This window comes from Lepisma saccharinum, chromosome 14 (genome assembly GCF_977018435.1).
Source record: "Lepisma saccharinum chromosome 14, izLepSacc3.1, whole genome shotgun sequence".
NCBI lineage: Eukaryota > Metazoa > Arthropoda > Insecta > Zygentoma > Lepismatidae > Lepisma > Lepisma saccharinum.
The window spans coordinates 57994750-58263578 of record NC_139242.1 but is presented as its reverse complement, the minus strand read 5'-3'; the positions used below and the strand labels follow the sequence as shown (position 1 = coordinate 58263578).

Below are 268829 nucleotides of genomic sequence, written 5' to 3'. Positions count from 1 at the left end.
AGGAAAGTAATGAAAAGATGGAAGAAAGGCTCGAGGAAAACAGTAGGAAATTGGAAGCCTCGAGATCCGAAACCCATGAGATGTTCTTGAGATTGAATGAAACGTGTGAAGGAAATAGAAAGTCGTTGGAAAGAAAGATAGAAGAAACAACGTTGTTAATCGAGAGTACAAGTTTAGATACAAATAGAAGAATAGAAGAGGAGGTTTCGAATCTCAGAGAGGAAAATAAACAAAGAAACGAATATTTGGAGAGAAAGCTGGTCGAAAGTAAATCTCAAATAGAATTAGCCGTTTCAAGAATAAAAGAAAACGAAAGCAAGATAGAGGAAGCTAAGCTCCTGATAGAAGATAGAAGTTTGGAAGTGAATAATAGAATCGAAAGGGAAGTTCTAAAACTCAGATAAGAAAACTCGCATGGATTTCAAGAAGCTCAAGAAAAAACTCTGAGCAAAGAAAAGGAGATTGTGGAAAATCGAACCAAAATGAATGCAGCAGATAAGAGAGGAAAGGAAATGGATAGAAAAATAAACGGAACAGTATCCAGGATGGATAAAACAGAGAAGAGAATGGAAGAAGTGGAAAGACGATTAGGGAATATATCAGTAAAAGAAAGGAAAGATAGATCAAGTTTTCGATGCAGCGAGGAAGATACTTATATCAAAAAAGAGATAAAAGAAGAAAGCTCTAGCGATGAGTCTACAACAGAAGAAGAAAGAAAAAAAGATTATGGGAAAAGATCTCACCAAAGGAGAAAGAGAAAGTTGAAGAGTAGTGAAGAAGGCAGCAACAATGAGAAATTTGTAGATACGCTAGAAGAAGAATACAAAGGTTGTGAAAGATATAAATCAAGGATACCTAGACCACAGGAATTACAGCATATGCCTAAATTTAATGGAAATATATCAGAGAAATGCCCAAGGAAATTCCTGAAGGAGCTTACCACGAACATACGTTTAATGAGAATCCCAGATCACATGACTCTTAGTTTCATTGACACGTGTTTCGAACAGTCAGCAGCCGGGTGGTACCAATTAAACCAACACAAATTCAAAGACTTTAGAGAATTCAGTAGAAAGTTTTTAGATTACTATTGTAGCAAAGACATCAAGGAAAGGCAATTGGAAGCCCTAAAACGAAAACTGGTCGAAAATTGAAAGTCTGGAGGAACGTACATGGGAAACCTTGAGAAGCTTTAAGAATTTGAAAGAAGGATGCAGCGAAGAGGAATTAGTGAAACAAGTAATCCAAACGCTACCAGTAAGAATCCAAGGAGCCATAGCAGCGGTGAAAATAAAGTGGATGACTTAATAGAATACCTAAGGACAGAAGATATGTTGAAGAAAACTCAAAACTCTTGGGATAGAGAGAGGAATGACAGGGATGGTCGACCTTATTCAAAGAGACGTTATGATGACGAAGATAATAGCAACAGGCAAAAGTTCCGAAGACAAGAGCTCGAGGTTGGAAATCTGGATTTGAGAGGTCAGGACCAGGATAGAGGAAGAGGAACCAACTTGAGAAATAGGAACGATTACGTCAGGAATCAAGAGTTAGTTGGAGATGGAAGGTACCAGGGATATGATAGGACATATAGAGGCCGAAATAGGTTTCAGAGATATGGCAGAAGGGGAAGTCCTAGATGGAGAGAGGAAAGAGAAGAAAGACAGCAGAATAGACGAGAATCCAATAATGAAATTGAGATAAGAAATATATCCCAGGACGAAGAGAGAAACGAGGCAATGGAGCTAACAAGAAGCTATTGTAATGATGGAAGAAGGTTCCAAGAAAGATCACACGGAGGAGAACATTTGGAGAACGCCCAGAATAATCGAGCGTCAAACATGTAATGCTCTTGCAGCAATCCCCAGGTGTGAGAGCTAGTGAAAAGGAACATGAAATGAGGGGAGAAACAATAGAGAAACCCAGCGACAGTCTAGAATTATGTTTAGTAGGAGAACCAGACTTTGGAAGACTAAACCTGGGAGAACGTTTTATGTTAAAGCTAAAATAATACAACCTTAGTGACAATAAAGTTCGACCAGTCACAAATATAGGAGTGCGTTGTGAAAGAAGGAGAACACATGCATATGCTGAACATATTTTATTCAGCAGGCTACATGGAACAAAGGAAAACATAAATTTCCGCTGCAACGCAGCAATGTATGGTGTCCACACAAAATAAAACATTTTCGTCCATCTACACGTGACATTGAAGTTCGACCACTGTTAGAGGGGATCCTGTTTACCATGGTGTGACACCGCCCCATCGGCGAATAACTGTGGCAATGCGTCGGGGCATGCTGCGGACTAGTCGTTCAAGGTATTCCACATCGATGCGGTGCCATTCCTCCTGCAGGCAGGCGATAAGAGCAGCCACTGTCGTGGGTCCCCTCTTTTGCACACGTCGCTTAAGAACACGCCACACATTCTCAATGGGCGAGAGGTCGGGAGTCGATGGTGGCCATGGCAGAGTTCGCATGTGATGGCGAGTCAACCATTCTCTTGTCAGCCGCGCTGTATGAGGTCTGGCATTGTCGTGTTGAAAGATGAGACGCCGCCTGTGAAACAGGTGCCTTCGCACTGTGGGAACATGCCGCTCCAGTATGCGTGTATAGGCGTGTGCATTCACAATGCCCTCACAGACGTGTAGTGGGCCAACCCCAGCTGCCGTCATGCATCCCTATACCATCATTGACGCAGGTTTCTGTACCCGACGTCCATAACATTTTGCTTCATTCTGTTCCTCCTTCCGACAAATGACTGTTTTCCGTATTTTCCCGTACACAACATTGAAAATGGATTCGTCCGTCCACAAAACCCTGTTTCACTGCCGAAATGTCCATCCCCGGTACATTCGTGCCCACCGTAGTCGATTGCCTTTGTTCAACATGGAAGGGAAGGGTTTACGTTTCTCCTTGTACACTCGGTAACCGCATCGCTGTAGGTAACGGCGAATGGTTCTGGTTGACACTTCAATGTGAAAGCGTTCTCGAGTCCACAATCGTAATTCGGCCACAGAAACATGATTGTTGGTCTGTATATAGCGCCTAAATATCCGTAGGTCACGCACGCTCAGCAGGCGTTTTCGACCGGGGGCCTTACCTGGCTCTGTAGTACCCGTATTTTGGTGGTGTTTGATGATGCAGTGGACGGTTGACTTGGGTAAGTTCAGTTGGCGCCCTATTTCCCGTTCACTGAGTCCATCCCCTTGCAACTCCACCACTCTTCTCCTCACGATGTTGTCAATAGGTTTGCCCCTGGACATGGTGATGATGCACTGCGGTTCCTCGGTGCACAGCACGCGCTTATATACGGCGGAGTCCCTTATCGTGTCCGTGACGTCATGCTTCCGTCGAATGCGCCACTATCTGGAATTTACCGTATGGGTCTGGTGCCTGGTCGAAGTTCAATGTCACGCGTATAGTTCCCCGTTTTCGTGCTTTACGTGACCTTGGGTGCAACATGCTGGGATCACGATTCTTGCCTGCTCACACGCCTCCTCTTACACACATGCGTCGCTTCTGCGGGTCACCCATTCCACCGCCTATGCCTCTGTGCATTTAATCACGTATTCCTTTCTGGTCGAACTTCATTGTCACCAAGGTTGTAGAACTGGAAGTTAAATGTTTGGTAGACTGTGGAAGCGTAGTGGAAGTCATGAGTTACGAATGCTGGAAGAAAATAACAGAGAAGTAGATTAGATACATGCGAGAAAGACAGGATTAGATTGGTCATGGCAGCCGACAAGGACGAATACAAGATACAGGGATCAATAAAAATCATGATGAATATTCAAGGTGAAAATTTCTCAGTAAATTTCTTAGTGGTGAAAGGATTACGGTGTGAGATTATTTTAGGAGTGTCTTTCCTAGAAAAGTATGATGGGCACATTCATGTCAAAGAGAGAAGGCTAAATGTGGAATTGGAAGAGTCGTGTAGACTTGATATTCCTATGGAGACAATATGTGACGAGTCGACAAAAGAAATGTGTGTTCGAAAACAAGGTCTTGTGGTTAACAAAAGGGACGTTATGTACAAAGAAGGTGAATACGACGAAGATAAACATAGAGAAATAAAGAAAAAAGAAAATGAATATGTGGCGTCCGTTAAAGAAATACAAGATAAAGTGAGCAAATGCATAGAAATCTCTGAAAAGGAGAGAAGAGAATTGAGAGATGTACTTGTCAAGCATAGGAATTTATTTAGCCAGCGACCTGGACTTACGAATGTGTATTCATATGAAATAGAGGTCGACACAAATCAGCCCCTAGTATCTAGGCAATATTCTATACCGTTTACCAAGAGGAAAGCTGTTGAAGAAGAACTACAGAAATGGCTGGACTGGGATATCATAGAAGATTCGAATAGTATTCACATAAGCCCCATGCACGTAGTGGATAAGCCAAACGGAGGTGTGAGACCTGTTTTGGACCTGAGAGAGCTAAATAAGCATGTATTACTACCACGAAATCAAGTAGAAAAAATTAATGAGTTGTTGCATTCATTTGCGGGAAGTAAGTACTTCACATCTTTTGATTTAACGCTAGGATACTTCCAGGTGGAGATTGAAGAAAGGTCTAGAAAATACACAGCATTTAGGTATGGGTCCAGGTTATTCCAATTTAGGAGACTACCTTACGGACTAAATTCATCCGTGTCGGCGTTTACAACGGCGCTAAACAGAATATTTGGTCTGTAAACAAAGTCATGGTTAGCAATATACGTAGATGATATGTGTATACATTCAAAGGACTGGATGGATCATATAAGCAAAATAGACTGGGTTTTATGTAAATTGAAAGAAGCAGGACTTACCGTTAAGTTAGAGAAATGTTCGTTTGCAAAGAAAGAAATCAAGTTCCTAGGGCATATAGTATCTGGAGGAAACGTAAGACTTTGCAGCGATAAAAATGAGGCTATAAAATGTTTTCCAAAGCCTACAACCAGGAAGCAATTGCAAAGATTCCTAGAGATATGTAATTGGAGGAGCAAATTTATTAGGAATTTCGCTTCAAAAGCCAAGCCTTTATACGATCTTTTGAGAAAGGATATGAAATGGAAATGGGCACAAGAGGAGGAAAAGGCTTTTAATGTACTAAAAGAAGACCTGACATCTAGTCCAGCTATAGGCCAGCCAGATTTTAAAAGATTTTTCATCATAGGAACAGACGCATCGAATATAGGTCTAGGGGCCTATCTCTTCCTGAAAACCGAGGATTGAGAAGATGTTGTAATTCAATATGCGAGCCGTGCATTGAAGGCGTTGGAAAGGGCGTATACCATTAGCGAACTGGAATGTTTGGCCATTATATTCGGTATTGAAAAGTTTGCGGTTTACTTGAAAGGAAGAAAATTTAAAATTCTTTGCGACCATAAGAGTCTTATATGGTTAAACTCTGCAAGGCAATGGAATCCTCGCTTGACAAGATGGGCATTACTTCTCCAGGAATACAGTTTCGAAGTAGTGGATATTAAAGGAAAGGACAATAAAATTGCAGATGCCCTAAGTAGATCTCCTTTACATATGACACAGGAACCGGAGGAAGTGGTGAAGTTATCCATAAATGCCATCATGGATGAAGAACTCGGGAACATATCTAGACAAGAATGGATAGAAAGCATGAAGAAAGACGAAGAATTAAGCGGCATCCTAAATGTCTTGAATGGAGATAGAAATGAAAACGAAAAGAAAATGAGAAGAGCGAAGATAGAAGGAAAATATGTAATTAAGGAAGGAATGATTTTTAGAGTAAGCATAGAGAAATCCAATGAAGTGCAACTCTGCGTACCTGGAGCACTAATTAAAAAAAGTACTCGCAGAAGTGCATGAGAAGTCTGGACATTTCGGGATTGATAAAACATTGAGACTTGCCCGGAGGTTTTTCTTCTGGAAATGTATGAAGAGAGACGTGGTGGATCATGTAAGAAATTGTATGTTATGTATAAAAACTAAACCTTCAAAATTAAAAATGGAAAGAGAAGAGTTACACGTAACTGCAAAAAATCACCTAGATATGATATCTATTGATCTGATTGGACCTCTCCCAAGATCGCGAGGATTTACATATATTCTCACATGCGTCGACGTGTGCAGTAAGTTTGTAATATGTTATAACCTCAAGAAGGCTACAGCAAAGGAGATAGTAAAATATTTAGAAGAAGGATTTGTCAAAAACTATGGAGTTCCATTAAAAATTCTAACGGATAATGGTACACAATTTGTATCGGAATACTTTAAAGATTACTTGAAGTTTAAAGGAATTAACATGATAAACGTTACTAGGTATCATCCAAGTTCGAACCCGATAGAGAGATATAACGGGGAAATAGTAAGAATTCTAAGAATGTTATGTCATGACAATCATACGAAGTGGTCTACAGCAGTTAACAGAGCCATAAGATGGATAAATAACTCTATATCTGAGGAAACAAAGAAGAGTGCGGCTGAATTGTTTCTGGGATATATGGAAGAACCCGGAATCTTCAAGGAATTTGATTGGCCGAGGGAAGTAATATCCAAAGAAGAGACTAAGGAAGTATTACTAGACATATACATTAAGAGAATGAAGAAAATGAACAGCAAAGCAGAGAATGGTATAAAAATAAAATTAAAAAAGGGAGACTTAGCATTTTGCAAAACACACCCAATGAGCAAAGCATCAGAAAAAGCAATCAAGAAATTGTTTTTCATATATGAAGGGCCATACGAGGTCATGAATTTATTTCGGAACACAGCGGTAGTAAAGCATACAGAAACAAATATAGAGAGAAGGGAGAACCTGGAGAATATCAGGAGGTACAACTGCACGGAGGAAGTAAAAAAGAGCTTAGTTAATGAATAATAGAAACAGTAAGAGAAGTCACATAGAACGAGGCAAAAATTTATAAATTTACAAATGAACTTTCCATTATATAAATTTTTCATCCTCAAGGAGGGGGATATTGTGTCACGTGCCAGTTTAGATGACACAATGAAAGTTGCAAGGAGGAATGGTTTCTCGGAATCGACGAGAGATGGCAACACGCTATATAAAGAGGAGAAAAGGAAATTATAAAAAACTTAGAGCTGAGAAGAGGGGTTATATATATTATAGTAAATTGAGAAATATATAAAAGAAGAGTTCAAATACTATAAAAGAAATAAATAGAATGTTGAATATAGTAAATTTAAATAATTAAGAATATGGGCGCATATGAAACGTTTAGGAAAGTTATTAAGTAAGCGAACGAATTTGGAAATCTATCTCTTTTGATTTCTCTGACGAGGAGAACATCGTCAGTGTTTTGCTTGTTTGTCCCCGGTGGCGCTGTGCCAAATTAGACGCCCCGAAGCACTTTTCGGTTGCGCTCTTTATTAGTCGCACTGGGCCATTGGTAGCGCTTGTTATTAGCGATCCTGGTTATTTCCCTTTGGTCGTTAAATAGGAGGTGGCGCAATTGTCAGTTTAGTCGACCCTACTCTTTCTACAAGTATAGCTTGTATTGTTTACCAAAGAAGCGGGGAAAGCGAGCGCATAAATAAGATTACGCTTTAAAAAAGAAAGATAATAAATTAAAAGAAGAAGAAGCCTTTTCCATATTAAAAGAAGAAGAAGTCTTCTCGATTATCAAAGAAGAAGAAGCCTTTTTGATAATAAAAGAAGAAGAAGCCTTTTCCATATCAAAAGAAGAAAAAGCCTTTTTGATAGTCAAAGAAGAAGAAGCCTTTTCCATATTAAAAGAAGAAGAAGCCTTTTTGATAATAAAAGAAGAAGAAGCCTTACGATAATCAAAGAAGAAGGAGCCTTGTTGATAGTCAAAGAAGAAACCTTTTTGATAACCAAAGGAGAAGAAGCCTTTTCGATCATACATTTGGTTTGAGTTGCTGTTTTAAGTCCACTTTATGCACAGTAAGGCTAATCGGGACTGGACCTACAGTTTAAAGTGGGATCCGAACCACTTGTGCCTCCACCGGGTATCGAACCCGGGACCCCTCGATTACAAGGCAAGGACGCTACCACTGCGCCATGGGGGAGGCCTTTTCGATCATACATATATATATATATATATATATATATATATATATATATATATATATATATATATATACATATATATATATATATATATTCTCTGTATTTTGTATAGTTCTCAGAATATACAACCGAATTTAACTATATTCTCTTGGCTATAAAACGCTTTTTCATTTGGAATTCTCGAATAATGAACCTATCCTCCTGAGATTAAGATATCTGTATCCGTGGTATAAATAACATTCAAGTACGTACCCACAAGGGGCGTAGCAATACCTAGGTAACTTGGTAAGGCATGGGAATCTTTCCAAAGGATTTGTCATCTACGTTGGATGATGAGAATGGCAGTGTTTTAGCAAATGTTTTTAGCTTTTTGAGAAGTGCGGCCTTTTACACTGTTTCCTGAGGACGTTTTTAGAGTATCCCTACCTTTTCTAATATTTTGTTTTGTCCTGTGCAGTCCCTCTACAACTTGAAATTTTAATCTCTTTACACCCCTTTTGTAACTTTAAGGTAAGGGTTTTAGTGAGGGGATTTTTCTCTTATATATAAAACCTCGTTAATCCTGACCCCGATAAGCCGGACTTCGCTTAATCCGAACAGGCAAAAGGACAAAAAAAGGCAGAATGCAAACAAGATAACTTCTCAAAGAAAAGGCACTCAACCACTGATGGAATTCTGTTTCCGGCAGACTTTGTACTGTACTGTGCTACTGTACTGTAGGCCTATGCCCTTTAAATACACCATAATGTTTTGTTGCAATAAACGGAGTTTTAATGCACTTTCTACTGTTCCTTTAGGTTAGTCAGTTAATCCAGTCAACTTATCCCCTCCCCATTAGTCCGGATTAACGAGGTTTTACTGTACTTCGAAGGTGCAAAATGGTCTCACGAACCGAAGAACCCAAGAATTTTAACTCAATCACTAAAAACCATGGTTGAGAATGAGAGGAAAGTGGAAAATTAATGAGACAGAGATAAAGAAAAAGGGGGAGGAAATGAAAGAGATGGAAAACACAAGTAAGGGACAGATAAAGAAATAAATTTGAAAAGCGATACAGACGTAAATACAACGCACAAAAAGAGGGAGGGGAGAGAAAAAATGAAATACGGTAACGAGGTAAAACAAACAGAGGGGGAAGAGAAAGAAAGACACCGCAAGAGTCAGAGAAAGAAGTAGGAAAGCGAGAAAAAGAGAAAGATAGGAAAAGACGGAGAGTAAAATCCAGAGAGGAAGAGAGAAATACAAAAAAGAGAGAGAGAAGGAAGTGGAATACAAGAAACGCGATACAGAGAAAGCATAAAGAAGAAACAGAAATGGGTGGAGAAACAAAGAAATGATCCAGAAGAGAGAAAATAAACACGAATGTACGAAGAGGTACTAAAACTGAGAAAAAGAGACAGAAATATAGAAAGAAGAAGCAAGGAAAGACAAGTTTAGCCCCTATCACACGGAACTGGATTTCTAGTTGAAATGCCCTACTTGGTGCTGAACTAACTTTCTAGGTAGCAATCATGGCCGCCTGGCTGACTGCTTGACTGGTTTGGAGGAATAGGACATGTTCTAATTGCTAATTGCTTTCCTCGACTGGATTCTGTGGAACAGCCAATCAGAGCAAAGTTTCGCCATGTGAAGATAATCTGTGAGTGTGCAAAGGAGCGCTTTTGTCTGTGGTTTCCGAGTGTTACTCCAGCAATGTATAACGTATACAGCATGAAAGGCGCGTTGAGTTACACCATCTATGCTGAGTGCACGGTGTTTACATTTGAAACAACTAAAATATTCTTCCATACGTGTACAGTAAACGTTGTAAAGTATGTATTTAAGCAGCGCCATTGTTTTGTACCTAATAACGTTTTATACGAAACGTTATTCCTCTCAGTTGAATAGTTATCGACTTTTAAAAATGTGAAGTGATACATTGTTTACATCTCACGCGGCCGCCATTACAACTTCCCTCGTATGGGAACAAAAGTATATCGACAAGTACGCTGATAAGTATCGTGTGAGTCGAAAACTAGCAAATTGGTAGCCAGTCCAGCGCCAACTAGGGCATGTGATGCGGGCTTTACTTACAAATAAAAGAGAGAGAGATTGAAGTGTGCCATTTTTCCTTACTCCAAAGGGAGTCAAGTCACATCCCATTGGTCCTCCTTGCGGCCACCCATGCTTGTAATTGTCTTGAAGATATATACACAGGGTGTCGCCAGATGCCACCAACAACCTTCATAGTGCGTGGAAGACATCAAAGAGAACAGATCGTTACATGTAAACCAGTGGAACGTAACTGCAAAATATGCTGTTTTCGGCTTTTTTTAACGTATCTTCTCGGAAGAACTCTATTTGGAGTCAGAAAGGTGGAGTTACGTATCTCCAGTTAACTGACTCTTTTGAATAGTCAGCCGTATTCCTGTGAATTCATTATTACATCTCACCCGTAAATTTGATCAAATTGGAGGTACGCCCCTCTGGTTCTCATACGACGAAATTTTGGTTGTAACGGCTTACTTTGGCCAGCCGCACACCGGATCCGACACGACGCGAGGAGTCATTCTTGTCGCAAACCGTCTCAGTCAAGGTTTGACATTTGTCTCTTATGGGCGGCCGCACAACCTTCAAACATTGCTGAAATTCACGTCGTACGTCACGGAATTAAAAACGTCCTATGAATGGCCTGACGTCATCATTTAGAGAGGCGTGCAGGAAGGGTTTCTGCTCGCCGCGTAAACTTAGCATGGGCAGTGAAAGCGACAGCAAAAGCCATTTGTTATTGTGTAAAACACAGTTATCTTATAACTTGCAGTGCAAGAACGTGTGCTCCCTTTCTTGCAGATGAATTATGTCCTAAGAAACATTTACTATAATTTAGCAACTCGGTAGAATGTTTTTCCATTATACTGACAAAGCAATACTGGTAACAGTCAAATTACCAATACATAGATTCTGACTGGCAAGAAATTATTGTTTCAAGAATGTCTTTTCTCGAATTAAAATTATTTTCGTCATAATATTTTGTTAACAAATTTTAAAATAAAAATACGTTTAAAATACTCGGGTTTACACGTCAATTTTTTCAATATAAATGGCGATATGGGGGAAAAAAAAGTACACGGAATTTTTAAATTTCCTGCAGTAAACGACAGTTCACATATATTTGCAAATTTATGTATTTATCCTACGTTGCTGTTCTGCCACTTTGTTTAATCGCAACGATGATAACGCATGGTTAATTTATTATTTTTCTTCTCTAACGTCACTTGTATTGCCACTTTTGGCTAACCGCGACAATGAAGATGAATGTTAACCATAGAAGCGTTGCCTCAGCTGTTACCAAAGGTGAGAAATGGAAAGAGGGGAAGGTTGTTGGAAATAGGTTAGTTAAATCTAAAGTGCTTGAATTTCAGGCTGTATACTTATGAGCGTCATTGGTAACCCAAAATGTCACATTCCTGTCCCAGAATACTGTGTGCCATCGCAATTCCTCACAGTACTGGGTAAATTGAGAATTGATGACGATAATTACAGGAAAAGTAAACAAGCAAAAAACGTGAACATGTGACGTGCATACCCTTCCCTTCCCCCAGATCACTAGAAAAGACTATTTTGACAGAATAAACCAATTCGTAATCCGTGTCGCCGTCTGTGGCGAGTAAAAAAGCTCTGAAACAGTTTGCGAAGGTTTATTTTTTACGAGAAATTAGTGGAATATTTTCAATAGTTCTTGGTTGTACGTAGAGCGTAAATTCTCTATTTCCAACTTTATTCTCCTACACCAAATCTATCAAGTCACATCTCCTCCACTAGGACCCAGTGGCGGCGATTATGGGGGGTGGGAGGGCAATTGTCCCCCCACTTTTTGCCAATTTTGCTCCCGTACTATGGAAAAGTAAACTGTTCTTGACCTCCAGTTTTGGAACCCGATTGCCTCCACTGCTATGGCCTATAATCAACACTGCATAAATTCCACAGACACTCATATTCACAGATCAGTTCCACAAATTAGGTGTCGGACTCGGACTCATGGTTGATTTTAAAATATATAAGTAAATAATTAATAAGCGAACTCACAACAAGGTTGAATCTATACTACCACACCACAAACTGTCCTCAGAAAGCGGTTACATTGATCGAGTGGTCTGACGAGTCCACGCGCAAGTAAAAAAATCGATGGGGGAGGAGGCAAATCGATCGAATAGCTGTCCTTCTACTGTCCTGACTACTGGAGCGAGTACTGGCTCCAGTACTCTCCCCAGTTGTTTACACGAGGAGAGTAGCTCGCTTTACCCTACTCGCTCCAGCTACTCTCCAATTTACTCGACCAATTTAAACCAGGCTTTACTTTCCTCTGGCCAGTATCGTTCAGTTAATTTCATAAGTGCTGATTTTCATTGGCATGTTCCATTTCGGACACCGAAAAATTCCAATTAATCAGAATATTCCCATCTCAATATCTATGGTGTCCGGAAGAAAGCGCTTTGATTCCAAAAAGCAACTTTTACAGCAGATGGTTATTTATATTTATCCATTTAGCAAACATTACAGACATTATGTACATGTTGGATATCACTGTTTAGCAGCTGCGTAGTGCCCACGTAAGGCTTGTAAGTCCACCTTACAAGTTGAAATTATTGAAGAAAACGTATTTCATTCCCGTATTTATCGCTTGAACACACACAGAAATATCAGACTGCAAGTAGAACTTTTAACGAAACAATTAAGGACTTGTTTTGATTAGAGTTGTTTCTCTGTAAGGCTTCTTCAGAGGACTTAAGTGTAGGTGAATGGAAGAAATGATTTGGACTCGCCCATGGCGGGTGTGTTTCCTTACGTAGTATCTTCTCAACCAATGACAGGGCACCCCGATTCTGAACCAGATGTAAAGCGCATTATCAGTCGGTGCTAACTGGCGAGAATTTCTGTCCCCAGGCAGGCGAAGCTTACGCTGGCATGGTTGCCGCTGCGTATGACTCATATGCTTGCCACGGTCGGAAGAGACCAAAGACTACTACCAATGAATCATGAGGATTGGGTATCTGTTGGCATCGAGCCAACCGCTGGCTGTTGCTCATGTGCTCGTTACAGTGGTTAGAGACATTTGCTCATTTTGCTACGAAATGTTGAAGAACAGCATTTTCTAACCTATATGTGACAAATATTTGCAGTTGACCCTGACATTTGTTTCTGTCAGAGAGCGAAAATAAAAATTGTATGATACAGGTAGACTACATGTATGCATAATATAAAGAATTCAAATAACCTACGAAAATCAACATATGTGTGTGGGGTTGTTAGATGAGGGTTCACACCCATCTTGCAAAGTCCCTGACTTTTTCAGGTATTTTACATAACTGTGTAATGATTTAATATGCTAAAAAATAAGAGTTACACTTCACTTTGTAAGTTAATCAAATTAATCACGTTTGTTGAACATTTTTGAAAATTAATGAAAGAACCTTTTTATAAGCAATATAACCCAAAAAGGAAGATTGTTGGGAAGATAAACAGAAACGTGTTTCCGGTTACAAATTCTGCCAAGCAAAAATAATTTAATTCTCCTGACTTTAACAGGTTTTGAAAGCTTATTTTGAAAAAAATATTTGTTTCCAATAATCTCAGTTCTAGCCTTGTTTTCCTGACTTCTCCAGTTGTCCAGGACTTTGGAGTCAGTGCAAAACCTGCAAATAAATTATCTGAAGGATACGGCTAAGTGACTTCACCCTGGCAGTGTAATATTGTTTCTATGGTGTATTCTCGCTTTTAGAATCTTTTTCGACAGTAAAAATAAATGTCAGTGGCAACCAAGAAGCTATTAAATGGGGATGCATACATATGGGATAGAAAATGCCATTTTCAACAGCTCGTAGAATCAATTTTTTTGGCTTTGGTGTCCTCTGCACACTGTGAAAGTTGTCTTTTGTACGGTCACCACTGTGTATTTATGTTCAAGACAATTACAAGTAGAAAAGAAGAAAAGTTGCAGTAAAACAAATTCCGATTGACAGAATTTCGTAAAAAATAATGTACTTAATTTCTTGAGTGTTTTGGACAAATAACAATATATGTTAAAAGTACTTCAGGCATTTTTTTGCCCCCAAAATCTAGCAAAGATTTTTCTGTGAAGTGGATTTTCCTATTTACATAATATTAATTAACTCTAAGCCATTGAGTGGCAGGACGGACATCAGTTGCTGTTGCAGAAAACCCCTGATGTTGGAGAAAGAAAACATTATTTTTATCCTTCTGCTCAGTGGTGGCGAAAAGGGATCACAGACCTTGCGGTGAGGGTGGAGAGCTAAATGCCCCTTATATATTTCGTTTTGTATTGCACCCATTGAGGAACCTTTTTTCCATAATGTAAAGAATATAGAAGATTCTCCTCTATTCTAATTATGTGAAACATTAGTGACACTGTAGTAGAAGAAACCATTCAACAATCAAGGGGTTCGTATTTGTCGAGTGTCAAACAAATGTTTCTGACTCATAAAAAGTTCAGATAATTTTAATAATGCACACAATATTCTACAGAAAGTCCTACATAACCAATACAATGTCTGTAGTGGCGCAAGTCTCTTTCTTCCCTTATAGCAAGTAGTATCCGAGCCGAGGCGAAAAAGTCGGGACATGGATTAAAAGGAATGGACTGTCCCAACTAAATCGGAACGTCTGATAACCTTGCATCAATGTTTGTAGAACTAAAATAGCCCAATATTACAGACTGCAAACTTCTAGAGCCTGCCTCTGTCCAGAATCAACCTATTCATTTGCGCAAGGACAAAATCGAAATTCATGCAAAATTTGAAAAACCGTCAACGTAATATTTGGAGGTTTTTATACGTTCAAATTAAAAATTTTCATAACTCGAGGATGGGCATTGCCCTCCTGCCCCCCCCCCTTGGGTACGGGCCTGCTGCCCGGTATAACTGACGCCAGCGCCCGGTAGAAACACTTATTTAGTCGTATTTCTATTTTATGTTCCTCGAAATGTATTTGTCTATTGGAATATATCGATAACATCGTTTTTCATAATACGTATGGCCGGTTCGCTCAACGCCTTAAATTTTACAGAAGCGTTAAATCAAGTTAACGCTACATTAGCACATTGAGGCATTTCTCCAACCTTCGTTAAGGCTAACAGACCTCTAATGTCGTCGTTAAATCTAAAGGCACTCTTTTGCTTCATTAAAGTGCTTAACAGCGCGTTGTGTTGTGTCAGAAATAAGATGGTGATATTGCGTATGCCAGCTGTTGTGTTGAAAGGTTATCCCAAACCGATTTGAACACATTATTTGCATACCATCGCAAAACATACACTAGTTCGATTTCTTTCTACAGCAAAAATAATTTTCCCATTTCGTATTTCATATTATAAATTCGTACTGCAAATCAGAAATCACGTGTAAGTTAAATGAGAAATATTGTATCAATGTACTTTTAAAAATTTTGTCAATAATGGCATCGTGATCATCACACATTATTCAAATTTTATTAATTTTGTCTGTCGAGCCAAAAATATATTCTTATAGTTAATTATACGAACTTGATGTTTTTAAAATGCATATTGGGCTTCCACCTTCAATGCACTGTAACCATAAACATAAAATATCGCATGACTTTTTAAAATAATGTAACCTCCTTTTTACATATTTCGATTTGTATAAGGTGAAGTATTCACCAAAATATTCGGTGTCGTCGTCCACGCCGTTTTCCAGTGGATCACATAGAAACTGGAGAAAGTCGTGGTTTCTTGTGTTTATGCTTATGTCTGCTTATAACTACCATTCCAATTTTATGTTGTTTTTTAAACTGAAAAATGTCAGAAAACGTAAGAGATAAAATTAAAATGAAGCAACTGTCCTAGAAATAGGCAATACACGTCCTGTACTCTCATTTAATGTAAAATAAATTTGTGACATTACACAATGTAGCCTGCAATCTTTCAAAGTAGTAGGGAATTGTTCTTTCGAACTTTTCAAATTATTATCCACCTACTCCAATTAACATAATGGAAAAAAAATGATTTTGCAGTGACGAGAATGCTCGACACAAATGTTCATCATTCTATATTCTGAATCACAAGCGGCTAGGGACAGCTGTAGCAAACTGGAGATGCTAAAAGCACCAAACCTGACCTGCCTAACCTAACCAAGTACAGAAATAAAGAAAACCTGCCTAACCTATTTATTTATTTAGCTCGTAGCTGTACATATGTACTGTACAATAAAACATGTTTTTTTTTAATATAACGTGAGTCTTAATATAATCACAAAATCAAAACAATTATTAAGCAGTATATTGAAAATGGGCTGACATATAACGGTGCAAATGAAAATTAAATCGTATTCATAAGAAACTGAAAGAGCACTTAAAAATTGAAAAAAATAATCAACCGTTCCATGTACAAGGTACATTTTCTGAATGACTACAATTCCATCACATAATGAATAACCAAACATATTGTAAAGAACCGTACTACACATGTATGTTTCATTAAGGGAAAAAGCTTCAGGTCCTAAGCAGTTTAAAGGTGTTGTCGTTTCGTGCATGGAAATTGCAAGAGTATACATATTTGTTTGAAAAAAACACTACCATCCATTCGTAAATTTTTCTTTGTACATACATACACGTGGTAATGGTACTGTCTAACAGTGCACTTGTTTTTTTTTTCCAAGTTTTGATAAATCAAATGTAAAATATCATATTAATCAATCGTTCCATGTACAAGGTACATTTTCTGAATGACTACAATTTCATCACATAATGAATAACCAAACATATGTAAAGTACCGTACTACACATGTATGTTTCATTAAGAAAAAAACTTAATCCTAAGCTGTTTCTGATAATGTAGTTTCGTGCATGGGCATTGTAAAAGTATGCATATTTGTTTGTAAAACACACTACCACGCATTCGGAAATTATTCTTTGCACGGTACGTTTGTACAAGTGGTGAGGATACTGTCTAACAGTGTACTTGTCCTTTTTACCATTTATGATAAATCAAATACAAAATATCGTATTGTATTATATATATTTTTTTTCTTTGAAAAATATTTGTACGAAACAAAAACACAACCATTCAGAAACGTCCCTTGTACATATGCATGAACGGTAAGCATACTGGTAAACATTTTACGTGCCTTCTTTTTTGTCAGTGATTATTTGGAAACAGTAGATTTCTTGTTTGCAATGCCACATTCACATCTATGCCAATAGAAGTGACTTGCAATATTTACATATTATTTAATTGCCATAGCACAGTAAGTTAAGTTATGCATGGTGTACATTTCGTGAAATGTTCTCTTTTGTTGAGGAAAATTATTATAGCAAACACACGTTCATTTCCACCTTTAGGCCACTTTTGCAATGCCATTTTAATATAATTAAATTTATCAAACTTCAAACAGATTACCCTAAGCTAGAACAGTAGTTTTTATTTATATATTTATGATCTTGTATTGGCAGTCGGTAGGCACTCATTTAAATCTAACTTACGAAATTACAATACAATACAATACAATACAATATATTTATTCATCGTTAGACATTGTACAATGCAATAGAATCCTAATACATAACATTTTCGGTGTGCGGACGTAAATATAACATTCATTTCTTAAACATATATTTATGTGTTACACATTACTTTATTTATTTTTGTTCCTGGGATTTCATACAAAAAAGCCCAAATCCGCTTATGCACAGTCTACTGTCCACGGTGCAACCAATGAAAACGTTGCATTTCTCGTATCAAAGTATGAGAATAGCAAGGCATCAAAGTAAAACGTCTCTAACATGTCGTTAGTTAACGGGCCTATAAAATCGCTTGAGCGAACATTAAAAGTTTAACAGGCTGTTAAGATTTTAGTGGTGCGTTAACTATCAACTCGTTAAGAACGTTTTAAAGATGGTTGAGCGAACCGGGCAGTAGTCTTCGGTTTTAGGGGGCACGGTGCCTCTATGGCTCTGCTAAATGTATGCTAAATAATCCCATCCTGTTACTTGCCGGCGTATATTTCACAGGGAACATTGGGTGCGTTCCGAAAGTCATAACGAAACGAACGAATCGAACGAAAGTAACTGGGCTCGTGAAACTGGTGAAACCAGTTATTTTACAGACTTATGGGACGCTCTAGACGAAAGCGCAGGCGCAGCGTTTTGTTTATAAAAATTTTCCGCATGGCGTCCAGCGGAAAGTATTTCCTTCTGACAGAAATAAACTCTACTGCTGATACTGTTACTCATTTTAATCACATTGTAAGAACAGTTGTGGCACACTCATCTTGTGCATGTTGCTTCATAACGCTCTCTGTTAAAATTATAATACAATTCCCGAACTAGTGCAGTTTGAAGCCATCATGCACCCGCGTTGTCTGCAGGTAGCAGACGATTCTCACTGAACAAACCAACCTCCTGGCTCGTGCGTTTGGTGAATCTCGTTCTTGCACGAGACGCAGGGGGTGCTATTCCCGCTTCCCGCGCTGCGGCGGCACGTGAAGATCTGCTAGAGTGACGTCAAAAAGGGGAACCCTCAGCTGCGGGCCGCTTAATAACATGTAAAATCATACAAGTTTATCGCCTCATGGAGGCGATTATAACTCTTGGGAAGCAATGTTTATAACATGTAGTTCTTCTTCACTGCTTTCCCGTACCTTCTCAAGTTAACTGAGGATGGCAAACGAACAAATTCTTGCTGAATTCAGCAAAAAGGGAATCCAGGTCTTTGGTTCTTTAACACTATTTATCTACACTTCTACACGCAGCAATAAAGTTGGTTGGTTGGTTGATTGGTTGATTTGGTGTTTTAAGTCCACTTTATACACAGTAAGGCTAATCGGGACTGGACCTACAGGTTAAAGTGGAATCCGAACCACCATGTACCTTCACCGGGTATCGACCCCGGGACCCCTTGATTACGAGACACAGCAATGAAGTTAAATGATTATTAGATGAGAGTCTCATCTTGAGACGAGCACAATAGATAGAACACCCGATAAATCGTAAAGTGAAACAATTTTAAATGCCTGTGTGTGCTGGCAGGGGGTGGGAGTAGAGCCTCGTGCGCATATTTTCATGCAAATAGTTTACTAACTTAATTAATTATAACATGGACATAACTGCAACAGGATCGAGAGAGTAAGATTGAACGGAAAGGATTAAGCAAGTCCCTCTATATGTATATATCCGGTCTCCATGACAGCATAACGCTTTAGGAAGCCTGAGGCCCCAGTTTGAACCATAGTAGGCACATATAGCAATGTTTGTCTCATTCTCCACTCATTAGTTCATCATTCATCCTCAAAGTAGCGATCAACCCAGTAGAAATTCGTTTTTAAATGAACGACACATACACACATATTGATTTGTTGTTATTTCGTTTTTCTGCTACTTCTGGCTAATCGCGAAGATGAAGATGAATGGTGATTAGATGAGGCGGATGAAGGGACAGTCATAAAGATGTAAGGACAACACAATACGAGCCCCACCAAGGATTATAATGGCCACGAGTCCAGACGCCAGAGCCTCGCTAGTCACTAGTATGTAAAATGCAGTCCAGGGTGTACTACGTGGAAATTAATACAATTGGGCACTCAGGATATATATATATATATATATATATATATATATATATATATATATATATATATATTGTGTGTGTGTAACGACCCTATGTTTAGGCTTTTTTGTAGTCTTTGGGTCCTGTCGAGTTGCATCCACGGGAAGCTCCAAAATGTCGGTGTTGTGTGTGTGTGAGTAAAACTATTATTATTATGAAGTTACAGTTACGCAATAATAAACTTCTAAGCCGTATGAATGCAAATATTGCCATCAGTTCAATAATACGAATTTCTATAACAGTATCCTTCTTATTTAATTTTTATTTAACACGTAGTGTTTTTTTTTTGATACGGAAGAAACATGCATCAAATTATGTCAATATATTGTACATATATTCAGGTAGTGTTGTATTTTAAAAAATTCCAGCAGTAGAATTTCAGCAACTTCTTTGCAGGGGCGACTTATTGTTGACAAGAATTAATTGAAGTTACAGCTGCATAACATAATAAGTACGAGTATATTGCAAAATCATATAGAAAATGTAGTGGGCGGAGGATGTCTATGCAATTTATCCTAGTGGGGGAATTTTCTTTAAGAGGATTTTCTTAACTAGAGAGATAGCATTCCAAAACCTTTCCCTCTTTGAGCACTGCTGCCTCTCCTGTGAAAATATCTTGCGGGCGTCCTTGTCAAATTGCGTCATTACAAGGCAAATATTTTTTTCTTATTTTTGGGTTGCTTTCCTGTAACTTTTACCTAATTGGAAGCCCATGATGAGTAATGAATAGATGAAATAGATGAACACCCGCAAAGGGACACAATGTCCAGGCGGGACTCGAGCCTTAAACCTTCGCTGGGTAGCGAGATCGTTACTGAACCAATTAACGTTCTCATCTATTTCTATTTTGAGGGCCTCCCGGATGGCGTAGTGGTGGCGTCATCGCCTTATAATCGAGGGATCCCGGGTTCGGTACCCGGTGGAGGCACGTAGTGGTTCGGATCCCACTTTAAACTGTAGGTACAATTAGCCTCAATGTACATAAACTGGACTTAAAACGCCAATTCAATCAATCTGTTTTATTTTTTCACGTCGCTTTTTGACATATAGAGCAAACTAGGACAATGAAATGAAAATGAAAGATGAAATAGATAAGACACACAATGATACACACACATGCCTCAACCAAGGTTCGCTTCTGAGTTCATAGAGCGTTACGCTAGCGATTTCTCCAGGTAAGGGATATACGATAGACGATTTGACGTACACCGAGGGGGTTCATACCTGCAGTTGGGAACATTCAAATGGAAAGTAATTGCTTCCAGTTTCCGAAAGCGACATGGCTTTCATTGTTCGGTATAAGCCAACTTTGAGGCACAGATTTCTCCCAGATGTCAGAAAAATCTGCAGGTCTAGTAGTAGCGATCAGGTATTCGTTTACAGAAGTGCTTGTGCTGTTTGTCTTGAATACGAGTATTAAAGCGAATAATTTTAGGTCGTATTACGTGTATTCGGTGCCTGTACCATGAATAAGCGTGCCAAAGGTAAACATTCTTGTGCTCCCCGATGGCGTAGTGGTGGCGTCATCGCCTTATAATCGAGGGATTCCGGGTTCGGTACCCGGTGGAGGCACGTAGTGGTTCGGATATGGAAAAAGTTATTCAATTTGAGATTGTGTTTGCATCCTTCCATGGGTCAACTGTGTCCAAGCAACATAAAGTTATGGACACTCTAAAGACAGTACTTCAGTCAAAATTTCCTGAAGTTAACGAAAAGATTATTTCCCTGTATGTCAGAACAAGAACTTTTATTAGAATTCGACATTTGAATAAACTAATGAAACTCAAGTCCATGGAAGCAAGTGCAGCGAGAAAAATACGACAGTGGGTAGCATCGTCTTCAATATCATAAGTCTCAGGAAGGGTAAGTTGTAATGAATTTTTATTCTTACTGATATTTATTTCCGCCTCGGCCTCCACCGTATAGTGATTAACAAATCACATTGCTAAACCAAGACAGAGGCCAGGCCTGTTGTTCATGTATTTGTTATTTGACGTAGCTTTTTTACCACTTTTGGTTAATCGCGGCGATGAGTGTTGATCACATAAAATTGATGAAAGGGCAGGCACAAAGAACATCAATGCCCACGACGTGACTCCAAGTCGGGAACTTCAGTGATGGGATTCAAAGTCGAACACGCGGTTGACCAGATTCGCCATCGAGCTGACACGAGTTTCTTTGAATTTATTAAGGGATTACGCTTTCCAACGACATTGCATTTTTATCCATTTATTATTTATTTATTAATTTCTAAAAAACATATTTTGATGTTACGGTATTTTAAACACAAATCATTTTAGGTAGAATATTTCTGCAATTTTACCATAGTGTAAATTTTAATGTAAGCGAAAGCATGTGTGCATCACTAGTTAAAGATTTTCACATCTACAAAAAAAAGATATCCAAAACCCATTTCCACCTCACTAAAGGATTATGTTAATTCAATTCAAATTGTACGCGGGTTCAGTGCCATGAATCTAACCTTTACTCAACAGAATGAGATTGGTTCATAGAATGTATCGCCGAAAATCAATTTCGCTGATATCCCGTTGTCGCTGTTCTATTTTCATTAGATACGAGCTCCAATTACCATTTTAATCCTTCGTTTTAAAAGTTATTCAAACACAAAAAAATTATCGGGGGTCATTTTAAAGTGCTTTTTTTTTTTTACTTCATTACTGTCTTCATTTGATTTTTTTATTTTCTAAGAATTTTGGCGGGCTGCAGCCCCTTAAGCCCCCCCCCTGCGTACACCAGTGCTTGCCACACTCATCTAGCCCATCAAATTTATCATTTCATCATTCATTTTTATTGTTGCGGTTACCCTAAATACGTAGAAAAGCGACGTCATATAACGACAGCGACATCCTATGTATACTAGATATATAAATTATAATGAACAAATTATTAATAACAAACATCTGTGAAAATTTGAAGGTATGAAGGATAATAAGTATTGGTGTGGTAGCGAAATATTTAATACGTAAAATTGTATTTATTTACCCATACGCAACTTCAGATTTCAATGTAGCGGTGATATAAGAGGATAGTCGTGATTACTTTTTGCTTGATTTGTATAAGGCCATTTATTGTAATTGCGTGCTGTAAACTTCTTCATATTATTGCCTAGGTCTTATTCCTTGCGTTTTGCTTATTATTCTGCTGCAAATGGTTAATAGAACCAAGATATGGACAATTAAAAATGAAAATATTTCCCGTAAGCTTCCATTGCTACGCAAGCCTCGCCACTTGACAGATCCCCTTGGTCACGTCAGAGCTCGTTGCGGCTTCTGGCCAATGGTAGAGCTCCGTGTCTCGGAATGCTCTTCCTAAAATACTTCTATATTCCTTGCACGAGACGCACGGAATGCGACTTTTGGGTCAGCATAATGAACCTCACGAAACGCACGGAAGCACTTATGGAACGGCCAGTTGCCATAACTCGTTTAACGCGTTAAACTCGTGCGACTTTCGGAACGGGCCCAATGTTTCATTCACATGACCCTGTCGAGTGTCGACTTTGGACATCGTTACTGTTATTGTATTTGTTTAATGTGTTTCTTCTGAAATGGATAGATAGTCACTCAAATTCACCAGTATCACATTCATAAAACGGTTATGTGAATACTTTTATCCTTTTGCTCTTTTTTTCCTTCTTTTATAAAAGTCTGTAGAACACAGTACAAAAGGTAAAATTAGGAGAATCAATTTTTGCCTTGATTTCACTAATTGTCCCGCGTAGTTGAACAGCCTTGTTGGTAAAAATGTCATAATATTTATTTTGTGTGGAGGTAGAATATAACTCCCTATAAGATCATGATCGAATATGATCTAATTTATGCAGGATAAGATGCAACGTGTATATTTTTTAAAATTATGTAAGACTTCAAATTTCGCTCTTTGTAGTGCAGGACTAATTGTTACATTGGAAGTGTTTTTTTCTGTGTCTATATATAATAGCAATGCAGAATTTAATCGCCATCATAAGAGCGTGGTTTTTCAAAGAAGGATTATCCATCAGCGAAACAAAATCAAAAATTATTTGTTTTAATAATAAACGATTGGATACTTATCCTAACAATATACCACACATTTCTAATATCCCAATAATAGAAACACATAAATATTTAGGTATACATTTTGACAGGCGATTCACATGGAATACACACATCACGCATTTAATCAATAAAGGCCGTAAAATAATAAATATACTCCGTAGTATCACAACAATTAAATGGGGTGGCCACCCCAAAATCTTACTGCTATTTTATAGGAATTGTTTTCGATCAAACTTTGAGTATGCAGCCTTTAGTTATGGGGGTGCAAAATTAAGTCTTTTAGACAAAATAGACATACTACAGAGAAAAGCTTTGAGGACCTGCTTAGGTCTCATGCAGTCCTGTCCTAATGTTAGTGTATATATGGAAAGCAGAGAAACTAGTTTGACACATAGACGGATCCAATTAACAATAAAATTTCTGCTCAAAACCTGGGAAAATCATACGCACCCATTCAATAAATTATTTGAAATACAAAAACAATGGACAGAAAATAAAGCCATAGATCCTAAACACACATTCTTTTATTTTGTATATTGCCAATACATAGACCTGGAATCACGTGCAAAGTCTTTTACCTTCCAACATCCTTTAATTTATCAATTAGACATACCCTTATATACCCAATGCAATATCCATTTCAGGGATTTAGGAAGACATATCATGTATAAAGAGAAATGGCCAACACACCTAATCATATATACTGATGGATCCAAAGACCGCCTAGGTGTGGGTTGTGCTTATTTCATTCCAGATCAAAATATAAACAAACAATTCCGTTTACCACCTGACACTTCTATTTTCACTGCAGAAAGTTATGCAATATATAAAGCTCTCACATACGCTATCCATAATAATTACACAAAAATTCTCATCATAACAGATGCTTTAAGCGTATTAATGGCGCTGAGTTCCTCATATCCTCAGATTTGTAAACATCCTTTATTCATCATACTTATAATCCAACAAACTCAGTATGCTAATGGAAGGAATATCAACGTCCAGTTTAGTTACGTAAAGGCTCACCAAGTAAACACGGGAAATGAACGTGTGGACACATATGCCAAAGCCGCTCGATCATCGGAAACTACCTCACTTGCGAGACTTCCATACACAGACCTTCTTCCAAGAGTTAAATATAAACTTCAAGATAAATGGAAACAGTGGTGTATAGAACAATTTCAATCCACGGGCAACACATATAAATGGTTTGCAGAACATTCACAAAACAAACCTTGGTACTACCCATATAATTTTCCAAGATCAGTTATTACTTTTATAATACGTCTACGTACAGGTCATGTTCGCACTAATGATCATTTATCACGACTACATATTACAACAAAACAAGCCTGCTCATGTGGAGAAGATAATCAAGATGCTACACATCTCTTTTTACAATGTCCCAATTTCGACAGAGAACGAGATAAATTATATAGTGGTTTACGTCGAAATAGAATTCCATTCCCTACATCTCTTACTGCCCTGCTCACGGACCCTACTCCTCCCACCATATGGCTTCTTTATGGATATGCAAGAAGATGTAATTTGACGATCTAACAAACAGTATAAATAAATATCAATAGATGTTTTTTTCATTCTTGTGAAATATAAGTGAATAGCGAACTAAATATTATAAAAAAAAAAATAATAAAAAAAAAAACTCAGAAAGATGACTAAAATCGACTACCAGTTGATAGGGTCAGAAAAAGAAGAAGAAGAAATTCTGTGTCTATGTCTAAAATTTTGTCTGCTCGCTGTTCATAAATTTGACTAATTCATTTATTTTAAGTACTGCTTGTACACGAAGCATGAGTATTTTCTTTATTCATTCATGTCTTGTAGAAGTGTATAATTTTAAGTGGAAGATTTTTTTTCAAGTATGGTGGAGTGTAACGATTTAAATATTGTTCGAAGAAAGCTGACAGAAACACTTGGGGAGAACACAAAACCGTAAGTAATAAATTAAGAATTAATTGCGTTTAGAAATTTTTTGATCATATACCTTGCAGATAATATACATTCATACTCTATTCAAGTAAATACAAGGGTTGCGGGTAATTATTTGTTTACTCATCTTAGTGACCAGATTTTTAAAACAACAAAGCGGGACATTTGTAATAGTTTCGTGAAGGAAAAACAGGACGGCAATATGTACACATTTTAATACAAAAACTGGGTACCAGTTTCATAGATCGCAGGCACATTAAAATCGGATATGGTAAGACTGCAGAATATGGGCTGCTTAGGAGGAACGTGGTTCATAATTTTTTGGTAATGTTGTAGTTAGTAATCGGGAAAAGTAAGTTTGAAGGTGCGGATTTTTTTTTTTTTTAAAAAAAAACTAGAAATACGTATCCAGGTTGGGCGCTCTTGGAAAAAGTGACATAGTGGCGCACATTCCTGCACAAATATAGTGAAAGCAAAAAATGCATACGTTGTTAGGTAACACTTTACTATACCGGAACATTATGCACGGGTAGCTGACGGATAGCCCCACAAACATTCCGATAAGGTTAGGTTAGTTTTGGTTAGGTCAGGCAAGCATAGTTAAAAAAAAAGGGGCGGTTGGAAACACTGCCAGGGGCTTACATCATCCAACATATGGAGCATCCGGTTCACGTAGGAAAGCAATGTCAATTGTGCGTCGGTGAGATATTTCTATTGAAAAATATATGATTTTCCTGTCAAATAGATTCCACGATGAAAGAAAATACATCGACTATCGTTGGAAACCTTAGAGAAACTCATTTCCGTAAGTAGTTTGAAAATGAAGAAATGTGTGTCCGATGTATGAAACTGTGACCCAAAAATTGGTACGTCATAAATCACGTTCAAAAAATATTAACCCCATAAAGGGATACAACTATTTTTTGCAATGATTAGCGTTTCAAAATAAGTTTACGATCACCCTTAATTTTAACTATGCTTTCCTAACCTAACCATACCGTGAATGGTTCGAGGGGCAAACATGTTTTCCACCTTTACGCGAGACGCCATATTCTCACATGCAAATGAACGATCCATGCAACGGGTCTCACTTATTGCACAACACTTTAGCAACGTTGTGTTATGACTATGTATGGAGAATCATAACAGTAATTGACAAGCTTATTTTGCAATTTCTAGACATGACCGCTAATTTTTAACTGCAGATAAGTGATTACGAGGCCAAACTTAGTGAGTATACCGAATTTGAAAGCAATTGGAGATACTTCCGGTATTGTACACTTATACCTAAATTTTCAAACGAGTGTAACTACTACTGTCGCCAGGTAGTGAGCGGTGGCGAAGCGTGGTATCACTGGAAGGGTAGGCACAGGGGTGTGACTTTGTGTTGTTATGGGTGCGACTTTTTTAAAATATGAAAAATATAACCTTTAAAGTTATTTTTGAAAATGTAACAACATATTCTTGCATCTATCAACGTACCTGAATAGTAACTCTTGATGTGTGGTAACTCGTAAATCGCATTTCTTCATTTTATTGTAAATTGATGCTGTAGATGTCATTCGAGTGGCAGTCCTCAATGCTCCGATGCCCCTTCTTTCTTCCTATGCCCGGTAATAGGCTTTTATGCTTCTTTTTGTAGCATTCCAGAGTAATACAAGTCATTATTCCCCTTGCTCACTTCACACTCACAACAATGAAAGCCGACCTCTGTGGAGGAGTGGTTAGCACATCGGGCTACGACGCCAGGGGTCCATTCATCAATTTCACATCACTCATCCCCATCTTCGCAAATTAACCAACAGTAGCACAAAAACAAAGTGAAATAAACCAAATCAATCAAACCAATTAAAAAATGAATGAAAAGAAAAAACAAGATAAAATATAACAGTAAAACAACAACTCAACAGGAGTAAATCGAGAAACTAACGAAAACGCAGAACACTGTGATACAAACATTTTTTCGCCCTCTGAACAAGTTGTCTTTGCCTTTCTAACCTCAATTCCCTTTTCCCCTCGTTGGATACTCCACGCTGGGCAAGAAACAGATGTGAAGCCTAGTTTGTACCGAGTGTCCAGCGTTGCCAACCTCCCAATCAGGGTAAGCATGCTGATTAAACTCTTAAATTTTGCTAAATGCAACTAAATTGTGCTCGGATGACTTAGTCTTATGTTCATTTTATGCATCTATTTTGGGGGGAGTTGTGATGTGAACATGAGTTGTTGATTAGTTAGATAATATTGGTAATTTCCTCCATTAAATTAATTACAATGGTTTAACTAATATAATTGTTTCAATATAACGCTTGAAAACGTTTGAGAAAATTCGACGATTATGAAAGGTGGCAGCTTGTTTTATCTGTGACCCCAACTTTCTACCAATTTCCTTCAATAAAATGCTCCTTGTGAACTAAGTAAGGAAAGATAAAGAAAAGAAGATGTGGACCAGGTGTGGCTGGATCGGCATGCTACATTTTGTTTGGAAAAAATAAGAACTGATTTTTTTTTCTTTCAAAATATGTTCCTCTGAATTCAATTTATCTGTCTCCCTGGAACACATGTTTGTAGATGATGCTATATTTCACCAATATGCCAAACTCAGGGTGCTAGGTACCAACAAAAGTTCTTGTACTACGTTTAGCACAATTATGCTAGGGTTGGCATCACTGCATGAGGCCAGACTCACTGTGTCCATTTCGGGCAAACGTGCCCCTGAAATTATGCTTTCCCGCATGAATGACATAGAATGTTATGGGACCAGCTGAGGCCCGCGGAGAAGTGGCTCGACATGCGACGATAGAGCCCCTGGCAGGGATGGAAATTTGTGGAAATTATCGGAAGGCCTAGAATTTCAGTTTTCTTGTATTAGGGCGTCGTTTAATAAAATTGTAAGTAATAAAATTATCCGTAATAGCCAAATATATTAGGGTAGGCCTGGCCTCCTGGCCTCTTATGAGGCTTCGCCACTCGTAGTGAGAATAGCAGAAAGTGCTGAAGACCAGAAATTACATGGTCAGGTGTTGGGAAGTATTTACCGAAGCATTTTTAATGCTAAACCTGACCTCTAACCTAACATCGAACACTTACGTGACATATTAACAGCACCAGTCCATATCAGACACTGTGCTGTATTTTTCCAACTCCATGACATACAGACAAAAAGTACTTGTCTCCTGCACAAAAAAAATGCACACCGATGTCATACACATCCATAACTAAAGAATACATACATCCATGTAACAGGCCAGGCCAGGTTGTAGATCATGCACATACAGTTTAGAATCTGGTGAAAATAGCTCAAAAGCAAGCTTCACCACCAGGTATTAAATAAATAAATACTGTATAAATAATAGTTTTTCTTGTATGTACGCATTGCTTGCATTGTAGAATTATTTATTTATTTTCATTTTGACTAAAGATACAGTTATATGTCTGATGAAGGGAGCATGTGTTCTCCTGAAACTGTTTTCTTATGCTTGTAATGATCCTAAACTACAGGAAAATAACTGTGTAAATAACTTACATAATATAGTAACATGCACTCTACTCCAACCAAGCTGACCTTTAGAAAGAGAAATCGTTTATGATATTTTGTTGACAAATGGATCTTTTCAGTACATCCTTCTTTTAAAAGAAAATTTTGTAAAAGTTTAAACACGTGTGATTAAAGTTCACCTTATTAACCTGAGCTTACTCGAGAAGGGGGGGGGGGGGGGCTGTCAGACCAACCACATTATTTTATGAAAAAAATAAAGGTAACACTTTACTATACCTGAGACAGATTCCTTCAAATTTACAGGAGAAAGTACTTACGGAATTCATTTTCTGGAGTGTTGTTGATGTTCCGGAATGTAGTTTTGGTCCATTTTAATGCGAATCCATGTGGTTTTATACAAAAATCTCTCTCCAACGTGCTATTTCTGCTCCCGCCATTTGCAAGGAGTGCTAATGGAACCTAACCTAACAGGCCTAACCTAACCTAGTAGGCATACCTCGTCCCCGTAAGTAAGTAAAAAAGTCAATTTAAAATTCCTAAAGTGTTTTTAATTTTTTTAAAATTATTTCCGACGCGCTATTGCTGCTGCCGCAAGCTATCGCCATGTTGTGTGTGGAATAAACAAGAACAGTAAGTACTCGTAAATGTAAGAAATATACATTATTTTCGTTACAAATTCCATTATTTCACCTAAATAAGTGTTCCGGAATGCAGAATAGTACGTTAGCAATGTAAAAAAGTGCGAAAGAAATCATTCCCAGGTGTCTCAGGTATAGTAAAGTAGTACCAAAATAAAATAAACTAAGGTATTCACAGTATTTCTGTTTTAGTTTTGTTCATAGGGGTCTCGGGTTCAAATCCTGGCCTGGGCATGGATGTTTGTGAGTGTCTATTCATCATATCATCATAGCTTTCAAAATATGTATCAGGACCACACGTGCACTGGATTCCTTTCAACCGAAGTATATGCGTTTGCAATTTTGAATTGTTTGCGGAAATTGACTAGAGGTCCCGTATTGATATTTACTTCTTTTATTTCATTTTTTTTTCATTTGTCCTATACAGTGAAGCCACATAGTGGTTCGGATCCCATTTTAAACTGTAGGTCTAGTCCCAATTAGGGGCTATCTCTGCATAAAATGGATGTAAAACAAAAACTCAAACAAATTTGGCCTTTAAGGCATTTTATCATGAAATTTCTTGTTTGAGTTCTTTGAAAGTAGCCTACCGGGTATTAGAATTATATTACACTCCTACTCTGCATTCTACCAGCTGATCTCCATGGCAGAGTGGTTAGCACATTGTGCTGCAATGCCAGGGATCCTGGATTCGAATCCCAGCTTGGACATGAGTGTTCTTTTGTCCCTTCATCATTTTCATGTCCTCATCTTCACGATTAGCCAAAAGTGGCAGAAAAGTTAAGTAAAATAAACCAAATCAGTCAATCAACCATAACATTATTTGTCTGATGGTATGTCTTTAATGTTTAAACCATTAGCAACTATGAATGAAACATGTGCAGAAAAATCTTTAAAAATTATCATTACTGAAATAACACATAATTTTTGTTCACCAGCTTGCATGCTACATAAAGTACCTAAATGAGAATCATACAAGACAATCTGCATTATTAGGAAAAATTTACTAGAGTGAGCATTGTAAGATAAGTGGGCCACCTCAAATATTACATTTAAATTATTTTTTTCAAATATTGAAATCAGAGGCATCTCGTGAACGCTTGTGGTACATGCTGCGCATGCGTCAATTGTGGGGAAAAAGGACAGCTTTCTCTGCGACGACATTTATGAGCATTTCTACATTCTAATTTCTTCATATAGGAGAAGTATGCATTTTACACGAGAGCTCTCAACTAAGCTTGGATCTGAAGTGAAAGAAAGTAATAATTCTTTTCCCACAATTGATGCATGCGTTACTTCAGATCCAAGAAATGTTATATAAGCTTAGTTCAGTGCTCTCGTGTAAAATAGATACTTCTCCTATAAGAAGAAATTAGAATGTAGAAATGCTCATTAATGTCCTCTCAGAGCAAGCTGTCCTTTTTCCCACAATTGATGCATGTGCAGCATGCACCACATTCGTTCACGAGTAGCCTCTGATTGAAATTTATAATTGGTTTAAAATTTCATCAGGGTCAGAAAAACAAAGGTTGGGAGGATGTATGAATAAAAATTCTGGTTGACAAACCTGTATTTAATTTCCTTCTGTTCTGCTAGTGTATTCATTCTGCTTTCTTTTCTTTTTTTAGATATTTCTCCCACATGAAATTATGGTTTCAATCAAAGGTAAGTAAACATAGTTGAGAGGAAAAGTAGCTTGTAAGCATGTGCTGTAAGTAGATAAGTCATAACACTGCAAATGCTATGTGTAGATTTTCCTCATATTCAATTCAGTCCCTTTCTCTCGGTGTGTCATTATATACACACTGGATGAAACAGAAATAAGAGGTGTGTGCGTGTGCATGCATGCTTTTTTTCTACACAAAATATCATGCATACAAATGAAAGGGTTTATTTCAGGTTGAGTTTGTGCTTATGTAAATCAAGACTAGACCAGTTTAAAGTTGAATCGGAACCACTGGGCAGTGGAATTGAACCCATAACCCCATGATTACAAGGCAACTACATTAGCAACTTTTTGTGAAGTAGAAGAAGTTGTACAATTATTTCTAGCAAGAATAATTACAGAAAGAAAGAAATACATTAAGAATTCACTTTCTCAGTTCAAACTGTCACGGATTTGCAAAGATTTGACCTAGAATACTCCTACATTGTGTCCATCACTGTAAATGTACATATATAATCTATTTTTAAGGTCTCCCAGATGGCCTTTGTCTTGTAGTCAAGCAGTTCTGGATTCAACATCTGGTGTCTGATAGATTCAGTCCCCACTAATCTATTAGTGCAGTAAAGTTTTGTTCTTTGACTGTCTGGAAAAGGATATTACTGCAAGTAGCTAGCTATTGAAGGGTCTGTTTTATGTTGCTCACATATATACCAACAACACAAAAAATATAAGTTTTTTTTTTTTTTTTAATAATTCTTAGTCATCCCTTTTGCAAGGAGTATGTGGCCCCAAGTCCCTCCTAAATTCACCAATGCATGTAAGTCATGAAAAATAGAGAGTAAAGAGATTATTTTTACATTATATACCAGGGATTTGAAGTTCAAATGCTACTGGATCAATAAGTGAGGTCTAGTTTTGTTTGGAAAAATCTTGGAAATTTGTGATGAACATATCATTATCAAGACAGTTTGGTTCCTTTTTTACGTTGATGATATGATATTAAGTTCATAAATAATCTGTCTTTTATGTAAAATTTTGTTCCACACAGTAAACTGCAGTCATATTGTAACTTGGTGCTTATTACTCACTATTAAATAAAATAAACAACGTTAAAGTGTATTAAGTTAAGTTTAACACTACTTACGTGAGTGAGTATGAAACTTTTTGGAACGACGTTTCAGGGTCCAACTGCCCCCCCCCCCCCATCCCTTCTTCAGGTTCGTAATATTTTCCTAAGCACTGAACATAGTGCTGCTTTGAAAAGTGTTGAAAGAGGGTTAGGTGGAGTGTAGGGTTGAAAACACTTAAAAATATCCCTGACACATTCCTAATTAAAAAAAACTCCACATATTAAAAATCCCATAAAGACAAACCACCCATTTCAATTTAAACCACTTAAAAACGGGGGAACTCGTAAAATCGATAAGAACCACGTCAGTTGCACAGCCAGCACTGGTGAACAACTCCAATCTGATATGAGGTAAAAGCTGCTTGCCCTCCTATTCAGTCCCACCCTCCCCTCCTATTTCATCACCATTCCAGTATGAATTCTCGTTCCACACTGGCTGCTCGGATGACCTCCGGAGTAACATGAAAGCCAATCTTAGGTTCTGTTTTCATTGCTTTATCCCATTTTTTGAAAAGTCTTACCCACCCTTCTTCCATATTGCCATCATTCCTGTTAAGTTTTCTACTCCTCCCTATGCAGCTTTCACCTCATATCAGATTGGAGTTGTTCACCAGTGCTGGTTTTTATCGATTTTACGAGTTCCCGTTTTTAACTGTAATCTTCTAACATGGTCCATTTGACTGGTGAGCTGCTACACCCCAACATTTCTAAATGTTGTTTGTGACCATACGGATCAATTTTGTTTCACTCACATGTCTTCCACAGTATGTCTCTTTCCATATTGAGCAATGCAACATTGCCAAATGCCACAAAAAAAGTTAAATTTTGTTATTGTCTATGTTTCCACCATATCATTCAACACTGGGTGGGCACCGGGCCCACTTCCAACGTTAGAAAAGTTCCCGGATTTGAACCAGCCGGAGATCGAACCCGGGACCTTTAGCATGGTAGTCAGACATGTTACCGACTGAGCAACCGCTGCCACACATTGTGAGAGTTTTTATTATATACAACTGAAAGATACAACTCTAAGCTATTTTTATACATAAGCACCGTTTCTGTTGAGACACTTATCATATCGGCAAACAAGGTTTACAATACCCATGTCAAAGAAATCTGCCGCCTGTGCATTCAGCCATGCAGTAACACTGTCCTTGACCTCTTGGTCATTGTTTGCGATACCAAGGGTCTCTGGTTTGAATCCCGCTCGGGCTTGGTTGTTTGTGAATGTCCGTTCATAATTTCATTACTCATCCCCATCTTCGCAAATTAGCCAAAAGGTACAAAACGTGAAGTAAAATAAACTAAATCAATCAATCAATCTTGGTCATTGTTGAAGCGCTGTGCCCCTAGCCACTTCTTTAATTTGTAGACAGGCATAGATTAATGTTCACTAGAAGTATTTGGAATTGTTGGCATGAGGCACCATAAAATCAATCTGGGCTGGATGGAGTAATGATTGTGTTCTTAGCAATGCTCAAACCAAGGACCTTCTCCAACATTTTCAGTGGGAATTGTTTAACCACCCTCCTTACAGCCCAGATTTGGCCCCTATCAATTATCACCTCATTCCACAAATGAAGAAGTGGCTAGGGGCACAGTGCTTCAACAATGACCAGGAGCTCAAGGACAGTGTTACTGCATGGCTGAATGCACAGGCGGCAGATTTCTTTGACATGGGTATTGTAAACCTTGTTCACCGATATGATAAGTGTCTCAACAGAAACTGTGCTTATGTAGAAAAATAGCTTAGAATTGTCTCTTTCAGTTGTATATAATAAAAACTCTCACAATGTCCTGGTGTTTCTTTTATAACCAAATGGAAGTTACTTTCCGAATGACCCTCGTATGTACTCATATATAAACACAAATTCACACAGAAATATATTTACAATCTTATTTATGTACACAGAAACATATATAATTCTTTTAAGGCTTTAATTTTTTTGTAATGTTCTTTCAAGATAACACAGCACCATGCTCTAATAACCTTAACCATGCAGGGTTGACCCAGGTACTCATTTTTAGAAGCTGGGTGAACTGGAGAAACACCAGGGTGTGTACCAGTCTGGAAATCCTGGAAAAGTCAGGGAATTTAATTTTTCTGGAAATGTCAGGGAAATTTACTGTTTTTCTGGAAAAATCAACATTTTTGTGGAAGTACACTAAAAGTAGGCCTTTTTGGGAAAATAAAAAAGGACAAGGAAGAAATTTTAAATTTCTTGTGGAAAGCTATGCTGGATGTTACTGTAGTTACACTAGAAACTGTATATTAAATACTCCAGGAAAAGGTCACATTGTGAACTATTTTCATGTAGAAATCTACTATCAAAAGGGGCTATTGGAATTTACCACTTTTTTGTTGCAATTTTTGAGTTGTATTTGGTAGATAGAATTAATACAGATTTGTATTACTACATTTTATTACAGTTGTGTATTATTTATGCTGTAATTGTTGTGAATTTTTTTTCAAGAAAACAATTCTTTGTTAGTCAGAAGTCAATTCTGCCATTGTCACTTTTATATGTGAAGTGAATATTCTAATAAGTTGGTTTAATGGGATTCTAAGTGTAGTGTTATCTTCTTACATATGTTGAAATGCATGAATTGCCCTGATGGCGTTAGTCTGGAAAATTTTGGTTCTACAAAACTAAAAGTTAGGGAATTTTTGTTTTTACGAAATTGAAGACACCCTGATGATTCAATGGATATGCAGAGACCAGAGGCGTGGCATACAGGTAACAGCAAGATGTGAAGAATTAAAAGTTGTTTTGAATAAAATAACAACATTGTTAAATACATTAACTAATAGCGTTGCCGTCGAGTAAATATTGCAGAGTACATTTTTTCTGCAACTGACAGAAACGAAGAGGGAGGCAGTTTCCACCCCTGAAGAGATAACAAGGGGAGAAGACACCAATGCAAGGAAAAACGGGAATGACTTTGAGACAGTGAGCTACGGGGCTATTCATATACCTGTTCATGGGCCCAATTACCGGTCATGTCTGCCGGTATATGCCAGTGTTGTCACATCGGATTGGCAGAAAAGATCTAAATCCCGCCTAACATGGAGATACTATTTGTCTGAAACAACTAGAGCTAGACTGCAAAGCCAAGACAGGCTTGAACTACAACTGAGACCGGTTTGGTAATAGATGAAAAGATAGTTCCTCCGTGCGATTCGTGATTTGGACAAACCTTGCTCCAAAATATTAAGTTGGCAACAGTAGTTCGTACAGCTGGTGTTCTCTTCCACAATTTGACTGGCTGGAGGAGCGGAATTCTGTCATCTGCTCACCGCACAAATGTTAAACTGACCCGAGAAATGTGTTGTTCATCTTCTTCCCCTTTCCACCTCATTTGCAAAGAAACAAGTGAAGAATTGACAAGGCTCGACCACTATTCACTGGGTTTTCGTAGTAATTGTCTCATGAGTGGTAGTTCTTGCTAGGAGTGTTTGTGGCTAAATCACTGAGCGGATTGCAAAAAAGAATGAAATGAACAAAAATCTACGTCGAAGGCATGTTTTTTTTAAGGGGGGAGAGTAGATGATAACTTCTAGTAGAATAATTGTTGTACTGATGACTGATAACACCTTTGAAAAACTCCGCCACTCCACTAGCAGACACATTGATTAAAAAATTCCTATGTGAAATCGGCCATCCTTGAAATCAAACTTTGGTCTCCCATGTGGTGGTGGTCTGATTCTCAACCGACTGGACGATCCTGGTTTAATCTGAAGACAAATGAAAGAGTAAAATCATGTAAGGTATGATACATAACGAGGTCACCTTGGTGGCTTGGTGCAGTGGTCCACTAGTGGGGTTCAAAACTTGGCCTGCAGGTGAATATTTCTTTAACAAGAACTATTACTACTACTTTCATTATATAAAAAAGACGTTAAAAAATTAATGTTAAAAACTGTACTTACATATGCGAGTATGTTGTTCCTATTTTCCTTTCTTTAAAACTAAGTTTCGGGGACTAACTATCCCCTTCTTCAGGTTTGTATAAAAAACTAAGTACTTAACATGGTACCACGTTGAAATGTAATAACAGGATTGTGGACAAGGGTTGGTGTGGATACATTTAAGATATTATATCCCCCTCTAGACGTATTTAAAAAACTCGTCGTTCTCTAAAAACTTTAACAATTACCCTATTCCCATGTTAAGAACATTAAAAGACTAAAAACCTGTATGTATGTAACATGGATAGGAATAGGGTAATTATGTATGCATATGTAAGTACAGTTTTTAATGTTAATTTTTTAACTTCTTTTTTATATTCTGGAATTGTGAGTAATACACCACAAAACCTACAAAATACTTCCATTATTACTGCTGCTCATCCTTCTTGCCAAGCAGTGGATAATTTGAGGAATTTTCTTGTGCTTACTACATATTTTAACAATGTGCATGTATATAATGGTAGTAGTCATGTCATTTTCTCCCTAACAGTGTACAAAAGAAGAGTTTGACATCGAAGCAAGGAAGCTTCTGCGAGACAGCCAGATCCACCTTCACAATGAGTTCCTGTTAGAGGTGTTGAAGAAATGTTCATCTATTACTTTAGGACACACTTCCGAAAAGGAGCATATGTCGAGGAAGACAGAGTCCTCAAAGGATAAGAATAAGAAGGGAAAATCAAAGAAGAAGTCGAGGTCAGATAGAGGGCCGTTCGAGGTAAGCATTGCTTTTGGATAATAAGAAAAATGTGCATGTGTGCTCGGAATGGCATAGTGATACGTAGTTTAATTTATATTGAATCTGTTGATGTAGGGAAATCATTGCATTGGTACACTTGTCAAATGCTGATCCATTGATCAGGACCTGTACACTGATTCTGTATGAACTTTATCCAGCAAGCGTGTAAAATCAGTTATAGCAAGATTTTATCCCACACACTTTCAATGGAATATTCATAAACATGATATTTGTACATATAGTCACAAGAAATGCTCGTTTTACTATTGTCGAGAATGCCAGAGATGCAACAGACAAGTTGGAGGTTCCCTGGTGCTGTAGTAGTAACATCATCATCTTGTAATCAAGTTATACAGGTTTGATACCTGGTGGAGGCTCATAGTTCTTCGGATTCCACTTTAATCTGTGGGTCCAGTCCCGATTTGCCTTTCTGTGCATAACATGGACTTGAAAGCACACTCAAGCAAGCAACAGACAAAATGATGTCACACATAGCAGATATGAACTTTCGTATCAAACGTATGAACCAGTAATGATCATTATAGTATAATTATATTGTAAATTCAGCTTTGTCCATTGTGGTTGTAACAATTGTCAAACAGCCAAAGTATTTGTACAAGAAATACTGAAAAATTTATTGTGGAAATTGTGTACAGTATAACTTGCCTAACCTTCAAAGATGGTATTCCTGGAATTCTATGTGCATTTTGTTTTGCCTGTGATCTGATATTTCTATGAGTAGTCTGTACTTTAGTTTAAAATACTGTCATTGTTTTAAAATATAAAGACATGCTTCATATACCCTTGTTTTCTAAACTAAATGTCAAGCAAAAATTTGTAAAACACTATTGCTGTCAGTGGCACGCATTCATTTAGGAGGTGAATTTAGGTTTTCCATGGTTTTAAAGAACCACTCCTTATAAATTTATATGCCCCTTGCCATTTGATTTTCCTTCCACATAAATCACTTGTATAAATTTTAATACAACAATGAGTATGAAGTATTTAGCAAGTGTTCAATCTGAAGAGGTTACTATAATAGTTTACAGTTGCCGTCATAGTTCCTATGTGTTGTATTAATAAGAATGGGTAGATGTTCATGAGGATGTCCAGTGGTAGTGGAGAAGCTTTTCGAATCACATATGAGCTTTTGTACTGCCTCAGTTGTCCAGTGCATTAAGTGGTTGACTTACAATCTCACCACCAAAAATTCTGGGTTCAAATCCTGCCCTGGCCATCCACGTTTGTGAGTGTCCCTTTGTTAATTTCATATAATCATCATTTATCCTCATTGCCGTGGTTTGTCAAAAGTAGCAAAAAGCCATAAATTAAGAAAATACAAATACATGTCTAGGTACTGCCATCCTTACATGTATTTTTTTTTTAGCTCAGAGTGATTATTGTGCATAATAATATCAGGTTTTTTCAAAATTTCTCAAATTTGCTGGCGCAACTACCTCCACAATTCTATTTACAGTTAAATGTTTTTTTTTTATGAGTATCAAACAAAATCCATGTGCACTATTTTTTTTTAACTGCATTAGAAGGCAATAATTAAGCAGGAATCAGCAAATGCTTTTATTGATATTTTCTTAGTGGTAGTAAAAAATAATCTATTAATGTGCATTTCTAATGTATATCCAGTACTATTTTTTAATGATATTCATGCAGAGGAATGAGTCAATATGCTCAAAAATCTTTGTTTCCAGCCTATCGAGGTGCTGGCTGACTTCAGCTACAGGGTTCCAGAGGTTCCCTGTGAAGATGGCAACAACCCTTACAGATTCTGCAGCAGGGAAGGTTTTCTTCCGGATAGGTCAATGATGTACGGTCATCTGTTGATAGCTGCTTGGGAGATTGGCCTTGATGGTGCTGAAACATCTGTTGCTGAACTTCTAGCTACTGCTGTACAGGTAAGATTTTCCTTACAGTTTCTTGTAGGGTAGGCATATGTCAGAAATAAAAATATGTAGTTTCCTTGTAAGTTACAATTCCCCCGAAGGAATAGTTTATTTGCAAATTTAGTAATGCCTTTATGAAAATAGTGAATATTGTTTTCTCCAAAATCCTTTCGGTATTTGGATATCACTTTTTCACATGTTAGATATTTCTCTCGTCTTGTTATTGTTACAAATTCAACATTACAGTGTTTTTAATTATTTATTTGTTTTATAATACATGGTTAAGACTATTTTATTCTGTTGTAGAAATGAAGTAATTTTATGAAAGGTTTGTTGTTGCTACATCTCAGTTGTTGAGCTGCTTGTTTAGCACGTCTTCTTCACTTAATTGTTTTTTATGTATGAATACAAATTAGGCTGAGCCGATGCTGATGTATCAGTACCAGCTGATACCAGTGGTATTGATATCGGAAAGTATTGGCTGGATTTTACGTAGCAATACTTGCCGATACTTATTTTAGTCTTTTGCAGGGAACGCAAAGATGCCATGCAACACTTTCACGGGCTCTTATTATCCTGGAAGATATGCAAAATTGAAGTTTAATTTATTTTGCACATATTGTGTGAAAAACTGTATTTTGTGATTGCATAACAGGTATTTTGATATTCTCGTGTAATTCTTGAATATTTTGAAGCAAGACTGCTAAAGTTAATGCTTGTAATTGCAGTGCAATAGTCACCCACTAATATGAATCAATATTTTGAACAACTTTTAATTGTCACTAGTGATGTGACAAAGCTGAAAATTTACCAATGCCGATATACTCACCGATAATTTTTTGGAACAAATACCGATGCTGATATTTAACAAATTCCAATACATAAGATTATTCAACAGAAATGTAATGTTATTTTCAGCATGACAAAAATAAATTTGCTATGTACATTTCTATTGTATATTAAACACAGGAATAGGGTGAGAAAAGTGCCAGAAAGGCGGATAAACAAAAGTGATGAAGGAGACAGTAAACACTTACCACACAAAATAGAAGATGTCAATATTTTGTTGGGATATACCTCACAGTGTATGTGACACTGTGCTACCTCTTTTCCTCTCGTGAAAATGCCGTATATCCCACGAAATATCAACGTCTTCTATTTTGTGTGGTAAGTGTTGACTGTCTCCTTCATCATCTCTATTGTATATTATATATGCATACATACAAATATATTCTCAGGGGTTTAACATTACTTCTTTGAAATGCAAAATGAATTCTTGTTCTTAATTTTGTAAATTTAATGCTGGCAGAAACACGAGTTTTTGAAGCACTTCTGGAAGTAACCTACTTCTCTTATCAGAAATCTGTCCAGCTACACTGAACACTCATTCAGTGAATACTGATATGCTGAAGAATTTTCTCACCACATGCTTCAAGCTTGAATACTCATTTTTAAATTTCCAATACAACAGCAGATCCTGGTCATGTGGAATACTTGGTTCAGCAATGTACTGTTCTATTTCTTATTTTGAAGTAGGTTGATCCTCTGAACGAGAGTTTGCAATAATTTTATCACAAAAACTCCACAGTGGTGAAGATTCATAAACTAATTTTCAATAAATGTTACAAAATTAAAATATAAAACTCTAGTATTATCGGTACTGATTTAAATATCGAATTTTTGGCAAAATGTCAATTTCTACCAATTTTCATACATCTGTAATCAGCTTTTACACATCTGGCGCAGTGGTAAAGTTGTCGTCTTGTAATCAAGGGGTCCCATGTTCGATACCGAGTGGAGGCACATAGTGGTTCGGATCCCACTTTAAACTGTAGGTCCAGTCTCAATTAGCCTTACTGTGCATAAAGTGGACTTAAAACACCAATTCAATCAATCAATCAAGCTTCGGCACATCCCTAATTGTTACAATTTTCAAGTATGGGTATTGTTTCAAAGTGGTATCAGCTCAGCCCTAATGCAAATGAAAGATTTGTTCATTGAAGCAACATAAAGACATGTTCAGTTCTTACATGTTTAGATATTTCCACCTAAAACTGTTTGTGTTATGTATTTTACTATCTTGCCAAGAAGAACATTAATTCATAATTGGGAGAAGAGAGACGCGGTAGTAGATAAATACGGACAAAGTAGTACTCACTTTATCTGCGAAACTGTTTTTTTTCCCTTGTTCTCTTAATTTCAGTGGCCACTGCCACCATCTTCATTAGAACAAAGGGGAAAAAAAACAGTTTCACAGATAAAGTGAGTACTACTTTCTCCGTATTTATTAAGAACATTAAGTTTTCATGGACATCTTATAGCATTAGTATGGCCAGATCTGGGCGTACTTGGCCCAAACTCCTCCTCAAATCTTGTGATATTACACTGCTCTAGATTGTAATTTTTCTAGAAACAAAAGTAAGCAATTTTAAATAGATTTTGGGGTGCTGAATTCGAAAGCAATTAACTGTTGTTGTTTGGCTCTTGCTTATTTTTATATTATGCAAGGGACTGCAAATAAAAGACACACACATGTTGTATTGTATGCCTGATAGGCAGGAATCTTATTTTTCACAATCGCGATTACTCCAAAGAATACTAATTGTTGTCAAAATTCTCTTACAAGGGGTAAAATGGCATGCTAAACTCATTTTTCATTAATACTAAATCGGAAATAATGTAAATTTAGCATAATTTTTCTCTTGATTTTTACCACATTTGCACAAATTATGTAAATAATACCATAAAAATTGTACATTTACCACAGTCCGGATTAGTCTTTCTGTGCATAAATTGGACTTTAAGAAAGTAAAAGAGAAACATTTTGATAAACAGTACAATTTTATGAATACAGTTCTCACAGTTGATCTACAGAGTGACAGATGCATTGGAACTTGCTATTTCTGTGCTATTTTCCCTTAACAAATTTCCATTGGCCCCCACTCAGAAAAAGGACTTAGCTACGTTCCTGTCATATAATCTAAGAATACTTTGCGTTTATTTGCACGTTCTGTGAATCCAGAAAATAAATTAGTTCTTTACCAAATTTTCATAGGTTATAGGGAAAACTCCGAGCTGGGCTGAGAGGAGGAATGTAAAAGAGACAGTTCTTCCTTGTTTCTTTCAGACTTTAATGAGGAATGTACTGATAGCACTCTTTGGAAGGAGGAAAGGTTACAAATTACGTGAAGGTCGCTTCCAGTATGCCATGGGGGCTCCAGTTTCTAATCCTTGGCTCCGAAACACAGCATGCATTGTGGATGAAACTAGTAAGAGGTAAATATTGTACTTTTTTTTCACCTTAATATGTATAATATATTGCTTCACTTACTACATGTTATCTCTAAATATTACAGAACTCGTTTCTCTGAATTTGATGGAACGTCACCCATTTCAACACGTTGTATTAATCACATACTGTACATGAAAAATATTACAGTAAATATGACACAATAACAAGGCACCACACTGTAAATCATAAGACTTGTATTACTGTAGTTTGTATGTAGTTACTGTTGCAAAAATCGTTACTGTTACTAAAGACACCTGTTTTTAAACTGAACTAAACCAGCAGCATCTTTCTCAAGACCATGGTCTGCTAAGCAGCTTATTTATTCAGCGATGCAAGGTCACTGCAGCAACTTCCGTCACTGTTGTTTTCTGGCTTTCGAGATGGAAGTCTACTACTTAATGTTTTCAAGTATCTCCCCAATAGTCCTCACGATGCAGAGTCAAAATCAAAATTTTTAGGACTCCTACTGGGAATTGAACCTGGAACCACTTGCACTAAAGGTGAAAGTACTAACCTTTGGGCTATGTGGGAACTTACAATTTTTTAATCATTTTCAATAATGACACACATGATTTATTACATCATTAAATGGAGCCACTCTGATCTAGTCAGCATGGTATCTTGTTGTCGCAAGAGAGTGCTGGGTTCGATTCCAAGCATATCTAATCTAAAGGTTGGGAATTTCTGACCTTGTCTCTGCATAAAGCAGCTATGGAGTTAACCCAACCTCTAATAAATGGATATATTGGTGTCACGTGCCAGTTCCGGCGACACAATGAAAAGTGCAAGGAATAAATGTTTCCCGAAAGCGACGATAGATGGCAGCATGCCATATAAAGAAGAGCAGAGTTCATTGTAGAAACTAGGAGCGGAGAAGAGTGATTATATATATATGATAGTAAATGAAAAATATATAAAGGAAGAGTATAAAAATTATAGAAGGAGTGAATAAAATGTTGTATATAGCCAATTAAGATAAATAAGAATATGCTCGTATATGAAACAATTATGAAAGTTAATAAGTGAGCAAATGAAATCAGAAATGTGTCTCCTTTTTGATCCTAGTGATCAAAATTTGATTTAATACCTCTGACGAGGAGAACGTCGTCAGCTTTTGTATTTGTCCGTCCCTCAGTGGCACTGTGTTCAATTAGACGCCCCGAAGCACTTACGGTTGCACTTCTTATTAGACGCACTGGGCCATAAGCAGCGCTTGCTGTTAGCGATCCTGGGCTATTCCCCTTTTGGTCGTTACATAGAAGGTGGCGCTATTGTCAGTTTAGACGCCCCTAATCTTTCTATAAATATAGCTTGTGAAGCGGGGAAAGCGAGCGCATATATGGAATGAATGAGATTACACTTTAAAAGGAAAGAAAATAAATTAGAAGAAAGAAAACAAGAAGAAGACTTTTCCAAAATAGAAGGAGGAAAAGAAGAAGACTTTTCCAAAATAGAAAGAAGAAAAGAAGAAGCCTTTTCCTAAATAGAAAGAGGAAAAGAAAAAGAAGTCTTTTCCAAAAAAATAGAAAGAAGAAAAGAAGAAGAAGCCTTTTCCTAAATATAAAGAAGAAGAAGTCTTTTCCAAAAATAGAAGAAAGAAAAGAAGAATAAGCCTTCTCCAAAATTAGAAAGAAGAAAAGAAGAAGAAGTCTTTTTCCAAAAATAGAAAGAAGAAAAGAAGAAGAAACCTTTTCCCAGATCAGAGATAAGAAAAGAAGAAGAAGCCTTTTTCCCAAAATTACGAGAAGAAAGAAGAAGATGATGATTTCCTTTCAATTATTCATATATATAAGAAGAATATAACCGACGTAAATTTGAAATCAGCATATATATATATAATGGCCGCGGTGGCTCTGTCGGTAACGCGTCTGACTACCATGCTAAAGGTCCCGGGTTCGATCCCCGGCCGGTTCAAATCTGGGAACTTTTCTAACGATGGAAGCGGCCCCGGCACCCACCCAGCGTCGAATAACCTGGGTACCTGGGGGAAACCCTGGGGGGTAAAGGCAGTCAGGGGCGTGATGCTGATCACATCACCCCCGCTCACGACCGGATCAAGAAAGTGTGTGGCGTTACCCCCACACCCCCTATACGCCTTCATGGCATGGTGCTATGCACAGGGGAGCACTTTACCTTTTATATATATATATATTTCAATGTATATACAAGCTTCGCTATATATTTTCTCTGTATTGTGTACAGTTTTCAGAATATAGATCCACATTTAACTATATCCTCTTGGCTATAAAATGCTTTCTTATTTGGAATTCTCGAATAAAGAACCTATCCCCTGAGATTAAGATATCTGTAGCCATTGTAAATAACATTTTTGTAAGTACCTCCAGGGTCGTAGCATTGGGGGCAGGGGAGAAAGTTAAGGGTAGCAAGAGCATGGTGCTGATCACATCAACCCCAAAAATTGTACAGATCGTGAACATCCCCTCTCCCTGGAAAAAAAAGGTACAGTGCAGTGAGTCCAGGGCGATTATCTTTATAAATCATTTATTCTCCCAAAATAAATTTGATATACGAGGTTTGGCTAGAAAAAAAACCGGACTGATGCTATGAAATCTTTTATTCGGCATTTTGTACAACAGGAACTTTATCTCCTTCAAAGTACTCCCCTGCATGATCTGTACACCGCTCCATACGAATTTTCCATTGCTGGAAGCAGTGTTGCCAGTCATTTTCGGAGATCATGTTCATTACATCCGTCGCTTTTCTTTGCACAGCTTCTACTGTCTCAAATCTGGTTCCTTTTAGGGCGGACTTCACTCTGGGGAATAAAAAGAAGTCACAGGGAGCAAGGTCCAGCAAATACGGCGGATGTTCTAACACTGGGATGCCATATTTAGCCAAAAATGTCTTCACTGACAGGGCCATATGGACAGGAGCATTGTCTTGGTGCAGAATCCATGACTTCAGTTGCCACAAATCAGGTCGTCGTCTTCTTACTCGCTCACGAAGGGTTTTCAGCACATTAATGTAATGATGTTGGTTTACAGTTTGACCCTCGGGTACCCAATGAACGTACACAATGCCTCGAATGTCGAAAAAGACAATCATCATGGCTTTGAATTTGGACTTGCTCATGCAAGCTTTCTTGTGACGTGGCGAACTCGGGGTCTTCCAAAGCATTGATTGGCGCTTTGTGGCAGGGTCGTACGTGAAAAACCACGATTCATCACAGGTTATCACTCTCTCTAAGAATGTAGGGTCTGTTTCAATGTTCTTCAAAGTGTCCGTACAAATGTTCACTCGAGCTTCCTTCTGTTCCAATGTCAGGTTCCTTGGCACGAGTTTTGAACACACTTTACTCATGTTCAAATTCTCGTGTAAAATTTGTCGAACACTTTCTCTGTGATTTCAGCAACAATCGACGATCTTTTCGAATCACATCACTCACTTTTTGAATGTTTGTTTCCGTTTTCGACGTGCATGGTCGTCCTGAACGTGGGTTGTCTTGGATCGTTTCCTGTCCTTCTTTAAACCATTTAAACCACTCAAACACTTGTGTGCGTGATAAACACTCATCCCCGTACACAGATTTTAACATGTCGTACGCTTCTGTTGCGGATTTCCCCAGTTTGTATAGGAACTTCATATTGACACGCTGTTCCATTTTAATACTCAGCATTTTTCCGACGGAGCACAGACGCACGTTCCGCTTTATCCAAGGGCCACAGCGAAACTGAGAGGCCTTCACCCAGGGCAATTAGTCATTCTGTAGGCAGGGTATGGTAGTATAGAATCATGCATTGCTCAACCTTCGCGCATTCGTTGTTTGCCAATAGCAACATCAATCCGGTTTTTTTCTAGCCCAACCTCGTAGCTTTCCCTTGCTACAAGAATTTATTCAAACTTTGACGTTTTGCAAAAACTCTGGAGCAGTGTCAGCCACTACCAATAATTGTGGATATCACTCACAATTTTTTCATCAATATCGTCTCAGTGTTACCATCTTACAATGTGTTTTTATTGTGTCAAAATGAAATTGCTTTCTTCCTTCCCTCTCCAGCTGTGCCACTGAGGTAATGGATGTTGGTGAAAATTTCCACCTGCCTTCTGTTAAACCCACGTTGGATGAAGCAGAGCAGAGGGCAGCATTTGAAGTGGCCTGTGGCTATGCGGAAGATGTCCCTCAGATGCCTGTCTCAGCCTACGATCTCCTTGAAACATTTCAGGTTTTACATCACATCATTTTACATTATTTTTTCACAAAAATATTATCTTATTTGCAAAAGCTTGTGCAGTTACTTTTGAATATTACTAAATAATACACTGAATTTTATTTTGAAAAAGTAAAGTGTGTGTGGAGATGGGCATCATGCTCTCATCTTGTTTTGAAAGAAACTTTCCAGATAAAAATTGAGTGTATTATTTTGTACTGTACAAAATTACAAATGAAACGAACTATGCTTTGAAATAGGATACTTTCTTGATCCTCATAGCAGAAAATACATATTTACTATTTATAATCATAATGACATTCCTTTTATTACAAAGAGTGACATTTTAAATCAAACTTCTTGTTTGTATCATGAGACAAAATGCAAGTAAAAGACCTGTATACTGAACTGAACAGATTCAGATCCAAGTTGCCTGATTGTTTATTTGTGACAAAACTGTTGATCCCATAGTTGCCAGTTCTTTTAATCATATTTTTTATATTTATCACTAGAGGTTTCTGGCTTTTACACAGTGTTCGAAATGCAACTCTCTCCAGTTAGGAAAGATTATGCAGAACCATGTGTCATTGTCCCCATGTTAAAACATAGGAGCATCACTTCAGGTAGCCCTAAGGTTTAAGCCCACTTCGAGCACTCCGTGCACATACATTTTCTTTTGCTTTTGGTATCCATCTGAAACAATATTTTAACATTTTTATTTTTATTTAGGTTATTTCTTGTTTTTATATTTTTCATTCCTTTCATTGCAAGATAACAATCAGCCAATCTTAGAACTAAGACTCTTGGCCCATTCTTACAACAAAATCTAGTCAATGCGAGAGAAGAAAAGAATGCATAAGGACAATAATACAAACCATGAATAAAAGTTACATAAAAAAATAAACTAATAGTAACAATGTTGTTTTATAATTGAAGGAAGTGTAGAGTGAATTAATAAATCAAGATGCATAATATTGATAGCTAATATTATACAGGGTGTGTCAAAAATCCCTGACCACCCTTTATAAAATGAAAGGGAGTGTAGATTGCAGCAATTGGTCATGGTAGTAATATGTTAAGCCTTTGGGAGAAACATTTTGGTGCATGTCATGACAATGTCTGCCATCTTGGTGACCGCCATTTCGGATTCAACTTAATTTCTTTAGGGAAAGGGGTCATGTGGAGTATGGTTTTGGGCTAGAATTTCAGCAGGAATTCAGTGGTGAAGTCAGATTTATCAAAACTTTAATGATAAGGATGTTATGGGCATATGAAAGTTACACGATGTGTTCAATATGCTGTTCTTGTGCCATGCACATGTTGAGACATTGAGACGTTTCTCCCATGCTCTGTGGACACTGAGCAATATCTCAAGTGTGCTTTGTGCACAGGCATCCAGTATCCGTTGCTCCAAGTGACCCACATCCCGAATCTTTTCGGCATACACGATTGACTTCACATGACCCCCACAGGTAAAAATCGAGGGGGACAAATCTGGTGATCGGGGAGGCCATTCCACTGGCCCACGTCGACTGATCCATCGACCAGGGAACTGGAGGTCCAGATAGTGAGGAACCTGTCACCCATAATGAGGTGGTGCCCCATCCTGCTGAAAATATATGGGGAAGCTTCCATCCTCCGTCAGAACTGATTGGAAAAATGTGTTCTTGTAACAACTTCAAGTAGCCCTCTGCATTTAAATTGTCATGAATGAAGAATGGGCCAATGATTCGTGTCCCCCAGATCCCGGCCCACACTATAACCTTCCCAGCACCAACCATATTGCTCGGATCTCTCCACAACGGGTTCTCGGAGGACCAATACCGCATGTTCTGTTTATTCACTTCCCCATTCACATAAAAATTTGCTTCATCAGAATGCAGAATATGCAATGCAAAGGGTCCTGGCGAATTTGCTCCATAGCCCATTCACAAAACTGCATTCTCCTATCCAGGTCATCCTCAGAGAGATGGTGCTGCAGCTGCAGTTGTACGGGTGCCACTTAACACATTCGGGTTTGTACCTCTGGTCTGCGGTTTTTGTTTGTTTTTCAAAAAATCGTAGAAAAAATATTTTTAATTTGTTTTTATTTACCACACATTTCTTAAATCTACAAAACTTCCTCTTTTCAATGAACAAAAATTTGTTAAATTTTCTTTTCATTTTCAGAAATTTTTGAATATTTTTTCAGCAATGTTTTGTGAAAAAAGAAAAAGTACAACATTATAACAAATGTTAATATAGAGATATTTTGAGTTCGTAATCTGGAAATTTCAATAATTAACTACATAAACTATCAATACATCTTTTGAATCTTACATAAGAATACTTCTTATGTGCACATAACAAGAAATAATTACAAATTACAGGTAATTAGCTTTTGTATGAAAAAGTGGCTGCAGGACAGGACCAGACGATGTATCAGTTGGTTCTGCGTCATCTGTAAAAATAAATAAATAAACTAAATAAATAAAATAAATTTTCATTTGACATACACTATACAAAATAATAAATGTAGGAGAATCAAGCAAGAGGCAAGATGAATAAACCCAAAAATTTACCTCTTCTCACTTCATTCATAAAATACTATAGTTTGCAACACTGTTTATATTGTCAACAATTAATTATTATGAATAAAACCTACCTTCCAAATCTTCAAATTCATCTGCATCATCAAAATCGTCGCTAACTTCAAACTTTGAGGCGGAATCCTCATGCAGAATTTCCGCTATGCAGCCTGGATCTAACGACGCCATTCTAAACAATGCAACGTACATCAACCCGAACAGTCGCAGGTGCGAGATAAAAATAGCACATGAGTCACCTAGTGGTGGGAATTTCAACAGAGGGGCTTGAATGAACACACACATGAGACGAAGTACGACATAGCCGTAGTTCAATAGGCAAAGCTATTGCATATCGCAGGATGGGCTAAGCCCGTCGTTCATCCACATTGACTTTAAGTGCACTGTGGGCTATGCCCATCGTGAGACCCCAATGTGTTAACCTTCTTTAACACCCTGCAAATGGAACTCTGACTGACACCACATTACACAGACATTCGACGTGTGCTGTGCTGCGGAAACTTGGCAAACGATGCTAGCACTGCCGTAGCTGTTCCTTCGTCTGTTGCAGTTCTGGACCTACCAGATTGTGGCCTGTCCTGGACTGTACCGCTCTCTTCTAACCTGGTCAGCAATTGGAGCACTGTAAAGTGCAACACTGGCAAGTGCAACACTGGCTTCCATTGAGAGTTCCATTCGTTGAAATCACGAGCTACAGCACGGGCACTTCTGCCCCCCCCCCCCCCATCCACAGCTTGATGATCTGGATTTGCTCGGTCTTGGTCAATGGCATGGTTCAGCACCTGCAAATAATACGTAATTATCACTTTCATATGCCCATAACTTCCTTATCATTAAAGTTTTCATAAATCTGACTTCACCACTGAATTCCTGGTGAAATTCTAGCCCAAAACCATACTCCACATGCCCCCTTCCCATTTAAAGAAATGAAGTTGGATCCAAGATGACGGTCACCAAGATGGCGGCCGTTGTCATGACATGCACCAAAAAGTTTCCCCCTAGGCTTAATAACATATTACTACCATGACCAATTGCTGCAACTACACTCTCTTTCATTTTATAAGGGGTGGTCAGGGACTTTTGACTCACCCTATACAAAGTTACTAAGAGGTTCCTGAAGTAGTTTTTATCCTACTGCCCTGCCAGAGTACATCTTTGAGATTTCTTTTGAAGCTGTTACAATCTGATAACATTAGAACTCTTCTGCTAGACTATTTAGGAGAATCTCTGTGTGCCTATTCTGCATTTTCATGTAGGTGTTTAAAATAGTTTTGTGACATGGTAAGAATGTTGTCTAGTGTAGATAGTTGGACAGTAGCGAATGCAGCCCTCATGTGAATTTTAAAATGCAATTTTGGAAAGTATAGAATCTGTTTACTTACTTTACGTACAGAAAATGCATGAGTTTTACTACATAAGCTGCACATTTATTTCAGTTCTGTCGTAATGCTCTTGAATAATGGGGGAAAAAAGCCATCTACGTATTCTCCTTATTTGGGTGATGCAAGCAGTTCTTGATATCTATTGGCCTCCCTGATGGCACAGTGGTCCCGGGTTCGATACCCGGTACAGGCACAAGTGGTTCGGATCCCAATTAGCCTTACTGTGCATAAAGTGGACTTAAAAACACCAAATTAACCAAATCAAATCTTGATATCTATTCCTCAGCTGGAAAATGTATATTAAAAGTGTTTATATTTCCACGTATTTCTCTTGAAGAATGAAAACGCTCCCTCTTTTAACTTAATATTTTCAGTATTCAAAGCCATATTGCCGACTGAATGCTGTTTTCTCGTATCTCAATTTTTCGTAGGTTAATGTGTCACGTTCCAAAGCAATGTATGGGTCTGTTAAGTGGTGAATTATCAACTTTAATACAATATTTACACAAATCTTGTAGTGTATTTAAAATCCACATACATCAAACTTCAATCAGCTCTCCTACCAAATCAGTGCAGATGGACAGCAGCCGACGATATTAAGGCATTTCCGGTCTAACATTACTTTTTCGATCTTGGTATCTCAGTCATTAGTGCATCTGACTACCATGCGAGAGACCGGATGTAGTGCATCTGACTACCATGCGAAAGACCCGGGTTCGATCCCCGGCAGAAGGGAACCAGGATTTCTTCCACCTGTTCAAGCAGCTCCTGCACCCACCCAGTGTTGAATAAAGTGGGTACCTGGAGGGAACTCTTGGGGGTAAAGGAGCATGGTGCTGATCACAACACCCCCAGCTTTGGCCGTGTTCAAGAAAGTGTGGGTCCTAACTCCACACCCCCTATATGCCTTCATGGCATGGTGAAGAGCACAGGGGAGCACTTTACTTTACCTTTTTTTCTCCTTTCATTTGAGTGCTTTTAGCAGTTCTATTAAGTGACGCATGCCTAGAGTGAATAAAAAGTAAAACTTCAAAAAGCACCCACATAAGATTGTAGATTCTGCCCGACACTAGGCTACATAGATCTCTTTCAGCTCTTCACAATCTATGAAGAAAACTGTACCTCTCATACTTAACAATGACAACGGAAGATGTAAAATCTTCCCCATGATGCAAATCAGGACAAGTGGGTATGCCTTTAAAAATACATGTTAACAATTTTAATATCTTGTTATTTTTATTACTACTCAACCATTAAGGTTTAGTGGCAAATGGGATCAAGTAATGGCTTTAGTGTATTAATAATAATAATAATAGTGTTCTTATTATTACTTTTCAAAACATTGATAGAGCTACAGCCTTTGAATGCATGCGTTAATAATGACAACAAGGATGAATGAAGAACTGATGAAATGGCTGAGAGGACAAATACAAGGAAACCATCCAGGATTTGAACCTGGGACCTCACAACACATTATACTGACCACTCTGCTACAGTGTTCAACATGTGTTGCATATTATATTATTAAGAAAACAGCTGCAAATTTAAAAATAGGAAAGTACCTTGTAATGTAACAAGAAATAAATATTTAACCGTAACAAATTAGATTAATCCTTTTATAAACATTAGCCAAAACGTGCCAAATGTCTTATAATTTCGGTCACTTCTTTAGCATTTTTCCCCTTTCAGGTTCACAAATCAGTGTTGCCATGCCATTCTGTTTATGCAATAAATATTGAAAGGATTATTGGAAAGCTGTGGCATCCTTCACGGGAAGAACTGGAGACGAGTGAAGAAGCCAGCAATCAAGTATCGTGTTAGAAAACTGTGATATTATAAACACTGCTATTGTTGAAACTATCATTTTGAGTTTTCCATAAATGAAAATTTTGAAACACACTTAATAGCATGCCCACCTCCGTGGGAGTGTTTTGGGAGAGTTGTTAGCACAGCATGCTATAATACCAAGGACCCTGGGTTGGAATCCCAACCTAGGCATGGATGTTCTTCGTGAGTGTAACCTTCATCAATTTCATCATATCATCACTCACCTTCATCTTTCTCAATTAGTCAAAAGCGAAGAATAAACCAAACTTAAGAGTGCATAATAATAGTTCAACTATTGACCTGGAAATATGCTGATTTATGACTTTATACCAAAGGATTTTACTTTATGTGACTACTCTTTGGTTTTCTTTTTTAATGGTGCTGTGATTCGGGGCTCTAGCTTCTGTTCCCAAGAATATGTACACAGATATGAGAATTAAACATGACTTAAGCAGTGTGCCAACATAATTAAGAATAAATAATATAAGTGGCACATTTTTTTTCAACACAATTCAAAATCATTTCATTAGCAGATTCATTATTCTTGTTACGTTACCTAAAGAAGAGTGTTTGATACAGTGCAAATATTGTGTTTAAAAAAACGGTAAATATGCAGTATCACCCGAACGGATTTCTTCATTTTTACAGAAGAAACTACTTACTTTAATCAATTTCTCTGATGTTGTGGAAGTTCATGAAGGTGTTTTCTTTGATCGTTTAAGCTATTTGACCCGGAATTCCTTTTTCTGTTGTGAGAAATGTTTCCAACACGCAGAGGCGATTGCTGCCATTTCCTTGCTATTTGCCTGTGTTCGATGATATAATCCCGGGTCAGTGTTTCCAAACACGCTTTTTGTTTCGTGAAATCTAAAATCATCTGTTCGACACATAGTGGCTGTTTAAAAAAAACCTTTTTAATTTCTTTTTAACTGTGTTTGCCTAACCTAACCTAACCTTATCGTGCATGGTTCGTGGAGGTAATCATGCAAGAATCATGGAAACATGAAAAAAATCGTAATAGTACGTAATTTTTGGTCATTAAGGTTTGAGACACTGCTTGCGCACTGCAAATCGACAAAACACAAGCACGATGCGTGATGATCCATGATGAGTGCACGCCATATTGTCTGTGACACAAGCGGAACAAGGAAAACAAATAATGACTCGTAATATGAAAAGTTGACACCATTTTATGGAAAAAGGCATAACTTCACCTTACGGAATCTTCCGTAGTGCAGAATAGGTAAGTATCAATGCTAAAATTAACGAAATAAATGAGTGAGAGGTGTTCGGGCGATACTGCATAATTACCAAAAAAACATATAAGTGCCTCAACCAATAATAAAAGTAAGTTGGAACTAATGACTTACATTAAATATGAGAATGATGTATTTTGTTCAATTTTACTTACAAACACACACAAGCACAGGATATCACAATAGTTATATTTTCAGATTCCGTCATGTCCAAATGTTAAGATTCTGTTTCTCCTCCTTCAACATAATCAGTAATATGCTAGTGCACAATGTTACAACTTCTAAGTATGGCTATGGGCTGTTGTCTTTGGCCACCAGTGTGCGCATGTATAAATATATGTGTGTGTGTTTGCATATCCATGTGTGTGTGTGTGTGTGTGTGTGGATGCTTGTATCGACATGGAACCACCATCATCTCTAATTATTTATTGAATCAAGTGTGAAAACAAAAAGTGATATTTGTTTTTCTATGTATATATGTTGGTATGTTTATGTACTATGTAAATATGTTTTTTTACATGGCGTTGGTTTGACAAAAATATGTATAAGTAGTATGCTAAATATATGAGTTTGCTAAAGTTGTTGAGGCATGATTTAACATCATTCACCTCTGCTATTAATTTTCATTATTTTTGTCTGTTGCTTGAATTGTATTTCTTTTAGTAAATTCCCTTCCATGCATTTAGCTATGCCATGTCATCAGAGATATCTTGTCACCACAATAATGGTAACTTGATATGTGAAAGGAAAGTCCATTCATACATGTTTTACAATATTTTTACCATATATTTATAGTCAAACAATGAATTTTATATTTTCAAAACTACACTGTGAATAATACAGATGTCACACACACTATTTTACATTGTTCTTGTGAATTACTATGATCTGCGTCAGGGATTGCCAAACCCGTAACTCGCAGGGTCATTTCCAGTAGCTCGCGAGGGATTTGACTAAAATACACTGTAGATAAGTCCAGTGTGGCAATATTTGTGCGAAATTTTCACAGAAATAATTTTTTTCTGTGCTGATTGCACTCTCACCCAGATTCCACCGAGTCCCGACAAGTTTTCTCTTTGTAGTCTTGCTACGGTTTCGTAATACAAAGGAAGCATGTGTCTCGTGTATACTTTCCAGGGATTGTTTGTTAAAACTGATAATGGTAAGTCTTGTGTTTGGTGTAAGGGTGAAGCAATAATGTCAAGCGCAAGTAAAAAGAAAAACATCTTTTTTTTGCATTTGGAGCGAGAGGAAGAGGAATATTTCTTAACTGCTTGCCTTATTATCCCGAGTAAACTCAGGCATGTACTAGGTGCACTTATTATATTATCCTGAGTATAATCGGGCCAAACTACTTTTTCCCTTTCATTTTTTTTATCCCGTACAGACTCGTGAGAGAGACTCTGCTGTGAAGTACAGTAAATGTCCACTTGGCAGCAGCACTTTACTTGGCTTGATACTTGGAATGTGCAGCAGAGTGAGAGATACCAAAAGCAAGAAGATTGACAGTGAATCACGTTAGTACTGCCCAGATTGCCAAGTCCCCTTGTGTGTAGCTCCATGCTTCAGAATTCACCATACTGTGCCTCTCTAATATCTAATAATTTCAGAATCAGAACTGCTGTTTGATACATAACGTACACACTTGAAGGCAAGATGTTATGTTTATTATGGTGATAAAAATGTATGTCCTTCATTAGCCTGACCAGTGGCGGCGATTGAGGTGAACTGCCCCCCCCCCCCTTTCCACTTGTGCCCCGAAATATGCTAAACTGTATCTACGAAGTAAACTGTCTTTGCCCTCCCCCAGAGGCGTGGCGTGCATGTAGCCGCTGTTACCGCAGGTAACACCAAAATATAAAGAATTGAAGAACCTGTCTTAAAATATTATTACGTACATAAACGGGTAATATTGTCGTAAAGTAAACATTGCAGACTGACATTTTTTCTGACACCGGCAAAAGCGAAGAGGAGGACTGATCCGGTACCCTCCACAGGCAACATGAGGAAAGGGCCCTGAGCCCACGCAAGGAAGACTTCGCGTTGCAGCAAAGACTGACCGCAGGAGGAGGAGGCGGGTTTTTGGCATGCCTGTTTAGCCGGCGCAGTTGCCAGTGATCCTTACCGGATACAGACCAGTGTTGCCATATTCAATTGACAGAAAAGAGCTAAGTCGCCTAATCGGGTCTATCTTACTCTGAAGGTGTCCAGTTACACTGGGGAACGATGGCGCAGTGGTACCGTCGCTGCCTTATAATCAATAGATCCCGGGTTCGATACCCGGTGGAGGCACAAGTGGTTCGGATCCAACTTTAAACTGTCCCGATTAGCATTACTGTGCATGAAGTGGACTTAAATCGCCAAATCAAAATTTTAAAAAATCAAATCACACTGGGGGAAAAGCAATCTACCAAGTGATATTTTGTATTTACACTAAATATCAGCGATTACGAAAGTCCTCTTTGTCCTTCTTCGACATCATGGACGAGAAGGAGAGGAGAGGGATGGGTATGATCAAGAGGTCCGTTGTCCTTCTAAAAATGTCAACCTAAAATTCTATATTTCACACATATAATATTATTTCCGTTACAGGAATTTGTGATAATTGTTGAAAGGGCCGATTGAGATTGACATACTTTGTCGCAGGAATGCGATAATTTCGGATTGAAGCAATGTTTTTGAGGTGGTAGAACTGTTTTTGGGTGAAAACATTACTTACAAGCATAATTTCCCGATTGTTATCTTAGCATGCTCTGAAGTGTCAGGTGTCGCAGGTTCGAATCCTCAGCAAGAAATGGTTATTTCAATGTTCGTTGTTATTATTTTACTTACATAATTATAAAAATTAATAATTACATACACAAAGAAATAATAATTTTATTTAAATAATTCACCACGCATCCTCATAGTCACGATTACGATTATCCTATAAAGCGAAAGCCTTAAAGGTAGCAAGGAACATAAAATATACGAAATAGTAGTGGTGTCAGAAATGAGATTTCAGTGGATTTAGCGAAACATGGGAGTGGGAGTAGTTAGGAAACAGATGAAGACTACATCTACTCTACATACGTCTTATTTGAAACGAAAAGTTTCGCGATTTGGGCAAATCTGGTTTCAAAATAACTAAGATGGCAACAGTAGTAGAACTGGACTTCTTGCAGGTTCCGAAGGAAATATTGGGGAAGTGCCGATGCTGAGAGTGGAGGGGGTAAGGAGGGTGCTTCACGTGTTACAAAAGTAAACAACGGTTTGTGGTAGGGACTGTGCAGTGCGAGTTTTGTGAGTGGTGTCTTTCGTCTTTATGTTGTTTTCGGGCATTGTCAATTAATTAATGGAGCTTGCTCCGAGTTCCGAGGTGGCGGGTTCATCCTATCTGAACAGTGTGTGTAATCGTGCGATAGAAGATATTTTGAAGCAATCTTTCGGTTCGTTCTTTTGCAGAAAAAATCGAAATTGTGGCGAAAGGGAGGCCAAAGCCTATTTTGAACACTTTAAAAACCAAGTCGTCTGCTGGATATGACCGACATTTCAATGTTTCGTGGTATAACGACTATCCGTGGTTATGTGGATGTGCGCAGTTGTCAAAACTCTTTTGTTGGCCATGTACTCTATTTTCGGGTGAAAAAAAAAACGTGTGGAATTCAGATGTGGATAACATGTACCATGACCATGACGCACCCAAACATTCAAATTCAAATGAAAAACTTCACTTTATGACAGCATCATAGAACTTTTTTGATTTGATTTTATTGATTTTGCTTCGCTTGTGCCACTTTTGGCTAATTTGCGAAGATGGGGATGAGTGACGATATGATGAAATTGATGAATAGACATCACAAACGTCCATGCCCAAACCAGGATTCGAACCTGGGTCCCCAGCATCATACAACTATTTTCAAAGAAGAGTCGTCGGATTGATCTGCTCTATAAGTAGCCTTCGATGTTTCTGTAAGTATCAAATTACGTACGTATTATTGTGTCAACAACCAATGTTTGCGATTTCACTTCAGTCCTTATGTCAACATTTTTTCCTGATTAATAACTTTACCAAAATCTAGTATTGAATTGCAGACATACCAGATTAATATTATATGAACTACTTGGAAGACATTGGGGGTTGGGGGGGGCATGAGGTGGGGAGGTGCCCAAGTCTCCCTTAAATGTCCTACTGATAACCGGTAACACTTTTAAAAATCCCACGCCACGCCACTGCCTCCCCCCCTTCATTTTGGAACACTGAGCCAGAGTATACTCGGGATAATAAAATTTGTTCATTACATACACATATATTCATATAATGTTTATAAGTGAGTGAACTGAATTGTTTAAACTTTCATTTTATATATACAATATTTAGAGGCAGTACAAGATAAACGTTTTGTAAAATAAGTTTTTTACATTATGTATTCTCAGTAGAGAGCAAACAATATAGAACAAAGAAACAGGATTTATAAAATTCTGACCAAATTTTAGAAATGAATTTGTAAGGCAAGCGGTTAAAAGTGTTTGTTGTTGTTGTGCAAAGCAAGTGTAGCTGTGCCAAAGAAAGTAAATACTGAAAGCCTCTACAAAACAGTTCACTCAAAAATTGAAACATGGATCATAGCTCAAGAAAAACCATGCGATGAAAGGGACATGATATAATAAACCCTTATAAATGCTGCTGCTGCTGCTTCTGCTGCATGTTTTTGTTTGCTAATTTTAAAAATAAGAGCGAAATAATTTTTGCCATAAAATCTATTCAGCTTTCTGCCAACACAGCAATGAGACTCGTTGAGGTTATGAGTGATGATGTTGCCTCGCAAATGAAAAGTGAATTGGATGGTTGCCGATAGATGGACATCAGGACAACTCGTTCCAATGGCTGTGACAACCAACCTAATTCATTGTGGATAAAAATGAATCCCATCCTTCTCATTAACGTGGTACAAAGCAACATGATAATGATTAGGTGGAATGTTTCCTAATTTTACTGTTTTTTGTAAGAAAAGTATTTACATGTTTAAAACTCCCTTCAAGAAATTACGTCCTCTGTATGTTGCCCAGAAATTAAAAATAATAATCTGATTATACATATTGGACTTTTTATAAAGCAAGAAATTATCATAAAAAATTCAATACGCACTTGGTAGCTCACCATGCATCTTCAAAGTAATTTGAAAGAGAGGACTCCATGTAAGTGTTTATATACACAGGCAGAATTTATATTCTGCTGTGAAACTTCTGAAAAATACTGATGTTTCAAACAAGTTTCCGTCCCCTTCTCTTTGTATCTTTTCATCATCCACCTTTGTTGGAAAATCAGATACATGAAAATTTTGAATGTATTCTCAAATTTAGGTAATGGGACAAAGTATCCATATATTGCCAAACACCAAAAGACCTCATCAGATTGAAAACAGCATTCCTCCTTTATAACCGTTTGGAACACCCACTTGTGACAAGCCTCAATCACGTAGAAGCCAAAGTTCCATTAACAGTTTGATTGAATAGTTGAATTTAAAGCCATGTGCAGATATGTATCCATACCAGATCATATGATGCTATGATACCTGTAAGTTTGTTCCTCCAGACACACCAGCATCATTTAGGTTCACATTCTCTCCCATGAAGACTGTCTCTCTCTGTGCAGTTTTATGCTGCCAGCTACACTTTTTTTTCAATTATGCTTTGAAAGGAAGCTTTGTTCTTCAAATGTATTATGGCCTATCTTAAAAGTTCAGTCCATGATGGTACAGTACAAGAACTTTACAAGGATGTCGTCCGCTCAACTTGAAATCTCAGATTTAATTTGGGGCCAGATCTTCAATTAAGAAATTTGGTTAATTAACTAATTTGTGGTCAGATTTGTAAAAATGACGATATGAACCTCTGTGCATGAAGAGAGTTGGAGGAAGGAGATATATGAGAGGATCACTGCTTGTATTTGTAATTTTTGAGACCATGATGAATGGCTCAATCATACCTGTCTCTGTAGCATGTATGTATCAAGTTTTGATACAATATGAAGTCCTACTCATACTTGGCGGATCATGATGTAACCTAACCTATGATTTGAATAAATGTCTGGACATTGCTTAAAAAGTTGTTCAGAGAGAGAGCTTAGAAATATTTTCTTGTGAACAGTAGTAATATTTAAAGCTAAATTGCATATTTTACACTAAATTGATTAAACCACTGTGTTTATAAATATAAAGCCTCTTGAAATATTGGGTGTGTTAAGTAGAAGGAATGAGAAAGAAATGTCAATAACAGCCAGGAAAATAAATTAAAGAAAGCTATTGAAGTGTTAGTAACACAGCAAGAAAGCAGAGCAGAGGAACAGTGAACATGTGGTGGACCTCATAAATGGACTTAAATTGAATTAGATGAAGACGACGATGTTTCGCTTAGATGTGAAAAGTATGTTCCCAAGCATCAAGAGGGGACACGTGTTGGACATTGTTAAAAAGAGAATGGGACAAGAAATTATAGGAGAATGGGATAGTGAAAGAGTAGTGAAGGTGCTGGATACCATTTGGAATAACGGTTACAGTAAAAGTGAAAAGTATGTTCCCAAGCATCAAGAGGGGACACGTGTTGGACATTGTTAAAAAGAGAATGGGACAAGAAATTATAGGAGAATGGGATAGTGAAAGAGTAGTGAAGGTACTGGAATCCATTTGGAATAACGGTTACAGTAAAATGGGGGATAAAATAATGTTAATGAGTGCAGGACTGAATATAGGCTCTAGCCTAAGCCTAGCATCGGCTGAATTGGTTATGAATGAATGGGATAAGAAAGTGGTCGAAAAAGGAGGTGACAAAATAATTCTCTTTTGCAGATATGTAGACTATTGTTTTGGCATATGAAAGGGAACAAAGAGGCAACTCGACATATTAGCCAAAGAAATACAAAATGAAGAAAGAGGGATATTGTTGGAACTCGAAATAGAAGAAGACAAGATAAGTTACCTAGATATATTGATGAAAAGGAAGAGAAGACAAGAAATTGAAACAGCTTGGCATCAGAAGAAGTGTGCAGCAGGGGTATTCTGCAACAAAAGAAGTGATGTAAGTGAGGTGACAAAAATAAATTTTATATGGAGGACAGAATCAACAAAATATGCACGAAAGAATGTGAAAAAGTAGGTAAAATAAATAGCCTATGGAAACGGCTGGAAAAGAATGGCTATGAGAAGGAGGATAGACTGGACATAAACAGAAGAAGGGAGAAAAATGGCAGGGGAGAAGAGGAAAAGAAATAAAAAGAGAAAGAAATAGAGAGGAGGTTTGGAATAAGGAGTATGGGGAACACCACAGAAAAGCTATGCAAAGTGCTTAGGAAAGTGGGCATTAAAACTTACAGGAAGGGGGGGAGGGGAGCGAAGCATCTTAAGAATATCGAAGAATGCAAACAAGAAAAAAGAGGAAGAGGAAGGGATTATCTACGAAGTGAATTGTAAAGAATGTCAGAGTGTGTACATAGGAGAAACAAAAAAAAAAAGGCTGAAAGACAAGTTGAAACGACATAGGGATGATGTACGACTTAAGAGAGAGAGAAATGCGATATTTAAACACACGAGAGAAACAGGACATGACATAGAGTGGGATGAGGCTAAGCAGATAGGAAGGGAGAAGAGAATACTAGTGAGAAAATGGAAGGAGGCCAAGGAAATAGAGAAGAAAGGCGAAGAAGACACAATGAACTGGAAAAGGGGACTGAAGTTAAACAAAGAATGGAAGAAGGTGTTAGAAAGAGTGGAAAGGACAAGAGCAAAAAAGGAGAGAAGATGGAAGAGGAATGAAGAAAGAAAGGAAAAAAGCGTGAGATAAAGAGTCCAACCACTTTCCAGATGATAGGAAATGTTTAGCTAAATTGCCTGTCAGGTGAAAGTACAGTTGACAAGGGAAGGCCACCTGCTGGAATGTTCCAGAAAAAACAACTTTTTAAAAATCTTGTGTCTGGAGGGGAGTGATTTTTGTGTATATATATCTTCCTGTTTTGTACATTGTTTAATTTGTACTTGGTACAGACTCTGAAGAAGACCTTGCTAGAAGGTTGAAATGTTACGTTTAGTTTATGTTTTAAAATAAAATAAATTTCTGCATTGGTCAGCATATTGAGTTTTTCTTAAAAGCCAGAGTGTCTCACTTGGGACTGGTGAGTGGAGCACAGAGAGTTTAAGACACACGAGTGATAAATTCAGCACAAAAATGGTAAGGGCCATAACAAATAATAAAGGGGTTTATCCAGAATTTTCCATCTAGGAGGGGTGGAGTAAGGGTAAATTTGTAGCTGAAATGAGCATACATTGGGCCTTTGTGGAAAATGTTAGTGAGTGTTGAGTATGTGTAAATAAATCATTGAAATGACAAGCCAGTTGTCTGTGTATGTTTATTCTTATTAATTTAGTTACTGAATAATTTACAGTGAAAATTTTAGGGGGGTGAAAATATTTTGGTGCGTGTCAACATTGGCATAACTTGAGAGCGGTGTGCGGGAAAAAAAATCGTTAATTCTCGACGTTTTCTGAATTGTAAATGTCTGTAACTTATCGGAAATCGTTAGTTTTTGTACCAGAAATGCAAAAACAATCACTTAAAGTGAAAATGACGTGTAAAATTCTAGATTTCCAGAGCTAAATTGCGAATTTTCCCCGTCCCGACCCAAAAAATTCTGTCCCGCACACTTGGGACCTAATTGACATTTCCACTCAATTTTTTTACAACAATTTTAAAAACTACACCCTGGAAAAATAACCCCTGCAAGTTCTCGCTTTTCTCTGCGTACAGTTTAAGGCAGAAACGAGACTTCCAAAGTTGTGTGGCTAGCGTTGCGCTGAAAACACGTCACGACTTAGAGAGAGTGCTCGTTTGTCGTCTGCTTCGAGCATCCAGTTTACTGCGGGTAGCCCACGGTGAGCGAACATGTGCAGTAGTTTTACAAATCTGTACAGATTTAAATAATGGAAGAAGGTGCGATAGTGGAAAGGAAAGCTATGCTTTGTAATGATCATTCTTCCAGCTGCGTGCGTGTTCTCAGGTCATGTGAAAATATTGCTTGTAAAATTGGTTACTGAGCTGACCAAACTTTCAAAAATATATACGAGGAGGGGCTGAAAAGTTTTGCCTGTTGGTTAATATCCCTCTTATTTTATATGCACAGATCTTCTAACTTTTGCTGAGCGTTCCTCCATTCCTTACCTACAACGCCACGTAGCAGGAGTTGTTGTCATCTGCCCACGTGATCAGCAGTTGCGACCAAGATGGCAACTGGTATGGACGTACGGTTAAAGCAGAGAGCCGTAATCAATTCTTGACGGCGGAAGGAGTTGCAAAATCGTCACAGGAGACAAATCGTGGGTCCACCACTATGACCCAACGATGAAGAGGCAGTCCATGTCACATTAGTTCTCCCACTCAAAAAGAAATCAAGGTCTGTCCATCTGCGGGAAAAGTCATGCTGACTCTGTTTTTCTATGTGAATGGTGTTGTCCACTCGGAGTTTCTTCCCAAGGGTACCACCGTGAACTCAGAGCGGTACATCGAAAGCCTAAAGAAGCTAAAGGCTCGACTGAGACGCGTCAGCCCTGACAATGGAGCCTCTCTTCTTCTCCATGACAACGCTAGACCCCACACCAGCAAGTTGACCACCGACGCAATATTGAAGCTTGGATACACTGTCCTCCCACACACCCCATACAGCCCTGATCTTGCACCCTGTGACTTCTACATCTTTCCTAAACTGAAAGAACACCTTAAGGGAAACCACTACTCATCAGATGAGGACGTCCAGCATGCTGTGCGATCGTGGTGCCACTCCAAAGGCAAGGATTTCTACCGTTCCACCATGGAAGGACTGGTGCGCCGTTGGAGGAAGTGCGTGGAAGTGGATGGTGACTATGTGGGGAAGTGATGTTCCAGAACTGAAGCCAAGATGTCAATGTACACATTGTCTTTTATTTGATTAAATTCTGTTCACTATAACCAGAGATATTAATCAACAGGCAAAACTTTTCAGCCCACTCTCGTATATCTTTTAAACTTATATTTATCCAAATTTACCGTAACCTATGTAGTGCAAAATAAGAATTTTCACACTCTTCACTTTATTTATAAAGCCTATTTTACTTTATTTTCCATAAAGCAATTCCAGTTTGTGTTTCATTTCTGTTGCGCAAGTTATGATCAAATATTTTTGGGCAATTAAGAAAAAATACACAGAAGGTTACATCAGTTGCACAGTACATATTAATACTTAGTTTACGTATAATTATTACAAGGATATAATGTGTATAACCAAGGGCGTATTTAAGGGGGGTTCAACGGGTTTACCCCCCTTTGGTTCAGTAAAATTACCAGAGTTACCTATTCATCCGCTTGTTCATAAAAATTTCTTCGGACTTATTTTATTCTCTTAAATTAGAGACGTAGGACGGGATACGGATGAGAGAGAAATTACGTAATGGACATTTCCACTTTGACATGAAAAACGTTTTAAATCCTTTCACTTTACAGATAATGACACAAACATGAGATGTGCAAAATATCTCTGCGATATTTGTTTTGGTTCTCGAGAAACACGCCTTCAAACACCGCTGAAATTCACCTACTACGTCACGGATTTGAAAACGTCCTCTCCACAGACAGGAGGTCCTCTGACGTCATCTCTTACAAATGCGTGCAGGCGGGGCTTCTGCTCGTCCCGTCAACTTAGCATGAGCCGCGGAAGCGACAGAAAATTCACTTGTTACTGTGTAAAACAAGTATCTTACAACTTCCAGTGCAAAAATCTGTGCTCCATTTCTTGGAGATGAATTATGCCCTAGCAGTATAATGTAGTAGTATTTACTATAATTCAGCCACTCTGTAGAGGGTTTTCCCATTAGGGTGACAAAGCAAACCTTGTAACAGTCAATGGCTGAACACGTGAACAGCCTTGTTCATTGCAAATACATAGGTTAGTTCTGACTGGCAAGAACTTAATGTTATAGGAATGCCTTTTCTGGAATTACAATTATTTTCGTCATAATATTTTCTTCACAAATTTTAAGATAATACTTTTAGAACACACTGGTTTACACGCCAATTTCTGCAATATAAGAGGTGATACGGTATAAAAAGATACGGTGAGATTTTAAATGTCCTGCAGTAAATGACAGTTTTCTTCAGTTAATATATATATTGAAAACTTTTGTATTTAGCATACTTTTACGTCGCTTTTCCGTTCACTTTGTTTAACCGCAACGATGAGAACGCATAGTTAATTTATTATGTATCATCTCTAACATCACATATCTTCCCACTTTTGGCTAATCGCTACAATGAAGATAAATAACTACAAGCAGTATTCGAAGTCGGTGTGCAGAAGTACACCCCCCCCCCCCCACACACACACACACACACTACCACCAACTGCACAATCTAAGTATCACCCAACCTGCCATGATAAGAGACGAACTTTTCCTTCTGTCCCATCTCATTTCGAAAACATTCACTTGTCCCACCTCCTTTTATGAGACGGTGAGCAACACTAACATTAACAATAGAAGCATCCCCCTAGCTGTCCCCAAAGTCTCGAGCAAACATCCTCCCATGTAACAATTTCCAGTTCAATGAAATGTCACTCACAAGGACAAAGTCATGACCAGGTCGAGAGTCAAACCTGGAACATGCGACTTCCTCAGATAAATCATGTATTTTGTGTATAATAATTACAACACCAGTTCATTCCTGGTAATTCTGAATCTGCAGTTTGGTTTGCATATATAAGCAGCATAATATTTAGTTTTCGAGGGCTGTACCGTCGAAACGAGAAGTAAAAAAAAAATATATATATATTAAGAAAGTTTTTTTTTTTGTATTTATAATGATAAGCCTTTGCATACGTTGTTAATTCTATATTTTTCTAGACTTGAGACGAGAACGAGAATTGCCCTCCCAAACCGAGACGGATTTTTATAAATGGAGACGAGACTGTCAATGAGACATTTACAAATAAACACGAGACAGACATTTACAACTCTCAACGAGAACGAGACCAAGGCTGCCATTTCTCGTCTCGATAGGATCAACTTTGGATGGATCAACTTTTGGTATGATTAGGGTTGCTTTATTTCGTAAGTGAAAATCCAGAACACTGCTGGCCGGAAGCTTGTTGGGAAGCATGGGGGGAGGGGATGTTGGACCCGACAAAGTTGTGTGTATGTAGTCACGAAGTCACGCTAGTATTGATACTTTTCTGTTCATCTTGTGTCACTACGTTTTTAAGATCCAAATATCTTTAAGATGATTCATGGGGGATAAATTACTGATTTGACAGTATCAATGCAGTTTCTTATCGCAGAAATTCCGAAACTATCAGGAAATTGCAGACATTGGTCTGCAGTCCCATCTGGTGTGTGGAATTACGAAATTTCCTTCCCAACCGTATCCTGTCCTATACGTCTCTAATTTAAGAGAATGAAATAAGTCTGAAGGAATTATTTATGAACAAGCGGATAGAACAAGGAAACTGGTAATTTTAGTGAACCAAAAAAAGAGGGGGGTTGGACCCGTTGAATCCCCCTTAAATACGCCCATGGTTATACACATTATTTCCTTGCAATAATTATACATGAACTAAGTATAGATATGTACTGTGCAACTAATGTAATCTTCTCCGTGTATTTTCTCTTATCTGCACAAAAATATTTGATCATAATTTGCGCAACAGAAATGGAACACAAACTGAAATTGCTTAATGGAAAAGAAAATTAAATAGGCTTTATAAATAAAGTGAAAATTCCTATTTTGCACTACATAGGTTACGGTAAATATCGATAAATATAAGTTTAAAAAATATTTTTGAGTGTCTGGTCAGCAACCAATTTTATAAGCAATACTTTTCGCATGGCCTGAGAACACACACGCAGCTGAACCCTTTCATTTATCTTGCACGTGAGCAGCACTGATATTTCATAGAAGAATGATCATTACAAAGCATAGCTTTCCTTTTTCCTATCGCTCCTTCTTCCATTATTTAAATCGGTACAGATTTGTAAAACTGCTGCGCACGTGTTCGCTCACCGTGGGCTACCCATCCGGAACTGGACGCTCGAAGGAGACGACAAACGAGCTCTCCCTAAGGAGTGACGTAGTAACATGGCGGCGGCGTGTTTTCAGCGCAACGCTAGCCACGCAACTTTGGAAGTCTCATTTCTGCCTTAAACTGGACGCAAAGAAACGCGAGAACTTACAGGGGTCATTTTTCCAGGGTGTAGTTTTTAAAATTGTTGTAAAAAAAATTGAGTGGAAATGTCCATTCCACACACCAGATGGGACTGCAGACCAAATGTCTGCAATTTCCTGATAGTTTCGGAATTTCTGCGATAAGAAACTGCATTGAAACTGTCAAATCAGTTATTTTTCCCCCTCGAGTCATCTTAAAGATATTTTGTTTTTAAAAACGCAGTGACACAAGATGAACAGAAAAGTATCAATACTAGCGTGACTTCGTGACTACATACACATAACTTTGTCGGGTCCAGCACCCCCTGCTCCCCAACAAGCTTCCGGCCAGCAGTGTCCTGGATTTTCACTTACGAAATAAAGCAACCCTAATCATACCAAAAGTTGATCCACCCCACCCCCCCCCCCCTTGAACTATATATATACGCCCATGTGTATAACAATATCCCATACTGAAATGGTACGATATATTTTGAATTTTGTACTGCGAAAAAAGCTGCCTCATCTCGTTATCCCGAACGCATTAATTGGTTGGTTCACAACTTCACCACTAAGGATCCTATCGAGACGAGACATGACAGCCTTGGTCTCGTTCTCGTTGAGAGTTGTAAATGTCTGTCTCGAGTTTATTTGTAAATGTCTCATTGACAGTCTCGTCTCGATTTATAAACATCCGTCTCGGTTTGGGAGGGCAATTATCGTTCTCGTCTCAAGTCTCGAAAAATATAGAATTTACAACGTATGCAAAGGCTTATCATTATAAATACAAAAAAAAAACTTTCTTAATATATATATATATATATATATATATATATATATAAATAAATCCCGGTATCATTACGGCAACCACTATACTCTGCAGGAGTGTGGCAACCACTGGAAATCTTTGAGTATACTCGTTTTTTAACGTGTATATTTATATATCATATCGTACTGAGAAGCCTGTTTAACTTTATTTGTAAAATTTGGATAAATCTCTAGTAAATTCACTCCGATATCATTGTGAAGGCCATTCGCACCACTATCATTGTAACACCCAATGTATATATTTGTTATTTTGCTATCATTGTGGAACCATTGCAGCAACACTGCTACCAACTGTTGAATATCATACTTTTTGTCCCCGGCTTTGGTTATCAGTTGACATCACGTCTGTTCGTAATGAAAGACAAAGCAGCTTGACAAATATATTGTAATGATGGTCACGAAGAAGGAGAAAAAGAAGAAGAAGAAGTTAGCTGAAAGATGCTCGTATGATTTAATGTGGTGTAGTACTGTGGTGTCAATGAAACCTTTTGAGCATAGCTGGAGTGAGTTGAAGGATGATTTGCGAAATTATTTCCCTCGCACTCGAGCATTGGAATTTTACATAGCATTAAATCGGAACAGTTCCGCATTGTGTATTTCAGGCTTGTATAAATACTGAACTTGTGTTGCAATTTGCAGGAATAAGTACCAATCGTCATGAAATGGCATATCTTATGGTGTATGGTACCTCAACGAAATCAATATCAAACATATTCAATACTTAAAAGGTAATTGTGTGGTATGTAGAGACTGTAATGTTCCTACAAATTACTTATGTTTGCAACCCACGAAACTGAAAAAGTGCCATATATTTGCAGAAAATAAATATTCCGAGTGAAAAATACGGTGAAGTGCACCACGAAAGTGAAAAAGTGCAATATAATTGGAAAAATAAATATTCCGAGTGAAAAATAAAGTGAAGTGCACCATTTACATTTATTATAGAATTGAGAAGGTATGTAGTAATTTGCACAAGATAAGCATGTTAATTGCAAACAATTATGCGCAGCAATTATAATTCTACTGTACAGTTTTCGTTATCATGGTTGATTCATTCTTGTGGTTTTCATGAACGGTATTTGTACTCTGTGTTATTGAAGATCTCTTGTTCATGAAGTTTTATTAAATTATGTGCTAGTTATTTCAGAAGAAAAGGAAAATTTGTAAACATCCAAACTAACTTTTTTTAAAAAATACATATGGAGGATACTCACTGCTAAAAATCTGTAGTTTCCAATCTGTAATTATATTTATCTTGAGACTTTATCTTCCTTAAAATCCTAAATAAACTTAGTGAATTTTTTCATCCACAGTTGCATTATTTTCTCTTGTAATTAGTTCTTCTTCATGCAAAAAGTATGACAATTATACACTAAAAAAGTGGGAATCAAGTGGGAAAATGTAACATTATATTTCATGTCATGTATGTAGCTGAACGTTTAAGGGAAACGTGCCCTTTCAAGGATGTTTTAATTTTGAAATCATGGTAAAATTCTGGGAACGAGTTTACAATACCGGACCACTCTCCAATTTCTATGAAATTTCGCCTACTCACTAATTGTGAACTCCTAATCACGAATCTGCATGTAATAATTGGCGGTCAAGTATGGAAATCGAGAAAAAAATGAAATAAACTATGTTTTCTTAACGTAACGTAACCCTACGATAAGAACAATAGCTCCACGGAAGACGCCATTTTCCCAACATGAAGAAATCAACAGGCAAGATAAGGTATAGTTCTCTTAGCTAAAATATTAATTTTTCTTTGTATTTATGCTAATGGAACCTAACCTAACAGGCCTAACCTAACCTCGTAGGCATTCCTCGTCTGTCGTCAACAAGATTGTTGTGCGTAAAGGAAGACCATTAGCTAATTAATTGCGAAAGAAAGATGGTTCCGAATTGCTGTGTATGGACAATCACCGTGGTAAATCGCAAGGTTATTTTACAAGTTGTACACGTAAATGTACAATTTTAACAAGTGACCGCCAAATATGAACTACAGATACGTCATCAGGACACCGAAATTAGTAAGTAGGCGAAATTTTATAGAAATTGGAGAGTGGTCCGGTATTGTAAACTCATGCCCCTGCCAAATTCTGTCCCATAGGAGACGCCTGGAAATCATCGAATTTCGCGTATGTTACATTTGTACTTACTTATTATGCATTGCTAAACGTCGTCTGCATGTTTTTTTTTGCTGTTTTCACTTCAAAAACTTCGATTTCTGACAGTATTCTTCGATGCGTTTTCACTTACGTTACGCAGAACATAGCGACCAAATTTTGACGACCGTTGTCTGTGATGGACCACAAACCATTGGCGCTAGCTCCACACACCATTGGCACTAGCCCCACACAGCATTGGCATTAGCCCACAAATCATCTACAGGTAGCCCCACGCACCATTCGCAGGAATGAGGTATGCCTATGAGGTTAGGTTAGGCCTGTTAGGTTAGGTTCTATTAGCATAAATACAAAACAAAAAAATTCCCGTAACCCCCCCCCCCCCAAAAAAAAATGGCACTAGCCCCACAAACCATTGGCGTTAGCCCCACACACTATTGACATTAGCCCCACAGACGATCCACGGGTAGCCCCACGCACCATTCACGGGATCGAGGTATGCCTACGAGGTTAGGTTAGGCCTGTTAGGTTAGGTTCCATTAGCATAAATACAAAACAAATTTACAGATTTTCGTGTTAATCAGAAAAAAAACACACAGACTATGTTCAGCAATGCATAATAAGTAAGTACAAATGTAACATACATGAAATTGGATGATTTCCAGGCATCTCCTATGGAGCAGAATTTTACTGAAATCATTTGTGAAAAACTGGAAGATTTTTTTTTTAAATGGAATTAGATGGAATGAAGGTGTTTTGATATTTTATACCGTTGACCTGTTTTGTTGTGTCTTTATTTTAGAAGGGCACATGTCACAACACCCTTTTATTTTAAAATATTCCTTTGGTAAACAATTTCAAAGTTTTACATTCTGTAAATACTAGAAGAATGCTCAACACTACTCAGCTGGCTTATGTAAATAGTATGTGTGAACACAAATGCCCAAAAAGATGAGATACGTCCTTTTTACCAGTAACTGCACACTGGACCAGCATTGGAATTAACTTTTATCTGTATTAGCACTTTCAAGCAAGGCTTTGAACTCAATTTAGCCAACACTGGACTTATACCACTTTCCCTTCTCTTCTCTCCCCCAACATGATAAATTTTTTACCAATTCTCTTAGCAGGAAGACTAATTTTTGTAGAATTTTGGCAATCATTGTTACACAAAATTTGAACCTTCATCAAAGTAGTGAGCACTGTTTGGATTTCGAAAAATGGGTAAAATTATCGCAAAGTTAAAACACTTTTCAAAGTCATTTCTGTACAGTTTTTAATGGTCATTGATATTTCTTTTTGTGAAAGAAACACATTCCCAGTTAATTACGATGTGTTTCTAACGCCAGAAACCATCTACGGATAGCCCCACACACCATTCACAGAGACGAGGTATGCCTACGAGGTTAGGTTAGGCCTGTTGGGTTAGGTTCCATCAGCATAAAAATACATTACGATGTGTTTCTAACGCCACAAACCATCCACGAATAGCCCCACGCACCATTCACGGAGACGAGGCATGCCTACGAGGTTAGGTTAGGTTCCATTAGCATTAAAATACATGATTTTCCTCTTAAATTAAGTTATTTTGCTTCTGAAAGTTTGCGTTCGAAAAGAATACACTTCCATAAACATAGGAGAGTCCACAGAAATGTGTTAAGGTAAGTAGTTTCTTGTGTAAAACGTAAGAAAACTGTTTTAACTCTGCGATAATTTTACCGAAAAATGTTATTGGTAAAATTCTTGATGACGGCGAACACTATTTCTACAGAAGAAATTACTTAGCAAGTTTCTGTACCATTTGTGATGTTTCTTGATGTTATTCCTGTAGAGTGTATTGTGTTTAACATGAAAATCGGTATATTTGCTTTCTATTTATGCTAATGAAACCTAACAGGCCTAACCTAACCTCATAAGCATACCTCGTCTCCGTGAATGCTGCATGGGGCTACCCGTGGGTGGTTTGTGGGGCTACAAAATCGATTCTTGTTTCGCGATTAAACGTGATTCCCATGTTAAAGAATGTTTCGCAATGCATAATAGGCGAATTCCGATGGAAAAAAATAGAAAACTAATGTGGGAAACGTGCTCGCCGTCATCAACAGTTTTAATATGTTATTTATGTTTTAAAAACTTATAAATTACCGTATGCAAGTATGCACGCTTTCCATGGAAAATTTATTTTCCGTTGACAAGTGACTAAGTAATTTTTACACATAAAATGTTTCTGAAATTGAAACGTGTGTTTATTTTTAACTTCAGGCAAGCAACCTAACCACACTAAATGAGCATTGTAAGTGTTAGATAGGGATGCATTCTGACTTTAGCGCTACGTAAAAATCTTCAAACACTAAGGGTGCCGTGAAACCATGCTCTACAGCTTGTTAGTCTATGCCTAACGATTTATTATGTGTATATTTTTTTATCAATATAATGTTCCACACTTTTGCGAGTATTGGTAAATGCATAATTATTAGATTTATCATCATATGCAAACAATTTTAGGCAAAAATGTTGCCCCACCTGTAAAGTTAAAGTGTTATTTGATGCTACGTGCATGTTGTGCTGTACTTTACAAATGCTTTCTTTTGTTTCATAAATAGGCACACATTTCCACTGCTGAACTATATAAAATGTGCGACATTATGTGAACAGGAGTGTACCAAACACATATGCTTTGAATTTGAGATTTAAGTCCACTTTTATGTTCAGTTAAACTAATTGGGACTTGACCAACAGTTTAAATTAGGAGTGGGATCTGAACCATTTAAGACTCAAACGGATATCAAGCCCTTGGTTACCAAGTGACGGTGTTACCAGTATGCCACTGACGAAACCCTTACATATGCTTTGATCAATGAAAATGTTCAGTGAATGAAACAAAAGAAACCTAACCTTTTCATTTGTACATCCATTACTGTTTTGCATTTAAAATATAATTTTCTATAGTTTGACGAGTGTTGACTTTTTCCCCTCTGCGACCTTTCAATTACTAATTTAGTCAGCAATACAGGGTTATTAGAACAATGGTTGCAAATTTGACTTCATGCTGCGACACCTTTAAGGGTCAGAGTATGCCTGCCAAGCAGATTCTTGTTGGTGACACATGCATCAATTTCTATACAGGTTGGCATGTTTAAAACTACTTGTTCTAAACATTTAAAACACAAAACTTTGTTTTCTTTTAAAATACTTTAAACATTTCAAGCACACTGCTGTAAGCATGTTTTTTCAACTTTGTCTTGTTTAAAACATATTTTGAAACTTGATATTTGAAATTTTGTTGTTTTACTTATCCTTAATCTCTGTTATTTAATTTACTGTGCACAGACATTGGCCAAATATGTATCCATTTCACAAAGAAACATGCCATTATGACTACCTGTAGGTTACATTTAAACACGTGAATAGTGTTGTTCCGCACTCATTGTTTATTGTTGTTAATGCGATTTGTTTGCATCCACAATAAAATGTGATATTTGGGAAAACAGTAAAACAACTACAGAGATTGATTTGCTTTATTTTAATTGCTTTCATGCCACTTCTGGCTAATTTGAGAAGATGAGGGTGAGTGACGATATGATGAAGGGACACTCACAAACATCCATGCCTAAGCTGGGATTCTAACCCGGGACCCCTGGTGTCGTAGCACGTTTTGCTAATCACTTCAACACACGTGTCGGCCACTAGAGTTAGAGTGGGGACTGACAACCGTGGATTAACTAAACCTTGAGCCTACATGTAAGATTTAAAAGTAATGTAAATAGATATTTTAAGAAGTTCTTCAAATGTTTTCCGTGTAACTAGAAATGCAGTCCTTCCTTGCATGATAAACATATTACTTATCAGAAATGTATTCTTGGCACTCTGTTTAAAACACATAGCTATTTTTTCTTTTACCAAAGTTTAAAACACATTTGTGGGACTGATACATGGATGAACAGTTTTGTTCTGCACTCAATGTACATTCCCCTTCCTGTAAAATGACACAAACTTTGTAGGGTTGTACAGTTAATGAATGTGTCACTTTATCTGAACTGGAATGTACATTATTGTTAATTTTTTTTTTTTTTTTTTTTTTTTTTTTTTTTTTTTTTTTTTTTTTTGCATTCACAATAAAATGTGTGGTATTTCCGGCAACAGAGTGGCTAGTACAGGGATAGAGTGGATCCTGGTAACTGTGGATTAGTTGAACATTCTCAACAGCCAACATGGAAGACTTAAAAGTATAACGTAAGTATTTTAAGAAGGTACTCGGGTGTTTACATTATAACTAGAAACACAGTCTTTCCTTGGATGATTAACCCTAAACAGCTAAAGTGGAAAATCAGTAACAGTAACGCTAAAGCTAAGGCATTCTCATCTTGACGACCTTATTCTTTGGCTTTATTGGCTACCAACATAATTTATTTCCGATAGTAACAAACAAAAAAGTTTTGACATGATTTAACGTTCATAGTTGCATTAAAAACAGCAATTTGTTTGGTATTTTCCACATATTGCTTTGGAACAAAGACTGCAATACATTTTTGTTGTACCCTCTTTTCCTTTGATGGTTATCACAGGTTATTTGGAAGATTGATACATTGATGCTGTGGTGTGAGTTGTCTAAAGCAACAAAACACATATTTTTAGTTTTGTTCTGAAAAACAATTTTTTTTTTTACCTTGTTGAAACAAAAAATAGATATGGCAAATTTGGTTACATTAAAGCCAATGCTTCGTCACAATGACTACCCACATAAAATAATATCAAATAATTTGTCAACTAGACAGAAATTGAACCCAGACAGTATCACTCCCTCTTTCAGAGTTTAAGGTCAGTTGAAAGTATCGAGGGTGCCAAGTATATCATGTGGTAAGAAAAGGTGGAAGGGGGGATACCTTTTTGTATTTACTAGTCTTCATTTTGATAAAGCTTTATCTTTTTGGGTTAACAGATAATTATCTGAATATGTTTTCTTGGCATTATGTTTTAAACATTATTTTCTTCATGGTCAAACGGCCTCCCCGATGGCGCAGTGGTAGCGTCATTGCCTTGTAATCAAGGGGTACCGGGTTCGATACCCATTGGAAGCACATAGTGGTTCAGATCCCACTTTAAACTGTAGGTCCAGTCCCGATTAGCCTTACTGTGCATAAAGTGGACTTAGAGCACCAAATCAACCAACCAACCAATCTTCGTGGTTTAAAATAATTTAAGAAAACAAGGAAAGTTGTTTCTTCATTAAAAAATGCGAACCCTGCTTTTATAGCTGCAATTATCTGGTATTCTTGACTTAAAAATGACAATTTTTGTTAACTTTTCCACTTGGAGTTTTTAAGTCTAGTCTATGTATAGTACAGCTAATTGGGACTGGACCTACAGTTCAAAGTGGGATCCAAACCACTTGTGCCTCCGCCAGGTATCAAACAACTTTAGCACTTATTGAAAACATTGAGTTACATAAAAATATGTCACTCTGTCCTACCTGTAATTATTAAATTGCTGATGGGCAATTGTTACTTCTTGTGTATTTCACAAATAGTGATTATATCGCTAATATTTGAAAAAATCTTAAAAGCTGTGCCTTGATTTAAAAACTACTTTCTCCTGCTAAGACAAATTTCATAAGAATGATGTAAATTATAAATGTACATTGTTTCAGAAAATTTCAGCCACAGCACATGCTGAAAACATAATATTTTGTTAATGAAAGTAGAAGCTATTCATAACTTGCAGTCACTCAACACTTCTTTGTCAGCCACCATGGATGAGAGATATTTCAGCATTGGGGATTCCTTATGGTTGTCTGTTAACCTGTATCAGAACAAGAACATTTTTGCAAGTATTCTTGTGAAAGTGATTCATTAACTATATACATAATAAACAACTATATGTACAGACTAAATTCCCTGCAATGTGTAAAACTTAGTAAACTCTACAAAGTGTGTTGTTCTACCACCTTGAGCTACCTTGAAAACAACGATACCATATGAGTGAAAAAGTGTTGTGAACATTTTCATTTTACACAAATAATTTGTATTGAAGTTTATATTTTGACTCACAATAAAGTTTATGTATCACAACACAAACCTATCTATACTTAAGTTTACACTACGACACCACAACGTGAAAAAAACAAAACAAAAAAAATGTTGGCCAAACCTTGGAAACAGCCAAAATTACCAGTGCTTTATGTTCGTATATTTGGTAAACCATTTTTAGTATTTTTGGTCGAATGTCGAGCCAACTACTTTTCGCTAGTTGGGATACCACAATATTTTGTGAATTTCTTATGATGAACACAAGAAGAAAACAACTTCAAAAGTTCCAGAACCTTTATTCCCAGAAACAAGTCGGATTAGAAGCAACCCCCTTTTTTAGCACAGCTAGCACAATTTCAGTGTAACATAAAATTGCATTTTATTCTTAAACAAACACTGCATCCGAAGCATAAAATTTGCAATGTTTAACGTTTTTTTGTAAGTATAATATTTTCTCTTAGATATATTAACGATTTTCAATAGGCCGTAATAATTTTCAGTTACATTATTGTTGTTGAAACATTGCTTACAGAGAAAATAAGGAACTGTTGTGTGTACATAAATTATCAATTCTTGACTTGAGAAATGTTGCGAGAATGCATATCCAGTGTTTGTTTCAGAACATTCTTAATTTTGTTACAAGTGGAAAACATCAATCATTATGCAAAATTAACAGAAAATATTTAAATTGGAACAGGTGACATTACAAGTGTCGACAACATACATAATGGCTTACACAGTAGAAATTTTAATCATAGTTTCTGCAAGAAAATCACATTCTTCAATACAATATGTACTATGAAAATGATATAATGCATATTTGCACAGATATTTTCTATAATTTGTCCCTTACTTGCTACAGTTCTAATTAGAACTGATCAACAAAATTTTTATTTCAATGATATTCCAGGATATCATGTTTACAACATTCCGTACAAAGAATTATATAAAGGATAAGTTACACCACATAACTGAATTCCAGTTTTGCCATGTACTTTTTTTACACAAGTTTTTACCATACCACATGCCTTTTTCAGGGGTAAGACAAGAATGGTCAAATAATAAAACTTGGGAAGGTAAGTACATTTAAAAGATTAAAGTTGATGGTGAAGAACAGCAGTGACAGGGCACTCTGCTAAGGCAATCTGCAATCTAATAACTTCAATGTTGACCTTTTAAACCAACGTGCCTTCCCATATTTTAAACTTTGGCTAATATCAATGAAGTCTTACATCTTTAGATAAGTGATAATTGAGTAATTTGTTAATCAAAGTGAGAGAGGCTGTGTGCACTGTACATGATTATTTTGCTGGTATTGTAGTTTACTTTATAAGTGTTTGAAGTTTCTTGGATAACTTTTTAGTGTAACAGTTCCAAATTCAAAGATTCAAAATCATCATCAGTTTGAGTTTTCAAACAACCTAAACTCTGTGGTTGAAAATTTGTGAAATGATCCCCTGCGACATTATTTATGCATGAATCTGCTGTGTTACACCCATCACCCAAATCATATTGCTGCACTGTCATCATGTTATCACTCAAATTAAGTCCTTTCACGTAGTCTGGATCTTTTACACTATCATGAACAGTTGAACAAGATGAAGATTCAAAATTATCATTAGTTTGAGTTTTCAAACAACCTAAACTCTGTGGTTGAAAATTTGTGAAATGATCCCCTGCGACATTATTTATGCATGAATCTGCTGTGTTACACACATCGCCCAAATCATATTGCTGCACTGTCATCATGTTGTCACTCAAATTAAGTCCTTTCACACACATGAGGAAATTGCTTTGCATGGAATGGGAATCTGTGAATGGATCATGAAGCAAATATTGCTTGCATTCCTCACCACAGTACACTGTCGAGGAAGGTGAAGGTGGAACAACTTCTTCAATTTTCACTTTTGGATCACTGTGTAATAATAGTCCATAACCTCCAGCATCTTCTAAAACTTGGCATATTGTCTCTGAACATGTTACGTTACTATTTACACTCCATGACATGGGTTCGGAAACCGTATGAGGTTTATTTTCACAGGACCTTGTTTCACTGTTGCTCACATCCAGCATTTGGTAAACTAAAAATAAATACATGAGAAAAAAATAGTAAATACTATCTTAAATATCTTTAAGTGAACTACAGTGAATGACCATTACAGTTATCATAAAACTGTATTCATGAAATTTAAGCAGATTTATTAATAGGCACTATTTTGGGTGCATTCCGAAAGTCTTAACGAAACAAACGCATCCAATGAAAATAACTGGGCTTGTGAATCTGTTGAAACCTGTTATTTTACAGACTTATGGGACACTAGGCAAAAGCGCAGGTGCAGCGTTTTGTTTAGAAAAAGTTTCCACATGGCGTCTAGCGGAAGGAATATCCTTATTGCAAAAATAAACTCTACTGTGGGCACTGTTACTCACTTTACTCACATTCTAAGAACTGTTATAGTCATACTCATTTTGTGCATGTTGCTTCATATCGCTATCTGTTAAAATTATAATACATTTTCCGAACTAGTGCAATTTGAATCCAACAGCACGTACGTTGTCTGGAAGCAGCAACTATTCTCACCGAACAAACGAGCCTCCTGATCCATGCGTTTGGTGAATCTCATTCTTGCATGAAACACACGGAATGTGACTTTTGGAACAGCATAATGAAACTCACGGAAACACTTATGTGACAGCCAGTTACCATAACTCATTTAATGTGTTAAACTCGTGTGACTTTCGGAACAGACCCTTTGTTATTTTGTTTATGAATAAAAACATATAATTCATATCTCATGTTTTGTACATGTTTATATTCACTGTTTGTTTTTCAAAGGCAATCAGATTGCAATCACTTTGTCATATACATTAATTAACGATGTGAATGAACTATTCACATCTTGCTATGAATTGAGTAAAGAAATCTAAATTTCAGTTTGTGATGTACAAATTGCCATAAATAATAATAATTTTAAGTCCAGTGCATTTCAGGCAGGGCTGAAGCACAATAGCTTCCCTTAAATGAATAATTGGTCTGACATACATAATAGCTGATTTGGGGGGAGTTCATCTGTGCTTAAAATATCTGATGGTAAAATCTTGTAATTTTTTTAACTCCAGAGAAATTGTACACATGCTTGAATACTTCTATTGCCATTATTATATGTATGTTTGAGAGCAAATGCATATAACCTACATCTCACAATGTTTGCAAGATGATGGTCGGGTGGAGCATTAACAACCAAGCAAAATGCATTACAAAAAGTATTGCTAATGCAAGAGAGAAACATTGCTCAGTGGTTCTCACAATTTAGAATATTAATATTGTCGAACATTAGAAATTCCTCAGAATTAATGAAATGGTACAAATAATTTAACTGATATTGTGTCAATTTATAATATAAAGTTTTGGAGTCAGAAATAGTTTTGTTGCAATATCCAGAACTGTGGATGTACAGTATTTCAAAACCACATAATTCATTTTATTTTTTATTCAAATGTGTATCTTAATAAATATATTTTGACACTACTACGTAAGTACAGTGTTGGCAATAACTATTGAATTTGCATTATATTACGTACTGAGACATTGTACCATTATGAAGACCTAAAGACTCAATCCCATCCCTCCCTCCCTCCCAGTTGGCTTGTACAAGTGTAGTTAAAGTAGCAATCGAATAATACATAACAATTTGTTTGAGGTAGTACATATCATCTTATCTGGATTTTTTTTAAAGAGGACATTAGTAGGTGGAACGCTACGTTCTGGAAGGGTACTTTGACCTACTTTCTCACCTTAATGGATTTCTCTCGTAAGGCATGAGCAGTGTTGCCAACTCCTCACTCGAAAAATCACCAAGTTTTTTGTTTTACGCACTAAACTAACCTACAATGAGAGAAAAAATGGACAGAAAAAGCTCTGGCATTATTTTTTAAGCTATTTTTTATGCTAAACTCGTTTTTTGACCTACATTTGAAATAACTTACGATATTTTCCTATAAGGCTGCCTCCCTCTTACTGTAAGCCCCCCCCCCCTCAGTGTAATCTACCACGACCTACTAATAGGCTTCTGCTCTCAGCGTAAACTGTTTTACGGACTAAACTAACCTACAATGAGAGAAAATTAGACAGAAGAAAAGCTCTGGCATCAGTTTTTAAGCTATTTTTTTACCTTCTGCTTTTATGCTAACCTCGCTTTTTTTGACCTACATTTGAAATGACTTACGATATTTTGCTATAAGGCTGCCTCCCTCTTACTGTAAACTCCCCCTCAGTGTAATCTACTACAACCTGCTAATAGGCTTTTGCTCTCAGCGTAATTTGTTTTACGAACTAAACTAACCTACAATAAGAGAAAATTAGACAGAAGAAAAGCTTCGGCATTAGTTTTTAAGCTATTTTTTTACCTCCTACTCTTATGCTAACCTCGCTTTTTGACCTACATTTGAAATTACTTACGATATTTTCCTATAAGGCTGCCTCCTCTTACTGTAAGGTCCCTCAGTGTAATCTACCACAACTTTGCACTCTCAGCGTAATCTGCCACGATGTTTTGTTTTTAAAACTCTCAGGTGTGATTTTCTACAATGTGTGTGTGTGATAATCAAAATTTATTTTTGTTAAGGAAATCCCTGGCCCCCAAAAAAAAGAAAATATCCCGCCAGGGGTGCGTGGTGCCCAACACAGTTCTAATGGCCACGGCTAACAAAGCCATGCCTCTGTAGAGTTTCATGGTTTTTTTTTTTTAAACTCCCCCATGACTCCCTACAGAGGACCTCCGTGTGTAATGTGTGTGTTTTATGATTGAAGAGAAGAAAAAAATTTGGTTAAGAATAGAATGTGTAAGAACTAAAAAAGTTTCCGTAGGGGGTGCAGCATCTGAAAGAAATAAAAAAATATCCTCAAAATAGTGTACATAATATGATAGAAAAAATATATAAAAAAAAAGTGAGAATGCGAAAATTAGTGTGAATGATTGTTTTTTTTAAAAAAAAATGATAGAAAAATATAAAAAAAGTGTGAATGCAAAAATTAGTGTGAATGATTGTTTTTTTTAAAAAAAAAGTGGTGCAAGAAATAATACGTACTTTTTTGATGCAGAAGTCTAATGGTGCGAGCAGGTTTCTTCCTCATCATGGTATCCCCATTCTCGGGTGTGGATGTTGCAGTCTAGCAGCCTCAATTTGGTGTCGTGGGGATCAAGCGCCACTTTGTTGATCGTGGATGTATGCAACTGGTCGATGGTGCTTGTGATCCGATGTTCGGTCACGCGTTTGATTTTTTTGTCAAACAAGCACGACTTGTAATCTTCTACGGTTAGTTTGTTTGTGCTCGAACGCCCCACCCCTTTTGCTTTTTTTATTTCGGTCTCATCCTGAATTTTGATGGCGTACATTTTTGCTCGAAGGCCAGCAAACTCTGTGATGATGCGGCCGTTGACTTCATCCTTCATCTTCCCGATCGTCATTTTCTGGCTGTCGTCGAATAGAGCGTGATCTTTCGGATAATTGGAGAAATCAAAATGCTGGCTCATGCTTTTGAGATCTTCGTATAGATCATCGGTGCGGATGTTGTACACGAAGCTGTCCGTGTCGGTATACGCCACCTCGATCGCCTCTCCATACCGTGGTTTCATGATGTCGTAGTGAAACTTGTACATGGCTAGCTTCGACAACTCGAGGATCGCGACTCCCACGGCGATTGGTTTGTTGAATGTTATGTGGCGAAGAGCACGTTCGATCAATACCAACGTGTCGCTCAGTATCGTGAAGTTCTTGTACGTGGGCTGAGCGACGAGCTTGTTTATTTTCTTCGGGTTGGAGACCAAGTTGATATTTCTTCTTTTCCTGACATCTTCCATGCTCTTGCCATAGATGCTGTTGTTCATCAATTTGTATAGGTCTTTGTCTGCGGAAGAAGAAGCTGATGCTCGACGTTGAGTGTTGCCGTCGATATAGGGTGCTAGCCACCTGGTCTGTCTAAACTTCAATCCCGAGTGCACGCATTTCAAAACCAATCCATGCTGGAGGTAGAATTGTAGGAGACGATAATGCACCACGTAATTCTCTTTGCTCTTGAAGGTGAGCATCAGCTTCTTCTCCGGAGCCGATTCCATCACAGGTGCCATCGCAAATCCATGGTGTTCTCGATGAAGCGATGCAGGATATTCCAAATCTACTTTTAGGAAACATCCATTTTCATGATCTTCGCTCCATTTCAAACAATCTCGAAGTTCCTGCTCCTTCATCCATTCGTATTCTCCGATGGGCAGAGACTCGGACATGGCATAACCATACAGGTTGTTCATGTCCCAGTATGCCAAGAAGTTTGTCGGTTTCCCTGCATCGAAATCGGCAACATATGGATTGTTGGCCTTGACGTATCGAAGGGGGCACTGGACGATTCCACCACGTTTTGCCTCTTCGACAAACAAAAGTTGATTGACGTCCTTGATGAGTTCTATCTTCACCTTCGTGGATTTTAACATTGCCTGCCAAGAATAACCCGGTGTGGTGTAGCTGAAAACGGGGTCCAAACCATATGCTGCCATTCCTCTCGAGCGATGGAGATGAAAACGGTCGCTCAATAGCGTAACATCCAGTTTCAGATACAGATCGTGATAGTCGGCCATAGTTTGACAAGAGAATGTAGACCAGACAAGCTGAGCATGATGGTAGTCCTCTTCAGTGCAACAGGTGTCGCTAAGACGACTGTAGAATGCTTCTCTCGGTGGTAACGATGTTTCTGAGAATTTGGAAGCATCCGTCATGTATTCGTAGGGGTAAACACCCTTGCGTCTCAACAGTGCTAAATGTTGGTCGCCAAAACATTTCCTGGTGGCAACCAAATCATTGTCGGTGAGTTGAGACGCAAGTGTTGCCAAACTCGAAGACAGAAAGTTGTAGGAGTCCAAGAAGCGAATTTCTATGTGATTGCCATTTCCAACGTCCACCATCTTGCTGAATGAAATGAATTTCTCGTTGGTGCGAGCTATGACGCTAATGGGTTGAGCGTCGCATCCCATCTCCTTTATGAAGATTTTGGCGTCGTAGCCCTCCAAATTGTGAATGAATACAGGAATAAAATTCGGTTTCTTGATTTGTATATTACAGTTGTTACACAGGGGGGCCACATATTTCCCCGTGTGATGATTGTGGTGGCGAACTTTGACATTTTCGAGGGTGAAGTTACATTCGCACACGCCACACTGAGAGGCAAGGTTGTATGCTTCCATCTCTTCCTGGGTAAGAGGCTCCATTGGTTTGTCTTCTCTTAGTAGAGGAGCGAATTGTATGGCCATCCGTTTCAAGGTTTGAACGAATTTTTGTGGAGCATCATTGCCACGATATAAAATAACATTACCTGTGTTGTTGACCATCAATCCAAAAGCGCAGGCTTCGTGATGTAGAATTTCGGTGGTGCTCGATATGCTGGGATTCGGTTCGCAGATGGCGAGTGGAAGTTGGAAACTTTCAAAGTCGGCGCATATCACCACGGGATGCCAGAGTAATGCCTTGTAGTTGGAAAATGTCATGTCTCGAGAAGGCATTTTGATAGCCGTAGCCGGATGTTTACTACACATTTCATGATGATCTCGGAGTTCTTCATCAGCATTCTTTTTTCCTCGACCGTAGAATATACTCAGGCATCTGTCGCATACTTGAATTTTATGGTGATCTCTGGTAATTTGACTTCTTATTAATTTTGGAAGATTCTGAATTAGACAATAATGATAATTATCATCATCTTCGATCAGAAGTAATCTGATGACACGATCACTTTTAATGTTGCTATGTCTGAGAACGTAGATATTGTTTTTGTCTAATCCGAAGATGTGTACTGCTATACTTTTGTTTTTATCTGTCTTGTACTGTGCCTCAAATTTACTAATATCTCGCAGATTTACAGGGTAATTAATGCCGGCCATAGGTTTTTCAAATTCTGAGAGATGTTCTGGCTTGTTGTAGTGGTATAAACATTGTTTGTTATTATTGGCTGGGTGATGATCGGCAATGATGCACCACAAAAAGCATCTGTTATCCTCATTTTGAATGTTGATGATTGCTTTCTTACTGGCTATTTTCTCGGGCAAATCGATGAAGCTGGATCCCCCCATCGGGTTGTATCGTGCCACCTTCAAAGTTAAAGTGTGAGGCGAACCGCAAAGTGTCCAACCCGATCCACGTTGTTCGAAAGTCTCGTGCTTGTTCAACAAAGCGTCAAACATCTGGTTGCAAATGGCATCCACCTCATCGACGTTGGCGACGTGGAGACTCTTTACACCAGTGTAATGATGGAAAGTTTCTCGCTCTTTTTTCACGTTTTCGTAAATGACGGAAACGATGAGGTGGATTTTCAACGAGCATTGCAACAAAGCTTCGGTGATAGACGAAATTAACTTGCTTTTGACCGAGCGAAAAAAGATGTTTAGATCAGATGTTTCTTCAGATTCGAAAGTCTTCTTGGTTAAAATATTTCGAATACTTTCGCCGGCACTCTTCTGCTTCTTTCGTGGCGCTTGATCGCCATCATCGAGCTCTCTCTTACTTGATCCTTCCCCATGCATATTTTTCCGATGTTTACTCAAGTTTGAAATGGATATATATTTCCCACAGACGTCACATGCACGTTTCGCTTCCTTCTTCTCCATTTTTTCGCTAAGAAAAAAAAAATGAAGTTACTAAAAATTGCACGTTTTTTTTTGTGGTGTTATTTATATTAAACCCCCCAAAAAAAAAACCGTAAATGATCTACCATAGATGAAGTTACTATTTGTGGTGTAATTTATATTAGACCTCCAACCATAAATAATCTACCATAGATGAAGTTACTATTTGTGGTGTTATTTATATTAGAGCCCAAGCATAAACGATCTACCATAAATGAAGTTACTAATTTGCGGTGTTATTTATATTAGATACGATCTCAATTTTTTCTTAAATAACCAGCATGAATCTCTTTGGTTTCCGAAAACAAACCAACATGGAGACTGTACACCGCGCGACGACAGATCATGAATTTCTACCTTCCATGTTAACTAAACTCAACGGTCTACTGATTGTTCACCTTAACAGCATTTGGACGAAATTGGATGACGATGTGGGCAAGATGTTTTACGTCTTCAACAACAATTTACATTTTTACAAAATTCCGATCGATGGAAAACTTCAAATCACCGTGAATCCGGAAAACGTAGGCGAAATCAAAATATCTACCGGCAAGAACATTTTTCGAATCAAGCACGACAAGATGCTTTCTAACATTACGTACGATGTTTCTGCAGGAGATTGTTTATACGTGGAACTCCTAGGAGATTACGACAAACTCATTCCTCTCTTCGTAGAATTACGAATCGTCTATCCTATTATAAATAACCGTTAACCAAAATGCCTAACGACATTTTCGGCAACACTAAGCGTGTAGACCACGCAGAAGAGATTCTCATGTTGGACGTCAGAATTAAAAAGTTGAGGAGCGATTTGATCGCTTTGCAGGAGACCTTAAACAAAAGTTTAGAGTCGGAGATCGCTACGCTCCAAACGCAATGTCTCGACCCCATTCTGAAAATCGATTCCGAACTGAAAACGCTCATAAAAAATTATGTCGACGTACCTTCTTACGACAACGTTCAAAATATACAGTTGAGCGTGGATAAGCTTCAAAATGATTTGGCCAAATTGCAGCAATTTCAATCGAAAAATGAAGATTTGGAAAAATTGAAACTCGAAATCGAAGAACGAACTTCGGCAATCGAAAAGAATTTCTCCGAACTTCAAACCGTCGTGAAAGATATTGATGTAGAACGCTTGCATGTTGTTGTTTCCAAATTACAAGAAGAATTCGCCGGCACGTTAGAAGAAATTAAATCCAAGTTACAGACTTTGGAAGATACAATGACGAACCTACCATCGTCAGACGAACTGCAGGTCATCGGCAAAAGCGTCGCGAACATAAAAATTCAATTGGAGGCTTATCAAGATTTCGAACACATTCAAACCACCATCGCTACGCTTCAGGCGTCTCTGGAGTTGATCAACGAAGAAATTAAAAATATTCACGCTGAAGCGAGCGCGTTGACGAGTATTCAAGACACGTTAAGCACGGTTCAGCAGAAGATCGAATATTTAGAAAATTTAAACGTCGAATCGAACCTTGCTCATTTTCATCACGTACTGGACAACATACAGGGTGACTTGGAATCGTTACGGACGAGCGTACCTTCGAGCGAAGATTTGGAAAAATTGAAAACGGCGGTGACGGCACTATCCGATTCGAGCGACATCAAAAGTTCGTTGAGCGATCTCGAGAGTAGGGTGGCCAATCTCCCCACCTCCAAAGAATTACACGCTTTGAAAAGGAACATATCACGTATGCTGAAACGACTGGAAACGGAAACGGCGAACGTGGAACAGATTCGAGACGAACTTGCTTCGCTGGTGTCGACGCTGCCCACTTCGCAGAGCGTCGCAGACCTTCACACGCAGTTTACAGAGATGCGAAGCATCGTGAACGATCTTACCGAGAAAAGTTCGAAATTAAATCAAGTCGAGAACCTTCAGAGTATTGTCGTCAACATCAGAGATCAAGTTGGAGTGCTGGAATCCACGCAGGAATCGACGCTGGCCTCTTTCGGTGCCAAGTTGCAAGAACTCAACGAAAACTTCAAGCAGTTGAACGTGGAAGTGAAAATCAAGCCGTCATTTTCTACAGTAACGGATACCATCGTCGAACATTTGTTACCCGTACAAAATACACTGGGGCAGCTTCACAGCAACCTCGTTAGCGTCGATACTAAATTCGCTAAACTGCATTCTCTGCAAGCCATCGAAATCAACAGCGTACCCAATCAACAGAGAATCTCCACGTTTGTCGAAGGTAACAAACTGTACATGTTGCATCCTTATCATCCGTACTACAAGTTTCTCCTCGATGGCACGATTCAGATAAATGAATTTTCGTACTGGTCTCACGGTAGAAAAGCTAGCGTTCCCACCATGACCTTGATATCGAATCGTGGTGTTCAGAAAGCAGGAAACATTCCTCTGGCACGTTGGAACGAAACGCGCAACATATATGAAATACACGAAGACGAAGATCTCACCGTTTTTGACGTGAGTGCCGGCGATAAGCTGATCATTCAAAACACTGGTGAGGTGCCACCCTCTTTGAATCCCATCACGCTGGTGCTTCTCTTCAAACGTAATCTCTAAAAAAAATGTCTAGGCAAGCCATCGTCGAAGAATTGCATAAACCTGCACGCCGCAACTACGAACGTTTGGCGGTGGTGACCAAGGGCATCGACGACCTCTGGCAAAGTGACCTCGTGGAGATGAGCAGCGGCAATCTAAAAAACGTGCATAAATTGAACAAGGGTAACAAGTACCTCCTCACCGTCATAGACACGTTTTCGAAATTCGCATGGGCTCTACCTTTGAAGGTGAAAACGGGGATGTGCGTCACGGAAGCATTCAAATTAATTTTTCGCGAAAGCGGCAGACGACCACGGTTTTTGCAAACAGACAACGGGAAGGAATTTTACAACGTCGTATTCCAAAAGTTTATTCAAAAACATGACATTCGACATTATTCGACTTTCAGTCACATCAAAGCCAGCATCGTGGAAAGATTTAATCGAACCTTGAAAACACACATGTGGAAACGATTCACGCTTCGGGGAAATTACAAATGGGTCGACATTCTGCCGGAACTCGTCGATACCTATAATCACACAGTACACAGAACGATAGGCATGAAGCCAGCTGACGTTACCAAGTCCGACGAGCAGCGATTAATTTCCAGCGTTTACTGTCCAAAGTACACGCCCACGACAAAAAAACCTAAATACAAAATTGGAGACGAGGTGAGGGTCAGTAAATTGAAGCGAACGTTCGACAGGGGTTTCACACGAAACTGGAGCACGGAACTTTTTACCGTGGTTCGAGTTCTACCCGGAAACCGTCACACGTATATAATAAAGGACAGTGGCGGTGAAATTTTATTGGGGCGCTTCTACGAGGAGGAACTCTCTAAAACTAAATACCCCGACACGTACCTTATCGAAAAAGTTTTGCGTAAGAGAGGCGACAAACTTTTGGTGAAATGGCTGGGACTTCCGGACACGAGTTGGATCGACGCGAACGAAGTGATTCTATGAGTGCGTGGAATGTCGTGAAACGTCTACCTGATTCGGAAAGTCAAACGAAAAAAAAGAACGGCGAGTTGCTTCCCGACAGCATCCGCTGTCTGATCGTAGGTCCTTCAGGGTGTGGGAAAACGACACTGCTCGTGGACAATTTTCTCCTCGCACCGAATTGGTTAGATTGGAAGAACAGGCACCTGTACGTGTTCTCGAAAAGTTTGGAGCAATCCAAATACCAGCAACTGATGAAACTGTACGATGGTCTGGACATTGCAACGTTCTCTTCGGAAATAAAACCACTCGACGATTGTCGTGAAAATTCAGTCGTTGTGTTCGACGATGTCATCCTGGAAAATCAAAATGAAATTCGCAACTTTTTCACGCAAGGTCGTCACAAAGGAATGGATTGCTTCTTCCTAGCTCAAACGTTTTCCAAAATTCCAAAACAGTTAGTACGCGACAACGCTAATTTCATATGTTTGTTTCGTCAAGATCACACCAACCTCAAGCACGCGTACGATGACTACGTAGGCGGAGACATGAACTACAATCAATTTTCGGAACGCTGCTGCTCCCACTGTTGGAACAGTGACGATTTCGGATTCGCAACGATCGACATGACAAGGAAACCCAACGACGGAAAATACAGAAACAAAATCAACGACTTTCTAAACGTTGCAACGTTGTGAGAAACGACGTGTATAAATAACGTTATGACGAAACGAAAAATCGAAGACGAAAATCTCAAGTTGCGAAACTACCTCGCGAAACGCTTCAAAGGTTGGAAATCCGAGAATCGCGGATTCTACGAAGAGAAGAAACGTCAAGATCAACCTGTGATCGACGCCATCAGCGATCTAGGTAAAGAAATTAAAGGCGTCACGGAACAAAATAAAAATTTGATCAACGAACTCGTACCACTTGCAGCTAAAAGTTACGCCGTACCCACGCCTATTTCGAGCATTCCTTCGACGCCGTTCGAACTGAAGGACGTACCGACACGACGTCAAGCCATAGGTAGCACGTCGTCGTCTTTGGATAAGATCGAGTTGGGACCTTTGGCACGAGACTACCTGAGCACGGGGAAATTCGACAAGGATGAAGTGTTCGGATTGTATCCGAGCATGGAGAGCAACGAGGGCGGCGGTGTGGTTTGGAAGATTGGAAAATCGAAGGTGACCTTCGAAGGCAACGACATTAAAGTTAATTTAGGCGAGAAGGATAGTTGGAACAGGTATCCGGGTACGGTAGGACTGTGGGAACTCGTTGCCAAAAAGCAGCCGAAAGATTACACCGACGAAGATTACCAGAGTTACAAGGAAATTTTGATCATGACGGATGCCTTGTACCAGAACAATGACGCCTCGCAGAATAGGGTGAAATCGAGCAGCGGCGAGAAGTACAGAAATCTCATCAAGCCGATATGGAACCAGGTCAAAACAGGCAGCGGCGTCAAACTCTACAACACCCTACCCAAAGAGTTTGTGTGGGTGGACGACGTGCGCAAGCTCATAGACCGATTGTTGGTTATTGCAGGAGAGGAGAATGCAGGCAATCGTAATTTCTACAACGAGAAGGTAGGAATTGTGGACATGATCAGCGCCAAACTTTCCAACTTCATCGTGAACGACGACAAGGGCATAGGTTACCTCATTAAAATTATCAACACGCTGCCTCCGAGATTCTGGAACATGGTCGAAGGAAAGGGACTCGTGAACGACATCATCAACAAGTTACCTTTCGAGATGCATTTACCCGGCTACCAGTACTGCGGACCGGGTACCAAACTCGAGAAAAGATTGGAGAGAGGAGACAAGGGTGTAAATCCGTTGGACGCCGCATGCAAAGATCACGACATCGCCTACAACACCACTCGCACCGATCTAGATGCACGTCACGAAGCAGACAGAAAATTAGAGCACGCAGCTTTCGAAAGATTCGTCAGCAGAGACGCATCGCTGGGAGAAAGAGTTGCGGCACTGGGCACCACCATAGCCATGAACACAAAACAAAAACTTGGGTGGGGTATATAAATAACATACAGTAAAAAAAAAAAAACATCATGTCTGGTATAACCGACTTGCCACACGAACTACTGTGTAAAATATTCAAACATGCAGTAAACGGAGATTGTGAGGATATAAGAAAATTTTTGATCATAGCGAGATCAACGCCGGAATTTCGCATCCCTTGTGAAATGCTTATCAAGGGGCATCTTCGGGAAATTAGCGACATGAGGTGCGACGATCTCGACACTCTTTTTTCGGCCGCAGGGGAAAAATTAAACAATAGGTTAGATGAACTGCATGAGGCGAGGCAGGGGAGAAGACGATTCACAGATGATTGGCATAAGTCGAAACAAGAGACGGAAGATATCATCACGCACATCATCGCATTTTCCGAAGCACAAACTTTCTTCCTCTAACACAGACAAAAAAAAAATCTTCGATACAAAAATCTCGTGAAAAAAAAAATATATATAAAATAACACACATCGTGAAAAAAAATAATCTTCAGTGTATATATAAATAACACACATTGTGAAAAAAATTAAATTTCTCTAACACACACACTGAAAATTTCTCTTCAATATGACAACTGAAAAAATGAGTGACCTCCAAGCATTAAAACAAATGCTAAATTTGTCAGTAGAGTATGTAAAAATTCAGGAATTAGAAGTGGACAAACCTTACACGATAACTTCCGGTTCAATTGTTTCTACCCAGTATGGTCCCAAGGCGCGTCTGTTGCTCAACGCACAATACAGTCTATTTTTACCAGATCGATACGCTAACATGTTATCCGACGAGAAGCTAGCTATTTTAATCGAGAACAAAACTCAAATCGTGTACAAGGGTACAAAGGAACTTCTTGGTAAGAAAACAAAGCACGTAATAGAATTTGTGTAAGGGCTCTGCGCGGAGTATATCCTTGAAAAAAAAATTACACGGAACAAAAAAAATCTCAGAACATTTATATATAAATAACATACCGAAAAAAATTACACAAAACAAAAAAATCTCAGAACATATATATAAATAACATACCGTAAAGATAACATATAGAGCATCAACATGAAGCCCAAGGGTGTCGTGTACCAGATACCTTACTCCAATCTGAAAAATCTAGGTGCCCTCGATGGGTTACTCACCAAGAAACAACGCGAGAAGAAACGTTCTTGCTTGACGAAAGGACACGGAATGAAATTACTTCTCAGCACACCTCAATTGAGACGCTTGCAGCGTTCGCGAAAACAGCAAAAGATCGGAGGTTTCATATTCAGCATCCCGGCCATCCTTGCGGCATTGGGGGCCGTTGGAAGTTTGGCCGGCGGAAGTGCCGCCATCGCGAAAACCGTCATCGACTCGAAGAAGAACAAGGCGGAACTGGAAGAACAAAAACGTCACAATCTGGCTATGGAGAAGAAGGGGAAAGGTATAACCAAAAAGCAAAAAAGCAACCTCGATGCTTTGAAAAAATATAAAAAAAAGAAGAAGCCCTGTCCAACTTCGATATTGAATCTCTAATCGAACTGTTGGGAATAAGAAACTTCAGGGGTGTTTTCATGTCCGATTCTCTACCCTCTGCTGTGAAGAAAAAGGAGTATGGCGTGGTCAACCTCGACAGTTACAAAAATCCTGGTACACATTGGATATGCTACCTCAAAATTAACGATAACAATGCATTTGTTTTCGATTCGTTCGGTGGCACACCACCTGCCAGGTTGGTGAAGTATCTCAGTGTTGCCAACCTCTACTACAATGACAAACGCATCCAGGGTTTCACCGATGTTAACTGCGGCCACCTTTGCCTTTCTGTTCTCGCATACATGTCTAAAATAAATAACCCGTCGGTGGAACATTTTCAGAAAGCATTGTGGAATCTTAAACACGATGGGCGTGTTCCATCTCACGAGCGAATCTTCAATCTTGAAACTCACGCTGCACGACGACATCGTCTATCCTAAATCCGTAGCTTTGCGTGCATTCTACAGCATGTACCTCATACCTAACGTCACGCATCACAACAACAAAATTAGCGTCGGAAGCGAACACATCGTCGTCACGCCAGGTCAATACAATCTTTCCACTTTGCAAGCTCAATTACCCAAAGGCACGTACCTTTCTCAAAATTCGGTCACGCACAGAGTGGAAATCGTGTCGGCGACGGAGACCGTGGACCTGGGCACCATGGGAGAACTTTTAGGTTTCGAGAACAACACAAAACTCGAAGCTGGCATCAAGCACACGGCAGCAAACATTCCTAAATTTCTGGCCATAGAGACTCTGAACGTTCACTGTAACGTAGCGGAAGGCATGATCACTAAATCTTCAGACGGGGGGTTGCTGGGAAGTCACAAGCAGACGGGAATCATCGCCACATTCAAACCCAATTCCGAATTCATGGAACCGATCATCTACACGCCCTCTTCGCCGATCTATTTTCCAGTATGTCGCAACCGCATAGACGACATAGAGTTGGTAGTGACGAACGAGAAAGACGAGGTGGTGGATTTCGCAGGTGCCACTACGACGGCCATCGTGGAGATCAACGTATAATAAATAACCATACATAGTAAAAATGGAACAAATCGAAAGTTACGAATTGCAATCTTTCCCTCCGAACCGTCGCACGTTCGCTAATCTCAACGAAGCGAACAGGGAGATCGAATACGACGTGGACGTAGGGGACGGGTTCGTTCATCCTCACAGAGCGGACCTCTACCTTCAATTCGACGTAGTGAAAAAGGAAAGCGGAGAAGCGTTTCCACCTAATGCAAATTTGAAACTCGTGGACAACTTCGTGCCTCACCTGTTCTCGCAGGTGGAGGTGAGGAAACACAACACCGTCATCGACAGAATCGATTATCCAGGCATCACGTCGACGGCAGTGGGAACATTGAAATTATCCAAAACAGACGCGGCATACTATCAAGCGGGAGGATTCGAAGCGAGAACAAAAATATCGACGAGAAGTCACACGGTGCTTTTCCCCATGCGTCTGCTGCCGGGATTCTTCTCCGACTACAAAGAGATCATGTGGAAGGGAGGATTGCGCGTCACGTTTCGAAGAGCGGCCAACGACAACGGCGCACTGATGCGATACACCAACTTGAACGCCGACGGCACGCCGATAGCCAACACATTACCCGAAGCAGCCAAGTGCGTCATCCGAAGCATGGAATTGAGAATGCCGATCGTGGAATACGAGACGAACTACGCCCTCAAGTACAAAGCGGAGATCTTGAAGAGTCCGCAGGTGCCGATTCACTTTCACGGTTACCAGTGCGTACAGAAGTTGGCGTCGGGAAGTCACATGGAATTCGACGTGACGACTCAGTTCAACAACATACAGTTCGACATGCCAGATTTCGTCGTGGTGCTCTTTCAGACCGGGCGCGATAACAATCAGGAAAAAGATTCCAGTAAATTCGACGACTGCAAGATCAAGAACGTTTATCTGAAGAATGGACGCAACGAAGTCTTCCCGCGCGAGAATTACAACCTCGACATGACCAAAGATGATTACCTCAAACTTTACGAAGCTTACACGGCTTACAAACGCGTAACCGAGGGAAGCGTGGACATGTACTACACCCCCAGCGAATTCAAAATCCGCAGGCCGATGTTCGTCATCAACACCACAAAAAGAAAACAGGTGGTGGTCAACGATCGAACCAACATCAAGGTCGTCTGCGAGTTCAACAGTCCATTGCCCGAGGACACCGTATGTAGCGTCATCCTGATTGCAGAGAAGTCCTTCGCGTACGACGTGAAAAACGAGAGGGTCACAGAGCAGTTTTAAAATATATTGCCTTCATCGAGCAAGAATAGCTTTTCTACATTCCCAATTACAAAATTTTTAATCTAAAACACATCCAAAGCACTCCAATAGGATGCAGAGTGTTTTTTTAGGATCAAATCGAATTTCTTTAAACAAATTGAGGGGGGGGCGCTTGCTTGTAGTTGAGTAGTTATCATCAAAACCTATCCAACAAAACCACAATCATCATCCTAGCTCAATTAGGAGCCGAGAAAATCAATGTCTTAGAAAACGTCTTAAGATAATTGTCTTAAGAAAATTTTCTTGACAGACCGGAAGTAACATCTTGACAGACCGGAAGTCGACTTTCTTAAAGATTAAGATATTTGTCTTAAGACGTTTTCCAAGACGTTGATTTTCTCGGCTCCTATGGGGCCTAGAACCATGTAACTTTGATCTATGTATATACCAGTACTTGCCCAACCCTGTGGCCGAGTGGTTAGCACATCGCGCTGCAACACCAAGGGTCCCGGGTTCGAATCCCGGTCGAGCATGGTTGTTTGTGAATATCTATTCATCCATTTCATCACTCATCCCCAATCTTCGCAAATTAGCCAAAAGGTACAAAACGCGAAGTAAAATAAACTAAATCAATAAATCAATTAATATACCAGCACTTTTCCTACATGTTCACTTACCTTACAACCCACTCGATCAAAAAAAAAAAAAATTTACCCCCTGCGCGTATGTGTACATGTTAAAATTTAAAATATAGGCTCGATATTAAAACAAAATATTATTTTTTTTTCTCCTCTCCTCTCTCTAGCCAAAATTGCAAATAATTGCAGAAATAATAATACCATGATATTTTTTTAGACTGTAGGTCTAAATAAATAAGATTCGAATAACTATGTACTTCCACTAGTCTGGATGGATGGAACAGCAATAGCCTTGTAATCAAGAGTTCGATACCCGCACAAGTGGTTCTTGAAACTATAGGTTCAGTCCCAATTAGCCTTACTGTGCATAAAGTGGACTTAAAACATCAAATCAATCAGTACTTCCACCAGCCTCTGCGATGGCACAGCAATAGCCTTATAATCAAGGGTTCGATACTCGCACAAGTGGTTCTTGAAACTGTAGGTTCAGCCCCGATTAGCCTTACTGTGCATAAAGTAGACTTAAAACATCAAATCAATCAGTACTTCCACCAGCCTCTACGATAGCGCAGCGATAACGTTGTTGTCTTGTAATCAAAAGTTCGATACCCGGTGGAGGCATAAGTGGTTTTTGAAACTGTAGGTCCAGTCCCGATTAACCTTACGTGCATAAAGTGGACTTAAAAAAACACTAACTCAATCAATCAATCAGTACTTCCACTAGATATCAAAAACACGCAACTCTCCTCCATTTTTTTTTTGCGTTCCTCTAACAATTTAACACATTTATTTTTTGAAATATGCCCGCACACATATTTCCTACCTATCAACAACGGTACACGGAGGAAAAAAAATATTCTAGCTACCAAGATACATGCTTCAAATATGTAAAAGCATAGAAAAAAACATAAAACATCTTCTATATTCTCTCTCTTTTTGCATGTTTTGTGAGTATATTTTCTTCCACAATACATAAGAGCTGTCTGGTTTTTTCAAGAAGTTACCCCCCTTCCACAATCTCTTATATCTGTTTTTGCTAGTTTCAAGAATCAACTCAACAAAAACAATACTATATTTATAAATCAAAACCAACTCATGCGAGCTAAGAAACAAAGTTACTTACTTTTGGAAAATACTGCAGAAGTACTCTTCACTACATTCAAAATAAGACAAGAACTTTCTACACCAGCGCTTTAAGTTTTATACGGTTTTCTAATGAGGTTAGCCAACGCAACGTGGACCAATAGAAATCCGAGACAATCTTCTCTAAAACATTCTCCCCCCCCCCCAGAGCTAATGTTAACAACCTGTTGTAACCTAAGCATCACGTGTATTGCATCCAGCAAAGCCGCGCTAACGCCCAAGCGACCCGCTATTATGTACCTGCACGCTCCGGTTATCTCGCTCGCTCTGAAACAAAATATAAACAAAACAAATTGTATACGCCCAAGCGACCCGCTATTATGTACTTGCACGCTCCAGATGTTGCGGGGTAGGTGTACTGACGAGGCTCACCGTTGTGTAACTTTCGTCGTCCCAAGGCCTACGTATTGTTGATAGCACACGCAGAGAGGAGAGGGAGCAAAATTGAAGTTTTTTTCTAGATGTGTTTGCGTCATAATACGGAAAATAATAAGAAGCACGCGCGCGCGTATGCATGTACAGCACTTCGTTCCCGCAGGAGAGGTTTACAAAGGTCGCGATATACATTGGCACCCAGAACTTGGAAATAATGCGTATTCGCTCACCACTGTTGCCAGCTTAGTCTCTCTCTTCATCTTACAGCAATGTTGGCATCTCTATCTTTTTTAGTTGCAGGTGGGTTGCCAACACACTCTAGTTAATAATGCTACATTATACACACACGCACGCACATCCATCCATCTCTCTTTTTACGGCAGTGTATATTTGTTGCCAGCTCTATTGCCCAGTGTGTGTATGTTACGCCAGTATATAAATTGACTAAACCCTTGCCAAGTAAGAAAAAGCTGTAGGTGGGTGTTGGCAGCATTGTCGGTTGTTTAACTTTTCCCTCTCTCTTTTTTTGTAAAAAGCTATGGCAAACCAGTAGGTTGGCAAATTGCTTTATGTACTGTAAGGCCTCAAGCAGTATTGCCAGCTTCTTGCTTTAGGTTAGGTTAGACCAAAATAAAAAACCTTGGTGACTTTTCGAGTAAAATATTGGCAATACTGCAGAACAAGCCTCAAGCAGTATTGCCAGCTCCTTACTTTAGGTTAGGTTAGACCAAATAAAAACCTTGGTGACTTTTCGAGTAAGATGTTGGCCACGCTGCAAGGCAAGCCTCAAGCAGTATTGCCAGCTCTTTGCTTTAGGTTAGGTTAGACCCAAAAACAAAAACCTTAGTGATTTTTTCAAGTGAGGAGTTGGCCATACTGCAAGAAAATAAGGCTCATGCCTTACAAGAGCAAACCATTAAAACAAGCCTCAAGTGTTGCCAGCTTCTTGCTTTAGGTTAGGTTATACCCAAAAACAAAAACCTTGGTGATTTTTTCGAGTGAGGAGTTGGCAACACTGTCGGTTAACTCGTCCTCCTCTCTCACTCTTCCTCCCTCTCTCCTTTTTTGTAATAGGGTAAAAAATAGCTTAAAAAGTGATGTCAGAGCTTTTTCTGGCCATTTTTTTTTCATTGTAGGTTAGTTTAGTGCGTAAAACATCGTAAAATAAAAAGTAGGTCAAAGGACCCTTCCAGAATGCAGCATTCCACCTACTGACATTATAATATTTTTTCATAGCAACATTCGAATATTATCCACAAAATGTTGTTTTCGGCTCCTCACTCTCCTTTCCTCAAGGTTCTCATTTGAAAATAATAGTAATGGCAGCAGTAATGAAACTTCTGAGAGTGCCATGAAGATTTGTACTGGTGTTCTTTTTTTCAAAACACACAAATTACACATGAACTCACAATGAATTACAATTTCTAGGAACAACCATCTGATTTGTCTGCATTGATTACTTCATGAAATACCAAATGCAAGTATACAGAAAGAGCTGTTTTTTTTTTAAAAAAAATAAAATAAATGTTCATGTTTTGAACTACATCATAACGTTTTTTGTATGTACACACATTCAAGCGCCTGTTCACTAGGCAAGAATGCAATTCAACATCAACAGCATATTTTCGTGAGTAGTTTGGGTTTCATATATACAAGAAAATGAATTAGTCTGATCACTTAAATTTTAGTCTGCCATACAGAAGTAATTTTGGACTGAACCTACAGTTTAACACAGAATCCAAATCTCAGGACCATTTCGCACATAGGAGCAGCTTAGTTTAAGTTTCAGCCTGACAGGCAATGTGCTAACAATTATAGCAATGTGATCCTCAAAAGTGCATATCATATAGTAGCATGTAATCAAAATATTATGCAAATCCAAAATTTTCAGACTTGGTAAAAATTAACTTCTTTAGCCTTCTTGGACCTGGATAGCAAAGTAATACAGAGTCCTTATTGTGATTTCACAAATGTCAGTTATTTAGCAAATAATCGTGAACTCTATATTTATGGGATGGCATTTTTTTTTCGATTCTGGCCCCCAAAGTTAAGCTTAAAGTAAGATTCTGCCCCTTTAAAATTAGGCCCCAAGTTACGTCCATGTAAACAATCGTATAAACAAAGCCTACAGAAACAAAGAAACTTACAATTTTGCAAAACGCAGCTACTTTCCTCTTCTGACAGTCCTTTTGTGCTTTCATATTTTGGTTTCCATCCAGTTAGGGTGTCTTTTCCACCACCTCTACTCTTCCGAACCATTTGTAAGATCTTTTTCGCTCTCGACGCCTGGAAATAATAATAAAGTTTTTAATGGTATGTTGTTAAAGGTGTGCATGCTTCTACTGTAACACGCTATTCAATAATTTATTAGGGATCCCTGGTTCGAATTCTGGCCTGGGCATGAGTGTTCTCTGTGAATGTCCCTTCATAAATGTCATCACTCCGTCACTCATTCTCATCGTCGCGATTAGACAAAAGTTTTGAAATGGTACAAAAACTCATTTACATTGATTGGAAATATATTGTAACGGCATGGGAGAGATTCATATCGCAAATATAACATGTTACAAGATAATAAAAAATTGAATTAAAAACATTTATGACAAATTTAATGTAAATCATTGCCACATCTATTTTTACAGTGCTTCGCCATCCTAATACTATGTATCTCAAACTCTGGTCTTAGAGATTACTTCGTACACAGATCATGAAATAAATTAATTTCATGAGCATTCAGACTACTAATGGACGGCTCTTCTATTTCTTATTTTTTATGCAGAAATAAAGCTTTCCAGCCGCTGACAAAATAGGACAAGAAAAAGCAGCCCTAAAACAATCTGCGCATGAAATCATTGATTTGATTTAATTTTAAACGTGGAACATACAAAAGTCCGATCTCACTGCAGTAGATTTAAATTAAAATCTCCACAATCTTACGCTAATAATTTCGGCCTCCCCCTCCTCCCCACACACATACACACAAAGTAACCGATTTTAGCTTGATAACCTCATATTTTGTCTGAATTGAGAATATTCTAGTTACTTACGTACGTGCAATAGTATGCTATTTAAATAAAGTTACTGAAACTTCAACTTACCATAGTTTTATTTGAGTTTGTACTTCTTCGTTTTCCTTTTGCAGCTAGCGCATGTCGGAACGCTGCAAGCAAGACAAAGCATTCACAATATCACTCCTGCTTCTTCGCGTTGGTGGACCGTGTGCTCGGTAGTCTGAAAGAAATGTATACGAACGCTCACGTGGTTTATCCAATGCTACCAACTTCGTTTTCGGTTGCCACTTTAATGAAACTATGAACAAAGTGTATAAAATCAACATATACAGCGACCGACTGTCGCGCTCCAAGCGGAGGAACCGTGAACTAAAAAAATATACAATCCAGACATTCTGCTACCAATGTGGCAACATGGTCGAATTTTCGATGACAGTTTATTGTACTATTACTTCAAAATTTCACAATTTTGACATTCTACTATCATTGTGGCATCAATGACGTATTTCCAACGACAGTTCATTACACTCTCTCGAGTATCAGGAAAACGATAAGCAGGGTTGCCTTCATGGCAACCGTATACGGTCGTCCTAAACACCCGGTCGTCACTTTAAATGGAATTTTCAAATTGATGGTAGTCACATTGGTTGTCGGATAAATATATATATATATATATATATATATATGACTCCTCGTTTTGACGGTACGAGCCCTCGAAAACTGAATAGTAGGCTATCCTGCTTATACATACAAACCAAACCGCAGATTCAGAATTACCAGGAATGAACTGGCGTTGTAATTATTATACACAAAATTCATGATTTATTTGAGGAAGTCGCATGTTCCAGGTTTGACTCTCGACCTGCGCATGACTGTTTCCTTGTGAGAGACATTTCATTGAACTGGGAATTGTTACATGGGAGGATGTTTGCTCGAGACTTTGGGGACAGCTAAGGGGATGCTTCTATTGTTAATGTTAGTGTTGCTCACGAGACGAGACATTTTCCGTCTCGTCTCATAAAAGGAGATGGGACAAGTGAATGTTTTCGAAATGAGATGGGACAGAAGAAAAAGTTCGTCTCTTATCGTGGCAGGTTGGGTGATACTTAGATTGTGCTTGTTGGTGGTGGTGGTAGTGTGTGTGTGGGGGGGATCCTGCTGCACCCCGACTTTGAATACTGCTTGTATATTCCTTTCCCGGATTCTCTAACGCGAACGCGTTCTGTGCGCATATTGAAGGGTGTGCGCCTCGTCCAATGAACGCGCGGAGGGGTGGGGACGACTCGACTGCTCATTCGCGGTCCAGTAGTTCTGTACTAAACATGTCAGCTCGCAAGTCTAGGGGAACTCTGCATTTAGGAGAGCGCCTCATAGTGTTGAATGTGTTCGAGAACAACTTGTTTGAAAAGTTTAAAACCCATGGCTTTGTTTTTTTACAAATGTTTAAAAAACATGTTTTTCAGACTTGTTTAAAACACATTTTGATACATGATGTTTCATAGTTTGTGGTTATTTGCATGTTTTTTGAAAATGTATGTTTAAATTTGTTTTAACTATTTTCTGTTCTTCGTAGCATCAAAAGACAAATAAACGTGCAATATTATTTGTTATTTGTGTAAAACAATACACTGGCCATTGTTAAGAATAAAAGAAGAAATTGGCAGCAGAAAGCGTTTTGCTTTACGGCCATTACACCGCGCAGCACTTCGTTGCTTTCATCCCGCACCCTTCCCCACCTAGTCTGGCCCATGGTCTGGCCCCGCCCACAAGCTTTCCCCTCTGCGCGTCGCTACTCCAGAGAATCCGGAAAAGCAGTATAGTCATTCATCTTCATTGTAGCGATTAGCCAAAAGGGGGAAGAAATGTGATGTTAGAGAAGATACATACTAAATTAACCATGCGTTCTCATCGTTGCGGTTAAACAAAGTGACGTAAAAGTAGGCTAAATACAAAAATTTGCAAAATATATATATTAACTGAAGAAAACTGTCATTTACTGCAGGAAATTTAAAAAAAAAATCGTACCTTTTTATACCGTATCACCTCTTATATTGTAGGAATTGGCGTGTAAACCAGTGTGTTCTAAACGTATTATCTTAAAATTTGCGAAGAAAATATTATGACGAAAATAATTGTAATTCCAGAAAAGGCATTCCTATAACATTAAGTTCTTGCCAGTCAGAACCAACCTATGTATTCGCAACAGGGTTGGCATGTTTAAAACAAAAGTGTTTAAAACACTTTGTTTTAAACGTTTAAAACAGACGGCTTTGTTTTTTTTACAAATGTTTTAAACGTTTAAAACAATGTGTTTCAAACATGTTTTTTTAGAAGTGTTTAAAACACATTTTGGTACTTGATATTTTATAGTCTGTGATATTTTTTTTTGTTTGGCAACCCTGTCTTTTCATTGAATCAGTGTCAATTAGGGCCGGTTGCACCATCTCCGCTTAACGTCTTATCCCCCACTTAACACCATTTTGCGGTTGTTCAATGTCCGCCTAACGTTACCTAGCACTTAAAGTCCCGTGTAACGTAAGTGGCGGTCGGGGCTCCGCCTAACGCGTTAAGTGCCAGGTAAACATGGAAAAGCAGTACACTGTGCAGCCAACAGATACGTGCAGCACCTAGTATAATCTGCGTTTACACTTTTATAGTTGTTAAAATGGCAAAGTCTCCATCAGCTGTTGCAAATTGCGAAAGTTTGATGCATATTTTGCATTACCAAATAACAGCAAAAAAAGGCGGATTTGTTAATTATCCCACGAACGGCAATAAATAAAGCAACGTTTGTAAATATATGTGTAGAAATGAATATTAGATGGTCATTTTCGTGTGTGTTCCGAAAATGTTGTATATTGATATTAGCATTAGCAGTTTCACTGTAAATTCGTATGTAGGATTTGAGTGCATGCGGGTACAGAAAATAAAACCAGGTTAAAGTAATGCGTTTGATGCTTGCAAAATTGTATTAAAATGCCGTTCCAAATAAATGAATGTGTGTTTGCTGTAACAATTTCTTTCAACCAAACGCAATACACGAAATGTACACCATGCATCAGTCGCTTTTTCGCAATCCTGGTATAGCTCGACCACAAGGAAAAAAACCTTCCGTCCTAAGCGTTCGCGCAACTTCCCTGCCGTTATCGGTGTTCGGGGCAGTGTTGCCAGGTCAGATTTGAAAAATTCGGGAGATTGTTCCTTGGAAACCAGAAGTTCTGCTACAAAATCCGATGATCTAATAGAAGAGGATGAACGACGTTCTTGGGGGGGAAGGGCGGCATAGTTGTGCGCACTGGGGGGGGTGCAAGGGGGAGTGGCGCGCATTGTTTACGGTGTAAACGTCACGGATACTTTTGTAACAATGGTGCTTAACCCAGCACCCTGTGTTTGGCGAAAATATACCGAAGATCTCCATTTCAGGAGTGGACATGTTTCAAACAAAAGAAAGTAAACCGCCCGAAGGAACCGACCAACATCTTTCATCTCTTCCGCATTTTCCGGTTAGAGGGTGCGTGGAAAACACCCTCAAATTTGCCCTTTCTCAGCATCGACACAAGGGGTTGGGATGCCTCTATTATCGCGAGGAATTTTTATGACAGGAAATGGTAGAAAGTTGTGTTCACAGATGAAGCTAACGTGCCGCCTTTCGTTGTCGGCGATTTTCCACAATCTTTCAAGTCGAATGCTAACAATAACAAATCAATTTGCCTTCTGATGGTGTTCGTGTGCAGCTATCGATAGGGGTGGGCACGCGCAGTGGCGCAGGAACGGGGGGGTACAGGGGTACATTGTACCCCCGCAAATTTTTGAAAGGGGGGTACTGTACCCCCCTAAATCCGTAAATCGAGTTGTACCCCTGTACACCACTTTGGTAATTTGACAGCAGACGGAAGGTGCTACTGTTAAAATTACCTATTATCAATTCGCCCAATAAAGAAATGTATTATTGTTTATAAATTTTAAGCATTATAGTCCTTACCACAGAAATTCAAAACATTTAATTGTAAACTTATTATACTACATTGTGCTTGCTACTAGTTAGTTCATTGACCTAAGTTCTTGGAAACCTCTTTAAGGAGATGAAAATTGTTTCAGACAAATTACGCTGCAGACGATTGCTGCTTTGCGTAAGGGGGGGGGGGGGGTACACATTTCTAAAGCAGTGGTCGCGTCGATTCGAAGATAAGAAAAAAAACTTCATCAGAAGAGTATATGACTGACCCCATTTTCTTTGAATATTTATAATGGAATTTTCCGAAACGGAACACTTATACGAACGAGACGAGACACGACAGACCACCTTGGGGGAGGGGGGGGGTACAATACACTCCTGTACCTCACCCATATCTTTCATAAATTTGTAAGAGGGTGTTGGGAAAACTATACTTAAACCTATATATTAAGATATATATTTTTTAAAAAATGGAGTGCCGATTAGCCTATCTGAGAATGAGGTGAATTTGGAATAAGTTTTCATGACTTCAGAGTGGAAACCGAAAGAAAAATAAGCACAAACAAGAACGAGAAGGACCTCACCACACAGGAGACGAGATGGGGCTCACAATTCTCGACTCATCGCATCGCGATATCATTCCTAGGTGAAATGAAATCTTTCCTAGACATTTAAACAGGGTACAATTTGCGATTTTATCAGAGGGGGGACTATTTTTTACCTATGTATTAGGTATACTTATAATTGGACATTAATTGCTTAAAATCTAATTGTGATATCGAATGCAACACAAACACAACGTCATTTTATGTTAAACTCTAAAGTCAAATTGTAAGAAAATTACATTAATCAGATGAATGCACGAGATAAATGAGGCTCACTGCAGGTTCTATTGGTAGATTTTGGATTGGATTTACAAGGTTTCTGGGAGTAAGATGGGAATATTTGATTGATTGATTTGGTTTATTTTACTTCGCATTTCTGCCACTTTTGGCTAATCGCGAAGATGAGGATGAGTGATGACAATATGATGAAATTGATGGACACTCAAAAATAACACCCATGGGCAGGCCAGGATTTGAACCTGGGACCTCAGGCGTCATAGCGCGCTATGCTGACCCCTCCGCCACGGAGTCCGGCGAGGTGGGAATGTGTTTTGGATTTTCTTTGTAGATGCGAAAATCTTTAACTGTGACGCGCACATGCTTCTGCTTACATTAAAGTTTTCCTTTTCACATAAACGATAAATTGACATGTCATCCTAAAACACACGCATGGATCTGCATTTAATACCACTACATACGAAAATAAACCTTGGCCGGCTCTTCACATTGCCCACCAAAAATTGAAAAGAAAGAATAAACTTTTGAGCGTACGGCTTTCCTTGCTACTTCTGAGAGCTGAAGGATTTCGGTTTTGTAAATGTACCGAATGATATTACTTTCAGTACGTGAAGAGCGTCATTAGGTGCAGCTAATTATATTACAAATAAATGATTTGTCAAATTTTTCACAAATATTTCAAAGTTAGACTTCTTACGAATTGATTGGGATCCATCTGAACTTATTTTTTTCTTTTTTAATACAACACCCTATAGATGTCTGAGAAAATACCAAATACATGGCTTCTAAAAGGCATTGGATGTGGTACACATCTGCCATAAATTGTTTAAAGATATTTTTATGCGTAGCTATGGGACTTTTAAAATTAGAATGAACGGAACTGAAGTGGAACTCTATATAATGTAGTTTCTATATCCAGTGGGTGGGAGATGATTATTCCTGGTTGGGGTGGCTCAAGATCCCCGTCACTCCTGATTTTCGGTTCCGTGAAATCCAAATCAGGCCAGAATGAGGTCCAGAGCTTAGCCTTATATGTTTCAGAATTGTTATCTGATTTTTTTTTAAACTTAAATTCTAACCAAAACAATGAAAAATATTTATGCATATTTTTGCATTAAATAACAGGACATTCGTGTGTGCTGTTCTAAAAGAGAATATTTCTCATGGCTTCACATTATACTTAGGTATCAAGGACGTTTTGTGGGGGTCCAGGAGGTCCGGACCCCTTCCCCCCGAAAGACTTACCAAGTAGTGAAAGTAATTTATCAAAATATAATTGTTTAGCATTTGTCATACTCAATTTCCATCAATGCCAATACCATGCTTGAACAGCGTAACAATTAAAAGTTAGGGTGCGGCAGAAATATCTCCCGGATTTCATTTGTGAATAACAAAGCAACGATAGATGTTATGCAAAACTTTATTGCACAGTTGGAAAGAACAAGGTTTACCATTTTATTGCACATTTCCAAAGAACAAAATGTTCCAATTATTTTTTGTCAAAATTGCCACGAGTCACCATTTTGTGTGACATAGTTGACTTTGTTTTAAAATGATATCGTCCAAATGCCGATCTGCACAGTGTACGCATTTCTGAAGTCTCGCCCTGAAGTTCTGCATTATCCCTCCTAGTCATGTCTGGTCGGTTTTGCCGCTCTATCCTGTCTGGTACTATCTTTCAGATCATTGACTGTCCTCGGCCTTCCTTGGTAAACTTTACCTTTCAGGTACTCCCACAGAAAGAAGTCGCAGGGTGCGAGCTCGGGGGAACGAGTTGGCCATGGAAGGTGACTTCGAAATGAGATCAGACGCCCTTAAAACATTTCACGTAGCACGTTCATCGATACGCGTGCTGTGGCACCATCCTGTTGGAACCACACAGCCAATTTGCCACGTTCGTTCAATTGCGGCTGCAGGAAGTTGCGTAACATCCATACATAACGGCCAGACGTTACATTAACTGCGTGCCGTCTTCCTCAAAAAAGTAGGGGCGTTCATGGAGTTGTCTCGGTACATATGGGAAACAAAATGGTAATCCTTGTTCTTTCCAACTGTGAAATAATATTTTGCATAACATCGATCGTTGCTTTGTTATTCACGAATGAAATCCGGGAGTTATTTCTGCTGCACCCTGTATACTCGATGGTTTTCTCCGCTGAACTTATTGGAAGGCAAGGAATTTGGCTCATACGGCTTTGAAGGATTCCAAAGATTTATGCACACTACTAATGATAATATCCATAAAATATTAATCAGGAACTTTACTTTTTGTTAATTGGATCTAACTCCTTTTTTTGTTATTCAATAAATATTCAATTCTTTTTCTATCTGACATTAAATTCCTTGCCAGGGCAGTTGATTTTGTGCAAATCTTGGCGATCTTAACTACACGTACGCTAGATAATGAATAATGTTATATTTCTATTCTTTTACTATCTTTTACCTATTCATGTAATAATAACAATACAATATTAATTAATGTACATATTTAATTAATTAATACATTAATTTAATTAAATATAATTATCCTAATTATTATTATTTCTACACTTGATTGGACATTATATATATATATATATATATATATATATATATATATATATATATATATATATATATATATATATATATATGAGAGGCTAAATTTTGTACCCCCCCAAATGAAAAACGTTCCTGCGCCACTGGGCACGCGTCCTGCACCATAATGAAAAAATGCATTACGTATGTGAAATATATTTGGTGAATTAGACAGCATGTCTTCCTCAATAATTCAAGATAGCAACGCTTATGCTAGGGTGCCACCCATCCTCCCCATCTGCTAGAAATACACACACACACCCACAAACACATGCATGTATAACATAATTTGCCCACGCTACGAAGTCAGTGTTTCTACCTCGTAAGGCAAGGACGTTTCACTGTGTTTGTGTCACTTCATCCATTTCATCAGTTTTTCATTCATCCATATTGTCGTACTTACCCGTAGAGGCACAAAAGCGACGTAAAATAACTAAAATAAAAATAGAGTTTAGGGTGGGATAAAATACAGCCATCTAAAAATAGTAATATAGTAAAAGTAATAATAATTATGTCCTAGCACAATTGAGTAGCGTTTGACATAATTTCACAGTTCAAACAGCACTTTTCAGGGCTGAGTGGAGTTCCACTCCACATCTCCCCTCCATGTTCAAGTAAAGATGAGCAGGAAACGTGTTTTTGAGCTGGCCGTCGGAGGTGCCATAGTAATAGTTTATTATGGAATCCTACCGAGAAATCAATAGGTCTGGCAACACTGACGTTGGCGACTCTGAAGGCTTCTTCCTCCTGTATTTTTCCCCCACCCGCCAGCGCGATGGGGTCTGCGCAGGTTTCTTTCCTTGTGGTTCCACTATAATTTGTAATCTTTAAGATTAAAACACGTGTAATATTATTAGAGTCACTTCCGTCGCCGTTGGTGTGAATGTAACATTGCAAATAAACAAGTAATGTGTTGTTTCCGAATAACAACTGGCAAAGAATGCACGTTTAATATTTAGCAGTAGCTACTCTTACCGTCCAGTTCATACATATGTACGTACAAGGAACAATTTCCGAATGGTGGTGTGTTTTTTACAAACACACACATTTACAATAATAACCTTGCAAGAAACTACATATCTAGTAGTACATAAGACGTAATACCAATCTTTTAAGAAACGTATACATTGTATATGTGTGATTTTGTATGTTAACTTCCAAAATTGGCAAAAAAAAGTTTACTGTTAACAAGCATCCTTACGATGTTGACATGCATGTACAAGGAACAATTTCCTACTGGTTTTGTACCTAACCTAACCAACCCTACCCTAATATTCATGGGAGAGCATAAAACGTAAATGCCAAAGTTTTTTTTCGGTATTTACTACTTAGAGGAAACGTTTTATGCGAAGTAACATATTTTTAATTACATTGTGCGAGATTTTGTACTTTAACTTTAAAACTGGCAAAGAATAATAATAATAGACAGGTACAGCAGTATCTTTACGGCGTTGATACGTATATACAAGGAACAATTTCCGAATGGTGTTACGTTTCGTAGATACAAAGAAAATGCACCATTGTAATAAACCTTGTACGCATCTACATGCCTGAAGATGCATAAAACGTGCACTCAAGTTTTTTCTGTTGTTTTTTTTAACATTCATATGCAATACACATGATCTTGCATTTGATTTTTCAAAATAACTGTCCTAAAAAGACGAGCGGCTAGGGGCAGCATTAGTACCTTGGGAAATACATGCTAACAACACCAAACCTGGCCTGCCTAACCTACCCACGTAGGCATATAATAGCATAAATAAGCATGTAAATAGGTTTGGCAAATTATAATTTGTTTATTTAAGCTATTATATACATACGTGGATAGGTTAGGCAGGCCATGTTTGGTGTTGTTAGCATGTATTACCCAAGGTGCTAATACTGTCCCCTCCCTATCCGCTCGTCTAAAAAGGACCACAGCTTGTACGTATGTACAATGTATATTTTCCTGGTGAATATTACCGTTTTTTTGTAAAGAAATATATACGTTCTTGCATTGCACTAGCATATAACGTTGCACGAAATTACCTATCTGAAAGTATATACAGCCTGGAGTTTCTTCTTTTTTCTTAATAAGAATAAAACATGCGTACATACAGTACTACGGTACTTTACATTACTATTTGATTCTTCCTTTTGTGCTAAGATGATAGTAATTTCCAAAATGTACCTTGTACATGGAACCGTTCATTAACGATTTTTTTTTGTGCTATTCGAATTTGTTTTGAATACAAAAATTTAACTTTCATCTGCATCGTTAACAAACTTTCACAAAAGCTGCATTATAAATAAAGAGGAAACCTATAAGATGGTCAACGTTGATAATACTAATACTCGCTATTCGCTAAAGAAGGGGTTACGGATTGATAAACTATTAACAGAAACGAATGATAAATTAGTAAGAGCAGAATAGAAGATTGCTCTTCTCATTCCGTATATTTACACTAACTCAGATATGTCAGCCTTGCACTAAAAATTGAATAAATGTAACTTGCATTTGTTACGACTTCGTAAAATTTTGGTCACTGTTTAGTATTTTTAAAAAGTGACCGTATGTCTTACTGAAAGATAAGACGAGGAATATTCTTTTTTGCATTGTTAATTGGAGTACGTGAAAAATAAATTGAAAATTTTGTAAGGTTGCCACTACTTCGAAAGATTACGGGTTATATTGTATCATATAACATACATTTGATATTATATGAGAGTACGACACATGCATTACCTACTTCTATCAGCTGTTTCATTTTATTGCAATAAATATTTAGTTTCTTTAAATATATTTCAGTTGAAAAAGCATGCATTTGGAATTGACAAGCAGATATTAGCACGTAATAAACAAACAAAACAGAATCGAAAACACAACTTTCTCCAGTTTCTGTTGCCAGGTCGTACGGCAGCAGGAGAAAGTTCCATCTTACAAGGCCGAGGATAAAAATGCTTGGTGCAACCCACCGCCACGTTGGTTAGGCAGGCTTGCTATGTATGCACCAGTAGCGGCTCGTGCCTAAAATAACAGGTGAAGAAGTATATTTATAGGCAATGAAAACAAATAGTAAGTGCCAGTGCCCCCCCCCCCCAATTTAAAACGCCTTTTTTGTCTTCATCCGTCCATCTGGAAAATGGTGTCTGCAACAAATTACACACTAAGTCATTTACTGGGTTCATTGTAGAAACCACAGCTCAACACATGAACACAACACACGATAGGAAACGCGAAACACACACGCGGAACAAGATCTCGCGAGAACGCGAAGATTTTGCCACAAGCACTGGATGCGATGTTTTCTCCGACGAGAGAACTGATTCACGTAGAGGGCGACACCATGTTCAAGGCCAACGCTAGGTGACGTCACCGTTGCCATGACAACCGGCTAAGTCTTCCGCAACCTAGCGGTGTTTGCTCTTGGGTTGGGACGAACTCAATACGTGCGTAGCGCCGAGCGGCGTGTTATTTGAGTATTATCGTGTGCGTTCTGCTGGGAAATAGTTTAATTTAATAAGCAAATGAAAAATGTCAATATTAATTTGAAAATTAGGTGAAAACATCTGCACTTGTTGCACTTGGCCAGCCGCCACTGGTATGCACAAGGTAGAAAAACTGTTTTGCGACAAGAAGGGCCCGTACTTTACTGTAGAAATGGAAACTTCTCAGTTCTTTGTTTCGTACCGTCCTGTAAGTTTGACACTGGTGGAAGTATCTGAATACACAATGCGTGATTTTGATGATGATGTGAATTTTTTTTTCTCTTGCGACAGGATTCATTCGTTTGTATAACTGAATAAAGCGCAGACGCTTACTTTTGGTAACACAATTTTGTACTTTGGATAGATAAATTGATCTGGAGAATCTATTATGACACTGCAGGTTGTTTTCTCCTATATAAACTGTTCAGGCAGCAGGAAATATTTCACCCTGATTTTTCCAGGACGAGGATAGTAATTTATAATATTTAGTTTCTTGAAATTTAGATGAATATGAATCCTAATCTACTTCAGCAGTGGCGGAAAATGGGGGCTATTACCCCCTACTTTTGTCCCTCAGTAGAGGTGGCCTCCCCCATGGCGCAGTGGTAGCGTCCTTGCCTTGTAATCAAGGGGTCCCGGGTTAGATACCCGGTGGAGGCACAAGTGGTTCGGATCCCACTTTAAACTGTAGGTCCAGTCCCGATTAGCCATACTGTGCATAAAGTGGACTTAAAGCACCAACTCAACAACAACTCAGTAGAGGTGTGCGGGATCCCGAAGAGTCGGCACCGGGATCGGGAAAAGAAATTCCCGTCCCAATCCCCACTTTTCGGGGTCCCAAGCAGTAGGGAAATACAGAATGGTAATTTTAAAAAGTCGCCAATTCTGGACATTTTCTTCAATGTAAATGTATGTCTGGAACGTATCGGAAATTGTTAGTTTTTGTACCAGAAGTGCAAAAACAAACACTTAAGATGAAAATTACGTGTAGAATTCGAGATTATAGGGAAATTTCGAACATATCTCGTCCCGACTGTCGGGATTTAAAGAATTTCCCGTCCCGACCCAAAAAATTCTGTCCCGCACACCTTTTCCCTGCAGTATGGTAAACCTTATCTCCAAATGGATATAAACTGTCCTTGTAGCCACTGTACTTCAGTAATATAGTTTCATAAAAATAAGTATTTTTTCTATAGGTGTGCGAGACAGAATGTTTTTGGTCGGGACGGGATCGGGACAGGAAATTTTTTTAAATCCCGACATTCGGGACGGGAAATGTTCGCCATTTCCCGACAAAGTCAGGAAATTTTCGGGACGGGAAATGATCGAAATTTCCCGAAGCTCTAAAAATCTCGAATTCTACACGTAATTTTCATCTTAAGTACTTGTTTTACACTTCTGGTACAAAAACTAACTGCTCGAAAAGTCGGGAATTTTTTTTCCAGATCCCGGTCCCGACACTTCGGGATTCCGCACACCCCTATTTTTTTCTTTAACGACTTTAACTATAATTTACTGGGAAAAGTTGACTTTCTTTTGTTTAAAACATGTTTTTTAAAACTCATGTTTAAAACTATGTTTAAAACAAAAAAAACATGTTTTAAACAAAAAAAACAGTTTGTTTTGTTCTTTTTATGAAAAACACAAATTTTGCCAACCCTGATTCGCAATGAACAAAGCTGTTCACGTGTTCAGCTATTGACTGTTACAAGTTTTGCTTTGTCACCCCAATGGGAAAACCCTCTACCGAGTGGCTGAATTATAGTAAATACTGCTATACTGCTAGGGCATAATTCATCTCCAAGAAACGGAGCACAGATTTTTGCACTGGAAGTTACAATATACTTGTTTTACACAGTAAGAAGTGACTTTGCTGTCGCTTTCGCGGCTCATGCTAAGTTGGCGGGACGAGCAGAAGCCCTGCCTGCACGCATTTCTAAGTGAAGACGTCAGAGGACCTCTTGTCTGTGGAGAGGACGTTTTCAAATCCGTGACGTAGGCAAGGGCGCCGACTTTCCAAAATTTCTGTGGGTTCATATCAATGGCAGTTAGATCTGTAATTATCAAGTATTGTATACTTTAAACAACTTACATGCACAATGATTGCAAAAGGCAATGACATTATCAACACGTCACTAAAAGAAAATACCACGTTCATAAAAATTAAAATGAGAAAATCTTCATAAATGCAAATAATTTTAATTGTATTGCAGAAAGAACTATCCAAGGATTTTGTTGTGAACAGAAACTACAAAATGACTAACTTTATGTACCAAATAATAATAATAATAATAATCATGACATGTTAACTTTCAATATAAAACACATTCCTTCTTACGTCATTTGCACTTATGAATTTGTTTGCAATTTTGGTAATGTCAATATTTTTAGTCATTTCTTTATGAACATGCAAAATTGCCAAATCATTCAATCTTTTTTGGGTCATTGTTGACCGCAAGAACGTTTTCAATCGTCTAAGTGCTGAAAATGACCGCTCAGAGGTACAAGAATTAACAGGTATAGTTAAAATCACCCGTACAAATTTCACAAATTCTGTGAGCATTTCACGCATGGGACCACTGTTTTCTCTACTTAAAATATTTGTAATGTCTGACAAGTTGGCCACTTTTTCTTTGTTCGTTCTGCACACATCTAGAAACATGTCCCTGTGTAATGTTAGCTTGTCTTTATCAAAGTCTGTCAAGTTGTGAAATAAGTTCCAAAATCTTTGTTTGATTTAGCGAATCCACAGCCACATCAATTATTTCAAAAAAATATGTGTCTGTACATTTCCTCCGGCGTTTGATACGTATGAGGATCACTACCTTCGTCGTAGCGTTTTGGCATATTCCTTTTTCTAGGCAAAACTGGTTCATCAATGTTCAATTCTTCCGTTTTCCTCATGGTTTCATTCCACAACTCAAAAAATATATCACTTTGTAAAGCTAAACTTGCAGACAAAGTTTCCACCAAAGTTTTGATTTCTCGGTATGACAATGATTTCTTCTGAAAAGAAGAATAAAGTTGTTCAATCCTGCCGAAAACTGAAATTAACATTTTCAGGAAAATAAGAAATCTGAATTGATGTAGGTTTGAAAAATATCCACTAGCCTTCCCACCGACTTCACTTTTTTCTTCTGACAGATCTTCCAAAAATTTCAAGAGAACGTCATAATTACTTTCCAACGATTGTAGTGATTTTACCCTCACACACCACCTTGTGGGACAGAATGGTGGCAAAGTCAGTCTGGGAATGTTTTTTACAACACCATCTTCGTTGTCTTCTTGTAGCGATTGAGAGAAACACTGCTAGCCTCTTTGGCGAATGTCTTACAAATGAAATTAATTCACGAAGAATCACCAGAAAGTCTCGCACATAACTGATACCTTGCATCGCATCTGCACTACCAAATTCAAATTATGCGCCAAACAATGAACAAATATAGCTCTCGGCTCCAACTGAGTAATCCTACTTTGTAATCCTGTTAAATGCCCACTGACATTACTCGCGCCATCATAACATTGACCACGACAGTTTTTTTTATGTCGAGAGATAAACGTCTTTTGACATCCTGGACGACTTCAAACAATGTCCTAGAACTTGTTGAAGCTACTTCATAGAAGCCCATAAACACTTCTTCAACTTGCAGATTTTCATCGACAAATCTGAAGCATATGGATATTTGTTCCTTCACTGATATGTCGGAAGTCTCATCTAAAGGGTGTTTTTTTAAGAGTGAAAGAACTTTCGATAGGGATAGCTGTCATTTGCTTTGTTTTGATGACATGTTGTTTTGTCATTTCTGATCAGTAAGCATTGTCAAATGATCATGGAAAGAATGACGCCGCAACAACGTTTACAAATTGTGGAAATATATTTCCAAAATCAATGTTCTGTTTGCCAAACGTATAGAGTACTTCGGAAATATCGGTGCTGTCAGTGAATTGGCCAGCAAGATCATGTGACCTAACGCCACTGGAATATTTTCTTTGGGGATATGTAAAGTCTCTGGTTTATGCTGATAAACCATCAACAATTGACGCTTTGGAAGCCAACATAACTCGTGTTATTAACGACACACGTCCCCAATTACTTGAAAAAGTGGTTCAAAATTGGACTGATCGAATCCGGTTCATCACAGCTAGTCATGGTGGACATATGCCGGAAATTATTTTCAAAAAGTAAATGTCAGAAAGTTATCTTTCAAATAAAAACACAATTGGCTTCAAACTTAATTTTTTATGTGTTTTATTTCAATTCAAAGTTCTATCACTCCAAAAAAAACACCCTATACAATGAGAGAAAAATATTGTGCCGCCTTAATAGATTTCACAATATTTTGCTGTACATCGCTGGATAATAAAGAGACAATTTCATTCAATATATATTGAGAAACCCACTTATATGTAGTTCGCTGCAGCCAAGATTTCAAGTCAGGAGCATCTTCTGCTCTCATGTTTGTGTCATTATCTGTAAAATGAATCGATTTAAAACGTTTTTCATGTCAAAGTGGAAGTGTCCATTTTGAGGGGGCAGAATCGAACTTGGGGCTTAATTTTGTGGGGGGAGTAGACTCGAAAAGGTTTGCACATCATAAAAATAGCGTTAAGGATTATTTTTCTAAATAAGTGTTACATTTGCGAAACCACAATTACTATGCTCTTCAGGAACCAGGAGTTTAACAACAACAACAAAAAAAACTTGTCCCTATTTTTTCATAAATAAACCGAAAATCTTTGTTCGAAACATTTCATTTTGTCAGCCCGAGACGTGCTTGGCCTCCCACCCCCTACACTACGTAGGTTTGGTCGTAATTTTCCACAAATATACATCGTGTTTTACAAAGCTATTAGAATTATGCCCCCAATTGCTTGCATCTGAGAAAATAACTGCCAATTCCTCACTATTTTCGCGTCTGAAAATAATGGAAATGAAACGGAAATTTTGTTCTTTTAAATTGAAATGGTGATATCGGTAATGAAGTTGTTTGATCGGGCAACATTACCGGAAGCGGAAGAATACGCTGTTTGTTGTCAATCGTGGAGTAGGAGTTCATAAACATAAATTCGACTTAGGAAAAATAATATATTTTCCTAGTTTCTTTCACTTCCAAATTTTACGTGGCCTGGATAATAACTCAGCTAATACTATATAGCGCTTGGTGAGTGTTCTTTGCATTACTGCCTTATATTTCAGGAAGTATGAATTACAATAGTAGAAAAATTCAGTAACATAAATTAATTATGTCAACGTATGTATCAGTGCGTGTTAAGAAAAGTAGAAATCATATGATGTGGAATGCATACCACAGTTTTGAGAGGAGCAATGAGTCCTAAATATGAGCTTCGGATATAAATATATTACGATCGTGTCCATTGTTCGCTGTCAGCGTTTTGAGTTTCTTATTTTCAATTTTTAAGTTCACTTTACGAATAGACTAACCGGAACTGGATTTACATATTAAAGAGGGAGAGCGAATTTACAAAACCGGAAGTTTTTTCAATTGCTTTGAAAATTTGCATACTTACTAATTTTGGCCTCGTAATCACGAATCTGCAGTTAAAATTTGGCGCTCACGTATAGAAATTGCGTAATAAGCCGAAATATGTGGGTCCCTGAACGGACTAAACACCTTTAATTTTGAAAAAAAAACAACATTTTTTTGGGCTTAATTGAAGATGACGGGAGTGTTCCCCGATTTGTTTGAAATTTTGTATACTTTCTACATGAGGCCTCCTGAACACGAACCTGACATTACAATTTCCCGGTCACGTCTCTAACTTGAAAATTTCACGTAACGTTAGGTTAGGTTTGCAATATATTACACCTTACACACGTACTGCTCAGCAAAGATGAGAAAGTCTCTCTGGCGATGCTGTCCTGTAAGCAACTTGTTTGTTCGAGGGTTGGGTCAGGTGGGGGTAGCAAGGACTGCTCGACTTCTGACACCCTTTCATTGTTGCCAAACTTACATGAACGAAAGGTCATTGAGTTCGAGTGTGTCTGTTGTGTATGTTGTTTGTACCGAAATGAAGGGCAAAACCGTACATACTGAGAGCTGATTTCGAATATTGTTAAATTTTTTGACAACGAAGCGAGAGAAGGATGTGACACGTTTCCGGTCAATCAAGTTTCAAAGTGTGCAGCCACAGCAGTTTGGACACTTTCATAAAGAAAATTAGAAAGGAAGAGAATTCCAGGGGGAAATTTACGACACCAGGTAAGCACAGGTCTGCCAAAAAGCGTAGAATTGTTGTAGACGACTTTGACAACTGTTTGATTCGAAGAACTATTGGTAATTTTTATACGATTGAACATGAAGTGCCAACGGTAAAAAAAAAGTGCTTTCGAAATTAATTTTCGGGGTAGTCGTGAAACTCTTCGCAACATTATTTGCAATGACTTAGGATTTTGTTTCCGAAAGTGCAAAAACGTGAGAAGTGCTTTGGTGGAAAGGAGTGACATTGTGTCCAATCGAACAAGTTTTCTGAGGGCATTGAGGCGAAATGAGAAGAGTGACATGAAAACGCCAGTTATAGCCTATACTTAGATGAAACATGGATCCATGAGAACTACACAGTGAAAAAGTGTTGGCAGTGTGAAGGCAGTGTACATGGTGCTTTATCAAATAACAGTGCTGGAAGAAGGGTGATCATCCTTCACGCCGGGAGTGAAAATGGTTTCATACCAAACTGCCTACTTATGTTCAAGAAAACAGAAAACCGGAGATTATCATGGGGAAATGAATGCTGAAAATTTTGAACGATGGTTTGGAAGTCAATTGTTACCGAATATTCCCTCCAACAGCATTATTGTCAAGGACAATGCACCTTACCATTCTGTGCAAGTCAACAAAGCTCCCACAATAGGCAGCACTAAAGCTGCAATGCAGGACTGGTTCAAAGACAATTCAATTGAATTTTCAGATACCTTCGAAAGGCTGAATTATATCAGCTAATCAAAACCAACAAAAAGCCCCTGCAATATCGGGTCGACACTCTTGCAGCAGAAAACAGCCACACTGTACTTCGTCTTCCACCTTATCATTGCGATCTAAACCCTATTGAGTATGTTTGGGGTATCATAAAGGGTCGTATTGCATCACAAAATGTGGATCGTAATTTGGGCATAGTGCTGGAAGTTGCAAGAGAAAAATTTCAGAACTTTCCCAAAGAAGAATGGAAATGGTTCAGATTCAGACAAGAGTTTAAGTGCCATTGAGGTTGACAGACTGTGCGATAATGACAGTCAGGTGAATGTTAGTGACGAGTCGGATTTGGGTTGCACTCCACTGTAAATGGTAAGTTTACAAAACAAATCATTCTTTAATAATTCTTGAAGCTTTCCTGGCGGCGAATATTGAAGAGGTTTTCTCGGGCAATCAGCCAGGTGATTTCTGGATAGGCTCCGAGCTTTTGAGAGCTAATGTCACTCACATCTTGAGGGATTCACTTCAATCCCTGAAGATGAGAGTGACGTTAGCTCTCAAAAGCCTATCCGGAAATCACCTAGCTGATTGCCCGAGAAAACCTCTTCAAATCATTCTTTCTTTTTAAAATGTAAGCTGTGTGTATATTTGATGGGTTATTTATTTACATAAATATTGTTTATGCGAACCTTGCCCCCCAAACTTATCTTAAGTTAGCGCCTCTGGCCTGGTCCCCCCAATCGCCGCCACTGTCTCTAAGGATATAATTAATAATTAAATTGAAGATAAAATCTGATTCTTAGATGGTAATATTTACTATCGCATAGTAAGAATCACAACCATGACAATATATTGTATTGTTATTAATTATTTATATCGGGAATCGTCACGAACGCTATCCATACTTCTTCAACCACTGACCGCGCCACCCTGAATGTCGCGTTTTGCGGCAGGTCCACCAGAATTCCATCTGTCAGAGAACAGCTGTGAGGCATCGTGGCAACAGCATGCTATTTGAGAGCAGAGGAAAAGAAGAATTTCCCCCATATTCTCGTCTGCTGCCGTTCACCGCGACAGAAACAAGTGGGGGTGGATTTTAGTTCGCATATTTTCCAGGGGTTTTCTCTTCTTTGTTGAGCAGTAATATCCAAATTTCAAACAGTGACTGGGACATCAAAACCTCTCATACTTCATCTGGAAAACTTAGGTAAATTTCCCATATCCAGAAAACGGCTGAAATTTTCTAGTTCATTTAATTTCAATATTCGTACTTACGTATTCTGCATTGAGAAACATTGTTGAAGGTGGCATTTCGCTTATTTCACGGAAATAAGCTCTATTTGCGACATATTGAGTAAGTTTTCTTCGTTGTTTCTTCCCTTCCGTAACACGTGAAATGGCAGTCACAGTTTCACTACCGTAGTTGGCATGCAGTGTTTCCATCCCACTCCACCCTAAAATACCTATGTAGACCCACAAACCATTCATACATAGCCCCATGAACCATTTCCGGTAAGGTTAGGTTAGGTTACAATACTTAAAAATTGGTTTAAAAAAAATGCATAACCCTACACACCATTCTCGCATAGCCCCACGAACCATTGACACATAGCCCCACAAACCATTTGTGGAAACATACCTTCTTCAGTTACAAAAACACTGACCGGGATTGACCAGGATTACGTCATCACACACAGGCAACATCCGGCTGGAAGGAAATGGATGCAACTGCTTTCGTGCATCGGTCACACATTTAAATCGAAAAATACATTATTTACCGGCAGAATTCAATGAACGATGCGAGAAAACACTTCCCCGAACTTCCACAACTATAAAGAAACTGCATTCGGTAAGTAATTTCTCCTGTAAATTTGAAGAAATCCATTTTCCAGATATGGGAAATTTACCCCTCATTTGGTTAGTACATTCTCTAGTATAAATAAATCTGAGAACACTCCCGTCACCTTCAATTGCTCCTTTTTTGCGATGATTAGAGTTTCAAAATTAATTTTAACTATGTTTGCATAACCTAACCTAAACTTACCATGAATGGTTCGTTGGACAAACATTTTTTTCAACCTTACCTAAGATGCTGTTTTCTTAGTGAACTTCACTTGGTCACATCATCAAACATGGCTACCATAATAGTGTATCGACAATCATAGCATTAATATGTGCACGTAATTTTGCAATTTCTGTACGTGAGCAAAATTAGTGAGTATGCGTAATTTGAAAGCAATTGGAGATACTTCCGGTATTGTAAATTTATACCAAATAGGGAAGCGAACTACTATGTACTTCCACCGGGTATGGAACGAGAAACCCCTTGATTACAAGGTGACAACATTAATGCTATGCCATAGAGGAGGTCCCATGTTCAGCAATTTTTATGTTACAAATTTAATTTTTGTGAACATTATTCATCGAAAAGTTGTCTGAATGTCAGTTAGCGCACTGCATTAGTTGTAAAATAACAGGCCTGTCTAAATGAAATTTGTTCATCTGAAAATGTGAGAAGTGCTCTTGCCTATTGTAGTTTTAGAAAAACTATAGTTAAAAGCACTAGGTAATGGATAATGTCCAGTGAATATTGTTGCATGCTAAATCAAAATCATTTATTCGTCATTAGTCAACTACACGTTGCAATAGACTTCGTCACAGTGAATTTACATTCCAATATATTGTTATAAGCAGGGTTTAAATTGAATACAGTGTTTTAAATACATTACACTATTGTACGTGTTCAAGCATATATTACAATAAAAAGTCATTTTACATACAAGTCCTTATTCTTTACAGTTTACGCATGTTATGATTACACATCCTGGCTATTATACAGTACCCATATGCCTTTCACTGTGACAGAATTTTATTTAGTGTTAAGCTAATGATAATGCTGATTAGCTTCTTTAAACTCAGTTACTTTATAAATACATTTTTCTGTTAGAAAATTTTGAATAGTTTTCCGGAATCTATTCATGTTCAACTGCCTAATGCTTCTCGAACAGTGGTTGCGAGAAGGTGAGGTTTCTTCCACACAAATTCCAAATTTTAATTTAGCCAGCGCATATTGCCGTAAACACCACAAACAAGGTGGTGCTCCCATACTAGTTAGAAGCAATATACCATTCAAAAACATATCGAAAACTGATTATTTAAATGAAGAATTCAATTTGAACATTACAACACAATGAAGTAACAGTAGTTTGGGCAAGAATTTGCTTATACCGAACACCAGATGGACATTTAGGCACATTTTTTGAAAAATTAGAAACAATGTTTTATCCACTTTATTACATAAAAAATTACCCATTATAGTGACGGGCGATATAAACATAGATTTTTTAAAACACAGTCCATAAAAAAATGAACTAAATAATAATTAATCAAGATTTTTTTGAATACACCACAAATATTTTACCTTTAGCCTTGTCCGATCATGAAGCAGTTTTCATAAGTTTCCATATACCAGCGAATATAAAACAAAAAATGCAAAACATATCACTTATGTAGATAAAAGAAAATTCACCAAGGAAAATCTAGGAAACTTTGTATATTCCTTAAAGAAAGAAAACTGGACTGATGTGCTCATGGAGGAAAATTTAAATTCAAAATAAGCTTATTCACAAAGACAGTAAAATATCATTTTGAAGTAGCATTTCCATACAAAACATACAGACAACCCCTTAATGAAACCAACTCAATTTCCTGGATAACTAAAGGCATAAAAAAAATCCTGTGAAACAAAAAGAAAATTATATAAAGAAATCCAGAAAAACAAGAATTCCATATTTGAAGACCACAACAAAAAATATGTAAATATACTCAGGAAGGTAATAAATAATGCAAAGAAATTAGCCATTGCAGATAAAATATGCAAATCTGCAAATAAATTGAAACTGTGGGAAATTGTTAATGATGAAACTGGTAACAAAAAAAAGGTGAATGAAAAAATAGAAATAATGTCTGATGGAGAGAAAATAAGCAATCCCCTTGATGTAGCACAAATTTTCAGTACATACTTTGTGAACATTCCCAATACCGTAAATAAAAATGCAGCAATCTCTACACCTACATTAAGAACATATTTCAACAGTCCCCGAAACACATACACCATGTTTCTCACCCCAGTAACTGAGGGAGAAGTCGAGAAAGTAATTATAAATTTAAAAAATAAGTATTCATCAGGGCCAGACGAATTTTCAAGTTCTCTACTCAAAAAAAGTGCTAATAGTATTTTACAACCACTAGCAAGTATTTGCAACACATCTTTAGAAACCGGTATTTTTCCTAGTGAGTACAAAATAACAAAGGTGAGACCATTATTCAAGAAAGGCAGCAAAGAGAATGCTCACTCAAACTATAGGCCAATTTCTCTTTTTGTCGGTCTTCTCTAAAGTAACAGAGAAAATTATGCTAAATAGGTTAGTAACTTTCTTAGAAAAATACAAAATTTTATCCAAACCAATTTGGATACCAAAAAAGTAAATCAATATCAGAAGCTTTTTTCGAATTTACAAATAACATACTAAAATCGACAGACAAAAAAATGCGTGTGTATGGATTATTTTTAGATTTTACCAAAGCATTTGATTTGGTACAGCATGACATTTTACTAGATAAATGGACCATTATTGAATCAGAGGTTTAGCAAAAAAAAATATGGTTCACTTCTTATTTAAAAGACAGATGTCAGTATGTAGATATTAACAAAATCAAATCAGACAAATTGTTCCTCAAAACAGGTGTAATTACCGCAAGGTTCAATTCTAGGACCAATTTTATTTTTACTTTACATAAATCATCTTCCAGAAACCTTATCAGTCTCTCAAACAATACTTTTCGCAGATGATAGAAATATCATAGTAATAAACCTGGAATATGAGCAACTTCAAAAGAATTCCGTTTCAACATCAACACAACTAAACACCTGGCTAAACAATAACAAGCTTTCCCTGAATGTTAATAAAACAGTTCTAATACATTTTAATCCAGTAAAACAGATAACAAACTGAAATGTAATAATTAACAATGAAGTCGTCAAAGAATACAGTGCAAAACAATTCTTAGGAGTATGGATAGACACAAACCTGTCTTGGGACATGCAAATTACTAATTTAACTCAAAAGTTAAGCAAACTCTGCTACATGATGAGAATTTTGAGAAATGGTTTAACTTTGAATGATTTAAGGACAGTATATTTTGGAAAGATTCAACCTGTACTTACATATGGTATCTCTTTCTGGGGCAGTTCACCCAAAATGCAAAAAAAATTTATTTGGCAAACACGGATATTATAAATTATGAAGAATGTACTATCCCTCTCAAACCCAAGAAAACAAATTTTCAATGAATTTCAAATATTACCTCTTCCATGTTTGTACATATTAGAAACATTGTACTTTATTCATACAAATTCTGAAATCTTCTCAAAAAATCTGGACATACACAAGTATAGCACTGGTACATAACTCCCTCCACATTTCCACTGTCCGCACATCCAAAACACATAGTGGTTTAGGATTTCAAGGTGTAAAACTTTATAACAAACTGAGAGAGGAATTCAAGAATCATAATTAGGGCTGAGCTGATACCGATGTATCGGTATTGGCCGATACTGGTGGTATCGGCATCGGTGAGTATCGGTTGATTTTCTTTTACCGATACCAAAGATTTTCAGTGGCTAGAAAAACGGGCAAAGCCAACAGCTCGTCTCGACATTTGTCCTTTTTAAAAGTTTATTCACCTATCCTTGTGACAGATTGGGAGACCAGCACACGAAGTTCCATAGATTTTACTAGAAACACTGGATAAAACCCCACCCTCCTGGGAAGCAGATGGCAAGATCAAAGGCACGGGTAAGTGAAAACTGAACCCAAACATGAATATGAAGGCATGTAACTGCTTAGTTAAAGCTGTGGGAAATAAACCATTCATTGCCATTTCTTGCCTGAAGCTCATGGTGGTAAGATAGGTGGATGTTTTTAACCCCCCACTGCACTAATGACAGGTCAGGTAGTTGCGGAGTTCTTGGAAAAGAGGGATGAAGGTCACTGTGAAATTAGCTTTGTTTTATCTATGTTCAAGCACGAAGGGCAATCAGCAATTTATACTTATCCTCTTCACTTCTGTCTTTGACGTGATTGCCGGTATCGGCCATTGATGGCTATTTATTTCCACCGAAAGCCGGCCCTTATGGCGGAGTGGTTAGCACATCGTGCTACGACACCAGTGTTCGAATCCCGGCCTGGGCATGGATGTTTGGGAGTGTCCATTCATCAATTTCATCACATCATCACTCATCCCCTACTTCGCAAATTAGCCAAAAGTGGCATAAAAAGTGAAGTAAAATAAAGCAAATCAATCAATCAATAATTTCTGCCGAGATTAGATTGAGAACATGGGGCTTTGAATGAGAGTACTAATCAGAACTGGACCTACATTTTAAAGTGGGACCCGAACCACCACGTGTCTCCACTCAGTATCGAACCCGCAATCTATTGATTACAAGGCGACAGCGACGCCATCGGAGAGGCCCCTCTAAAGATTTATGTACACCACTACTTACAATAATGTACGTAAAATATTTATTCATCAAATGGACGTACGTTCATTCTTTTTGTTATTCAATAAATATTCATTTTGTTTACTTCCTTGACATAAATTTCCTTGCCATGACTGTTGTTTTACATAAATTTTAGCGGTCTTAACTACACAGAAGCTAGATGACACAGATCGTGTCGCCTAGATCTGTTGTTCACACAATTAGCAGCAATCGCTTGCTAATAAACTGAAGGCACCATGTTGCTTCTCACTTACTTGGGAACCCTCCCCTGTGGTGCGTCACTTTGGTCTGAGCACCCTTCCTTTAAGGAGCTTTCGGACCGAAGTAACAAGTGGCATGCCATATGAACGTGTCGTTTGCTGTTTAGACCCTCATGCGCAATGAATGCTATTTTACAGTCTGGAAGTGTCTGTGTCACTAGTCACATCATGTGAACATCCCGTGTCACTTGTCCCATTGGACTGAAAGTTTCCTTACACTCATGTCGATGGCACTAAGGAAGTTTTGTGGGTTTCCCCTTGCCGTTTCATGCAATCATCATTATCATCATCACCGCAATTAGTTTAAGGCTGAAGAAAAGAGACAGTAAATGTCAAACCTACAAATGCTTCAGTGTGTATATCTTTAAAAGAAATTATGATGATGATAATAATAATGAACCTAATTCATACACAAAAATTTTGTTACCAAGAGGATTCCACGCATATTTTTTCTCCCGTATTATTAATGAGAGTATAATGATAACAGGACGTGGTCGACTGTATAGAATTTTTGTTAATATCTTTGCGACCACTGTACCAAATATCATAACAATTATCACATTCATAGAAATGCTTCATGTAAAAGAATCGGACATTGCAGCGAAAACTCCATTTACTTCCATTATAAGCAGACTAATGCCAATCAGCTGTACCGACACCAGCACCTCTAGCGGTATCATATTCGAGTGGAACCAGCTAGAGCGCCCAGAACAGTGCTGTTTTCCACACTATGTTATTCAAGGTGCTGTACCCCAGAGTAATGTGCCATACAACAAGTGAGAATAGGCCTCCCCGATGGTGCAGTGGTACCGTCGTCACCTTGTAATCAAGAGGTCCCGGTGGAGGCACTTAATGGTTCGGATCCCACTTTAAGCTGTAAGTCTAGTCCCAATTAACCTTAATGTGTATAAAGTGGACTTAAAACACCAACTCAATCAATCAACAAGTGAGAATGGAAAAAGGCATGGTAAGCTGTTATCACCATGTCTTTACTGACGGATTTTTTCAGTTATATAAAAGAGATATGACCCTTGATAATTTCTTTATAAGATTGTCAGTATGACAAGTCCATGTAAGTTTGGGATCTAAATATATACCCAGCAACTTTACAGACTCATTTTTGTTAATGTTTGTTGTGACATTCAATAATGAGAAGTATAACATTTCAGTTTTTGTGTTATTTAAGATTAGTTTATTAGACTGTGCCCAGGGCCGAGTAATATCTACCATGGCTTGATTTGTTAAAAGCAGATTATTTGGTAACAGTTCTGTATATCGGAAACACATTTCTTCATTTTTACAGAAGAAACTAATTACGGAAATGAGTTTCTGCAAGCTTTCCAACATTCGTGAGGTATTTTCTTTCATCCTGGAATCTATTTGACCGGGAAATCATGTCTCACCGACGCACAATTGCCATTGCTTTCGCTACGTGCATGTTGCGTACGTTTGATGATGTAATCCCCTGTCAGTGTTTCCAACCCCTTTTTTTTCCCACTATGCTTGACTAACCTAACCTTATCGGAAATGGTTCGTGAGGCTATCCATCAGCTACCGTGCATAATGGTTTGTGGGGCTATCTGGGAATGGTTCGTGGGGCTATCTGGGAATGGTTCGTGGGGCTATCTGTGAATGGTTCGTGGGACTATCCATGAATGGTTCTTGTGGCTATCCGGGAATGGTTCGTGGGGCTATCCGTGAATGGTTCGTGGGACTATCCATGAATGGTTCGTGGGGCTATCAGTCAGCTACCCAGGCTATCCGTCAGCTACCTGTGCATAATGTACAATTTCCTCCGGTGATGAACGCGATAGTAGGTATTTTTTTGGTGACGAGGGTTGGAAACACTGCATACCCACAACTTGAGACAAGATGTTGCCGCCATATTGTGTGTTAAGGAAGCGAAGAAAGGAATCAAAAAAATCACTCTGTATGTGAGAAATTGTGTTTGTTTTCGTGTAAAAAACATAATGGCACCTTGAACTATTTTCCGCAATACACAATTGGTAAGTACGAACCATGCGAAATACAAAATATCCGATTTTAACGTGTTTCCGATATACGGAACTGTTACCGATTATTTAAGTCATTATCACAAGTAATCAGTGTTGTGTCATCTGCATATATAATGTTTTTACATGGTAGATGGCTAGGCAAATCATTAAGATATATACCAATAATAGAAAAGGGCCAATAACAGAACCTTGTTGTACACCAGTAATTAATGGTTAACCTGCAACCACTCACGCTCTTAGATAAAATTTAATGAACCTATGCACTGGATCTCAGTATAAGCACTGTGTCAGTACTACAAGACTTGCCTATTATCAAAAGTTGTGAACATGTCATAGGACCTAAATTCTGAATTATCATGGTGTACATGCATTTTTTACGTGGTTCGACTTTTAATTATGCCTGTTAACACATACTTCAGTCGTAGTGATTACTTACTGCACATTTTCTGGAGAATAATTTTTCCTTCCCAATGTGATTCTTTGTTTGCGAGCAGCAATTTATTTACTATCGATCGTCTTGGATAGGGACCTCATGTGTGTCTTGTGCAAAAGAGCTTTTATCCCTAAATGCTTTGTTGTTAGTTTAGTTGGGTCAGGTTTAGGGCACTTAGCATTAAAGTAACTTCCCTAAATACTTTAAAATATCTGGTCTCAAGCACGAAACCCCCACAAATCTGCAAAAACTCATGCCCGAGTCAACTGGAAACCAAGAACAGAGAGCGAGAGCTACATTTGAAATTATAATTTCCCCAGTGAGTAGTATTTTGTGAAGCTTTTAACTGTGCTAAGTAGTTTCTCCAAGCTTTAAACTTACTTCCACAATCGTTCCCATTATTAAAAAATGAAACTTCTGATGCTCCTATGAATCTTGCAAAAATTATTAAACATTCGGTACCTATCATAGACCAACTTTTGGGGGACCAAGGCACTGGCCAAAATTCCGATTGTTTAATGCTGAACTAATAATGGTACATATGCATTTTTTACATGGTTCAATTTCTATTTATATCTATTAATGCATACTTTAGAGGCTCGGTGATTACTTACTGTGTGTTTTTTAGCGAATGGTTTTCTCCCTTCATTTTCTGTTGTCTTTGATGCAGACTACTAGTACTGCTACTACTACATCATTTTATGTGACTTGTGAAGGTGTATTATGTCTCTTTATGTTTTTTTATTTTTTATTTGTTAGGTGAGCTGTTCTGGTTTAGGGCTCTTAGTATTAAGCCAACGTTCCTAAATGCTTCCAACACAAGATACCAATACAGTAGGCTATGTTTGTATGTTTTCTGTATCACGTGTATCATTAAAATCAGAATAATATACATGCCATTATAAATTCTTGCACTGTTGCTAGAGAAATTTTAAAATCTGTAGCAATATGGTAGAGTGAGAGGGGTAATTGAGCTGTAAAGACATGTAAAGTTGGAAGGGGTTTATAGTCTGCGATATTTAAACACCTTGACTGATTTCATTCAAATCCAATACCAGGTACTTAACTGCTATGAAAATTACAGATCAAAATATCAGATTTGGCAGTTAGTAAAAAAATTGGCGACTTTGAACCATGCAGTATATTTCAGTCTTCATTGTCAATCTGTAGCCTAGCAGATGCCTAAAAAATTGATAATCTTAATCTCTGAATAGAGGTCTAGAGATTTGAAAATATTAGAAAAAAGTGGAATTCTCACTCTCAAGATAGAAAATCGTTTTTTTTTTGTTTTTTTTTCGACCTCCATCTTGAAACGATTTTACTGATTTAGCTCAAATAATATCGGAGTCAACCGATGTATATAGTGACTTTATGTCTTTCAGGTAACAGCTCTAAAGTTGCTGCATTTACCGTTGTCACAAAATTCATCTCTCAATCAGTGACGTGCAGTGGTGCAGGAATGTTTTTCATTGGGGGTAGAAAATTCAACCTCCACACATATACATAAAAAAAAAACACACGCACACACACTATATATACAGTATGTAACATTCTTTTTCGTACACATGGATTTTCAAAGAAAATGCTTTAATATCTGAAAGGAAATACACTCTTTTGCAATTGTTTCTTCACAATTCAATAACTAATATCATTAGGAACAAAATCTTCCCCAAATTATGTATAACCATTGACAATAATAAATTAAATGAAACTGAAAGAGAAACATGCCATTTTTGGTACAACTTTTCTATTCGTACACTTAATAATATAAAATAAAAAAGTATATTCAGAGCAAATTGACTGACAGTTCTAATATTTGATGCGTATCCTTTGGCTTTAATTACTGCTTGGTCTGTTCTTCATAGAATTAACCAGTTTCCGACATGTTTCAGAGCTTATTTTATTCCACTCGGCTTGAATAACAGTTTTCAACTCTTGTTTGAACTTGACACCTGCTTTATGGACTCGGCTCTTCAAAAATGCCCATAAATGCTCAATGGGATATAAGTCTGGACTTTGAGCTGGTGTTTGTAGTAGTTTCGGCACATTCCATATTAGCCAATTCATGTTAACTTGCGCCTTATGCTTACTCATTAATGACCCACCACCGTGTTTAACTGTTGGAACTGTGTTAATGTGATCATTATCTTTATTTGATTTTCTCCAGACCCTATTTATCCCATCTGACCTGTATATATTAATCTTGGACTCGTCTGACCATATGACACTATCCCAAAATTTCTGGTCTTTGTGGATGTGCTCTTTCGCGAATGAAAGTCTATTCCTGCGATTCACCTTATTTACATACGGCCTCTTTCGTGGTATTCTGCCATGATATCCATGCTTCCACAAGGCACGTCGGACAGTTTGATCGGACATCATCTTGCCAGCAACATTTTCTACTAACGGTCGTAACTGAGGAACACTTAGTTCGGGGTTTTCTCGCACTCTTTTTAAAATAAAGCTTTCATCACGTTTATTCAACCGTCTCTCTTTTGGTTTTCTCGGCACATTCTGTATTGAACCTTCCTCTCTAAATTTGTTTACTGTGTATTGAACTGTGGAGTGTGATTTATTGACTGTTTGTCCAATTTTTCTTAACGAATAACCTCTAAGGGCCAAATTTATAATAACATCCTTCAGATCGGAACTAAGTTCCTTCACCTTGCCCATTTCGAACATGCTGATAGATAGACGATAGGCCTACAACAATACCTACACCAGCATGCCTGCATGTTCAAACTTGTTACGAATTTGCAAACTGCATGAAATTGCCCGAATAGCGGTGGCGCTGTATGCGAGGAAGATTGAAACTCTTGCCTGTAGTAATAACAATGTTGCATGAAACAGCATGTTTTTATCTTTTCACACAAATTATATGCTCTGTTTATACACTTTGAACATACATTTTTATTGACATTTGGTGGTGAAACCTTCATTAACATTAATTTCCAGGTACATATGAAAACGATTATATTTACTAGTAGATTTGACATTTTTTCCTCAGAAATTCTATGTGTATGAATAACAATGTTACATACTGTATATATAATATATATGGGTCATTCCATGGTCAAATCAGGCAGGAGTTGACCCCCATTGGCACCGATTTTGATGATATTTGGTACACAGCTTTGCTTTGCTCCAAAACTGATACATGTGAAAGGATCTTGCTGAAATATGATTATTACGTATTATATGAGGGTTGTTCAAAATGTCATTTTTGACCAACATGCCTTTTTCAATTATGTATATCTCGGGAACGAATGAAGATACAGAAGCGTTCTTGAGTTTGTTGTAAAGTGGAAAGACGGTAGCATATTATAAGATGTTCAGATTTCAAGTTTGAACAGCTCAAAACACCCCCAATCGATTTTTCTCATTGTTTGATATTTTTAACTACCATCCTTCCTCTTTATACTGAGAAAGTCTTATTGTGGTGTTTTTTGATATAAGGGAGAAAATTGAAGTTGAAATTTGTCCTGCATCAGCAATGAACTGAGCTGCAGTGTCCCTATGATGAGACTTTTCATTTGTGTCGTGCTAACGGATATATATACTTACTATTCAGGGACAGATGATATTCCACTTAATTGGCTTCCTTATGTGCTGTTATTACTAATTTATACGTTACTGTTTCCATATTTTACTCATAGTGATGGAAATATGGAAACTTGATGTAATTATATAATTTCATACATCATAAAAATTCCCACACTTTTGGAAGTATTTATTTTAGGAAAAAACTATTTGAAAAATCGAAGGAAAAGAAGGTCATCATATACTCTTCTGAAACAGATTTATATCTTATCAATAATTGACTACCTTTTTAGAAGAGCATACCCCTTTCCCTACACATACTTGGAGTTAGCCTGCAGCATGATTTCCTGAAACTAAATTTTATCTTAATTTATCACTTCACACTCATTTTAGACAATTTCCATCTTAAAAGGGTTTCAAAGAGCATAAATGAAGCGAACTAGTACCACAATGCAGTAGAATACGTTTACAGTTGTTTGAATTGGTAACAGTTCATTATATCGGAGACACATTTCTTCATTTTTACAGAAGAAGCTGCTTATGGAAATGAGTTTCTCTAAGGTTTCCAACGTTCCTCGAGGTATTTTCTTTCATCGTGGAATCTATTTGACAGGAAAATCATGTATTTTTCAAGAGAAATATCTCACCAACGCACAAGTGCCATTGCTTTCGCTACGTGAACCGGATGCTGAATACGTTTGATAACGTAACCCCCTGTCAGTGTTTCCAACCCCTTTTTTTAAACTATGCTTGCCTAACCTAACCAAACCTAACCTAACCTTATCGGAAATGGTTCGTGGGGCTATCCGTCAGCTACCCGTGCATAATGTACAATTTGCACACGTGATGAACACAATAGTAGGTATTTTTCAGTGAAGAAGGTTGGAAACACTGCATACCTACAACGCTAGTCAACCTCTGCCCGCCATATTGTGTGTTACGGAAGCGAAAAAAGGAATAACAAAAACTACTCCCTATGTGAAAAATTGTGTTTGTTTTCTTGTAAAAAGCATAATGGCACCTTGAACTATGTTCCGCAATACACAATTGGTAAGTACGAACCATGCAAAACACAAAATATCCGATTTTAATGTGTCTCCGATATAACGAACTGTTTCCGTTATTTTGATAGCAGCACCTTGCGCCTGTCAAATTATTTTATGGGGGTACAAAGGGTACTGTTCCCCTTCAAAAAATTTAGGGGGTACCATGTACCCCAATACCCCCCCCCCCCCTTTCTGCACAACTGGTGACGTGCACTGAGGAGTAGTGAGTGTAGCAGTGATAGATCAATCAATCTCACATCTCTAATTATTTTCAAATCACAATATTTATTGTCTTGTTGAAGCCACAGTTGATATGCAACCCTTTTTTTTCATGCACTTCTCGACCCCATCAGTGGGCAATGCTGGAAGGAGCTACTCTAGCTGGCTTTTCTACCACCTCACCAGTTTCAGGTAGAGACAGCCATGTAGGAACAAATAGAGGATTGGTTTCCCCTCGATTCCTTGTAAGTCCTGTGCAGAACTTGAGGGAGAAATTTCTGCAGGTACTTTTGTTCTCTGTATTTACACACAATTCTTTACACGTTGTATAATATGGGAGTAGTTTTTTTTCTTTATGAAATGGGAACTTATTATGTGCAGACAAAAATACTTGGAAATCTTATGTTTTTTTTTCAAATATTGAAGATATAATGTTTAAATATAACAAATATTTGCTCACACCTCTCTCACTCTCATTTTAGTAGTGTTTTTTTAAATATACTAATCTCGTGGCCTCCAATGAAAAGAACTGGGTAAGCTAAACAGTCATAAATACAGATGCATTTATTTGGCAAGAGAATGCAAGTTCTTCTTATTGTTGTTGGTTTGGTTTATTTTGCTTCGCTTTTCTACCACATTTGGTTATCGCGAAGATGAGGATGAGTGATGATATGATGAAGGGACACTTACAAAGAACACTCATGCCCAGTCACAAACATGTTGTTGTCGTTCTGCCTGATGAGTACACATTTTTAAATTTGTAAATATTAAAAAAGAAATCTTAATGTCCTCCCTCCTTAGGCCAGTCAATAAGGGGGTCCAATAAGGAAAAAAAAGGTAAAGTGCTTCCCTGTGCTTAGCACCACGCCATGAAGGCGTATAGGGGGTAATGCCCCACACTTTCTTGATCCGGTCATTAGTGGGGGTGATATGATCAGCACCATGCCCCTGACCGCTTTTACCCCCCAGGGATTCCCCCATGTACCCATGTCATTCGACGCTGGGTGGGCGCCGGGGCCGCTTCCAACGTTAGAAAAGTTCCCTTATTTGTACCGGCCGGGGATCGAACCCGGGACCTTGAGCATGGTAGTCAGTCACAAACATCCATGCCCCGGCCAGGATTATTCGAACCTGGGACCCCTAGCACCATAGCGCGATGTACTAACCACTCTGCCAAGGGGGAAAACTAAGGAAAGCTGGAACAAATTTTATTATCTTCATAAAAGGGTTCGTAAAAACATACTAATTTTGCACCCCCTACCACCCCGGATTTGGCCGCTATCTTGGAGAAATGGCGTCCAAAATCCGTTTTTTGCAAATATCTCGCTTTGAAAGCATTGTATAGCAAAAGAGGTTATGACAAAAAAATAATTTACATGAAATTATCTGCAAAAAAATTTCTGTGCATTTTTCTTCTAGGATGCGCTGTTTGGGTGCTAGCTGGACTAAAAATTTTATGTTTTTTTTTCCCGCCCAGTTTTGCAAGTGCGGAACCCACGAAACGTCTTTTCCATGATGTTTTGTAGTATTTATCTTCTAAAAAGCTGTACTTATTACATTTGTTCTTTCTTACAGAATGTCATTTATGAGTTCAATTGCTTTTATCATTGCATGCAGTTATTTATGTCAGCTGTGTTCAGGAGATAATATGTTTGGTCAGAAAGAGAATATAACTCCAAAGGAGCATGTTGGCTTCGTCCAAAAAGGTTGTTTCACAATAAAACGCCATTGTATTCAACGGGTCCGGGTTTCGATACCCGTTGGAGACACATTGCACAGTGGTTCGGATCCCACTTTAAACTATAGGTCCAGTCCCGATTAACCATACTGTGTGTAAAGTGAACTTAAAACAACAATTCAAACCATAATAAAATGATCAGAAAAGTTCTGGTCAGATATAACAACTGAGACGTGATGCGCGCCATTAAGAGTTGTTGTTGTTGAGTTGATGTTTTGAGTCCACTTTATGCACAGTAAGGTAATCGGGACTGGACCTACAGTTTAAAGTGGGATCAGAACCACTATGTGCCTCCACCGGGTATCGAACCCGGCGCTCCATTAAGAGTTGTGGGGGATGGCAGAGGAGTGACCAGAGTCAATGCTAAGTGGATTTTTTGGCATGCTCATTAGTTTCCAGATTAAATAGATTAGCAGCATGTGTATGCACGAAAGTCTCTTATATGAAGGGATAAGCAAGACTTTCAGTTCTTTTGTCAGTGAGGCCTCCCCGATAGTGCAGTTATAACGTCGTCTCCTTGTAATCAAGGAGTTCCATGTTCGATACCCGGTGGAGGTACATATTGGTTCGGATCCCAGTTTAAACTGTAGGTTCAGTCCTGATTAGCCTTACTGTGTGTAAAGTGGACTTAAAACTCAAACTGAATCAATGTTTTGTCAGTGATTCTCATCTCACCCACCATTCCCTGATTTTGATGGCATAAAGTCAATGATTACGGAAGTAACAGGGATTAAGAAAACCAATCCTTCTGATTCTTATGTTGGAATGTCTTCAATGTTGACTATCGTTGGTAAAAATTTGGCAAATGTCAAGTTTGAACAAAATAAGAGAGTTAATCACTGGAGCGGTCACTTCTGAAGTGAAAATCAGAGGTGTTGTATCCAGTTGATCCAGAGTTTTTATTTAATAAATTATTTTTCTGAAAAATCGAGACCAATTCAGAGAAAACTTTAAGTATAAACTTGCCCCATACCAGTTATAGCTGATGAGGTAGGGATGTGGACAACCAAGAAGCCTTCTCTTAATGGTCCTCTTTGTACCATTCACTGAGAGGCAAAGATGCTGCACCGCCAGATTATTCGCATTATACCCTGTAAACGCCTTAAAGATTGTGCAAGGGGACACGTAGCTGTAGAAAAATTGGGTTAAAGTGTTCAAAATCTGACACTGTTGCATTTACTTCTTAAGATTGGTTTAGAAGAGACAGGTGTCGCTTCCGTCTGAAAGCTCCTTTCCTCTACTATACCCTGTCCCGGGAATCTCTGCAACAAGGCCGCGTGTTACATAGAGAAGGGGAGAAAGCTTGTGGGCGGGCGAAGCAGTACACGCTCCTGTAAGCGGGTAGTAGCTGCAGTCGTTTTCCCTCCACCATGCAATTATGTTCACTCTCACGTATTCATTGATCGAGTTACTGTCTTCTCGAGTTACTACTTGCCTTCGTTCGCTCGCTCCAGAGATTCAAGGGAAAAGAGTATAGAAGACGAACGGAGCTTTCAGATGGAAGCAGCACATGTCCCTTGGAAACCAATCTTAAGAAATAAATGCAGCTTTTCGAACTGACGCGACACGGCAAGCTGCACGTCACTCCAACTGGGCCTAGTTCTCGATACCGTGCTTGTAGCACCTCTCAGTTGTGCGTGCATACACGGTGAATGTTTTAGACTAAAGGGGGACGTGTCATCGCTTAGCTTTGAAATCCCTGTGAAGTTTGTGGCCTGTCGCTTTTGCTTCGATCTGTAAGCTCACGTCAATTCTGATGATCTAATCCACATTCACTTACAAGAATTCTTGCTGGTGGAAGACAAGCGATGTTTTTGTTTCTAAAATTATGTTTTAATTAATATACATATATTACCACTTGAGAATACATTTTCAAGAAGAGCCCTTAGAACATTTATAATAGGCATTTTAATAAGAAATAAGGCTTCAAGCTGCCATGCAAAAGCGTTTTCTTGAGTTTCGCTCTTTCACAATGGAGCGGGGAAAAAGGTGAAAATACTCGATTCTCTAGCGCCATAATGGTGCTTCCTAGAATAAAAATGCACAGAACATTTTTTTTTGTCATAACCTCTTTTGCTATAAAATGCTTTCCAAGCTAGATATTTGCAAAAAACTTATTTTGGGCGCCATTTTTCCAAGATGGCAGCAAAATACGGGGTGGTAGAGGGGTGCAAAATTAGTATGTTGTTAAGAAACCTTTTATGAAGATAATAAAATTTGTTCCAGCTTTCCCTAATTTTTTTCCTTATTGGACCCCAAAATCATCCCTTGTTGATTGGGTATATCCATGAACATACGAACATACTACAAAGTATAGATCGATCGAGTCACACCATATAAATTGACTAACCAATACTTGGACTACAGTGTGAGATTTTCAGACAACCTAAACATAAATGTTTTGTTGAGTTGGTGTTTTAAGTCCACTTTATGCACAGTAAGGCTAATCGGGACTGGACCTACAGTTTAAAGTGGGATCCGAACCACTTGTGCCTCCACCGGGTATCGAACCCGGGACCCCTTGATTACAAGGCAATGACGCTACCACTGCGCCATGGGGGAGGCCCTCATAAATGTTTTCTCTTATCTCGTTTTATCCACAATTCCGTGACGAGGTTAATTGTGACGATTATGACCAATCTTGAAGACTGTCTATTGCTGCAAGTCACGTGCATTTTTTATTATTTACGAACAAAGGATAGTGATAAATAGAATTCAAGTTTTGCCAAATTATCACTTTTATTGCAATCGCTCAATCCCTTTTTAGTGTAGTAAACAACTGTAATCTTTGTGTGTGCGTTGAGGGGAAGGGGGAGGCAATGCTATAAAGTATGAATTATGATGGTGATAATTGTAATGGTCTCAAGTTAGGAGAGTTGTATTGCACTGTGCGATACATAAATTGAAGTTATCCATCACTATTTTTGTTAATTTTGCAACATACGCTAAAAGTTCTTGAACATTGTGTTGCATAAAGCTAAGTGAATGAACACAGGGATAGACAATTTACCTGGTAATGTTTATACATCCCATTCTACATATGAGCGAGTATTGAGGCATTTTGAATAATTATGCACTCAAAATGAACATCGAAAGCTACCAGGATTTTCCAAGGAAGTGACTCTCTAGCCTTCTTAAACCCGAAGGTTCATGGCTGCAGCAACACCGGCCTTCCATCTGTCCCTAGGGGTGTCTTTTTTGAAATAGCCATTCCTCATTTTGCCATTTTTTCCAGTCTTCGACGTTGTTTTTCTTTTAGCAATACTCGACCTAACGGGGTGAGGGTTATAACCCCCACCAACCCTCCTTAGGCACTCCAAGTGTCGACGTCACCGCACGTCACTGCTATCAATCCTTCTAAAGGAAAATGTTACCTGGGGAGATGTTTGGTCCAATTGTGGTGTTAGAGGGGGGGATGCTCCTATGACTTAACAATGAGACAATTGGGGGAGTGCTTACTGTTGTGTTCAATTGCAATACCTGACCAATATTCGTGTAGGTGGCTATAAGCTGCAACGTCAGCTCAAAAGCTTTAAATTTGCGACGGTCATTGTGGTCCAAGACATTTGCGACTTGCCCCCAGTAACCTCCTAAATTACATATTAAGCATTTTATTGCACATTTGTGGTCCAATAAATGGCCTAACCTTACTAAGTTTAGAGCACCTATATAACCTGTTTTTCGCTCGGCAATTAGATACGTGTTATCAATTTTCACTCAAAGTATTTTATTGCAGAAGCAGTTTTATCTAAACGACAAAATATATGGTTGCGGTCGTCATTTCGTTTCGAGCTTTATAACACATTTTTATAGTGCGTTTATTTGGTAGGCCTGTCAGTACCCGGTTTCTAACTTGTAGGTTCTGGGATCGATAGGTACATGGACGGACACTACCGACGCATAAAGATAGAGTGCAGTGCGGTTGTATTTGTAACATCTCGCTTTTCCGCATTTACATCGTCAGAGCGAGTTACAGCGCTGGAAGCCTCCAATTACGTAGCGAGCCGCTGACGTCATCTCAATTCGGCATCTATCTCACTTCTAACTCATGCACTACATTGTTGGCAGGTTCGGTAACTAAACTCCCGCGGTCAGCTAAAAGTAATCCAACTCTACTTTCTTCAGCGTTTGCTGTTTCGGTACCTGCTTGCCTGTAATTCAAACCTTTTTTCAAGTCAACTCACTTTAAGTTCATATAGGCTAATCGATACTGGGCCTAAGTTTAAAAGTAGATCCAAACCTCTGTGCAATGTGCCTCCGCCAAGGACCGAACCCAGGAACCTTTGATTACAAGACGACAATATGAGACATTTCTTCGAGATTTTTTTTTTGTGGTAGGTCACATAACGTAAACTTCTTGACTAAAATGTCTTCTCAACTTTCATAACATTTTTTTGAACGAATTAATAACAAAGTAGAATAACAATGCAATTATTTTATTAAAGGTGTGGAATTTGAAAATATAGAAAATAGTTCACCCAGATATACTCTCATTCGGTTCATCGAGTAGAAGTATCCCTAAGAACATAATAATAATGTATTTCTACAATTCAATTTTATACAAGCGGCTTGACCCATCTAAATATTTGTGGTGACGCCCTTGTTGTGTTCAAACAAGACAACCCGCGTAAAGAATGTATCGGCTATCGTAGCATAGTGGATAACACAATAGTTTTAGGTTTAAATCCTCGATAAGCACGGATATATTTTCCCCCATCAATTCATGCCCGTCAGTCAGCAACGGAAAATAACCAAAATGCATTACAACTCGCTACAATTATGCAACCGTATCAGAGTTTGTGTTTCCGGTTATCTGTCTATTTTTTTTTAAATGGGCGATCGTTGATCGATTCTCATTGTCTTATTTACATATGTCAATTGAGAAATTGTAATTGAAAATTGATTCCTGGGGTTGGTTATTCAGAGGGAGACGTAATCCGACCCCCGCTCTAGTTATCCCTGTAATTTGATTTTCTTGAATACATGATTCGAGACGAAATCGCAATAAGGCGCAATATAGCTTGTCTGGTCGCCAAAGAAGAAGAGTTACCAAGATCAATTTGCAGGGGGCAGGGGCGCCGACTTGTCAAAATTATTGAAGGGGAGGCTCTGATAACTGAAATAAATTAATGAATGACTCACTCTCTCCCTTTTTTGAGTTTTGGCCTCGGTGTTCGGAATCTCATAAACGCCCATGAATTCCTTAAAAATATCAAAATTTTTATTCACAGTTCGATGCAGAATATTAATTGTCCACGGATGTATATGTCAGAAGTTTCGTCAACCATAATAGCAAAATATTACAGACTTTTAATATCTGCTACCACGGAGCGCAAAACAGATCTCCCTAATATATGAATGAATTCGTTCTGAATGTCTTGTGAGAACCATTTGTAGCCCGAACGTCCCATCCACTCTTCTAGTTCATGCACATCGTCTTTTGAAACTCTTTTTAGTAAAAATTTTAACAATACTCATAATTACAGTAATAAGTCATGTGTTTTGCTGTCTCTGGTCATAACCCCCCCCCCCCAAAGTTGATGGTTTAGCGGTCTCAGCCCCCTCAAAGTTGATGGTCTAGATTCTACAACATTTCAAATGTGTATTTAAAGTTAAGTTCATGTGGCACAATTCACAGTAAACTTCACATGAGAATCAAAATAATACATTAGATCTTCTTAAGCAAACTTATTTGGGGGGCTCTGCCCCTACATCGTTAACATTGGTGGGGGGCTCGAGCCCTCCCAAGCCCCATGAAGTCGGCGCCTATGGCAGGGGGCAAAAATAGCATTAATTATTTTTAAAAATCTGATTGGTCCACGAGAGCAAAGCAAAACACAAGGATCACAATATTTACTTCTTTCTGCACCAAAGGTGTCGATATCCGACGGAGGCACATAGTGGTTCCGATCCCACTTGAAACTGCAGGCCCGATTAGTCTTTCTGTGCGTAAAATGGACTGAGAAACAAACTCAATCAACAAACCAAAGATGTATAATAATGTTGGATTTTTTCTAACGCGCCTTTAGGCATGCAACTTTCGCAATAGGCAATTACAAAATATACTATTTTATGTTGTTGACCAATAATGAATGTTGATATTTTTATTCAATTCTGTAGAACAACTCAAAACTAAACCGCGGTATTGATTCTAGTTTTTGTGCGCTTAGCGACGAATTTCCATACCGAAAAACCATCTGCTTCAGTACGAACACTCTTTTTACGACAGCTCAAAAAATGTATTCGGCAAACATTAAAACACAGAGTTGTATTTTATTGTATGTCGAACCGATTCGGTGGAATGTAAATCCCACCGTGCGGTGCTTTGAAACTTCGCCGTCTCGTACAAAATGTGGCAACGGTTTCCTCGTAGAACGTTTTCGGCTTAGCTCGTCTCTTGAGAGATGGCGCCAGGTGCTTGAATGGTAGTTTCCCGCCTGACCAGACATGGTGGAGGGGGGCGCCTCAAATTGACTGCGGGCGCCGGACCGTCCTTTCTCAGACTCGAGAGAGGGGAAGAGCTGTCAGACGACAGAGGGGGAGGGTGGGGAATGGGAAAAAGCCTGTTCTCCCTCGACAGACGAAACCTGACAACGTTGCATACTGTTGTCTGGACGGTAATTTTCTCTCTGCTTTGAATCGAGGCGTTCTCGACGTGCTGAAGGGGACCCGACTGACGGAAGCCGCGGTGTGAGACGAGGAGAGGAGAGCTTAGCTGGCGGCGAGCGTGGTGTTTCACGCGTGGGATGAAACGAGTTTTCGAGCATTCGAACCAGACATCCAGCCGAGACTGCGTGGGATCTGAGAGAGTCAAAACATGAGTGTGGTTGGTGGGCGGCGGACATTTCCTATTCACTTCAAACTCCAGGTGTTGGACTCGTACAGGCAAGATCCGGATTGCCGCGGTAATCAAAGAGCTACAGCAAGGAAATACGGAATTCATCGACGACAAATACAAAAGTGGTTGCAAGTCGAAAATATTTTACGATCGTCCATGGTTACAGAGATAGACAAGGATGGGGCCTTGAACTTGAGTTGTAAAAGAAATAAGGAGGAATGTGATAGTGATAGTGAGGAAAGCAGTTATACGTATCTGCACTGCCACAGAAGAGAATACGTAAATATTGACTGTGAACCTAAGCAAGAATGCGACGAAGAAGTAGCAACACTTAAAAACGAACAGGAAGTAAGTGAAGAAAAGTCCGCTTACAACTTGACAGACTGCCAAGAATTAAAAGCCCTGGATGATTATCCAAACATGAACAATACCTGTAAAATTGTCGACTTTGGACTTGGCAAGCGACGTTCGTTTTCATTGCAGTTTAAACTAGAGGTTCTTAATGCATTCTATAACGATGGTATATGCAGAGGTAACCAACGAGCAACTGCAAGAAAATTCGGTATTAATCGACGTCAAGTCCAAAAGTGGCTGCATCAGGAGAATGAACTCAGACGAGAAGCTGAGTTCAGTGGCGGTCTGGACAGGCAGCGATTGGGTCGTTGGTTGGAACCAGAAGAGGGGTATCCCAAAAGCGAAGAAGAAATTGAATCAAATTCAGAAACCGAAGCAGCAAATTTGCGAGTGATGACTATTGTGAACAAAGTGGGTAGTGGTGAAATGATAAAAACTACTGTAAATTCCAAGCAGCCGAACTGCGAAGAAGTACTCCGTAGGAAGAGAAAGAGCGAGGTGTTAATTAATTATGTTGAAAAAAGAAGACCAGGGGGTATCCGGTTTTCGGGAAACGAAAGTGAAAGTGAAGTGGAAAATTCAGAACACATTGTTTGTGATGTTGAACCAGTTCAGGAAACCGCCTTGTGTTTGGTTACAAGAAATCGTGAAGAAACTGAAAACAGGGATAGTGTGAATTTTGCAGGTAGTCAGCATGAAAACAACATTAATTTTCATACAACAGATGTAGGTACTTCAGGGAAATACAAATGCCTCACAGAGACTCGTTTGGGAATGGATGGTGTTTACTATGTATGTAGTCCCATAGTAAGTGCGAAGAGACATATATACCCTTTGGAGTTCAAGCTGAAAGCTCTGGACGCTTATTACAACGATAAAGAATGTAAAGGAAATCAGAGAGCTGTTGCAGAAAAATTCAAAGTTCATCGCCGACAAATTCAGAAATGGTTAAGACAAGAGTCTCAATTACGAAGCAATACAAAGCAATTAGTTGCTACTGCCATTTGTAATATTTTCAGATAGGACAACCTATTTTTATCCAAAAGCAGGGTTTTAAGCTATATAGATAAACATATATTTTAACTTAGTGTAATATACCATGTTAGTTATATGGAAAAGAACATTGAATCTTTGATAGGGTGGACAGTGTTGATTTGGACAAGATGATTATATATTTTGAATAGGGATATTTTTGTCATGAATTTCAAGACTAAAGCTCAATAAGATGGTGCCATTGTTATTATGCGAACTGTATAACTTATGTTTTTGTAGGATGAATGTACACTTCTTGCAGGATATTTTCTCAAATTTGTATAATTTCCAACAATATTGCAGTGAGTGACATGAGGTTGTGATTGTGAAATATACAGTTCTACATTACTCTATAACTTAAAAAACTGACAGTGTTGAATTTGCATGTTATTATAGTTGTCTTGTGTCCCTTTTATACCCTTAGAATTTCAAGTTTCTGTGATTAAGTAGGCTTTATTCTAAATTATTATTATCAAAATATTTTCACCAAGTAAATAGTGATAACTAAAGGAAGTTGCATCAAGTGCCTAAGAGCATATTTGCTAAGAAAACCATATTCAGACAAATAATTAACTTAGATACTCTTTCTTAATTGTTTTGAAATGCTCCTAAGAGGTTGTTCTCTAAATGTTATTAATTGGGTTCAAAAACATGCATGCCTCAAGCATGTTCAACCAGTGTACTTCATTTTCATTGTGGACTGGCTATTTTTGTCCACTTCTTTTACTGACAGACTACTACCAGCATTTCGGCCGCATTTTCTGGTTACTTTACTTCTAAAATTATCTGAAGGTGGCTTACAGTGCAAAAAGTAATGTTGCAGATTTATTTTCCAACATTGTGCTTCATTCTTATTAAATTGGAAAATTTAGCTTGATTACCAGGTTACTTTCAGAAGCAAATTTTGTTGTTGTATTGTGGATGGTAGTTATTACACAACCAGATAAAAAAAGTATACTCTAAATAATTAAGTGACAAGTAACCTTCCTGATACAGTTGAAATAAATGTAATTTTATTTTTTCCAAGGCTAAATGTAAAACTTATTCAGCTATTTCACACTTTGCATAGTCCGAGCACAAGTTTGCAACTGCTGACACTTACAAGTGTGCAATTCAGTTCAATATTAGTGCATGTGCCAAATGATTATATATATTTGTTTATTTTATACTGCTCCATTTCTAGAATAAATTTGTTCAGGGTGGCTGGTAGCACACATGTTGATATCAAAACAGCAAAATCTAATTTTTTTATGTAAAGTTTGCATATTAGTGTGAATCGTTTTTAGTATAAATTTAAAGTGCATACTTATGTCAATTATAATCAGTAATTATCAGCACAGTTTTGCATTGATGTGAGTATCTTGCTTGAAAAGAGCTGTAATTCTTTGTGGTGTGGTAATGCACCAATACCTCAAACAGTAAATCACATATTATAGTACTTACTTCATGCATAGGTAAGTGCTATACAAGTAAGTAAATAATACTATCATTACATAAATAAGAACTATTTGTCTTAAATTACTAATATTTCAATACTCCCATGGGCCCAAGTTTCAATTTTGTAATGTGATATCATCATTATACGTATGAGTTTTATACATGAATCGAATTCTGTTAATGTCTATAAGCACAAACTGAACATGTTTACTGATTACTTACTGGCTTTATCATGCATTTTTTTTTCATATTCCTGTATGCTTACGTGAGTAGGTTAGGGGATTGTTTTTTGCTCTTAGCAATTATGCTCCTGCTTGCTTAGGGTGCTACTATTTATGTGGCATCCTTTGTTGTGTTATTTTGGATTGTCATGTTGGGTGCTATATTCACTTGCACGAAGCCTTTGGTCTGGGCTGCTTCAGCCTAAGGTAACAGAGGTACAGTCATGTTCAAAAAATCTGTCGCATGGATTTTTTCTAAGTCCAACGTCTTACGAAATTATGTTGGTAGCTCTGAAACAAGGAAGTGTTGTGAAATATACGATCCTCCAATCAGAGTGAAGTTCGATTCGGAGGAGCAGGAGGCGTGACTCACGGTCTTGTCCACAGGAAGTTCAACCAATGCAGCATTTCCAAATATGAGATAACGTCCCCATTGGTTAAATATTGTTTCAATAATGCGAATCGGCAGAAAGATTGCGCAAAAGTTTACTTTGTCGTTTTAATGCCTTTAATCGTTTCAAATTAGTATTAAATTGGCCCAATTATAGTTCACGAGCTTAATATAATGTATTCATGCGTGTGTTTGACAATCAAATATCACTCATTAGAACAATTTTCACATTGTTTTCACTACGTGAGATGACATTTCATTTACATTTACGATAAAATAGTGGTTTGGGTGTAATAACAGTTTTCATTAATTAATTTAGAGATGCATTTTTATTTGTTGAGTTAATGATTAGGTTAATTCGTTATTTCTCGCGAAAAGAGGGAACCACAGATGAAAGAAAATACACAACTTGTATTATTGAGGTCAAGAGTTCGTTTTAACATCACTTTTTGCACACATAGGCTAATCACGACTCGGGATACATTTAAATTGGAATCTGACACATTATGCGACCTGACTGGAACTCGGAAAAGGACACACTGATTACAAGACGTCGATACATTACCACTTGGTCTGGCGAACGCCAATAATAATGAGGGGTTGTGGGAGTGGGAGGGGGGTGACGGAAAGTAGAAAATAAATAGTATATTTTGGGGTATTTAATGTTATATTTATACACATACAAACCTAAGAAAATATTTATTTTGATACATGTGCATGGGGATGGGGGGGGGGGGTGGCGAAGGGGGAAAAGAGAGGGACAGAAAGATATTGGGAGAGATGGGACGAAGAGGTGATTGTGGAAAATGTTTTATTTGACGTTCAGTAATAAAAACAATCAAATCAATGATGATTATCTTATAAATACCATATTTAATGTAAATTTGTTTTAAAAATGGGGGCGGGGAGCTGTTTGTTTTACGTTCAGTGCAGGATAACAAGTGGAGACACATAGTGGTTCGTATGTCACTTTAAACTGTAGGTCCAGGCCCCATTAGCCTATCTGTGTATAACGTGGATTTAGAATTCAGTAGAAAATAACGTCGATCTAGTATTTTGGATTTTAGATGCGTTGAGACCACTAAAATTTCCAATTCTTATAATAAGAAACCTGTCCTCATATTACCATTTTGAAAGAGAGAGAGAGTTAATTGTATAATCTTGGTTGTTAGTTTCAAAGAAGACTAATTCAAATAGTAACAATGGGAACGAATAAAGCTTACGAAAAGTTTTGCCACCGTGCGGATTTGAACCTACGACCATTAGAGTGACAACCCAGTGCGATAACCACTACCCCACGAGTTCGTTCCTTCTTACGGCATGATTATGAGTTAAGACCAATTCGTTCAATATGCATTAGAAATATAATCCCCACCCGCCTCTTTATAAACAACACACCCAAACGCTCCTTTGTAGCAAATGAAATAAAGGTGGTATGAATGTCACTAAACATTTAAGCAAAATCTACTATATTTACGACGCAATCGTTTTACATGGAGAGGCTAGAGCTTCGAGAATTGAGGTTGTGACGTGGCTTCTTGTAGTGGTAGGGTAGATATTCGTATGGCAAGGTTCCAGCGTGCACTAGCCAGTAATTTCCTTGAAAAAAACTTCAATTTTTTTATGATGGTAAAGTGGTTCGGTGATAGGCTATCAGTATTACACGCCGAAGATTATAAGTTTGACTTCTGTTCGATTACCCCTATTATTATTATATATAGCAACTAAGTATTGTATTTAATTAATAATTGAAAGAAATAAAAATATTATATATTTTTTAAAAAAAATAACACTCCTTTCTAATGATTTTTCAATGTTATTTTTGAAAATAATTTTTCAAAATATGTTTTTGAATTTCTCATCATTTTACTAGGATTTTCATAAAAATTATCCATGTGTCATATTCGACGAAATGTCATGTACAGCTAAAGTTATACATTTTTATTTTAGGGAAAATTATCAAGAAACAAAACAAATAAATACTTTTGACATCCTTTTGTGAATAGTATTTATTTTACATTATTTTTTGTTCACCATGCTTAGTTGTATTCTTGTAAAAAGCATGAAAAACAATATATTCTCTACATTTCGCAAATCAAATAATATACGAATTTTCGTAATAAGTAAAATGTAATAAATAATTTTTCGGTTTAATAAGAAATAAAAATCGCAGAGTTAATCGAACGGTGAATCGAACACAGAATTTTACAACCCATAAAATGCCTTGTAGCCTTTGCAATGAAGTGATGTAGATTCAAGTAATAAAATTTCATGCAAAATCGCACGTTATAAGATTGTTCAAATATATTAAATCAATGTGTCCATAAGTTATTATACTGTCAGCCATTTGGCACATCTCGTTACAAAATCTCAGCACATCACCATTCACTAGTTAATCGAATTGAATATTGATTCACTTCACAGTTCCATGTGCAACAATAGTTTCGACTCATATCACGTGAGATGTAAACTGAATTCAATTTTCTCATTGTATGTAACTTGAGGAGCTCATGTAGAAATATCAATTATGAGCTCTAAGCTAAATTTGACGATACAATCGCTTGATCAACTCTTGCTGCCAGACATTCTACGTTCCTGTTTGCTCCAGGTCGCTTCTGCATTTCATTATCATTGTTTTTACCTCTAATTCATTCTCATTGTCGTTATAAACCTACGTAATTTCTACTGTTTACAGTAGACAGAATCTACTGTTATCAATTGTAGTACTCTACTGTGTCTCTCGGAAATCTACTCAAAATCAATGATTTCCTACTGAACACTTTCAGTAGGCCTAATGTGTAATTACAGTTGAGGAACTACAAGTGAAATATTCTCTTCAGTACTACATGTAATATTGCATGTAGTGTGTTTGAATTTGAATTCAAAATTTTGGGCGCGCCAGCACTTAGGCTATTTTGCACCTGTCACTTTATACGGGGTCCAGCCCCTTACCAGAACTAAAATAACATAACTGTAACGTTGTGTTGTAACTAAAATATTAAAATATTCTGAATTCGGTTAAAAGCTGAGGCTGTAAAGAGGCACTCAGCACCCACAAGGACCAAGCACAGGACAACACAGAAAAATATACTGGCCATGGGGCCAGTCGCCAGAACCTCGTTAGTCTGCAAACTGAAGTCCAGGGTGTACTACGTGTGAAGCAACAATTGGGTGTACATACTTCGTGGAAGGTCATCCCTTACACCCTTGTAGTGTGTTTAGCTCAGTATGTTAGCTGTAAATATATCTTTTTATTCCTCCTCACTAACAATTTGTTTTTATATCTATTTAAAATTTAAACCAACCTCACTTCCATGTAGTACACCCTGAACTGCATTTTGCAGACTAACGAGGCTCTGGTGACTAGACCTACTGTTAGTATAATCTTTGTAGGACTGCGTGTGTGTTGTCCTTGTTTGTGCTGACTGTCAGTCGCTTTACAGGCTCAGCTTTTAACCCAGGTAAGGATATTTTAGTTTTCAGACACGCTTTTATTTTTGTCATGATAAGGGACTGGACCCCGTATAGCGTGATGGGTGTAAAATACCCTAAGTTTTCAGGCACACAAATTGTAATTCAAATTTAAAAAATCTTAACATAGATGTTTCAAAACACCTATTGATCTACTGAAACCAGTACAGTAGAGAAACTGCAAGTGAAATTAATTTATTCAGTATAGTATATAATATGTTAAGTTTAATATTTTGGCTGTAAATATTAATTTCATACCCCCTTATTATTTTTTTTGTATTTATATCTTTTTGAAAATCTGAACACAGTAGATGTTTCAAAACACCTATTGATCTACTGAAAACAGTAGACAAAAGTTTCATTGGAGTAAGTAGAAAAGAGTCATGACATAATACCCAAAGAAATCAACCATTATGAATTAATGTTACATACTTTTTTTTATTTCACTTTCCAAAACCTAGGAGCTCAAAATAATACATGGCATGCGATTTACTAGACAGTCTGCTTTTCTGTGATTGATTCGTCGTGCCCAGTCGGGGATAACTTCCCTTCAAGGTAAAAGGGGAAGGGGAAGAAATCCACCACAGTACCATGACGTATGAAGGAACATGTTCACAGGCATCCAATACAACTGATAAGGGTTCACCTGACCTTGGAAGTGTGGGAAACACGTTTCACGCTGGTTTCCAGAATGCTGTGGCTAAATCTGGAACTAACGGTGGAATAAGAAATAGTTTGTAACATTTAACAATGACATTTCGCATTTACAAAATATGAGATATGTAGACTTTGATTTATTTCTTATAGTAGACGGTAGAGAATTACTTACCACGAAAGTCAAGTTCTAAATTGCAGGCATCAAAATCTACGCCAGGTTGTGAAATACATTTGTGATAGACAGCAGATAGGTTAAAAAGGTTTACAAGATTGCTAACGACTCTTAAGACAAACGTTCAACAAAGGTTATTGAGTGAGAAAATGGGAAATTGTTAAAAATAGCGGCTTAGTTGAGTGAAGATCGAAGGTTCGAATCTCTTATAGAACCGGCTATTTTTTTACACTAATTTTTGGTGCGTAATATATTTAATGTATTGTCGACATTTATAAGAAAAAATATGACAACTCTCCTCCTCCGTAACGGTGCGGTCTAAGACTCTTTGCTTTGGATTCCGACTGCAGCGGGACGGCATGGATTCGAGTCGTCCTGGGTTCTCGGCCTGTTATCTGTATAGGACCAGTGGCAACCCACCATCGTGAGGAAATTGGGGAGCTACGATTGACTGGTGTAACCTGTTTTCAGATATCTTCTATAACGGCTGAGGGTTTGACGTGCTGACCAACGTCACCTCGTTGCCAGTTGAAGATAACTCTAGGTAGGATTGTGGAAGGGAGACTGACAGTCGGGAGATAGCCCATGGCCCTTCGAGGTTTTAAAATATGAAAACTATTCCTTCCGTAAATCTAATTTCTCGTCATTGTCACGTGAGATTTCTTTTCAGTATGACTCCTGCAATGCTAATTAGTTCCTAAGTAGGATAATGAGATGGACAGAGAGATATAAAATTATGAGTTCACTGTTTAAAAAATAAGCATTAACACATTTTTATATTCACATACCTCTTTACAAATTCCTGAGCACGTCACTACAAATGAACCAATCTAGTGCACACTAGAGCCTTGGCTTATCGATACCTATGGGGTATCCTACAATTACAGTCAAACCACAACCTCAATTCTCGAAGCTGTAGCCTCTCCATGTAAAACGATTGCGTCGTAAATATAGTAGATTTTGCTTAAATGTTTAGTGACATTCATACCACCTTTATTTCATTTGCTACAAAGGAGCGTTTGGGTGTGTTGTTTATAAAGAGGCGGGTGGGGATTATATTTCTAATGCATATTGAACGAATTGGTCTTAACTCATAATCATGCCGTAAGAAGGAACGAACTCGTGGGGTAGTGGTTATCGCACTGGGTTGTCACTCTAATGGTCGTAGGTTCAAATCCGCACGGTGGCAAAACTTTTCGTAAGCTTTATTCGTTCCCATTGTTACTATTTGAATTAGTCTTCTTTGAAACTAACAACCAAGATTATACAATTAACTCTCTCTCTCTTTCAAAATGGTAATATGAGGACAGGTTTCTTATTATAAGAATTGGAAATTTTAGTGGTCTCAACGCATCTAAAATCCAAAATACTAGATCGACGTTATTTTCTACTGAATTCTAAATCCACGTTATACACAGATAGGCTAATGGGGCCTGGACCTACAGTTTAAAGTGACATACGAACCACTATGTGTCTCCACTTGTTATCCTGCACTGAACGTAAAACAAACAGCTCCCCGCCCCCATTTTTAAAACAAATTTACATTAAATATGGTATTTATAAGATAATCATCATTGATTTGATTGTTTTTATTACTGAACGTCAAATAAAACATTTTCCACAATCACCTCTTCGTCCCATCTCTCCCAATATCTTTCTGTCCCTCTCTTTTCCCCCTTCGCCACCCCCCCCCCCCATCCCCACGCACATGTATCAAAATAAATATTTTCTTAGGTTTGTATGTGTATAAATATAACATTAAATACCCCAAAATATACTATTTATTTTCTACTTTCCGTCACCCCCCTCCCACTCCCACAACCCCTCATTATTATTGGCGTTCGCCAGACCAAGTGGTAATGTATCGACGTCTTGTAATCAGTGTGTCCTTTTCCGAGTTCCAGTCAGGTCGCATAATGTGTCAGATTCCAATTTAAATGTATCCCGAGTCATGATTAGCCTATGTGTGCAAAAAGTGATGTTAAAACGAACTCTTGACCTCAATAATACAAGTTGTGTATTTTCTTTCATCTGTGGTTCCCTCTTTTCGCGAGAAATAACGAATTAACCTAATCATTAACTCAACAAATAAAAATGCATCTCTAAATTAATGAAAACTGTTATTACACCCAAACCACTATTTTATCGTAAATGTAAATGAAATGTCATCTCACGTAGTGAAAACAATGTGAAAATTGTTCTAATGAGTGATATTTGATTGTCAAACACATGCATGAATACATTATATTAAGCTCGTGAACTATAATTGGGCCAATTTAATACTAATTTGAAACGATTAAAGGCATTAAAACGACAAAGTAAACTTTTGCGCAATCTTTCTGCCGATTCGCATTATTGAAACAATATTTAACCAATGGGGACGTTATCTCATATTTGGAATGCTGCATTGGTTGAACTTCCTGTGGACAAGACCGTGAGTCACGCCTCCTGCTCCTCCGAATCGAACTTCACTCTGATTGGAGGATCGTATATTTCACAACACTTCCTTGTTTCAGAGCTACCAACATAATTTCGTAAGACGTTGGACTTAGAAAAAATCCATGCGACAGATTTTTTGAACATGACTGTACTTACTTCACCATAATGAGCTAAAAACAATGGAAGTCCTTCATAAACCGTGCAAAATGTTTCACTTTTTAGCAGAGGTAAAAGGCTCAAGGATACCATTTAAGTAGATTAGGGTCATTATGTTTGATTGCCAAAATACTTACATACTTTCCTTTATCTCCTACATGTGTATATAACCTTTTCATACAAACAAGAATGCTTGTAACAGCATAACTTAAGAGCACAGTCATTTGGCGTACAAGATAGACACCCTTCTTGTACACATTTTTTAGGAAAGGTCTTTATCACTGAATTTATAAATAATTTACAGTATTTCAGATATAAAGTAATATGCAAGGTCATCAAGTAACTTACATAATCTAACTAGTAGGAAAAACATGTTATATTCTTCATCACACATCACAAGGAAGAAATCATGTAACCCAGAACAGAGAATCAAAAACTGAGTATCGGCATCAGCATTTGAAGTGGAAAATGTTAGCTGGGAGGATGGATGTTTGATCGAGCCTTGGGGTTAGCTGGGGGGATCCTCCTATGGTTTAATATGGCGACAATGAGAACTGGGGGATGCTTTGCAAAAATTTTGCTAGCTGGGGGGGGATGCCATCTCCCCCACATCCCCCATCACTTCAAGCACTGATCGGCATATAAGACACACCCTGTTTTTCAGACCAATTTTTAAAGAAAATAAAGAGCATCTTATACGCCAGCAAGTATGGTAAATACTATCTGCAATATTAAAACACACACATTAGTTTCTCTGGACTTCAAACTTACCTCATTTCTCATGTCTAGTATTCTCAATGCTTTGTTTATCCTCCTGTGCAACTTGTGAACATCATTACATGATCTGATTGTCACCCCCCCCCCTCCCCAATGATTATGTCCTCTGGTAATGTGAACTCGCTACATCTCATATTGTCAATTAGTTTTTGAAAGTAAAGTTCATTATTGATGATACACGTCCAGGAACCCTTGACCAACAATACCCCGTTGAGAATTATGTTGATTTTTAATCCATAGATTTTGATCTTTTATTTAATATAAAATGTGTTTTGTGGCATGTAGAGCACAAATAACAGAGATATTTGATCCCAAAATATGGCCTGCGTTAGTAAAAAAAACCTCCTTTGCCAAAGTACTTTCACAGTCTTTTTATTCATGAAATTTGGTTGTATGTCCACTCAGAGATAGACACATGTTAATAATAATGCAACCAAACTTAGCACTTCTAACCTAAAATGCAAAATTGTTCATTATTAACCACATTAAATCTAACACTCGTAACAATAGTTTTTCTATTTGTGTTTTGTAAGTTTTCAGTCTTTTGTGTTTGATTTACTTTATTTTATTGTAAAGTTATTGACTTTTGTCATAATATTTTCTGTGTATGAACTGGCAGGCAACGTCTCTTGTGTTGTTTTGAATTTTTCTATTGGGTGCTATATTCATTTTTGTGAAGCCTTCAGGCCAGTGTAACAGAGGTACATTACTTCACTATGACACATCTCTGCAAGATAAACAACAGAAAACATTCATAAACAACATAATCTTCATAAACCATCCAAATTTTGAGGTCGTTGACCCACTGTACCCACTCGAGAATTACATTGAATTTTGTTTCAGTTGACAGATTTCAATGTTTTCTGTAATATAAAGTTGATTCCATCACGCGGAAAACACAATAACAGAAATGTTTGATCCCAAAGTATATCCAACATAAGTAAGAACTTGCCATCTCAGAGTACTTTTGCCACTTTTTAATATGTAGTAAAAACCGATTGTATGCAAACTAAAATAGCGAAAGAACACGTCGGGAATTGCTGTCAGCTCATAACCTAAAAACATAAAATTATAGCTGCTGTTGTGGAATGCCATGTGCGAAGCCTTTGGGCTGTTCTGCTTCACTGTAAGATAACAGACGTAATTTACTTCACAATAACACATTTCCGAGAGCTAAAAACAACTGAAAACATTCATAAACCATTAAAATACAGGGGATGGCCAAAAATATGGAAACAGCTGCAAAGAAAAGACTGAATGCTGTAGCTAATAAGGTGCAGGACCGCCTTTAGCTACCAAAACGGTCTGCAGTCTCCGAGGAGTGGACAAATACAAGTCCTGGATGGTGGATAATGGGATCTTGCACCATTCTTCGTGCAAAACATGTTCACAATCCTCCTCAGTGTTCTTCTGTCTATGTCACTCAGTGTACATTTTCGTCCATGCGGGTGCTTATCTGATGATGTCTTTCCGGACACGCTATTATGTCATCTTGATCTTGGATAGGGTCCCTCTCGATACGCCAGATAATATGGCTACTTTGGTGCCACAAGGCAGGCACCAATGATTGGCCCTCTTTGAAACACTGTCAGCTTGGACATGATTCCGTATCAACTGCACTGCATGCTATCTACAGTGCATCTGTCGACTCCTACCAGTCCAAGAGGGTCCTATCTCACGATGCAAAACAAAAGAATGTCACACCGTGCCCGATTTCAAGTGCAAAAATTGCATCGATATCACCTGTTCCAATGTCGTGGTGTTTCCATATTTTTGTCCATTCCCTGTATTTCAAGTTCTGGAGTGGGACCAGAGGATCAAGGGTACCCAATGTTTTTCATTTTCTAATGGGGCACTGAGAATTAGTTGTATCAACATCTATTCTGTTCCTACTTAATCTTCATTAGTGTTCATTCTATTTCCAAATTAATCATGGTACGCATGCATTTTTTACATGTTTTGATTTCCAGTGATCAGAACGCTACATTTTAAAAGTAGCTTAGCTACATTTTAAAAGTAGCTTAGCTACAGCTACATTTACCAAAATGTAGCTCGCTACGCTACTCCTGTTCACTACTTTTTGCGCTACTTCTGCATAAAAAAAACTTTAAAATAACCATGTGGATATTAAAAAAATCCCCTACTACTGGTAAATAGATTCTGTTATTTATTTTCATGATTCCCGTCATTCGATAATTTTGATAGTTCACATCAACATCTTTTTCTTGAGAATAAATATTTCATTTTTAATAGACTGATATGAAGGCAGCATTTTGAATGAAAAGTACCTGGGGCCCTTTGTTTACAAAGGGGCTCCAGGTTTGATACCCAGCGGAGGCACATAGTAATCCAGTCTCGATCAGCTTATCTATGCATATAATGGACTCAAAACAAAAACTAGGAAAGACGCCAAATTGGGAGGATGGGATCCTCCTACTGCTCCATTCCTCACACTGTTCATCATTCATCCTCATGCTCACAATGAGCCGAAAGTGACAGAAAGCGACTATAGATTAGAGAATAATTAAGTAAACCATTCATCCTCATTGTCATGATTGAGAAGAGTTGAAGAATAGATGAGGTAAACAGAAGGGGACAAATGGGTGATGGACTATATCAAAGCGTTCGAAGATTAATATGGAACAGGGATGTACCTATGAAATGCAAGAGGATAATATATAACACATACTACACTGATGAACAAATTTAAACTTTTTTTTGCTCCTTTGAACGAAAATAGGTGATTATTTATAATTCGACCCTGCTGAATCCAAATCTGAAAGTAGAAATGCTGTATCACCTATCGTTTTCCATGGATTTTCATATTTTGTTTTTAATAAAATTTTAATTCCCTTTGTAATAATACATCGAAATTTGAAATTATTTTTGTTTGTTTGCTCATGAAATAAGATTTAGATATTGAAGTGAATAACTATGAAATATAAAAAAATTAAAAAATATATATAGGACCGATTTTGACTGTTGAATTAAGAAATTTCATGCAAAAAAAAAGGAAAAAAACACATTTTTACTCACATTTTCAAAATTTCTTTCTTGAACTCTGCCGTTTGTAAATGCCACCAGAAACCTCTTCCTTGAGGTTCTAACAGTAGTCTGCTAACATGTTCTGTACCGAGTTTCCTGCATATTGTTTCTCCATGACAGAAATATCCTGGTGAAATCTCTCGCAGCATTCATCACTAACCGCACCCAAGTTAGGGTTGGAAAAGTCCAAATGCGAATGTAAAAAGTGAATTTTCAAGTACCCAAAACCCTCACCATGTTTATCCAAAGCCTTAACAAAATTTTTCATCAGCCCTAACTTTATATGCAATGGTGGTAACAAAATCTTATCTTTCTCAAGTAGAGGGTGATGCCTAACACTCTTCTCTCCAGGAATTATGTTTTTCCGTATGGGCCAATCCACAATGTTGTAATGTTTATATTTTGCCCGGCTGTCCCATTCGCAAAGAAAGCAACAAAATTTTGTAAACCCAGATTGCATGCCTAACAGTATACCAATCATTTTGAGGTCTCCGCATATCTGCTAACCATATTGTTCATAATTTATAACTTTCAATATTGTATCCATATTGCCATATGTTTCCTTCATGGTGGAAGAATAGGCAAGGGGTACTGATGGGTATATATTCCCATTATGCAACAATACTACTTTTAAAGTATTCTTAGATGAATCTTAAGACCATCTTGTAATAAATTCCACCCTCGGAGACGAGAACCTAATAATTCCGCTTGAACTTTAGAAAGGTTGAATTCTCTGACTAGATCATTTAGTTCGGATTGGGAAATAAAGTGAATTATATTTGGATCAGGAAAATTTGGATCGATGTTTGAATATGAGGGACCAGGTTCGTCATCTGGAGAAGCACTGCTTGGTTCTGTTTCATCCACTGTCCATTCTTTAGGAGGCTTAGGAATTGGTATAAAATAATGACTCATAGGTTTTTTGGCTGAAGGAACATCAGGATAAAATATAGAATGTTTTAATTTTGAACTATATCCCACTATGTTTGTTAAACAGAAGTAACAATCCACAGTATGATCTTTCTGTTCTGTCCATATTATAGGGTTTCCGAAGGGCATTGATTTGAGAGTGCCATTAAGCCAACCACGTAAAGTTCGCGAACGATCACAACAAATTTTACCTGGTGCCCAGCTTTTTTCCTCCTCTACTTTACTTCCAAAATACAACTTGTATGCTTTTTTCACTATAGGAGTGATAGTATTTCTCTGTGACTTCGGAGTAAATCCCCCCGCAAACATAACAAAACAAATTCGGGTTATTCACACATTTGCGTGACATGGCGAACTCATTAATTGAGTTATAATGTATTTCTTTAAGAAAAAAAAATATGAATGCTCTGATCGTTTTGTTAAAATACAACTTACACTTGACTTCACTATACACAATATTACATTCACAATTTCACGAACATACACAAACATAAAATACGGCTACTCGCGAAGTTATCGGAAAGGAAGTTAAGACTCGACTAATCCACAAAAGAACAAATTTTAACAGAGAAACAGAAAATTACTCTACTGCCAGATGTTTTCTCCATGAAATTTTAAGTGCCAGTCATAAACACACAAGGTCGCTAAAAGGTTCTTATCCATTTGCTAGGAACCAAACGTTAAGCCGTATGCTGAGCAGGGTGCGGAGACCTGAAACCATAAAACTATAAAATGTGGGTGTTCTGCAAAAACTTTAGGTGATGCAGGAAAACGGATGCGATATTCTTTATCATCACATCTGAATACATAAAGATCACTTAGTTTTATTTAAAGGAGTATTTCATTGTTTATCAGTGCTATGTGCCAATAATTACGTGACATAGAGAGACAAGAAAAAGATGCAGGCAGTGGAGATGAAATTTTTAAGCAGTATATGGGAGGGGACTAGAAGGGATAGAATAAGGAATGAGGAGATCCAACAGACAGTGGGTGTGGTGAAGCTTCAGCACAGGATAGATCAGGCACAGATGAGATGGTTCGGGCACATGAAGAGGATGGATGCAGACAGACTACCAGTAAGAGATTATAATGCACAAGGAGTGGGAATAAGGCCAAGGGAGAGACCAAGATGTGAGTGGAAAGAGCAGATAGTGGAGAATGTTAGGAGAAGAGGACAAGATTGTAACACCGTGAAAAGAGAGGGATGGTGGAAGGCATGACTTCTATGCCGACCTAGTCAGAGGCAGGTAAGGGCGAAGGATAGTGATGTCATGATTAGCAAGAGTTACAGAAAAGTGATGCAAAAGTAGGAAAAATACATAAATTTGAAAACTATGTATATTAACTAAAGAAAATTGTCGTTTCTGCAGGAAAGTCAATAACTCGTACATACTTTTTACAATATGATACAATATATTGAGGAAGCTGTCGTGTAAACCCTAGTGTTCTAAACGTATTGTAATTTTAAAATTTGTGAACAAATATTATCGTGAAAATAATTGTAATTCCATAAAAACTATCATTCTTGTAACAATAATTTCTTGCTGGTGAGATTCTATATACTGACAATGATCAATGCTGTTAATGTACTGAACCATTTTTTGCTGGCACTATTCCTTTGTCAGTGCAGTGGAAAATCCATCGCTCGTTTTTGCACTGCAAGTTGTGTTTTACACAGCAATTAAGGACATTTTGGTGTCTCTTACACCATGGATATCCACAGGATTTGTTCCGGGGGTGATGCAAACGAGGCACTTTTTTCCAGCGGTGCAGCAAACTAGGCATGTTTCTCCCCAAAATAGCGATGCAACTAAAAAAGCTGTTAGCTGTAATATATTCATATATGTCAGTTAGTTATCTGGATATCTGAATTATTCAGATACTAATTAAATAACATGCAGATATCTACAATCTAGATAATATGTATTTCCATGTAATAGACTTAGTCTTTATGAACCTCCTGCAAAATTATTAAATTATTATTAAAAGGTTATTGTCGATTTTTTTGTGATGCTGTTGCCACATTCAATATTCACCTCAAAATGCTGAGAGAAAATGTAGCTGTAGCGAAATTTTTGCTACAACTACAGGAATTTTTAAAATGTAGCATCGCTACAGCTACCACTGTTGATTTCTATTTATGTCTGTTAACACGTTACTTCATTAATAACCCATGGTGCTACAACCGTGAGGGCCAGGGACTACCTACAGACTGCCAGCCTCACTCCCACGTGCCTCAGCAGAGATGGGCGATCATTCAACCAGTTACGGGATGACGTGTGGTCAGAACAACGAACCCCCAGTCATACTTATAGGTTCCCATGACCGGGTTACACTACCGAATCTTTAAAATAACACCTCGAAATGCTTTCGTTGTTGGGTTAATTAGGTCAGGTTTAAGACTCTTAGAATTAAAATAACCTCCCTAAATGCTCTCAACTGATCACATTGTAACTAGCATAATACCTCTTCGAGCCTTGCTTTAAATATGGCAGTAGTTCTTGTCGAAGACGACCTGTTTCCCTAAGCTAATTGCTACATCAAATTGTCTGCAATAGATAGTATGTCGCATAGTGATAAACTGTGCAAATTACTTTCTTGAAGCTTCAGATTTACTTCCACAATAATTTTTATTTCAAGACTTCCAAATCTTCCTGTAAAACTTGTGAAAATCATTAAATGTTCAAACTATTATCCGTTCTCTTGGTTCTGTTTTCTAAAATGTAGCAGTGTTTTAATTAGATAGAAATTTCAGCAGTGACTAAGTTAATTCTAAACAGGTAAAACGGTGGCAGCATAAAATCAGGCAAACCAGTACTGATTGGGCAGCTCAGTTGGTAGAACAATTACATGGTATGCCGGACATCTGAGTGGGTTGAGTCATGGTTGAGCCTGCATTTTTCACTGAAATTTCTGTGTGTGTATCTCCTTTTTGTGCCAAATCAAAAAGTTTTTCAATTGTCATCACAGAGGAGATGTGCTATCAGTGGAGAACAGGCAAGTGATATTTGAATACAATACATGCAGTCCAAAGCTTTATGGGAGGAGGGGGATAAATCTATTTCCCAACTGGCTACATTTCCTAAGAGATAAAGGATAACAATGAAAATATAAAAAAGGAAGATATCGCCCTTTCAAAGTTATTGATCATATTATTAATAGAGATACTTGCTGTGACAAAAAATATTCCTGTTTATTTTGTTAAAATTCAAAACACACTCTTTATGCAACTGCAAATCATTTAAAATAAAATAAAAATTGCATGTTTACGTATACACTAATAGAAATTGAAAATCATTTTGAGAAGCTTCCATCCTCCGTGGCGGAGGGTTATCAAAATGTGCTACAATGCTAGAAGCCCGAGGTTTGAATCCCGGTCTAGGCCTAGATGTTATTTGTGAGCATCCCTTCATCAATTTTATCATATCATCACTCAACCTTGTAATTGGCCAAAAGTGGCAGAAAAGTGAAGTAAAATAAACCAAATCAATCATTCCGAAAAGCTGAAACTAAGAGAAAAGTGCTACCAGCCTTACTATTAATTATTCCTCACAAGAGAGTTCAGGAATTAGGAATTTTAGTTTTCCTGTTCATGTTCGAATGAGTGTTCTCGGGTTACCAGCCAGGTTAAAATGGCAAAGTGAAGTAATGATTCTGCCCTAATAATTGAGCATTTATGTTACAGAATCTTTATTTTGCTTGTTTATATGGTTGAATTATGTGTTTAGAATAACACATATGACAAATGTCATGCAACAAAAAACGAAGAAACTTATGTTAGTAAGACTCGAGAATTTAAATTGTTCAAATGTTGTTAATAACCCATTAGCATAATGCAATACAGCATGACAGTGTATTGTACTGCATACTTACATGCCAATATTGTTATAATTGGAAATTCCTTTTTAAGAACAACAAAAAAAAGCTTTAGCTTTTTTGCAAAGAGAAACTCTGACCACTATACTGTGTAGAAATGAGTCGAGCCTGAATATTTGGATTACCATGCCACTGCTCTTCTCAACCAAGTTACAAAGCCAGCCATTTATGTGATTTTCTATTTCCACTGTTGAATCTGTGCGAGAATTGTCTCGGTCAGTCACACTACAATGCAATCTGTGACCTTTGGAACTCTGATGCTGTCTTCAGTGCCAAATATCTCCCAGTGATTTTATTGTTTTTAAGCGATAAAAAAGCCAAATTCCTTGTTAATACATGGAAATATGAAGGGGAATTTAACAATATTTATCCTATGCCACAAATAAAATTGGATTAACCTATATCATGAACTATGCCACTTTGTTATTGCATTGATTTCCATTTATTTTCTAATGAAAGCTTTATAATTGAAGAGTGTACAAATAGCATAATGGTTGTTAAACAATAAAATTTGGAGTAGGTCAGTAATCATGTTTTTTTCCCCCGTATATCTATTCAAACTGTTACTATTTCTGTGTATACAGAAAAAATTGTTATTTCAATACACAGATGTTTTAATTAAATGTAAGAATTTTTGTTACTTATTCTGCTCAGTCATGCCATTATTTAATTGAAGAGTTCTTGCACGTTTAGTAAATATCTCCAATATTATCTATTTACATTTCTTTTTATAATTTGTTCATAAATAATTGTATCAGTAATTCAGGTTGTGCATTTTACTTTCAGGAAGTGTAATTTTTCCTTTTATCACTTTTTTTTTCTTTTCACACTGAGTGATTGTTTACAATACTTTATATATAAAAAGGAAAATAAAAGTGCATTTTATCATTTCTCTAGTCTCTTTTGTATATCCCCTTCATGCATTTATATACATCCAAATAGTGTTCAATAAAAGGTCCTGAGAAATTTGAACCTGCCTCAAGTTGGCAGTAACAAATTGTTTGTAGTGGAAATCGTTAAAAATATGAATACTTCTTCATGAAGGGTCTTTGTTTTTTATCAAGCTTCAATAACTTTTCTAATAAGGAGCATCAGTTGTTTGATGAGCAGTATCTGTTTTTGGCATGGAACTGATTTTGTTAAAACTTTCCCCTAATCATGATAAATATAAGATTTTAAATTTCATGGATTGTCATGGTTTCCTTATTTCATGTCAAATGACTGCCAAAAGTATAGGAAAGTGTTTTGGGCAAGGGTAAGGTATGAATCGTGTTGTTTTGAACAAAATTCTAAATTTGCAGTCGTGTTGATAGTCACATATGTTCATGAAAAAGGAATCAGTGTAATGTTGGCCATTTTATAATGCGATTTTGCAGGGTTTCATCCATAATTTTCCACCTGGGAGGTGGGCAGTGGCATTTTCTCCATGTTACTGCATTTATGTTGGTAAACCAATTTTTTTCTTTATACATTTAGCTTTAGTATATGAGAAATCACTCATTATACAGGGTGTCTCATGGGAAATGGACAGTTTTCAAATGGATAATTCAAAGCAGTGAGAGGGGGTAGGCTGGCGTTGAACTCGCTAGGCCATGCCATTTTTGGCTCAGTTCGGATTTTCTCGGCTCGACATGGCAGCAGTACATGCAATGTCAGTTGCAGGCATGGCACAGTGTATATTTGAGCATTCGTTTGTTCACATATGACAGGTTTTCGTGAAAAGCAGCGAGTTATTGAATTACAATGGCTCTCTCTGTGCTGTTTCAATATTGGCCATCATGGATCCATTCGCCCCTTTTCACGAAACTGTTCTATGCGAACAAATGATGCTGAAATGTCCACGGTGCCATGACTGCAACTAACATTGCATGTTCTGCTGACATGCCAAGCCGACCCCAGGTGAACCAAGCCAAATGGTATGGCCGAGCAAGTTCAGTGCCACCCTATTTCCATCTCTACCACCTCTCACTGCTTCGAATTCTCCATTTGAAAACTGTCCGTTTACCGTGACGCACCCTTTATATTATACATACTATTAAATCAAGCTTTTAAACCTGACTTTAAGGGGATGAGGGACAATTTCGCACCAGTTGTGCATTTATTTCAATATTGTCCAAATGGGCAGTCCTACTGAGGAAAAAAGCTGGTGTTCAATAGAGCATGAATTTCTCCACATGTTGCAAGTGAAAGTGTTTTTTAAAGTTGATTATTAAGCTAGATATGATGTTTGAAAAATATGATGAATAAGAATTTTCAGAAACCCATGTATTCCTTTTGGGGAATCAACTTCAACTTAAAGTTACGGCTAATCAAATGGAAGTTTCGACATTTCCGTCTGTCAATTACTACTTCAGTCTGTCCTTTTTCTGTTGATATATATTTCTATGCCATCGGAAGTTTGATATTCCCAAGAGAACAAATGAAATAATATTTCCATAAGAGCAATGTATTTCTCCTTGCCTCCTACGACCATCCTGGCAGTGTTGCCAAACCTGATGCACATAAAAGAGCTACATTTCACCGTAAACTGAGCGGGACATTTGTGCTGCTATAAGGGCACGGATGACAGAGGGTTAATGGCTGGTTTATAGTATACACCAATGATCATTCATCACACCTTTCTGACAACTGGGTTTACTCCCTGATTGTACATGGAAAGGGCAAGGAAGCTGAAGATAGTACGTGGTCTGGGTGGTCAGTTCCACTACTGGAAGGAAATTTCTTCTTCCTTTCTGTTTCTGTGCTGTGCTTGGCATTGGCAGTGTTGCTACATATAGAGAAATTTCCCTAGGTCAAAGGAAATCCAGATCCTATTTTTGGTGAATAGGGAAATTTTATGAAAAAATATCAAAATTGCTGGAAGTTGTCAAACTCCCGTTTTTCTTTTACTTGCATACATTATTATTTTATTTCTACTATATCTATATATGGGACTATAACAAATATATACAATAAATAAAAAATGTTGCAGTAAACCAGATTAAAATTTCAGGATATGCTACTGAAGGTGGGGAAGGTGTGAAGGCATATTTAACACCAAAAGAACAATAACAGTCTTGCGAAAAATTAGCAGGGTGTTAGAGGGTTGTGTAGATAAGTCAGTGAATTTATGGACTGCCAGTTATTGGTACTTGTAAATCACTCATAATCTACCTTCTGCGTCCTTGATTTTTCCATTGTAGTAGGTCACATCAAATTCAAATAAGCATCTGGCCTGTTTTTGTTTCAATGTGAATAACGACGACTGTTTACAAAAGTGCTGCATCTGCAGTGTCACAAACTCAAATTCCTAATACAGTTGTGTTTATCCTTGAATCAGATCCATCGCAGATGAGGTTCAATGGTTGCAGCTGTGAGGTGGGAGAATCAAATGCAGCATCCACCGAACCACTTAGCTGAGTCACTCACTGAGATACGGCAACGCTATGAAGATACTGCCTTAGTTATTTTTAAAGTAAGTACAGAATATTTAATGAGAGTGCATATACTTGAAATCTTATATTTCCATAAATTATGTGTAATTGAATTTAATTCTTGACTTAAGAGCCCGTATCACCGCTGGTGACGATACCTAAAAAATAGGTTCTTGCGTCGACGTTCTGTGCTCGAACAGTCAAGTGTGTGGCATTTAAATTTTACTGAGTTAAAGATCAAATATGAAGTTAGTTATGTCGCGCAGCCTTTTTTTAAATACATTAACTATTACGTAGTTTTCCTGATCTCAATTTCGTAAAATTCACTTGCTCGCCAATTGTATGTAATAACTTAAATCAACATTTTAAAGCGCAAGAAAGCTTCAACTGTTCTTCTACAGCAAAGAAATGAAACTGATCTTACATAATTTTCTTTAGAATGTCTGTAGTTTGTCGACGTACAGAGCAATGTATGTAAATTTTAACTTCGACTTTTCCAAGCTGGTCGCGCTAGCCGTTTCCCCCTCTGTACAGCTGGCGCTCAACCCCCCCTCCCCTTCTTCGCCGTCCCTTTTGTCTTTCACAATCGACCGTCTTCCAAGAAAACCGCATGCTGAGAGCTAGGAAAAGAAAAAAGAATGCAGGGAAAGGTTTTGGGGGAGAATCAATGGTTTGGGCGATGCTTGTAAACAGTTCTTCACTACGCTATATCCTAATACTAAATCACAATGGGGTTGTAGTGCAATGACAACAGTGAAGGACGGGGGATTTTCCCCAGTATATTGTTCACAAATGGGAAAGGCTGGTTGCACAGACTGAAGTACACCTTTACAAAGGGGTTGCCTGCAAAAGAAAAATTGTGCCAAATTATAACTTTTTTTTTGCGAGAACACGAAAGGGATTTTTTTTTTTTAGGGGGAAGGTGACTTTACCCAAAGTTTTTAGGTAAATATTGTGTAAATTCTATCTGGTGGTGGATTATCAACCAGCCACGCGAATGAACGACTTTTTAGCTGTTGATCATAAATAAGTTCAATGAACGTTCATTGTCAGTTTGAGATATTTCTGAGGGTCAATGGTAAAAAATACTTGATGATCTGTTATGGAAATAGTGCTATTTTTAAACATTTTGAACGTCCGTTCAATTTAATTTCGAATTTGACTCTTTGAATACTTTATGACGTTATTTTATCACCAATTATATATATATATATATTACAGTCAGACCCAAAGAAATCACAACATAAGATAGTTCTGTGTCATCATATATACAAAAATACTTTTAGGCATAGGTCTTATGTAAAATAAAATACATTAATTATATGTTGTTTTTTCTTTTCCAAATACATTATTTAGTGGAATAATATGACAGACTTACTATTGATAATGACCATACAAAACACACGATAAAAATTTCATTCACTTTCAACTTTCTGGGGCCGGCCACCGTGGGGGAGTGGTTAGCACATCGCGCTACGACGCCAGGGGGCCCGGGTTCGAATTCCGGCTTGGCCGCGGATGTTTGTGAGTGTCCATTCATCAATTTCATCATATCATCACTCAGTCCCATCTTCGCAAATTGGCCAAAAGTGGCACAAAAAGCGAAGTAAAATAAAGCAAATCAATCAACTTTCTGGATATACGACAAATAACACTATTTCTGTATAAGGAATTTTAGGCGTGCTCAGATCCTCCGATTATGGGGAGCAAGGGCCTTGATAAAACTTTAGCTGACGAAATAAAGCCCTCATTCCATCTCACTGTTTTTATTACATTGATGGGAACAAAACAGGGTCGTGTGTGTCCCGACCCACCTAAAATCACTTTATTAGATGAATTTCAACTTCAGTGGCACCATTGTTCTCTGCTGGCGCTTTATTTTCCATCTCTGTCGTTCAAAGACTAATTTACGTATAAACGTGGTTTAGTACCGCAAATTCAAAAGAACTACACATAATTTATTCATGTGCAATATATGGGCAATTTATTCTGCAGACACATACAGATAATACAACTAAAGAATAAAATATGTGGAGGTGTTAATAAGAAATTTGCTAGTGTGAGAGTCCAATTACATAGGAAGTAATACACTACCCTTTCCTTACGTAGTTACTTGGAAATTTCGTAGGTTTGAAAATAGTATTAACTTTTATTTCTATTAAAGCATAATGTTGTTTAAGAACGGTTATTAGATTCCTCTGCATTAAATTTCTAAGTGAAACTATTAAGGGGCAACTTCTCCCTTCCCCCCATTTACTCACCGTATGCAAAGAGTGTGAATACTTTTTTGCTGAAATGGGAAAATGAACCACAGCAAGAAACTAATAAAATACGTCTGTTTTTATGAACAGCTGCAGAATTATCAACAAACTTGTTGAAATTCACAGTTTTGCTAGCTTGTACTCATTCGACGAAATACATACAGCCAGGGACGGCCAGGGGGGATGAAACCCCAACAACAGATCTAAGCTCCCTTTAGCCCCAGATTTTTATAGTACGGTAGACGCCTTGCGATCGAAAATTAAAGAAGTAGAAGCTATCTTACGTAATATTTTCCATTATGAAACTTCCCTTAGGGCAAGGCCATTGCAATGTTCAAGTATATTTCCATTTTCTGCTTTTATAAGATCGCAAGATTAATACAACGTGTTGTACGTAAAATCGTGGTTGGAGGTGACAGCTGCAGATCTGCATGGATCAACAACGGACATTGATTATTTAATACGTACTAAGTAATTGTTAAATCACAAGTCTCCAAACTTGCCAAAAAAATTTACAGATACTCTGCTGCCTATCTGGTAGGTGGATGTGTTCAGTGGCTTTGGGATTGCTGTTTGGTTGTTGGAGGGTCAAACGATGATGATAATACGATGCCTACGAAGCTAAATGTTAACAATTATTATCCTATGTGAATCATGTCACTATTTTTGGAACGAGTGTTAAAAATTAATTTATATAAGTTGGAGGATGTTACCAATTGTATTCTGAAGGTAACACTGAGAGAACAAACATATTTTCACTGCAAATTCACCTACACTAGGAGACAAAAGCATTGACTATCAATATCATTGACATAAATCAACGGATACAGTTGCAGCTCTCGCACTGGGCACTTGTGATTAGTAGTGAAAATAACTACCAATAGTTTTATATGTGTTTCACATCTGATTCATCTCCATGGAATAGAAATTGGCCTCCGTGATGGAGTGGTTAGCACATCCGGGAGTTCCAATCCCGGCATGGATGCTCTTTGTGAATGTCCGTTCATCAGTTTCATCATAGAATTCATCCTCAGGCGGAGCACAATGCATGACGCCTTAGGTTGTAAGACACGTTTTTATTACGTTAAGAAAAGAAAGAACATCAAAATCATCTCATCTAGGATAATCCACCAACTGCAGAAAACACAAAAGAATGTCTTCCGCCTGTTCTGCACATGTGTCGCAACAGGCTGAATAGCTATGCACTACTACAAAACTTCGTCATTATTTCCCTAGTTTACAGCACCATACAGGAGAGATATCCTGCTACTCGATGTTATAAACTATTCCATATATGTTGGTCATAGGCGTGCGCACGTGCGGGGGAGGGGGGGAATTGTCCCCTAATCATGGACGTTCGCAGATTTTTCCACAAAGGGACAAGAAAGGTATTTTTTTTTCATGGGGCATATTACCCCGATACTAGTGCTGTTCCCTCAAAAAACACCACTTGAATTTGAAATTATCGCATTCCTGTGTCCCCATTACATAATAATTAATGTAAATTACTATGACTGAAATCTAATTATACTTGTGAAATATATCCTTTTAGGTTGACCTTCGTTTTCGAGGTGTGGTCATCATCCTTGCCCCCTTGCAGATGTTCCATGCCCCTATATTATTATACTTTCACCTAGAAATTTAGTGGAGAGCAATATTGTCGCTGTTATTAAACAATATTATACTCTAAAAGGAAATGGCGCAACCACAAGGGGACAGGGGGGCATTGCCTTATGCCTTTTTCAACCTTGGACGCAAATCAATTATGGGGGGGGGCATACATTGAAGTAAAAGAAAGCAAGACTAGCAGAATCTACTAGTAGTAGGACAAAAGGATACCAAGACGGAATTAGTTTTCACGTCATTCTTGCATTATTTCTTCCAGACGGTCAGGATAACTTGCAAGGGGTTACAGAGGGGCCATTGTCCACTCGACTTTCAATGTTATACAAATAAAAATACATTTCGTAAAATTTTCTTTCTCGCTTCGCTCGCGGTACCTGCTTTTCTTGCAGTCTTGTCAACTTCCGAGCCGTAGCTAGGAAGTAGCGGGAGTTGGCCCTGGGCGCCGAACAATCTGATTGAGAAAAATTGTAAAAGGGAATGCCATGCCGTACTATGAAATTTTTTGCGTCCTATTAAATCAGTACTGTTTTCAACTTTCAAAAATTTGGATCGAAAAATTTTCTTGCTCTCTTCGCTCGCAATTTATTTTCTCCAATACATTGTAAATTACCAGAGAGAAAGTAAGAACAGATAAGTAATTCAGACAGTTGCTGCTATAACAGTTTGGTTTGGAGGAAAACGAGCGCTCACATTTCAGAGACAATCTATATAATTTTTGTTGTTGGTTTGTTAAGGGGCGGATGAATAGATTACGTAATGTATTTAAATAATATGTTAATACCTAGGTCTAGGTATATATATATATATATATATATATATATATATATATATATATATATATATATATATATATATATATATACACACACGTATATATATCACATCAATGCAAAAAACTAAAACAGTGAGATAAAATGAGGTTTTTCTTTCCCGATCCGACTGAATTTTCAAGGCTTTTGCCCCCCCCCCCCTATCAGAGGGTCTGCGCACGCCTATGATGTTGGTACCTTCTTCTAATAATAAAAACAAATTAAAATAACTGTAATATTAAATTAATAATTAAAATATTAATTAATATTGTTATTACATGAATGGGAAAAAGACGGCATAAGAATATTCATTATCTAGCACAAGAATAGTTCAGATCCCTTCAATTTGTATAAAAACAACTGCCCTGGCAAGGTGATTGTGAAACAGATAAGGAATTGAATATTTGTTGAATAACGAAAAAGGATGTTAGATCCATTTGACGAAAAGAAAAGCTCTTAATTTAATATTTAAGCATATTACTTAAGTAGTGGTGTGCATAAATCTTATTTGATACAGTCATTCAAAGTTGTTTGACTCCAATGTAATCCTTCCCTTAGAATATGTTTGACGGAAATACACCTCTCTCGATTATACGACAGATGCTAAACAAAACAAGCATATTTACATTATTTAATTTTAGTACTAAGTCTCTCGTGGAAGATTCGGACTCCCTGGACACCCCGCCTCCCCTAAATAGTCCTTGGCTCTATTACATGTAAGTTGTATTGCGATGTTCATCAATGTGTGTTTTTCTTCTTTCAGACATTCGGAAAAAGTTTTGTCTTGTCACAGGAAACATGTCGGGGTAATAAACGGTGGGCGCTGGAAAGAAAGGTCCGTTATGGTCAGACTCTGACCTGCATGAATGGGGGAGAGTAGCGGACAGGGAACCTTGTGGTCTGCTTCTTCCGACAGAGCCTCCCTCCTTCCAGCAAAGTCTCCCATGCAATGGATTTGCCTTCGAAGGGGGAAATGGAATCAATATTGGCAAGACTAGGAAGAATAAATGACATCTGTCCGCTGCTTTTTTCGAGCGACGCTGATACGGGCTCTTAATTTCTGTATGGTGGATGATTTTCACAAAGTATACACGACGATAGGGAGAGCTTGAAAATAAATGGAAGTTTGTGGGACATGAATGTGTAATTTTTAATTTACCAGAATGAGTTTATACTGAAAAGCAGATTTTGAAAGTTGTCAGATTTAAAAACTATAGCTGCTAGAAGTGTATTTGTGGTTATAGTAAAAGTGTTGCAAAAAGGAAGAAACTAACCTAGTAATGGAAATGTTTATACAAGGGAATGATATTACCTTTGATCGATTGATTGATTGATTTGGTGTTTAAAGTGGTATCCGAACCATAAGTGCCTCCACCAGGTATCGAACCTGGGACCCCATGATTACAAGACTATGTTGCTACCACGGGGAGGCAATGATACCTTTGGATAAGAAGAATTGTGTTCATGTAAGGGAAGCCCTGATTTTGTAAAATAAATTTTCAATATGTGGCTTCAATCCTTTATAAAATTATAAAACTTATGTACAAATTAAAGAGGTGAATGAATCATTCATGTTCTTCATGTAATGTTTGTTCTTTTGTATCATATCACATCAGTGTGATTGGCAGTCTATCGGTAACAGTAAAAAATGCATTGCTAGTATGTATGTGTATATAGCATGTATTTATTTCAAAGTATACTGTGAATAACAAGGTTTCCATTTTGAATTTATGGACATGAAACAATCCTTCCTTTCCCAAATGAAATTTGTCTTGTTGATGTGATTTTAGTAAGAGCTCTCTTCAAATATACAGGGCATGGATATTTTCTTCTTGCTTCCACTTTGTGACAACTAAAACAGATTTTCACTTTTAGTATTCTAATAACATTTTTTGCCATCCTAGTGGCGATGTATGTGCCTGACTCATGATCTCCCCACCAAAGATTCTGGCTTCCAAGTTCTGGTCTGGGCATGTGCTTCTTTGCGAGTGCCCCTCTATTAATTTGATTTAATCCCTATTCATACCCATTATTATGATTAGGCAAAAATGGCAGAAAACTGATGTGAAACAAAAAAAAATGCAAAAAGTACAATTCATATTCAAATACATATACCGGGTAAGGCAAAAGTTAGGTTACATAGACCACTGCAGTTGCCAGACCAAACACTTCTAGATTTTTATTTGTGGTGACTCGTAAAGGCCACCATGCACGCTAAGAAAATTAAAAGTGTGTGGACCATTTCAAAGAAAGGATCACAGGTGCTGCCCCCACCACACTAGCAGATGCCTTATGCAACTGGAAGCATTGAATTGAAACATGCATTGAAGTAAATAGTGCGCACATTGAATATGTTCTCTAACTGTAACCATTACATATCCGTAATGTGGGGTGTAAGGGGTACCTTGCACGTAGGGGCCCAAAAGTCAACGTCACTTCCAAGGTAGTACACCCTGGACTGTAGACTAACGAGGCTCTGGCGACTGGCACTATGGTCAGTATAATTTTGTGTGTGTTGTCCTGTTTTTTGTCGTTGTGTGTGCTGAGTGCCCGTTTAGAGCCTCAGCTTTTGACAGAAGTCAAAAGATTTTAAGATTTTTAGTTATGCAACGTTAGAGTTGTCATTTGTAATGATAAGGGGCTGGCCCCTGTATAATGTAATGGGTGCAAAATAGCCTAAGTGCTGATGCACCCAAAATTTTAAATTCAAATTCAAATCTGTAATGTGCTTTTGTATTCACATATTTCTTTTCCTATATAATTTGACTTTGCCTCACCCTATATATTGTTTAATTTAACATCATAATTCTTTATTCCACTTATGATAATCCAACAAAACTAATTTTGATCAGTGTATCAAATGATTTTCAGATACCTTGAAAATACTTTTTATTATGTGAAAAATGGGTGCAAATTCATCCACGGTTAAGCTGCAAATGATAAAATTACAATTTGAAACTAACGTTACATGCCAAGATTTTGATACAGTATAAGGTAAAAACTCACTTATTATATACAATGCCATACTTCACCAAGTTCATTTGGCTTCATCAGGACACTTGCAAAGAATCAGGCAAGCCAAGATTGAATTTTTATCTCATACTACCTAGGTACATCAAAATAGCATAAGAAACTGGAAGATTATGTGAATTACATTTTCATATGATTACTAAGGCCAGCCGCACACCGGATCCAATGCGACACGATGCAATGAGTCACAAAGCGACACGACGAGTCATTTTGTTAGCTAAAATATGATGGCAGATTTCATCCATTTATGCAATAGATCTAGGTCTGTGTTTTATAATTTGGGAAGCGGGTTAACGATAAATAATAACAGTTTCCAGCAGAATCAGTGTGCATGTACATGCAGAATTAATGTATCATTTTATATGTTGTGTTTCGAGTCAGGTTTTAATATCTCAAAATATAACTTAATATCTTCATAATGATACAAAAGGTGGTAGTATCTTACTATTTTATCTTCATAAAGATACAAAAGGTAGTAGCATCTTACTATTTAGCTTATTTTCTAAGGGCAACATTAATCTGGTCATCCAGATATTCTGTTTCGGCGATCTCCTGTGTCAGAATATAATCACGTTTAATTTGCAATTAAATAAAATTATCGCTGCCATGATATTGTCCCCCATTGTGGAAATGTTGGCCTGAAGTTTCCGGTCTGTAACTAGATGTCTGTGCATGGGCGCCTGGAAAGGGGGGGGGGCAAGGGGGGTCTGTGCCCCCCCCCCCTGGAAAATGAAAGTCGAACAAAAAATATGTATTTCATACATATATTTCATTTTAGCCACAATAATATGTGTTATTTATTGCATGAACACCATAAATTCAAATTTAAGCATTGTTTTTAGGGAACAACACTATTTTTGGGGAAAATTTGCCTTCGTTTGCCCCCCCCCTGGAAAAAAATACCTTCCTTGCCCCTCCCTGGAAAAAATCCTGCGGACGTCCATGTGTCTGTGGCTGAATTGAATAGATTCATGCATGCGCAGATCGTTTTGTCGGAAGCTGCTCCTTGCGATACCAAATTTGCCAGACATTCACAAACTGTCACAGCATGACTCTGGTCAAATGTTTCGTCCGGTCTGCTGCTGCCCATAAGAGCCTCATGTTAAACCTTCCCCAAGTCGGTTTGCAACAAAAATGACTCATCACGTCATGTCGGATCCAGTGTGCAGCTGGCCTAAGTACGATTTCTTTATTCTGGTGTTACCCTCATGAGCTGCAAAATAAGTTAGTTGGGATATATGATCATTGTGTTTAGAAGTTTTATTAGAGTGTTTATTTATTTTAGGAACTCCAAACGAAACAACCCAAGAACTACTTGGCTTATGGGGACCATAGGAAAGCCTATGCATATAGTAACTATGGGAACAGTGCTGTTGTAGTGCGGAAACAAGGATCTGACTTGACAAAAAGTGATGACAAACCTATAGAATCCCAAGTATGTGTGCTTTTGTAGCAAGTTATTTCATTCAAAAAGCGTTCCTTTAACAACCCATACCAAAAACAGTGACAAGGCCATCAAATTTATTTAATTTTAAAATATTTCATTTTTTAAAAGTTAGTTTCTGGTTTTTAGAAATGTTTCAGTATCTGTAATTTTTAAATTTTGTTTTTTGATTATTTCTTTTGACAATTTTTTTATTATTTTTTTAAACTTTTTGTTTGCATTTTTAAATTGAATGGTACTTATTTTTTTTGTTCATAGGAGTTCAGAGTTACATCAGTGTAAAATATGAAGTCTGGTGAGTCAGATAGTGAAAGGGACAAGAAATGGTTTTCAATAAAACCATCAGGTCACATTCCATCACCAAGAGTAGGTCACAGCTGTGTGCATTTAAAGAACGATCACAAGGTTATCTTCATCGGAGGAGCAGCTCCAGATGCTGCATTCAACGAAGTGTATGTTTTTGACTTGGAAACATTGAAGTGTGCTCAGATGGTCTCGGAAAAGTTTGAACCAAGATATGAACATTGTTCGTTTACTCCCCATTCAGACGAGAAGGAAATTGTGGTATTTGGTGGTGCCAACCAGGTAGAAAACAAAAATGATGTTCTTGAATTGAGTTTGGAAAGTTCCACGTGGAGCGTAGTCCCCACTGAAGGCTCGGTGCCAACTCCCCGGACACATTCCGCAACTGCAGGTGAGTATTTCAATAAGTAATGTTCTTCAAGTTTTTATTTAATTTTTGTAGGTTCAACATTTTACCATTTAAACCACGGATTGATTGCATGCCATATTTACATTTTGCTTACAAAACTAAATCCTTGTCATAACAACCCATTGCAGGCTGCCAAGGCGTACCAAGTGATTTTTCATTTCGTGACACATGGTCAACGCTCATAATTGTTTTCTGGCTTTCAAGACCAGAATCTGCTACTACTATTGCTTTAAGGCAAAGAATGAAAGTTTCGTACCAAATATTAAATTAATTAATTAATTTTTAAAAAACATAGTACAAAAGAATATAAATTTCTCCCCATGTTGCAAGTGGAAGCAGTTTTTTAAAGTTGATTATTAAGCTATGTATGATCTGTAAAAAATGTGATGAATAGGTATGTATAGAATCCCATGTATTCCCTATGGACAAACAACTTCAACTTCAAGTACTGCTAATCAAATGGAAGTTTTAACTTTTCCCAACACAAATAAAATGTTGAACCTGTCCTTTTTCTGTTCATGTGTTTTTCTACAGCATCGGAAGTGTGATAATCCCATAAGTGTAATGCTTAGTTTTCTCCTCCTATGACCATCCAGCACACAAACCTCTAGATCTCCATCTCACTGTGGGGAAAAGTTGGTAGGAGAAGTTTCGGGTCCTCAAATCTGGCTGGACAGCATCAAAATAAGAGCTCGTGCTAAAGATAACGCCTCAAAAAATCCGAGGTTATATAAGTCGTATCGCAACGCTATGGCTGCGTTGGGATCGAACCATGAACTTTTAGATTGTATGTAGTTATTCCTCATTCATCTTTCAGATGGTTATCACTCGCTTCTCCTAAATGTGATAAATGCAAGAGGTTACATTTAAAGGAATGGCGATAGAAATTAACTTAAGTTAGATTTGGGTTTTTTGTACTCTCCATGACTGAACCGATATGGATTGGTTTAGAAAAGGATATTACTTGCCTTACAAATAGATGAAGATTATTCCCACACTTGTCCTCTCAAGTGTCACTTGTCTGACCTCCATGTCAGACATCAATCTCATCACACACCATTGTCCAATAATCATTCTCTACTTCGCTTCTCTCTCACAATCTGCAGTCCTTACTCTCTCTCGTATTCTCGCCAACTGCCCTCACTCCCTGTCAATTCCAACACTCCAAGCCTCCTCGTCTCCCAAGTCAATAACCTCACGTTTGCCTCATTTCTTATTCCACATTCCTATCTCTGTTTCCTACTATGCTAAGAATAACATAATTCTTGTCATTTCTATCTAATACGTTGGGTACGATACGAAGTATAAAGGTGCGCCCCATGTAGAAAACCATGGTGGATCGTGGTGTGGGCAGCTCTGGTATAAATCGAGCTATGTTGTTATCTTGTATACTGTCTTTAAGATTGAAATCATTTTGTGTGTGTGTACTATGAATTATGCTCTTAGATACTGTGTGCAACAAAAAATTAGTATCATGGCAAGGAAGTGAGTGTTGAACAGGTGGTAACAAAGGTGTTTTGTTGAGAATTCATTACATTAACCTAAAATAACATGTGTAGAATACATACTGTATATCTGATAAGGTTCCTCTTTACATACCTTTTTTTTTTGTCTGAATGAAGGTAAACACTCGCACCACCCACTTTATTTGGCTATTTATTTTAGTGCATTTAACATCATTCACAAGTTAAATTTGCAAAGCTGGTGGAAAACCCTTGTGTTAATTATCTAATAAGAAGTGCGGAACTGGATTTTTGAACATAAACTATGGATGTTTAGTTTCTGTAAATCTCACCATGACTATAACATTGCCGTAACACAAATCAGTGGTCTTTCACAAAATAATGACCTGGCCAATATTCATTAGCCTTTCTGCTTTTGGTCAACTTTGCACCATTTTGAAATCATTTTGCATTTTTGAGAATAAATTTTCAATGGATTTGTACTGTAACAGATATCTAACATATTCCTCACATAATGAGTCTTGAGAAATAGTTTTGTGTATTAAAACCATGAAAAGAATTGACTTTAACTTTTGGAGGGCATAACAGTTGCAACCATCTCAGACCTTGCTGCTTTCAACTCGCACTGAAAATGTTTGTGCTACTGGATATGAAGCTCTAGAATCGACAGTCATTTGACACACCAGCTTCAGTTTTTAAAAGCTGTTGTACACCATAAGAAAGTTACTTTTTGAGAGGGGGGGGGGCATGAGAATTTGCTTTTTCCATTTTTTTTACACACAAGATAAATTGTTTCTCATTAACATAAGTTCTGGTATTTATATGATACTGAGTAAATTAGGGCTGAGCGGATACCAGGTATCTGTATCGGAAAGTATCGGTTGGAATTCATCTACCGATACCGGCCAATACTTTTCCGGCATTTTGATTTTTCACAGGGTCCGCAAAAATTCCATTTGACACTTTCACAGAGTCTAATTATCCTGGAAGTTATGCAAAATTCAAACTTGCTTTTATTTTGTACCAATTTTGCACAAAAAACTGAATTTCGTAATTACATAACATCTGTTTTATTATTCTGATGTAATTCTCGAATATTCTAAAGCAAATTTCTTGGAAAATTAATTAGAGAAGAATATTTACACACAAATATTGATCAATATTTTGAACAAATTTTCATTAGTACAATTTTCAAGTATCTGTATCGGTGAGGATCGGTAAGAGTATCGGCATCGGTTCAAAGTGGTATCGGCTCAGCTCTAGTGTAAATGTATTGTACAGATAACAATTTGTTCATTTCCTCTTCCTTCTATGTTTTACAATACTAGTTCTAAACAACAATTTGGTGGTTTTTGCTGGAGGTGAGAGAGGCCCTGAACCAGTGAACGATAGTGAGGTGTATTTGTACAATCCAGAGGAAAGAAAATGGTCCATTCAGGCTACAAAAGGAAGCCCTCCAGCACCTCGCCAAGGTCATGTTTTGGTCTCTTCTGGCAAACAGGTAACCTGCTTCTGTGTGCTTGCTTATTCTTAGAGAAGCAGAAGTAGCCGTAAGGAATTTTCAAAATCTGTCTAGCATTTTGTGCATTCATTCATTGGTTTTTGTCCAGTGAACAGGTTTTGTTTTTCAACCTCCAGGCCTTCCGATCTTGCACCTTAGGTTTCATGTAGGATTATCTTAATTACAGCTGATATTTCTTCTTCCCTGCGCTCTTTCCCTGTTAACCATTCCTTCACAATATAAGGCATAACTTACACCACATGCCATCATGTCACTAGGTAATGAAGTCCAGCTTTGGCATGTACTTAACTGTTTTCACCACATCATTTGACTTCATCAGGAGATAAGATAAGAATAGTGAAAGTTTAAAACATGGGAAAAATGGTAAAAAGCATTGCAGTGCCTTGTCACTCCTTTCTACTCCATCTCTGGCTGTCAACTAACTGTGTTATTCAATATGGCTGCCTGGCAGAAAGTAAAGATGGCTGCACTTCCTGTTGGCCATTTGTTTATTGTGGTGTGACATTCCTTCCTAGTTCCTTCCAGTGCATCATCAGTCACTTCTTTGCTTGTGTCTCATCCAATCTCTTTTATTTTCTTCCTCACAACAATATTGCTATGTTTTCACCAACTTGTTCCAAAACAGTTTCATTTCCTATTGTGTTAGCCTATTTCACATTCTTTTTTCTTTGTCATATCTACATTAATAAGGTCTCTAGCCTTTCTTATTCATAATTACCAGGCTTCTGCATATACAATGCTACACGTATCCTTCATTAGTTTCACAAAAGACATTTTGTCTATTAAAGGCTACTTTTGACAATGCTATTCTCACTTTGACTTACTGACTGCAGCTCATATTACTACTTGTTACTTACTAGGTACCTGAAACTATACACTTGTTGAGGTCTTAACCTCATGTTCTTGCTTATAATGGGTTGTATATGAATGACTAACAACAATGGAACACATAGAAGAAAGAGCATTTCACACTTACGGTACTATCCGAGGTACAATTAGAGTCTGCACACAATTTCTTCCCCCTTTTTTTTGCCATCCAAGAGTATGGGGAAATTGACATCTCGGAGAGCTTTTTATTATTGTTGTTGTTTATAACAGAAAAGTTTTGTTTCCAAACAGAATAACCAAAGTGAAACCAGCCTTATATCGAAACACTTTACAAAACTCCATGCACTTCACCCAGCAATCTTTAATGACCATGGTCAAAGCTCAAAAGAGAGATTCCTTACCTCTGTGGTCATCCATTTCTGTATCCTGAAATTGCTACTGAAGCATCTGCAATGATAAGCTCTCTCTCTCTCTTCAGTCATTGACAGTACCCATAACATTAGTAATAAATACTGTTGTGAAAATCAAATTAACACAGTTGTTGCATGATATAAATGAAGGTATGACTAGTGTATTATGAATGACGTACATTTATTTTTCAGGTTTATTGCCATGGTGGCATGAGAAGTCTGAAGTTCTTTGATGATCTTTACATTTTAGAAGAAGATGGAACTTGGATTAAAGTGGATGGTAATCTGCCCCAGCCCTCAGCCAGGGCAGCTCACGGAGGGGTTTTCTATCACAACCAGATGTACATTTTTGGTGGACTGAGCAAAGAAGGTCCTCTCAATGATCTCTGGAGGTTTAATACTGGTAAATATTTACATTATATTTAAAATTAAGAATTCTGCTCTGCAACAGCCCTTTGAGGCTCCATATCTGTGATGTGGGTTTTCATTGGATGTCATGTGGTCAGTACATCAAGTCCTATTGTCCCTGATAGCTGCCTGTCTCGACCAGAGTTTGCCAATTCTTCTTTTCAAAAGCTGCCAGATTGTCATAATGACAAGTGAAAACTGACAATTGAACCAGTACTATTTGCACCAGAGGCAAGAGTTGTATTTGAACCCATTTGAAGAAAGGTTTTTGTTCTGAAATATGTACATAGCAATCAGTAGGAGTTTATTATTACCTGTACTAGTTAGCACTCAAATGATTTTGTGGGATTTTTTTATATATACTGTGCAAAGTGGAACCCTGATTTTGTGATCCTGGATTTTACATTTGCACATGCCAGTAAATCAACGTGTTATAAAATTTTCCACATTTTATTTATAAAATTGTTGAGGTCGTTGAGCCGAGTCGCGATTAGCCAAAAGTGCCAGAAAAATAACATAAAATAGCCTAATTCAATCAAAATATTTTCGCCGAAGGAAGATATGAATTTTCCATTGTACAATTTACAAAAGGTCGCTTGGTTACATACTTTGTTTCTACACCTGAAGATGTGGCTCACGGCCGCAAAAATTTGAATTTTTCCTGTATCCTCTTTTACTTGTTATATACATAATTGTTTTACTTTCAGATACTTTGGAATGGGAGGAAATCAAAAAGACTGGACAACCACCTTCCCCAAGACTGGATTTTGCAATGACAGTAATTAAGTTACCTTGTAGTATTGTAAAACAGAAAATGCATAGTAATACTCCCAGTGAAGATTCTGCAGTATTAGCAAAGCAGTTTTCAAAAATTGATATAAAGACTGATAATGATATCCAAAACAGTGGTGCAAGTGGAAATAGTCAAAATGTTGATGAAAAACCAGGATGGATACCATGTATTATGCTCCATGGTGGTATGGATATAAGTGGTTCATTATTTAATGATTTTTGGGTATTTTGTTCCGATTCTTAAGGAATTTTGAATGTTGAAAAAATTCCTGACTTGGGTCACAAGCCAAATTGAAAGTTCTTCCATGTTCCTGCACTTGCTACTTAAAAGAGAATGTTGTGGTCAATTTTGTTATTGTCTGTGAATGAGTGGTGTCTTGCACATTTGTCATTTCTAAATGTACTATGGTATACATCGATACATATATATTTACAATAAAATTGATTGCTTATTTGTGATTTTGTTTCCTTTGCAACCTTAATTTTTTTTTTTTTCCATATTTCAAATTGTATCAGTTGAGAAGCATTCGATTCTCGAAATTGTGCCAGCAATTACCTGAAGAAAAAAATGAAAGTACCATGTAGACATGTTGTGTTGTTTTTAAAAAATCCTAGCAAAAAGGTTTCTATTATTCACCCAACCTTTCTGAAATCTACAAAATGATCTCTTTTGACAGATATACAATATGTTACATTTTATGTGCATTTTTTCACCTTTCTGTAACATTTTTTTTTTTGGAAAAATTATGGCATTGGAATAAAAGTTATTGAAAACATATTTTCAGTATGTAATATAGAAATAATCATTGGAAAATATCTTAAATACTAAATACGCCAAGAACGATGGACAATTTGCCTTCTGTTATTTTTGCAGACTGCTCTCTGCTGTGCTATATATGCATTGTTCTTAATGAAAGAAGGATCGGAGCAATAGGTGTATGGTGGCAGACATCCCAACAGCCACAGCAATGGAGCACATAACAAGCTAAAACAGAACAAGTACAAAAAAAGTAAATGTTACAGTGCCCTATGAAAGTATGAGCTCTATTATATTCATATTGTTAGTTTGCAAATAAACAAATCTAAAAATGCATATTTGCTATTTTATCAAGTGATTAATGAAATATATATATATATATATACAGGGGATAGACAAAAATATGGAAACACCACGACATCGGAACGGGTGATATCGATGCTAGTTTTTCACTTGAAATCTGATGCAGTGCGATTTGGGGGGGGGGGGGGGGGCTGTTAGATAGAACCCTGTCAGACTGGTAGGAGTCGACAGTTGCACTGCAGATAGTGTGCAGTGCAGTTGATACTGAATCATGTCAGAGCTGACAGTGTTTCAAAGAGGGCAAATTGTTGGTGCCCGCCTTGTAGGGGTCTCTGTTATCAAAGTAGCCATGTTATTTGGCATATCGAAAGGGACTCTATCCAAGATCATGATGACATAATAGTGTGTCCGGAAAGACATCATCAGATAAACACCTGCGTGGACGAAAATTTACACTGCGTGACAGAGACAGAAGGACAATGAGGACGATTGTCACCATGTTTTGCATGAAGAATGGTGCAAGATCCCATTATACACCATCCAGAAGTGTATTTGTCCATTCCTCTGAGACTGCAGGCCGTTTTGGAAGCTAAAGGTGGTCCTGCACCTTATTAGCTACAGCATTCTGGCTTTTCTTCGCAGGTGTTTCCATATTTTTGTCCATCCCCTGTATATATTAGTCTAGTGTTAATGTAACGAGACTCAGAAGCTGTTCTCAGAATAAATTAATAATATCGGGTATGAAATATTAAGCATCTCTTGCGATCCCATAGACACACACACGCAAGTGTGCACATAAGTACATCCATACTTAAAAAATAAAGGGGGTGGTTTCTGGGTGTTTTGCACCGTCCACTACTGCTCTTTCGAAGAAAGTGTTCACCACTGATTGTGGTGGTCAAACAAGCATAAATGAGTAAGTCATTGGTAGTCTTCATTGCATTGCCATATGTTCATAGAAACTTGCTAACCCACCTGCCGAGGGGGGAGATCATTCAACCAGTTACGGGATGACGTGTAGTTAGCACGATGAACCGCCAGTCTGCTTGCAGGTTTCTGTGACCAGGTTACGCTACTCATTCATAGCTCCCCAATTTTCTCAAGATGGTGGGTAGCCACCAGTTGAAATCTCAGGAGAAAAGTTATTCCCTTCCCCAAGGTGACTGGAACCTGAGTGCGTCACACACCTAATTTCATTCCGCATTCCCTCAGCACCTCTAGTCTAGATGATTAATCCTGGCACCGTTGCTGCCCCCAAATAATCCAGAAAAATGTCACAAGCATTATGTGTGCAGGACAGGATATTTATTTTATACACTGTGCCCTCTCCAAAAATTAAATCTAAATATGCTTTCTTTGTATTAAGCAGACATACTCCTACTTCATAGTTTCTTGCTTTGTGTGTGTTTTTTTTTTCAACACTTTCAAACTTATAAGGTCTGAAATTTGAGCACACTACATTTTGCATGGCATGAAATGAAATATAAGATTTTTCAAAAACAACCTTCCTTTTACAAGTGTGTATAAAAGCAGAGGATTATTTTCAATAACCATGTCAAAAAGCATGATATCATCATTAATAATTAACAAAATAAATGTACAGTTATTCGGAAATATTAATTATGTATTATTCTCCCAACACACCACCTCAATAATAAAGTATTTAAATTTTGGAAAATGCAAGTGACAAAAAATACAATGATGATTTTAACGTTTTTGAGTTCTAATATATTTTCTGTCGTTAATCATCATTTTTTTAAAAATTCTAGTTTTAAACAACTGATATCCATCTATCGTATTCTGATATAATTTCTCAGACTGAAATAAATCAAATTAAATTGACAATTGATTATAACAACAGCACAGGCACGTGCTATGTTTTTCATAAAGCAGGTGGTTGTATGAATCCAATACACTTTCCACTTCTTCTGGCAGTAATATGCACTTATTATAATATGACTTTAATTCTAGGTTTAAAAGTGTAAGTAAATTTTAAGAGCTCATTTGATAAAAAAACAACTAAATATTGTAATAATTAATATGCTTTGGTTATATGCCTTCAATTAACACATTGAATGTATTTCCTCTATGGTTTTATTTAAAACTCTCGCTTTAATATTTTCAATTTTTAATAATTTATATTTAATTATTATAATACCATATACTCAATTATATTTAAAGAAAGTATAGCATTTGATGTTCCAAAGACTGTGATATGGCACCATTCTTCAACAATTTAATCATAGACGTTCTCTGCAGGTTCTGTCAAAAATAGTGATGGGTTCAAGCCGTTCATTTGTGCGAGTCGACTCATGAGCGCTCGCTCACTGAGAAGAGTCGTTCAAAAGAGTCGCCAAGCTTCTTTTTCTCGAAACACATGCCTGAAGAGGGGAAGGAGGTAGGAGGTGTTGAAGCAGATGATTGTATTTAAGTAAACGAACACAACGTACGTCCTTCAAGATTAATAAATTGTATTGCATTTTTGTGCATGTGTGTGTGCGTGTAGCCGACTAGATGGCCAAGATTCTGAAGTAATCGACATTTGATCTTGCCACAGAAGTTCCCGGGTTCTAGTCCCGGTCTGGGCAGGGATATTCTTTACGAGTGTCCCTTCATCTATATCATCACGCATCATCCTCATCGTCGCGATTACTTAAAATTTGAAGAAAAGCGGCATAAAATAAGAAAAATACAAATACGATTCTGTATGTGTGTGGATATACATATATGTGTAAACAGTAAACACACACACACAAACAAAATTTATTGCACATACTTGTTTTCATTACTCTGTCTCATGAGTGAGATTTTCTATATTTGTATCTTGTTTCAGTTTACATTTCATACTGCGGATAATGCAAATTATGCAGTACGATAGCATACACAGAAATGCTATATAATTATATCAACCTTTTATTAGTAATAACGTGCATTACATATTCTTCCTCTTTTGCATTCGATCACTGGTTTTAATATCGCAACAAAATGCACTCCAGATCTGCGCTGCGACAGATGCTTGCATTTCCACGAGCATCGCTCGTTCACGACTCTTGAAACAGCACGAAGAGTCACAGCACAGTCCCACAACTCTTTCCCCATCATTCGTTCACGACTCGCGAGTCGGCACGAAGAGTCATTAAGCACCTTAACGACTCGCTCGCCTTAGCGACTCTTCTCCTCCCTCATCGTTCACGACTCACGAGTCGGCACGAAGAGTCATTAAGCACCTTAACGACTCGCTCGCCTTAGCGACTCTTCTCCTCACTCATCGTTCGCTCGCGAGTCGCGAGCTCTCTTACGCGGCAGTCTCGCCAGCAGACTGGATCTACAGTTTAAAGTAGGATCCGCTCGCTCTCCGCGGATGGCTAACAGCTGTGTTTAAGAAATATATATCGCTCTTGAACATTATCCATGTCCATAGCTTTTTGTTTTTCTACAGTCATTCAATATAAGTTTCTGCCAATATCATAATGTATGATCGAATTTCTATAAAGCGGGCCAAATTATACGTATGTATTTTTTTAATGTTGCTTTCTACTAGTAAAACACCTTAACACGTAGGCTCACCGCAGATGGCCAACAGCTGTTTATATCACTCGTTAACATGACCCATGTCCATCTTACGTAGTTGTTCCTAATTCTGCAGTCATTCAATAAAAGCTTTTTTGCAGTATCATGTACGATGAGATTTATGATTAAACTTCTATATTTATTCTTTAATGCTGTTTTCATTAGTAAAATATTTACACGTTAATGTTAATGAAATATTTCACGTCATATGAAAACGATTTTGTCAGACAATGTTTAAAGTTCACTTTATGCTCAGATAGTCTAATCGGGATTGAAGCTACATTTTAAACTGGGGTCTAAATCACTGGGCAAGGTGCCTCCACCGAGGATCGAATCCGAGACAGGAAGCGATTTACTTACCAGGATTTAACAAGGAATGAAAGGATGGCTGAATAACATAAATAAAACATACTCCATGGTGCATGTTCTTTGTTTCTTGGTTTCTATGTTGGCCAGCTTGAAATAATCTTGGAGTGACAGATAAGTGGTGTCGCCCTCCTCAAATTAAGCCTATTGACACCGAAAGTTCCGGGTTCGAACCCCAGCCCAGAGATGAGTGGTAATCTGTATTTAACCACTTGTCAATTACTCTAATCACCATCCATCCTCCGTCGTTGCCTTGTAACGATACCTGGTGGATCCCACTTTAAACTGTAGATCCAGTCCCGATTAGCTTATCTGTACGTAAAATTCATTCATCCTCGCTGTCAATACTAAGTAATTAGGTATAAAAGATGCATAAATTACAACAAAGCGTGTTAGGCAGTTAAAATATTAAAATTGAATTACTAAATTATAAAATATAATTACTCCATGCTAATTTATAAGAAATTATAGCATTTTAAAATTTGTTTGTTCCTTAATGGGAAAATAACTAGTAGCTTATTTCTTCTGTTCATTCTCATGATAACAGATTTGTTTTCTTGGATAAATAAAATTGAACGTGTAAATTAAAAGGTTTACATGTGCACGAAGCGGAAGAGCAACTCGATCGAGTATCATGGTGAGACAAGATGACTTGGCACATCGTTTCAACTCGTGAATGAGAATGCATATCTTGTTCGCGATTTGATTTCAAGTTAAAAACACCTGTCTGGTCTTGTTCGCTTATCGATTTCAAAGCATAAATCGGTATCGTTACTCCAATGAGACGAGATTCTCGGACAGTACATTTTACACAGAGTGCCTCTCATCATCTCACCAACTTTGGAAGGGTTGGCCCTGTTTTCATTGCGATTTTGTAATGTCCTGCTACTTGTGAAACTGATTCACTTCCAACAATTTTAGTCGCCTCTGTGGAGGAGTGGTTAGAACAGTGCGCTAAGAGGAATCTCGGAATTGAGTGTCACTTCATCAATTTCATTATATCATCACTGATTTTCATGTTCGCGATTAGCCAAAGTGGCAGAAGAGCAAAGCCTGGGCAAAAGTGGTATCCCGAGCCGCTATGTGTTTCCACCGAATATCGGCCTCAGGACTCCCTGCCCTCGTGCCGCGATGTGCTAACCCACTCCGCCACGGGGGCCCGCCCTCCCCATCACATCTCTGTTTTATACTAAAGGCTATGATTGAATATGAATTTAAAATTTTGTGTGCGTCACTTAGGCTATTTTGCACCCTTCACTTTATACGGGATCCAGGCCCTTACCAGAACTAAAATAACATAACTGTAATGTCCTGTAGTAACTAAAATATTAAAATAATCTGACCGGTTAAAAGCTGAGGCTGTAAAGGCACTCAGCACACATAAGGACAAAACACAGGACAACACACACACACATTCCTACGAAAATTATACTGGCCGTAGGTATAGACGCCAGAGCCTCGTTAGTCTGCAAAATGCAGTCCAGAGTGTACTATGTGGAAGTGAGGTTGACAATTGGGTGTACTACGTGGAAGGATCATCCCTTACATCCCTTAAACTATATTTCTCGAGACCCTTGATGTGCTAACCACGCCGGCATACATTATAGAATACTTGAGTTAGTTTTGTCAATATTAATTTTATTGATTGCATTTTTGTTTTGCAATGATTTTGCGCACTGAATTTTCATATTTGTCTTTGCTTTTAATTTGTGTTTTACTTTTATTTTGTATATAATGCTGTTTTTCTATTGGTGTAAATTTGTGATTCGTCTCTAATAACGTTATCATTCCAATGTGATTTAAATTTTAATCTTCTAATCTCACGTGTATAATATGTAAGTATATGTATGCACACATGCATACAGAGAGAAAGAGAGAGCGATTGTATTGGGAAATTGCATGATATGATCGTCAGAGGGGAAATCCCCACCGTTCCCCGCATAATTTCAAATTTGTTCCTTGTATTACACAAAATATATTAAATTAATGTTATAACAAATTGAATATCCACTATAGATCGGATTATAAGAAATTGTGTATAACTGCGTGTGTGAGCGTGTGTTTGTCTCTCAGGTTCTTTATTTAAAAAATCAGAAAAACAGAACATAATGTAGTATTCAAATATAAAAAGACCTTCATTTCACGAGTCCACTTATAATTAATTCATTATCATGTGGTTTGTTCTATTAGGTAATTCTTAACTGAATATAAAAAATTGTAAGTTATAATTTTTGTTTTAATACATGTTTGTTATTTTCACTAAAGGTTTATCATTTGAACTTGTGCTTGCTGCTTGTATTACGTCATTTTTGGATTTGGAGTAACAGAAAACAAAAGGTGTTTATTGTCTTTGATCTTGCTTTAGAAAATAATGATTGGTTGATTGATTTGGTTTATTTTACTTCGCTTTTCTGTCACTTTTTTGGGTAATCGCGAAGATCAGGATGAGTAATGAGGTGTACTAACCACTCCACCATGGAGGCCGGCGCTTTAGAAAATAATTAAAAGTAACAATCGCTTTCCACACTAAGTATTTTGTGTTGCAAATTATAAATTACTGCCCCCCTTTTCTGATTCACCCTAATAGCATAGTGGTTAACGCTGTCATGTATTAAAATGGTCTGCTTGGCAAAAATTGTTATAAGTCCACTTTTATGCTCCAATAGGCTAATCGGGTCTCCCCGATGGCGTAGTGATAACGTCGCCGGTAACCAAGGGGTACCGTGTTCAATACAAAGTGGAGGTTCGGATTCCACTTTAAACTGTAGGTCCAGTCCCGACTATCCTATCTGCACATAAAGTGGACTTAAACAATAACAACTCAAAATAAGCTAATCGGAATATTGTAATCAAGAGGTCTGTGCCTAACACCTTCCCAAAATTTTTACAAGACTCCCCTAATATTTTTACTAACATTTAATTTCTTATAATTTTAGCGCTAATGGTTTGGCCGAACTTGAAACTACAGGACAAATTTGTTGGCTGTTCTTCGCTGCCCGTCATGGGCTGAGGTTGCGCGCTCTGTCTCTGCAAACAACACTCGCGAGTCGCGAGCTCGCGAGTCGACTCTTTCCTTCGTTCAAAGAGTCGCTAAAGTGTGCCACGACTCTTTGAACGAAGGAAAGAGTCGACTCGCGAGCATGCTCCTTCCCCTCTCATCGTACACGGCACGTTTCAGCCAGCTTTACTCAACTAGGGGTAGGGAAAAGGAACAGAGAGGACCCCCCCTCCCTCTCCTCTCCAGTCCCCATTTGCTGCCCGCAGAATCGACTTGCTTTCTTTCAAAAATTCCGGCCGCCAGGCGAGTATACACTTGCGCATGCGCCTTCCTCGCAAAATTCGTGGAAAGGAGAGGGAATAATAGTTGCTTGGCGGGCGGAGGAGTCGTGGCACACATACGACTCTTTGAACGTGTCGTTCAATTCTGGTGAACGAGTCGTTCACCGCTCACAAGAGAGAGTCGTTACTTTTGAACGACTCGTTCACGAACGACCCATCACTAGTCAAAAATATTGTCAGAAGTAGCACTTATATCCTGGTGAATATTCAGAGAAGCTAACCAAGAAATAGTATTTAGAAAGTAAATCTTCAGCCATCCCAACATTGAAAATGATTTCTCATTTGAAGCTGTTATCCCATTATACTGTAATGCAGAATATACATCTTTACCATGTTTTATTTCATTCATTCTTTTCTCAATTTCATGACATTCCACAGAGTTAGGAAGCAAGCACTTCAGAAGTAATCAGATATTTTTTTTTCACACAACTGAAGATGCAAGGAGTCAATAAAGGAATGAAAACTGCAGATCTGAAATAACCTTCTGGTGAATTTGCAAGAATATTACACTTGTGCCTCTCCTCTGTTGACCAACTTTACGAGGAATGCTGACTACCAACCCTCGTTTGTTATGTATTTCGCAGACAGCTTTAAATGTCTGAGAAACTTTTACATTAGTAATTGATTTTCCACTCTATGAATTCTGCAAATAACATTGCATTTGCCAAATCCATATTTTGAGTTTGCAGAAAATTACCGCACCGGCAGCGGGTAAGTCTGAATTAGGTGAAGGAATAGTAGGAAAGAAAATGGGTTTTCTAATAAGTATGTTAAATTATTGATCTAATTTTCTCTTTTAACCCATTTTTTCCTGCTGGTTCATCAGGTAGTATTTTCTCATTAGTCATCATTAATATTATGTCTCTTTGGTGATCTCCCTCTACTTAATGCGGTGATTACCATGAATCAGTTCATCAACACGTGCCACCATTTCTCGAGTGAATGCAGAGACAGGACATCCACTGAGGTGCTTGTCTTTCAAAGTGGCTGTGGCTGGGTTGTCCGTGTGTACAGCCAGCTCCCATCTCCTGACTGTGCTAACGTCAACGCATGCTTCCCCACATACGGCACGCATCCAAAGGTAGATATCAATAGGTGGAACATCTTACGCAGTCAGAAATTCAATCACACCATGCTGCTTGAACCGTACGTCCACGTAGTCCGACATCTTGCAAGCTACTGCTCCGACGTCAGTGGCACTCCCTCAAACAAAAAAAATCCTCTGAGAGCAGACATTCCAAATTTTTATTTAAATGTAAAATCATAAACTTCTCTCACTCAAAAAAGTTATTGAACAACCCTTGTATATGGAGGCAAATAATATTAGAAGAAAATTCTCCTATAATTGCTTTTCAATAACAAAAGAGTTCCTGTGCATTACTACCATTAATTTCAAATAATATTTGATTTGATTTATTTGCATCCAAGGACTACAGGTTTCGTACCATTTGGTACATCAGGAGCAAGGACATGTATTAGTGGAATACATAATATTGTAACTTAACAATAGAATGTGTATGGTTAGATACATATATAGGTGTATGACAGTCCTTTCACTCTTTTTTTTTTAAACATGAAGTACAGCACAAATGAAGCATGTATACTAATCTATTATATTGACATTATTGTTTAATACTATGTTTATACACACCCTTGCAATTCCTTCACACTTATACTTAATACATATTTCTGTATATCCATCTACATTTATTAGGCAAATGTCACACCCATATATTCTTGTAAGGAGTAAATATCATGCTGTGTTAGCACTGATTTGATTTTACATTTAAATCTTTCCACTTTTGGTTCATGTCTTAATTTTTTTGGCAACTTGTTCAGGTCAACTGCTGAGTTTTTTGGTCCCTTCTTATGGAGAGTCTTCATTTCTAGTGTTATATAGTAGTTATGTATATCTTCATTAGTTTCAAGTATTAATATTTTGTTTCGTGTATAGGCATTCATAGATATTTAGACAGGGTAGTGTTTTTGTTGAAACATGTTAATGTGATTTCAGATGTTGATCCAAAACAATACTCAAATATTTGGCTTCTGTAGTTAGCATTAGGTTTGAATTTTGCACATGTAATTAAAAATAAACTGCTTAGCATTGATGATGACACTCAATCACATTTATGGAAAAAAATCATTTTTTTTTATTTGCATGAATGCAATGTGACGATTTAACCCCAAGCCCCTGGGCACGCCACTGCAACACCACATCCAACATCGAATTTCCCACGTATTAAAAGGGGAGAATAGCTGCTTCTCTGAAGTGCAAGGACCACACAACACAACTATCGTGCTGCAAAGTGAAAACCCACACTGCAGGTTCGTAGTTTGCCCCCCCCCCCCTTTTCCTTTTCTTCCTGTTCCTTCGGGATTGGGATCATGGGAAAGAATGAAATACATTTTCAGTATCACTATCGAGCACACTGGAAACCAGATGGAAACAGCAAATGGGTGTTGAACGAGTAAATAATAAAATGAAATATTTGTAACTTCAGACATGGTTATGGATAGTTTACAGTTATAGGTCTTCTTATTAGTGTGAGGGAGAGAACACTTCTTTCAACATGAATATGATAAACATTACGTTGAGTATGTGAAGTGAACCTGCTTAAAATGGCTGATGACAGAGAGGTTCTACGAGAAGTTTGGGAAGGACGTCTTCCCGTCTGTTTTCAATTGGATTCTGCGGAGGTTGATTCTGTAACAGCTCCTGATCCATTTTATTTAATGGTACCTCGACTTAGTTACTTTCCACTGGTTACAGACAAGGTAATTATGAATTCAAAGATAATTTGTAGTAGAACCGTAATGAGATGGTTTCTCGTAACGGGAGGTCCAAGTTCAAATCCCGACAATTTCTCTACAGTTTTATCAATGTTTTCACGGGTCATTCCAGGCGAATGCTTGAATGGTACCTTCAGTGAGGGCTAGGAACGCATTTTCCCTATCCGTTCTTCGTCTTCTTGCTTCCTCGTCGCGAGTGAATACAGTAGTAAATGTAAGGTTAATTTAATGGTAAAACTATCAAAGCCGGGAATTGTCTGTAACTCGTTTATTCTGTAATTGTTGACATTCGTACTTACTTAATCTGCATTGCGAAAGATTGTTTAACAAGAAATTTCGCTTTTTTTTTTAACGAAATTAATATCTATTGTCGAGATACCGAGTAATTATTGTTCGTTCTTTTCTCGCTTCCTGAACACGCAAAATGGCCGGCAAATCTTGACTAGCGTTGTGTTTCAAAATGCAAAGCAGTGTTTCAACCTACTTAACAGAAAAATTCCCGCATAGTCCCAAAAAACTATTAACACACAGCCCTAAAAGCCATTCGGGACAGTATGGCCATCCACGAATAGCCCCAAAAACCATTGTGGATCGTATAACCATCCACGAATAGCCCCAAAAACCATTCACGATAGCCCCACGCACCATCACAGTAAGATTAGGTTGCTTTAGGTTGGGCTATATAGTGAAAAAACTGTGTTTGGAAACACTTACCGGTGATTACGTCATCAAGTACATGGACCGAAATGCAAGCAACAGCTTTTGTGCATCTGAGGGACATTATCATAGAAAAATACATGATTTAGCAGCCAAATACATTGAAAAATGCGAGAAAACACTTTTACGACCTTCCGAAATTACACAGAAACTCAATTCTGTAAGTACTTTGGTAACACTTTACTATACCTGAGACAGATTCCTTCAAATTTACAGGAGAAAGTACTTACGGAAATCATTTTCTGAAGCGGTGTAGATGTTCCGGAATGTAGTTTTGGTCCATTTTAATGCGAATCCATGTGGTTTTATACGAAAATCTCTCCGACGTGCTATTCCTGCTCCCGCCATTTGCTTTTTACACGAGAGCACTGTACGCGCTATTGCTGCGCTAAATTGAACGAAAGGAGTGCTAATGGAACCTAACGTAGTAGGCATACCTCGTCCCCGTAAGTAAGTAAAAAAGTCAATTTAAAATTCCTAAAGTGTTTTTAATTTTTAACACTGCATGCACACTCCAAATCGACAAAACACTGGCTCAACGAACGATCAACGGTAAGCTATCGCCATGTTGTGTGTGGAAATAAACAAGAACAGTAAGTACTCGTAAATGTAAGAAATATACATTACTTTCCTAAGAAATTCAATTATTTCACCTAAATAAGTGTTCCGGAATGCAGAATAGTACGTTAGCAATGTAAAAAAGTGCGAAAGAAATGATTCACAGGTGTCTCAGGTATAGTAAAGTAGTACCAGTACTTTCTCCTGTGAATTTGAAGAAATCCGATTCCCGGCTTTGATAGTTTTACCAATTTAATGAAGCAAAAAGGTGAAGTATTTAACACACGGTGCTACGTGCTAGGTGTCCCGGGTTCTAATCCTGATCTGGGCATGGGTGTTCTTTGTGAGTGTCCCTTCGTCATATCATTCTCGTCTTCGCGATTAGCAAACGGGTCAGAAAAGCGAATGAAATAAACTAAATGCTAACAGTTCCGATTGTTTTATGATCTTTTTCAAATTCTCCTAGCAGAAAGACTAATTGTTGTAGAATTTTGGAAATCATTGTCCCACGAAATTTGAACCTTCCTTGAAGTAATGAGCACTGTTTGCATTTGAAAAAGTTATTTATGTTGAAAAGAAAAACTTCGAAATTGTACCTTACGCAAATGCAATTTTTACATGGTTCGATTTTGATGTACGTCTGTTAACACAGGTAACAGTATGGTATAAGAAAAACACATTTCACTCGTTCATTTCGTCATTTTTTACATTCGTACTTACCTATTATGCACTGCAAAACATTGTTTAAGGTGGGAGTTTGCTTTTTTCACGAATATAGCTTCAATTTTCCACATATCAAGTAATTATTGATCGTTCCTCTCGCACACAATATGGCAGAGAAATCTTGACTAGCGTTGTCGATCATCAGTGGGTATGCAGTGTTGCAACCTTCTTCACCGAAAAATACCTACTTTTGTGTTACTCATTTTGTATTTTTTCCGGGTTCGAAAACTGCACGGATAGCCCCATGAACCATATACGTGTAGCCCCACACACCATTCACGGATAGCCCCACGAACCATGCATGTATAGCCCCACAAACCAATCCTAAATACACAAACCATTCATAAATAGCCCCACGAACCATGCACCTGTAGCCCCACACACACCATTCATGGATAGCCCCACAAACCATTCATAAATAGCCCCACAAATCATGCATGCAAGGGTAGGTTAGGTTCTGTGAGGTTAGGCAAACATAGTTAAAATTGTCATGTTCTGGCAAAGCAATGGCGAGTTTGGAGACACTGAACGGGGGTTACGTCATTGAACGCACGGAACATTTGGTTCACGTAGTCAAACGTATTGGAGGCAAGAGCTTTTGTGCATCGGAGAGACATTAATGTCGAAAAATGCATGATTTACCGGCCGAATAAGTTGAACGAAGGGAGAAAACACTTCCATGAGCTTTCAAAAGTCCACAGAAACTCAGTTCCGTAAGTAGTTTCTCCTGTAAATTTGAAAAAATATGTTTTCCCTATACCATACTGTTACCGTTAACACATACTGCGGAGTTTTAGCGATTACTTAAGGTTTTTGTTCAATATATGCTTTTGTGGTTAGGTTAGGTTTGGTTCCCTTAGCATTAAAATAAAGTCCCTAAATGCATTCTACTAAGGTTCCGATTTACTTCTACATTCATTCCCACGCTTCTACGATATTTACTGTCACCGATGGAAAATATCTTGTCCATGAGAAGTGCGTAAGGTAATTTTCAAGTTGTTTTTTTCAACATAAATAATTTTTTCGAGTCCAAACAGTGCTCATTACTTTAAGGAAGGTTCAAATTTCGTAGGACAATGATTTCCAAAATTATACGATAATTAGTCTTTGTGCTAGGAGAAATCATAAACCAATCTTAACCGTTACCGCAACATATATAGATGTAAGTGTACAATTTTTACACGTGCAGATACGTTACCAGGACTGCATATTTAGTGAGTATAAGAAGTAGGAAAGGAATTGGAGACATTCTCTATATTGTGCAATCATACCCCCACGGGGCTGGCGCTAGTCATTTTGCCACCCTGGGCGGTGGCATCAGATCCCGCTCTCTTTCAGCCCCCCCCCCCTCCTTCCCCGTCATTACCCAGCAATGGGAAATTAAAAATCAATATATTCCTAAGTAAAACATCAAACTATAAAATAAATAATGATACTTGTTACGCTATTTCAATACTATTAAGCACAAAAGGATATATCGACCACTGTTAATCTTTAAAAAATGCGACACTAATTTTATATTATATTTTATGAAAGCTACAGCTCTCGCCAGCTCTCTCTCTCTCTCTTAAATGTATCTTAAATTTAGGAAAGAAGGAAAGTATTAGGAAAGGAGTGATCGCTTCACTTCATATGTTCACCGTTGTAGGTCTGTGATATGATTGGATTTTTGAAAGAATGACGTGTAATATTCCCAGATCTCCCACGTGGGTGATCTGAGGTCTGAATTCTTTCCTGCATTGTTCCCGCATAAAGCATTTCTGGGGTTCACCCAGCTTCAAATTTAATGGGTATCTGGGGGCAACCCTGGGAGGTAAAGTTGGCCAGAGAGTGGTGCTGATCACTAGACTTTGGATTTTTAGGTTCTAAAAAGTGTGCTTTTAGGTTTCTAAAATATGCTCTAAAAATCCTAAAATATGTTCGAAAAACCCTAATATAGGTTCTAAAAATCCTAAAATAGGTCTTAAAAATCTTAGGCTCGAAAAATCCTGAAGTAGGTTAAAAAACTTAAAATAGTTCAAAATTCCTGAAAAATATTGATTAGGTATAGTCACCGGCAATGAAAATGTGACACCTAGCCTATATCCTGAGATACGCACTATCTTGCATAATGTTATGTGTGTTGCCTAACCCTACAGCTATGGCAGAACTTACCATTGGAAATGTGCTATTAAAATCCACTCTTCGCCATATAGTTACGCAACAATCTTTTTTCATGTTATCCACAGTCAAACTTCACAATTTTGTCTGTGAGGATCATCTTATATGCTGAAAATAATCTTTCAACAAAAACATAGTCAGTGGTGCAAACTTCAATGCTGAAATGTTAGTTTGGCAAGGTGTGGATGCCACAAAGCACGAAAGTGAGCAATACCACACAGATCAGACCACTTTGGATTGTATAGGTAACATTGACACCAGACATTCTGTTTTGTTCAGAGCTTTGAAAAATCACCATGGACTTGGAAGAAAGAAAATTGACAGAGAGAAAGTTTCAAACATGTTTGTCATTGAATTTTTTCGTGACCAATCATAGCAGATGTCTCTGTGTGACATAAACATCCTGTAAAGCCTTTAAAAATATATGGAAACCTAAAAAAAAAGACTTGATTTAGGTGCATAATCAGTTGTTGCATTTTTTAACGAAATGCTGATGTAACTTATTATTTCTTACATACCTGTAAAGGAAAAAATAGGTTAAAAACCTAAAATCCGATGTCTACTAATCACATCACGTACAAAATGGCCTAGATCGAGAATGTGTGTGGCCTTCTAAATATGCCTTCATGACATGGAAATATATGCACAGGGAACTTTACCTTTGGATGTAATATTCTTATTTGTATAATGCTATCTTGCATAAAATGGAAACAAGCTTGTTTCAGACATGATTGACCGAAGATAGTATTTTTATTAGCCTTAATTTTCAAAAAAGAACTTTGTTCACTACTTGCCACGGTTACCGACAAAGTTAATAAATTCGATGTTCTACACTCATATTAGGTGCAAAATCATGACCCTTTATCAGTTTAAGGTCTCCTTTGGTATAATTGTTTTATTATAACCGAAAACACTTCGTTTATCTTTTAATTCAGTAACTTTAATGTGTTAACATTCCGGCAAGTTTTCTGCACTTTTGAGACAAAGACAAGAAAAAATATTATTCTTTAAATATATTAGGGAAGAACCAGAAAAAAAGGGAGTCAGAATATTCCCAAATTTGTGCGAAATTAGTCAAATGGCAGCATAAAACTGCTAGAAATATGCAAGGGATTCACAAAGTTTAGTGCATCGAAGTGAGAGTCCTGTCCCGCGACGGTTCCTCTAGAGTGCAATGCTGTTACCCGCGACCAATCCGGTGGCCAAGGCAAAAACCAATGTGCTGGGACTAGCACATTGGATGGTTCGGCTGATCTCGGCAGTTGCCAGTCACGACACACGGAGCCAGGCATGGCTTTTAGCGCTGGATCGAAGATACAGAAGACTTTCTTTTTTCTTTTTTGCTATTGACAACCTGTCATGCAGCTGGCCGTTTCTCATTGTTGCTTAACTTGCTCTATTTTAACTTCAAAATTGAACAAAATTCAAATCATATTCGGAAAGAAACATTTTTCCTGAAAATCTGCTTGCTGACTTGGAAATACAATTTAATCCAAATGTTTTTGATTCACAAGGTCTTAGAAATGAACTGATAATGTTTTATAGAACTGCAAAGAAAGTTTTCCGTTTAGCTAAATTATTATTGCCGATGGGCAGTTTGGCCATATTATCCACTGAAAAAGACCTCTCTTGGAGTAATAAAAGGAAATAAAGAAATGTATGAGTTGTAGATTTCACAAATTCACCAAGAAAGCAGGGATGCTAAAGTTTCTGTACAAGTAAAAGAGAATTCACACTGAAGAGACACGCCACACGAGAGTTTCACACCGAAGAGACAAGATGCACGCGACATTAGTTTCTTTGCTCAGTTTGCATGATTGTACCAATATAATTGGGTAACAGTTTCATATAACGGAAACACATTTCTTCATTTTTACAGAAGAAACCACTTACAGAAATGAGTTTGTCTAAGGTTTACAACGTTCGGTGAGGTATTTTCTTTCATCGTGGAATCTATTTGACCAGGAAATCATGTATTTTTCAAGAGAAATATCTCACCGTTGCACAATTGCCATTGTTTTCATTTGTCTCCCGTACCTAAACCGGATGCAGCGTACGTTTCATGACGTAACCTCTGTCAGTGTTTCCAAACCCCTTTTTTCAATATGCTTGCCTAACCTAACCTTATTCGTGGGGCTATCCGTCAGCTACCGTGCATAATGTACAATTTCCACCGGTGACTAACACGTTAGTATGTATTTTTCGGTGAAGAAGATTGGAAACACTGCATACCCACAACTTGAGTCAAGATGTGGCTGCCATATTGTGTGTTACGGAAGCGAGGAAAGGAATCAGAGAAATCACTCTGTATGTGAAAAATTGTGTTTGTTTTCGTGTAAAAAGCATAATGGCACCTAGAACTATGTTCCGCAATACACAATTGGTAAGTACGAACCATGCGAAACACAAAACATCCGATTTGAATGTGTTTCCGATATACTAAACTGTTACCTATAATTGCATTAATCAGTGTATTAGTCACTTAACAAGAGACAATGTTACATGTAAATTGCGTTGTAAAATTTGTGCAAGTTGGGAGAGGCATGTTGTGTATGAGAAAACTGAGAAATGATATGCATATTATTATATCAGCAAATTAGAGGTTCAAATATGATCCCGGCGGGGCTATCTTCCAGAGTCTAAATATAGCTAGTTGCAATGAAGCATTCACTGCGCATACGCGAACAACAAACTGAAGCAACATGCTGCACGGTATTGAGAAAACGGCACAGTCCAAGAGACACGTAAGCGACACATGACACGTGCATCGTGCCGTGTCTCTTTGGTTCTAATGGTTGCATTGATTACTGAATGTTGGCTTCCAAGTGACATGTCTCTCGTGTCACATGTCGCGTGTGTGTTCGGTGTGAATTCTCTTTAAGATTTTAACTTAATTAGGCGTATTTTACATTGTAATTCATTAATGTCAATTTTTATATTAAATTACAGAAGGAATACTAATAAGATTTCATTATTCTCATCGCATGGGACAGCTTATTATATTTGTTATTATTCTTTTGCCGTTTATATGTCTAGTGTATTGCAGTGAGCTTTTAAATTTGAAAGGGCAATGATCTTGCCGTTTATCCAGCAAAATTATTGAACCCCCCCCCCCCCCTCTGCCTTCCTGGTTAAAATATTGATCCTGACATTCGGCAAATCTTGCGATGACTACATAAAAATGTCACACCTTGCCACTGCTAATATCATAAAAGTGCTGATATGTTTGCATGAAATCATCTAACACATCGTAGAGTAATGTTTTGAAGACATTTGCTCATTACATTACGTGGAGTAAAAAGTCATACCACATAACTAGTGAGCAAAGGAATGTAAAGCCACACAATTGGTTTGCAATACACTGAGCCTTATGTGCGACCATTTGGACAGTTTTATTGTCGCCAATTATTTGAAAGAGCATGTCATATCTCACCGGAGTTAAGGCATCGAATCTGCTGTCCCCCCTTGTGTCACTCATGGTTTTAAAGTGAGACTACTGATATGTTCCTTCAAAACAGTGGATTGGTACAGGGTGACAATTAATGAACTATATGAAATAAAACCGTCATAATTTCTGAACGGTTCGCGTGATGACGTCCAAACTGCGTGGCTGGCCACAGGGCATGATGGAAATTCGTATGCGCATGCGCACGCAACGTGTTGATGTCGGCCATTTACAAGTGATAATGTCACTGTACAGCGTGCAGGAGCGTATATCACTTATGAAGGCCTATTATGCGAGCAATAACAGTCCGATTGCAGCGCAAAGGAAGTTTGCGACCGAGTACAAGTTAAAGACAACCGGTCCAAGTGTGCTAACAATCAAGAATTTGATTCGCAAGTTTGAGAGAACAGGTAGTGTTTGTGATGTGGTTCATGCAAGACGGAGCTCGACACTATCGGACCATGAGAGTGTTTGAGGTCCTGGAGGAGTATTTTGGGGACCGCATTCTGGCTCTGGGGTACCCAGAGGCCACTGGAAGGGGACTCGCTTGGCTGCCATATTCCCCGGATCTGAACACATGTGACTCTTTTTTGTGGGGCTATGTTAAGGACAAGGTGTACAGAAATAACCTCAAAATCATTGCCGAGCTGAAAACTGCCATTCAGGAGGTCATCGATGTTTCGACACTTCAGCGGGTCATGCAGAATTTTGCTGTTCGTCTGCGCCACATCATCGCCAGACATGGCAGACAAATCGAATATGTCATAACCTAAATCCGAATGTCTGTAGTGCTGTTTACATGTGCAATACAGTTTGTGTACTACGTGGTTTGTCTAATTTCCGTTTTATTTCATATAGTTCATTAATTGTCACCCTCTATACAGAGTAAGTCAAAATGATGGACCCGATTTCAGACATTTATTCTGTGAAACATAATAAACAAATGTTATTGTGAGACATGTGCTATGAAAGGTAAACTGTCAAAGTTTTTTTCAAACAAATCACAAGTGTTCTATGTGAGCACCTCGCGTAACACGGCACACATCAAGCCGATAGTCTATCTCCTGCCAAACCTTGTGTAGCATGTTTCGGTCAATATCAGCAATGGCTGCTGTGATGCGGGCACGCAGGTCATCCAATGTTGTTGGAAGTGGTGGTACGTAAACTAGATCCTTGACAAAACCCCACATGAAGAAATCACATGGGGTCAAGTCGGGGGGAACGAGGTGGCCAATGAAGGAGAGGTCGATCCTCCGGAGATGCACGGCCTATCCAACGTTGTTCCAATGCCCCATTGAGATGGTCCCGAACGCTGCCATGGTAATGCGCAGGGGCATCATCGAATTGGAGAATGAAATCTGCGCTATCCTCTGCAAGCTGTGCAAGGAGCCATAGTTGCAGCATATCAAGGAAAACAAGTCCTGTCACAGTACGTTCATGGAAGATAAAGGGCCCATAAATCTTTTCATGGGAAATGGCACAAAAGGCATTCACTTTGGGAGAATTGCGTTCGTGTTCCACAAATTCATGGGGGTTAGCAGTTCCCCAAATCCTTACGCTGCATCTATTCACTTTCCCTGAAAGGTGAAAAGTTGCTTCATCACTGTAAATTAACCTCTCAGAGAACCCATCTGTTTCCATTAATGCGAGGAAATCAGCACAGAAGGACGCGCGCAAAGCATAATCAGTGTCTTTTAAGGCTTGAACTAGTTGCAAGCGGTAGGGTTTCATTTGTAAACATTTCCGCAGAACCCGCCAGACAGTTTTCTGTGGAAGTTGAAGTTCTCTCGCTGCCCGGAAGGTGGACTTCTGTGGACTCCACACAAAACATGTGCACACTCGTTCCACTGTCTCTTCCCCAGTCGACGGATGGCCAGTCGATTTTCGTTTATAGATGCAGCCCGAATCTCTGAAATGTTAATACCACTTACGAATGGCCGGCCTTCCCCGTAGGTGGTTCTCTCCGATATTTGGTACGGAAATGCCATTGCACACTAATCACAGACTTGTTCACATGATAATCAAGCACACAGAAATATCTCTGTTCTCCAGTCAACGCCATTTTCCTGCTCGCTGCTGACTCCTAGCGGTATAAAGTGGAAACACTGCATGGAAACTAAACTTTGAAAGTTAACCTTTCGAAGCGCATGTCTCACAATAACATCTGTTTATTAGATTTCACAGAATAAATTTCTGTAATCGGGTCCATCATTTTGACTTACTCTGTATATTAAGTCCCAAGTTAGATAATATTATGATGTTCAAGTGTTCAATAGGCTTTTTTTTTTTTCTTCTCTTCAAATTTTGCTGCCCTGAAAATTTGCCACTCTGGGCGGTGGCACGGTTCAACCCTCTCTTCCGCCGGGCCTGGCTTCCCATGGACAAGGTATTGTCCGTTGACAAGCGACAGTAAATATCGTAGACCAGTGGGAATGAATGTAGAAGTATATTGGAACCTTAGTAGTATGCATTTAAGGACTTATTTTAATGCTAAGAGAACCAAACCTGACCTGCCTAACCTAACCACGAAAGCATATATATTGAACAAGATCTTAAGCAATCGCTAAAACTCTGCAGTATGTGTTAACAGATGTAAATGGAAATCGAACCATGTAAACATTGCATTCGCAGCATGATGAAATCTCAATAAAACAAAAGGAACTTGGGCCAACTAAATGAGAATAAACATTAATTTCGAAGAATATTATGTGGTTCAGTGGCAAGAAGAAATCTTGTAAGCCATGAAAAATGTAAAAAAAATTAAAGCTACCATATTTTCAGAATGTGAAATCTGAACTTTTTTTAATGAAATGAAATCTTGGGGATTATAAGAGGAGAATAAAATCATCTGACTTCCTAATTTTAATTGTAATTTATTCCATTTCTTTTGTCCTTCAATGTTGAAGTTGCTGTGGGGCCGTTTACCGACTTTACCTGCCCAAGAATTGCATTGATTTTTTTTTTAATTGACAGATTTCAATTTCTTACGTAATGTAAAAGTGGTTCCAGCGTTAGGAAAGCACAAATAACTGAGATATTTGATCCCAAAGAATGGCTGAAGTAAGTTAAAACCTGCAATTTCGGAGTAATTTTGCAGATTTTTGTTAGTAAAAACTGTTTGTAGGTACACTAAGATAGTGAAAGAACGCGCCGAAAATAACTATCAGTACCAAGACTAACAATCCTAACCTATGTAAAATTATAGCTGCTGTTGTGGAAAGTAGTTTATGGGTGCTGTATTCACTTGCGCGAAGCCTTCGGTCTGTCCTGCTTCACAGTAAAGTGACATGCTAAGGTAACAGACGTAATTTACTTCACAATAACACATTTCCGAGAACTAAAATCAACTGAAAACGTTCATAAACAACAAAATCTTCATAAAACATGCAAGATATTTCACTTTCTCTAGGGGTTACAGAGAGTCAAGGGTACCATTGCTGAAAAAAAAACTATGAAAACATGAATCTTTGTAAATTATTTCGATGTTTGTTATTCCTGGTTTACATCACTTTGTGTTCCTTTAATCTAACTGTGACAATGTGGATCAATAATGATAATGATTAGATGAAGTTGATGAATGGACAGGTCAAGACACAAGTGAGATGGTGAGTGAAAGCTTTGAATCGAGATATTGCACTTCAGACTATTTCTTCATTAAATATAAATAAACTTACAAACACGATTAACATTTTTTTATAGTGAATGAGATAGTCTAAGAAACAAACAGAGAAAATAGGGAATTCAAATTATACCTAGTCATATCATAAATACTGACACAACATTGAAAGTGAATTATGACGAAAGTGTTAAAGATACTTTAATGTCCTGATTGTATAGGTTACTTACAGGTCTAACGAACACATAACACCAATCATTTTTCTAAATGGCCGCCTTTGGCCTTCACACAGGCCTGAAGTCTCTGCGGCCACTCATCTACAGCATTACGCACTGTCTCCGTAGGGAAAGTCGCCACTGCCTTCACCAGGGACCGTTTCAGACTGTCAATATTGGCATGCCTCCTCGTACAGACCATGCCCTCAAGCACTGACCACAATTTGTAGTCTAACGGGTTGAGGTCAGGGCTGCTAGCAGGCCAATCAGCTGGAGCAATGAAGTCCGGGACATTGCTCTTGAGCCACTCCTGGGTAGAGTGTGCCTTATGGGCTGGTGCGGAATCCTGTTGGAAGGTCCAATGTTGGTTCCTGAACAAAGTGTCACTCAAAGGCTTCACAACAGAGTTCAACACAGTATTTTCGTACACTCTGGCTGTGGTTTTCACCCCTTTTTCACAAAAATGCAGCTTGGTGGTGCCATCATACGCCACGCCCCACCAAACCATGACTGAGGCCGGATGATGACCCCTCTGGATCTTCGGGGCTTTCTCCCGAGCTTCGTGGGATGTTGACGCATACACCCGGTCATTTTGGCGATTGAAAGTTTCCTCAATGTTGAATATCTTTTCATCTGTGAAAAGAATTTTCCTGTGGCCATTGTTGGCGTAACGCTGCAGGAGGCGTTTTGCTTTTATCACCCTCTGCTCTTTCAGACGTGCATAGAGGAAGTGACCTGTACTTCGCCGGTAAGCCTTCAACCCCAAGTCACTTCTTAACACACGAGACACTGACATTTTGGGAATGTTCAGCTCACGAGCAAGCACTGCCTGCTTTCGTACAGGATTTCTCCGAATACGGGCTGCCACTGCTTGCACTAACTTTTTGGTTCGTACGCTGCGTGGGCTGCCTTGCCTTGGGCGGTCATCAACTGTCCCTGTCTCTGTGAATCGCTTGATGGTCCGATACACGAAAGATTTGCTGATATTCAACTTTTTAAGTGTTCTGAATATCATGGGGGCTGTTTGACCCACTTTATGAAGCGCTATTACTGCCACACGATTTTCGTAATCGCCCCACTCCATAGCTACACTTTTACAAACACACTTCCTCTATGACAGCTCAACTCACAATGGCCCACTCCAGCCTCTTGCACAGGAAGGTTGGCCGCGACCTTGAAAACCGGTTGTACACACTGCCTCAAACTTTGTGTCGGTATTTATGATACCACTAGGTATTAATGAATTATAAACGTTGTCCATTCCCTGCATGTTGGAACTAATAAAAATAATAAATAATTTAATGATTCCTCAGGTGCAGCTCATGCATTTTTTTCCTGGTGGTTCACAGAAGTCACAACGTATTCAGTTTCCACAAATACCTTTGCTAAAGAATGTTGGGGGGGGGGGGGGGCTTATATAAAAAAAATAATTACATCTTCATGTATAGGATTTTATAGCCGGAATACAAGAGTAAATTTATTACCAGTTTCGTATATCAGAGACACATTAAAATCGGATATTTTGTGTTTCGCTTGGTTCGTACTTAGCAATTATGTATTGCGGAACATAGTTCAAGGTGCCATTATGCTTTTTACACGAAAACAAGCACTTTTTCTACTAAAATAAGCCATTTTTCTAAGTGCTACTGAACACACGTCACGGTGCGATATTGCTTGCTTTGCAAATGATAACGCTTCTTTTGTTTTTGAATATCAGTGTTTCCAACTCTATTATGCAAGAAAATGCCTATGTTCCACAAATTATTGGGTTTTTGAAATTATACTTTCAAGTCACGAAACATGCACAGTTAGGCAGGTTAGGTTAACATAGTAAAAATTGAGAGATTAACTTACCATCATTTTCTCGTAAAAAAAGGGCACGTTTGGAAACCCTTCTTCCACTGGCGAGACCGCGTGACTTTCGACGCTCGAACCATCTGCAGGTACATAATGGAAGCAATGGCATTATGTTGTCGCTTTACACAAAAGGCAAGATCATTACATCAAAAGTGATTATTTCTTGTTCTGCTGCATTCTACGGTGATGTTTTCAGTTTAAGCAGGATTTCGTACTCTGCAGAAACGAGTTTTCGTAAATACTTTTCTTAGTAAAAATGAAGAAATGTGTCTCCGATATACGGAACTGTTACTGTAAATTTAACACTGAAATAACAAGACATTGTGCCTTCATGAAAAGCTTGGTGGTTGTCTGGAAAACTGAAGAAGGTGTCGAGATACAACATGAAACACTCACCTAAATTGTTTCATGTAACCCAAACTACAATGAGTAAAATGTCAATTGTAAACTATAAACAAGAGCTACAGTTCTTCAAAAAGAATCGCAAGCTATGACATGTGCACACACTAGAAATCGAACCTGCGACCCCTTAATTGAAACCAGCAGCTTTGTACGAAGTTGGCATTTTATTGCCCAGCACATGCTTTGTTTCTCAAGTTCCTTTCTGCAGACGAGAAAGTTTGTTTTCATGAATATATACGTTTCTAGTGGTCATTTCTAACCTGTGCAGACATTACTGGTTACTGTGCATTAAACAATGTAACCTAAACCCAGTCCATCCCTCTCTTCATTCAACGCATCATCCAACAATGATCCAAGCACTTTAGAATCAAACAAACCTAAGACAATGATTGAGTTAGTCCTGTTTTAGTTTCTTGTCCAAAATGGCGACCCTTTACGTTTGTTTACCTGAATTGTTTCTATCTTTAAGGAAAAACATCTGAATGCATGCATGAGTTTTTCTTTATTCTAGCTTTATTTATTTCATCATCTATAATTACAGCTTTTATGCATTGCTATGCATCCATCTCTATAACAATCTTGCATTTATTCTAAGAAATTTAGTAAAAAAGTGATACAAAGATAAAATTGAAAATACCATGAATTGGCATTTGCATGTATTTTGTCATGTGTCCACTCCTGTCGACCTCCTAAACTATCATTATAGTAGTCCTTTGGTGGTTGCACTACGAAAGTACACCAGCAGGGCTGACTTGTGGTTTCTCTCTCTCAGCAAACATGTTTGTTACATTACTCCCACAAATATATTAGTTATTATGTAGATATTTTAGTGAAAAATTGAGAAAAGGTAAAGATAATTTTTATTGTTAATTCTTGAAGTAAATACCGTAAATTACTAGATGTTCACTGTTCTTATACACAGTACGCTGTGCCTGATTCATGTAATTAATATGATTTGAATACAAGGGAACATACATGAGTGTGTGCCAACAAAAATCTGGGATATTTTCACATCCCAACTTCATTAGGAAAACGTTGGGACAGGGATTGAAATGAAAGGGCTGTACTAACAAAATCAGGACACATGGTAACCTTAGTGAAAATGGGCAGATAAAGAAAACATTTATTTGTAAATTGCAAGGCAAAGGGTATAGAGTGAAAATCTAAACTTTGTCCTAAGTCAATGTTTTTCAGTACAAAGTATAATATATGTATACTTTGGGGCCCAGTTTCACATGCTAAACTTATCTTTATGGCATCCCTGATGGTGTAGTAGTAATGTTGTTGCCTTGTAATCAAGGTGTCCCAGGTTCGATACCCAGTGGAGGAACAAAGTGGCTCATATCCCACTTTAAACTTTAGGTCCAGTCCCGATTAGTCTAACTGTCCAGAAAATGGACTTAAAATCTAAATCAGTCTCTCATTATCTTTATGCAAGAGTTCTGTGTTATGTGATTTTGTTACATGTGAACAAGTGTAATAAATGATTATGCTTATATTTTGCAGAATATGTCTCTTAATGGAGCAGCCATTTGTCAAGTTTTTATGTAATATACTAGTCTGCCACACTCAAAGCATGCACAATTTTGCCTTTCCTTTCTCTCTGAGACCAGAAATTTCTTTCTTTGCAGGTATATAGAATTACAATCTGTTTGCTTTACATTTTCCATCCATCATCTGCATTTTCCCCCCCTGTAAAGTATTACTCCTGTAGGAAAAAGCTTACATGAATAGGTCAAACAAGTTCAGTTCGATTGTCTTAGCACTTCATCACTTTCATATATATAAACTAGTTTTAACTTGAAAACAAAATTTACAAGCACAACTTCAAAACCTACTTTTTGGAACGAAATGTGTACACAGTTCCTGCTGCCTGTGACTTTAAAAAATGCATAGACATATTCTACAAACTTCAAATATTAATTTATACTCATTCCAAAACTTTGAAAATTATCTTTATCCTCCTCGTATCTTGTAAAAATCTCCAGAAAATGGAAAGTGCTGTAGAGTAGTGTAGATTCTCTCATGTATTCAGTTTATTTTATGCTAATAAGAGTTAATATCAATTCTTAAATGAAAAAGCTATTTTATATAGTACTGAATTGAATACTTGTTTTCAGGTTCGTAAACATTTCATCCGTCACATAAATTCTGAAAAACAAGAAGCAGAAATGTGGTTGGATTTTAATGGACAACCCTTGAAATGGTAAGTGAAGTAATTTTATTTGTTTAAGTTGTTTGGTTTTCCTTCAAAATTTTGCACAAACTGATATGAATTATATATTACTAGAGACCGGATGTTAGGCAAAATGCCTATTCTTTCCTGTTAGAGATATGATGAAAACTAATATTGCGAAGACCAGGGGGGAGAGATTAGCTTAATTGAAAGGAAATTTAATTTTCCCTATTTCATACAATATTGCCTATATTATTTCATAAATGCCAGATATTGCCTATTTTAGGAATTTTCTTTAAACTTTTCTATGCTGCACATAACATGTCTCGCTCATGCTCTCCATCGAGTTGCAGAGGAAATTCGTCTTTAATTTCCAATGCTAAGAAAGTATTCCTCAAAGCACCATCCCGGGTTCTTTTGTTTAAAGAAACAGCCTCTGAACTTGCTTTGCCTCCACAGCCAATACTAACTAGATGGGGTACTTGGATATCTGCTGCAGTGTGTTACGCGACCAACTATCAGAACGTGGCTGAAGTAATTAATTCCCTATCTGAAGATGATGCAACATCAATTCGCGTAACACAGCGTCTTTTGAACAATTCTGTTGTGCGAAACAACTTAGGATTCATCACCACTCATTATTCAAATTTGCCAGACAATAACATTACTGGAAGAGAGAAGTGAAACACTGATAAATTCTATGGACCGTTTTCATTCTGCAGTTGACCAAATTTGTGCTGTACCAGGTGCTAAAGGTCAGGCTGTTCGTGAGAAATGTCAGCAAGCTATTGCAGCTAATAAGGACTTGGATGGACAAATTAAGGGCAATTCAACAAGTTCTGAAAGGTGAAAATATACAAACTGAGTTAGATCCACATGTTCTTGCGTGCTTTAAGTATGCTACGGTAACATCTGTGGAGGTGGAAAGATCTTTTTCAATTCTAAAAAATGTGTTGTCCGATCGCTAGAGGCACATATTTTTGGTAAATAAAAAAGCAAAATTTCGGTATAAAAACTGAGTCAATTTTGGGTTCAAAAGCGGTAAATAAAATAAAATATCGGTGTTATAGCGGTGAAAAATTGGATCAAAAATGGTATATAAAAAGACATTTTGGTTTTAAAATTGTGAATATAATCCTAAATTTGATTTAAAAACTACACTTATTCCACAGAATTAACATTTCACTTCTAATAGCCCATTGATGTAGTTATCCGAGTATTAAGTTTATTTCTGTGTAAAGGAGTCAATTTTTGTTTCTCCAATATTAACAGCAGAATTAATCAATTTTCCGGGAATTGCATAACTTTCAGGATAATTCAGACCTCAGAAGGTGCCGCGTCGGTGAATAAACCCTAAATTTCGTGTTTAAGAGTTAATTTCGCTTTTTGCAGTTCATTTCGCATTATTTCGTGACAAAACATGGTCACAAAATGCATCTCCCACCTTTCAAAAACATAAAAAATTAACACTACAAGGTGTTTTTTCAAATTTCGTTTTTTCGTCAAAAACGAAAGATGCATGCCCCTACCGATCGCAGAGATAACTTGTCGGTTGATCACCTGAAATACCTTGTTGTGATGTGCAACCGCAATTAGTGCTTCTTATTCAGAGACTGCCAAACCGTACAGTACAAACTTGAAATGCATTTAAACAGTTTCTTAGTTCGAACTGCTGTGTGGAATATATAGTGCAAATTGTTAACTGAATAACCCTGTGTGCAGTGACAAAGTGTATATTTAAATAATTTGCGTACTGGTTGGAAGTAGCCAACAATTTATTTTGTCAGACTATTGTGTGTAGCCATTATACAATGGAAAATTTTGGGCTGACGTGACTCCTGTTTGCAGTGATTTATTAAAAAACTCAATATGCTGACTAAGGCAGAAATTTATTTTATTATAAAACATAAACTAAACGTAACGTTTCAACCTTCTAACGATGTCTTTTTCAGACTCTGCACCAAGTACAAATGTAACAAGGTACAAAACAGGACGATATATATACACCAAAATTACTCCCCTCCAGACTATTAGAAAGTTGTTCTGAAACATTCTAGCAGGTGGCTTTCCCTTGTCAACTGTACTTTCACCTGAAAGGTGATTTAGCTAAACATTTTCTTTCATCTGGAATGTGGTTGGACTCTTTATCTCACGCTCTTTGTCCTTCATTCTTCTTCCTTCTTCTCTCCTCTTTCTCTCTTGTCCTTTCCACTCTTTCTAACACCTTCTTGCATTCTTTGTTTATCTTCAGTCCCCTATTCCAGATCATTGTCTCTCCTTTACCTTTCTTTTATATTTCCTTGGCATCCTTCCATTTTCTCACTAGTATTCTCTTCTCCCTTCCTATCTTCTTAGCCTCATCCCACTCTATGTCATGTCCTGAAGAAAGGTTTGCCTTTTTATTGCCTATTTGTATTTTAATGCCTATTTTGAAAATTATAAGTGCTTATTTGCCTGCCTATTTTATATGTTTTTAGTACATAAACATCCGGTCTCTAATTATTACATTGTTGTACAGTGGGATGCACGAGTATTGCTTGGTAAATTTCCCATGACAATTTTCATGAATTATTTTCTTGTAGTTTACGGTTATTACAAACATAAGAAAACAGTTTTTTGTTGTGACGTTTCAGGAGAAAATATGAAAATAAATGTCTGATGAAGGGAGCGTGTGTTCTCCTGAAACGTCACAACGAAAAGCTGTTTTCTTATGCTTGTAATAACCGTAAACTACAAGAAAATAATTCTACCATGCAAGCAATCCGTACATACAAGAAAAACTAATTTTCATGAATTTTTCTCTTGCATCCAACATGTTTTTAGGGGCTGGCTTTTTATTCAATCTGGTGCAGAAGTTGTCAGCTGCGTGATTGGCATTTAGTTTCATTTCTTGAAGATCTTGTTGCTTAAAACAAAGACCATAAACTTGGTGATGGACAATTTGCTTAGTAGTTTCTTTCGGTGCTGGCAGTGTGGATACCACACAAAGTGTTGGTTATCCCGATCTGTCTTTCAATGTTATTTCACATATTTTCCTTTAAAAAAAAATGTACCAAAAAAAGCCTATGATATATATTTCCCACGCTGTGAAATTGCCTGATAAGGACTCGGGTTCCACCATTCCTGCAGTATGTCATGCTGTCCCTTGTTATACTCTGAAGGACGTAACATCACTTACCACACCACTCTCTAACTCTGTTGTAGGAATTGTGACATCTTGAACTGGTCATACCCAGGGAATGGTAGTGGACATAATATTATATTATGCACATTACAACATACTGAAACATAAAACTATTATCTACCATTTTCAGGTATAATGTTTGATATGTGGTTTTTGTTTGCATTTCAGGCATTATCCAATAGGAGCATTGTTTGATCTCTACGTGCAGGACATTGCTCTTCCATGGAACATAACAGTCCATTTTGAAAGATTTCCAGAAGGCGAAGTCTTCCACTGTACCAGCAGGTAATTTACTCACTTGTAAATGTCTTGTAACTCATATCTTGTTCTCATATTTAACCCCTTAAGTGTGGAATTTTCTGAACATGTCCTGCAAGATTAGCCTATAAGCACATAATGTGGACTTAAAAAACTTCAAGCAAGTGCAATATTCGCATCACACAAATTTGATTTTTGAGCCATATTTCGGTTTTCTAGTGTGCACGAACTACAGTAGAAAACTTTTCTTTGTCTAACTTATATTCTCTTTCTTTTTCTTCCTCCTCTTCTGCTGCTGTTGTTGTTTTTACATAGCATTATTCTTATGCTCTCAACGTCTGGGCGTATATATACACCACCTGCAGTCAAATCTATTCAAAGCAACACAAAGCATATATATATATATATAAATCAAATAAGGTAAAAGGAAACACTCACCGGACAGTAGGAAAATTCAAAATTTTCGCTAATTTATAGCATCATCGGTGTGAGAAGAAACAGAAGACGGAACCGGAAGTTGGGGTCCTGCAGAGTTGCCAGGTCCCCATTGAAGAAGAAGCGGTGCGTAGAACGAAAAAACACTGTTTCGTCACCAGGCTCGTCGTAAACTGTGAGTGGGTAGGATGAGTTGGGAGGGAGGGCGGGAGGGTGGGTGAGGGTTGGGCATTACTGGGTGGCCTTGTTCAGGCCAGGTGGAGTGGTTGCACTCATGGCCGATATATAGGCCCTCTCCCATCTTTTGCGAACAGAGGTGTTGGCTGGTTGGGGTAGGAGGTGGATGATCGCTACCCGGAAGCAGTCGTTGAAACTGATGTTGTGGTGGTTGGTGTGGACGGCGACAGTGAAGTCCAGGTTGTGGGTGGAGGAGCGGTGGTTATTGATGCGGAGGTTGAGGGCCGTTGATGTTTCCCCCAGGTAAAAATCACCACAGATGTTGCAGGTGAGGATGTAGATAAGGTTTGAGGCATGGCAGGTCCCTTTGGGATGGAGGGTAAATTTGCCAGTGGCCGTGTGCACCTGGAGGGTGTGAGAAGTGATGAGGATGGGACAGGTCTTGCACCTGGGTCGGTTGCATTAATGGGCAGGGGGATGTTGGATGTGTGGTGAAGGAGTGTTGTGGACCAGGATGTTTTGGAGGTTAGGGGGGCGTTTGAAAACCACCCTGGGTTTGTCGGGAAATATGTTTTTGGTTTCGGGATCACTGTGGAGGATTGGGAGAAGAGAGTGCAGTGTGTGCCTGATTTTGTTGAGGTGGGGATGATATTGGGTGATGAGTGCAGGTGGGTTGGTGGCAGCAGGTTTCTTGGTGGTAGTGGTAAGTGAGGCAGCTCGTGATATTTGCTTGGTGACCAGGATGGAGGGATATCCACAGTTAACCAGGGCCTGGTGTAGGTGGAGGTTATAATTCTGGCAGGAGGTGGGTGAAGTGTTCAGGCGCTGTCCCCTGAGGGCCAGAGAGAATGGAATTGCTTTTTTGGTGTGGAACGGGTGGGAGCTGGAGAAGTGTAGGTATTGCATGTGGTTGGTGGATTTTATGTGGATGGAGGTAGTCAGGTGTCCTCCCTCGATGTGCACGTCCACATCCAGGAAGGTGATCTGGTTGGGGGAGTGTGTCCAGGTGAATTTTAGGGAACGGAAGTGGTTAAGTTGGTCCAGGAAGGCTGACAAGGATGGTTCTCCATGTGTCCAGAGCATGAAGATGTCGTCGATGAAGCGGAGCCAGAGGAGGGGTTGGAAAGGTTGGGTAGCCAAAAACTCTTGCTCTAGTTGACCCATGAAGAGGTTTGCATAGGATGGGGCCATTCTGGTACCCATGGCTGTACCTCGGATCTGTAGGAAATTTTGGTTTTGGGTACCAGAATGGCCCCATCCTATGCAAACCTCTTCATGGGTCAACTAGAGCAAGAGTTTTTGGCTACCCAACATTTCCAACACCTCCTCTGGCTCCGCTTCATCGACGACATCTTCATGCTCTGGACACATGGAGAACCATCCTTGTCAGCCTTCCTGGACCAACTTAACCACTTCCGTTCCCTAAAATTCACCTGGACACACTCCCCCAACCAGATCACCTTCCTGGATGTGGACGTGCACATCGAGGGAGGACACCTGACTACCTCCATCCACATAAAACCCACCAACCACATGCAATACCTACACTTCTCCAGCTCCCACCCGTTCCACACCAAAAAAGCAATTCCATTCTCTCTGGCCCTCAGCGGACAGCGCCTGAACACTTCACCCACCTCCCGCCAGAATTATAACCTCCGCCTACACCAGGCCCTGGTTAACCGTGGATATCCCTCCATCCTGGTCACCAAGCAAATATCACGAGCTGCCTCACATACCACTACCACCAAGAAACCTGCTGCCACCAACCCACCTGCACTCATCACCCAATATCATCCCCACCTCAACAAAATCAGGCACACACTGCACTCTCTTCTCCCAATCCTCCACAGTGATCCCGAAACCAAAAACATATTTCCCGACAAACCCAGGGTGGTTTTCAAACGCCCCCCTAACCTCCAAAACATCCTGGTCCACAACACTCCTTCACCACACATCCAACACCCCCCTGCCCATAAATGCAACCGACCCAGGTGCAAGATCTGTCCCATCCTCATCACTTCTCACACCCTCCAGGTGCACACGGCCACTGGCAAATTTACCCTCCATCCCAAAGGGACCTGCCATGCCTCAAACCTTATCTACATCCTCACCTGCAACATCTGTGGTGATTTTTACCTGGGGGAAACATCAACGGCCCTCAACCTCCGCATCAATAACCACCGCTCCTCCACCCACAACCTGGACTTCACTGTCGCCGTCCACACCAACCACCACAACATCAGTTTCAACGACTGCTTCCGGGTAGCGATCATCCACCTCCTACCCCAACCAGCGAACACCTCTGTTCGCAAAAGATGGGAGAGGGCCTATATATCGGCCATGAGTGCAACCACTCCACCTGGCCTGAACAAGGCCACCCAGTAATGCCCAACCCTCACCCACCCTCCCGCCCTCCCTCCCAACTCATCCTACCCACTCACAGTTTACGACGAGCCTGGTGACGAAACAGTGTTTTTTCGTTCTACGCACCGCTTCTTCTTCAATGGGGACCTGGCAACTCTGCAGGACCCCAACTTCCGGTTCCGTCTTCTGTTTCTTCTCACACCGATGATGCTATAAATTAGCGAAAATTTTGAATTCTCCTACTGTCCGGTGAGTGTTTCCTTTTACCTTATTTGATTTTTACTTAGCCCTTTTGGCCCTCCTTGCTTTTATCCATATATATATATATATATATATGCCTTTCACACTGCAACATCACCTGTAACTTTCAGTTGTGTGCCCCTATTTGTTTATAAAATATTAATTCATGCCTAGATTTATATTATGTAGACCCTATATACAAATATGACAATACATACATGTAATTGGATCTATGTAAAAACTGGTAAAGAAGGTTAAGTCAACAGATAAACTAAACATTGTATATTTTAAATATATATGAAAATCCAGTTGCTCTAAAAGTTATGATTATTATTATTATTTGATGGAAACAAATTCTTGTGCTAGTGTTGTCAAGTCCACTTTTCGAGCCCGATCGCCTTTGATGCTTAACAGTGCCAGTCTACTCAACCTCACTCTTGTCATCATGCTTCTCAAGTCATTTTTGATCAATTCTGAAAATGAGCTCTCAGCTGAAGAAAACGTCACAGCTAGGGTAAAATACAGCATATAAGCAGTGCATACATCATGAATGCTATTAGCCAGAATTTTAGTTTTCTATGAGGAATCCTCAACTTTGCTGATATTTGACATGTTTCGTACCAGATTAGAGTTCCAAAGTTCCAGGGTTCAAGTCCCAGCCTGGGCGTGGGTGTTCCATGTGAGTGTCTCCTCATCAATTTCATCTGATCATCATTCATCCACATCATTGCAATTAGCCAAGTAACAAAAATACAAAGCACCAGAAGTTGATCTTTCTCCGTTTGAAGGCAGCACTGTGAATGTAGCGACACCTGGGGTGGATACAGATTCTGAACGTTCGCAGTGTGAAAAATTTTAGGAATACTGCAAAATGCACCAAAGCGTGTAAGGCAAAGTGGATTTTATGACTTAATTGAGAACCATAATATAATAATTCTGATGAACTTGCAAGTGAATTATTGATGAATTGACATTTAACAACTGTAACACAGTGTTTGTGTCGTTGAGAGAGATGTGCATTAATCATTTATTACTTTTGTTTAACTTCACAGGGACGCTGTGGAGTCCCATTTTATCTCCATCATAAAAGAAGCTGATGTGCTAAAGCATCGAAGTCAAGTTGTTTCCAATATGCAAAAAAAGGATCTCAACCAGTTATGGCTCGGTTTGCAAAATGGTAATTTTTACTTTTTGTGTGTGATTTCTGGGTAGCATTTTTCCACAATCACCTTAATTTAAATCAAATTAATAATATAGTTTTTAGTTTTCTGAGTATAGTAATATAAATACGGAGAAACTAGTACTCACTTTATCTGCGAAACTGTTTTTTTCTTCTTTGTTCTATTAATTTCAGTGGCCACTGCCACCATCCTACAACAAGTTCCAACGAGGACGGTGGCAGTGGCCACTGAAATTAATAGAGCAAAGAAGAAGAAAAGAGTTTCGCGGATAAACTGAGTACTAGTTTCTCCATATTTATCTACTACCGCGTGTCTCTTCTCCTAATTATGAATAATAATATAGTCATTAATTTATCGATTAGTATTAATTGTAATTTTTCAGTGTTCAAAATGCAACGTGTTATACTTTATTGCATCCCGCAACGTGGCCGTGTGGTCTAAGGTGGAAGCTTTGGTCTCCAGCTACGAGATGCATGCAGGTTCGAGGCTCTTGGAGGAAGCGTAACACCTTTTCTCCTGAGATTTCAGCCTGTGTATGGGACCGGTAGCCACCCACTGTCGCGAGGAAATTGGGGAGCTACGAATGAGTACCGTAACCCGGTCATGGAAACCTACAACAATGACCAGGGGTTCGTCGTGTTGAGCACGCATCACCCCATAGCTGGTTGGATGATTTTCCACCTATGGTGGGAGTGAGGCCGGCTGGCGGTAGGTGGACAGTGGCCCTCACAGGCTGTTACGGTCATGGGTTATTATTATTATATTTTGTTGCCCTGAGGACAAATCAAATCAAGAAGACTTAGGTGGGCAGGCCATGTGGCACGAATGGGAGAGGAAAGAGGAATTTATAGGATTCTTGTTGGGAAACTTAATGGTGAGAGATCTGTAGGAAGGCCAAGACGAAGATGAAGGGATAATGTTTATTTATTTATTTATTTATTTGAGAAATCCTGAATACAGAGAGAATCCATTTTATATCAGGATATCAACAGCGAGAAAAATAGAAATTAACAAATGAGAAGGACGCACACATATATAACAAGAATAATAATAATTAAAAAAAAGAAATAAACAATAATAAAACAATAACAAGGGTATAACAAATATTAATTTCTCTTCAGCTGCTTGATGCACGCATTTCTGAAAGCCTGCTTAGATAGATGGAAGCCTGGAGGATCAATTAGTGTATTGTACCTTGTTTGTAGCCTATAGAGAAATGACCTTTGTTCTAGGGATAGCCTTGGGGTTTTTGTTTAAAAGAAGCTGTTGCATTTGCTGTTGGTACGTGGGATCCGGATGTGAAGATGTGGCAAGAGTTCGTTAGTGAAAAGTTGTCCATTCATGATTTTGAAAAGAAATGTTAGATCTGAAACTTGACGGCGAAGGGAAGGATCGTGAATTTGAAGAGTGGACAGAATTTCATGTTTGGAAAAGTTTGCAAGGGCTGGGCATCTATGTTTGACTATTCTGATAAAGAAATTTACCACTTTGTTTGTTCTCTTTATATTGCTATCACAGGCCATTGACCAAATACAGGAACCATATTCAAGAATAGGTACGAGGCACGATGTAAAGTAGGTTTTGAGGGCAGAAACATGTGTGATATCTGTAAATCTGTAAATTAGCCCAAGGGTTTTCATGGCTCTCGAAGTTATGTAATATATGTGGTGGCTGAAAGTGAGTTTGCTGTCGAAAATGACTCCAAGATCTTTGTGCTGTTGTACGAACGGGATGATTTTGTTGCATAATCTATAGGATGGTGCTGTAAAATTGGATTTGAGGGTAAACCTCATGAAAATAGATTTCTCGGGATTTATTTTCAGATTCCAGTCTTGGCACCAGCGTTCAATGTGTGTGAGATTATCTTGCATGGAATAAGTATCTTCAACTGAAGCGATGTTTCTAAATAACTTACAGTCATCAGCATACAATAAATTGAGCATTTTGGAGAAATATATTCATGAATATCGTCCATGAAAAGAGTGAAACACAGGGACCCTAGAGAACTTCCTTGAGGCACACCGGAAACTACAGGGAGCCATGACGAAGAGCAACCAGATATGATAACCTTTTGCTCTCTATTGTGCAAGTAAGATGAGAGTAATTTAAGAAGAGGTCCGTGAATGTTGAATCTGTTTGAAAGTTTATGGATGAGTTTTGTATGAGGGACAGAGTCAAAAGCTTTAGAAAAATCTAAGTAAATGACATCCATGTCTTGCTTGGCACTCAGGCAGTTAACCGCGTTGGTGAGCAAACAAGCAAGGTTTGTGTCACATGAAGCATGAGGAAGAAAACCGTGTTGAGTGGGAGAGAGGAACGGAGTAGCATGCGCAAGGATACGATTGGAAATTATTTTTTCGGCTAGTAGTGCAAGTGCAGGAAGTAAGGAAATCGGACGATAAGAAGTAACGTGAGTTTTGTTTCAGTGTTTGAGTATAGGAACTATATTTGCTTGCTTCCATGCAAGAGGAAATACACCCTCGGAAAAACATTTGTTAAAGATTATGCTGATTGGTTTGGATAGAATATGGGCTAATCGTTGTAGAAATATGCCAGGGATATCATTAGGAGCGTTAGCTTTAGAACATGAAAGAGATTTTAATAATTCGTGGACTTCATTGCAGTTGGTTGAGATTTGAGAGTGTGTGTATGGAGTGATGGGCTTGACTTCAGGCAGTGCAGTAGCGGTATTATTTGTAAAGTTGCTGTGAAAATACGAGTTAAAAAGTGATGTGCGCTCCTTCTTTGTAGCAGACTTACCGTTCCAGGAGACTTGAACGGGAATACGGTCGTGTTGTCGGCGTGAGTTAATTAGCGTCCAGAACATTTTGGGGTTTTTAGCAGCACTTTCCGTCACAGTTTGAATGTAATTATTATAGTCTCTTTGCATTAAGTTTTTGCTATGTTTTCTTAATTGAGTAAAAGTGTTCCGTGGATGAACGTTTGGGACTTCTTTCCACAGGATCCATGCATTCTTTTTGTTCTTCAGCGCAAGTTTCGTCTCTTCACTATACCACGATGGGAATCGGGATGTTTTTGTTTTCCTTAGGGGCACGTGATCTTTAATTATGGCTTGCACACAGTCCACAAGGAAATCCACTGCTTCTTCCGCTGGGAGGGGGTCCATCATTGTCCACGGTACAAGGCTGGTGACAAGAGAAAGCTGCTCCCAGTTGACTCTTTTCCAGTTGTAGACTGGTCAGGAGGAGGGGGAGGGCCTGGGGGCTTTTCCAGGGACTCGGATTTCGGCATGGATGGGGGTGTAATCCGAGGCGATGAATTGCTCACCAGGCTTGGCCTTGACCTTTGTGTACGAAGACAGCAACAGGTCGAGAGTTTCTGTGCGTCTTGTGGGGAAGTCTGCAAACTGATGAAGTCCAATCGCTTTGATGTAATGATCAAAAAACCACCTGTCATCATTGTCTGTGCAGACGCCAGAGTTCGACGATGACCATTTTATGTGAAGGTTGAAATCGCCCATAAGAATAATGTCAGTTTCCTTCATAGCATTCAGCACAGAATCTAATAATGCTGACAAGGTTGCAGTGCCAGATTTTGGGGGTCTATAAAAACAGCCGATTAAAAGTTTTTGTGAGCCTATATTTACCTGAGTCCATATTAATTCACATGACGTTTCCAGATCCAGACGTCTGATGCAGGGCCACTTGTTTCTTTTAGCAGTAACATTACTCCGCCTCCACATGAACCTCTATCGTTGCGGAATACCTGAAAGTCCTTCAGGGGTATTTCACTATCGCCGATCGTTTCATTAAACCACACTTCACTGAAACCAATCACGTCGTTTTCGTGAAATTCACTACAGAACATTTCCAGAGTCGATAACTTTTTGGTTAGACTTTGCACATTTTGGTAGTATATACGGAAACCACATTCTTCACGGGAAACTGCCTGGGGACCAGGGTTGACATTAATGTCGCCTGCCAGCAGGAGGGAGAACGCCGCAACCAAGAGGCAGTGCTGGGTCGAGCCACGCGGCTGGCGGGAACGGGAAGCGTTGTTCTTGCGGCTTCCAGAAGCTGTCCACACGAGACTTCGATCCGAGCTCATGGCCGAGAAAGAAAATCGCCTGTAACTAAGCGACCAGTCCTCCACACACTTGCAGTTGTCCAGCATTTCTTCTCTTGCAATGCTTCGAGTCCACATCACAAGTAAGACAAGCACAACAGCACCCAAGCAACCGGAAAACAGCTGAAATTTCGGATCACTAAATGCGCGTGCATCAGGCTTCGGTGCCATTTTGAATATGAATTTTGAGATGGATCTAAAGGAAATCAGTAGCGATGGAAAAGAGTATATAGATCTTGCTCAGGATAGGGACAGATGGAAGGCCTGTGTTGCTGCAGCCATGAACCTTAGGGTTTAAAAAGGCTAGAGAGTTAGTTCCAACTAGAGACATTGCTTTCATAAAGAAATACTATAAGTAAGGTTAAAATAATGTAGAATGGTCTGGAAATTTATTTTAAAAGTATAAAAATCAAGGAATTTGTTTAAAGTTGTGTATTTCATAATTTTGTTGGTTTATGGGTTAAGATATACATCAGGAGAAAATCCAGTCCATGTTGTTTTTATTTATGTATTAGATGAGCTGGCATGTCAACTTTATGTTTGCTACTGACCTGATGAAGACTGAAATATTGATTTTTTTTTGTAAACAAACAGATATGTGTCAGAAATATCCTGTATTTTTTTAATCATAAATTATGTTGGCACAAAGCTGTAACTCATGCTCTGTAAATTATTTTTCTAGATAAATTCGATCAATTCTGGGCAGTAAATAGGAAGCTGATGGAGACTGGCTGTGAAGAGACATTCAAATACATTCCTTTCCGTTGCTACCAAAATGATAAGCCATTTATTCAACGCCTTGTAAAGCCTGTAACGGATGAGGGGCAGCTGAAAACGTTAAGGGACTTGATAGAGGAGGTATTCCCCAATCAAACTACCACCAGTAAGTTTTGCTATCAGTTGTAATTAAGAATGGGATAAAGTGATTGATATTGATTATTGCACAATAATACATCCATAAATATACTGAATTTTATGGAGCCGATACATGTATGTGCGAGGTGCATTCAAGTTCTAAGATCTCCTTATTTTTTTTTTTCTCATGAATATAATGAGTTATAAACGGGAGAGTTGTTTGAGATAAAGCATCCATTCTTGAAGGTTGATGAGGCCAGATGGCAGCATGGTCTGCCTCATAGGAAGTTAGTGGCACTGTCTAGCGACCAGAATGAAATGCAAAATTAGGATTGTCACAAAAATTTAGTTGCTTTGAGTTTAATGACAGTGGTGGTGAGCGATTAGGGTTACTGGAATGGTACCATTTACATTGGATAAACAGCATATTATTATCCATTTTCTTGATGTTTGAGGACAGAAAAGGTTTTATACTCTCACATTGATATGCTAAGGTTAGCACAGTGACAGGTACAAGCTATGAAGCTTTTTTGAGGAAACAGCTGCAGCTGTGTTCTTTCATCAGGACAACGCACCTCCTCATCGGGTGGTTATTGTTCACACATGATCCGCCATACTCACCTGACCTCACACCTAACGATTTTTGGCTCTTTCCTGTACACAAGGACAGTCGCCATGGTCTCACATTTCCAAGCCGTTCCACTCTTACAATCAGCGATTTTTAAGTATACAAAACAGACTCCTAAATAAGCATTTGCAAAGGACATGCTATCGTGGTGCCAGCATTGTGAAAAATGTGTACGTGTAGAGGGTGATTATGTTGAGAATTGAAGACAGTTTCAGCTTTCTGAGGTGAGTATATTTTCCAGAATAAATTAGGAGACCTTAGAACTTGAATTCACCTTGTATAAATAATATGTACTTGCTTCTGTAATTCTGACATTTTGTTATTTCCTAATAAATATTAAAGTAAAGAAAGTTACCAGAAGCAAAATGTGAGGTAGTTTTTTTGAAAATCTGAGGGATACTTCCATTATGAGGATTCTGAATGATTCTGAAGGGTTTTCTGATTAATTTTGAAGGCCCACTGCCTTCATGAACAAAGGTTATGGTATCTAGGATGGAGATGGTAGCATGTCACTGTTTTCTCCCAGTTGGTGGGAGTAGTTACGATCTCTCTCATCTGGCTCATGTTGTTTGTTGGGTTGATTCGTCTACTGTCCTCTCAGCAGTGGAAATTACAATAGGTCACACTAAAAGTTTTTAGACATGCGCAAGTAAAACACTGGAGACCAAAAGTATGAATGCTATAATTTTTCAAAGTATTCTCCATGACAGTTGATACACTTGTTCATCCGCTCAAACCAAGTGTGAAAGCACTGGGACCACACATCTGCAGGCACCTCTTGAATGCACTGAACGAAGGTGGTGACTGCCTCCTCGGGAGTAGGAAATGAAGAACCTCGTAATGTATCCTTGATTTTAGGGAACAGGAAGAAATCACAAGGGGCGAGGTTGGGACTGTAAGGAGGATGAGTCATTTCTTCGATGTTGGAGGCTTTGAAGAATTCAATTGTTCGTACTGCTGTATGGCTGCGCGCATTGTCTTGATGCACAATAATGCGACTTCGTGGGTGTTTTTCACAAACTTTCCGTACGATCTCCATAGTGTACCATTCAGCATTAACGGTCTGACGTCCCTGTAGCGGCACTGTTGCAATATGGCCCGTCCGACTGAAGAAAGTGGCAACCATTTGTTTGCCAACACTTTGTCCCTTCCTGACTTTTGTTGGTGGGTCTTCATCCGGGAAGATCCACTGCGTCAACTGTCGTTTGCTCTCGGGTTCATAACAGTACACCCAAGTTTCGTCACCTGTTACGATGTCATACACTGCATTTGATTGTCCTTGGTTAAATTTGTCCAGCATTTTCATGCACCATGTGACCAGTGCCTGCTTTTGTTCCTGAGTAAGATGGTGTGGGATCCATCTGGCACAGAGCTTCCTGACACCAAGGCGGTCATGCACGATCGTTTGAACCTGACTCATACCAATACCCAGTGTAGCACTAATAACTGCATATGTCACCCGGTTATCCTCCTCTATCATGCGACGCACTCTGTCGACGTTTTCTTGAGAAGTTGCTGTCACAGGACGACCATCACGTAATTCATCACTGAGTTTCTGACGTCCACGTCGAAATTCTAAAAACCAATTAAACACAGTCGCACGGCATGGGGCTTCCTCCTGAAATGCATTTCGGAGCCTTTCATAACATTGCTGCTGTGTTAAACCTGCTCGAAAATCGTAAAAAATCATTGCTCTGAAGTGCTCCCATGTTAAATCCATTTTACTGTACACACAAGACAATAATTGACTAATTTCTGGCACACAACAATTAACAACTATAAATTCTGCAGCATTATCACACTTCACAGACTACTAACTTCAACATATCCTAGAGACAATGTATTGCTGCAATCAGTGTTGCCGCATCTAAAAACTTTTAGTGTCACCCACGTAATTGGAAAACCCATATAGGCTGTGGTGCAAAAACCTATGCGTTGTTGTTTGTTGATATGTTGGTAGTTCAAATAAAGTCTTTTATTTCTTGTTTACAAGTGGCAGTTATTACGACACGTGCTCGTTTTGGCTGTTTCAGAATTTGGAACATTTCAGCTACTGTTACATTTAGAAATCTTGGTAAAGACAATTTTTCAAGTAAAGTACAGGTTGCAGTTTCATTAAGATATGAGATTCCAACATAATTTTAGATTTTTAGTTTCTAAAAAAACTTTGAAGTATGCATTTTCAGGAATACTTGAATTTATACCATTATTTTTATTGTTCTTACTCTTGATGATAATTGTGTTGATACTAAAATATTTGTTTTTGTATTGCTAATACTTAATTTATTTTTAAGTTATATTCAATAAATATCCATTTAAAAAAATCCTGTCCTTTTCGTATATTTCTATCTGCCATATCACATTCCTCAGAGTCTGCAGCTTAAAGATTTTTACGTGTTATGCTTATAAAATTGAAAAAATGACAAATTAAGAACAGTGTCCAAGTCAAAGTATCTATACTCTGTCTTGGGAGTCTGCGGAGCAAATGAATGAAAACAAGTTCTCAGCACAAGTAGTGATTCGAGAGGGCTCGACCAATGAATGTGTGTGAGGGAAAAGGATTGCATTGCACCCTAAGCTCAACTTTCACAAATACACTGCATTTGAAAAATGTTATCCCATCAAGGTGCAGAAAACTTTTGGAGAAGTGTATAACAAGGTTACATATGGTCTTCTATTGAAATGGAAGACCCCAACAAATAATACGTAGAAAATGCAAGTAACTGTTTCTTGAAAACAATTTCTAATTTAAATGTATTTTTCTTTTCAGTTCGTTTAGTCATACATGGGATTGAGCCCCCGTTAGAAATGCCTCTGCAGTGGATGAGCGAGCACCTCAGTTATCCTGACAGTTTTTTACATTTTTGCATTCAGACATAACACAGGAGCAACTATTGTATTTTACAAAATGAGCTGCTTGTTTTGTATTGTGTTGGAACAGAGAATGTGATATTATCACTCGGTCTGTGATATTCTGTGTATCTATGTATAGAAAATATTCACAATGTACAGCATTCATTTTTATCTATGTGCATACTTGAGCAACTTATATATAAAGACAAGTATTCAAATTTAAAAGTGGTGTTTTTTTTAAAAAATATATTAGCAGCTTCCAATTATATATAAAAACATGGGAACTTCACTTACACCATCTTTTTTTCGAGGTTTTGTGCCCCCACTGATATTTGAAATTCATCTATATTCTTTATAGTAAAAAAATATATTATTTATCAACGTGGTTAGTGTAATGTGCTCCAGTGTCAGAAGTTGCAGTTTCATTATCAAATAGAAAAACTTTATGGGGAAACTGAAATAAAAATAAATGTTCACTTTTTCATTGTACCTGACAAATTGTTTTTGTTTTAGCATCTTCATTTTTAATTCATTGTTCATTGGAAGTTTTGTTACTACAAAAAACTGCATTAGTCGGGACGGACCATCGATGCAAGTGTGTGCGTGTGAACAGGATGTGTCCAGTGGCAAAATAGAGGTGACTGCTGCAAACAATGATAGGAAATTGAAAATCGTCTGCTTCTCACAGAAAACTGAAATATCAAAAGTCGTAAAAAGCAAGTGCTGGTAAACAGCTGAAAGCACAGAAACAAAATACAGTATTCATCTGAATCCTATTTCCCCTTTCGATATTAGATTTGTGCACTTCTCTTATCTTCTATGGTCAGACTATAGTGTGTCTCAACCTTAAAAGTCAGTATGAAAGTAAATGGGAGTACTTCCCTCTCTGCCTAATACAAGAGTTTTGCCAATAGCTCTGTCCTCTACCACTGCTGCGTTGCCAGATGTTACAAAATGTAAAAGTCATAAATTTCAAAAAATTAAATCATTATCCTCGAGTTTTTTATGATTATTTACTGATGGCATTATATAACCTGTTATAAATTCATGTGATCTGAAATTTCCATAATTATGTAATTTTGCAAAACGCTTAATTTTTTTTGTAGTAAATACTTAAAAAGCCATAAATATCAAACCGCTTGCACAAATTCGCCATTTTTTTTTCTATAGGATCTTGGGTGTTTGTAGATATGATATTCTTCGCCTCAGTGAATTATTTTGCTTAAGAGGATAGTTATATATATACACATTGGAAATTTTGTATAAATCATCAGAGCGTAACACGAAAAAGTTGGTTAGCGAGAAACTTTTCGATACATGTGTAGACCAAGCGAGAAAAGTGTTGACCATTGTTTGAAGTTATTTTTAGAATGCATTGTTACCCCACACCACCGTTATTTATTGGGCAATCATACAACCTCTGACAAAGTTCGGTGAATGATCCTGAATATCGAAAGTAGACGAATTCTTAATGAAACCTACCTTACTGTCCTTCGAAGTAGTCCCCTCCTATGGCTATGCACCGTTGAGAACGGCTGCACATGTCCTGGAAACTTTTAGAAAAGTTTTCTTTCGGGATGGTGTTCAAGACCCTCGTCACTTTCCGTTGGATGTCCGGAATATCCTCAAACCTCTGACCTTTCAAAGCGATTTTGAGGCATGGGAAGAGAAAGAAATCTGGAGGATTCAGATCCAAATTTCTTGCAATGCATTGCTACAGAAGATGAGAGCTGGTGTGTGAGGTACGACCCTGAAACGAAACGACAAAGCATGGAATGGTGTTTTCCTGCATCACCCCGTCGGAAGAAGGTCAAGACGTTAAAATCATGCATCAAGACGATGCTTATCACTTTCTTTGACAGTGATTGCATGATCCACAAGGAATTCCTGCCGGAGGGAACAACAATTTTTCCGCCTTGGCCTTCTTCCGACTGGGTGATGCAGAACACCATTCCATGCTTTGGCGTTTCATTTCAGGGTCGTACCTCACACACCAGCTCTCATCCTCTGTAGCAATGCATTGCAAGAAATTTGGATCTGAATCCTCCAGATTTCTTTCTCTTCCCACACCTCAAAATCGCTTTAAAAGGTTAGAGATTTGAGGATAATCCGAACATCCAACGGAACGTGACGAGGGTCTTGAACACCATCCCGAAAGAAGACTTTCTAAAAGTTTCCAGGACATGTGCAGCCGTTCTCAACGGTGCATAGCCATAGGAGGGGACTACTTCGAAGGACAGTAAGAATTCGTCTACTTTCGAAATTCAGGATCATTCACCGAACTTTATTGTCAGAGGTTGTAGTTTGTTTACGTGGGCTATCTCGCGTATCAAATTCATTGCACGCCGCTTATACATATTTTGTTTAATAATGGATAGAGAAGCTGGAAAAAGACGCAGTATTGGTAAACTTCAAGGTAAAGAACGCATAATAGTTATGTGCGTGTTAAATTACTTTTTTAAAGTCAATGAATATCAGCAAGGCGGGTTAGACAACGGCTGATGTTACGGAGTGTTCTGAACGTCTTATATACAGAATACGAAAAGAAGAAACCGAAGGTCCTCTCAGAACACCAGCAAAGAAGAAGTCTAAAAGAATGGGGAAAGAGAATAATGCCAGAACGAGAAAATACGATGGAACCGGGTCAATGAAGAGAAACAGATTTTTTGTAGGATGTAACGTCATTACCAGGCGAGAACAGTAGTTACGCTTAAAGGTGCATCAGCACACTTTGTTACTACTTTATTTTCAGCAAAAAATATATCTTAATGTTTGTTTTTGCATTTATTTAATTCTGTTTATGTAAAGGATAAAACATTCAACAAAAGAAGTAACAATAGTTGTGTGTATTACACATGGTATAATGCAAATGTAAAATAGTAAATAGTTACTTCGAAATATAAACATTTACATGCAAATCTTGAGAACTATTGTTTTTCCCAAAATGCATCAAATACATAGATTTTGAAGATTTGGAAGTAAATTTGTCGCAATCATTAGCGGTGAACAGCGACTCGATGCACCTCCGTTAGTTGATCTGGCAGCGCCACGCTCCATTTAACCCATACTGACTTTTAAGGTTGAGAAGCTCTATAGCAGTATTTATTGTTCTACTGTTCACTTGGAATTTCATGATGACCCATTTTTAAAACTACAGTGGAACCTCAATTTTACTTTTTTCGGGGACCAAGCTGAAAGAACTTAAAATGCAGGAAAATGTAAAATTGAGGAAAATTTTGTAACAGTTTTCCATATTGGAACCAGCAAGATTGAATGTAAAATATGGGATACGGGATAAGATACGGGAACGTAAAATCTGGCTTGCACCTTAGTAAGAAAGGTGTGATAGACACCTTAAAAGACAATGAATACAGGGTGTTTCATAAACAAAAATGGAAACATATATTTATTGTCCAAAGACATGATACAATCTTCACTCATCTTATCACTAAGTGTCTGTGTTCATCTGTTCCTGAGGCTCGGTCACTTTAGCACTCTCTTCTTGTTCAGCAGGGTTTTCCTCACCAGCTTTCTTTTTGTTCAGAAACACCCTTGTCATATGCAATGCTTTACGAGTTTTACACATGTACTTCAATTCATGTTTTAACTTCGGTGCGAAAACAGGATCCCTCTTTGCTGCTGCAATCTCTTCAAAGAACACTGCTGTTCCAGTTGTGTCCCTGTATTCACCAGCAAACACTTGACTGCCCAGTTGCATTATGGGTTGTTCTGTTTCGGCACCTATCAGTTTGAAGTGCACGTCTGGTTTGCTTAGTAGTTCACTGTCCACCATTCCGTCAAACACCAAGTACACAAGATACTCTCTCTCTTCCTCATCGTCGTCGTCTTTGCTACAACCAGCTTCGGCTGCCATTTTGTTTCAAAATGCTAAATTCCCATCAAACAGTGGTTATTTTTTGGTTGGTCTTCGTTTCTTAGCCTATGGAAAAGAGAAAAACAAATGTTATCATAACCTTCACTTCATAACAGATGCAATATTTAGTGCTATACAAAATTCATCTCCACTATTAGTAAATTTCTAAGTATTAGGATCGTCCAAAATGAAATTTTGTTAACACTGGTATAGTACTAATATAAAATTGTAATTGTCACTTGAAGAACCTAAATGGTCCGTTCACTTCCTGCACATGTGTATGAACAGGTGACTTCAATGAGGTCTGCCTTTGAAAACATATATGCATATAGACATTTTCTTTGCAAAAGTAGAGACATGCATTATATGTTTGTATTCATTAGTATAATAAGGCAGAATATTGCACTCCCCAAGTTAGTTTGCAATTTCTGTTCATCATAAGAACTACTCTGACTATTGTGTGACGTGCCCGACCCTGTGGTCGAGTGGTTAGCACATCGCTCTGCGATGGCAAGGGTCCCGGGTTCGAATCCTGGTCGGGCTTGGTTGTTTGTGAATGTCCATTCATCAATTTCATCACTCATCCCCATCTTCGCAAATTAGCGAAGAGGCACAAAACGCGAAGTAAAATAAACTAAATCAAATCAAATATTGTGTGACGTATGTTCATAAATGATTATGCATCCATGTAGTTAAACACATAGAATTTTTTTCAATAAAATAAAATGATGATAGTTTTATTCTCACCTATTAAAAGGTGCATCATTGTGCACTGTCAGAAAAAAAAAGCAGTGTGTGTCTGGTGCCTGTGGAAGCAAACTGTAAAACTTACCACGAAAAATGAACATTTCTATATTTCGCAGTGTGGGGGGCCTTTTCAATGAAGAAAAATAGGATCTCACAGGATCACACCCACCCACCCACCCACCATCCAGCCAATAGTTAAATTTCTCCCATCATCTGGCAACACTGAAGTACAATGACATGCTTTTTTTCATTGAAAATGTGTAGTATTTTCTTACTGCTTCCTTCCATTATGTATCAGTCAAACTACCGTATTTACTCATGTATAATGTGCACTTTTTTCCAAATTTTTTGCCCCCAAAAACTGTGGTGCGTATTATGCACAGAATAATTCAGACAGCCAACATGAAACCGTACAGGGTCATTCGATGATTTTCGCACACTTACATTGATTTTTCATGTTTACGGAACCCTATCATGTTATATACCATTGTAAAGCTTGAATCCTGCAGTTTCTGAATATGGAAACAGTATTCCATACAAGATAACGACACTAATGTGAAATGTGGTTGAAATAAGTTCATCAAAAAATGAAGAAACGTTCTGATTTTTATGGTACTTTGGATGAAAGAAAACAAAGAAAAAGATAATAAAAAATAAAATGTATTACTGGCCAAATAATATGACATACATGGAGTGTGTAAATTCCTTACTGGAAGAAATCTTGTGCTGCTAACTGCTATTTGGAAGGTCCTGAATGTACCTCGTGTAAATGTTACATTAGTCATGGAAAGAAAAAGTATATATTTTGAAAAAGAAGGAATGAGCAATTGATAGGTATGACGTCATTCACTCTTGATCAGCATAGCAACAGATTTACAACCTACAACTAAGAAAGCCATTTCTCGAAACTGGATTGTACTGTGCATTATATACGAGATATATATATTTTTTGTCACTTTTGCCAATCCAAAACCAGAGTGCGCATTATACACGCATGCACACTATACACGCGTAAATACAGTATTTGTAATCTTCCAGAAAACCAATATATTTATAACTAAATTAATCTGTCCCATCCCTACTAAGTATACACAAGCAATTTCTTTATCACTTTACACATCTTTATTTATACCAGGCATAATTGGCTGGGAAGAAATTTAATAATCCAAATAAAATTTAAATATGAACTTGCTGTGGCCAGATTAGAGTTTCCAACTTTCCAACAGTTAGCTCCGAATATAGTATTACGCCAGTAAGGACCACGGAAATTTAACATAAACTGGGATAGTGGAGCTGGCAGAGAATGGGCCACAAATGCTTGATGTCGTTTCAGGTATATGAAGAAAATTGAGCCACCAAGAATTCCAGTCAGGGTGTGAAGTCATTGGAAACTAGTGGGGGGGGGGAGAAGATCTTAATACACAAATATGTGTGTGCGTGCATGCATGAATTATTACATGTTATACATATTTATTATTACAAACAACAGTAAATCACTAAATACCTATTTAATATATACACTGTTAAGTATATAAAAAATAGTTATTTTGTTACCTTCATATATATCAGACATTTATAAAGCAGCAAAGTAATTCCTTTACAAGCTGCTCAAAAATGTCAATACATTACAAATTAATTCAAATTGTTTTATGACAAATTTTTGCTTTCTATTAATATAAATCAATTAGATTTCATACTTTTATGTTTTGCATTCTTTTTTTACTTTTATCTTGGTGATTAGCCAAAAGTGGCAGAAAAGCAAACTAAAATAAGGCAAATGTTTTACTTTTATTGTGCATATATTGTAATATGTTAATAGTTTAGATCAGAGGGGGAGGGGGAAATGAAAAATGCAATACTCGCATGCATGTTTTTGATATTAACATTAGTAAAGTATATCTGAACTCAAGACTAATTGCTTATCTTCTTTGTTATTAAAAAAAAAACTCCCTCCCCCCACACATTTGGGTGGGAGGGGAAATTTTTAAGCCAAGATAGTTTTGTGATGGGAGAAATCCCTGTCCCCTCAGGATTTTGCACCCTGTTGCCAATGTGTGGGGCCTCCCGATGGTGCAGTGGTAGTGTCGTCACCTTGTAATACCCTGTGGAGGCACAAGTGGTTCGGATCCCACTTTAAACTGTAGGTCTAGTCCCGATTAGCCTTACTGTGCATAAAGTGGACTTAAAACACCAACTCAATCAATCAATCATGGAAAAGGGTCCCAATCAGTGGCAAAGCATGGTCTTAAGAAGAAGGCAAGTGATATTTCAATACAACATGCAATACATTTCATAAGTTTTGAGGATGAGAGGGATAATATCAACCAGTTTTGTTACGAAAGAAAGGCCAATTCAAATAATAATTCATATCCCCCTGCTTAATGCTGAAATTTCTCATTTCAAAATTCTTAGTCACATTATTGATATGGTTAAATACTTGCTATTACTTATAGTACTTACAGCATAGTAGTTTTGGTAAATTCACAACACAAAAGAGAACATCCACTTCAACCAGGCATTCTTATTACAACTACCAATCGAATATCATTCCAAAGAATTCCGAAACTAGCAGACAAGTGATATCAACCTTGTTGCACTCCTTACTGTTCATGGCTAAATAAAGGAACTGACTTCAAGCTTAAAATTAAATTGAAAAATCAAGCTTTGGAATCATATGCCATTACAACAGGAAAAAAATGCACCTGTCTATTTTCTAACATTTCTTGAGTGCACATTATTTGCATAATAATGTATCGCAATAATAAAAATAGTATTTTGCATTTGCTAGCATTTAGGACTAGACTTTTTAAGTTTCATTGCTTTCTTCACCTTCAAGTTTTATCCAAAAACCCATCAGTTCATTGAATTTGTTTCTATGGCAACTCATTATAAATATCATGTAAATAATTAGGTAGTTGTCAACACTGGTGGTGTAATTTGAGATGGATGAGGAAGGGGCAGGCAAATTTCAATGCTCCCTGGGGACACTATCTTTGTTTTAACCGATAACATCAACATATCTGACATGTTTTACAAATCAAGGAACTTAAAAGTAATTGCTTTAAAGCTCGTCTACATGGAATTTAGAAGTTATAATAATTTGTTGTAATAATTCTGTGTTTATAATAAATATTCACTTTGTTATCATGTTGTCAGTTGTGTGCAGACTACAGTATTGCTAGGGTCACCAGGTACCAAACTTTAGAAAAAGAGGACATTTTTAGATTTCAGAAAAGATTTTACAGAAGTGTGTTTACTAGTGTTTTGGTGTGCTTGTAGAGATCTCACACCCCCTGTAAAATAATTTTACACCATTTCAGGATAACTAATGATAGGCCTCATTATATATTTTTATTAATATATATATAGGCTATTATATTTAAAATATAATTAATAATACATTACATTAGAGTAGAATTGAAAGAGATTGGTAACGATAATGAAGATTGGATTGTGTTCGCCCAAGATAAAAAAAATTGGGGTTTGTGTTGCTGTGGTGATGAACCGTCTGGTTCCTTAATGTCAATGAATTAGCAGATGATAAAGAAGCGTCAATGTATTTAGACTATACTGAAATACCTTTATTGGCAACTGAAACGAATGTGCCTGGTGGCCAGATTAGACATTCTACCTCGGAATTGTTTCTACCAGGCCTAAAGTCGGGAAACCGCTTTTGTGTGTTGTAAATAAACACACATTTGCATTTCGGCATGGTTCATCAGATCACTGACAGACTTCTCCACTACAATGTAACAACTATGAGTAAAGCAGTTAAATATTTCTGTCATGAAACTCAAATCAAAGGAAGATGCAGCATGTCTCATATTCTTGGCTACTGTTAGAAACTTGTTAGATGTCACAAATGCTTTGAAATCAAAACCTCACGGGGCATGGCTGCAACAACAGAAGAGACGTAAACGTCTAACAAGTTTTCTTTGTTGCAATTTGCGCTTGCAAACTGAACACGAAAACAATATTAACAAAGATTTACAAATATAAAATTTTGTTACGAATCTTGAAGTTGAAGCACATGTCTATAGCCCAAAAAAAGAGAACATTTTCCCATTTTCATAAAAATCCACCTGGACCATTTTCAATACTTGAAAAAGAGAACATGTCCGGGTAAAAGAGGACATCTGGTGACCCTAAGTATTGCCTTCTGCTAGCAGTGTGTATGTGGAAGTTTAAAGCCGAAATTTTTGCAAAATGCAGTGTGATTGAAAATAAAGTAGGGCAAAAACATTAAATATGTCTGACTTCCATGCTGGTCTGCCCAAAAACGGAAATTGGCTGCATTTTAATTAAAAATCTACATTTTTGTCAGCATTAATGTGTATGAAATCATCTAGCAGCCAATATATTGCCTGAATCCAGGTGTACATTCACGGCATAAAGTATACTGGGAAAATCAATAAATATGTTTATACCCATTCATGTGCATATAAGAAAGAAATGGATCAAAATACTACACCAGTAAAATTATTGGTATGTAAAATGGTGTTTAAGATGTTTATTAACGAAGCCAAGCTCTGACTTTAATCAAAATATTGTTCTAATATTCAGTTTTGGTATTCTCACTTAATTGTGATCAATTTATGGTAGAAATGAATTCTTGTCAAGTGAAGTACGAAATTTAATATTTTCCAATCGTGTAATGGCTTTTACAAATTGTACAGAAGAACTAGAAATAGCTTTAGAATACTGGAATTAGTCATGCAAGTAAGTTCAGAGAAACAAATTTTGTTTGTTTGAAAGACTAATTGTTAATTTGTGAGAAAGTGGTTGTGCAACTGACAGCATGATTGCACTTGTTACGTTGCTACTGTCTGAAGCATTCTTTTCACACAGGAATGAAGGAAACCACAGAAGTAATAAGGTAATGGGGCCTAATACTCTTAACCTACTTATAGTGTATAGTGACACAGTTAAGCCTGCAGGAATGAAATTATCATGTTACGAGCACCTAACCTAGTAATCATATACACACATTTCTGGCATCTTTTCAGGAAATTTCCATTTACTCGCAACAGTTCAGCTTCTGAAATTGCTTCAGATTCTCTCCTGCTATTCTCCTTCAGTTCTTCTAATGTGTTGGGATTTGCCCCATAGATAAAAATCGCATACGGCGAGATCAGGGAGCCACAATCCTTTTGCTAATAACCCAGTCTTCAAATATTTCCTGAATGAAATTCAACGACTCTTGAGATGTGAGAGGTGACAGTCTTGTTGTAAAAACCCTGACTGGCATTCAATATCAGTTGTTCGAAAAATGGTGTGAGTATGTCGTCTGTGTATCGCTGTGCATTTATGATATTTTTATAAAATATGGGCCCTATAACTCTGTATGTGGTAAAATTTTAGTATCTGTCAAACGTCTGAAATTCCTTTTATTTTCTTGTTTTTCACATTGGTACTTACGTATTCTGCATTGCTAAGGATTGTTGAAGGTCGGATTTAGTTTTTTCACGACAATAGTATCAATTTTCCACATATCGAGTAATTATTGTTTGTTGGATTTTCGGTTGCGTTACACACAATATGGCGGGCAAATCTTGACTAGCGTGGTGTGCAGTGTATCCAACCTTCTTCACCATAAAATACCTATGTTCGTGTTACTGACTTTGTATTTTTTTCCGGGTTCAAAAACCCCACAAACCATGCACAGATAGCCCCACAAACCATTCATAAATAGCCCCACGAACCATGCACGGCAAGGTTAGGCAAACATAGTTGGTAACAGTTCGTTATATCGGAGACACATTTCTTCATTTTTACAGAAGTAACTACTAACGGAAATGAGTTTCTGTAGTATTTTGAAAGTTCGTGGAGGTATTTTCTCACCGTAGAATGCTGCACAACAAGAAATAAGCACTTTTGACATAATAAACTTGCATTTTGTGCAAAGCAACAACATTATGCTGTTGTTTCTATTAAGTACCTGCAGATGGAGCGAGCGTCGAAAGTCACGCAGTCTCGCCAGTGTTTCCAAACGTGCCTTTTTTTACGAGATTTTTTTAACTATGCTTACCTAACCACACCTTGCCGGAAATTGTCCTTGGGGCTATCGTGAATGGTTTTTGGGGCTATCCGTCAATGGTTCGTGGGGTTATCGTGAATGGTATTTGGGGCTATCGCAAATGGCTTTTGGGGCTATCCATCAATGTTTTGTGATGACATAATGAACATGAAAGTAGGTATTTTTTGGTTAAGAAGGTTGAAACACTGCATACCCACTCCAAATCGACAAAACACAAGCACGACGCACGATGATCCACAGTTGTGCGCGCCATATTGTATGAAGTTGTGCGTGCCATATTGTATGTTCCGCAACGGAAGAAAGGAACCAAAATAATTACTCGTAATGTGAAAAATGGATGTTATTTTCATGTAAAAAGCATAATGTTCCGCAATATACAATTTGTAAGTACGAACCATGAGGAACCCAAAATATCAGATTTTAATGTGTGTCTGATAGAACGAACTGTTACCACATAGTTAAAATTGGGTACTAGTTAGATATAGTGAAAACACATTTAACTTGTTTATTTCCGAATTATTTACATTTGTACTACCTTATATGCATAGCATAACATTTTTCAACTTGGGATTATGTTTTTTTCACTGAAAAATGTGTAATTTTTCACATTACAAGTACTTATTGGAAAGCTAATTCGCTTTCGTTACACACAATATAACGGGCAAATCTTGACTCACGTTGTCTATCGTCAGCTGATATGCAGTGTTTCCAAACTTATGAACCGAAAAATGCCACACAAACTATTCACAAAAGGTTTTTAAGCGAAAATTGATCCACAAACCATTCACGGAAGGTTAGACAAACATAGAAAATTAAATTTGGGGGGGGGGAATGTCCACACGTCATCTTGTAAAACTACTGCGTGGTTGCTACACTAACATTTATTAACCGAAAAATTATGGTTTTTAGGCTAACATTGATCCACAAACCATTCACGGAAGGTTAGGTTAGGTTCACTTAGTTTAGGCAAACAGAAAATTAAATTGAAAAAAAAAACACTCGCACGTCATCTTGTAAAACTACTGCGTGGTTGCTACACTGGCGGGGGGTTACATATTCGAACGCATGGAACATTTGATTCACGTAGTCGACGGTAATGGTGGCACGAGCTATCGTGCAATGGAGATGCATTAATGTCGAAAATGACATTATTTACCAGCCGAATAAGTTGCACAAATGGAAAAAACACTATTCCCAGCTTCCAAAAGTCCACAGGAACTCAATTCCGTAAATACTTTCCAGTCATTTCTCCTGTAAATTTGAAATGTCTTTTCACTATATCTGTTACCAAAATTGTCATGTTCTTACAAAAGAACGGCGTGGTTGTAAACACTGACCGGGGGTTACATCATCGAACGCATGCAACATTTGGTACACGTAGTAGGACATAGAGGCAACAGCTTTCGTGCATTGGAGAGACATTAACCTTTTAACATAAAAGCCCGAGTACTCAGGTTTTTAATTTCCACGAAAATATAATATCCCGAGTATATTCGGGGTAACTTCTTTTTATCCGTACACATTTTAAAAGGATGTTTATATTCGTTTTTCCATGTTTCTGCATGTTTCCGCAAGATAGTACTGTTGAAGTTGTTGTTTACTTGTTTTTCCGGTAGATGTCACTAATAGTGCTGTTGAAGTAATTTGTCTTTCCGGTAGATGCCACTAATCTCCTTCTTTTGACGTTTATTTTCGTCTACGGCGTAGGTGTGAAAAAGTCATTTCGGGTGCCTTTGTTTTCTTCCGTGTTTCTTGACGGTATTCTTCTTCTTTTGTGAAAATGGAGAGTGAAGAAGAGCTTGATATTGAGTTTAGTGGTTCAGATAGCTCCGACGAAAGTCATGAAGAAAGTGATGTGTCAGATTCATCGGAAACTGACTTTGCAAGTGCCAGACAGTGATGTGAAATTGATACTTCTGGACAACTCCCAACTGCCCGACCACGCTTTACTTTCACATGTAAACCCGAAGTGAATTTCGAACCACATATTGAGGACATTATGCACTACTTTTGTCAGTTTATTGATGATGATTTTGTAGGAATTTTGGTGACTGATACTAACAGATATGCAAAGCAGACATTGGCACGAGAATGGAAAGACACAACAATGGACGAAATAATATTTTTATTTCGCTCATACTGTTACAGAGTATTGTAAAGAAACCTACCTATCAAATGTACTGGACTAAGAATCCAATTTTAGCTACACCAATTTTTCGACAAATTTTACCTTTTCATAGATTTGTGAATTTGAAGAAAAATCTGCATTTATCTGATAATAGTACATATGACGATGAGAGTCATCCTCAACCAAAATTGATTAAAATATGGCCAATTTTGGATCACTTATCTACCAATTTAAATCTGCTTGTACTCCAGAACGAGATGTGACAATTGATGAAAGTCTGATGTTATACAAAGGACGGTTGGGATGGGTCCAATATATACCTATGAAACGAGCCAGATTTGGCATCAAGTCATTCATGCCGTGTGAATCTGCAACTGGATATGTCTGGTCCATAATAATATACACAGGCATTGGCACTAAATTTTAGATTTACCCATGTCATCACAAGTTGTCATGACACTCATGAAACCCCTGCTGAATATGGGATACTGCCTAACTGTAGACAACTACTACAGTTCTCCCCAGCTTGCCGACATTTTGATATCTAATAGGACAGATGTGTATGGCACTGTGCGTCCCACAAGAAAGAATATGCCTCCATCGTTTCAAAGGATAAAACTGAAGAAAGGAGATACTGTAGCATTCCAACGAGGTAAACTTCTTGCACTAAAGTGGAAAGACAAAAGAGATGTCTCGATGTTATCCAGTTTCCACAGTGTGGAAATGGAAACACGCAGACAAAGGAACAAAGATGTTGTGAAGCCTGTGGTTGTGTTTTCATATAATGATACAATGGGAGGTGTTGATAGGGTAGATCAGTACATTGCAAACAATCCATTGCCACGAAAGCGAGGTAAAAATATTATAAGAAAATATTTTTCCACCTCTTAGAACTAGCGGTGTGGAATGCCTTCGTACTCTAGAGAAAACATGGAGCATGGAAGAGTGAAATTGACTTTAGTGTCTCTGTCATTGAGAAAGTGGTTGCTCATCATCAAAGAGAAGAATTTTCGCCGAAAGCAGCTGGTCGCTCCTCAGCAACGGCAACACCAATGCGACTTGTTGGTCGCCATTTTCCTTCAGTGATTCCTCCAACTGAGAAGAAGCAAAATCCTAGAAGAATGTGCAGCAGTGTGCGTGATGCTAGAGGGAAGAAGGCTAGAAGAGAATCGAGATACATGTGTGAGGAATGCAGGGTTATAATAATGTTGATTGTTGACAACTCAACTATGAGATACATGCGTCTGAAAAGCCCCTAAAATAAAATCCCAAGTATACTCGTGCTATCAATGAGTAAAATTTTGCAAATAGAACTTGTTAAAAAATTAGGGTAAGTTATTTTAATAATCAAAATAAATGCAAAATAGCACTGAAACACTAATTAGTGAACTTGAAAACAATTGTTTATATTATAGGGACTTTGTCATTAGTCCTAAAACGTGTATAAGTGTACCCACTAAATGTGAAATACATTGTTTATATGTTGCTGGCTGTGTGATAAGCCCTGAAACATGGATCAATGCACAAAGCTACTCTGCATTCGGTAACGGTAGGGTAAGCCGGAGACGGATTTCTTAAAATTTACAGGAGAAAAGACGAGAAAGTAGTTACGGAATTGTGTTCTTGAGGACTTTCCGAAGCCGGAGGTATTGTTTTTTAGAATCGTGCTACGTTTCTTGCCCGTAAATAAGGTATTTTTCGTCAATCATGCATCTCCGTTGTGTGATAGCTCGTGCCGCCATTACCGTCGACTACGTGAATCAAATGTTCCGTGCGTTTCGTTATGTAACCCCCTCACAGTGTAGCAACCACGCGGTAGTTTTACAAGATGACGTGTGAGCGGGTTTTTTGTTCCAATTTAAGGTAACACTCTAGTTTACGTCCTTTTCCTAAGGAATACGTGTCATATATCGTTGGAAAGCTTATTTTATAAGGAATTGAACAACGTAAATCCCAAAGGTAGGAAAAATTTCCTGAAAATCGAGAAAAACCGATGTCCGGATATGCGTAATTGAACGTACTAAGGAATTTTTTAGATAATGAAGCACATATTTAGGGGTGAAATGAGTGCTAATGGAACCTAACCTAACCTCGTAGGCATACCTCGACCCCGTGAATGGATAGTGGGGCTATCGTGAAAAGAAAGTGTAAAAAGAAAAAGGTACTTTCCCGGAGAGATGCCGGGTGACGCACCACGATCGCTCACCGCGAACGCAAAGAAGCAATCACCATGCAGATAAGGACGTAAAGTACAGTTTAGCCTCAATTTTCGGTTAAAAACCTTTTGTGAATAGTTTGTACGGCATTTATCGGCACACCGCGAACGCAAAGAAGCAATCACCATGCAGATAAGGACGTAAAGTACAGTTTAGCCTCAATTTTCGCTTAAAAACCTTTTGTGAATAGCCTGTGCGACATTTATACGTTCATACGTTTGGCAACACTGCACATCATCTGACAATACTGCATATCTGCTGACGACAGACAACGTGAGTCAAAATTTGCCCGCAGAATTAGCAACGACCAATAAATGATTATAATGTTAAAATTAACGTTTTTTTCATGGAAAAAAAGTTATCGCCAGCTTGAAAAATCTCCCACTATGCATATGAGGTAAGTAGCAATGATTTTTATTTGAAAACAACCGAGTATTAAGTGTCTCCGGCTTACCCTACTGTTACCAATCTGTATGTTAAGAGGTTAATCTTCAAAAATACATGATTTACCGGCGAAATAAATTAAGCGATGGGAAAAAACACTTCCACGACCTTTCAAAAGTGTACGGAAAGTCAGTTCGGTAAGTACTTTCTCCTGTAAAATTGAAGAAATACGTTTTGCGGATACTAAAATTTTACCACACCATTAACGTTCCCCAAAATCCAGTTACAGAAATTTACCAGATTATCGTTATCGTGTGGTAGAAGTTCCTGGACAACAGTGACCTCGTACGGTTTTACTTTTAAAACTTTGGTAGCTCGCCATACTGTTGTTTCGGAAATGCCTGTTTCCTGTGCAAGTCGTCGGAGCGATTTTTGAGGAGTATGATTCAATTTTTTTCCGAGTTCGTCCAATTTATCCTCGGTAAGTACACGCCGTTTTACCGTTCGCTTCTTATCGAGCATAGATCCTGTTTCCCTGAATTTAATCACAAGGTTTCGCACAGTATTTCTGTGTGGAACAGGCACACCTGGGAATTCTGTTGCAAATAGTGTACGAACGTACCCGCAAGAATTTGTAATCACATACGAATCGTACATAAAAAGTTTATGTTGTAATGTGTACGTATGTGCCATTATTAAAACTATAATGTTCCTGAAGTACCTTACAGACTTCCTTCCGTTTGACGATTATGTTTGTTTACGCACACAGATTACTACCAACCTCGGTCTTGCATGTAGAACAATGATGTAGAACGAGAGTCCACCTGGGAATTTTCGGTTAAATCACATACAAATTTGTCTGTGGTTAAATTCATGGATGGAAAAGAAAAGATAATAGAAAACGTGCCTTTTTAAAAAATATTTCTATGCATATTTTATTTTTAAAATCTTTAGTATAAAAACATGAACAAACGAGGGGAAATAAAGAAAGGTAAAAACCGGGTTTGTCTGTCTGTGCACTGCAAAAACTCGATGTGGGAAAGGCAAAGGGAAATAAATAATACCTATCGAAGGCAACCAACCAGCTGAGCAGTATACGTGGAGTGCAATAATCTGTGATGTGAATTTTTATTTCTTAGAAAAGTGTTGTTTACATCGGTTCATACATTTCATTATTTGTTTCCTGAATTGAGATTGATCTATGATTTAAAAACAATGATTCATAGTCTGTTTATCATTAATTCATCCGGGTAAGAGTTGTAATTTTAATTTCTTGTGCCACAAAGATTTTCAATATAACAATATGTACCTTTCGGCACTCTTGCTGTGCAGGATTATATAAACCTATTATTGAGAATATTCATTGGTAGAACTTTAGCCGCAATGCACACGAGCGGCTTTGTGATCTGACGAATTTTCTAATGTTCAAGGCACATTCTTGACGCCACTCATAAAGTCCCTTGAATCTGTGTACTACGGCTATATCAAATTCAGTTCTGAAGGTGAAGAAATACACCTCCTATACGCCTTCATGGCGTGGTGCTAAGCACAGGGAAGCACTTTACTTTTTTTTTTTTAGGTGAAGAAATAAAATATTGATACATAAACATGAATGATTGTTCCATTCATGATCACAATGGCTTTGTTGGAACGGTACTACTTTACTATACCTGAGACACCTGGGAATCATTTCTTTCGCACTTTTTTACATTGCTAACGTACTATTCTGCATTCCGGAACACTTATTTAGGTGAAATAATTGAATTTGTTAGGAAAGTAATGTATATTTCTTACATTTACGAGTACTTACTGTTCTTGTTTATTTCCACACACAACATGGCGATAGCTTACCGTTGATCGTTCCTTGAGCCAGAAAAACCATTGACGTTAGCCCAAAAATTCACGATAGCCCCACAAACTATCATGGGGACGAGGTATGCCTACTAGGTTAGGTTAGGCCTGTTAGGTTTGGTTCCATTAGCACTCCTTTCGTTCAATTTAGCATATACAGACAATACGAGAACGTATTGTGCTCTCATACAGGAAGCAAATGGCGGCAGCAGCAATAGCACGTCGGAAATAGATTTTCGTACAAAACCACATGCATTCGCATTAAAATGAATCAAAATTACATTCCCGAACATCAACAACGCTACAGAAAATGATTTGCGTAAGTACTTTCTCCTGTAAATTTGAAGAAATCTGTCTCAGGTATAGTAAAGTGTTACCGTTGGAACACCCATAGCTCCGTCTAGTTCGCTGCACTTTTTGACCCTGCACCGAAGCATCTAGTTGGTTACACAGTGCAACACCGAGTCGTCTAGTTCGTTGATTTGGGATTCAAGTAGTGTATTTGGTGCCTGCCCCGTTTGCACTAGGCCGGTCTAGTTCGCTGCACTTTTTGACACTGTGCAGTGCTGGTGTATTCCAGTGTCCGGGTAGTGCAAGGAAATGACGTTCAACCAACTAGACGGGCGGTGTTCAAGTTCAGAAGATTCAACAAATGTCTGTCTGCTGCTTTAAACGGTCATTTGATTAGTTAGTACTGACCACGTGACCATACACCACACCCACACATACACCGGTCTGGAAGTTAGTGCAAATGGTGCTGACACCAAATACACTACTTGACTCCAAATCAAAAAACTAGATGACTCAGTGTTGCACCGTTTACGTGTATGAGCACGTGGTGAGTGCTAACTAATCAAATGAATGTTTAAAGCAGCAGACAGGCATTTGTTAAATCTTCTGAACTTGAACACTGCTTTCCGTCTACTTTGTTGAATGTCACTTCCTTGCTCCATCCTGACACTGGAATACACCTGCACTACACCAAGTGTCAAAATGTGCAGTGAACTTAACGGGTCTAATGATTCATACATTCACACCAGGGCAGATGCAAGGGGTGTTGTAGCCCCTTTCAAAGGAAAGTATAAAAATATTAAAGTTATTTAATATTCAACTTATATATTGTTGTGATAAAGTGTTTTTATTATTCGACCTGCATCTGCACATCATGTGACAGTAAGGATGGTGTTGAGACAGGACTTTTCAGTCTCATTTCATTATTGAAAAAGCTTTTCTTACTCTCTTCACAATATGTGAAATCTACATGGCCTGGCACGAAAATTCTGGAAGAGAAAGTCTCATTCTCTCTTCTTTCTAAATAATTGATAGAAAATATTTTGGAAAATCCTTATTTCAATAAACTAAAACCCACATTAAACATTATATGTAACTTATTTGCTAGTAAACATACATTCACTTTTGAGAAAAATCATACAAGAGTCACCTTTGCTTATATGGCGCTCGTGCCAAAATAGGAAATGCAGGGCATTTTAAAGTTGCACATCACAAAATTTGATTATGGATAGCATGGAATTTTTATCTGTTTATTGTTTCATTTCGGCGACATTGAATATTAATTCAAGTGGAGGCCGGTTGCTATTAATTTGTACAGTAGAACGTCGTTTATCCGCTTTAATTGGGACCGAGGGTTATGCGGATAATCAAACATGTGTTTATTTAACAAAGGAAAGCATGTTCAGTACAGGTTTATTTTATACATACAGTACTACATACGTACAATACGTGCCTAAATTACACTACAGTACTGTGTTATTTATGCAGAAAAATAATCAGAATTTTTTTGGGGGAATAGAGAAATTGCTTGAATTTGTTCAAAACTGAATCTTGCTTTTTTGAATGTGCGGATAACTGACGTTGCGGGTAAATGACATTCTACTGTACTCCAAATATGCAAGGTGAGTATGTAGGTCTACCAGACACTGTTGTACAACCACAAAGCTCACTTCTCGTTAGACCTTAACTCTTCATATGTCATTTACTTTGATATAAGGAACTAAAGATAACATTTTCTCCTAACCCCCTTCTGATCAGTTTGACAGTCATTTGGTTTATTATCATTATCTCATGGGCCCGGGTTAGTAACTTTAAATATTACGGACAATGAAAAGGGGCCCCAAGAACCTGTGAAACACACAAAGAAATCTGCTTTCAGCAGGTTTCCTATCCAGCTGGGTTAGAATTGAAGAGGCTTGACAGTAATTATATTTATTCCTCACACTGAACAGTCAGTTATAGGCTTTTACAAAATTGGATGTGATTCCACTTCTGTATATACGTAGAAATATTCAGCGAAAAATGCAGACTCGAACCCGGGTCTCTAGCATACCGTGCCATTGCTCTACCACTGAGCTACCGAGCCTGCCTGGCCTCACCTGATTTTTCGCTATCATTATGATGTTGAGGTGAGGCCAGACTGGCTCGGTGGCTCAGTGGTAGAGCGATGGCACGGTATGCCAGAGACTCGGGTTCGAGTCCTGGTCGAGCCTGCATTTTTTGTTGAAAATTTCTACGTAGCACTTCTCCTGTGTGTGCCTAATCTTCAACAGTTCTGTATATGTATTGCACTTTTTCAAATTATTTCTCCTTCAGGAGACCCCCTTTTCCTGAAGAATGTTTCCCCTGTTTTTCCTGCAGATGCATTGCTCATACAATGCTTTAAATTAATTATAATTATGAATAATATTGTCATTATTATTATTACTGGTATACATTGAAGTCTGTAATAATTAATGAAAGCAAAGAATTAATTCATTAATGGCAATTCTTTTTTAGGGATGTGTTTATGGAGAAACACTGGAAGAGTGTCATATCCAGATCAGTATGTGACTATTTTTTCGACCAGCAACGAAAAGTTGGCGATCATGACAACATGCCACCAGTCATAGCCACGCCTCATCATTATCTTATAAGCATCCATAGATGTAACATGTTCTTTGTAGCAGCATGCATGACAGAAGGTTAGTGTTTGTGCTGAAATGTAGAATATTCTGGAAATAAATATTTATCTGCCTGGTACTGCAGCAGTATTAACGAGACAATCATAATTGGAAATTTACACTGTGATGATGAATCATAGATGTCTCTTTATACTTTTAACCCTTTCTGAGTAAGCAATGGGCATAGCCTGTTGTACAATTTGTGTCCAATAGGATGACGGGCTAATTCTAATAGTAAGTTTTTAGGTTATTTTTGTTAATTAATGCTATATTCTCTGTTGAAAATATGTTTTAGTAACTTTTATACAATGTTATAATTATTTTTTTTACTTCCAAAAAATTTTGTAGAAAAGATTCATAAATATGAGAAAATGTGCATAAAATGTAATGTATTATATATGGCTGTTGAAACAGAATGTTTTTTTTTAGATTTGAGAAAAAGATGTTAAATAATAACACACTTAACAAAATATTTTCTTTGATTTTCTTAAAAACTTGGTATTTAAAGGTTCGTCTGGAAAGGGTTAATATTAACAAAGTTGTGAAAAAATTGTGAAACTGAACTTGGATCATGAAAGGTAAAGTAGGTAAAGTTTTCCGTCATGAATGCAAGGGTTGTGTAGGTAGTGCACCTCACATTATCGATCTCAACAATTCTTTTGGGCATGGATGAACATTCATAATAGTGCAATTCAGAATGAAATTTCTTTCTTAAAATGTATTGCTCAGATTTTGAAGGTTGTACCGGGTGTTTCAACAGAAACGCCGTGATTTCAAATGGTATTTTAAATTATTTATGATAACTGCTCAAGAGAAAACGCACAAGTTTAATGGAAAACATATTCGAAATGTCCACCTTGACGATTTATCACTTCTTGCACCTGGTTGCACATGTTGTCAAATACCTGACCATGGGTTGCACGACTAACTTGTGCAGTACAATGTTCGATGTTTGCTTTCAAATCATCTAGTGATCGCAGTCCTTGTTTGAAAACTCCCTGCTTTAGGAAACCCCACAAGAAATAATCTCACGTGTTTAAATCAGGGCTAGTTGGAGGCCACTCTAAACCATTTTGAAATAAATGTGTGTAGCGATTGTCAGGACAGGTTCAGTTGTATCCGGCCTAGCTCCGTCTTGCTGGAACCATTGCTGACGAATTGGACAACGTTTCCGTCTAAGACCAGGAATGAAGTATTCCTGCAGCATTTGCAAATAATTTTCTGATGTGACATAGCCATAAAAAAAGAAAGGTCCAATCAAGCCACGTTTCGATACACCACCATACCAAAACCTTTTGTGCGTGCAGAGCTGTCTCCTTCGTTTCATGTGGATTATAGGTTGCCAAAAATTAAATTTTAGACTTTTGTCAATCATAACATATACAAATTATTTCTGTGAATATACTAAATATTTTCTTAGGGTCATTTGAAATCACGGCGTTTCTGTTGAAACACCCGGTATTTAATTGTACTGACAACCCACAAATCTTTTTTTCTGATGAAGAAATTCAGAAGCAAAAGAACTTTGAAATCGGGGAAAATAATTAATTTTAAAAACTTTAATGTATCCATATTACTTATGACCAGCATTTTTTTTCTGAGAAGAAAGGTTACGGTACTCTTCAAGTTGAGTTGTTGAACCATTCAAAACATTGTAGGATATTCATAAATAATCATCTGTAAAAAGATGTTGGTACTGCGTACCAGGTGTACCATCAGAAATGCAGCACTGCTTGTAACATGACAAAATTGGTTCTGTTTTGACTAAACTGAATTAGTGCACATAGTGGAATATGAATTTGGTTAAGGGTCAGTTGAAAACCTGAGGCATAGTATGGAAGTCTGAAGCAGTAGGCTACATTACAAATGCCTTTTTAAAATTCCCCATGCCAGTGCTTTTATAATATTTTCCTAATTCATAATTTTAAGAATTTTGTTCTGTAAATTAGACAAAGGTGAAGAAAATTGAATAAAAAGACTGGCAGATTACTTTTTAATGTAATTCATCTAAAAATGAATTAATTTGCAAAGGAAATATTTTGATTTTCTTTCTTTTCCAGTTCCCCCTCTCTTTGTAATAGAATTTTTGCACAGGGTTGTGGACACTTTTGAAGACTACTTCAGTGAGTGTACCGAATCCATTATCAAAGAGCATTATGTTGTTGTGTATGAGGTAAGTTTACTTCCTTTTATGTAATTCCACTATATTTGTAGGACGTTTATATGTACATTATTTTTACATTACATAACTTTTATATTTTATAAGTGTGATTTTACAAGCATGAAGGAAATCATATTTTTGGATATATTTCAACATATATCATGCTCCTTTTGTGATACTTTGATTTCAAATGAAGTAATAAGCTGTAATTTCTTTAATTCTGGTTGTGAAATAACAGTAAAAGAATGAAAGAGAACATTAGACCTTTTGAAACGATTTAGTAATTTGAATTACTTCTTTTCAATAACAATGCATCATGTATATACACACAATATGTATTAGTGTAGGTTTCCAACAAAGCTGAAATAGAACAATTTGCTTTTATGTCGAGGACTTTATAACCTCAGATATTCTGATTCATTTGAAATTTGATATACTGAAAATAATGAAAGGACCACTTGAGGTAGGAGAATATGCAACTTAGCAGATCCATATCTTCTGTATTTTCGAAATTACAGTGTTGCAAACTGTCCGATTTTGACCATTTTTTCCATCTTGTTAACTTTAAATTGCAATATTTCGGTAACCAGGGCATCTATAGAAGTGATTCAGACGGTGTTGGAAAGGTCGTGAAGGGCTCTTTCACATGATATATAGCATGCCTGTGGCAGGGTAAAAAAACAATTGAAGGTGGTGTAAATAAAATTTTGGTAGACATTTTCTCAAAAACAGGCCTTTTAATTTTTTTTAAAAAAAATTACATGTCGTACATACACTACATATTACTCAATAAGTATACAAAATTTAAAAATGGGATCCGAAGTTATGTTAGATATAGGTTATGGTAGGGTAGGGCATTGTAGATTAGGTAATGAATGATAACAGATTTTGATAGACAAATTCCTAATATTCAAAAGTAAAAGACTAACAGAAATCAAATACAACATTGTTTGAATTAACGTACATGAAAATGATGTTTAAATTCCCGCTTATTATAAATACAGGGTGACTCAAAAGTTTGGTTCCAGAGGCAACTCCATTATTAGTGCACGTAGCGAAAAATGAAAAGAGGGGGGAAAAGTTGGTGGAAGGAATGAAAAGAGCTCGGAAGTTGATGCCCTAAGAAATCTCAAAAAATGACCTTAAAATTCTTAAAAAGTAACCTAAAAATTTCAAAAAATGACATAATGTTAATTTCTGCCCTTAAAATGAAAGCTTGATTTTTTTCATAAATTACGAGAGAGTAGTTGAATAATTTAATAAAATCTGTTGTTTGGTGGTTTAAACTATTGAAGCAAAGGAAGAAAAGCAGTTAAGTGCTAATGTAGTTTTCTATATTTTTACTTCAGGTTGCATCTGAAAATAGTTTTGTTTCGTATGCCTCAGATTATTTTTTTTAATGTGACTAATATTACTTTAAATAAAATCACAACTTAAAGCGATAATAGTGGCCAACAAGGGATACTTAAAGTAGGCTTCACCCAAAGTATTTTAACTTTGCTGGAAGAAAAGCAAAATTTACCGCAATTAATTCCACAAAATTCGTTGCCAAAGATTTCAGTTAAAAATAATGTTGTTCTTTTGCATTGACCATATTTACAATTAATTGCACACTTAATAGAAAGACCATGTTAGGGAACTTAAATATTTAAATTATGCTAGAAAAAGCATTGAAAATTCATGGAACAACTGGAAAGGAGAATAAAGAAAAATAAAAAATTAAAGAAATGCAATGAAAGCAGCAACAAATTCTGAAAACTAACCTAAAAGCCCAAAAAAGGCTAGAAAATTCAAAATAACAACGTTTTCTGCTTCTAACTGAAGTAAAACAGTACTATCAGGTTTAGCATTGTCTTCAAAGCTCAGAAAAAAAGTATTTGTCCTCAACTTCCTAGCCCTAGTCATTATTAATATTGAAATTTGAGTGTCATTTTTATATTTTTGTCAATTTTTTGTTATATATTCATATTTTCACACCTCATTCTCGTAGACGTCGCCAGAAATTTTTATGGAGGCTCAAGCAGTGGATGAAACTTGATAGTGGAAATAATGATAATAATAATAAGGGTTATGATTATAAAATAATATCTATTACAAACAAATTTAATTCCAAAATAATAATACAAATTATTATTATTATTATTATTATTATTATTATATCCTTGGGGAGACTACTAAGTCCACCAAATGAGTGAATATCCACCACAATTGTTTTTTTGTTATTTACTGTTTATATTTCACACAGTTAGTGTACATAAATGCATAGTTATTCTATTTTGTTATTAACTTTTAAACGGTTCGTTGAAAAAAAAAACGTTTAAAAGTTAGGAACAAATTTTCGCCATAGTCTTTCTTTTGTGCCCCCTCCGATAAAAGTATAATTTTTGGAATTTTGAAAACTGTGGAATAATTTATTCTTTGTAACACCATTAAGCCTTGTTTCCATGATATGAAAGTTTTTTATTCTTTGGTTTAAATGGCATAAGGTGAAAAAATATACTGGTTCCTTTATTTTACTCCCATTTTTTTTTATTTTACGCAGTTTTTTTACTTCACTAATCTGTTCGAATTAGAACTAACTGAACTTTATTTCGGTTATTAACAATAAAAGTAACAACGTTTATGTCTTTTTTGTAACTTGAAATGAACGATGTCAATTTTCAGGAAGGGGGACATGTATGATTCCCCCACCCTCTCTCATCCTTTCCTGTTACTTTTTGACTACTCTTGATGACTATAATCAGATGAGAAATTAATAAACAGTCCACTCATTAAAACCACCTATGCACAAGGCAGGACTCAAACTGAACCATCTGTGGTGAGATCTTGAGTGCAGCTCTCAACACACCTCTGTACAGAGATAGTTTTTTTTTTTCCCCGCTCGACCTTGAAATTATGCAGGTGGCAGAAGTTCACACTGTTGCCATGTTGGAGCACAACCCCGTGTGTTCGGAGTTTTAAGAGAATGAAATGTCTCAATGTAGAGTTGGTCTTTGTAATGTGGGGCCTGTAACGAACTTTCAATTCACACAATCACCAGCTGTGTATCGAATGGGACTCAAAAGTGCCCAGAGAGCGGTCGGTCTGAAGCTCGAACTAGGCAACACAGCCTTGTTAACTTTGCCACACAGTGTGCAGGAACCGTGCAACTTTTGTCCCACTCTTGCTTTGCTAGGCCTCCCCGATGGTGCAGTGTAGCATCGTTGCCTTGTAATCAAGGGGTCCTTGGTTCGATACCCGGTGGAGGCACATAGTGGTCCGGATCCGACTTTAAACTGTAGGTCCAGTTCTGATTAGCCTTACTGTGCATAAAGTGGACTTAAAACACAAAATCATTCAATCAATCAAATCTTGCTTTGCTTTTTCCATATGTGGCACCAGCACAATTCTGCCCAGCCACTTATTTTCATGCCCGTGCAGTGCATATAGTCTTGTATTTCTCAATAACAGTCTCGTAATTGCACCATGACTCAAGTGTCAGGAACTGATTTTTATGAACTTTGTTGTTATGATTGTTGCAGCTTCTGGATGAAATGTTGGACAATGGTTTCCCTCTAGCAACAGAATCTAACATATTGAAAGAGTTAATCAAACCTCCAAACATACTCAGGACAATAGCCAATACTGTAACGGGAAAATCTAAGTAAGTACATACTGATCATGATTTTACTTGGTCCATCTTTCATATGCTGGATGAGTGCAACAAGGTGGGCACAGAGAGCAATGAAAGCACTTGTAAGATGGAAAGTTAGTGTAAAATAATAGTTGAAGTTATGAGTACCGTATTTCACCACATAATCGTCACAGATTTTATGCCAATTTTTTAAATGAAGAAGTAGGGTGCAACCGTTTTGAGTAGCTTGTTTTCTATAAAATGTGTCAGTACTACCAGTACTTAAAAATAATTTATTACTACACTGTCTGTAGTGCAAGATTAGGTGCACGGAATACACATGAATATATGTTAATATTGAATATATTCCAAATTAAGAAACATCATTTATTCATTATATTTTAGTTAGTCTCCACGATGGCGCAGTGGTAGCGTCGTCGCCTTGTAATCAATCGGCCCCGGGTTCGATACCCCGTGGAGGCACACAGTGGTTCGGATCCCACTTTAAATAGTAGGACCAGTCCCAATTACACTTACTGTGCATAAAGTGTACTTACAACACCAACTCAATCAATCATTATATTTTTAGTGAACATCTTTCCAGTTGTTAAAAAGAAGCAATACATTTGTGCACTATAATTGAAATATTATGCTTGAGAAAATTTACTACAGTATTGCAAAGTACAGATTTACAAAACTAAATTCTGTGTGAAGATTCTGTGCTGCTATCATTGGTTTTGTTACGTGACACACTGATGTGACAATTATGCTGATTTTTGTACTGAAAAAGCAAGGTGTGACCATTATGCAGTGGTGACGATCATGCAGTGAAAAATCATACATAACTCCAATATTTGTAAGATGCGAAATTCATCATTTTTGAAGATCTTTACCCCAGAGAAGTAGGCTGCTGAAGTTATCACATTGAACTGATTGAATGGGGAAAAAATGTCTCAAAATATGATGCAATGAAACCTTGGTAGCCTAATCTATTGAAGAAAACATCCAGCAAATGAAATTTAAACAGTTTTCTTACTTTGTACTTTTTCTCTACACATTGACATCACGATGATAAAACTGAATGAGAATACATTGTGTGTGTGTGTGCATGCCTAAATGTAAAGGATAGTTTTTTTTTTTTTTTTTTTTTCTAGAATCTTATGCACTGTTTACTTACATGGTTCAAATCATTCTTACATCCATAGTACTCCAACAACTCCATACACAATACATAAAGTACAAGTTCAAAAATACTTTTTTTTTGTTCACAACTACTTACATAGAATATGAAAGATTTGCTACTTTTTAAATAACTTAATAGCACCAGTCAATGGCTGCAACTGAAATCATTCAAATCTCATGCTCAGTGAAGAGAATTCAGTGTGTTAATGTATCATAAATCTTAGTTTTAATTATGATAATTAAAAAAATAGCATAGTTTATTATGGATTAAATTTTCAAAATTAAACTAAATTATTGTTATTATGTTCTTTCATTGTGATTATTTTTATTATCAGTGTAAGTGCAACACTGCCTAGTGGTCAGCTGTCCAATGTTCCGTGGCGAAGAACTGGAGTGAAATACACAAACAATGAGGCCTACTTTGATGTTGTTGAAGAAGTTGATGCAATTATAGACAAATCGGGATCTACTGTGTTTGCAGAAATTCAGGGTTACGTAAGTGCAGTAATAATATACTTTGTCCGGATGAAGCGACTTCCTAACTTTTCCTTCCAGTTGGCATACCACTAAACACCTATCAAAAAAGCTTGGTAACTGAAATGAAGATGAACGATGAAATAGATGAAGGTGCAAATACAATGGCAAATGTTTGTCTTGCCTACGGTTAGCATGGTACAATATGAAGTCAAGGATTGTAGGATCAAATGTTGGTTAACGCATGGTTCTTCCACTGTGTTTGTACCTTCATCTATTTCACCTTTCATCCCTATTGTTGTGAATAAGAAAGAAAAGCAACGTAAAACAACATAAAATACAAATAGAAGTATTCACAGAATTTTAACCCACCACGGGTACCTCAATACCTAATATCTACAAATTGTGACTACTACCGCTGCAGTTTTACAATTAAGCAGTAATGTATTTCCAAACACTATGACTCTAAATATTGATTTTGTGTACATTAATTCTAATGACGGAAGTGTGCTAAGGACGTGCTGATCGGCTCCGGAGAAGATTGTACAATTCTGCTGGACATCGGGCTGCTGGCTGATTCTTATCTTCACACAAGGAAGAGGTAGTGTCAAGGTTCAGGACTGACGTGTGCAAGTGCAACTTCAACGTTAATTAAGAGAAAATACTGGAATAATTATCTGACGCTCGTCGCAAGCCATAACCACTGTGCTCCACGCGTACCAACTCAAGATGTCTCGTGCTGTGGCCAAGGAACTCGGCAACCGGCTGGAAAGCTTCGAAAAGCAGGTGCGTGGCGAGCTGGACAGTTTCAAACTAAAAATTGATAATGAAACACGGTCAAGAAGCGGGGACCTAAGTGCTACGTACGATTCCAAGAAGCGGGGACCTAAGTGCTACGTACGATTCCGAAGGAATGAAGAAACTCAAAGACGAGCTGAGTAAATTGGAGGCACGGTTGGAGGAAAGTTTCAAAGTGCAAAAGGAAGACTTCCATTATTTACTGGATAGGATAGAATCCCAAGAAGATAGGCTGGACGATTTGGAACAGTATTCAAGGCGTGAGTGTCTCCTTATTCACGGAGTGCAGCAGAACGTCCAGGAGAACGTGGAGGAGAAGGTCCTGGACTTATTCCAAAATAAGATGCACGTCGACATCAAGAGTGACCAGATCGCGAGGTGCCATCGTTTGGGAAAACCAAACCGTACCATGGCCGAGGCCGTGCAGGAAGGAAAACGCTGCATTATTGTTAAATTCGCAACCTACAATACCAGGCACTCCGTGTGGTCGGCGAAGAAACAGCTAAAAGAAGATGGGCCGCGAATCTACATCACCGAGTCGCTGACTCCAGTGCGACAGGAGATGCTGCGGGCGGCGAAAGAGAAGTTCGGTCGCCACGCATGCTACACGGAAGATGGCAGGATCGTGGTGCGCCCCGCTACCGGCACGAAACTCACTATTACAAGAATGAAGGAACTATCCCGATTGGCCCCTGAGCCTTACCCCTCAAAAGACTAGACCCATAAACAAGACTGCTTGGACTCCTTAGCCACTTTAACATTAGTAACCGGTTAACATTGAAATACTTTTAATATTTCTTTTATTTTTATCATTCTATATTTTTTTATTATTATTATTATTACTAGTTCCCCCCCCCACAAACTTAAGTGTATAATCAAAGTGTATATCCGTGATGAACATCTACATTTTATTTCTTAGTTATAAGTATTATGAACGTGTGTTTGAAATCGTTTCCCTATTATGTCCATTGTGTGCGTCTTGTGTGTCAACCATATCCCTTTATGCGAATGTTTATGTTTCTCTGCGTGTGCTCAAGTGTTCCGCAAGTGTTTCGGTGTGCGCTACTGGGAATTATTTGATACAGTTTTCTTTGAGTGATGTTTTAGCATCAAATATACCTGTGATTCACGAACATCCAAGACTTCACAAGAAGGCAACATGTAAGTACCCGAATTTCCTTACGTCTTTCTTCTCCCAATTTGCACCTACATTCATATTTGAAATAATGCTAAAATACGCTATGACGTTATGGAAGGGAAGGTTCGATTTCCCTCAAGCTCGCAACAAATGGTACCCCTGTCTTTGTTTTCTCCCTGATGTCGACTCCACCGCCTGAAATTCCTGCAACTAACGGTTTCCTCCCTCCCGATCATCGCCCCCCAAGGCCACCCTTCCTGACCCTCGCTCAAGCGAACGTCAGGTCCTTGTCGTCACCCAAATTAGAGGAGTTGGCGACCACGGTGCTCGAGTCGGCTTTCGATATCTTCCTAGTCACCGAGAGCTGGTCTTTCCGCGAAGCCCTCGCCTCGACCTTCTCCATACCGGGTTACGCAGCAATAAAAAAGGATAGAACAACAAAGGGTGCGGGTGGCCTAATCTTGTATTACCGTAAAGACCTAAATGTCAAGTTCATTCCCTCTTCCAACGAAATTGACGACGAAGTCGAAATGATTAGCGTAACTGTGAAGCTCCAGCATCTAACTCTGGGAATAATTGGTGTGTACAAAGCCCCTAATATATCGTATACAAAATTATCGCACCTAGAAACGACGATCTCGGAAGTTTTTCCACTCGTTCACAAATTACTTATTTTAGGTGACGTAAACGCAGATTTCCTTTCTCCCCATAAACCAGAAACAGTATATTTACAATCAATAATAGACTCTTTTGGCATGGTTCAGATCATTAACCCACCAACCAGAATAATGGCAACCACCCAATCACTCCTTGATGTGGTAATAACGGATGACCCGGATCTTGTACGCTCATTTAACTTAACCACTCCCGTCGGAACGTCCAACCACTGTCTAGTAAACGCGACACTTGCCATCGAAAAACCAAAATTAATTAAACAGTTTATCAAATCTCGAAACTTCTCTACCCTCGACAAAGAGATATTCGATAGGGATGCTGCAACAATTGAATGGATGCAAAGTGATAGCTTCGACAACATCGATGATAAAGTACACTTCGTTACTCAAAATGTAATAAATTTCTTCGACAAGCATGCGCCCCTTGAAACTAAATTAATAAAATCAAAAAACTCTCCGTGGATATCCGAAAATACGAAACTGCTCATGAAACTCCATGACAATGCCCTAATAAAATATAAGCGCACAAAATCCCAGGCAAACTGGGACTATTACAAAGAACTGAGAAACTTCACCAGCTCGGTCCAACGGCAAGAAAAGAAAGCATATTTTAATCATCACCTCTGCTGCAACAATAACAGCAAAGAATTGTGGAAAAAAATAAAAACGTGGGGTGTATATAGTAAAAATATGAACAACGAGATACCTTCCGACCTGAGAAACGTAGATTCAATTAACCAGCATTGTTCTAGCGTATGCAGCAAAGCGAATGTCTCCGAAGATGCCGTTAACAAAACTCGAGAGTTCTTTGATGGTAACACTTTTAACGAAAGCGCTCAAACTTTCCACCTGCAAGAAATAAACGAAGCCGAAACAATGAAAGCTATAAACGAAATATCATCCAATGCATCTGGTAATGATGGAATATCTATAAAAATGATTAAACTGTTATTACCGCACATCTTACGTCCTCTGACGCACATCGTAAATTTCTCATTCCGGACTGGACAATACCCGACCAGCTGGAAGACAGCACGTGTTGTTCCGATACCAAAGAAAAAAGTAATAACGTCCCTGAATGACCTTCGACCAATAAGTCTCTTACCTATATTTTCCAAAATCACTGAAAAAATTGTTAACAAGCAAACTCGCAAACACGTTAATGACCTAGATCTGCTTCCGAAATGTCAATCCGATTTCCGTCCCTCACACAGCACGGCAACGGCTTTACTTAAAGTAACTGACGATTTATTACGATCAATCGACAAGAGAATGGCAGTAGCGTTAGTATTACTGGATCTCACTAAAGCCTTTGACAGTGTCCATCATGACCTGCTCTTGAGCAAATTAAAATACTACAATTTTTCACCTCCCGCTCTCCGATGGTTTAGATCGTATCTGAATAACAGACAACAGAGAGTATTCATAAACCCTGCCACGCTCCCTCTCTCTCGCACCCTGCCATTGGAACTGGTGTCCCACAGGGATCCATTCTAGCCCCTCTCCTCTATACCATTTTTACAGCCGACTTACCTACCATAATCAATCACAGTAAAGTTCATTTTTACGCAGATGAAACTCAACTACAAATTCCTTTTCCACCGAAATCGCCAGATGCAGCCTTAGCTTTGCTCAATGATGATTTATCCAACATAAATACCTGGTGTAAAAGTAACGGTCTAAAAAGAAACCCACAAAAATCTACTTTCTCTCTTATTGGTTCCCGAAATAGTCTCTCTCTGATAAATCCTAACGAGATATGTATCAAACTAGGCACATCTATAATCCCTTTTTCAACAAATGTGAAAAATCTAGGCATCATTTTCGATGAACACATTAACTGGGATATTCATGTACGAGAACAAATTAAAAAGCTTAAGCTGTGCTAAGATCGCTGTACAGCTTTAAAGAATGCCTAAAAACAGAGATTAAAATGAGACTAATCCAATCACTTATCTTTCCTTTACTGGACTACTGCAACGTAATTTTCGGACCAAATCTATCCTTTCGAAACAAAACCAAAATCCAGAAAGTCCAAAATTCATGTTTCCGTTTCGTGTACCATATAAGAAAATACGATCATATCCTCCCAACCCTAAACGCAAACAAAATGTTGAACATGACCAGATGCTGAAAATTACATCTGTGTTGTTTTATTCATAATCTTTTACAAACCAAAACACCTAGAAACCTATTCCAGAAATTAAAATTCAGAAGGGAAATACATGATTACAAAACAAGGGGAAAATCGAAACTTGAGCTTCCAAAGCACACGCTAGTGCTTTTCGAATCATCATTTACGTATTCAGCTGCAAGAGCGTGGAATGAACTTCCTCCCTCCATGACGTCCCTCACTAATCGCAACAACTTCAAAGACAAACTAAAAACTCTATTGTTAAATGAACAATATCTGTGTTCCAGCACTCACGAATAATAGCTCGCATTTCTGAACCAACTTCCTAATAACAAGTATTTTCATCTTCATTTTGCTTGTTTACTTTTCCCCTTACATGTTGCCAACCCTTAACAATATTTTGTCCTTTCTCGCATATTAAGAACATTTATATGTTTTTTACACATAACATTATAACATAATAATGTTAAGAATAATACAAATTAATATACACATATTAATTTGTATTATTCTTAACCATATCACACCAAGCACAATTGTGTCAATTAATTTGTGTATCCTTGTGTATTTGTTTTCAATCTTTTTATTATTATTATTATTTTTAGTGTGTAGACGAGCCTTTGTTCTCAATTTTGTATTTGTTCTTTTTGTGTCTTCTTTATGTTTCTCTCTTTCTTCTTTGTTTGTTATTGTACAAACATTTAGTAGGTAGAATGTATTTAGTATGTATATGTATCCATCGGGGTTAGGTGGTAGAACAGCCGCAGGCTGAACCTCGCCCTTTAATAAAGGAAAATTGAAATTGAATTCTTTTTACTGTTTTTTTTTTTTTATTGTGATTACCAGGGCCCGGAAGTTGAGTACTGAAAAAATATGATAAAAAGACCCTTCAAATACCGTTAAAATTGGAGAAAAGGACTAAAACAAATAAGAAAAAAGACCTACAACATATGTTGTTTATCTGATCATGTATTAATATAATTTACAATATTTTTTCACATGTTCCAGTCTGTTCCCAGCCATCACATGCTTCCAAAACAAATACATTGACCAACATTAATCAAAAATATGAAAAAGAATAAACTTTTTTTCTCGTAAGACGTACTTGAAGAAAGTTTTCGAAAACACGCTGTTTAATTTTAATGAAAGTTACATCCTTATTCCGCATTGCAGTATACCACCAAGGTCATCGTCGGGAATACTTTGACCAGTGTATTTTTCTAGAAACAGTCGAAGTGAAGAATTATTCACTTTCAATAATGGAATATTGGCACTTACAAAGGCTGTGCAGAGATCTTGGTTGAATGGAGAACATTTTGAGGAATCCGACAAAGTTTGTTGAAAAAGACGCTGGGATGCTGTTTTCCTCTCCTTCGCCCATATGGCTCTCAAATGTTTCTCACTCCCTATGTGCTGCTGCACATGGAATCGTTTTTCTGCAAAAAATTTGGTTTCACACAGTTTACAGAACAGAATTATTGCATCAGTTGAAAACATATCGTCTCCGAAATCAGATACAAGTTGTCGTAAGAAACATGACTTCGATTGTTTAACCTTAGGCATCTTGAAGAGCACTGAAACAAGTGGCCTCGTAGAACTGTCTCCCTGCTAACTCTCCCACTAACATTGCTGCCAAAGAGCAAGGAATAAAAAACTTACAGTTGGCACTCTCCACTGCCTGCTCCGTGCCTAGTATTGCCAATAAGTGGCAGTTAATTTTTGCCACAGAAAGATGTTGGCGATCGTTTCAGTAATCTCGCCTCCTATGTGCCTTTGCTGGCAGTTGAGCAATTGTTAATTTTGTATGAAAATATTACAAAAACTAGAAAGAAAGCTTAAAAAAGGACCAAAAAGATTCAAAATATTAAAAAAAAAAAAAAAAAAAAAGACAACAAGAGGCAAAAACTGGGACAAAAAAGGCAAAATAAAAGTTACGGATTCTGACTCCCTTTCATGTGAAATGGATAGATACCTTCCTTGGATACGTCTATTACATCACAAAGAAAAGAAGACATTTCCTAACTTCTGGGGCCTGGTTATTACCAATTTTATTTGTGAATAGGAAATTATTTATCTAAACATGTCAATGTTTATATTATTATGTGATTGAGAAGAATTGGAATTGCAGAAACTTCATTTTTTGTGTAAAAATTTAGAATTTGAAAGGATGAGGTATCAAAATATTATAAATTAACTCTTATTCGAACAAATTATGCCCTTCAGGTATATCTGAAAATCATCTAAACTATACATTTTTTTTTTATATTTCAAACATTGTAATGTTTGACCTTTTTTTTATGTGTTATTTTATTATAGAAGTTATGCAACAAGGTTACAAAACCAGTAGGAGGGGTTTGGACCCATTGGATCCTCCCCTTCCATAAAATCACGGCACAACATATAATTTGTCTGAATTATCTGAATACTGTATTGCATTTCCATCTTGTGAGAGACAAATACTAGTTTGATGAGTATACTTAGCGAATGCTCTAACTACACTAGAACTTGAATTTTCTCTAATTTTTAGTTTCCTGTAACAATGTAGATGTTTAAACCAGGCCTGTACTTTACCTTCCAGATCGACTGCTGTATCAAGTTAAGTGGAATGCCTGATCTGACGTTATCTTTTATGAATCCTCGGTTGTTTGATGATGTCAGTTTTCATCCATGTGTTCGGTTTAAGAGATGGGAGGTGAGTCTGAAATTATAGCAATTTAATTAAGTCAAAGTTTTAAATAATTTGAATGGAACTAGAAAAGTACGCAAGGTAAATGAAAGCTAATCCAATTTTACACTGCAAGTGATAATTCAGGTCTTTAGCAAGTCACTAGGAGTATGTTGGATCTCAAGAATCGGGAACTGGAACCCTTCCCTGTCATGATTTCTGATTTGGGGAAATCATTTTCTCATTTTTGGAACCCAGAACAGTCTGGATATTGTGAACGGTCTGTATTAAAGTACACATGTGTCAAAAAGTGCTTAGAAATGTCAGTTCTTTATTCCAAAAATGCAAAAGCAATCACTTCAAGGATAAAAAGTGTGGCACGCCCATTGTATATGTATGTGTGTGTGTCTCTCTCTCTCTCTCTCTCTTTCTCTCTCTCGCTCTCTGTCCTCTCTCTCTCCCCCTCCCCCTCCCTCCCTCCCTCCCCCCTGCCTGCCTGCCTCATTGTAACTTTGTTAGGAACTTTTCCTGTGCAATTTTCCAGAAATGTTCTCCTTCTTTCAATCACACTGTCACACAATAGCAGTAAATCTCTATTTTTTAGTATAGGAGAGTTTGACATGTATAAACCATTTGTTGTGTTCTTATGTTCTACTCCTTTTTCCAGTCAGAGAGGATCTTGTCATTCATCCCCCCGGATGGTAACTTTAGGATGATGTCCTACCACATTGGATCTCAGAGCATTGTGGCCATTCCAATATATGTACGGCACAGCATTTCATTCCGAGAAGTTGGAGGCGGGAGGCTGGATATCACTGTTGGACCGAAGCAAACTGTTGGGAGAACGGTGAGTTTTCATTTGTTTTCTTTAAATTCATTGTGGAAACACTGCTAAAATTCACTTCTTACACAAACGTGCAATATGTTAATTTGCAAAAAATATAATTTAATAGCCAATCGCTAAAGGTTGCTGATTTACATTCTATCTGTTCTGTAACAGATGAAGTGCAAAATTCCGAAGTATCAGTATCGGAAAATATCTGAATTTTTTTACCGATACCAGCAGTTACTGTTCCTGTATTTTGTACTTTCACGCTACCTGCAAAAATGTCATGCAACATTTTCATGGAGTCTAATTGTACTGGAAATTATGCAAGATTCAGAGTTTATTTTTATTTGCACAAGTTTTGCATGAAAAACTGCATTTTGTGATTATATGATATGTATTTCAATATTCTGATGTAATTCTTGAATAATTTAAGGCAAAACTCTTAGTCAATTGATGCATGCATATATAATGGGAGTGGAATACATATACACTACTGTGTTAGCAAATATTTTAAAACAGCTTTTAATTATTACAGTTTATAAGTAATAGGATCGATGGTAACAGATATGAGTACTACCATCAGTATGGGTATTGGTTCAAAGTGGTATTGGCTCAGCCTTCCTAGTATATCGTTGATGTATACCAGTAAATAGTAAACGCTCACCAGACACAATGAAGCTGTTGATATTTCATGACCTAGCTGCATTATCACATTATCATTACATTTCTTGGTTCAAACATTAAATTATAGTTACAAGGCTTGAAAAGAGTAACTAACTAACTCCCTAGCCTTCTTAAACCCGAAGGTTCATGGCTGCAGCAACACAGGCCTTCCATCTTTCCCTATCTTGAGCAAGATCTATATACTCTTTTCCATCCCTACCGATTTCCCTTAGGTCCATCTCAACGTTGTCCCTCCATCTTCGTCTTGGCCTTCCTACAGGTCTCTTACCATCAGGTTTCCCAACAAGAATCCTGTAAACTCCTCTTTCCTCTCCCATTCGTGCCACATGACCTGCCCACCTAAGTCTTCTTGATTTAATTATTCTAATAATATCTGGACATGAATACAAATTATGTAGTTCTAAATTATGTAACCTTCTCCACTCACCTGTCTCCTCATCCCTTTTAGGTCCAAAGATTTTCCTAAGGATCTTATTTTCAAATACTCTCAATTTATGTTCCTCTTTCAATGTAAGGGACCAAGTTTCACATCCATATAATACTACAGGCAAAATTACTGTTTTGTATATTTTAACTTTTAGTTTCTTAGATATTAAACGAGAAGACAAAAGTTTATGAAGAGAGAAGTAACATGCATTTCCTGAATTAAGCCTACTTTTTATTTCCTCTTTAATATAATTTTCATTTGTTAATATTACTCCTAAGTATTTGAATTTGGAAACTGGTTCAAACGAGTTGTTATCAATAATTAGATTTTGATTATTACCTAACACTTGGTTTCGGCCTGTAAGCATATATTTAGTTTTCTCTTTGTTAACTTCCAAACCTATCTCTTTAGCAGTTTTGAAAAATATTTTAGCATTATTCTTTATTGTATTCACATCATCCCCCAGTAAGTCTACATCATCTGCATATGCTAACAACTGAGTCACACCATTTAATTTTAGTCCTTCTTTAGTTTCTTTTACCTTCCTAACAGCATATTCTAAGGCAAAATTAAAGAGCAATGGAGATAATGCATCTCCTTGTTTTAACCCATCATGAATTGTAAATTTGTCAGACATATTAATACCCATACGAATTTTACTTTCTGTTTCACTGGTGCATATTTTTATCATACTAACAAGCTTCTTAGGTATTCCAAACTCTACTAATATATTATATAATTTATCTCTTTTGACCGAATCATATGCTTTTTTGAAATCAATGAATAGCTGATGGACATTTTGATTATATTCCCACTTTTTCTCTTTTCTGTCTGATGTGAAAAATTTGATCTGTAGTTGATCTGTTACGTTTAAATCCACATTGATAATCACCTATAATTTCATTAGCATATGGGGTTAGTCTTGTTAAAAGAATGTTTGATAATATTTTATATGTTGTTGAGAGTAGAGAAATTCCACGGTAATTATTGCAGTTCATTTTATCACCTTTTTTAAACACAGGAACAATTATGGATTCTTTCCACTGTTGAGGGATTTCTTCTTTATTCCATATTAAACAAATTAATTTATGAATGTGACATATTAATGAATTTCCACCATATTTAATTAACTCAGCTGGTATTAAATCAATGCCAAGTGCTTTGTTATTCTTTAGCCTTTTAATAGCATCCTAAACTTCAGTCAAGTTAGGTTCTGGAACTAAAGGTTCTGCTGTGTGGACTTCATTTACTTCTGATTTATCTCCTACATGGACATTTAAAAGGTCATTAAAGTAGTTCTTCCATCTATTTAGAATTTTGCTTGGGTCAGCTAGAAAATCACCGTCTTTATCTTTTATCAAGTTTACTTTAGGTTGCCACCCCTTTCTAAACTCATTTACACCTTTATATAAATCTCTGATATTTTTATTTTTGCTGTTTGTTTCAATTTCGTTAATTTTGCTTTTCAAGTAATCTCTTTTTTTACTTCTAAACGTGCGGTTAACTTCTCGCTTTACTCTATTATAATTGTTTAGATTTGTATAATCAGAGTTATTTAACCACCTAAGTCTAGCCTGATTTCTTATTTCTATTAGATTATGACATTCATTATCAAACCATGGCTTACTTTTTCTCGGTTTATGGTATCCTATACTTTCTTTAGCTGCTGTTTCTATTGCATTACGTATGTGCTCCCAATTCTTATTTACGTCTGTTTCATTTATATTTTCATCATCATTTAAATCCTGCAAAACATCAAATCTATTTGACAGTTTAATTTGGTAATCTTTCTTAATTCTTTCATCAGTAAACTTTCCTGTATCAAATTTTATAACTTTTAGATTTTGTTGCTTATGATTTATCACTGAGACCCTTTCTCTTAATTTAGCAATTACTAAATAATGGTCACTGGCACAGTCAGCACCTCTATGTGTACGAACGTCAATTATACTAGTATGCCTTCTCTTATCAATGAGAATATGATCTATCTGATTATGAGTTTTACCATCTGGAGAAGACCAGGTATATTTATGGATATCTTTATGTTTAAAAGTGGTACTTTTCACAATTAAATTCTTTGAGGTTGCAAAAGTAATCAATCTTATACCATTATCATTACTTAATTCATGAAGACTTTCTTTACCAATCGTGGGTTTAAATGTCTCTTCTTTGCCAATCTGTGCATTACAGTCACCTAACAGAATTTTCATATCATACTGAGAAAATTGATCAAAGACCTGTTCTAACTCTGTATAAAAATCATCTTTAGTATTATCATCTTTATCTTCCGTTGGTGCATGTATGTTTATTAAAATAATGTTACACCACCTACCCTGTAAAACTGCATATGATATCCTATCATTAATAAATTCTACTGTTTTAAGAGCAGAGATAATTCTATTATTTATGAAAAAGCCTGTTCCAAAATTATGATTTTCAGTACCACCATAGAAAAAAGTATAATTTTTAGTTTTACAATTCCCTTCTCCTGGCCACCTAACTTCCTGGACAGCTACTACATCTAATTTATACTTAACTATCTCATTAACTGTACACTGAAATGCCCCAGGCCGGTAAAGGCTCAGAACATTCCAGGTGCCTAATTTAATATCCTTATTCCTAACATAGATCTTATCCTTAGTCCAGGGACCTCCCAAAGTAGTCCCCACCCGGAGATCCGAACGGGGGACTATTTTTGAAAAGAGTACCTTAAGGATATATTGAAATGTTAAAATAAATTTTGTAGCGGTTGTTTAACATAATTGTAATGTTCTATTATGGCCAGCCGCACACCGGATTCGACACGATGAGTCACAAAGCAACACAATGTGTCATTTTGTTTGTCAGCTAAAATCTGATGGCAGATTTCGTCCATGTACACAATAGGTTTAGATCTGTCTTTTATAATTTGGGAAGTGGGTTAATGATACATAAAAACAGTTTACAGCAGAATCAGTTGCTTAATGTATATGTAGAATTAATGCATCATGTTATGTGTTATAAATAGAGTCAGTTTATATTACCTTAATGCATTTCTTATGTCATGTACAGTGGGATCCATGAGTATTACCGTGCAAATTGTCCATCACCATGTTCGTGCACTTTATTTGACCCAACAAGAGCTTCAAGAATTAAAAGAAAACTCAAAACAAGCTGTTGACAACTTCTGCAAAACCATACATAAAAATCCATCACTTAAAAACACATAGGATGTAAGAGTAAAAATTAATGAAACTAGTCATGGACAATTTGCAGGGTAATACTCATGGATCCCACTGTACCAATGTACCAAAATATTACATTTTCTAACAATTACTTGCTAGAAATTAATTCATACAAAACGAAACAAATGAAAGGAGGCTTCTCGTGTTCTCAATCAACATGGCAACTGATGAAGAGGCAATTGCAGCATGTGCAAGTTATTTGATGTGTTTGGTTTGGTTCTTGGTTTTGATTTGGTGTTTTAAGTCCACTTTATGCACAGTAAGGCTAATCGGGACTGGACCTACAGTTTAAAGTGGGATCCGAACCACTTGTGCCTCCACCGGGTATCGAACCCGGGACCCCTTGATTACAAGGCAATTACGCTACCACTGCGCCATGGGGGAGGCCCTTGATGTGTTTGGATGACAATAGAACTTCCTGCTGGATGCATCCAATAAATGAATAAAGGAATGTATGTGGTTTTTCAAATGAAGTACCAGAAGATGAGAACAAGTTATTTAATTTCACAAGCTTAAGCATAAATAGCTTAGATTATTTACTCAGATTAATATGGCCAGTTGCACACCAGATCCAACACGATCTTCTGTTTCTGTGATCTTCTTTATCGGAATATAATCATGTTTAATTTGTAATTAAATAAAAATATCGCTGCCATGATACTGTCCCCCAGTTTTGAAAATTTGGCCTGAAGTTGCCTCCATTTCCGGTCTGTAATTAGAGGTTTTTGCAACAAAAATGACTGGTCGCATCATGTTGGATCTGATGTGCAGCTGGCCTAATTGAAACTACATAATATTCGGCTGTAATTTCCAAGTTAATTTTTTTTTTACTTTCCATGATCATGTAAAAGCCTGTCAGTTGAAGATTTCAAACTTGATTGATTTGGTGTTTTTAAGTCCACTTTATGCACAGTAAGGCTAATCGGGACTGGACCTACAGTTTAAAGTGGGATCCGAACCACTTGTGCCTCCACCGGGTATCGAACCCGGGACCCCTTGATTACAAGGCGACGACGCTACCGCTGCGCCATCGGGAGGCCTGCTTGAAGATTTCAAAATATCATAGTTGTAATTAATATCTACATAAAGTCCGGTAACACTTTCCCTGCCTTCCTGCTTGGTGCTTCCTTCCTGTATTTGTTCCTACATTTTTGTTGGGCATCTGTAGCACTCTTTGTTTTATCAAAATATAGCGCACAAACATTTTTCAGCTCCAGAAAGCACCATCTTGAATTTGTCTCCATCTAGCGGCAAGAAATGGAACTACAGGGAGCAACTGCAATACAAAACAAAAGTTCGACTTTACTTGTTCAACTAATGCACTGTGTCACTTAGTAATGCCAATAGTTTCTTTACAATAAAATTTTGAAAATGTTACCAAACTTTATGTACACCCTGTATGTGTGTTTCCTTTCTACATTGACTGATCCCATACATACTTTCTTTTCAGGTTGAAGCAGTGACCCTCGAGATTCCAATGCCAAAATCTGTGTTGAACTGCACGTTGACTCCCAATCAAGGGAAATATTCCTTTGATCCAGTCAGCAAAGTTCTCTTGTGGGATGTTGGAAGGATAGATCCATCCAAGTTACCCAACATACGAGGGACTGTAAGTTCACTCATAAGTCTTGTATGCACAGTTTTGTTTGTTTTAAGTCCACTTTATGCTCAGATAGGCTAATTGGGATTAGACCTACAATTTAAAGTTAGATTCAAACCACCATACAGCGTGGAGAGTGGCTCCACTGGGCATCGAACCCAAGATCCCTTGATTTAGAAGGTGACAGATTTTCCACTCTGCCATCATGGAAGCCCAGTCTGGAGTATAAAGTGCATATGTATATGTTTCAGAAGATATTTTAGTGTTATAGGTATCAGTTTGACATGTCGTTGTTGTATATTGGACATCTTTTATGTAATAAGTTGATGGAAAGTTAGCAAAAATGGCAGCTCAACAAGGAATTGAATCCATGTCCTTAACATTTTGTGCCAGTACTCTACCACTGAGCTCCAAGCTACCTCCCCACAATTTGTACCATTTAGATCTCTATGCAAGTGCTTCGTCTTTTCCAGGAGTATTGTAACCTTTCATTGCCATTGGGTATATGTAAGCTCTACTGTTGGATTAAAAATTATAGTTTGGACTCCAATTAAAAAATAACCAGTAGCCCTACATAAAAACAAGTTACATCAAAATTTAGCTTATTCAATTCTGCATTAATCTATGCTAACAAGATTTTTTTTTCCGAGTATGCCTTAATTTTTTTATCATCGTGAGACCAAAAAACGGGCTGGTTTTTTTGGAGTTTTGAAAACTAAAGCTCTCTTTGAAATTCTGTAAATCAAAAACGAGTTGTCCAATCGTCGTGGAATTGTAGTATGGTGCAGACAGAAAGGTTTTAAACACAATTCTTAATTTTCAGATCTTTAAAATTTCTCCAAAAAGCGTTATCATCAATTTTGCAGGGGAAAAAAAAACAACTCTTACAATGTGAAACCGATTTTATGCAGATTTTTATTCAGCGCAGCAAATCTGTACGCGGAACGTGACAATACGGCGCACACAATGTTGTCTGTTGAACCGTGAAAACTGACGACTGTCACTGTGAATCAATGCTCACGCTGTTCCCTTGTTCATTGTACATGGTTAATTTTTAATTGGAGTCTAAACTTGAGTATCTATAATTTTTTATCTGATAGCAGTGTCATGATCCCATGTTTTTCACCAAATTTTCAATGTAGCTGTGATGTGCTACAATCTATTGCTTGTAGCTGTTTCAGTTTGAATTTATTTTACGTATTTTGAGTTATTTGTGAAACACATACACACACAAAGTAAAAAAAAATACAGTGCAGTCTCAGTTAAACACTTCTTAGGGACATGTTTTAAAAGGGGGGGAGGGAACTTGAAATAAGGGAAAATGTATAATCTGTAGAAATTTTATAACATGTTGCTGTATTGGGATCAGTAAAGTAAAGTGTATGAAGCTGGAAAATGCAAATTGGGAGTTCCACTGTGAACAGCAAATCTTGTGACATGAAAATGTTTCTTAAAAGCACTGACATGCCACCCTTCCAAAGTTGTGCCAGATGATATTTTTCTTGACATATTTTTGGGTGCTGAATAATAAAAATGGAATTAACTTTTGTTTGTTGGATCTTGTTAAGTAATGTCAGAAAGTGTAGCTGAAACCACCTGTAAATGTTGCATTGTATGTCCTGTAATTTTCACAATTGTAGTACACCTAAAAACTGCAAAATCGTTCCGATAGCTTGAATAAAGTGACATGCTAAACAAATTTTGCATTCAAACTAAGTTGTGAGATCATGCAAATTTAGTATTTTACATGATTTTTAAGTGTAACTCTAAAAATTTCGCTACATTTTAGTATCATTCTGTGAAAAAAAAACGCCACGAAAATAATAAATTACCTGCATAAATGGCATTTTATGAATACAGTTGTTATTTCTGTACCATTTTCCACTACTGTTTTTGGCACCTCCAAAAAATAAATCCTGGCTATGCTACTGCTTGAAGGCATATGACACTTTTATTTATTTTTGGTATTAATTTTATATTAATAATTTTGTTGTGTCAATCTTTCTCTGCAAAAGATGATCTTTTGTCTGGTCTGATGTGCATTGCATTTCCCCTGAACCATTTACTTTTTCCCAACCTGTAACAGTGAAAAATGTGATGCCCATGCACTCTTTTTTTTGTCTTACAGATTAATTTACAAAGTGGAAGTCCAGCAGTTGAATCAAACCCAGCTATTAATGTGAGTATTGCTACTTCTGTGTATTTTTACTCCACATGCAAGGTGTTTGTAGTTTGTTCTGTACAGATGCATACAGGGTATTAAAACAAGACACTATTCTAGAGTCAGATTTAAGGACAAAAGACAAATATCTCTTGTTGTGTCTTTGTTTAATAAATTAAATGTTCAGACACCAACAAAATAATCTTCCTATCTGTAATAACAAATAAACTTCTTAATTGATGCTTCGTTCACATGTCCCAACATTGAAAGAAAATTACTCACCTTGGAATGTGGAGTGGTTATATATAATCCAATATTTCAGTATTGGCATTTTGTGTACCTCAAAGTGACCCAGACCTCAAGTAAACATTAGTTAAATTCTGAACAATACTTTTCATTATTGGGAACAATACTTTTCAGTAACACTAATATCAGTGTCAGTAATAGTTTCGATATTTTATTCATTTAATTCCATTCCATCGTAATACTTGAAACAAATATCTTACAAATGGCTTTCCATCTTCCCTGCAGGTGCAGTTTACAATCAACCAGCTGGCAGTATCGGGACTGAAAGTGAATCGTTTGGACATGTATGGTGAAAAGTACAAACCGTTTAAAGGAGTGAAGTACATAACAAAAGCTGGGAGGTTCCAGATTAGAATGTAGTCTTGGCAGCGAGGGATAGAGAAACGACTTTATGCACTGACATATGTTACAAGACGTGAGCGAGAGATCATGTGTGCTGAAATTCAAGTGCCACGTATGTGCACGTATTCCACGCTGCATTTTCTAAATGAACTTTATTAGGACATATAAACTGTATTACATTGGTGCTCTTTGTTTGGTCTGTCTTTTCTGATGCTGTATTTAATATTATGTAAATATATATATATGTAATACATTTTGTTTAAGTAAAAGTGATTTTTGTAAGAAAGTAGAAGTAATTTTGTTCTGACACTTCATTTCATATTCCGTTATAGTGTGCATGCTGTATGTTACAATGTGTTGAAATAGCCAGTCACAACTTCTGATTCACTCAGTGGCGGCGATTAGGAGGAGGAGGGCAGGGGGCATTGTCTCCCCACTTTTAGCCAATCCCCCCAGTTTTGAAACCCAATCGCTGCTACTGGATTCACCCATACATTGCAGTTCAATTACATATACTTCTATTTGTCCCGAGTGTTGAATTAGCCATGGCTTCATCAGGAATCGAACATGCACATTTAGTAATCTGTGCCAATGCCTTCCATTGAGATACAAAGTTAACCTCTGCCCCACTGCAATTTAGTGTAATTTGCTGTACATGTTGACTCATGGGAGCTTCTTGTAAAATTGATGTTTGAAAGCAAAGTGAAGGTCATCTGTGAGTATCAACAGCAAGAGATGACAGGTACCTCTTGTTAACAAACATCAGAACAGATGGCAGAATGCAGGGTGTCATCTCAATCTATCTGGTTCCTCTTCATGGACGATAAAGCGCGTCCTCACAGAGTTCTGTTTGTGGGCAACATGTTAGAGGGTGAGAGAATGAAGCTTATGCCAGTGTTCTCACCAAACTTAAATCCCATTCAGCATGTCTGGGATGCACTTATCAAATGCATTGCAGCTATGGTAGCACCTCCGTCAACTCTTCCAGAGTTGGAGATTATCCTAAGTGTAGAGTGGTAACAAAAAAACTCTAGCTCTCATCGATAACCTCACCCAGTCCATGCCACACAGGTGTGCACGTGTAATTCAAGGGGACTACACACCATACTAGGGACGAGTTACTCCTGTAACCATGTCCGTTTCTGACCTGTTCTATTGCTACACATATTGGTTTACAGTGACACACATCATATGAACATTGCATCAAGAGACACTAGGGCCTTTCTCTTACCTATACAAATGATACTCTACTGTGTCTGCTCTCCGAATGTTCTTTAACTTGCATAAGCATCATTTTCGTCTAATTTTTATGATCCTCTCTTGATCCCGTAACTGTTTTGAGTAGAATTTTGTACATGAATCAACTTTGTATATGTTCCACTTAAACGGGCATTCCAATTAAAATTGTACAGAACATTTTTTCCATCCTGCTCATACATGATTGTATGAGTAGGTCTGATGCTTCAGCATTATAATTAAACTCCTACAAAGGGCTGAACCAGGAACACCAATAGGGCAGTGGAATTTCATTAGCAGAGCATGTAAGTAAAATAGCCCCTATCACATACAAAAGTTAGCCTGATCACAAGGACTAGTAACTTTGGGCAAGTTCAGGTTCCTAGCAATTGCTTTGAAAGAGAATAAGGCAGTGAGGTTACCTTTTTAGTGAACCTTTTGTGCTCCACAGTATTAATGTTTTTGCACTTCTGGAATAGAAACTTGATTTCAACAATTTTCAAACACTTAGAGTGCAGAAAGTATCAAGAATTAACCTCTTTTAAATAAGATCCTTTGGAATTTCTTGGTTCTTCAGGATTACAAAAATTTGGGAAATCAGTTCCTGAAGTTGGAGTTTGACCTTAATAATTGAAGGGCTTGGATGTAAAACATGGTATGTGAAATTTTGGTAAATTGTTTTCATGTTGTATTTACCAATTTCAGAAAGCTTCACTGAGTCCAATCCAAATTGTATGACATGGCAATTTCACTCAAAAATTGTATGACATGGCAATTTCACTCAAAAATTGAAGGGTGGCACATTTTACTTTGTAACTCAAAAATGACCAAAATGTCTCTTACTCGAGCCCTTCAATTCATACCCAGTCATTTTTCGTGCCTTTTTTGACAGTACTTTGTGGCAGAACATGGATCAGAGATATTGTAATGTACAGTAGATTAAGTGGTCTCTGTTTGATATCTGTGCTTTGTGAAAAAGTACAAACAGACAAAGAACTGTTCACCAACAAAGTGATAGATGTTTATGGAAAAGTGAATCCAGTTTGTCTAGATTGCAGACTGGAATTTGAACTTGCATACAGCACTAAAGTCTTTTCAATTCAATTTGAATTTTATGATTTGTAAAATATAACTAATAATAATAATAGCAACAGCAGCAATAATAATAAATGTTTCTATGACTGAAGCGCAAGATATGAAATATTACTCCTCCCCCCCTGAAAAAAATCATGCAGGCACCCTTACTAATCACCAGCTATTTACCATGCAACATTTTTTTATGACTTCATGGAGAAGTGTTACTTTAGAATGGTTGAATTTAAACTACAAATTATTATTACTTTGAAATTTCAGCCCATCATGTTTGGCTTTGTGACCTGCAACTATTTCATACTTATAAGCTTTGCACCTTTTTGTTCTACAAAGTATGCTAACATTGATTCAAAAGTTGGCGCTGGAACCTGGCTTTTCAATTGTGACTTACTGTAATTTGGGAGGGGGTGCATCTCTATGGAGCAAACAGGTGCAAAACTATGGGCCAGTAAAAAATCTCAAAATTTAAGAGTCTGGTTCCAACGTCAACATGCAACCTGACTTTTGAATCATCATTTACCTTGATTTGGGAGGGGCGCTATAGTTTTCTTTGTGGAATAAAAAGGTGTAAAACTTCTAATTATCAAATAGTTTCATATCACAAAGTCAGGTTCCAAATTGACAGCTCATACCTTTTGGGTTACAGTTACCATGTGGCGATATTAAAAAAAAATGTAATTCTGTGTTGCTATCTATGAATATGATAAGAAACGCGACGCTGTGTTCAGTTTTATTGCAACTTATTATTCTCATGTAATCATGTTGATACCTCATTGTTTAATTGTGTCAACAATAATGAATGATGAATTGATGAAGCATGTGATGGTTCTTTTTAAGTCCTAATTTAACTGTTCTCTTGTGGGCCTCCCCAATGGCACAGTGCTACCACTCCATCGCCTTGTAATCAAGGGGTCCTGGGTCCGATACCAGGTGGAGGATCCCACCTTAAACCGTAGGTCCAGTCCCGATTAGCCTCACTGTGTATAAAGTGCATTTCAACCACCAACTTAATCAATCAATCAAATGTTCTGTTGTCTTAATCGTTCGAAAATCTAATGAATGATGAAAAATCAGCAAACATTTAGAAGGCAGGCAACCAGTAGCATGAGAATGATTATAAAGTTACGATAAAGCTGAACAGAAACATCATGTTTCAAGTGAAGTTCTAATCCATTTTGATAATCACATGACCACCTTTCCATTTAAGAAAATCAGGGTTGACTTTAAGATTGTGGTTTTCAAGAGGGCCACCATTCTGGTAGCAGGGTATAGATGGTTTTCCCCCTCACCCACATCATGTTTCTGGGCATTAAATTGGCGTGGGTCACTTTGTTTACCTTATATAAAGGTTTTTCCATACTTTGAGCCCACCCTGTATATACAATATATATATATATATATATATATATAAATAATAAAATGTATACCCTGATGGTGCAGTGGTAGCGTCGTCGCCTTGTAATCAAGGGGTCCTGGGTTTGATTCCCAATGGAGGCACATAGTGGTTCGGAATCCACTTTAAACTGTAGGTCCAGTCCCGATTAGCCTTACTGTGCATAAAGTGGACTTAAAAACAACAAATCAATCAATCAA

The 268829-nt window shown here is 37.8% G+C and overlaps 6 protein-coding genes, 2 non-coding genes and 1 pseudogene across 12 annotated transcripts; 7 read left to right on the top strand and 2 right to left on the bottom strand.

Moving 5' to 3' along the window:
• Positions 1–25510: 25510 nt before the first annotated feature.
• On the top strand, positions 25511–53284 carry LOC145998555 (transcriptional adapter 1-like). The gene is made up of 7 exons (XM_083134984.1): positions 25511–25637; positions 31397–31433; positions 37024–37248; positions 38979–39182; positions 42298–42446; positions 46481–46646; positions 52288–53284. The coding sequence occupies exons 1-7, from the start codon at positions 25567–25569 to the stop codon at positions 52417–52419; spliced, it is 984 nt and encodes a 327-aa protein (XP_082991110.1). The 5' UTR covers positions 25511–25566; the 3' UTR covers positions 52420–53284.
• Positions 53285–63126: 9842 nt separating this feature from the next.
• Positions 63127–63582, top strand: LOC145998371 (histone-lysine N-methyltransferase SETMAR pseudogene; annotated as a pseudogene).
• A 75597-nt stretch (positions 63583–139179) lies between these two features.
• On the top strand, positions 139180–170892 carry brk (transcriptional repressor brinker). The gene is made up of 3 exons (XM_083135697.1): positions 139180–140410; positions 161649–161783; positions 170754–170892. Exons 1-2 carry the CDS (start codon positions 139351–139353, stop codon positions 161726–161728), a joined length of 1140 nt encoding a protein of 379 aa, XP_082991823.1. The 5' UTR covers positions 139180–139350; the 3' UTR covers positions 161729–161783; positions 170754–170892.
• Positions 170766–177501, top strand: LOC145998922 (rab9 effector protein with kelch motifs-like). The gene is made up of 5 exons (XM_083135698.1): positions 170766–170903; positions 171171–171606; positions 174416–174588; positions 176040–176250; positions 176963–177501. Exons 2-5 carry the CDS (start codon positions 171198–171200, stop codon positions 177289–177291), a joined length of 1122 nt encoding a protein of 373 aa, XP_082991824.1. The 5' UTR covers positions 170766–170903; positions 171171–171197; the 3' UTR covers positions 177292–177501.
• Positions 177502–187820: 10319 nt separating this feature from the next.
• On the top strand, positions 187821–220592 carry Atg5 (autophagy protein 5). Its single transcript, XM_083134983.1, has 6 exons — positions 187821–188160; positions 203989–204074; positions 207397–207513; positions 211755–211879; positions 216652–216852; positions 220223–220592. Exons 1-6 carry the CDS (start codon positions 188005–188007, stop codon positions 220330–220332), a joined length of 795 nt encoding a protein of 264 aa, XP_082991109.1. The 5' UTR covers positions 187821–188004; the 3' UTR covers positions 220333–220592.
• A 3091-nt stretch (positions 220593–223683) lies between these two features.
• LOC145998553 (general transcription factor 3C polypeptide 6) lies at positions 223684–236462 on the bottom strand. 4 transcript variants are annotated; one of them, XM_083134979.1, is made up of 2 exons: positions 236413–236462; positions 223684–224245 (listed from the first exon to the last, which is right to left on the bottom strand). In XM_083134979.1, exon 2 carries the CDS (start codon positions 224177–224179, stop codon positions 223754–223756), a length of 426 nt encoding a protein of 141 aa, XP_082991105.1. In that variant the 5' UTR covers positions 224180–224245; positions 236413–236462; the 3' UTR covers positions 223684–223753. The 4 variants fall into 4 exon arrangements, with proteins under 4 accessions (XP_082991105.1, XP_082991106.1, XP_082991107.1 ...); XM_083134980.1 differs by having other exon boundaries at positions 236314–236440; XM_083134981.1 differs by having other exon boundaries at positions 236418–236438.
• A 204-nt stretch (positions 236463–236666) lies between these two features.
• On the top strand, positions 236667–265175 carry cm (AP-3 complex subunit carmine). 2 transcript variants are annotated; one of them, XM_083134977.1, is made up of 10 exons: positions 236667–236682; positions 240333–240517; positions 242557–242669; positions 246179–246300; positions 247788–247947; positions 255249–255362; positions 256003–256182; positions 261950–262108; positions 264228–264278; positions 264792–265175. In XM_083134977.1, the coding sequence occupies exons 2-10, from the start codon at positions 240343–240345 to the stop codon at positions 264924–264926; spliced, it is 1209 nt and encodes a 402-aa protein (XP_082991103.1). In that variant the 5' UTR covers positions 236667–236682; positions 240333–240342; the 3' UTR covers positions 264927–265175. The 2 variants fall into 2 exon arrangements, with proteins under 2 accessions (XP_082991103.1, XP_082991102.1); XM_083134976.1 differs by lacking the exon at positions 236667–236682 and adding an exon at positions 236786–236941.
• On the top strand, positions 239976–240046 carry TRNAT-GGU (transfer RNA threonine (anticodon GGU)). The gene has a single exon. It is a non-coding gene; the product is annotated as a tRNA-Thr (tRNA).
• TRNAT-UGU (transfer RNA threonine (anticodon UGU)) lies at positions 260812–260886 on the bottom strand. The gene has a single exon. It is a non-coding gene; the product is annotated as a tRNA-Thr (tRNA).
• Positions 265176–268829: the final 3654 nt, after the last annotated feature.

Excerpts from the sequence above, each read along its gene's own strand:
- LOC145998555 (XM_083134984.1), top strand. The coding sequence starts at position 25,567 with ATGGTGGAGTGTAACGATTTAAATATTGTTCGAAGAAAGCTGACAGAA. Across the intron at positions 42,447-46,480 it reads GTGGATGAAACTAGTAAGAG|CTGTGCCACTGAGGTAATGG; the intron begins GTAAATATTGTA and ends TTCCCTCTCCAG. Across the intron at positions 46,647-52,287 it reads ATCTCCTTGAAACATTTCAG|GTTCACAAATCAGTGTTGCC; the intron begins GTTTTACATCAC and ends TTCCCCTTTCAG.
- brk (XM_083135697.1), top strand. The coding sequence starts at position 139,351 with ATGAGTGTGGTTGGTGGGCGGCGGACATTTCCTATTCACTTCAAACTC. Across the intron at positions 140,411-161,648 it reads GGATAGTGTGAATTTTGCAG|ATCCATCGCAGATGAGGTTC; the intron begins GTAGTCAGCATG and ends TCCTTGAATCAG.
- LOC145998922 (XM_083135698.1), top strand. The coding sequence starts at position 171,198 with ATGAAGTCTGGTGAGTCAGATAGTGAAAGGGACAAGAAATGGTTTTCA. Across the intron at positions 174,589-176,039 it reads TGGTCTCTTCTGGCAAACAG|GTTTATTGCCATGGTGGCAT; the intron begins GTAACCTGCTTC and ends TTTATTTTTCAG. Across the intron at positions 176,251-176,962 it reads TCTCTGGAGGTTTAATACTG|ATACTTTGGAATGGGAGGAA; the intron begins GTAAATATTTAC and ends TTTTACTTTCAG.
- Atg5 (XM_083134983.1), top strand. The coding sequence starts at position 188,005 with ATGGCTGATGACAGAGAGGTTCTACGAGAAGTTTGGGAAGGACGTCTT. Across the intron at positions 207,514-211,754 it reads GTCTTCCACTGTACCAGCAG|GGACGCTGTGGAGTCCCATT; the intron begins GTAATTTACTCA and ends TTAACTTCACAG. Across the intron at positions 211,880-216,651 it reads ATGGCTCGGTTTGCAAAATG|ATAAATTCGATCAATTCTGG; the intron begins GTAATTTTTACT and ends TTATTTTTCTAG.
- LOC145998553 (XM_083134979.1), bottom strand. The coding sequence starts at position 224,179 with ATGGCAGCCGAAGCTGGTTGTAGCAAAGACGACGACGATGAGGAAGAG.
- cm (XM_083134976.1), top strand. The coding sequence starts at position 236,907 with ATGATTCATAGTCTGTTTATCATTAATTCATCCGG. Across the intron at positions 236,942-240,332 it reads TTTATCATTAATTCATCCGG|GGATGTGTTTATGGAGAAAC; the intron begins GTAAGAGTTGTA and ends ATTCTTTTTTAG. Across the intron at positions 242,670-246,178 it reads ATTATGTTGTTGTGTATGAG|CTTCTGGATGAAATGTTGGA; the intron begins GTAAGTTTACTT and ends TGATTGTTGCAG.